The sequence below is a fragment of the Armigeres subalbatus genome, unplaced genomic scaffold (assembly GCF_024139115.2).
Source record: "Armigeres subalbatus isolate Guangzhou_Male unplaced genomic scaffold, GZ_Asu_2 Contig948, whole genome shotgun sequence".
Classification (NCBI taxonomy): Eukaryota; Metazoa; Arthropoda; class Insecta; order Diptera; family Culicidae; genus Armigeres; species Armigeres subalbatus.
Window position 1 is genome coordinate 119,004 of NW_026943753.1, and position 288,358 is coordinate 407,361.

The following is a 288,358-nucleotide window of genomic DNA, read 5'->3' on the forward strand; positions in this document are numbered from 1 at the left end:
AAATTCAAAAGTTTACACATGATTTTCAATAAAATTTGTTCTAGCCTATAGCCTATATATCACAATTCGTACGTTAAACCTAACTTCGGAAGTGGTGCGCTGTTTTCATTTGGTGATGTGCTATACAGCGCACTACTTCCGAAATTAGGTTTAACGTATGGATTGTGAGAAAAATTCAATTTCAATAGCGGCTATAATTCGATTTTCTACACACTTAACCAGTGTTTCGATGTTCGGTATTTTGTTTACTGAGTTTCAACTGCAAAATTTCTTATTTACTGAAATACTAGTTTTTAGTGGTCCTCCAATGATTGTCAGTAATAAATTCCCGAGTTCCGGTAAAAAAAATGTGTTTATTGTTCTGACGTTTGCTTATTTTTACTGAACAGATCATTAAATCCGTAAATTGCTGAACTGCACAAAAAGTCGGTACAAATCAAAACAGCATCACCGAAAATTTACCGACTAGTCATTAGAAAGATACTGAACGCAATTGTTGAGTCCTTTGCTGTTGTTTACTTGATGTTTATTTACCACTTCGTAAAATATTTCGTCGGACGCAAGTCTAATCTAACGATAATCTTAAGTGCGAAATAATCGATAATTGATTCTAGTTTGTGAGAGCAGCCTCCTCTCGGCTGTGGTGGACAGCATCCGACGGGGACACGCCACTGGCCGCCATCAGCATATCCGTTTCAATGTTCGCCAGGAGATTCTGGTGCTCGGTGATTTCGAACGCTTCCCACTCTGCTTTAAAGGCGGCTTTGAGATCCTGCAGCATGGCTACTGCTGCTCCGGACATCTAGTTTTGCATGGTTTGCGTCTGAACAGCGGTATGTTTCTCAGGCCAAACACGTTCAAAAAGTACCACGACGCGGATGATACCCAAACCAATTCAATACCCCGCTGCAACATCGGCTTGAAGCGCAGCGTCAGCGGGAATGGAACCGTCACGAACCTGGAGAACAATCAATTGATCCACCGATCACTATTATCGGTGAACGTTGATAAAGTTACCCTTGACCATATTGAACAACATTGCGGTTCTGATGACGTATTTCAACTTGTTTTACTCATCTGTGCGGAAAAAATGTGGTACCCAATATAATTAAGCGAAAACAACGCGTTTTCTCAAACCCCCTCGGTGGGGGCGCCTATCCTACAGATTTTTTCAACTTTGTATACAAGTGCGATTGTTTTGTTTTCATGGCTTGTAATAATTCGAAGAGGTTTTTGCCTTTTTTATCGTTGTTCGTTATCTATTGAGAGCGATTTCTGCAAACCCTGTTCGTTGTTGAAGTTATTCTGTCTCATAGCAAACCACTGCGGGTGAGGAATTTGCCGTTCTCACGGAGAAGCCGCGTGCAGATCATTACCTTTTTCTGGGATGAAATCAATATCGAATAGTCCGACCAGAAAGGTGATGATCAGAAACGGCTGAAACACCCAATGTCTGCAAAATCTGGCAGAATTTAAAACAAAATCCCTGAAATTTATCCATACTTATATTTTATGTGAAGTGAAATATTTCCCAAAAATAAATCCTCATTTACTGACTAACTCAGTTATGTTCACATAAACAAACTACCTTTATTACCGAGTGTAATGTTTATTTGACATTTCTCGTTTATGCTGACAACTCGGTAATGTAAAATATTGCTGTTGAAATTACTGGGCGAACCGTAGTCCAAAAACTCAGTAAAATTTTACCGACTCCGGTAAAATAAAGTAGGTGTGTAAATATCTGTTAAATATTATAAATTCAGTACACACCTACTTTATTTTACCGAGTCAATAAATTACTGAGTTCAGACTGATATTCAACAACAATATTTACATTACCGAAGTTCAATTAATGCATATTATTCGGCAACTAGGCCATACGGAAAACATTTTTTGTTAAATATCTTGGATGTGTATATGCACAACACATGTTTCGAATTGGACAAATTGATATGAAATTTGCGAAAACAGAATCCCCGTGTCTTGGCAGGACTCGAACCCTCAACCTCCTACTGTCTAGATAGGCGTGATAACCCCTACACAACAAGACCACTTAAAAGTCACTTTTGTGGAAAAGCCATCAGAATCCAGTACCAACCTCCACCGCGGTTAGCTCTCTTTTTGCAAATTGAATATCTTTCGGATGCTTGATTTGCCCAATCTCCACATTTGCTTTACTGTTGTATATCCACAGCCAAGCAGTGCACATTGTTTATTAAACGAGAGGATCGCCTCCATGCCCCCAGCAACGGACTGGGCGGGACGGTATAGAATGCGAATTCAATCGCACTCTGCTGTGCCAAAGGCTTGCTTGGCTAAAGCATTTGATGAGTTTGATTGCCTTTACGTAAACGGTCGCGTGTACTCAGACGACTAATGACGGTGAAAGACCGACACTTGATTACAATTAATTGCATATTATTCGGCAACTCGGCCGTACGAAAACCATTTTTTGTTAAATATCTTGGCTGTGCATATGCACAGCATATGTTTCGAAATGGACAAATTGATATGAAATTTGCGAAAAAGAATCCACGTGTCTTGGAGGGACTCGAACCCTCAACCTCCTACTCTCTAGATAGGCGTGATAACCCCTACACAACAAGACCACTTAAAGGTCACGTTTGCGGAAAAGCCATCAGAATCCAGTACCAACCTCCACCGCGGTTAGCTCTCTTTTTGCAAATTGAATATCTTTCGGATGCTTGATTTGCCCAATCTCCACATTTGCTTTACTGTTGTATATCCACAGCCAAGCGAGTGCACATTGTTTATTAAACGAGAGGATCGCACTCCATGCCCCCCAGCAACGGACTGGGCGGGACGGTATAGAATGCGAATTCAATCGCACTCTGCTGTGCCAAAGGCTTGCTTGGCTAAAGCATTTGATGAGTTTATGCTGTGCATATGCACAGCCAAGATATTTAACAAAAAAATGGTTTTCGTACGGCCGAGTTGCCGAATAATATGCAATTAATTGTAATCAAGTGTCGGTCTTTCACCGTCATTAGTCGTCTGAGTACACGCGACCGTTTACGTAAAGGCAATCAAACTCATCAAATGCTTTAGCCAAGCAAGCCTTTGGCACAGCAGAGTGCGATTGAATTCGCATTCTATACCGTCCCGCCAAGTTCGTTGCTGGGGGGCATGGAGTGCGATCCTCTCGTTTAATAAACAATGTGCACTCGCTTGGCTGTGGATATACAACAGTAAAGCAAATGTGGAGATTGGGCAAATCAAGCATCCGAAAGATATTCAATTTGCAAAAAAGAGAGCTAACCGCGGTGGAGGTTGGTACTCGGATTCTGATGGCTTTTCCGCAAACGTGACCTTTAAGTGGTCTTGTTGTGTAGGGGTTATCACGCCTATCTAGAGAGTAGGAGGTTGAGGTTCGAGTCCCTCCAAGACACGTGGATTCTTTTCGCAAATTTCATATCAATTTGTCCATTTCGAAACATATGCTGTGCATATGCACAGCCAAGATATTTAACAAAAATGGTTTTCGTACGGCCGAGTTGCCGAATAATATGCAATTAATTGTAATCAAGTGTCGGTCTTTCACCGTCATTAGTCGTCTGAGTACACGCGACCGTTTACGTAAAGGCAATCAAACTCATCAAATGCTTTAGCCAAGCAAGCCTTTGGCACAGCAGAGTGCGATTGAATTCGCATTCTATACCGTCCCCGATCCGTTGCTGGGGGCATGGAGTGCGATCCTCTCGTTTAATAAACAATGTGCACTCGCTTGGCTGTGGATATACAACAGTAAAGCAAATGTGGAGATTGGGCAAATCAAGCATCCGAAAGATATTCAATTTGCAAAAAAAGAGCTAACCGCGGTGGAGGTTGGTACTCAGATTCTGATGGCTTTTCCGCAAACGTGACCTTTAAGTGGTCTTGTTGTGTAGGGGTTATCACGCCTATCTAGAGAGTAGGAGGTTGAGGGTTCGAGTCCTCCAAGACACGTGGATTCTTTTTCGCAAATTTCATATCAATTTGTCCATTTCGAAACATATGCTGTGCATATGCACAGCCAAGATATTTAACAAAAAAAAAAATTACCGAGTTGTCAGCATAAACGAGAAATGTCAAATAAACATTACAATCGGTAATAAGGTAGTTTGTTTATGTGAACATAACTGAGTTAGTCAGTAAATGAGGATTTATTTTTTGGGAAATATTTCACTTCGCATAAAATATAAGTATGGAGAAATTTCAGGGATTTTGTTTTAAATTCTGCCAGATTTTGCAGACATTGGGTGTTTCAGCCGTTTCTGATCATCACCTTTCTGGTCGGACTATTCGATATTGATTTCATCCCAGAAAAAGGTTGAATTGACTTGACACAGATTCAAGACAGTCAGGTAATGATCTGCAGGCGGCAAATTCCTCACCCGCAGTGGTTTGCTATGAGACAGAATAACTTCAACAACGAACAGGGTTTGTAGAAATCGCTCTCAATAGATAACGAACAACGATAAAAAAAGACAAAAACCTCTTCGAATTATTACAAGCCATGAAAACAAAACAATCGCACTTGTATACAAGTTGAAAAAAAACTGATTAGGGGCCGTACACATATTACGTAACCACATAGGGGGGGAGGGGGGGTTCGTCATTTTCTTACGCACCGTATAAATAAAAAATCATTTGTATGAAAAAAATCTTACATGGGGGGAGGGGGGGTCGAAAAACCCAGAAAAAATGCTTACGTAATATGTGTACGACCCCTTAGGATAGGCGCCCCCACCGAGGGGGTTTGAGAAAACGCGTTGTTCTCGCTTATTTTATATTAGGGACCACATTTTTTCCACACATCTATGTGAAACAAGTTGAAATGCGTCATCAGAACCGCAATATTGTCCGATATGGTCAAGGGTAACTTTATCAATGTTCTACAGATAATAGTGATCGGTGGATCAATTGATTGTTCTCCAGGTTCGTGACGGTTCCATTCCCGCTGACGCTGCGCTTCAAGCCGATGTTGCAGCGGGGTATTGAATTGGTTTGGGTATCATCCGCGTCGTGGTACTTTTTGAACGTGTTTGGCCTGAGAAACATACCGCTGTTCAGACGCAAACCATGCAAAACCTGGGTGGTGCGAATAGAATCGATTTGGTTGTCAAACTGAAGCCAAACTTTTCTATTGTGCCGGAGCCAAACATTGAAGATTGTGGTTATGTTCGTTTCAGATCCTATATTGAGAAGTATTGTTATTATTTGGGAAACAAATAAAAATAAACTTAGATTGAGTTTTTTATTCTTTGTAACAAATATTTTCACATTATATTTCGAGTGGAAAATTAGTAGGAATGCAATAAAAAAGCACTCGTTACTAATTTTCACGAGCTGATTGGAGCAAGAATGCATGTAAGTCATCGTAAAGTCATGTAGAGTCTCGTGCATTTGTGCGCCCTCATGCAGCATGGAAAGAGAAATTCGAAGAGCGGGAAATTTTTGACAGCCAAGCAACTGCAAAATAATTTTGCTTATGGAATTGATTTCAAAACATCCCTCTACTCGCTTGAGAGCAAAAAAGCGGCTCTATCCGCAGTACCCAGTGCAAAACTAGATGTCCGGAGCAGCAGTAGCCATGCTGCAGGATCTCAAAGCCGCCTTTAAAGCAGAGTGGGAAGCGTTCGAAATCACCGAGCACCAGAATCTCCTGGCGAACATTGAAACGGATATGCTGATGGCGGCCAGTGGCGTGTCCCATCGGATGCTGTCCACCACAGCCGAGAGGAGGCTGCTCTCACAAACTAGAATCAATTATCGATTATTTCGCACTTGAGATTATCGTTAGATTAGTCTTGCGTCCGACGAAATATTTTACGAAATGGTAAATAAACATCAAGTAAACAACAGCAAAGGACTCAACAATTGCGTTCAGTATCTTTCTAATGACTAGTCGGTAAATTTTCATTTTTCACCGGTGGTGCTGTTTTGATTTGTACCGACTTTTGTGCATTTCAGCAATTTACGGATTAAATGATCTGTTCAGTAAAAATAAGCAAACGTCAGAACAATAAACATATTTTTTACCGGAACTCGGAATTTATTACTGACAATCATTGAGGTCCACTAAAAACTAGTATTTCAGTAAAAAGAAATTTTGCAGTTGAAACTCAGTAAACAAAATACCGAACATCGAAATACTGGTTAAGTGTGTATAGAGTACTGCAGAGCGAACAACAAACCGTTCATCATAGGGTGTGATGCTAATGCGCATCATACTGTATGGGGCAGCACGGATATCAACGATCGAGGTGAGTGTCTTTTGGAATTTCTCTCTTCTAACAACATTGATATATGTAATAAGGGAACTGAACCTATCCTTTATAAACGCAATCAGACAGGAGGTTCTAGATTTGACGCTCTGTAGTGCCGCAATTTTTGAAAAAAAAAATTTGAACTGACGTTTAGCGCTCGCACACTAATGTGCAATTCGGCATGTGTAAATATATGCTTGTTTTCCTTCTGTTCATAACCTAAAAATTGATTGGGTCATCACAATGATTGCAAAGGAGTTAAAAAATATATGGAAATATACTCATTTTAACCCAAGCTTTGCTGAGTTGCACCATCTAGGAGTGTTTGTTTTCCTTTTATCGCCACTCACACATTCGGACTTGATAATCTCAATAGAATTACAATAATTTTTTTTGCAATGGCAAAATTTTGTCCAAGAAAAAAGCGATTTTTTTATTATAAAGATACATAACAACCCCCATGTTCTATTGTAAAATGGCCATTTACAATAGGTTTAATGTTATTCTATTGTGAGCTACAGTAGAATTTATCGTAATTACCATTAATTACATCGTACTGTTAAGATAATTTCTATTGGGATTTTTTATTAGGGCATCGGTACATCTGCTTTGCAATTGCGTTGTGTTATTTATATAAACGAAGGTCTAAATTCTTAAATGGTGCATACATGCAACCGGAAGAGGTTTGGACCACAAATCCCAAAAGGGTGGTTGGTTTTATCAAAGCAGTCTCACCTGACTGGGAGAAGACGCGTCATAATGCCTAGTTGGTTATCATCAATTGATTTTCCAGCCTGTTTGACGCGTAATATTAAATAGGGGTTCACCACAAAAGTTCAATTAGTGGTTAGCAGTGGTTTCTCGCCTCAACAAAAAAAAAAATACGTGTGCTCCCGATGAAGTTGAGAGATTTGCAGTTCCCCGAACCGAATTTCCAATCGCTAGTTCCTTTTCGTCGCAGTCGTCCATATATTTATTGTTTATCCGGAAAAAAAGTTAGACCGCTTTTTATACCGAATTTGGATTTTTCTTCAGATACAGGCAACTTCCCCAACTTCGGAAATAGTGCGCTAGATTCGCCTATGCGCTAAATAAAGCATCAATTAGTTTGACAGATAAAACTTCGGAAGAAAGTTCGGTTCGGAAGTCCCGACTTCCGAATTCTACACACTTAACCAGTATTTCGATGTTCGGTATTTTGTTTACTGAGTTTCAACTGCAAAATTTCTTTTTTACTGAAATACTAGTTTTTTAGTGGACCTCAATGATTGTCAGTAATAAATTCCCGAGTTCCGGTAAAAATTATGTTTATTGTTCTGACGTTTGCTTATTTTTACTGAACAGATCATTAAATCCGTAAATTGCTGAAATGCACAAAAAGTCGGTACAAATCAAAACAGCATCACCGGTGAAAATGAAAATTTACCGACTAGTCATTAGAAAGATACTGAACGCAATTGTTGAGTCCTTTGCTGTTGTTTACTTGATGTTTATTTACCACCTCGTAAAATATTTCGTCGGACGCAAGTCTAATCTAACAATAATCTTAAGTGCGAAATAATCGATAGTTGATTCTTGTTTGTGAGAGCAGCCTCCTCCCGGCTGTGGTAGACAGTATCCGACGGGACACGCCACTGGCCGCCATCAGCATATCCGTTTCAATGTTCGCCAGGAGATTCTGGTGCTCGGTGATTTCGAACGCTTCCCACTCTGCTTTAAAGGCGGCTTTGAGATCCTGCAGCATGGCTACTGCTGCTCCGGACATCTAGTTTTGCATGGTTTGCGTCTGAACAGCGGTATGTTTCTCAGGCCAAACACGTTCAAAAAGTACCACGACGCGGATGATACCCAAACCAATTCAATACCCCGCTGAAACATCGGCTTGAAGCGCAGCGTCAGCGGGAATGGAACCGTCACGAACCTTGAGAACAATCAACTGATCCACCGATCACTATTATCGGTAGAACGTTGATAAAGTTACCCTTGACCATATTGAACAACATTGCGGTTCTGATGACGCATTTCAATTTGTTTTACTCATCTGTGCGGAAAAAATGTGGTACCCAACAACGCGTTTTCTCAAACCCCCTCGGTGGAGGCGCCCTGGGAGGGAGAAACAGATTCAAAAAATGTGTGTGTCAAGCCGAGCCGAAATCTAACTGTCATGACATGTCAGTGCGAGCCGAGAACAAAACTCTCGTCAAGAAAATTTTCTAAGGCAATATAACAACAATAACACACAAAACAAAATTTGGTCTTTTTAGGTGGCGCCTACGTTGATTGTTTATTCTTGTAGAAAATTTACTTGTTGCCTGACGACAGTATTTGTTTATTTGATGTGTAGTATCAAGAGCTCCCTCCCAGGGGGCGCCTATCCTAAGGGGTCGTACACATATTACGTAAGCATTTTTTCTGGGTTTTTCGACCCCCCCTCCCCCCATGTAAGATTTTTTTCATACAAATGATTTTTTATTTATACGGTGCGTAAGAAAATGACGAACCCCCCTCCCCCCCTATGTGGTTACGTAATATGTGTACGGCCCCTAATCAGTTTTTTTTTCAACTTTGTATACAAGTGCGATTGTTTTGTTTTCATGGCTTGTAATAATTCGAAGAGATTTTTGCCTTTTTTATCGTTGTTCGTTATCTACTGAGAGCGATTTCTGCAAACCCTGTTCGTTGTTGAAGTTATTCTGTCTCATAGCAAACCACTGCGGGTGAGGAATTTGCCGTTCTCACGGAGAAGCCGCGTGCAGATCATTACCTGACTGTCTTGAATCTGTGCCACGTCAATTCAACCTTTTTCTGGGATGAAATCGATGAAATCAATATCGAATAGTCCGACCAGAAAGGTGATGATCAGAAACGGCTGAAACACCCAATGTCTGCAAAATCTGGCAGAATTTAAAACAAAATCCCTGAAATTTCTCCATACTTATATTTTATGCGAAGTGAAATATTTCCCAAAAAATAAATCCTCATTTACTGACTAACTCAGTTATGTTCACATAAACAAACTACCTTATTACCGATTGTAATGTTTATTTGACATTTCTCGTTTATGCTGACAACTCGGTAATGTAAAATATTGCTGTTGAAATTACTGGGCGAACCGTAGTCCAAAAACTCAGTAAAATTTTACCGACTCCGGTAAAATAAAGTAGGTGTGTAAGTTGGTGCTACGCCGACAATATCGGATTAGCAGGCGAATACTGTATTTGTTATGCTGTTTATTTCTCCGTGTGTCAGCAAAAAAAATGAAACCCGACCCCTCGAAAGGCACGCAGCCACGTAACCTTTCGCTGTCAAACCGATCCGTAAATGTCATCGTTCTTTTCCGTTCTCCGCTCTTTCATCCGCACGTTTTGTTTCCCACTTTCACACACATCATCGGGATTCGGCACGGTTATCGCGTGTCAGTCGCGAGAAGTTTCCCTCTTTCATTCGTGTGTGGCGGCGGTCGTGGGCTCTTCGAGTGACGGCGCCCTGCGTGTGACAAATCTAATTTTTCTTTTTGAAGTATTTTAATCGAAGTGATTATCCGGTTCGTGAAATATAAGTGCTGCCGTGTACGGGTGCGTGAGAAGGTGATTTATCTATCCTGCAAGACTTGTCCTGAAGCTTGAAACATCCGGGAAAAGAACGAGTCACGGCAAACCACGATCAACACAATGGCTGGCAAATCGAACGAAGAAGTTGAGGTAATGTTCCTTTTCCACTTGCTGCAGAGCGAGAAGAATGGACGGTCGGTCGGCGGCTTTCGGAATCTTGAAAAATGTAGTGGATGAAAGTGATTGCATGGGAGGGGAACTTTCTGCTCTTTGCATAATGCTCCTCGTCGCACTGCTGCACAACCATATTGGATCGTTCGTCCCAAAAGAGGGGCGCTAAATTGTCCTCCGCCCCGCTTTTCTTCCAATTGTCGGTGTCTCGTCCCGGTGCCATGCATCATCATCCGTGATCGCACTGTCGTTCATTGCGTGCGTGTTGCATTCGCTAATGGCTCGCGCAGGGATGCCAGTTGATTTTTTTTTAATTAACAGTGTTGGAGTTTTCACATTGTAAATAAAATTAATATTAATTATATCTCGCGTAACATATGATTACGGCTTATAAACCAAAACCATGATTTTTGATTTTCTGGCATGAACGATTGCTTTGTAAATTATTCGTCATGCTAGTTATAACTCCGTACTTGATATCTCTTAAGAAACACATTAATTGCTATTTTGAGTGAACGTCTCATGAACCATTTGCACCATAGTGGTTTTTAAGTCCTTTATTGGCGCCCTTAACTACCATGCGGAATGTTTGCTTTGGTTTTTAGGCCGTTCACTTTATATTGTTTATTTAGAAAAACTAGCTTCAACTTATTTTAAAATCTATATTCTTATTAGGTTTTCGATATATCGCATAGTAGAACTGATCTGGCTAACAAATCTAAACAAATCCGATGGTGTTAGTAGCTTTGAGCAAACGGCTTAAAAACCAGACGTGTTGCCGGTGATGCGAGTAAACGGCGCGATTTTTGTTTTAGCTGAAATTTTGTAGATTTCGAATAGTTTTTCAATTAATCTTGATGTGCTGTTATAATATAACCTTTTACGTATAGTATTGACATGGTTTTGGCAATGAAATGAGTTTCCACTTCAATAAATGAATTAAATTAGTCTTAGAAAATTTGAACCTCATTTTTCTCGGTTCAGCTTTGTTGGTTTTTCGGCCCTAATCATATGTTGCTCGAGATATTATTATTAATATTAATTATATTATTATTAATAATATTAGTCAAGATTTTAAATCAGGTGTAGAAATTTATTGAACACAAGAGAAAATTATTGTTATTTGTTAAAATATTAAATATTTTCGTTAGCTTTCACATTATTGTTAATCTCTTACTACAACTATGGGTTACATTTTATTTCAGGTCGAGGAAATTTACATTACATAGTTTTGTATAATTCCTACACGTAAAAAAATAACCTTATATGTTATGGCAAAAAACCATTCGAAAATACTTATACTCTTCATTATGCCACCTAATGAATGATCCCATATCAAAAAGCTAATAACAATCATAAGTTAATGAAAAGTATAAGTTTCGGGATGTATGTGACTAATGCGATGTATAAGTTTTTTCTTATACATATCATTAAGCGCCTGCTTTGGCAAAAAAGTATTAGAAATCTTAATAATAAATAACATTAAATTTTTTTAAGTGTACATTCCTTTGTATAATGTTTAACCACAGATTGAAAATCCATGGCTCTCTACATGGTTTACGAATTTGAATTTTTTAATCGCAGTAGCTTGATCAAATCTTGTCATTTTCTGTTACTCAAACACAAGCCTGAACTTTCAATTTCAGCGGAGAAAGACAATTTTCTCTCGATTTCTCTGTTCACACCAAAGTTAATAATTATCAGTGATTGAAAGTAACATGATTTTAAACGGTAGAAATCGTTTCATGAGAAAACTTCATCCCAGCTTTCAAGACTATGCCGCTGTTCGTCCGCCTTACGAAGATTTCCAATCAGAATACGCAGATCCTTACAAATACGATTATAATTATTTCGTTAGTCGTATATTCGCAGTGAAATTGGCCGATTTTAACCGCAAATACTCCCCCATTTCAGCAAGCAGAGAATGCCGAGCAGAACCACGCCGAACAGGGAGTCGTCGTCGATCCAGAATCATTGATCAAGCACCCGCTGCAGTTCACGTGGACGCTGTGGTATCAGGAACCGGACCGGTCCAAATCATGGGAGGACACCCTGAACGAGGTGACCAGCTTTTCCACCGTAGAGGACTTCTGGAGCCTATACAACCACATCAAGAGCCCGGCCGATATCAAAGTCGGTAGCGATTATTCCCTCTTCAAAACGGGCATCCGCCCCATGTGGGAAGATGAAGGTAATAAACGCGGAGGCCGATGGATGGTCAATGTGCCGCGAGGGCAGCGCCAGGATTTGGACAAGTACTGGCTGGATACGGTAAGAGGACTGCGAGTTTTTTTCAACTTTGTATCGCTAACGAATGTTAATTTTCTTGATTGCAGATTTTGTGTCTTATTGGAGAGGCATTCGAAAGTTCAGACGAAATTTGCGGAGCTGTGGTGAACGTTCGCCCTAAAGGAGACAAAATTGGTAAGTTTGGTAGTAGAAAGTAGGATTACATCCGATGAAATATTCCATTTTGGGTATACATATAATAATTGACGAACGCGACTTTATCTATTTCTCCACTTTAGTTTACTTTGAATAAGGTTTACTTTTTGCTTACCAAACTACACTGGTAGGGGTGATCGGGGCAATATGGGCCACCTAAGGAAATCGTTCCGAAAAGCGCTAAAAAGCTCATAAAAACACCGTTAAAATGTAGTTGACTTATACTAGAGGTTTTTACCTTTCATATTACGTCGATGAATGACAAAAAATGCGTTTGAAAATTGTTGGAATGCACTTGAAAATGTATTGATTTCAATGTGTGTTCCCGACTATACGGGGCAATATGAGCCACCATTTGGGGCAGTATGGGCCACCCTTCCAAAACCTTTATTTAGGCGAAAAAAGTATAGTAATATGGAAGAATATGATATTACTACAACAGTTGTGAGTATTCCATGCCAAATAAAATGAAAAAACTGCACAACAGCGGACTGAACTGATTTGCCACTCTTCACCGTTTGAACAGCCACATTTCAATTGGTCAATGGTCATTTTTTATGTTTCTATCGCAGTAATGCGCTGTTGTATTTTTTTCCGTAATGAATCTTACATATATGATAATATTCTTGTATTTGACTACTGAAATTTGAACTTGTTCGCATTTTAAGGCCAGATATCTTGTTCTATGCAGGTATGCCCATATTGCCCCATAGAGACTGGTTCTGGGAAAAAAAAGTTTTATGATAAATTCAGATTTATATCAATATAAACATGTGTGCATAATATTCAATTTTAATATATCTTTTGATTGTGGTGTATTTTTGACCTGTATTTTAATCAGTTTTGTGTCAAAACCTTATTTATAAACTTGAAATCTTATAATAATTTTGCCTATGCAGCGAAAATTTACATTTTCAAGTGTATTTTCATGTTTGAATTGAATTTTAATGCGGTTTTCACGTTGATGCATATGTGGAGCATCCTCTTAAAGGTCATATAACTTTTACATGATAAAACTTGTCAATAAGCTCAAAATTAGGGTGGCTCATATTGCCCCGTATGTTCATATTGCCCCTACTGCCCCTATGCATAATAAAGTGCAAATTTGCCGTTTTTCATACAAAATGGTCAACTTTGGAGCTCTAGATCTCGGTTGCCCGTTAACCGATTTTGCTGAAAATTTGACCAGAGCCCAGTTCTAATTTGAATTTTACTATACCTAACGCAGAGAAAAGTTTCTTAAACTCAATAATGCCGATACGAATATTTAAAAACAATTATGTCTCCCCCCCCCTCTTCTTTTTTTTGCCCAAAAATTATACTTTGAGGGGGCCACAACAAAAATGTTGAATGATTTTGAGGATTTTCAAAACATTCTTTAACAAATCCGAGGAATTTTAATGATTTTTTCCATCTTAATATTTATTTTTTATTATCCCCCCCTTGATTTTTCGGAGTCCAGTAGGACATAATTTTGATTAAATATTTGTATTTATTTTATTTACTGCCAGACTAAGGTCGGAGGCCTGTTTTTTTTACTTACTTATGGATCCTGTACACCTCCGGTGGTGCAAAGGGCCGACTTGAAAGATCTCCATCCTGAGCGATGCCCGGCTATCGCTTTAACCTGTTGCCAGGTTAGATTTCGGTCGACTTCTTTTATTTCTTTATTGAGGCTTCGCCGCCATGAGCCTCTGGGTCTGCCTCTGCTGCGATGTCCCGCTGGGTTCCAGTCTAATGCTTGCTTACAGATTTCGTTTCCGCCCCTACGTAGAGTGTGGCCGACCCAGCCCCACTTCAGATCCCGAATTTCTGTTGCTATCGGCCTCTGGTGACAACGACGATGGAGCTCGTTGTTTGAGATCCAGTTGTGAGGCCACCAGGCCCGAATTATATACCGCAGGCATCTGTTAATGAACACCTGCAGCCGTTGAGTGTTCTCCACTGATACACACCATGTTTCGCTAGCGTATAACAGCACAGATTTCACGTTAGAGTTGAAAATTCGTATTTTGGTGCGTTCACCTATCTGCCTGTTTTTCCAGATATTTCTTAAACTCGCAAAGGCAGCCCTTGCTTTCTTGATCCGTGCGCCTATGTCGATCTTGGTACCGCCGTCTGACGCCATTTGGCTACCAAGATATTGGAAGCTTTCAACATTCTCCACTGGTTGCCCGGCTACTGTGAAACTGGAAGGGGTCACCGTGTTTACATCCAACGATTTGGTTTTGTTGACGTTGATGACTAAACCTACCGAGGAGGAGCGATCGGCAAGGTCGTTGAGCTTACTCTGAATATCAGAGCGCCGTTGCGCGAGGAGTGCAACGTCATCCGCCAATTCGAAGTCGTTTAGGTGCTCCATGGTTATAGGCTGCCATAACAGCCCGCGGTTTGGTTCACGGTCAATCGCATCTACCAGAATCTCATCGATTACGATGAGGAACAGTAACGGTGATAGGATACATCCTTGCCTCACACCAGCTACGACCCGGATAGGGTCGGACAGGACCCCATTCATTGTGCAGCACTCTACACGAAAAGGCCTCGTACTGTGCTTCGATGATGCCGATGATTTTCTCAGGAACCCCCTTGCGTCTCAGGGCGCCCCACATATTCTCGTGATTGAGACGGTCGAAAGCTTTTTCGTAGTCAATGAATACCAAGTAAAGGGACTCTTGGAACTCGTTGACCTGCTCCAGAATTATGCGGAGCGTGACAATATGGTTCACACAGGATCTTCCGGCACGGAATCCGGCTTGCTGCCGCCGGAGAGTCGCATCGATCTTCTCCTGAATCCGGGCTAGGATAATTTTGCACAGAACTTTGAGAACGGTACACAGCAACATAATGCCTCGCCAGTTATCGCATACAGTCAGGTCACCCTTTTTGGGCACCTTCACTAAGATACCTTGCATCCAGTCGACCGGGAAAGTTGCGGTGTCCCAGATATTACGAAATAAACGATGCAGTAGTTGAGCGGATGTCATGAGGTCAGCTTTGAGCATCTCGGCTGATATGCGATCGACCCCTGGGGCTTTATTCGAAATCATACTTTAGATGGCTGTTTGAATCACTAGCGGTGATGGAGCTTCGGTATTGACACGCGTTATACGTCGGATCCTAAGCAGATCATGCCGAGGTGGTGATGGCCTGGTTGGCACTTGAAAAAGTTGTTCGAAGTGCTCGAACCAGCGTTTCAGCTGGTCAGTTGGGTCGGTCAATAACTGATCATTCGCGTCTTTCACAGGCATCATTGCATTCATCTTCGCCCCGCTTAAGCGTCGTGAGATATCGTAGAGGAGGCGAATGTCACCGGTTGCGGCGGCTCTCTCTCCTTCGTCGGCCAGAGAGTCTGCCCACGCTCGCTTGTCCCGTCGACAAGAGCGTTTTACTTCCTTCTCAAGAGCCGTGTATCGTTGACGGGCTAAGACTTTGGCTCCTCTGGTTTTCGATCGCTCTATCGCGGCTTTGGCTTCTCTTCGCTCCTCTATCTTCCTCCAGGTCTCATCGGTGATCCATTGTTTTCTCTGGGTGCGTAGTTCACCCAGATTGTTCTCGCTGGTGGCGATGAAGGCATTCTTGATGGCGGTCCATTGGTCTTCCACGCTGCCACCTTCCGGAATATCTGCAGCACGCGTCTCCAGTTCTTCAACGAAGGACCGTTTCACCGTGGCATCTTCCAGTCGGCGTGTGTTGAATCGTCATCCAACTCTTTCGTCCTGCCGACGAATGCGCGCAATGCGAAGGCGTATTTCGCCGATGAGGAGGTGATAATCAGACGCGACATCGGCACTACGTTTATTCCGTACATCAAGAAGGCTCCGTTTCCATTTTCGGCTGATGCAGATGTGGTCGATTTGATTTTCTGTAAAGCCGTCACGGGAGACCCACGTGACCTTGTGAACTGGTCGATGAGGGAAGAGCGATCCCCCGATCACCATGTCGTTATTACCACAAAATTCTGCGAACAGCTCTCCGTTTCGCTCATTTCTCCGAGACCACGGCCGGCGTCCCATAATGCACTCATGGTTCGAGTTGTTGGATCCGATCTTCACATTGAAGTCGCCCAAACAGATCTTGATATCACCCTTCGGAATTCTATCTACGACGGCATTGAGTTGACTGTAGAAGTTCTCTTTGTCTTGCAGATCGGCAGCATCGGTTGGCGCATAACATTGGATTATAGTAAGGTTTCGGACCCGTGTTCTAAATCTGGCAACGATTATCCTTTCACTTATAGGTTCCCACTTCATAAGCGCAGAGTGTGCCTGAGCGCTTAGTAGGAAGCCAACTCCGCGATGCCGGGGAGCGTGTTCACCTCGTAAACCAGAGTATAGCAGAACTTGTCCCGACGGCGTTCTGTGTTCTCCAAAGTTTGGCCAACGGACTTCACTCAGTCCCAGGATCTCAAGCTTCATGCGGCGTGCCTCATTGGCAAGTTGTACCAATTTACCCTGCTGGGCTAGGGTTAAAACGTTCCATGTTCCTATTCGTGTCCGTTGTTTCGCGCTAAGAGTCGTCGCCGTAGAATCAGTCCGTATTCTTTCATTATCGGATTCTCGAACAAATTGATGTTTCGGGAACAGTAGGTTGTTGGCCCAAGGTTCCCTATCCACCGGGATGGGGCTGCCATCTTAGGTATAGCTTCCGGGGAATAACATTTCATACTCAGCCGCTGGATGCCAGAACAGACGCTGTTGCAGCCGCGCCTCCTTGGTGGACAGACGCTCGATCAGTCGGGTCAAATTTGTTTAAAGTCCCACCCAACACCGGGACTAGGCTAGTGCGCTTTGGGCGGCACACGGTCGCTTCGATAGGGTCTGCTTGGGGACACATGAAGCTTTTTATAGAAGTTCAACAGAGCCCACTGTCGAACCCCACCACATCCTAGGCAGACCCCACAGTCGGAGGCCTGTGCAATACATAAAAGTCTCTCCATTCAGCTCGGTCCATGGCTGCACTTCGCCAACCACGCAGTCTGCGGAGGATCCGCAAATCGTCCTCCACCTGATCGATCCACCTTGCCCGCTGTTCACATCGCCTTCTTGTTCCCGTCGGATCATTGTCGAGAACCATTTTTACCGGATTACTGTCCGAAATTCTGGCTACGTGCCCGACCCACCGCAGTCTTTCTATTTTCGCGGTGTGAACGGTTCTCCCAACAGTTGATACAACTCGTGGTTCATTCGCCTCTTCCACGTACCGTCCGCCATCTGCAGCCCACCATAGATGGTACGCAGCACTTTCCTTTCGAAAACTCCCAGTGTGCGTTGGGCCTCCACGAGCATCGTCCAGGTCTCGTGTCCGTAGAGAACTACCGGTCTAATAAGCGTTTTGTAGATAGTCAGTTTGGTACGGCGGCGAACTCTATTCGATCGGAGCGTTTTGCGGAGTCCAAAGTACGTACGATTTCCTGCCATGATGCGTCTCCGAATTTTTCTGCTGGTATCGTTATCGGAGCCCAAGTACACGAATTCTTCAACCACCTCGATTTTGTCACCACCGATAGAAACTCGTGGTGGGTGGCTTACATTGACCTCTCTTGAGCCTCTTCCTATCATGTACTTCGTTTTCGACGTGTTGATGACTAGTCCAATCCGTTTAGCTTCGCTTTTTATTCTGATGTAGACTTTCTCCATCCTCTCAAAGTTACGTGCCATGATATCAATGTCGTCGGCGAAACCAAATAACTGGACGGATTTCGTGAAAATCGTACCACTCGTGTCAATCCCTGTCATTCGTATTACTCCCTCCAAAGCGATATTGAATAGCAGAAACGATAGACCATCACCTTACCGTAACCCACTGCGCGTTTCGAAGGGACTCGAAAATGCCCCTGAAACTCGAACTACGCACATCACCTGATCCATCGTCGCCTTGATCAACCGTATCAGTTTATCCGGAAATCCATGTTCGTGCATTAGCTGCCATAGCTGGTTCCGATTGATTGTATGCGGCTTTGAAGTCGATAAATAGATGATGTAATTAGGAAAGCTTTGATCACCGCGTTACTTTATCGAAATTAATTTATTGGATTTTTTCGGTGATAATTATACTACTCAAAGTGAAAGGAAGTAGATGAAAGTAATGAAGATACAGATTCGATTGACACCGCAAGCGAGCAGCAGGTATCAGGTATCAGAACGTCGGCTCCAGGGGAACGTACACCTCAATTTGGGAGATTTGTGCCATCGCCTTCATAGACTTTTTCATCACACACCTGACGGAAAAGGACGTGAACACAAAGGAAAGGAATGTGGATGGGAGAACAAAGGGAATGTTTGGAAAAGGGCCCTGAAGAGGGCATACAACGCATAAGCGTACAAGAGCTTATAGCTTCTTACCACAACGGGTTATGAACAACAAAATACTCTGAAGGTTCAGGTTTCTGAAGTCAATTTCACTAAGTAAGTGTTTACCAAATATTTGGAAGCGCAATAGGGCAAAGACAAAGGTGCTGTTTGAACGAGATGGCGCCACAACATTTAAAGTAAAATGAATTTCCTTGTATGGACAAATCATCCGTTCTCATCAACTACGCATCGCATCAATATGAAAGCCAGGTCAAAAAGCAACAAATAATTTTTAGATTTTTTGTACCCACGACTTGTTTTACAGTTCTAAACAATGAAAGAGATTTCACTGTACCTCCATACTAAATTCTAGCTGTATACTTTCAATTTCTTCGGACCTGTTCTCCACCTCGTGTGTGTGGAAGGAACATTGAAAGCTTACGATATCGAACAGCAGATGCCACTAGTGTATATGCAATATTACATTAATACAAACACGCAGCAACACCACCTGTCGCCTGATAATGGAAATATTGCAATTATACCATCAGGTGTAGTGGCTGTTGTTAACATGTTTTGAAAGGGCCTCAAGCGGATTTTTTGGTAGAATGCAACTGATGATCTCCTATTGTGCACAGATGATTCAACGCGTTGAATATTTGCCATGTGATAGTTCAGTCGGCAGTGACCTGTCAAGGCCTTGACTAAGACACTGCAATCCTGTTTAGACAGATTAGCTAAATAGCTTGCTACTACCGGAGATGGCTTCCGGATGTACAATTTTGTTTGATGACATGAATCCAGACTACTCCAATGCCATTTGTGCTGAGCAGGGTAGAAATATTTCACAGTCAATGCAGTGAAAACATGGATCTCAGTATAATCTGCAGCCGCCTTCTTCGCCGCCGTGGTGAGTGCGACTGAGTGCAGCCGAAAATCATTTCCAACACCGACCATTCAATTTCGCATTCAGCCACTCACAAGTCGCTCTGACATGCTACTCAGTTCGCGCCTTACTGTATGACTGTGAGTGGCCCATTTAAACGCGTGGTGATTTTTTTCAATTTGCTGGGTGAATGTGTACATTTTGCTGTGGTAAATTTCATCTTCGCGGCGCAGTGGATGATGTGAGTTCTGTTGTTTACTTTTCTGCCTCTCCGGGAATGTGAAGTTGATTTCAAAGCAAAGGAAAAAAATAAAAAAATGAAATAAAAAAACATCACCTTTATCCAGTGCTGCCGAATATTTACAAGCCTGGTGCTGAGTGACAGCCCAAGAGTTGATCAAAAGCTTCACCCAACACTTGGATATTGGAATAGCTGGCTCAGGACCAATAAAGTCATGCGATGCTCCATTACGAGCTAACTCATCAGCCAATTCGTTTCCAGCTATGGAAGAATGGCCAGGTACCCACATAAGGTGTAAAGTATTTACTGAATTCAGTTCCTCAATTTGAGTTCGACATTTATTTATTTATTTAATCAGACTAAGGCCGAAGTGGCCTGTGCGGTATATAAGAGTCTTCTCCATTCGGCTCGGTCCATGGCTACACGTCGCCAACCACGCAGTCTACGGAGGGTCCGCAAGTCATCTTCCACCTGATCGATCCACCTTGCCCGCTGCGCACCTCGCCTTCTTGTGCCCGTCGGATCGTTGTCGAGAACCATTTTCACCGGGTTACTGTCCGACATTCTGGCTACGTGCCCGGCCCATCGCAGTCGTCCGATTTTCGCGGTGTGAACGATGGATGGTTCTCCCAACAGCTGATGCAACTCGTGGTTCATTCGCCTCCTCCACGTACTGTCCGCCATCTGCACCCCACCATAGATGGTACGCAGCACTTTCCTTTCGAAAACTCCAAGTGCGCGTTGGTCCTCCACGAGCATCGTCCAGGTCTCGTGTCCGTAGAGGACTACCGGTCTAATTAGCGTTTTGTAGATTGTCAGTTTGGTACGGCGGCGAACTCTATTCGATCGGAGCGTCTTGCGGAGTCCAAAGTACGTACGATTTCCAGCCACTATGCGTCTCCGAATTTCTCTGCTGGTGTCATTTTCGGCAGTCACCAGTGAGCCCAAGTACACAAATTCTGCTACCACCTCGATTTCGTCACCACCGATGCAAACTCGCGGTGGGTGGCTCACATTGTCTTCTCTTGAACCTCTTCCTATCATGTACTTCGTCTTCGACGTGTTGATGACTAGTCCGATCCGCTTAGCTTCCCTCTTCAGTCTGATGTAGGCTTCCTCCATCTTCTCAAAGTTACGTGCCATAATATCTATGTCGTCGGCGAAACCAAATATCAGGACGGACTTCGTGAAAATCGTACCACTTGTGTCAATCCCTGCTCTTCGTATTACCCCTTCCAAAGCGATGTTGAATAGCAAACACGAAAGACCATCACCTTGCCGTAACCCTCTGCGGGTTTCGAAGGGACTCGAGAATGCCCCTGAAACTCGAACTACGCACATCACCCGATCCATCGTCGCTTTGATCAACCGTATCAGTTTATCCGGAAAACCGTGTTCGTGCATTAGCTGCCATAGCTGGTCCCGATCGATTGTATCATATGCGGCTTTGAAGTCGATGAATAGATGATGTGTGGGCACGTTGTATTCGCGGCACTTCTGCAGTACTTGGCGAATGGCGAACACCTGGTCCGTGGTGGAGCGTTCGCCCATAGAACCCGCCTGGTACTGCCCCACGAACTCCCTTGCAATTGGTGCTAGTCGACGGCATAAAATTTGGGAGAGTACCTTGTAGGCGGCGTTCAGCAATGTGATTGCGCGGTAGTTGCTACAATCCAGCTTATCGCCCTTTTTGTAGATGGGACACACGACACCTTCCATCCACTCCTGCGGCAAAACTTCCTCCTCCCAAATCTTGGTAATGACCCAGTGCAGCGCTCTAGCCAGTGCCTCACCACCGTGTTTAAATAGCTCTCCTGGTAGTTGGTCAACCCCAGGGGCTTTGTTGTTCTTCAGCCGGCCAATCTCCTCCTGGATTTCCTGGAGATCCGGAGCCGGTAGAATTATGTCCTGCGCGCGTTCTCCCAGGTCCATCACCATACCGCCATCTTCGTCTGCCACATCGCCATTCAGGTGTTCTTCGTAGTGCTGCCGCCACCTTCGGATCACCTCACGCTCGTTCGTAAGAAGGTTCCCGTTTATGTCCTTACACATATCAGGCTGTGGCACGTGGCCTTTACGTGAACGGTTTAACTTCTCATAGAACTTTCGTGTGTTATTAGCGCGGTACAGATGCTCCGTTTCTTCACGGTCTCGATCTTCCTGCTGGCGCTTTTTCCTCCGGAAAATCGAGTTTTGTCTGTTCCGCGTCTGTTTATATCGTGCCTCGTTCGCCCTCGTGCGATATTGCAGCAATCTCGCCCATGCTGCATTCTTCTCTTCTGCTCACATTCGCCGTCATACCAGTCGTTTCTCTGATCCGGTAGCACCGTGCCTAGTGCAGCGGTTGCGGTGCTACCAATGGCGGATCGAATATCTCTCCAGCCATCTTCAAGAGACGCTGCGCCTAGCTGCTCTTCCGTTGGAAGTGCCACTTCCAGCTGCTGCGCGTATTCTTGGGCTAGTCTACCATCTTGTAGCCGCCCAATGTTAAGCCGCGGCGTCCGACTTCGACGCGTGTTGTACACCGTCGAGAGTTTTGAGCGCAGGCATACTGCAACGAGGTAGTGGTCGGATTCAATATTCGCACTGCGGTAAGTGCGGACGTTCGTGATGTCGGAGAAGAATTTACCGTCGATTAGAACGTGGTCGATTTGGTTTCCGTTTCTTGGTTAGGTGATCTCCATGTGGCCTTGTGGATATTTTTGCGGGGAAAGAAGGTGCTTCGGACTACCATTCCGCGGGAGGCTGCGAAGTTTATGCATCGTTGGCCGTTGTCATTCGATACGGTGTGCAGACTATCCGGTCCGATGACCGGTCTATACATTTCCTCCCTTCCTACCTGTGCGTTCATGTCACCGATGACGATTTTAACGTCCCGCAGTGGGCATCCATCGTATGTCTGCTCCAGCTGTGCGTAGAACGCTTCTTTCTCGTCGTCAGGTCTCCCTTCGTGTGGGCAGTGCACGTTGATGATGCTATAGTTGAAGAAACGGCCTTTAATCCTCAGCTTGCACATCCTTGCGTTGATTGGCTGCCACCCAATCACGCGTTGGCGCATCTTACCCAGCACTATGAAGCCGGTCCCCAGCTCGTTGGTGGTGCCACAGCTTTGGTAGAAGGTAGCCGCTCGATGCCCGCTTTTCCACACTTTCTGTCCTGTCCAGCAAATCTCCTGCAGCGCCACGACGTCGAAGTTGCGGGGATGTAATTCATCGTAGATCATCCTGTCGCAACCTGCGAAACCTAGCGACTTGCAATTCCATGTTCCAAGCTTCCAATCGTGATCCTGTATTCGTCGCCTAGGTCTTTGCCGATTATATCGAGTCGCATTATCTCTTATATTGTTCGTAATGATTGGTTTTCTAGGCGGCTTATTGGGCCTGCGCAAACCTCCTGTCTCGTCGGAGGGCCGTCGTGTCAGGGCTGTTTAGCGTCCCACCTAACACCAGGACTTGGGCTTGTGCGCTTTGAGCGGAACACGGTCGCTTTGGTGGAGCCTACTTGCGGATACATGCAGCTTTTTATAGAGGTTTAACAGGGCCCACTGTCAAACCCCACCACATCCTAGGCAAGCCCCACAACTCGCAGATGGCCTGGGGAGGGATCGTCAAGCCCTTGGACATAGTCCCTGCTGCCCGCACATGATCAATCTACGAATTATATAATGCTAACGTAATTTGCAGTTCACTATCTAGTTATAAACATCATATAGAAGTTACTATTTGGTCACTTTTTCAGAACTAAAAGTCACTATTTGGTCACTTTTTTCGTCATCGTTGGTTACTAAAGTCACTATTTTGAACGGCATTCATCGCTACCAGCCATGCTTTTCAGGATTTCTGATAGCATTTTAGAAAAGGATTTCAAAAGTAAAACACTAGTTTGCAATCTACGAATTATATCATAATAATGTTAATGCAACTTGTAGCTCTATTCCCGGTTTAATACTTCATACATAAGTCACTATTTGGTAACTTTTTCTGCAATTGAAAGTCACTATTTGGTCACTTTTTCGTCATCGTTGGTCACTAAAGTCACTATTTTGAATGGCATTCATCGCTACCAGCCCTACGATTATGCCAATGTTGGGGAATGTAATTCGATGAAACGATTTTTTTAAGAATTTGGTTTGGGAGGAATTTTTTAATGAAGGTTTTTTTTTAAATCTTTATGTTATAGGGGAACGGTTCGCCACTTCATCTCATAGCTCCTATTTCCGTCCCATCAAAAACATAGCAATGGAAAGGAATTTGGTTTGTTTCTTATTTTTGTGATTTTTTCAGCAATGAGCACGCATGTTGACAAAAAGAAGCGACGAATTTGGTGCCGTATTTCTTTGTTTAGCGATGAGATGGATATATATACAGTGAGATGGAAATCGGAACAGTTCCCCTATGTATTTATTTTCGGCTTTGTATACTAAGTATACGAAAAGGCTATCACGGCTATTAAACAAAAAAGAATCCATCAAAACTAACACCCGGAGCTGAATTCTGGGGCTAAGCTGCATATCTGGAAGAAATTTGAAAAAAAAAATCGTAGAGCCCGTTTTGGGGTTACGCCCTTTTTAAAACGTAACTGCATGATACCGAAGAGAATCAATATAATATCTAGTCAAATGCATATTTCTCAACTTCCAATGAGTCGTTAGCAATAAAAGTAGTACGCTGATATACCAGTTGCATACTAAAATGATGTACCAGCTTTGATTCAATGTGTTAAAAGCAGTAGACATTTCCTTGACGAAAATGTGTTTATTAAAAGTGGTATCGATAACGAAGGGAGAATCTACCGAAAATGTCACTCATTTTTTAGGCACTTATCCTTAACCGATTTACTCGCAACAAGTTGCATTCGACGCAGAATACTCTACCATTGTTTCCTATTGAAAATTGACCAGATTGGGCTATGGGCTCAAGAGTAATGGCTAAAATACTATTTTTATAATGCACAAGAAAGGCACCATCACCGCTAGGTGGATTAACCAGGTTTTTTTTAATTAAGTTTAACACAGGACCAGGGTTTGCAGAAATCGCTCTCAATAGATAACGAACAACGATAAAGGAGAGGCAAAAACTGTTCCGAATCATAACAAGCCATGATAACAAATTTATCAAACTTGTATACTGCCGTTCTACGCATAATTGTCCCATGTTACCTTTGATGAAAAATCTCAAACTCAAGTCAATTTGTCCCACCGAAAAAAAATTAAGTTGTTGTTTGATGATGATAGAGACTGAAAACCGTTTAAATAAGTAGTAATTCGTTTTATGTCCTGGAAAAGTCTTTCCTACGCTCATAACATCCCAAAAATATTTGTTAAATTTTAAGATCCAATCGATTCTTAAATTAGTGGGACAAATTGACTCGACTTTGGTTTTTTTCATCAAAGGTAAAATGGGACAATTATACCACAGACAAACAGACGTAACACTGAGGAAATTCCCATCGACCATGAGCTCAACGGTCGTTTTAAATTCAACTGCTTGCGAGTTTCACATCCAGGGGCGCGCGCATCGTATACCCTTGTATTTGACACCTGACACTAGCGCCTTCTGTTGACATTGTCGTACTAAACTTTGTTTCGTACAACATGCACGTTAGGTGGTGGTAAAATAGCTGGTCGATGGATTTTAAAACAAATTGTTCTAGCTGTTACGTCTGTTTGTCTGTGATTATACGTAGAACGGCAGTATAATACAAGTGCGAAAAAACAGAATCGGATTGGCAGCCCCACAGAAAAATTATGATTCTCGCTTTGTTTTCGCTCCTTTCGTGTTGGTTGCTGCACAGCTGTGTAGAACAAGTTGAAATGCATTATCAGAGCCACTGCTGCCCGCATTTGGAGCTTTCTAAAGGAAATTTATTATGGGGTATAGCATCCCGAATCAGTTCCCTATCATGACAGCTTGCGAAAAAAGTCTCTCGCGGTATGCTACATACCGTCAAACGGGGTGACTTGCAACACTTTTCAAGTTTGTCTCCCAATAATTCTGAATTAAAAGGATTTATTCATTCTGCTAGTAGGGTAAAATGCCCAATAGTGGACCCCCTAGTAGCGAAATTTTGCTCTTTTTGTCATAAGTAGTAGAAATTTTCAACATATTTATTCTGCTTGACATCTAATACCAAGTTCTGTATCTCCTCTTCACGGTACGTACATAAAACACTCAAATACACGACGTTATTCGTTGAAATTAACATTTTAAAGTCTGACTGAATTCGGCCTATAGTAGACCCCCTGGGGGTCCATAATGGGAATTTGCTTCCCTATAGTCGACACTTCATTTGATTTTTATGTTCCGTTTCGGGACGTTCTTCTTCCCTATTATGGACCCACCAAAATATTCCTATAATGGACACTCTCGTGTTTATTTTTATAGAATAGTAAAAAATCATTTAATTTAACTTTCCATAGCATTTCCAATGCATGTAATACATTCATAGGACTGTAAGGTAGGTTCTCCCGATGGAATTTCATTGCAACATGTTTGCATTGTGCTGTAATAATGCAAAAATGACTGGAGGGTCCACTATTGGTTGGGGGTCCACTATTGGGCACTTCACCCTACATAATACTTTTAATGTGTCCTAATATTAGTGATTAGACATATAATCAGACATATAACAATAATAAAAATATGAAAATAATATCAAAATGATGGGTGTTGCAAGCTACCCCTACTGCGGGGTGACTTGCAACACTTCATCGAATTCAATCATGTTTTAGAACAACTTAATCATAGTGATTTTTCATCCTGGGTCATTCTTCAACACTGTCAATGCAGGGGCCTTACTTGAGGGATCCCCCTCCCCTCATTCCGATTTTTTTTTTTACGATTTCAACGGATCGATTGATATTTTTAAGTCTCCGTTTTGAAAGTGCTTTATGTCGGTTTAAGAATGGTGTGCACCATCACCATTCCCTGGTTAGTTGTTTTTAAAACGGTTTTCCTTTCTTTCCCCGCTTCCCCGTTTTCTGTATGAGGATCATGTAAAATTGTTAGGGACAAATCGTACCGCCAAGCGGCTTCCCGGATAAACAATTTGTTTTTTAACTTCTACCGCTGCCTTCATCAAAGTTTTCTTCGAAAAATTAGCATACATGCGACTTCCTGCAGGTTTCTTGTAGTTTCGTGGCATGATAAAGGAATTCTGTAACATAAAATCAATGCTAGTTTGCAAAAAAAAAATTAAAAACTGAATCAGCAGTTTTTGGAAAATAAACTATCGTGTATCAGCTCTTGCAAAACACCACGCAGGGGGGGAAATTTCAAAAATGTTGATATTTCAAAACCAAACAATTTTATTATTTTATAGTTTTTGCGGAATTACATACCTAATTAGGTACTGTAACTGGAGAGGGGATCGATTTTGGTGAAATTATTTTCAATCTGCTACACGAACTTATACGATTTTCGACGTTCGACTTTCCATTAACGAAACAGATAGGTCGATATTTGGGTATATTTTTGTTGTAAAAAAACAAAAACTTGTGGAAAATCCAAGTGTTGCAAGTCACCCCGTTTGACGGTATATGTATACAGAGGTGATAAGTGGGAGACTTGCTCTTTCTCTTTAGGATTCAATCCCTGCACAGGACACACGCTTAAAGTCATTCACACAATTTTGTGTTTCGATCACACAAAACGGGCCTAATCTGGAACAACACATTTTATGAGTAACTGCCATGTTACTCATTTTAGTGTAATAGGAGGTCGTCAGTTGCAAAAGATATTTTAGTTACTAGATGAAGATTGTCGCTGTCGTCGCTGTCCGGAACATCTTTTGCTGGCGAAGATAGGGGAGCTAAATGTCAAAGAAGGAAAATCCATACGATTTGACAGGTATGTACCACACATGTTTCGGACAGCAGAACAAAGGGAACCGAAGCGACAATCTTTATCTAGTAACTAAAATATCTTTTTCAGTTGCATTCTAGTAAAAATTCCGCTTGAGGCCCTTTCAACATTTTTCAACAACAGCCACTACACCTGATGGTATAATTGCAATATTTCCATTATCAGGCGACAGGTGGTGTTGCTGCGTGTTTATATCAATGTAATATTGCATATACACTAGTGACATCTGCTGTTCGATATCGTAAGCTTTCAATGTTCCTTCCACACACACGAGGTGGAGAACAGTCCTGAAGAAATTGAAAGTAGGGTGAAGGATGTATTTTGGACCACTTTTACCGGGGCTCTTATTTTGGACCACCAAGAAGAATTTGCATTCAGTGGTCCAAAATATGAGCCGTCGAACTGGTGGTCCAAAATACCTCCCTTACCCTATACAGCCAGAATTTAGTATGAAGGTACAATGAAATCTCTTTTATTGTTTAGAACTGTGAAACAAGTCGTGGGTACAAAAAATCTAAAAATTATTTGTTGCTTTTTGACCTAGCTTTCATATTGATGCGATGCGTAGTTGATGAGAACGGATGATTTGTCCATACAAGGAAATTCATTTTACTTTAAATGTTGTGGCGCCATCTCGTTCAAACAGCACCTTTGTCTTTGCCTTATTGAAAATTATCGCTACATTTTTATACTATTTCAGAGGAGTCCCCATTTGTTTCGATATGACCAAACTAAAGTGTGATGCTTATAGTCGCACATTTTAGTTGTATCGTATCGAAACATGACGAATATACTCAGAAAAAGTAATTTTCGTTGCGATGCATGCCGGGCGCAACCGCCATCATGGCGATCAAAATGGACTTGACAGTTCGAAGCAAAGTTGCTTACACATATTAAAAGAATAAAAGACATTACACAGCGACTGTGCATGTCTTTCACATAATTTTCACACAGATTGCTATTCTCTCGTGTCATCGTCGTTATGTGTGAAAATTATTCATGCGATGTGTAATTTACTTTAAGCGTGAAGAATGTTGTAGTGACTCATCTGTACTAATTAAACTCTATTTTTTCTTTCTCCTTTTTTAGCCATTTGGACTGCCAACTATCAGAACCGTGACGCCGTCCTCAACATCGGCCGCATTTACAAGGAACGATTAGGACTGAAAGCATCGCTCACATACCATCTTCACAAGGACACGATGGTCAAGTCCGGTTCCAGCGTCAAGGCCGTTCATACCCTGTAGGCGCTCCCCTTCTAGTGCCAGGCACTTCTTTGCAGCGCGAAGCGATTGACACACACTGTTTCCCTTCTACTTCACACCCTTTTGTTGAGTTTTTTTTTTCATCGTTTACTGCTTCGTTACTAATCAAGCGATCACTTCAGGCAGTCTTACGCGATGAATCTGAGGCGCAGTCCTGCCTTTCGCTCGCTAGTAGACCCTAGTAGAGAACATTCGGAACACGGCGGACTCAAACGAAGATTAGAATTTATCATCAACTATCAATTGCGGAAGCACTACATGTGGACACGTATATTTACGAATTAAGCATACAACTTCCTTACACACAAGCCTCACTACTCTATTCGGTTTTCGTACTTCTCTTCCTGCTTTCTCGTGTTAGACAAAAGCAGAGTAATACCGAAACACACATATTTATATTATGAATTAATGCTAAATAAAGAATGTATATGCAAGAACGTTAAAAAGTGGAATCCTATAAATAATCGATTCCAAAAGTATCCTCTACCTAGATTATGGAACGTTGTAATTACCATGAAATCGACCGCACTAGACCAGAAGGAACGTAAAAAACGAAAAGAAGCGAATAAACGAAACTAATAATAGTGAGAAAATTAACAACTTTTAGTTTTGCTTGGCCTTGGAATTATGTAATTTGAAGTCCTGCAAAATTTGCTGAATGAATAAATAGATTTGGCACGCAGAGCAATTAAACAACAATTTCGGTTAATATTAATAGTAGGTGTGTCGAATGGTATATAGTTGGGTTAACGTCTTTTGGAGAAGACAAATTTCTCCTAGACCGTGCAGGCTGAATCATTTATTTGAGATTTGTATCGTAATAACAGAATTATCGACCAAATTAATAAATGTTCACGAAATATGTTTATTATAAACAAGATTACTTATTGTACCATATGGGGTTCATTTATTATGATTGATATTTTCTAAAAGAATATAAACACAGAGTGCATTTATAATTTTGAAAGAAAGCCTGTTAGTCGACACAATCGCGCTCATCGCGGCGTACTGTCCAACGCAAGCCAAAGCCGGCGATGGATCATCGGCTGCCCTTCGGAGAGACATCGTCAAGCTGACGCGGAGGCAAGGCCAGTATATCATTGCCGGCGACTTGAATGCCAAACATCAAGCCTGGGGCAACAGTCGCGGCAATCGAAACGGCACCATCTGGAGCAACGACATGGAGGAAGGCCACTACACGATCCTGAGCCCGGATTCCCCCACTCGGCTGAGTCGGTCCGGTGCCCACGCAACGCTCGATCTCTACGTAACAAACCTGAGTGACCACGTCTCGCAGCCGGTTGTATACCAGGAGCTCAGTTCGGATCACTATCCGGTGGTGGCGGAACTGGGCTCCTCGGTCAATCGGCACCAGCAGTTACGGCGGAACTACCACCGAGTGAACTGGCAGCGTTTCCAGCAGTGCGTCGATAACACCGTCGACTACGAGGTGCGTCCGGAGACGCCGGAAAGTATCGACCGCCAGCTGTGCGCTATCGAGGAGGCGATCACGGCGGCCCGAGAGCAACACGTACCGACGGCTCGGCAGGTAAGCAACTCCTTAAACATCGATACACTCACCAAAGATTTGATTCGATTGCGGAATGTCAATCGCAGGCAGTTTCAGCGTACTGGACTGCCTGAGCTTAAGGCACGCTGCAATCGAATCACAAAAATTATCAAGGCCAGAATGGTGGACCTCAAAATAACGATTTCTCGAGTAAGGTCCGCACTCTCTCAGACTATGCTAAGCCGCAAAATGATCAAATATTAAAATCCAAGCCTCGGCCCATTCCACCTTTGATCCCACTAGACAATAATGGCTCTAAGGATCGCTTGACAACTCCTGCAGAGAAGGTCGCTGAAATAGGTCGTCACTTCGTCAGCTCACACAATCTTGGGCAGAACATCGTCAGTCCACACGAAGCAGCCGTCAACGAGCATGCTAACAACATCCATTTGATTCCCAACGACTTCTCGGAGGAGTTGGAGATCTCAGCTGACGAATTGACGGCCTATATCAAATCGTCGAAGAACATGAAGGCCCCAGGCTTCGACAGCATCCTGAATCTCGAGCTCAAACACATGAGTGCTCCGTTTTTTGAGCATCGCTTCCCATCGTCCTGGAAGTCAGCGAAAGTCATCCCCATCCGGAAGCCTGGGAAGGATCCTTCCTCCCCCAAAAGTTATCGACCCATCAGCCTTCTCTCAGGGTTATCCAAGCTATTCGAAAAAGCTATTCATCATCGGTTACTTGAGTCTGCCGAAAATCTCAACATCTTGCTCGAGGAACAGTTTGGTTTCCGACGCGGTCGATCAACAGTATACCAATTGACCAGAGTTACCAACGTCCTCAGACGGAACAAGTTTGTCTCGAAAACATCCGCCATGGCCTTACTCGATGTCGAGAAGGCATTTGACAATGTATGGCATGATGGCCTGGTGTACAAACTACAACGCTATAATCTTCCCAGCTACCTGGTGAAAATCATCAACAATTACCTGTCGGCAAGGACATTCCGGGTCTCAATCAGCGGAGCGAGTTCCAATGCGCACAACATCGTCGCAGGCGTTCCCCAGGGCAGTATCCTCGGGCCCCTGCTTTTCAATCTGTTCACCTCCGACATGCCAGAACCTCCAGAAGGCGGCATTCTGTCTCTGTTCGCAGATGACACATCCATCGTCTACAACGGTAGAGTGATCAGAGCGCTAGTGGCAAAACTCCAACGAGGCCTGGATGCCCTGACAGAGTACCTCACCAGCTGGAAGATCTGTATCAACGCGGCGAAGACCCAGGTCATCATTTTCCCCCACTCCAAATCCCCTAAACTTGTTCCGCCTGGGAACTGTAAAATCATCCTCAATGGCACGACTGTGGAATGGGCCAATGAGGCTGGCTACCTTGGCTTGACCCTCGACAGCAAGCTTATTTTCAGGCAACAGGTTGACAAAACGGTGACAAAGTGTAACGTCTTGTTGAAACTACTGTACCCTTTGATCAACCGCCGGTCGTCATTGTCCCTGAAAAATAAGCTTGCTGTCTACAAGCAAATCATCCTCCCTGTGATCGAATATGGCATGCCGGTCTGGGAGAGCTGCGCTAAAACCCACCACCTCAAACTTCAACGGGTCCAAAACAAATTCCTGAGGATGATCCTCAACACCCCTCCCAGGACAAGAACATCCGAGGTCCACCGTCTGGCCGGAATAAAAACCTTACATGAACGCTTTGGTGAGTGTAAAGAAAAGTTTAGGGTCCGTTGCTTGCATTCGGATCAGGCACCAATTAGGGCGCTAGTTCCAATCTAGGTTATCAAATTTTTTTTTTTTGTAAATATTAGTGTACATAGTAGTTAGGTTATCAAATTTTAAAAAACACACCAGCGCCTCCTAAAGGCCGTCATGATACATTATTTTTTTAAAATTAAGTAATAGCATAATAATAATAATAATAACAATAATTGAAATTGAAGTTGGAGGGCCAAGCCGGCCGATCACTGTACATGTATAAAAATGATTGTAGAACAAAACATGTTTTAAATAAAGAAGAATTTTACTACTACTACTAGCCTGTTAGTCGAGTCCCCTCGTTACCAATTTGAATGGTGATCAATTAGGCTTTGAAAGTCGGTTAAGGATTACGCAGCCACAAAGCAAGACCATGCTGAGGGTGGCTGGGTTCGTTTCCCGGACCGGTCTAGGAAATTTTTGAGAAGAAATTTTTTTCGACTTCCCTGGGCATAAAAGTATCATGGGTTAGCCTCATGATACACGAATGCAAAAATGGTGACTTGGCTTAACCCTTTATAAGGCAGTGGGAACTATATTGCCACCAACAAATTATATGTTTTTCTGTTTATTAACAAGAGCTCTACTTATTATTTCCCATTGGTCCCCCCTTGGGAACAGAGGCGCAAAAAAAATTTTTTTTTCACTTATAATGCGTTTTCCGGCTAGGATTTGACTGGTTTTACGTAAAACCTAATTTAATTTTTTTTTGTTAGTACCTGTTTTCCCGCTTGCCGGGCAGTGGCAACTAGGGGGAATGACGGCTTTGGCAGGTTTTGTTCTATTATTGGCAGGGGTTTTTTTTTATGTCTGACTATGCTCAAATTTGGCCTAAACATTCTTTGCATATCAAAGAACATTGTGGCCAAATTTCATAAAATTTGGTCGACAAAAACCCCCCTGCCAATAATAGAACAAAACCTGCTAAAGCCGTCTTTCCCCCTATATTATCACCAATTTTTCAATATTTCCGAACTATTTAATGTATAAACAAACATACATTTAAGTTTAATACCATGTCAACATTGTGTCCTATTGTTGTTTTTGTTAATTTATTGTTTAGATTACTTACTTACTTACTTATGGATCCTGTACACCTCCGGTGGTGCAAAGGGCCGACTTGAAAGATCTCCATCCTGAGCGATGCCCGGCTATCGCTTTAACCTGTTGCCAGGTTAGATTTCGGTCGACTTCTTTTATTTCTTTATTGAGGCTTCGCCGCCATGAGCCTCTGGGTCTGCCTCTGCTGCGATGTCCCGCTGGGTTCCAGTCTAATGCTTGTTTACAGATTTCGTTTCCGATCCTACGTAGAGTGTGGCCGACCCAGCCCCACTTCCGATCCCGAATTTCTGTTGTTATCGGCCTCTGGTGACAACGACGATGGAGCTCGTTGTTTGAGATCCAGTTGTGAGGCCACCAGGCCCGAATTATATACCGCAGTTTGTTTAGATTAATAGAGGTAATAAACTATAGAGGACGCTTGTCGCTGTCGTCACTGGCGAAACATCTTTTGCTGGCGAGGATAGGGCACTAAATGTCAACAAAGGAAAAATCAGAACGTTTTGACAGATAGGTTAGGTACCCAACATGTTTGGGACGATAACAAAGGGAACCGCAGCGACAATCGTCCTCTATAGTTTATTACCTCTATTTTTAGATTCGTCTGCCTTATAAAGGGTTAACTCATGGTGCAGGGTTGACATCTGCCTAAATAGTGTTTTAATTTAAATATAGCCAACTTGTTCATATTACCTGCTTTTTCCTTACATTAACAAAAATAGAGATGTATGAGTATGGGTATCCGAGCCTCCAATAAAAAGTTTGTTTTCGGGGTGAAATGATAACCTTTCGAGAAAGCCAAACATAAGTTGTACTGCTCGCTATGCGAAGGTATGTACATAAATAATGCCTGTTTCTTATTCATATGTGACAAATATGCAATTACAGACAAGGCAAAAGTGGTGTAATTGGAGTGGTTTAGTTTGTTTCGACGTCAACTCAACAACGATTTATACAATTGAGTCATCTTAACAACTTTTCGATTTTATTTTTCAGATCTTTACGCCTAAAGTCCACTAGTGCCTGCAGTAATACGCGGAAGAACATGTCCTGACCGTCTTCCCTTTGCTCCTTCTCGGCCGTTTCTAAGATTTCACCGACAATTGCCTTGACGTTTCTGGGATGCCGGAATTCAATTTCCTCTAGCCGACTGTCACTTAACTGCAAAAGCCTCCCGAAAGTGTTCCAGTTACGGCCAATTTCTTTGCTCAATAGTGTGAAGATTGTGTGTCGATTCTGATTGAACCTATTTCCTGATACTGGTTCGATGTTATCAATGGGAGGCTGGACTGGTTTTGGATCGGGATTAGCCGTTGGTGGTTCTGGGATAGTATTTTCTACAATTGGGTTACCCAACTTGGCTTGCTCAATTTCCTTCTCCAGCAGTGTTCGACGGTCCCGGTAGCGGAGATCTAAAATGTTAGTAGTGCTGTAAAATTGCTTCCTAAATAAAATCAGATTATCTATACCTTCAAGATAGAAACGCTTAATCCAGTTATAGTTCCCCTCCAACGAGGAGCGGTACTTTGCCAGATGTTTTGAGTAATCCAAATCTCTAATAAACTGGTCCAATTTGATCAGCAGTTGTACGTTTAACATACTTAATAAATTCCGCCTTTCCAACAGGAGAAACAGATCTTCTAGTGTCACAGCGCCTTCCAACTTTCTAACGGAAGCTATTTCCTGCATTAGAGCTATTTTGAATTTCTTTACTATTTCCGGTTGGCATGCACAGCTATTACCGGCGATAGTTTTTAGATTTAGGTAGTCTTTACACGTTTGCTCGTACTGAGGGCGATTTAGAAGTAAACTCGATGCCATTAGTGATCAGTTAAGGAATGAGATTTTGTTTCATTAGAAGATACACTTCCGGTTTTAGAAAATGGTATTGTATGCTTTGTTTTCGCGTTGAATTTGATTATTTTTTTTATGACCTTTTTCATCACGACGTCACCAATAAGGTTTTACATCAAACAAACATAACCTCAAAAACTTAATCGAATGAACACAATTTGACATTTATCGGTGGTAGGTTCATGAGGTTCATCCTATCTCCCGCAGCAAGCGGATGAAGCTTTGTTTATATACAAACCACCGATACCTGTCAAATATGGAAGAAATTCACCAGGACGCAGCCGTGGCTACATACGTGTGACGTCACACTGTGAAACCATATTGTTGCAACGGTGTGGTGTACACAAATTTATAGAACAATTTACAACAGGGGCACTATGGTTTGTGCCACGAATTCAAGAACGCAGCTTAATCGAGCATGTCTGCCGTAGCCAGATTAATCTTAACGAAAGACAATTTCGCAGTTGCCAGATTTTAGGAATATTATTAATCAACATCCTATGGATTGAATTATTTTTTCCCGTCAACAATTTGTATTCGCTCAATCAGTTACAAATATATTATGCATCCCTATTCGGCGGCTTATTAAATTTAACAGTACAGACCTGTACAGACACGCACCCTGTGTAAAAGCTTATGGGCGCGCTGTTGCGCAATCGTTGCTTGCGCGTTACCACCGCGAAGAGCTGAGCGTTTTAGAAGAGCGCGACAATAATATGGACATAGTTGATATTTTTACCCATTAACATTAACCATAGATAAATAATACTGACTTTCCTCCAAAAATGTATGAAGAAAATCCTGCTGTTTTCTTACGATCAACATTCTTAACAACCCGTTGCTCCATACGCTATCGTTTGCAACCATAAACGATAGGACTTTAGGACCCAATTTACCTTAAAATTCAAATTTCTTTCAATACAGTCGGGGTTTGCTGGTTGGGATTTTAATACTTGGGTCACTTTTTAGTTGGGCCTCCGCTGGTAAACACGGAAAACGGGATTGAGCGTCACTGGACATCATTTGTGATTTTATTTATTTATTACCAGACTAAGACCGGAGTGGCCTGTGCTGCACATAAAAGTCTTCTCCATTCAGCTCGGTCCATGGCTGCACTTCGCCAACCACGCAGTCTGCGGAGGGTTCGCAAATCGTCCTCCACCTGATCGATCCACCTTGCCCGCTGTGCACCTCGCCTTCTTGTTCCCGTCGGATCGTTGTCGAGAACCATTTTCACCGGATTACTGTCCGACATTCTGGCTACGTGCCCGACCCACCGTAGTCTTCCGATTTTCGCTGTGTGAACGATGGATTGTTCTCCCAACAGCTGATGCAACTCGTCGTTCATTCGCCTCCTCCACGTACCGTTCGCCATCTGCACCCCACCATAAATGGTACGCAACACTTTCCTTTCGAAAACTCCCAGTGCGCGTTGGTCCTCCACGAGCATCGTCCAGGTCTCGTGTCCGTAGAGAACTACCGGTCTAATAAGCGTTTTGTAGATAGTCAGTTTGGTACGGCGGCGAACTCTATTCGATCGGAGCGTCTTGTGGAGTCCAAAGTACGTACGATTTCCAGCCGATCCAGTACGATTGCGTCTTCGAATTTCTCTGCTGGTATTGTTATCGGCGGTCACCAGTGAGCCCAAGTACACGAATTCTTCAACCACCTCTGGCTTACATTGACCTCTCTTGAGCCTCTTCCTATCATGAACTTCGTCTTCGACGTGTTGATCAAACGTATCAGTTTATCCGGAAATCCGTTTTCGTGCATTAGCTGCCATAGCTGGTTCCGATCGATTGTATCCTATGCGGCTTTGAAGTCGATAAATAGATGATGTGTGGGCACGTTGTATTCGCGACATTTCTGCAATACCTGATGTATGGCGAACACCTGGTCTCGGTCTGTGGTAGAGCGTTCACCCATAAATCCCGCCTGGTACAGTCGCGATTCGCTGGTTGGGCTACGACCTCGGCCCAACTAACGAATTCGGTTTTTTAGTTGGGCCAACTGACAGCCATTTGAACACGTGTATTTCGACTTGAACATCACAAATGATGTCCAGTGACGCCCAATACCGTTTTTCGTGTTTACATTGAATTTTGACGTACGGTTGCTTTTTAGTTGGGCCATGGCCCAACCAGCGGAGGCCCAACTAAAAAGTGACCCAAGTATTAAGATCCCAACCAGCGAATCCCGACTGTACTGCCCCACGAACTCTCTTGCAATTGGTGTTAGTCATTTGTGATATTCATGTCGAAATACATGTGTTCAAATGGCTGTTAGTTGGTCCAACTAAAAAACCGAATTCGTTAGTTGGGTTGTGTCATGGCTCAACCAGCGAATCGCGACTGTAGTTGAATCATTTATTTATAATAGTTCTTAGAAATCTTGGAAAAGAGAGTTAATTGATCGATTGATACCACAATCTCCAGAATCTTCCTGACCTTGAAACTTTGGATTGACCCCCTATCTAACCAAAGGACGTAATTCTACGTCAAAAACACTTCGGAAGCTTTTCGCGTACGATAATGGCGTCTTCTGTGGATTTCAGCGTTTGACAATTTGATGAACTTCTCCCCTCATCATGGAACAGGAGGAAAATGGAATTTCAAACCCAAGCCAGATATTAAAGAAGTACAGGGACGGATACACTTTGAAACCCACAGAAGCCGCCATCATGCGCGAAAAGGTGGATGGGATTCTGTACAGTAATATCCCGATTTTATCACCCCCTTGGTGAATTTTGGGTTGATAAAATAGGGAATGTGACAAAATCGTAAAAAAATATTTTCAATTTTTTAATTCATTTCACATGCCTGAACGGTTCCCGTTTTTTGTCGAAAAAACTTAAAAAATCCTTGACAGTACTTAAAAACGATTTATCCAGCTTTCCACGCTCGGTAATGGCGGCTTGTCGCTGTGTAAAAATCAATCGGTCACTGTACTGTTTGACACTAGCTGGAGGAAAGCTCACTGGCGTTCCTGGATGAGGGGAAGGGAAAAAAGGCCTTTTCGCCAGTGAGTTTTCCTCCAGCTAGTGTCAAAAAGTACAGTGACCGATTGTTTTTTACCCAGCGACAAGCCGCCATTACCGATCGTGGTAAGCTGGATAATAAACCACAGGTGGTGAAACTTATTTAATGAAAACCATAGTTGTTTGCGGTATTATTTGCAAAAATAAAAAGAACGACTGAAATTTTGAAATTTTAATGGGTCAATCGGGTCAAAAACGTGGCAAAATCGGGACGGGATATAATCGGATCGAAAACGTGATAAAAGCGGAAGTAGACAAAAGCGAGGAGTGACAAAATCGGGTCTACACTGTATATACTTTCTGTGCCTTCCTTTCTTGAGGACCTGAGGGCGCTCAAGGTTCAGGGCGACTGAAAGCGATTGGCCCAGGATCGAGTCCAGTGGGGAAGGATACTCTATTCGGCGTAGGTCATCGAAGAGATGTAGCCCATCAAGTATCAAGTAAGTATCCTTGCTGTCCGCGTGCAGGAGAAAGATGATTAAATGTCAGCAAGCCTTATATCACATCTTATAGGTGTTAGGCCTGCTATATTAATAGGTGAATACTTTTCCAGACGATTTAGCAACGCTGTTACTTTCGTAAACAAACGCTGCCAGCATTTGCCGCGGCACAAAATGTTGGAGCTCGAACATGACTTTGCGTATGATGGCACTTTTCGAGTTTGTTATCTAACGTCCAACATTGCATTATCACTAAAATAAAAGTGCAATACACCATTCATGAACTAGACTATGTACACGCAGAAAAAACTACGTTAAGAACAAACATATTCTAGATAAATCCAAACATAAATGCAGTTTGTTCTGGCATCAAAAATAAATATGTTTGGATCAAACATATTGTTGCATTTGAAGCGAACCATAACTATGTATTATTGAATCAAATGATGCGTTTCAAGTTGTTTCAACCAGCTAAATGTTTGAAGCAAACATGGATATTATTGTTTTGGTTCGACCACTCATAATATTTTGTTATCAATTCTACCAATTTTCATATTCTGGTAGCATTTGACTACCAGATTTCACAATTCCAAACGTTCATATTTCATTTACTTACCTTTCTGTACCTGAAAAACATCCTTATCATTAATTTGGAAGCAAGAAAACATCTGCTTCTACTCTTGCTTCTACTGCTCTGCTGCTGCCGATCGGATCCGATCCGAACTCGAGTGTTTGTTTACTTTTGCAAGAGCGAGCGAGGGGCTGCCCACTAGTGAATGTATAAAACAAACAGGGATTTAATTTGGTTTTAAAAATAAATATGTTTGATTCAAACATATTACCATTTTGGAAATAAACATGTATATTTTTGAAGCAAATGGATGAAATTTGTATCCGTGATACTTCTACTTGCCATTGTATAAAACAAATTGTTTATTCGAAAAAACAAATTGTTTATTCGAAAAAACTTTTCGTACAATCTTTTTACAATCGCAATACCTTTCAATCCGCAACGATAACAATGCTCAGATTCTGACATCTCTCAATGTTCGATTGGCTCAAGATGGGCGCTTTCGCATGTGTGCACTTTTCGGACAAAAGTCGTTCGGGTATTTGGCCCGGCAGTGGCTGCATGCAAACATTTATTTTCGTCGAGTGCATCAGCAAAGAAAACTTAACGAACATTTTCAAATGCATTTAAATGTCATCGCTAAATGCAACTCTCTCACACGAACGCGAATTTTTATTCTCTCTGCGGGATTATTTGAAAACAAAAACAATATCCACAACCGAATCGAACCAACACGAAGCTGGTGCACATTCAGAAAAGTGACAACCATTGCCGCGGAAGCATCTTTCGCCGCCGTTGTTGTGTAAAGTTGATGTCGCGGGGCTATCAATTTAGATTAATTTCGGTGATAATCATTCCTGGTCAAGAAGTGCGGTGATTGATATTGGACTCCTGGTTGAGACGTTGGCATAATAAAACCGGACTCAGCAGATCAGCGACGCGACGATTCTTCTAATGGCAGAAGCTTGAAGATGAGAAAACTGTGGGGGTGAAGATAAGGAGATCCACAAACAAATCCTGCAGCCAGCCGCTACGGACCGAGAAAAAGATTACGTCGCGAGTGCGCAAATATTTTAATCATTGTGAGAAAAGATAAAACTAGTTCAGAAGACGAAGGTAACTTGCTGCGAGTTTATTCAGGGATTATTTCGGTTGTGGTGATTGTACCTTATTGTACCTAACCGTGGGAAGTTTTTGGCAGTGCGTGTAAAATTGCGTTCATTGAAATTGGAGGAGCTCCAACCATTTTTGCGTCGTTTGCAGGAAGCAGGGATACAAGTGAAAGTAAGTTTTGTTTTGAATATCTACCTGTTTTAAATATCTGTGCTCTATTTAATGAACTAAACTACCTACTTTTATTAGTTTGATTTATAATGTGTTATTCCGATCAATGGGATTTTGAACACTAATAGGGTGGCTGTACCAGTATAGTAAAAACTCGATTTTCACTAAATTTTGAAAATTTTAATTCTTAAAAATTATTTCATAGCATTCATAGTGCTTGCTTATAATAGATGAAAGTGATCGAAAAGGATTCAAAATTTCCCGGGAAAATTTTTGCTCCCCAGTAATGGTGAGGCGTTCCCATAACATAACAGAATCTCATAAGAAACCAATGAGATTCACTATTACAGGAAAATATGTTAGCAAATACTACTATTTTTAGTCCTTGTACCTGGCAATAGAAGAAGCGATTTCGAAAAGAAAACAATATTTTAAAAAATCAACCTATTTTTTCCCGAAATGTAGAGAAGAACAGTTTTCCGTCAATATAATTACATCACAGGAAATGTATTTCTATCAATTGTTATAAATTAAACTATTTGGACCTTCTCTAATACCACTATTACTGGTGCCCCGCCCCTATGGGTTTTTAAGTTAGGGATACGTACCGCGTAAATCCAGAAATCCACGTAAAAACAACTTCAACGAAAATCTTCTTGTGGTTTCCACATATCTGACCTTTTGAAAAAGCGTAAAAAAAAAATTCAAGACCCGCGTAGAAAGCGACCCTACTGTATTCTAAATATTGTGTTGTAAAACTGTACAAAAGTCACTTGAGTCGAGTCAAGTACGAGACACTTACCTTACTGTTGAGGTCGAAATACGTATCTGTCAAGGTACAATTAAGTGGTGGAATTAAATGGGATTGTACAAACTCATCTTATGACAAGTGCAGACATTCCACTAAAAAGTTTAAAATAATTTTCTTAACAAATACACTAATTAACTAATCACAATTCCGCGACATTAAACGTAAAAAATATTTTTCAATACTAGCTCTGGTAAAATCAAAAACACTGTAACACCGATGTTGCGATGATTTTCCTCTGGCTCGAATGAATGAATCCATGATCCAGAACAACATCACAACTCTTACACTATTACAATATACACCAACATTTCAGTACACTGAAAACAGCTTTGTGGTAAAAAATACTATATAGATAAGAAAATTATTTTGAGCTTTTTAGTGGAATGTCTTCACTTGTCATAAGACGAGTTTATACCATCCCATTGAATTCCACCACTTAATTGTATCTTGACAGATACGTATTTCGACCTCAACAGTAAGGCCGTCTTCAGTGTCTCGTACTTGACTCGACTCAAGTACGAGACACTGAAGACGGCCTTACTGTTGAGGTCGAAATACGTATCTGTCAAGATACAATTAAGTGGTGGAATTCAATGGGATGGTATAAACTCTTCTTATGACAAGTGACTATATTGATAGTTTAATTTAAATGCACAACACCAATTGATTTGTGCAGACTACATACCGCATTTATTTCAAACGAAATGTGTAGTGTTTTTTACCATGGCTGCATAATATACAAACAAATGTCAAAATTACTGTGGAGCATGGTTATTTCTACCGAATTACAAAGTTAATAAGTTTACCATTTGTTGCATTCAAAATAACAATTGAGTAGTAAATTCAACTGCATTATATGTAGTATTTTTCTGGATGGAAATTTCTTGTCGACAATTTTTGGCAATTAATGCACGATGATTTAATTGTACAAAATGTTTTATTTATTCTTTAAACTTTTTCTGTGATACATTACGAATACCGTGAAGTACTTAGTATTGCCATTCGCACTGCAATAGTCGACCACGGTGTGACCGACAACCGTGGTTAGCGCTGGTCGTGTAAGACTGTCAAAATCTTCCCCATTTCGTTCGTTCCGGTTGCGTCCTCCGGAAATCAGAGTGTCATGCATACATGTAGACAGACGATGATGAGAGGGTTCTCGTGAGATAACTTGTCCGGTCCGGTTCCGGTTCCATGACGGACGAATTGCGGATCACCTTATCTCGTTAAAATATGGAGCTGTTTCCTGACGGCAGAAAAAATATCTTCGTATAAATTGAATAAACACAAAAAAAATATTCTTACCACTAAAACAAAATACATTCACGATTCCAGTTGCGATTATCATCGACCGATTTCAGAAGCTCCGGGGCTTCTCACGGGCTGAAAAAAGAAATAAAGTTTGACGATAAATACTATTCCGAGTATTGTTCAACAAATTGCCATACATACCGTCAATTAGTTCTTCATCCCTAATCTTCTTCTTCTTCTTTCTGGTGCTCACTTTTGTTCAGTGAGCTGCTGGATGGCACAGCTTGAGCGCTATATTGCCATTCATCCCTAATCAATCCCTTGGACAACAGTTTTTACAACTCGATCGTCTTTTTGCGTCATTTTTTACCGTCATATAACAACAAAATAAAATTTATAATACTTCTTAAGAGAACAAAAATACGTGTTTTGTTGAAAAATGCGAATCAAACTACAGGAGAAGCTGTTGTTATTTTTACTATGTACATGGTAAAATATGCCATGGCAACAATTTATTTTGACTGTACGAAGAGTTGTTATTTTTACTGCACGACCATGGTTAAAATTACTCCACACTTATTTTCAGTGTACACAGAAAGAAAAGGTGCAGTGAAAATTACTATTATAGAGGGTTAAATTAAACGCTACACACCCACGATTTTCAGCTGACAATTCAATTGTTTTATTAGAACTAAAAGAACAGTAATATCTACTATGTTGGAATATTTCTACTTCCAATGCTTTTTACCATGTTTATGGTAATTCTGCCTTTTGTGCGGCATGTGATTCTACTATGAAGGTATTTAAATTTACAATAATAGTTTTTACTCTTACTCTTCGGTTTATGGTATATTTAAACGCATTTGTTACATTACATAACACTATTGTATTGTGATGATGAATAATACATTTGTTCGAATTGATACCAAAAATTCTCTAGTAATTACTTAGAGTAAAATAACTTATTGGATATAGCAATTTAAATTGAATTTCTAACTGAAACTTGATTAAAAAAAATTTCCAAAATATAGATTGTTATTATATTCATGGTATTTAAATTCTATTTAAATTCTAATATGCTGTTCAATTTGATATTAGAAAACATTTGATATCAATTGTAACACCTGTATTATCATACATAATAGTAATCGAAAGGCTTTGATTTATTTCGTGGTTTTTATTTGCAAATTTATACAAAAAACTTCTTTAGCCTTATAAATTTCCTTACATCTACATTATATACGTGTATTGGTGGACCATCAAACAATGACACATTACAAATTTCAAAAAGTGTTTGGATTTCATGCACTTCAATTGACGCAAAATGGTATGAATAATCACCAACATACCATTCTTTACAAACCAATAATAGTTCGTTTTCAAATACAAGCAAATCTTTGATTTCATATAATTCAATTCTGCGCATGTTATGTTCAGATTTAGTAACAAAATCTCCAATCTTATACTCTGTACCTTTGTATGTTGCAACTTTACAAATGTAAAATGCATCAGAAATCAAGTTTTCTCTGGACGATATCGCATTATAATAAGGTAATTCATTTATTTTAATATGCAATGCATTTTTATATGAAATGTTTTGCTTGGTCTCTCCCATATTTATCATATTTTGCATAAAGAACAAATTAGCCTTAATACATAATGTACGACATATGTTTTTTCTTGATGTGATGTTGCGACTATATTGCTTAAACATTTGATGCATGGCCTCGAATCTAAAACTCCATGTATACCTAGGAGGACCAACCTTTTTAATGACATCAACATAATGCAATAGTATATGAAATTTTGGCTTCAACTTCGCACCGAATAATTGCTGATAGTGCGTATGGTGGTACATAATCTGTTCATGTAGTATGCTTAACATTTCATTATTGAAACGTGGGAGTAGCACTATATCTACTAATTCAACTAATGACATCATAAAATTCCAAACTTTGTCGTGCTGTGGAATCAAATCTCCAAAAATAATGGAAAATATCGAACTAAAAGCATCATCTCACGTGCGGTCATTTTGTATGAGGATAATTTAATTTGTTGGTGTGTAATAGTCTTGATTGTCTTTTGTTTCTCAGTCCTGCCATAATCAAACATTTTTATGCGATAATTGATTATACTCAATGAGATTCTTAGCGTTTTAATCATATGTTCAAAAACAAGCGTGAGATCGTAAGCACATATACCATGCGAGAAGAAATCGTGCATGACGTCAACAGCAACAAAGTCTCCAGCATGATAATGCTGAAGCCTATTGAAGCCACATTCCTCTTTAATTCCTGACTCTTTGGAACTTTTAGTTAAATCAATAGCATAATTTTCCTTATTACGGATTGTTGGGATCTAAAATTACAGTTGTCTTGCATTCATTCTTATTCAGTGTACAAAATCTGCAGTACAACAGTGAGTTGAAAGATGTGACATACCCCATAAGTTGGTTTATACCTAAATTATCACCCAGAATAGCCATTAGCACGAAGTACACTCTTACAGGTTTATTCTCTATATTTAGTTCAATGCCATCCTTTTCAAGCTCAATTAATATATTTACAAGGTCCTTTAATGCTGTCGATGGTCCACGTTCTGCAATGTCAGTAGCTTTTACGAATCCAGCAATGAAAATACAACTTAATCGCGATAAATAATGAGATGGTATTGTTGGTAAACTGTAATACAGACCACACACTTTGTGGGTTCCAGAATGAGCTCCTATTGCATCATTCAGCTCTGCTTCATCAGAGTACAGGAACAAAGGAATGACCAATTGTTCACCGTACATAGGCTTTATTGCTTTCCATAACGTTCCATTAACAACATTCGATATGTCGTTAGTCTGCTCTAGTCTTGTCATATTATGCATCGTTTGCTCTAACATGGATGATGTTTCAAAAAACTTTTTTAGTTGGAATTTAATTGGCGCCAGGCAACCTTTCGACACAACGTTCCTTCTTCATCTTTATATTGAATTTCTTGAGGAACTTCTAGCATATTTAAATTTTCTAATTGGGTATTCAACCTATACTCCGTGCATATGAAATTAAAAGGATCTCGCAAATCACTTAGAAGCTCAGCGTTCATAGGATCTTCTCTAATATCTGCTATTTTGCTAATGGCATCTAGTATTGGTACAACAATGTCTTCGGTAATGTTATGTTGCAGTTCGATGGCATCTTTTCTAGTAAGATTTTTTTTGCTAAGTAAACTTATTGTAAAACTTAAAAAGAACTCTCTTAACCTACTTCTTATTTCTAATATTTCTTCTTCTTTGCATTTTAATGGCCTATCGTTATCATTATCATCTACTGTATTATCTCTCGTAGCGTGATCATCTTCAATCGCTTTACTCGATAGTACTTCTGTTACGTCGCAACTTTCAGGTTGATGAGTCGCGATAATATCAACTCCATCTTCAGGATGTTTTTGTACACAAGCGCTGCTTGTTTGAAACGGCGAAAAATGACGAGATGTTATGTGGCGTTTGAAGCGATGCACATCTTTGAAAATCGTTGTAGGTTTACATGCAGTGCACTTAAAATTCGCAATGCTGGGAACTCCATGTTCCACTTGAATATGTTGCAGTAAATTATCGACGTTGGGAAAGAAGTTGTGGCAGAGGTAACAGTCCATTACTTATCTCCTCCGTGGAGAGATTCTAAATATGCGATTAATTGAAGCAGCTGATTATTCTTGGACTTCCTTCTATATTCGATTCCGTAGAAGAACCGGGTTACGAAGCCCCAGAAAGCTTCGCAACTATCTGGAAAACGATAGTCAAGCACGTGCTTCAGCTTGATGATGACATCCAAGCTACGCAAAAGAGACGGCAATTTATACTCAAACTTTCCGGTTACGACATAGAATGCTTCAATGTGTTCAATGCTGCCTATAGCATAAATGCGTGGAGTCATTTGAACTTTTGCTGTTTCGCATTCCTGTCGCAGCGCACGGAGATCTTCAATATACTCGTCGTAGGTTTGCAATAGACAACAGACGTCAAATTGTGCCTGTAGTATTGTTGGAAGCTTTCTACCACTGCTTCGTGTTGGTTTGACAACAGCTTGAAATACGTAGCATACGACCAAATCACGACTATCTGAAACGGGTACAAATATTTAATTTTCAATTCAATTTTGATTCTCAAACTACTTTTACCTTGATAATGGAAATCTGCTAGAGAGTCGAGAAGCTGTCGTGAGTGGTCGTCTTTTATCTCGATGCTTCGGATGTAGTTCAAGAAATTACCGGAGAATGCATTCCATTCGTTGAACAGTTTCTCAGAATTCCCGAAGAGAAAATCAAAGTCTGAATCGATCTGTAAAAAAGGATTTTTTAAATGATGTTATAGTATTTTTTTTTACTTTATTAATGTGTTTTTTTAATATGTAATAGTATTTATTATGTTATAATTATACAATTTCTTTCAATAACTTGTTCAGATGACGAAGTTTTTTACAACTCAACCGATCGACGTGAAAATGTGTATGCAGGGGTTTTTGACTCGTGCCGCAGCGCGAGTGCACAATCGCACGGTCCAGTTTGGTGGCGGCGCGACAATACATCGTCTCTCTCGAGAATGAGATTTCAGTACGATCAAATGAAATCGAATCGTAGAGCGGATTAATTGTAAAGATTAATTGTAAATACAAAAAAAATGTTTGTGCGTTTTGGCGTGAAGATTTGTTGTGGTGCAAGCTCGTGTTATATTGAAGTGGGCAGTATCAAAATGCAAAATTCACTTGTGAGAAAATTGAAAGCAATCAACCTGAGTCAGGACTTAATTTTCAAAAGTAGCCCTTTTAAAGATGCTTTGAATTTTGAATATAGGATAAAGGGCCATTAGGGCAGCACCCTCCATACCCGTTCATTACTCGAACGCATTACAACCGAATTAGATATTTGGTTTTTAGTATATGCTTTGTAATTATAGATCATCAAAACAAAACAAAACAAAAAATCAAGACATTTGGTTGGCCGAGTTATTAACGTTGCCGACGAGAATCGGGAGTGACAGGGAATGATCTGCTTATTTATGACTCACATATCAATATCAAATTTTTGCAAATGCTCTAAGGAGGCATCTTCAAGCTTGTTGTTAAGGCACTACCAAAGCACTTTTCCAATTACTACAATAATTATGATTAAAACTATCCTAGGTGGCCGCAGTAATCCTATAAGCAGACGTTCTGAAGGGTCATATATATGATCGATTTTAGGGCATGGAGATCATTGCAATTCATGCTGCTTAAAAAATGTTCCATCACTTCGTTTTGTTCACAATATTGTTGGATTGCTCAGATGTGGTGCTGAAGCTGCAGATCGAGCCCATGATGTTAGATTATTTGTAATATTTAAGTGCCTCTACAGTACAGCACGAACTTTTACCAAAACAAATCTTCGCCCTAGGAGTTTTACGGGCGCAGCTTTCTTAACGCAACCGGAACTATTTAACTTGAAACTACATTTTCAAATGCTGCTGGAAGTCAGTACGGATTTATTCCCTTTCACGAATGGCTTTTGAGCTGAATTTTTAATGGACAATTACACAATATACAATTTCTAGTATCTCACATCGTAGCTCGGAAAGCAGCATTTTATCCACTATCATCCTGATTTCGCTAATGCTCATGAATAGTTGGTGTTGTTCTGAATGATTCACGAGCCAGGAATGATTAAATTTATTACTATATTTAAACAAAAATTAACTTCACCGAAAACTAATGACCAGTACGTGTCATTTTGTGAACTTAATGAAAACAATTTTTGAACTGTCACTCTGAAGCTTTAAAGGGGGTATTCAAATATTACGTTGCGAAATAGGAGGAACGGGTTGGTTTGACTTTTGTTATGCTACGTTTAGATCTGAATATTTAAACAGCTATTTATACGAAATTAGGTGTTTAGACGTTAATGCTACAACGTTGAATTCAATTGAATTGCCAAAATTTGAACTTATTTAACTTTCTTTTCGTTCAAGTGAGTTGAATGACGGTGTTTAGATGTTCAATTCGAGTGACTTGTTCAATTCTCCTGCCTTGTTTAAGCTTGACATAAATTTGAATTCTAATCAATTGTCTTCCCTTGGCTAATCTAAACGTAACATCACCTATGGGAGGATCTATCCTTACTAGAAAGTGGGTGGCGGTAGAAAACTGACAACGATACATATTTTGGGAATGCATTTTGTGCGATGGTATACGAATACCACAGGTCAGTAACAATAGTGTTACTAAATGTAACATCTATGTACTATAAAACAGAAATAAATGACAGACAGCTATCAGTGGAATATGTTTCAACATATGAATGTTGCAAAGTATTCATCGTTTAGTCAGATTTTATATCCTTACCAACAGATATCCAGTTTCATCGAGGATTCTAGGCCATTCAGATAGTACATCTGCCTTTTCAATATCAGCTTCATTGATAATTGAACGCAAACGCAATGACACTGATTGTTTCCACTTAATCTGAACGTCCTCAGCCGGAGCGAAGTTATTGCGAAGCCAGTTCTTCAGTACTGTTTGCTTTGTGATGTCTACAAATAGGAAAATGTTAAATGTTAGTGTGTTATAATGTTTGTTAATGATACAATACAGCAGTGATTTACTGGTTGGGTCATGGCTAACATTAAATCACTTCGCTAGTAGAGCCATGACACTAAAAAGCTTGTCAAAATTCAGGCTTAGCGTACTTGCGCTGGGATTAACTTTAATAAATATAGTTTGTAGGCTACCAATCATGTACTTAATTAACTAGCATGGTCTCATTGAATTCAAATAATGACGGTGTCAATCGGCGAACAAAATTCCTCCGTAGTCCAATCAGTTAATCAAGGTACATCAAATATAATTTTATCTGTGGATATTTTATATAGATCGATATATACATTCACTGTCTTACCGTCTTCAGAAAGATGCAGTGCAGCATACTTTGCTTCTTGAAAATTGCTTTCCGTTTCCTTAGGAACCTTAAGCAATCTTTTCTTATTCCGATTGTGAAAGCGATCGTAGATTAATCCGGATGGGTGTTTTTTATCAGCTTTGGCGTCCCGGGGATTATAGTAGATCACCTGTTAAGATAAAAGCTTCAAATTCAACTGAATTATATGCAACTATTATAGAAACTTACCGCTAGCTCTGTTGTAAAACGCGCAGCTATAAGTTGAGCAAATTTGGCCATGTCAGGTAACGGAAAATACAGCTCGTTGGCGATGTAATAATCGACAATCGTGTGAGCCAAATATTTTCTATGGGTAGCATCGAGGCACTGGTGATTATGGAAATGTTTTACAACAATTTTACCTTTCTCATTGCGACTGAGAATGTCATTGAACAATTCCGTTGTTACTGTAGTCGGCAATAGACGATGTTTCAGTTGGTTTGATTGTGATAGCAATGTTCTTGGGACTTCCACTGTGTTTACCTCCGGCGAATTTTGTTGTGCGCTTGATGTGCTTGCTGTTTGGTATAAAACGCTGTCTTGCCACAAAACCAACTTTTGTCGAAGGGCACACTTATGCCCGGTCCATTTGGCCACTGAAAAAACGTCGTCCAACGACCTATCGTCCATTCCTTTCAGGTACTCAACTGAGAATCCATGTTCTGTAGACGGATTATGAAATTTTTAATCATATTTATCTAATAAAAACATGATATTTACTTACGGATGAGAATGGCGTAGATTGATGGGCTCAAATTCCATTTTGTAATTAGTTCCTGCAATTTCGGGTCATGGTTTTCCTCTGTGAGCGATTCAGAAGTTTTCAGTGTGAAATTTATCATTTAGAAATATTCATATCCAAGAAATGCTTACCTTCATCAATATCCGGATTATCGGTATCGCCCATCAGTATATTCACTGTTTCTATTTTTAAAAGATCACTCATTTTAATTTTTTTATCAGGAGCATTAATCGAGACAAGTGCGAAGAAAATCTTTTTCACTTTGAATCAAAGAAAATGGCGTTCAGTCAACTTTTAGCACAGACAATTACCATGTTTTTGGTAAAGCTGAACAGAATACATTTTCAGCTGAAAATCGTCGGTTCAATACGCTTGACTTAACCGCAAACATTGTAAGAAAATAAACAAGGAGGTGGGATGATTCGATTACAGCAAATGCACATGGCGCATGTTACCATAAAAATAGTATTTTCCATGAGCAAAGGGGTAGTTATTTTAAAAATAGAATATATTTATTCTGACCAATAGATATATGAGTTGAACTCGAATGAAGCATGGTATGCTGTACTATAATGTGGTAAGGTTGACTACATATTCTGTTGTTATCACAATTTTGACGCACAGTAATTTTGAGAACACTATTATTGTCGTATTTACTAAATACTTTTTTTCTGTGTATGTATGTATGGGCCAATAATTCCAGTCATACAGCCAGTGTTGCCAGATTCACTAATCATTTTAACTCTTCTCAACAACCGATTGAAAACGCGACATATACTATTAATAGGTGAATTGAATCCGTAGTTTGTTCTCATGATAGGTAAGCGAAGGAATTTGCCTTCTAATATTGATGCTAAATTGTCCTAGTAAGGTGAGACGGTATAATGCGCCCCACCTCGCCAAAACTCCCCCCTTTGATTTCTAGAAAACTATAACTAACTATAAACATCTTCAAAAATGTAACGTTTTCCGAAAATATATTTCACTGGTCTAAACGCCCCGTGTAGGCAGGACGATATGCCCTTAGCAACTGGACACAAGCGCGGCGAGCTTGCAGCAGTTACTTCCAAATTATAAGGAAACTGTTGAAATGTAAGTCAAACCTGCTTAAATGGACTAATGTTGGTTTTTTAATGTCAAGCACATAAGGGTTTGTAATCTTTTTATTATGGAATAGATAAAACACTAAAGAAGGGCTATGAAACGTCTTTGGTTAAGGTGAGTGACCACAAATTAGCCCACCAGCGACGTGAGAAGCTCTTGCTTAAAAAAGCAGTTTCGCCCTTTTGATGCCGAATTTGCTTCGATCTTCATATCGAGTCAGGTTTCCTGGATCGCTCAACGGCAAAAGTCTAAGCGCAAACCTAATGAACGTTTTCTGCAATGTTTCAACTCTTTGAATGGCATTCTGGTGGAACACCCCGCAACCGAGCCGTATTCAAGTTTAAAGCGGACTAAGGAACAGTACAGAGCTTTCAGGCAATATGCGTCTCTAAATCCTTTAGCCACACGGAAGATGAAGCCTAGTTGAGCCGATGTTTTCGATGTTACGTATGAAATGTGGTCCTTGAATCCAATAGAATACCCAAGACTTTAACTTTCGAGGACTCACGCCGTTTGAAAAAGTACAACACCTTCGAAAAAATCACGCCTCTCGTTCAATACAGAACTGGGACTGCGTGTGCGGTCCAGGACCAAGCGAGTCCCGGAAGGTTAATAACGGACTCTCGCGTCAGTTTTGAACCTTTCAGATGATAGTCGTGAAGAACAGGTTGATACTTGCGTGTAAAAGTTAGTACCGAACATTTTGAAGGATTGACCACCATTCTGTTCGTTTCACATCAGCCAACATAACTCTTTAGTAGGTCTTGCATCGGCAGCACATTTTATTGTGAACCCTTTGGCATTCGTTGCAGTATATGCAGTTGTATTCAGTTTGTTTTGGCCTTGCATGAATTGAAAAATATAGCCAAAAGTTGAAATTGTAGAGTCCCAATAGTGAATTTGTTTGAAAACTTCATTGAACTAGGATCAATCGTTCGAATATCTTCCTCTCCATTACACAATAAATCATAACCACTAGATTGGGTAGTTTGTCTGACCAATTCCAAATCTACACCAACTAATTTAGCAATCAGAAAGACTTCCAAAACGTTTTTTAAGCACGTTTATTAATCCTTGCAACAGGTGTCTATCTTCTAATGCATTTTAGCCTTCTGAAGCTTGTTATCTGCTTGTTGTTGTCACTTGAATAAAATGCAATTTTTGTTATACCTGCCAACTATAACAGGAGAGCGTTTGTTTGAAATATCATACACTCCCGGCCAAAAGTTTGGGTTCACCCTCAAAAAAATATAGGCAAAAGTTTTTAGTCGTATTTTCGCCGTCTTTCGTCCGTTTTCGGGTATTGTTAGCTCGATACAAAGAATATGAGTAGATCTAGCACCGTAGCTATTTTAAACTAATACAGGGTGTCGACTACCTGGAAAAACCTGGAAAGTCAGGGAAAGTCAGGGAATTTTGATTGAGGTCAGGGAAAAAAATCACAAAACCTAATATTGAAAATTTATTGTGATTTTTTAAAAAAAGCGAGCAATATACTAAACTAAACTTATGACAATGAAACTCTGAAGCAATTCTAATCCATTGAAAAAGGACCTATAAAGGTATTGAAACGTCGGATAAGAATTAATATAGCGTTTTAGCTGTTCATCAGACTTCATAGCCGATAAACATTTCTCCGAGGCAGTTACAGTCGACAACCACCATCAAGCTATAAAGCTTATTTTTTGTGTGGCGGTTGGCAGCCTCTAGACTAAAAGTCTACTCCGGGCCCTTTTCATGTTCCCACAACAATTGAGTTGGTTTCTATTCATCACTAAGCAATAACAGAGGTTCCAAAGCCACGTTGTTCAAATGGTCAATGTTGAGACCTGATCCAAATAGTCCCCTTTAATATTTTAGATTATTTAGTTTCAGTGGTTTTGTGTCGGAGTCGTTTTAAATTTTTTGCACTTTTTCCTTATTAGTAGCATTTGAGTCATGTTCCCATCAAACAAAAGAAGTACGAAAAGTTTGTTCGAATACCTAACCATCAATCGCGAGAGTCATTCTTTATAAAACTAGTAACCAACTATATTGAAAAAAATCTAATATATCACATTACCTTTTGATGAAAGCGTAGCGGACAAATGTTTAAAAATTATCTAGTGAAAGCAGTCGAAACTGAATCAAATGGCTGAAACTAGATATTTGGAAGCTTGTTAAACGAAAATCCCGAATAGTATCTTTGTTGACCTGTGACGACCTACAGCATCGGCATAATCCTAACAAGATTATGTAGGTAATGTTTTTAAAACATTTCGGGAACTTCCATTTGATGATTAGCTTGTAAAATCATTGATCGATCCTCACGTCCTTAAGTGGTCAAATGAATGGTCATGTAGAGATAATGATAGTGTATTAAAGCATCATATGGTCCACCTCATATACGTAGGTTGCGATGGTCTCAATGAAACCAGATTAAACGTTACTCGATACTCCATAACTATGCTCAGACGCAAAAGGAGGATGATGTTGTTGTCAATAGTAATGTTTCAGTTTTACATTAGCTGCTTTTGATGTTTATAAAACAATTTTATCAGGAAGTATTCTGGTTGAGCTTTGGGAATTTTGTCCAGAAATTACTTCAGAATTTTGACTGAAACATAAAAAGAATCCCGAAGGATTTAAAAAAGCTGTCTTGATAGTTTTTATCTTGGAGCTCCTCGATGGATGTTCAGTAGATTTTGTTTTAAAAAGCTCCGCTCCAAAACTTGGTAGATTGTATCGTATTCACTCAAGTTTGATTTGAATGTCTTTGTGAAAGGATTCATATAAAAAATATGCAAAGGAATCTTCTAACAGATTTCAACGAGTTATTCAAAAAACTCTATTTGATGTTTGTTATTAAGTGTCATTGCTTGTTGCAGTTGTCTGACATCTAGTTGATAGTAGTTGAACTTTCTATAAATAAAACAAATCTGGAACTCCAAGACCATTTTTGAAAAACAACTAAAAATCAATAAAATAAATAGAGTAGGTGTAGCTCCCCTTAGCGTTTGAGACTAGTTGCCCCTTCTTACGACCTATTTTTTTCATATTTCTCCATGGGACCATTGCTTTATTTAAACCGAAGGCCACAATCGACAAAATTAAATGACCTCAGTGTGTTCAGACCAAATTATTTCAAGTATTGCAGTGATTACAATGTTTTGCTGGGAATAGATTTATGTGAGCTTGTAGGGATTGTATTCTTGATTATCTGGAAGATTTCAAGCAGTCCTTAACTAGTTTCAGAAGTCCATATACTCCACAGACAGTGAATAAGAATTCTTACTCCGTAAGTATACTTGAGAGCTAAAGAAGGTGCCTCGGAGTTCACGGATATACCTAATCCGTAAATTATTTTTAACGGCGTTAGAAGGTTTTCTAGAAGCTTCCACGATTGTTTGGAAAAGGTTCAAAAGTCGTGTCAAAAGATACAAGATTTCACACAAATTTCCAGAAAGATAATGAAAATTTCAACGATTTGAAGAAGTCCGTCAGTAGTATTGAAGGTCTATTGCGACTCCAGGGAGTCCGTGAGAATTCCCAATGATGGATGAAGGCACCAGAAAACTTATAACATTAATTTTGGAAATATGTGAATTATGATAATTTTTCAGGAGTTCTGCGTACTTGAATATTTGTGATCGACCAGATTTGCCTACGATATTCTACAAATTCTTAATTTTCTGTTTCTAGAAGTGATTAGGCTTCCAGTAGCTCAGGAACTCATATGGACTGCAAAGATTTACACATGCAGAGCTTTTTATATGCTTCTAGGAATTAAAAAAAAAACATTTTACATACCTGGAATTTTTCGAGGAATGGTCTGGAAAGTCAGGGAGAGTCAGGGAATTTTATTCTCAGATTTGAGTCGACACCCTGCTAATATTTTTTATGTACTAAATATTACATTATGATACTCATTTTTTTTTATATTTATGTCGGAGGCGTCGCGTGATGAAAATGGTCACCTGTGCACAAATATAATTCTTTCTATGTTCCATCACTATCGAACTATCATAAAGCTTTCGAACTATCATCAAGCTCTTTATATAATGATGTGCCTATTAAATTTAACTTCATCCACGCTCTTAAAGAGTTTCGAATAATTTGCGTGCAGATTGTTAATTGGAATGAACGTTGAAAGATAAACAAATAGGGTAAATCACTAGTTGGGCCTATGGACCCGATTCCCGGCGAATATATAAGAAAAGTCCAACCCCGTACTGCTTACCGTTTTTAATTAAATTGCTTTTAGAATTTTTGAGAAGAGTTTTAAAAACTTTTCCGTATGGTATCCCGTGGAAATTTTTTCAATTATCATCTTACTGCTTCTTCTTCATGCAACATCAAAGCGCCAATCGTACCACTGGCAAAAGCTTTCTATGTGATGTGACGTGGTGTTTTTCGTCGGAGAAACACATACTAATTTTTTTTTTTAATTTTTGGCTGCCTTTCGACTGTACGCCAAGTATGTGGCGTTGAGTATAAAGTATAAAATTGAGTATAAAGTTTCTTACTTCTGAACTAAAAATGGTTACCTGTTTCATGAACAGGTAGAACGTACGGACGAGGGCCCTCTGACGTACGGATAGTGAGAAAAATCCTACTTCGCTATCCCCCAATTCCGGTTTTCAACTGGATTGAGAATATCTTTTCAACCCATTAAAAATGAGTATGAATAATAGGGGAAGGTGGGTAGACTTGATCACCCCATGTTTTATCGAGAACTAAAGTAGTTTTGTTGTAGCATATTTTTTTGTATAGATCCTCTAGACAAATGACCTTTACGTGGTGAGTTATTTTTTGGATTGACAACCTTATTTATTCTGCAGGGCGGTTTGTATGTTTTGACCTTCCCAAAGATTTTTTATTGGCTTTTATTGGCGAAATTTGAACAACTTTTTATAACAATGACCAAATGCTTTCGTTTTTTCACAGCACAAAGCCATAAATATGCTTAACGATCTGTACTGATGAAAATGTCAACACTCCATCAAAGTTTTAGAATATTTGGATTTGAAGTTATTACCTCAATATGGGGACACTTGATCCCCCCTTAGTCGTCCATACAAAATCTAGGCGATCAAATTCAAAAAAATATAAATCTGTTCTATGGCTTCTATTTTTATGTAGATTTGAGAGATTTGATGCAAGGATGGCAGGAAGAATTGTTTATTGCGTAGACACCATAAAAAGGGGATCAAGTCTCCCCAAATTTTAAAATTGCATGTGATGTCGAATTTAATAACAAAAATCGTTCATGAATACGCACAGCAATTCGAAAATTCCACGTATTTTGAAGGAAAAATATTTAAAAAATCTGAGGGCACCTTTCTAATTTTATCAAAGCAAATACTTGGAGAGGGATCAATTTCCCCCGAATATTTTAAAAGTCGATTTTTGACAGCACTCCAAAAAATCGATTGGGTATCAATAACAACAATAATTTAAGGACAGTCTCGTGCATATTTTTGTTTACGTCGCATTTTCTACACGCTTAAAGTCAATAACACAGAGATGTGTTTGCTTCACATAAAACGGACCTAATGCAGTACAACACCTACACAGGCACAAAAATGCCTCGTACGGTCGTGATAACGGTCCTTTTTAACATGTAAACGTTTGAACAGATTCCTTGTTTCATGAGGAACCAAATACTGTTGAAAATATTGAAATCCAAGCTTCAATAAAACCACACGAGCTATTTTTATGGCTGTGTAACTGTCGCTCATCTAGGTGTTGTTCTGCATTAGGTTCGTTTTGTGTGAAGCAAACATATCTCTGTGTTATTGATTTTAAGCGTGTACCGTCCCGCGAAAGAATAGAGTAAGATGTTGAGAGATTGAGTAAAATTTTGCTTAGGCCGGGAACTGGTTTGAAGTGTGCCGGAAATGCAATCGCTATTACTGAAATGAGTGCTGTATCTCGTTAATTTATATCAAATAAAAGCTTTTTCAAACGATGTTTAGCTTAGCAAGAATAGCAATTTTTTAAGCAGAAGTGAATTCCATTGCAGTATTGCACTTATCGCTTCAATAATAACGCTGATGGTGAAGAGTTACAAATATATAATTAATGCAATTCTACACGAGCATCGTTTATCCAAGGTTTCTGGAAATTATAGTATGGTTGCTTGAAATAAGCTGATTATTTTAATAAGTATCTAAACTATCATATATATTTTTTTAATCTTTATTAGTCTTTATAAGTCGAGTCAAGTACAAGACACTGAAGACGACCACACAGTTGTGGTCGAAATACGTATCTGCAAAGATAACGACAATTAACTGGTGGAATTAAATGGACAGTACTTAATTCGTCTTAGACGGTTTATTAACGTGATTTTTTTAAGAAAGAGAATCATATATCATATCATATTATAGAATCCTCAGGTTTTATCACCATGACAGCCAGAAATAACCAAAAAACTGAATCAATTAATGATTTGCATGTCGACAGCAGTTCAATATACCCGCCACCCACAGAAACATTTCACTCTCAAACGCAGGGATGCCAGAAGATATTTTCATATGTCTTCACAGTCGTTCAAAATTGTCTTCAAATGTCTACAATAATAAAATTACGATTATTAGCAAAAAATGTCAAAATCCAATAGGTTTGTAAATTCAACAATCTCCTTGTTTTACTGATATGGAATAATGTTTATTTTTTTAACATACAAATTGTTAGAATTAAAGAAATATTCTTAAAAAAATTTAACTTTTTTTTATAACGAGTTTCCCCTGGATTTTATACTGAGTCGGATTTTTAATTTACTGTGAAATACTTGAAGAAACATCCAGAGAATTTTCTGAAGGAACTTCCGGTAAAATTTCTAGATCAACTTCCGGATAAATTCCTGATGGAGCTTCTTATAACTTCTTTTGGATGGAGCTTCTAATTACTTCTGGAAGTCTCCTGAAGAAATTTCCCGAGAAATTCCTGTTGGAACATCCAAAGGATTTACTGAAGAAACTTCCGAAAAAAGTTCAGAAGGAACTTCCGGAGGAATTCTTGGACGAACTTAAGAAGGAATTCCTGTAGAAACTTCAGGATGAATTCCGGATGTTTTTTTCTGAAGGAATACCTGAAGGATTTTCCTGATGAATTTTTTAAGGATATTCCTGAGGAATTACTGAAGCAATTTCCGGTGGAATTCCTGAAGAAACTTCTGGAGAAATTCTTGGAGGTAGTTCTGGATGAATTCTTGGAGGAGCTTCCTGATGTATTGCTGCAGAAATTTCCGAAAGCAATCCTGGAGGAAATACACCCGATTCTTTTTTTACACGGATTATTTTCGCACGGATTTTTTTTACACGGCTTTTTTATACGGATTCTCGAAATAACACGGATTTTTTTTGCACGATTTCTCGAAATAGCACGGATTTTTTTTACACGGTTTCTCGAAATAACACGGATTATTTTTACACGGATTTATTTTTACACGGAACGCATCCCCCATATTAACAAAGAGCCAATGACATTTTTTACACGGATATTTTTTGCACGGCTTTTTTTACACGGTTTCTCGAAATAACACGGATTTTTTTGCACGGTTTCTCGAAATAGCACGGATTTTTTTTACACGGTTTCTAGAAATAACACGGATTATTTTTACACGGATTTTTTTCACACGGCACGCATCCCCCGTGTAAAAAAAGAATCGGGTGTATCAGATAAATTTCATAGTATACTTCCGGAGGCAACTTTCGGTCATTCGGCAACTTTCTTAAAGAATCTTCCAGAGGAAGAACTTCCGGAGCTTCCGCCGCAATCCCGGGAAAACTTTCGGAAAAATTCCTGGAAGAACTACTGGAGGAATTCATGAAGGAACTACCGAAGGAGTTCTGGAGCAACTTGTGGAGGATCTTCCAAATGAATTCCTGGAGGATTTTTCGGAAAAATCCCTTAATTTTCCGGACAATTTCCTGGTGGGATTACAGAAAGAATACCAGGACGATTTTTTGAAGAAATTCAGCGAGGAATTCGCAGAGTAATTACTGGAAGAATGTCCAAAGATAGAAGAATAATCATAGGAATTCAAGGAAAAATTTAACAAAAGTGTGTAGCAAGTTTCCTCTGAATTTCTTTTAGGTAGATTTTCCTGTAGAAATTTACCTTGAAAATTATGAGAAATATTCGTTTAACACCAGCATATTTTCAATTCTTTATTTGAAATTCGTAAGAATTTTTTATGAAAATAATTGAGACAATTTTCTTGTGGAAATTAAATTGTGGGAATTGTGGGAATTGTAGGAATTGTAGAAATCAAGATGAATTTTCCGTTTATATTTTGGAGGATTGCCTTTATGTTTTTTACGGAAATTATTAAATATAAATTTTGTACTGAATTTCCAATTTCAATTCTTTTTGAATACACAGGATTCTGTTGTTACACGATTTTTTGCTCGTATTTTGATCGTGTGACTTCAATTCACCATCAAAATCTTCGCAACATGTTTCAAAAAATCCTGAATAAATCAAAGAATAATCACATGATAATTAATATGCGTTAAACATTCAGAATGAGTGCAAATTTGAAAAAATGAAAATCGTGTAAAAACAGAATCCAGTGTATATGTAAACAAGAAATTCCTCATAATTTTCACCGGAAATTCTTTTAAAAATTCACAGAAAATTCAAAGAGTTTCCCGTTGAATATTTAGAGGAAAGTCACATGGACATACCGAAAAGATCAAATGAATTCGTAAGGAATTTAGAAAAAAAATCAGGTTCTAGCTCAACGATTGAATATATTAAATCAAGTCATAGAATAGTTCAATATATTTTTGCCGTAAATTATATCGGCCATCGTGTTCCAATGTAATGATCGAAATACCTTTTTACATACACGCCATCGGGAATTTTTTAACCAGCGCCTAACTCCAAGTTAAGTGCGTATGAAGTCTAAAATGCGTTGCATTTATCAGCCAGCTAGTGTGAATGTATTTTTATGTTTGAGATTCTAAGCCCCAGACAAAGACTATTATAACTTTATTATTACTATTATAACAAACCGCTCCAAGTTGTTTTTTGACTAACTTGTGATATTTTGTTCGCAAAAGACAAACGGAAAGTATTTCATGTTATACTAATGACACACTGGTGGTATGAGTACCATGGTACAAGAATCTTGAAATGAGTACCATACCGATAATTGTCTTCAAATATAGTCTTGGAATAATTTTCTTGTTTTCTTGTACCATGGTACAAGTACCACAGGTGTGTCCTTAGTATTAAGTCATGCGTACATTTGTTGTAAGGGATCCTCAGATATGGCGTTGAACGATGTCCAATGCGATTTTTGACCAAGTGAATCTATTAATTGAAAACCTTGGCAAAAAATAGGATTTTTTTCATTGGCGCTTGGTGTGATTTGGCTGAACCCCGACCATATAGAAGTCGCAGAATTTATAACTAAGAAATAAAATTATATTTTCTCTCGCTAGCTTATTGATTGTCTTTAAGTATCTTCAAATAAGTAGATAAGTCTTCAAATATTTTGAAAAGACTTCAAAATGTCTTCACGAAATAAATGTCTTCACAGAGATTCAAATGTCTTCAAATTGAAGACATGTCTTCAAATCTGGCATCTCTGCTCAAACGATTGAGAGTCGCGCGCCTCTATTAACTCTCAGCGTCTCACTCTATTCTGGTGCACAAAGTAGAGTGCACAATATTTTCACCTCTACAACGCAACTGCAACTCAAGAATGACATACACTATTACACAGAACTGCTGTGTTCTTATACGTTAGCTTCGTTCACCGGACAACGACAAGCAGCATTTTAAAAAATGGCGTAAACAAACGCAAATCCCAAAAATCCGCAGACAAAAAGACTGACCCGCAATCAAGCTGGCGCAAGTAAGCTTTATTATCGAGACTTTCAGCCCGAGGCTGGCTCGTCTCGTAGTTAAAACATATAAAATATAAAAAAATATTGAAAAATTCGTTTTTGTTCAAATCGATTTTAAAGTTTTATTTCCAATGATTGAACATTTTTTTTTCACAGTGTATATTTTTCTCGCATAGCCCCAATGATTACTTAAAACCATAGACAAACAGACATAACACTCGTCAAACTCATCAAATTTCCATCGTTCACTGATTTACTGGTCAATTCAAATAATCATTAATTGGCCAATCGATCAATCGTGGCGCGCGCTTCGAATTTGCTCTAGTTTGACGTTTGCTCATTACCGCCATCTGGTTCGTGATTTGTCCAACTAACTGAAATCAACAGATGTCGTTAGTGTTTGAACGACGATGAATTTGATGAGTGAACGTCCAATGTGTTATGTCTGTTTGTCTGTGCTAAAACATTGCCGAAGACACCAAAACGATCGAACAAGCCGTTTAAAAGTTATTTTTTTTAGTGTTCAAGGTGTTCTTGCTTAGGCCCTTATCAAAAGTTAGGCTAGAGTCAAAATGGCAAACCAATTATGCAAATTATGTTTTTTGATCACAAAGAATGTAATGTATATGCAAAATTTAAGCGATATCATTACTCTTGAGCCCATAGTCCGATCTGGTCAATTTTTAATAGGAAATAATGGGAGAGTATTCTGCTTCGAATGCAATTTGTAGCAAGCAAATCGGCTAAGGATAAGTGACTGAGAAATGATAGACATTTTTAAAGATTTTTTTTCTATAAAAAATGACATTTTGGTTATAACTTCCGGGCCCATAGTCCGATATGGCCTATTTTCAATAAGAAACAATGGTAGAGTATTCTGCGTCGGATGCAATTTGTTGCGGACATATCGGTTAGGATAATTGCCTGAAAAATGAGTGACATTTTTTTTGGTGGGTGCGCACAGACATACACACACAGGCTTGTAAAATGTCATCTGCATGTCATTTGACTAATTTGTTCATAACTTTCTTTAGAAGCCGAATTTATTGCATAATAACACACATACACACAGACATCACCTCTATTCGTCGAGCTAAGTCGATCGGTATATAACACTATGGGTATCCGGGCCTTCTATAAAAAGTTTGTTTTTGGAGCGATCATATAGCCATACCGCCGTGAATCGCACATTTGTCCCATATGAATAGGAAACCCAGCAAAGATGGGACAGATATGTAATTCACGGCAGTATACTTAGTATACGAGAAAGGCGAAACTCATGATTTTACAGAGAATTTCTCCTATCTGAGCATGCAATCATGCAATCATGCAAGTGACTTCAACGCCGTTAAAGCGATGATCCCCTTCATACTTTGTGACCAAATAATCTCGCACGGACAGATAAATCAACCCAAACTTTGAGTTCAATATACGCACTTATGCGAATATAGCAGAAAACATTTACCCCAATTTGGCTAGTTTTCCTTTCTTTCCCATGATTGCTATCAAAACTAGAGCAAGATGCAAACACCTCACCGAGGTTGCTCAGCCCAATAACCCAAATTTGAGTAAATTCAATATTCTCTATTTTGGGCTGATTAAGGTCCGCTTTGGATAAATTAAACTCAGCTTTGGGTAAATTGTTTACATGGGATTAAAGGCAAACTACCTAGCGCCAGAAAAATCATTTTACTCAAATTTGGGTTATTGGCCCAAACCACGGTTTTGAGTGCAAACAACCCACTTTTGGGTAGTTTTGGTTTTCAGTGCGGGATTTTCCCAATCAAACAACAAACGCCAGAAACCAGTCGACTTTAGAGGTCGAGAACTACAAATGCAACACATGAGCATCGCGAATACAAATTTACTGTCGACCAGTGAAATGAATTCACTAATTCGCGAATTGGATACACTTTTATTGTGGTCAGAAGAGTCCACCCGGGGCGCAGGTGAAACAGACAAGGAAACAGTTGAAACTCGATGGTAAACTGTGATGAAAAGAAGAATAAGTGTCAAAACCAGAGGAAAAAAGGCAGCGTCTTTGCAAGTTTTGTCTCAGATTATGAGTAATAAAGGCTCCCCCAGACCTAAGCGATTTCATCACCGCGACAGCGACAACTAGTCGCCGCGATTCTATCGTTTGGTCGCTGCAGGCAATGTTCTATTTACGCTTCCATACCAACGGCGTCAGCATCGCAGTCGCCAAACGATAGAATCGCGCTGCGATTGTCGCATCGCGTGTGTTTGGGGGAACCTTAATTGTTACTCATATTAGTGTAATTTATGGTTAACGATTGATTTTTTTCACACAGTGAGAGAGCGGTCGGAAAACGGACCTAATCTCAATTATATTTTTTCATGTAAATTGAAAACTAACGTAACACTTTTTATACTATTTCAGAGGATTCTCCATTTGTTTCGATATGACCAAACCAGAGAGTCAAAACTAAAGGGTTAAACACAGCGAATGTAATATTATCTCGTATCATTGTCGTCTTGTGTGAAAAAAATATTCATGTAATATGTAATTCACTTTAAGCGTGTGGCAAAATATCAGGTGATTGGCTTTGTAGAACTGAAAAACAATTGATTTTTCCATAACATTGTAACAAATTTGTGTTGAATACATATAATGATGCACATAAATAACATATTAGGTACCATTTCACCCAAGAAACTTTTTAAGCTCGTTTTTATGTGAATAATATACAGTTAAACCTCCATGAGTCGATGTTGAAGGGACCGTCGACTCATGGAAATATCGAGATGTGGAATAGAATATCCTTGGGAAGCTGTTTGAAGGGACCATCACAGTAACCCAGAAAATAGTTTTTAATATAGCATAATTTGTTTCCATGAGTCGATATCGAGTCATAGAACATCGACTCATGGAGGTTTGACTGTATAATAAAACTAAACTTAAACATTTTTGACCCTTCCTTCGGAAGTGTCTATAATTTCACTTTGTATGCGTTACGCAGGTGTGCTACGTATTAATCTATCAAGAAATCTCGTGAATTATTAAATAAAATGTATGGTATTTTAAGCAAATTCACTTTGACATTGAAAATATAATTATAACAAATGATATGACATGGAATAATGCCTATTTTTCTTATTTGTTTCAAAGAAACAAATTATTTTAATTGAGGAACATATAGAAGCATGTACAAAAAAATCTTCTCAGAAAAGCAAAAACGTAAAAATTGAAAGGAATTTCAAAAATTTCTGCAGTGGAAGGTAGATAGCAAATGTGAGCATATTTTGAGACACTAATAGATCACTTGTATGCATGTATGTGTGCAAATTCTAAAATTTACTACCATAAAAATCTAGCTCATTTTTAAGGTATTGAACAAGTTTAGTTTTACCAAATTAAGCATCAATAAGGCGAAATATATGTTATTATTGAACGCTATTGAGTTTCGCTCAGATCAATGACTGATTTAGTTGGTTCTGGATTAATTAATATCGAGGTCTCTGGAAATTACGAGTACAATATATGCAACCAGCGTTACAATAGTTACTAACTGTTGTATTGTATAATCTTTTATTAGAGTGTATCATCCCTCACATGTAACCACCTTGACTCCCTCTCTAATTTTCATCAGTTGACTAAAGCTATTAGTAAAGAACAGACGTACAAGCCTTTTCACTCTGAACCATATCCGTAACATGGTGTCAGAAGTTTTCGCGGTATAAAGTTCTAAAAAACGTTTGGAATCGTCGGGCATTAGAAAACTCGAGATCGCGTTTAAAGTAACGTAAAGAAGCGATTTAAACTTCGGTTACGTATCGAATCGAAATGGAGCAGCTAACTAGATTGCTGGAACATCAAACTCAACTTTTTGAAAGGCTGCTACAGCAGCAGAATGGGCCCCAAGGGGTAGCACCAATAACCAATACCTCAAAATGTGCCGCTTCCACCTCCATTGTCTCTCGAAGGAGACATGGACGAAAATTTTTCTTTTTTGAAGACAATTGGAAGAACTATGCCACCGCGGTTGGCATGGACGACTGGCCAGCCACGGAAAATGCAAAAAAAGTAAGCTTTCTGTTGTCAGTTGTCGGAACGGAAGCTCTAAAAAAGTTCAGCAACTTTGACCTGACAGCAGCAGACAGAATATCGCCGGATACCGTTCTGGCGGCAATAAAGCTTAAAGTGACACGTACTAGGAATATCATTGTAGATAGGATGGATTTCTTCACAGCCAGCCAGGCAGCAGCGGAAAGCATTGACGATTACACGACTCGCTTGAAGACTTTAGCCAAACCGGCCAGATTTGGAATTATTGAAGCTGAAATGATCACCTACAAGCTAGCCACATCCAATAAGTGGCCACATCTGAGATCTAAAATGCTCACTGTAACCGGACTTACTACAGCAAAGGCTATCGATATGTGCCGTGTAGAGGAGATCACAGCAAAGCACGTTCTAACACTTTCGACGGACAAAATGCCGGAGGTAAACAAGGTAAAAGCCTCATCGTCAAAATCTCGTCTATGCAAGTTTTGTGGCGACTGGCATACGTTTACAAAAGGCTCCTGTCCAGCATACGGAAAAAAAATGCAAAATGTGTTCCGGAAAGAATCACTTCGAAAAAGTTTGTCGGAAGAATACGTCAAGCACGTCGAAACACAATCGTGTACGCAGAGTCAAGAAAATCAACGAAGACACCTCGGATGACAGCGATTCGGATAACGAGTGTAGTGAGCGGTCGGAGGATTCAGAAATCGAAAGGCAGATTGGCAAGATTTTTGACAACTCGAAGAAGGAGGACATGTTTTAGCGGAAGTGTTCCTAAAGGTTGGCAACAAATGGAGAAATGTGAAGTGCGAGTTAGATACAGGTGCCAACACCAGCTTGATAGGTTACGATTGGTTATGTAAATTGACCGGAGAACCAGATCCAGAGTTGCAGCCTTCCCCATACAAACTTCAAGCATTCGGAGGCGGCATAATCAATGTCTTGGGTCAAGTCAAGCTGCCTTGCAGGTGCCAAACGAAACGGTATCTTCTTGTACTACAAGTCGTTGACGTCAGCCACAGGCCACTCTTGTCGCTGAAAGTCTGCACGACGTTCGGTTTGATTAAGTTTTGTAACACTGTCAGCATGATACCTATCGAAGCAAAGCCGGAAGAAAGTGATCAAAATGTCATGAAGATATATCGCATCGAAGCAGAGAAAATTATCGAACAGTTCAGCGAAGTTTTCAGTGGATATGGTAAAATGGATGGAGAAGTGAGCTTGGAGATCGACAGCAGTGTTCCTCCAGTGATACAGCAACCCCGACGAATCCCGATCGCGCTGCGACTAAAGTTGAAGGCAGAGTTAGACCAGTTTCTAAAGGACGGCATCATTACGAGAGAGTATCGGCATACTGAATGGGTGAGTAATATTCTTATTGTCAAGGGTGGATCTTCGGAATCTGAATCCATCCGCATATGCCTCGACCCTATACCATTGAACAAAGCTTTGAAAAGACCCAACCTTCAATTTGTTACTTTGGATGAAATTTTACCGGAGCTAGGTCAAGCGAAAGTCTTTTCAACCGTAGATGCACGAAAAGGTTTTTGGCACGTAGTGCTAGATGAGTCAAGTAGCAAGCTAACATCGTTTTGGACACCCTTTGGTCGTTACCGCTGGCTGAGACTTCCTTTCGGTATCTCATCAGCCCCTGAAATATTCCAGTCAAAGCTGCAGGAGATTATTCAGGGTCTCGAAGGTATCGAATGTTTAGCGGACGACGTTCTGATTTTTGGCAGAGGTTCAACAATAGAAGAAGCACTTCGTGATCATAATTTTAATTTGAGGCATCTGCTGGTCAGACTGAAGCAAAACCACGTGAAACTCAATAAATCAAAACTTAAACTCTGTGAGACGTCCGTGAAATTTTATGGGCATGTTCTCACTGCTGAAGGATTGCAACCCGATTATACAAAGGTTTCGTCTATTGAACACTATCCGGTCCCAGTCAACAGGAAAGAATTACATCGATTCATTGGGATGGTCACGTACCTCAGCAGATTCATTCCTAACCTTAGTGCCGCAGCTTTTTCAACCTACGGCGACTTATTTCGGAGAAGGAGCCGTGGCAATGGACACACCAAGAAGATGTGGAATTTTCTAGAGTGAAATCGCTCGAATCCAACATCGCAACATTACGGTACTACGACGTAAATGAACCACTGATTATCGAGTGTGACGCGAGATGCTTCAGGCTAGGAGTGGCTATATTTCAAAAAGATGGAATCGTTGGCTATGCGTCCAGAACACTGACCGAAACGAAAAAAAAACGCTCAAATAGAGAAAGAGTTGCTCTCTATTCTGTTTGCATGCGTTCGTATTGATCAACTGATCGTTGGGAACCCCTGTACAACTGTAAGAACCGATCACAAGCCACTAATCAACATATTCAACAAGCCATTGATCACAGCCCCGAAAAGGTTGTAACATATGCTGTTGAATTTGCAACGCTATCAACTCACTCTGAAATATGTAACCGGTAAGGAGAATGTTGTGGCGGACGCTATTTCGCGTGCACCTTATGATGACTCAACCGAACACAACGAATATCGAAAACAGAATATCTAGAAAATCTTCAGACAACTAGAGGATTATAATATGAGCAGCTTTCTGAGTGTTTCCGACAGTTACTTGGATAGCATCATTAAGGCTACGGAGCAGGATGCAGCTTTGCAAGTTGTAATCGATTATATCCGAAACGGTTGGCCTAACACCATCGAGCGAGTTCCGGCAGCCGCCAAAATTTTCTACAAGTATCGAAGCGAATTATCTACCCAAGACGGATTAGCTTTCAGAGGTGATCGTATTTTAATCCCTAATGCACTACATCGTTCCATGATTGAGAAAGTCCACGTAAGTCACAACGGTATTGAATCGACTCTGAAACTCGCCCGGGAAAACATGTTTTGGCCAGGAATGAGCGCGCAAATTACGGATGTTGTGAAGGAATGCACTATTTGCGCCAAATTTTTATCCGAGTCAGCAGAAACCTCCGATGAAGAATCACGCAATTCCAATATATCCGTGGCAAACTGTATCGATGGATGTATTCTTTGCAACCTATCGCGGCAAGAAGCATCAATTTCTAGCAACCGTAGATCATTATTCAGATTACATTGAACTTGATCTACTGAAATACATGACAGCCAAAAGCCTCGTTGAAAGCTGCAAAAGGAATTTCTCCCGCCATGGAATCCCTCAGATCGTCAACACAGACAACGGGACAAATTTTGTTAACGAAGAGATGAAGGATTTGTCTATGAAATGGGACTTCAAGCACTCGACGTCTTCTCCTCATCACCAGCAAGGTAATGGTAAAGCTGAAGCAGCGGTAAAAATCGCGAAACGATTGCTACAAAAAGCAGAGGAAACCGGGCAGGACATATGGTATGTTTTGCTCCACTGGAGGAATATTCCGAATAAAATTGGAAGCAGCCCAGTAAGCAGAATTTTTTCGCGTAGCACAAGGTGTGGTGCGCCTGCATCGTTTGACAAATACAGTCCGCACATAGTAGACAATGTTCCAGAATCGATCCTAGAAAACAAAAGGAAGGTAAAATATTATTATGATAGGAAATCTCGCGATTTACCCACACTGCAAACTGGTTCACCAGTTTATGTTCAAGCTCATCCCGAAAACAACAAATTCTGGACTCCAGCAATCGTAAGTGAGAAACTGAATGATCGCTCTTATGTGGTGGATGTTAATGGTTCAGAAAACAAGAAAAAGTTTTGTTAGAAAAACTTTTTTCCTTCAAAGTGCCCAGCTTGCGATGTATGGACGGTTGGTAGGAACATAATCACCTATCTTGAGACACAATTTCATACAAATCAAAAAAGCGTTTTTCGCAAATCGAGTTTTAATTTTTGAAACTGTTGAAACTGATTTTTTCAGTGTAGGGCTCAATTTGAATTGTTTCCGATATCTTTATTAGAAACTTTGACTGATTTTGCGATAGTCAGCCATATAACATTTTTTGTTGGATGCGTCGTTTTTTGATTGTATCCATTTGAAAAAATCAATAAAAAAATTTGGCCTTTTTCAAAAGATAGTCTGGATCAAATTTGGTAAAACTTAGTTAGAGCCATTCACAAATACGGCCCATACAAATTTCATAACCCTCCCATACAAAATACGTTACGAGAGGGTGGGTGGGGCTTTCAGCCCCAGGTCCATTTTAGCGTTATGTAATTTGTGAATGAACCCTTAATTTAACTATTGATTTATCCAATTTATCAATTAAAAACGACAACAAAATCAATCAATAACGGTGCTCACCTGCACTTTTGACAGCTGACCGACCTGATGCTCTTTATGGCTCTCAGCTTGTGGTTGTCAATCTGGGTGTCACGCTTACCGAAGGTACTCACGTGTCAGCTTCTACATGTCACGATGCGCTTGCAGTGATTGTCAGTAAAGAACATCGTTTAAAAGCGTGGTGGTTTTGTTTTCATATCTGATCATCTGGTGATGGTCACGACATTTTGCAAGACTGCCCATGACATCCGCCTTTGGGTAGGCAATTATTTTGTCACTTTCACGGAAAATCGCCGTGGGAAGCTGAGTAGTTTTATCTCGTTTTAAATATTGGAGTCTGGAAAAAAATTCCTTATAACAAAGGAAGGGTCAAAATCTCACTGTAGGTGGATTAATCTGGGTTTTTCAACAGCAGTTTGGCGGCAGGAAAAATAACAGAAAGGCAACTCTTCCATGCCACGACCACAGACAAACAGACATAACACTCGTCAAATTTCCATCGTTCACTGATTTACTGGTCAATTGAAATAATCGTTAGTTGGCCAATCGATCACTTGTGGCGCGCGCATCGGATTTGCTCGAGTTTGACGTTTGCTCAATACCGCCATCTGGTTCGTGATTTGCCCAACTAACTGAAATCAACAGATGTCGTTAGTGTTTGAACGACGATGAATTTGATGAGTGAATGTTCAATGTGTTATGTCTGTTTGTCTGTGCCACGACCATATCAAAAGTTTGAGTATCGCTTAATACATTTTTGCCATTAATCGAAACTTATAATATTCAAAACGATAATAATCGATATACACACTCAAAATGAGAATGATTCAGTTTTATTATGAAAATCATTTCACGTAAAATGAAAAACATATTTAATGATCAATTGATAACACAAAAGGAATTCAATAAATAAAATAATTGATTTTTTACGTGTAATGCACAATTTGCGAGAAAAATCGGCCGTTGAATTCGGCTTCATGAGTTCTGACTTTGTAAAGGAAGGTGTACTGAAAATGTGTAGCTGTTTAAAAAAAAGTTGCCGATGAAGTGTTTCAAGAACATCTGCAAAATGTTGCTGAAGTCTCGTCGGAATGTATTATATTTGTGTTCATTCAGCAAGGTTAGTTCGAATTTGGTGAGTTAGTGCCGCTATAGAGTGATATTCATATTAAATTATTCTGATTTAACGAGATTTATTTGTGGCACACCGTGCGAGCTTGCATGGGTTTTGACAAATGTCTTGCCGAACAGAAGCTCTTTGAGCTGGTATTATGGCAGAGTCCATAGTAAGAGTATACCACAATACTGGTATCGATTTTGGCAGTCACCGGTAATAATAGATAAGAATTTCTTATCTATAAGTATAGATTTTTATTTTGTATAATACATAGTTGATTCAGATATTGACTTGTCTTTTTGTCTAAAACAAACAAACCAAACTTGCCATCCTATATCAAATTAATCGAAATCATATTGAAAGATACTAGATTCACGAATTATGATTCTGTTTTCATGACTACAGTCCATGGTTTTGGAGCCCATGCTTCATGATATCATGACTCAGTTTACCACAATTTGAAATCAATTTACGTGAACGTAACGCCAGGGCTACGTTACAGCAAAATTGGTCATGATTTCATGACCTTCAATCCAAATGTTACAAATGGTATAGGAATCAGCCGTATTCACCGAAAAACCACGTCCTAGCATAAATTGCCATAATTGATTTCGTTTAACTGAATCGCTGCTTTGAAATCAATAAACAGATGAGTCTACAAGTTGTACTCCCGGAATTATTTAAGGATTTGTCTCCTTAACCCTCTTTTCTACGACTTTTTTCAAAGATTTCAATAGGGAGGAATCACCTATGAAAAAAATGCTAGAACAAAAGTTATTTGGCATAGCTAAAATTAGTGGAAAACGAAAAAAAAAAATGGTTGTAAATCAATAGTAGTTACTTGATTGTTTTCAATAGTTTTACTATTTTTACACAAAATTGATTATATTTGAATCATTTGTTTGAGAAACAGCATAAATCCATTTTACACAATTTCGGGAAAACAACAAAAAACTGTTTTTAAACAAATTGGCATAGAATCTTTCGATTTCTTCGATGCAGATCAATAATTTTTGGGAATACTCAACACCCTGGGGCACTTCCAGTGCAAAAACTATAAACAGTACTCCACAATTGCTCTTCAAAGTGCGTGAACTTATGTCGTTTCTCAAACAAACGAAAAAAATTTCATACATTCCTGAACAAAATTTTTTTTTCCGTATTTTTTGCCAGAATACGTATTTTTGGACGAGGATTCAGAACATATAAAAATCTCATTTTGGCCAAAAATTTTACATATGCAGTTTCTCAAACAAACGGTTGATTTGTAGTCTAATGAAACCATAAAGTTGTACAAAATACTGTTTTTTGTTGTTGAAAGAATTCTCGCTTAACTTTTCAAAAAGTCCTAAGTAACATTTTTTCATGAATTAATTTGAGTACTGCAATCAAAAGCTTTCATGTTGTTCTGTTGATTGCGCTATTCAAATTAATTCACGAAAAAAATGTTACTTAGGTCCTTTTGAAAAGTTAAGCGAGAATTCTATGAATGTTGGAAGGTGCAAAATTTGATGGAGTTCTACTGCTCTACAGCTACCATGGGAAGGAAGGGGTTTCAAGCGGTCTCAATCCGTTGAACAAAATACGGGGCATGATTTTGTACGGTAAATGTCGCACTTCAGTCTGTGTCATTTTTTTTAAAGAGGGGGCAAATGGGAGCGTGCAACTAGCTAGCAGGCATTTCGGCGTCATCCCATATTTTCGACATAATATAATATAGTATTTCATAAAACTCAGCCGGGAGCTGGTCCTTCCCCGCAGTCTTATTGTGTTTAGCTCTTTAATGGATTTTCTAACCTCATCTAATGTAGGCGGTTCAACAGCTTGCCCGTCATCGCTAATGTTCGTTCTGTTCACTGATGCACCATCACAACCACCGTTCAACAAAGTCTCGAAGTGTTCCGTCTACCTGGCCACTTCAATTGTATCTGTCAGTAAACTCATTTCTTGGTCGTTGCATATGACGGGAGATGGCACTGTCTTTCTCCGCACTCCATTTGCAGTCTCATAAAACCTCCGCATATCGTTCTGCTCCTCAGTAATCACTGTTCTTCTTGCGGTGGATTGGGTTTTCAGCTGCTCTTGTTTCCTTGTACCCATCCCTATTCAATCATACGTGTTTCAAGTCGGTTCGTAGATGTTGATCAGGCTGTGATTGAAGAATTTGCATCGTATCCTACTGGCTCGCTGGATTGTTTAGGGTCCTGACATTGCAGGTACCGAGTTTCCAATCATAGTCCTTATTATCGAATGGTATTTTATAATAGATCTCCGGGGCTCATATCAAAAGTTCGTTTTTTGAAGTGATACTTAGTGTATTAGCAACTGTTTCCCAAAAAATTGTAATTTTAATGCCTACATTTTTTTTTATCGGAAACGCAAACACTGACAGTGCTATTTAATCAGGAGTTTATCATTCACTTCGCTTTTCTATGTTAGACTTTTGGAAAAGATATAAATCATAACATATATTTAGGATCAAATGTGCAAAAGTCATTATAGCCTACAGTACGAAATTACTCTATAAACACATTCGAAATAGAAGGACTTACGTTATACATTTGCAAGCGAACTCAGTAAAAACGCTCATTGTAGCTTCAACTAACGTTTTGCCTTGTCTATTATTTGCTTCTTTTCAGATTCCAATTGGCAGCCCGTTGCATCTGATCGTCGTCAGCAAGAATAATAAAACACGAAATACCTACATGATACGGTACAGAAGGTGCGGATAATTTAATACGGTTGAGAAGTGCGCAGCACCGTAAGCAAACAATACGCAGAGTGAAATGGAGCCAAGGTCCTCTGCATAAGTGACAAAGGTGAAAACAGAAAGAACACAATCATCTGATAGACGACATACCTACATAGTTTTTGAGTTGTGTCCTTTGCAAGGTTTATGCATGTATGGATAATAATTCGATGCGCGAATGCAATGAATACCAACTACGTATTGAGTGTAATAAGGTTTGATGTAATAGAATCATAAACACATGTGACCTATCTCGAAATTGATGCCCTTTAGAAGTTGCGAATAGGCACGAAATAGGTCAATTAGCTTTTTTAACAAGTTTTTACATCCTTTGTAGTAGTTGATTTGAATAACTTACAAAAACATTTGCAGATCGAAAAAAAGTTAATTTTTACATTTGTCATTTCAATTTTTAATTCATATTGTCTAGACGAAATTGTTCTTTCATTTTCACATTTGTGACACAGTGCAATCAAATAGCGACCACCCGAAGAGGCTACACACGAATGGCCAAGAGTAAGGGTAGTGTCGCGCGCGCATCGTGAATTTTGTGAATGAATCCGCTCAATGCTGAAAACAAATTAGTTCCTTGGTGCACTGTGTGATGCGACTGCGACCTGGTTTACTTTCCAACAGCGTTTTTTTTCTTGTTTTGCGGTCATTCGCAGCCAATATCGGTGAACTAGGTTGCCGTATGTAAGTAACACTGCTGGAGGACTCGACGGTGTGTCATCACGGGTCAATTGGGGCGATCGCAATCGGCGGCCTATCAGGCAGAGCAGCAGTACCCGTTGACGATTATGTGGTGGTAGTGCTGCGGTTTGGATTCAATGCAGAAAAAACGTTCCATCGAGAGAGTTGTGTCTAATGCCACGATTAAAAATAGCTTTTCGGCGTGTATACGCGTTTGTGTTAGCCTCAGCTAACAGCATCGTTTATATTACGAAAGTGTAAAACTGGGGATTTTTGTTTAGTTTTGTGGAATAGCGTGTGAACAGCGTGAGTGCGGCGGGTAGACGAGCAGCAAGTTCGCAGTTACCGGTAACGAGAACAAAATAATTAGTTTCGTTTTTTGGTTGAAAGATACAAATCATTCATCAATTAAATAAGTACGGAGGAATCCTTGGAGCTGCAGAACATCATCGTGGTCAGCGCCAGCCAGAGAGTACACAGCGAAAATGTCGATATCCAATGGCAAAACATCCTCTGACATTGAGAATGCGGAATGGAATTCGACCGGGATGCTGACCCACACAAGGTACGAAAAATTAGCTACCATATATAATAGCATAACACGGAGTGACGTAATTCGCCTCCAGCTGGTCCATTTATCGATTTTATGTTGCGACGCTAGGATGTGCTTGGCATGAATAGACTGTGTGTTGAGAAGGAACATCAGCGAGAAACATTCATTCTTTTTATGTGATGAAGAGATTTTATTTACCCTCTCGAACGTCATTATTTTTCTTAATGTTATTACATACTTACTTGATCTTGACTTTCCTTGTAAATTAGTGATCGATTTTTTTCCATAGTTAGGAATTAAAGACAGTATGATGCCGATTAATTTATGAATTTGTATTTTGTTCGATAAATATAAAAAAAAATATTTTACCATCATATTATAAGATTTTTAATTAAAACCCCTCTATGGGATTTACATCATATCACGAAGCCCGAAGTAGCTTAAGCAATAGTGAAATATTGTCTTTATGCTGCTTGGCCTATATGCTGCATGTCCTCAAAAATTAAATCTACACAAAGCCCACAATATATTGTTTACCTGATCAATCCAACTCCATTTTCTGTGCTTCTTTTTTTTCAAAATTTTCAAAACATATGCAAACATTAATTTCTTAGTGTGGATGTATAGCGGGTTCAAATTAATTATCGCATCATTTTCTTTAATTTATTTTTGCTGTTGTATATTAGAATACATTTAGAAATTATGGATAATAAAATTTGTATACAGTTTGTTATATGTGTAATGTAAAAAGACAGAAATCGTTATATTTCTTTTAATTCCATTCCATTCAATTATTCGTATTTTATTTTCAGCTTTAAGTTCTCTATTCAAATTTTTGTAATTAACGCGATTCAAATTTTGAAATTAATTGATTTTTTAGAATTGAATCGATTGGAAATCGAAAAAGTAAATTCTAGTCTAAATCTTCACTATTGATCGTTTACTGCCAAATCATAACTTAAGCCCAAACACGTAAATTGTAAAAAAAAATCGATTTGTAGTGAATGAAAGCAATGTCCATACTTATGGGAACACATATACCACGTAATTCCACTCCTCAAATTCCATGAAGTCCCATTAATACTGCAACCTTAAGTACAAAAACACTCCTCGTTTAGTAAGTCACGGCCATCGGTCATTAAAAATGTTTACGCGTCTTGTTGTTCGTTGTACGACAGCGGCCGCCGCGTTTGCAGAGTTGAATCGGTTTTGCAAGTCTACTCAGCTCAATTGTAAACAAATTCATTCACTTGGATGCATTGTTGTGGTCGCCATTGCTGACGGATGGGTGCAGCTGCAAAACTGCGTACGTATTCCCATCACAGCTGGTGGTTCCCGGTACAAATAATGTGAACACCAAGTGTGTATGGGACTAGAATTGCTAAGACCTAATTTCACTTTGAGCGTTGAATATTCGCTTATGATAATCATCGCATCCATCATCGTCAAATTGCCCAACAATGGAACATTGCCGATTAACAATTATCCCTGGTGATTATATTGCCACACGTTATGACGTTGGTTACAGCCAATCCATCCAATCAGCCTAACCGTGCCGAGTATGTGCTTACGGTGCTGAAATTCGCCTAGTTCAAATTTGAATGGAGTAACATCCAGATCAGTGTCATCGTGCTTTCATGGCAACCAATATAAAATCAAAAGATTAAGGCCTGGTTTAAGTATGTACTGCAAATCTGGAAGTGATTAGTTATCCGTGTAACGAAATAGCCCGCACGACACTAACCCCATAATCAGTTGAGGATTCGAAAGCCACTTGTTACTACGATGCACTTGATGGTAAAAGCATACATAAATATATGGTGCAATGAACCAAACTTAGAAGTCATTTGCGTCAGCGTCAAATATTATCGAAAATCAATGCTTCTTTGTTCGAATAACTTGGCTGAAGAAATCTCAACGTGTGAATTTATGACAAATGTTCAGCTTCTGATTTTTAAGAATTTAACGATAAATCGCAAATTGGCAATTATATTGCTCAAATGTCCAGGGAAAGAAGAGGAATAAGAATGTAATGAATTAGCAATGATTTATAATAAATTCAAGATTTTTGTAGAACAACGACTTCTAGGGGATACTGTGTTTATAGGTTGTTGCGAATTTGCGATGACTAAGGGCGGCGAGCGAGTTCGCCCAACCTGAACCACATGAATTTATCTGTCTGGAGTATCTTTAGCAAAGCACCTGCGAGCCTCGTTTGATGCGTTTCTCGATTATCTGCAAGGATGGATTAAATTCAAAGACGAAAAAATGAACTTGACCTACAAACTTTTCAAAAAGTGATATTTTTTCTAGTCAAATTGAAATGAAATATGTTTGTTTTGCACAATTTATCTGTTTATTCTAATGTAGCACTTCTATTGCCGGACCCTATATCTACGTTACGTTAAAAAATATTAAAAATCTTTTAAATTTCGTCGGAAAAAATCTGATGATCTTTATCAGGAAATTCCCAAAGGTTTTCCAAAGTATTTATTTGAAAAATTATTTTAGGATTTTCCAAGGAACTACTTTAAAGTTTTAAAAATTCCGTGGAATTTCAAACGTTTTTGAATTATCAAGGAAATTTTTCAGAATTTACATTACAAATTCCTCAGAGCTTTCACGGGAAATTCTACCAAATTTCTACAGGAAAATGTATTCACGAATATTCACGGAAAGTTCCTGTTGAGTTTCTATTGAGTATTTTCCGAAATTTACATAGAAAATTCGTCGTTAGATCTGCGATTCTCCTCTCGTAATTATCACGAGAAGTTCTCTGGAATTTTATCGGGAAATTTTTCAGAGCTTCCGCGTGAGATTGTTCAAAATGTTCAAATTGCTTTGAATTTCCATTTTGAATTTGTTTTAAATTCATTGGATTTCACAAGGGATTTTCATAAATGTTCACGAAAGACTGTATTCCAATGGTTTTTTTTTCAATGGATCGTTTGATAGAAAAAGCCGTTTGACCGAATGGATAATTTGTTCGGAACTGCCATTTGGTAGAAATTTGGCCCTAAAGTGGAGTGTGTGATTGAACATGTTTCGTATCGGACGTGGATGCTGGTGTTCATTTGTGTTTTGTGCGGCTGGAAAATAAATCCATTAGTTTGCGATTAAACATGTTTCGTATCTGACGCGTATATTGTAACCGTTCGCGAATTGTTCTCGAAGTGATTTTAAAATACGGTGGCTTAAACGCCACTCTCGAAGAGAGACCACCGGTCATGTTCTCTATTTGCCCGACTTTAACAGACCCTTTACCTCTGGGGACTCTCGAACGGTCGCTGGCTCCAAAATTACTTACGCTTAGAATACTCTACTTTTCCCCACCTACCTGAACTCGTTCAACCCGCTGTACTGTAAACGAAAAGCAATCTACGAAGTGAACTCGAGAAACTGTAGCCACGGCCAACGCAATGGGAGTGAATTTTCCCAGCCCCGTGAAACGCAATTCAAAATCAAAGGCTCAAGCTAACTTCGAATTACTACACAACATTTATTAAACCATTCGGGTTAGACTACTTTCATCGGTACGGAATGAAAAATAGAGCTAAATCATGGCCATGAAACAACAAGCTTACATACCTGCGCAGGTTTTGCTGATGCGTTGGAAGTACTCCGCCGAGAATATGGCGACGATGTCTTCCGACCAGGTTGTGGCGATGGCGGCCGATTGGCGCGCAGCAATGGAGGTCGAGCTCGAGCGATATGGCCGAGACTAAAGATGCGGAGGGAGTGGGGGCTAGACGGAAGGCTTCCAATTTCGGAATCGAGAGTGGTCCGTAATAATCGTTCCCTCAAGCTAGTAGCTTCCTTTCCCTAACGACCCGGCTTCGCGTACTTCTCCGGTTCACCGAGCCAGGACTAAAAGGAAAACTACTAACCGTCGGTTCGGGTTCGGTCCAGCGTACGTTTATTGACGACGTACGGAGACCGCTCTCTCGGGAGCGATCCACGGGAATTGACTTAGGGATCTTACCTTCGACGGTTGATTGGCGACCGCCAAGTTTCGCTTTTTGTCGAGCGACTTCACTCCTCCGTTCAACTACCTTTACAGGCGGGCCTTAACGTACGCTCGAGCTTTCGATATCCATTGGACGAAATGGCGAGCCCTGTAGACGCCACACGTATTCCCGTACCCGACTCTGGTCGAATACACAAAATCCAGCCCGTACCAAAAAGCGCAGTGCGCTGGAAAAGTCCAACGCGAATTCGTTTCATTAACAAAAACTTTATATTAAACATTAAAATTCGTTTTACCTTTTTGTACGTTTCACTAAATAACACGGTGTTCGCGGAATTCAAAAAAACACGTTCTAATGACGTCTGCTACGTTAACTGTTAATTTAGAAATTTGATTAAATAAAATAGACATAGAACGATTCACGCCAATCACACTTTACCTTTTAGTCAAACTATCCGAACTCAACTTAAAATACTGAAAAACTTCGTAGCCTACTTCTAATCACCAGCCGTTCACTTAGCGAAATGATCGAGTACTTGTCTGAATTTTATAAAGAAACTAATCTTTTGAAAAGTCGTCAATTATTTTAAATTTGCGCAAAATAAATTTGAAATTGCGACAAAGAGTGCGCGCCTTCGGTGAGTCGACAAAAAACGAGCACATGAGAACACATTTAATTAATTCCAAATAATTTAAATTTGTGATTTTACTTAAAAAGAGAAAAACGTCATAAATTACTAATTTGACTTAATTAAAATTCATCGAAAAACCCAGATTAATCCACCTAGCGGCGATGAGGCCTTTCTCGTGTATCGTAAAATGTACTGAAAAAACCCAACTTAATTCACCGAGTGGTGACACTGCCTTTCTCGCATTTAGCCAAGACACCAACCTTATATAGCGCTTACATAGTTCGATTCCATTTTATTAATAACTTTTAAACGCAATTGGCGATCGTTATCAAATTCAATAGTGATCAGCTAGGGTTTGTCCACCGTCGAATGCAACTTGTTGCGAGGAAATCGGTTAAGAATTACTATATGAAAAAGTGGCTAATGTTTTTCGGTTTTCGTGTGCACACTAGGGTGGCTCAAAAAACACTTTTCCAAATTTTTTGATGGGCCGCCCTCTTATTCGATTCTATTTGATGCCCTGATGCTCTGGACAAAATTTCAGCCAAATCGGTTAACGTTTGGGTAGTGCTAAACTCGTTGGAAGTTTATATGGAGAAATGTATGCAGACACATCCAAAAACATTGCCTGGCTGTTGGATGGCATAATTTACTATCAAGAAGCATGATATTCATTAAGTTCTTGTAGAATTAAATACAGAATGTTATGTTGAAAACCGCGAGAAGATTAGAGTTTATTAGACAATGATATTAGTATTTTACTGGAGTATTGTGGGGTTGAATTTATTTCTTTTCAAAGGTAAAAGAAACGAAATTTGCTCAAACCCCACTTGAAAGAAATGCTAATAACTTATCCGGGCAAACTCTAATCTTCTCGCGGTTTTCTGCATAACATTCTGTATTAAATTCTTCAAGATCTGAATGAGTATCATAGTTCTTCATCGTAAGTTGTGCCGTCTAACTGCAATTCACTGTTTTTGGATGTTTCTGCATACATTTTTGCATATAAACTTCCAACGAGTTTAGCACCGCCCAAACGTTAACCGATTTGGCTGAAATTTTGTCCAGAGCATCAGGGCATCAAATAGAGCCGAATAAGAGGGCGGCCCATCAAAAAAATTGAAAAAAGTTTTTCCCATACTAATTTGAGCCACCCTAGTGCACACACACACATACACACACATACACACGGACAGACAGACATTTGTTCAGCTCGACGAGCTGAGTCGATTGGTATATAACATCATGTGTCTCCGAGACTTCTATAAAAAGTTCGATTTTGGAATGAAATGATAGCCTTTCGGTACAACTTTGTTGTACGAGAAAGGCAAAAACACATAAACAAAACTTGTTACACGTTCTTGAAAGAAGGATGTCACGAGGAACTCAGTTTAAGGTCTGAGGGAAGGGTTTTCCGTTAAAAAAGCACGTGGTAGCACTCCTCTGAGAGAGGAAATCACCCAAATCGCCGGCCAGAACGACGCTGTCAGTGTCGCCAAAATTATTTCATCATTATACAGTTTACAATTGCTTTAGAATTTGCCGTAAACGGAGAACAAAAGGAATTGACAACAATGGGGAAGAAATTTCCCTGTCCACGGATGATGGGGTCAACGTTGATAAGTCAAGTGTCTGCATATTGTTAAAATTGTGAAATAATTTGTTCTTTTATAGTACACATTGCTAGTATTATTAGTACTCACCACATTACCGTTAGACGAAAACGAGATGAATTTAATTGCATCCGAGTAAGGTTACACTATAAGCAGTACTGAAGTACGTATTTTAATCCCGGTAACATTTCAATTTAACAGAAACGCGTCGAGTATTTTTTGCCGATATATAGAAAATAATTAAACACTTGATATATCATACCTTCATGCAAATACTTAGAGAAGGTGTCGCATGATCTAACAACATCTTCTTGAGTATATGCTGCGGAGGTTCCGGCAGGGTCTAGTACCAGTCTTAACTAACAAAATACTAACACAAAAGACTGGGAAGCAAACGATCATCCATTGCACCAATAGTAGTTCATAGTTCAATACAGTAAGTAGTGAAAGTAGATACTGTAGATTTACTAATTTTGCATTATATACGGTGATTGTATCCGTTATTTCTTCTCAGTAATCTTTGTTATTTTACTCTTACTGTCACTGCATGGATCAACGTATAAACAAACCTGTTTCGCTCTTAATTTTTTTTGGGTTAGGAAAAAATAATACATACTCAATGTAAAGAAAGATTGAAGGACATAGGAGACGTGACTAAGTGTATTCTGAAAGACAAATAAAATTAGTTGACTACCTTATAACACAGTAAATGACCGATAGGAAATGAACTCATGATCAGCGCTAGACGGTAAAACAAGAGATAGAGTCACGTTTAACTGAGACCTTAGCCACCTATGTACATGAGAATAGACCATATGATGCTTTCATCCACTATCCTTTTCTCTACATGACTAATAGTTTGACCACCTAAGGTAGTGAGGAGGATCAATCAATGTCTTTTTGAGCCCATCATCGAATGGAAGCTCACGAAATGGTTTGAAATCTTTACTGACTGATTCTAGTTCCGAGACGATGATGATGCTATGCAAGGCCGTCATAAGTCCACAAAGATAGTATTAGGCGTTTTCTTGGAACATGGTTCAAAATATGTAGTTGTTAAAATAGCAGGCTCAATTTTTTTAAGATTGTTTGGTGAACGGTTCTAAACTGTGGCCAATTTTGGCTTTTCGATTCAGTTTCGACTGCTTTCACTAGATAATTTTCAAAACTTTGGACGATTATTGATATTCATCAAATTGTAATACGATATTTTAGTTTCAAAATAAGTTTTCATGAAAGGTGTTTTATTTGAAATATAGTCAGCAATTCCAATTTAACGAGGTGTATCGTGTATACGACCTATACCATATAGGGAAAGTGGGTAGACTTGATCCCCAGGAGACTTGATCACCCCTGTTTTATCGAAAACTAAAGTAGTTTTGTTCTAGCGTATTTTTAGAATAGATCCTCTAGGCAAATGACCTTTATGTGGTGAGTTATTTTTGGATTGACAGCCTTATTAATTCTGCAGGGCGGATTGTATGTTTTACCTTCCTAAAGATTTTTCATTGGCCACGCAAATATTGAACAACTTTTCATAACAATGATCAAATGCTTTCGTTTTTTCACAGCAACAAGCCATAAATACGCTTATTGATCTGTACTGATGAAAATGTCAACATTCCATCAAAGTTTTAGGATATTTGGATTTGAAGTTATTGCCTCAATATGGGGACACTTGATCCCCCGTTAGTCACCCATACAAAAATTTGGCGAAAAAATTCAAAAAAATTAAAAACCTTTCTTAGGCTTCTAATTTTTTGTAGATTTGACGGATTTGATGAAGGGTTGGCAGGAAAAATAATTATTGCGTAGATTTCATAGAAAGGGGATCAAGTCTCCCCAAATTTTAAATTTGCAGATGCTGTCGAATTCAATAACAAAAATCTTTCAAGTATACGCACAGCAATTCGATAATTCCGCGTATTTTGAAGGGAAAATATTTTAAAAATCTGAGGGCACCTTTCTAATTTTACCAGAGCAAGTTCTTGGAGAGGGATCAATTTACCCCAAATATTTTCAAAGTCGATTTTTGACAGCACTCCAATTGTGTATCAATAACAACAATAATTTAAGGACTGTCATACATCAGTAAAGTTAAATACTATATTTCTTAGAGAGTCTCTGTGGAAATCGCGTATGTTTATTTATTTTTGGTTGTGATACATCGGAAATCAGAAAAGGGGATCAAGTCTACCCAGTCTCCCCTACACATCAACATAATTGTATTTTATGTGACCAAAAGATCCAACGAGTAGTACATATTTTTAATGATGTTATTCATATAAATCAATGCTTCATAATCGTAAAATTCATTCATTTGGCTAGGAAATAGACGCAATGAAGCATTACCATACCATTGATAACTGAATCTTGGACCAGACTTTAAAGACTTGAATTTTGAAGAGCGGAATAGAACTACTGAAATTTATGATATCAGACAGTACTGTAAAGGATATGACGCCATAATTTTGATCAACCAAAATAATGGAAGCTCTCAGATTAATATGTCGATTTATTGCAATAGTACTTAAATTAATTTATTGTATATTTACGATACCATTTAAATTAGGAACCTAGTGAGCAACATAGCTTGAGTCGTCTGCTAGTATTGTGTATCACATGGAGAGCCCAGTCGAGATACCAGTCTATTAAGACTACAACTGGTCAACTCTCGAAAAAAAAAGACAACAATGGGGAAGAAATTTATCATGCAGTGGTTCGGCGAGAGAACAGCAGCTGCGCCGACCAATCACGCAATGAGGAGATAAAAATAAACAAACTCCAGCTGGTTTTGGAAAATGAAAACATAAGCCGTTTCTAGAACAACATTAGAAAATATCGTGAGAGGATTTCTGTACAAGGTTTCCACACAAGCTTTGTATAGGATTTAGGTAACAGTGGTGCTGGTGTATAGAAGGCAAATAAAACAAATAAGACAAATGAGACAAATAAGATAGATAAGAAGAGAAAGAATACAAATAAAGTAAGTTCCTCCAGGAATTCCTCCGGAAGTTCCTTCAGGAATTCCTCCGGAAGCTCCTCCGGGAATTCATACGGAAGCTACTCCAGGAATTCATCCGGAAGTTCCTCCGGAAGCTCCTCCAGATATTCCTCCGGAAGTTCCTCCAGGAATTCCTCCGGAAGTTCCTCCAGGAATTCCTCCGGAAGTTCCTCCAGGAATTCCTCCGAAAGTTCCTCCAGGAATTCCTCCGAAAGTTCCTCCAGGAATTCCTCCGAAAGTTCCTCCAGGAATTCCTCCGAAAGTTCCTCCAGGAATTCCTCCGGAAGTTCCATGTTCCTCCTGTATAAACTTCCGGAGAAATTCCTTAAATGTTCTACTGCTCGCGCTGCCAGCGCTGCATGCGTCTAGCTGGAGCATTTTGTTTACATTTCCAATATGAAAAAATCGCAATTTTCATATCGATTATTCAGACGATTTTTACACGCTTCGAGTTACTAATCTAATGCGAGAAGATTAATAGTAAACAAAATTTGCTTTTCTATAGGTTTCCCCAACGTTACATGTATGTAATTAGTATTATATTCAGGAGCTGGGGCCCTCCTTAGCCGTGTGGTAAGATGCGCGGCTACAAAGCAAGACCATGCTGAGGGTGGCTGGGTTCGATTCCCGGTGCCGGTCTAGACAATTTTCGGATTGGAAATTGCCTCGACTTCCCTGGGCATAAAAGTATCATCGTGTTAGCCTCATGATATACAAATGCAAAAATGGTACCTTGGCTTAGAAACCTCGCAGTTAATAACTGTGGAAGTGCTTAATGATGAACACTAAGCTGCGGGGCGGCAATGTCCCAGTGTGGGGATGTAATGCCAATGAAGAAGAAGAAGATATTTAGGAGCTGCCAGTAGTTCAAACCATGATATGAATTTAGTTCAAAGCATGAACGGTGTTGTTCAAACCATGGTACAAATCAAAGTTATGTAATTATTGAGTTTTGACGTAGGACTTACGTCTCTCTTTACTATACCGGGTGTCATTTCAAAATATTCAAATCGACCGCGTTACGCTGTGTTGAAAGATTTTAAACGTTAATAGCGTTCATCTCAGTGGACGAATTTCTGCGGTAAGCCCCTCAATCGACAGATTTCAAGTATGCCTTCCATGTCCATGCTTGATAAGACCCGAAAAACTTGTTTCAATAGACATGAAACTGTTTTCAATGAAAGACATTGAGATCAAGGAAACCTATAAATATGGGTACCACATAATTCTTGCATCATTCCATTACCACGTTCTGATTGGTGCAGACACCAGCGAATGAGCAGCCGCTGGGTCTGCCGAGAAGCCATAAAATAGCGCAACGCGATTTTTTCCTTTCATTCTGACCGGGACAAGCGAAGCCACTGCATCATTGATTGAACAGCACTTTTGATAGGGAATGAAGTCTGCACCGACCGCTTTTTCGGCTCGTCACCATCGAAGCGACCATCATCATCCGAAACCTAGCCAGCACATCAGCAGTCCACCCTACAGACCCGACAAAGCAGCAATGCTGAGCAGATACCGGCAGCAGCAGCAGAGTCGAGCCGAGACCGGCCGGCATCGGTGCTGAGCCGAGACAGGCTGAAGAAAAGCCACATGATGCAGCATGTATGTCCAAAAAACAAACGGTTCTTCAGAGAGCCAATAATAGAGATCAATATCAATGCTTGCAATACCCTTCGGGATAGAAATTGTACTTAAGTGCCAAATCCAAATTCAGAGATAAAATTTTATGCGTGATTTTCACAAATAGCGTGGATAATAGTGGATAATTTTTCTGATTTAACCGCGAAGTGGACGAAGGACTTTGCCTTTTAAGATTCATAAGATGTCCAAATCTCTCGCATAATCTTATTTGGATAAAAAAAACACTGATAACAGCTCAAACATTAATAAACTATCAATCGATTTTTCATCAAATGTTGGATTTTTTGGCATTGATAAAAAATATATAGATAAACATTGTTTGATACTGACCGCACACAAAGCGAACGTGACTGAATGATCGTCCCATGTTACCAATTCTAAATCTTATCACCCGAAATCCCATGTCCGGGTGTTTCCTTCCTTCTACTACTAACAATGTTGTCTCAGAAAAGAACACCCTACTTCCCACCTGAACTGCAATTCTAAGCTCGCTTGCCCGGCTTATTGGCCTGTATCTAGCGAAAAGTCCCGTTAGGAAATGGACGCAGCGAGCAACAAGCGTAACAAAGAAGAAGCCCTTCTCGAACGCGTTGATGATGATGACGCTTTGGCTGACAAAGAAGCGGGATACAAGACACTAGCTGATTGGCCCACCAATTGGGAAGCAGAGAAGATTCAAAATAAGGTATAAAAGAAAAGTGCATTCGCTCGCAGAGCATTCAGTCTTTTTTATACCATCACTAGAAATTCGCGGTTATTTGAAAAGATCGTTTTCTTACTTTTTGCACTTAGCCGAAGCAAACAGCCTTTTTCAAGGCTCTAAGAGTTAAAAATAATGTTCTCCTTCAGTCGCTATCGCACGGTTTAGAAGGCTCTTCAGTGGAAGGGCTGAGATACAGTCTACATCCCCTGCTGAGCCAACTTGTGGTTTATTTCAGGCAGTCCTTCAGTGGGAAGGTTACCTGTGTCGGTTTGATGAGAAGATTTTGCCAAGGAATGGTATGCAACGCCGATTATTTATCCAAAATAGTTGATTTGAGAAATTTGGACATATTATGTCATATTATGACATATTATGTCTTAAAGGCATGGTCAAGTCAAGTCCTATGTTCACTTAGCGGTTATGTCACAGACATTACCCACTGTTCGTTTTTTCAATGAAACTAAGCACAAATATGTTAACCCCGGATTTTGACGTAAACTACGTCTAAGGGGAAGACTCTGATACAGGGTGACAAATGAAAATTTCCAAATCCGAGACCGTCACGAAATCATGTAAGATTTTGAACGTTAATAGCGCATTCATCTTTCGATGGATTTTTGAGATTTATATATCAATCGACTCGGAAACTCTCCACCAATTTTCCAGTTATATTAAAACATTTGATTATCAACGTTAAAGTAGGGTATTGGACCATTTTGGCAGCACCTCTTTTTCCCGTTCGCAACGTGAGTCTCATTCGGCCGTCGTTCAGTGTAGTTGGTTTTTGGGCTCTTATTTTTGTGCGGTGCTTCGCACCAGTTTGCCACAAAAAGTAGGGCCAGAGCAGTGACCGCAGTCGGCGATATACATACAAGCGCATATTTGTGCAAAGATAGGATGATCGATTGTTAGCAACGGCAATGCAATGTCATAATGCGATAATCGCAATGCAAATGAACAAACATGTTCGATTCAAAGATAACTTAGGAAAATGGTAAGCCATTTTATGATAAACTGCAAATTGTGTATTATATGTTTATTATCAAATGCGCCAAAATCAAAAGATTTCAATTTTAATTCAGGAAGTTTGAATGCACTTCAGATACTCTGTGGGTACAATCATGCTTGGCTTATTGTATACGGCTATAGCTTCGGAACGCATACTTTATTGAAACGGGCTATAGGTTACAATAGAACTATTACTTTCTTGCTCCCGGATCTAAGATTCTTGCAATCATATTAATAATATGGTTGCACGAATATGTTATCCATAATGCCACTGCCAGATAGTGGGAGTTAGATTGTAATAAAATAGCACAAATACCCTATTCCCGTCCGCAGCGTTTACTACTCTGGCGCATCTCAACCGAATGGCTTGGTTTTTGGTACCGTTCTGACTCAAATCCCGAATATGACTCATATTCCGAACACTGACGTTTTAGCGCCCTAAAACTAAAACTGTCATTGGTTTTCCGCACTGAGGATCAAGATAACAAACAAATTCAAACTCCTGTGGAGAAAATTACACGAATAAAGTTAAAATGGGCTTTCAAAAGCTAAAGTTCAGAATATGAGTCAAAACGGTACATGGCTAGTATTTGTTGATTTATAGTTGGCGCAATCGGGTTTTATCGAATCGCGCTTCTTTGTCGGACTCAACAATACGACTATCCCTTCTCTGCCAACTATTCCTGGTCACTCCAAATAACAGAAGGCTGAGATTCTGCTAAAGGTCCAAGGCTCGTATTCTTCCACCAGTGATGACTCGATGCTCTGACTACTATTGGACAGAGGTACCTGTTTGTCCGTAGCCAGAGCAGAGATTCTTCTGTCTGTCGTAAAATCGCTAAATCGTGGTACATGCACTCACCAGTATACACCCCCAGCAACAAACATATTGCACATCGATCACAGTAACTTATATATGCCCGAATTCTCTCACAATATGGTTACTTCAACAAGATTGGCTCAACGTGTGCTGCTTGGGATATCATAACCATGTAACGCTAGTGAGTTATTTTTATTTCAGAATAGTATTATTTAATAAACATACTCCACTATATCCACCTATATATTACTACAAATAAACTAGAATAGTGGGCGAAAATTTGGAATGAAACTGAATCCCTACTAATTTTACTCTAAGTCGAACGCAACAGTTGGAATTGCGAAAAGCATTATTACCACTTGGGGTTTTAAAGTTAAAATTTTAAGTTATCGTACCGTCGTCGGGGATACAACGGGTCAAATGGGGGTGAGAATGGGTCACTGTTTCAACTACATAGAATGCTTGTAGAATAGATTTAATGTATCTGAGAACAATAAAACTGAATTATAAGTGACCTTTTTGAACGATTTTGTTATCCGACCTCCAGACTGTCGGTGAGGGCTCGGACGTCACCCCTGACTACGGTATCCAACATTTTTTTTATATTTTAAGTTATGGTAATTTTGTTCTAAACCAGTGACATAAGTAATCGAATGAATTATCTTAAAATATGACTACATTCCTCAATGCACCAGACTGTTCTACGTAGTTTACGTTGGGCGGTCGTGTCTTGTACATAACCCTTCAGATTTTTTTTAGACAGATAATATACTAAAAGCTTCCATATAAACTAGAGTTTGCAGTTGTAACATGTCTCTATAATAAAATAAATGAACTTCATTTTGATGGCTCATCTGATGCCTGCCATTCCAAAATTTTCTAGGAGCATTCCTTGATAAATTTCAAAGAGATTGTCAGTTGGGATAAGCGAAATCCGCTCGCTTTCAAATCGACTTCTATAAAAACATTCTTCATGCCTGCCGTATCCTAACGGAACTATCAATTCTATACTTTCGCCTCTAATTCTATCATAAACATGTACGTCTGAGTTTGGAAGATGATATTAGCATTTCCATATCATTGTAAATCGTTTAACTTCACGTAGAAGTAACACACACAAAATCATTAATTTAGTATATTAACTAGTTTTTATTGATTTGCCAAATCAAATTCAAAATGAATGTGGCGTGGAATATGCTTGAAACAAATTTAACAGTGCAAGCTAAACATTGTTTTCTTCTGAACTCTAGAAAGCAGTTGCCGAACGGCGATCGTAATGATAGGCTACGATCTATATCATATGATATAGAGTAACTTGATGTTAAAGTTCATACATCTGATTACAAGGAGCAGCTCATTTAGTATGCATTTATTTACAACTATGATAGCTCAGTGAAAAGTCTATGAAAGAATGAATTGTTTTCATGATTCATTTGATGTTTTAACGGATTGTCCAAAGAATTGTACAAAGTGAAATTGAAATTTTTTTGTATTCTCAGTTTTTGTATCGGAGCGCTGCTGCTTAAAAACTGTAAACATTTTTTTACGCCAGTTCAAACTAGTCTCCGGATAAACTTTCATTTCTGTATAAAATTTCTATTAGAATTTGCAAAAAAAAATCCGAGGAATTTCTGTAAATATTTCGTCGAAATTCTGAAGAATTTCTTTGGGAAATTCCAAAGAATTTCCATCTGAATTTACAAAGAAATTGCTTAGAAATTGTCTAGAGTTTCCGTGAAAATTCCGAAGATTTCTTTTTCATACCATGTCCGCACTAAGATCTATGCTTTCAATGTGTTTGAAATTGTACTTTTATCAATTCCGGTTTTTTCTTTTCTCTAAATTTGGACACTTTTGAGTTTCACGTAGTTTAATTAGTCTTAACTTACGACACGCAAATGCGGAACTGACATCGCTTTTACTTTTCATGTTCATTACGTATCACGCTGAAGGCCCTGTGATCAAGTTGAACTAAACCGCTCAACCAAATGGTCATAATAGCAAAACCATTCGGAAACCATTGATTACCTTTGGCAAAAGGCAAGTTCAATGGACCCGTCTGTAACCGGCTCTAGCTGGTGCGCTCGCTGTTCACTTGACCTACCGGGTGCGGTGGTGTGTGGGGCATTATACACCGCGCGGGCAAAAAACCTTTCTATCGCTGTAATTTCTCGACGATCCAAAGTGCAGCACGACAAGCACCGGTGGAGACCTTTGCATGGATTTCAAACTGTTCACTTTTCAAGGTAGGTTCCAGCCCGGCTGGCACGGCGAATAAAAGTTAAACAAGTCGACGCTTCATATTCGCGAAGCTTAAAAGGATCGCCATGATCATCATCATCAGCGGCTGCAGCAGCAACAACAACAACTATGTTGTGACGATACGATGTGGTGCACTTCAAGTTAATGCCAGCATCTCGCTAAACAACATCAGCAAACTTGTGAATGGGATTGGATATCCCCTAACGATGTTTGTTTGCACTGTCGTCGGTCCTACAGCTCGCTTTGTGAGTAAAGTCGTTCCCAGCGTGGCTGTGCAGACTAATATCGAATCAAGCTTAGTCGAGGAGAAAACTGGCCGGCTGCTACAGAAGGCGTTGAACCCATCGTCATCAACTACAGCATTGTGAATTGATTATCTCATTTCTGCAGTTTGGAGCGGCAGTAGAAGCGGTGGTACACGTTCCCCACTACTGCCGCGCCGTCGCCTAATTGAATTTGCAGTCTTTGGGTTTATTCATAAAAAAGAAAGAAATTCAAACCCATCAAGGTTTAGCCGGGCAACCGATGAAGCTTGGAGGACGTATATGGTTGGTCGTTTTAGAATGTTGATTAAATCTAGAAAACACCGCTTCGGTTTTATTTGTTATAATGAGATTTCTCTGCCACTTGAAATGTGATATGCTGTGAATGCTAGCAAATTACCCGCTTTGGACGATTAATTTTATGATTGCTACTAATGTTTACAACTAACATCAATGATGTTACATATGGCGTTGATGTTGATACTTGTCTTGAATCCATTATTTCATATATTTTGAACTTTGACATATGCTGTGCTGAGAAATTGTGGCAATGACAGGTTCACCAGATGTTCTTTAGGCATTGAATTCATTCCACGGAAGTACTTTCAACACATAAAATGAATAACTGTTCCATTTCAATTACTGGGATAAGTGAATACCTCCAATACAGACTACAAAGACTTACAGTATCAGTTTATTATTATGTTATCTTGATAAGTAAAGATGAATCAGCTCCGAGCCGAATGCTTTATAAATAGATGAAAAAATGCTACTTTGATGACATTTCATTTGTCGATAAAAGAAAAATGTGTAACGTATTATAATTTCGGAGAATTGAGTTGTTTTCAATCATTGGTACTCTACCGCTTATCAACACCCGGTTGTGGTTACATTGGCGTAACTACAGGGGGCTAGGAGGGGCTTCAGGATCTCATTCCTCTTCGTATTGACATTACATCCCCCACTAGGACATTGCCGCCTCGCAGCTTAGTGTTAATACAGCACTTCCACAGTTATTAACCGCGAGGTTTCCAAGTCAAGTTTCCGCATTTGTATATCTGAGGCTAACACGATGATACTTTTATGCCCAGGAAAGTCGAGAAAATTTCCAACTCGAAAATTTCGTAGACCGGACCGGGAATCAAACCCAGCCACCTTCAGCATGGTTTTGCTTCGTAGTCGCGCATCTTACCGCACGGCTAAGAAGGCCCCGGAATTCTTCGGATGAATTTCAAAAACTCCTCAGATTAATTTTGCTTTTCTAAGCTCCTATTGTCGTCGTAGCAATATAACCAGTCAAAGGTTTTTTTTGTCTTTATTATCGAGACTTTCAGCCCGAGGCTGGCTCGTCTCGTAAGTCAAAGGTCTCAGTAAGCATGAAACAATTAAAATTAGGTGACAACTTGTGCAAGGATTTTCGATTTAATTCGATTTAATTCGATACTATGTGTTCAATTTGTTCCTATACGTTAATTGGTTGCTAAATTTGTTAACAAAATTGGAAAATATCGACAAGTAAGTTGTATTAGGATGTAGACTTGAATTTTTCAAAATCATCCTAGAATTTATTCTCACAGGAAAGTAAGTTTAGTTTGAAATGGTCAGATCACCTTTTGAAAGCTCGTAGGAATGTTCGGGCCACTGAGTTGTAAGCCGAAGAAAAGGATTTACATTTAACTAATTAATAAACTATAAAAATAGAAAAGGTAAAAGATGTTAGCCCCCTCTAGAATTTTTCATTAGTTACGCCAATGGGTAACTTTTTTCGTTTTTGAAGCACGTGACGAATTATTATTATTTTAATTCGGGCATCATTGACATTCAAAACAGCCTTTAGCAAGTGTTCCATTCCAGATCATTCAAGAATTCCCTGGAGTATAGGTCTCAAGGGCTGTTTTCTTTTTTTTCAAAAATAATTCAAAACTTTATTTGATAATTTCAACCAAATTGGATACGCTTCCTATAGCTGTTCCTTTCCAGGTCATCCAAGAACTCTCTGGAGTATAGGCCTTAAAATCTACATGCGTAAACAAAGGTTTGATGTCTATTTTAAAAATGGTTCATGCCCTTTTTGATCTACAGAACCAAGTAGGATACGGCTTCAATAGGTCTACACGCGTAACTAATAAGCTGTTATCTCTTTTTATAAATGGTTCAAGCCGTTTTCAATCCGTAGAATCAAATAGGATAAGCCTTCAATAACTGTTCCGTCCTAGGTCCTCCAAGAATTTCCTGGAGTATAGGCCTCAAGGTCTACGCGCGTAACCAAAATGCTGTTTTTTTTAAAAGTTCAAGCTCTATTTGATCAATTAAACTATATTGGATACGCCTTCAATAGCTTTTCCTTTCTAGGTCTTCCAAGAACTCCCTGGAGTATAGGCCTTAAAATTAACACGCGTAAACAAAGGTTTGGTATCTCATTTAAAAATGAGTCATGCTTTTTTGAATCTGCGAGAGAGTTAAATTGGATACGCCTTCAATAACTTTTCCGTCCTACGTCATCCAAAAATTCCCTAGAGTATAGGCCTCAAGGCGTAACTAAAAGACTGTTTATCTCTTTTTAAAAATGGTTCATCCGTAGAATCAAATTGAGTACGCTTTCAATAACCTTTCCGTCCTACGTCATTCAAGAATTCCCAGGAGTGTAGGCCTCAATATCCACACGGGTAACCAAAGGGTTGTTATCTTTATTTTGAAATGGTTCAAGTCGAATTTAATCTTTTTTTTTAATCTACACGCGTAACCAAAGGTTTGTTATCCTTTTTTAGTAGCGCATTAAATCTATTAACCTTCCTAATGCATTAGAAAAAAGTTACACATTGTGCATTGGGGTCCATTTGGACCCAAGATTTCATCTCGATCACAAAAACTCAAATTTCAACCGATTTTCGATCTTTAGGCACCAAACAAAAGATGTAGGTTCCAATAACAAGCCCACGGGGTGATTAATCCAAATTGACCACTCTAGTCCCCGGGGAACCTGTGCTAAAGGGCTACTGTTTGAGCTTTTCAATTTGGCACCACATTTTCGAGTTTCGTGTTATGAAACATAAAATTGCTTGCAAATATGTGCTCTGATGATCCCAACTGTATTTGCTATATTGTATATGCCATTTCTGGGCAAATTTATCCATCGAGCGGTCATTGGAAAGCCCTCTGGAAGATCCGGAACTTCCGTAAAATTGGTTAATTCTAAAAGTTCATCCCAGAGCTTTGCCACTTTTTGATAACCATTCATTCTGGCAAATTGTGGGTGCAATCAATAGTAAATGTCTTCTGTGATCTCCAAATGCCTCAGAAATGGTTCTACGGAAGATCCGGAACATCCGTAAAATGTCCAATTCCAAAAGTTCATCCCAGAGCTTCGCGATTTTTTGACAACCATTCATTCTGGCAAATTGTGGGTTCAACAAACAGTTAACGTCTTCTGTGACCCCAAAATGTCCCAGAAACGGTCCTCCGGAAGATCCGGAACATCCGTAAAAGTGGCCAATTCTAAAAGTTAATCCCAGAGCTTTGCGATTTTTTCGGAACATCCGTGAAGGTGGTCAATTCCAAAAGGTAATCCCAGAGATTCGTATTATTTCGTAATCATCCATCCTGACAAATAATGGATGCAATCAGTAGTGAAAGTCTTCAGTGATTCCAAAAAGCTCCCGAAACGGTCATCCGAAAGATCTGGACCATACGTTCTTCTTCTTCTTCTTATTGGCATTACATCCCAACACTGGGACAGAGCCGCCTCGCAGCTTAGTGTTCATTAAGCACTTCTAAGCCAGGTTACCATTTTTGCATTCGTATATCATGAGGCTAGCACGATGATACTTTTATGCCCAGGGAAGTCGAGACAATTTCGGCACCGGGAATCGAACCCAGCCACCCTCAGCATGGTCTTGTTTTGTAGTCGCGCGTCTTACCGCATGGATAAGGAAGGCCCCCATACGTAAAAGTGGCCAATTTCAAAAGTACATCTCAGAGCTTCTTAATTCATTCATAACCGAATTGCCTGTGCAATCAATTGTGCAAGTCTTCTGCGACCCGCAAATGCTCCCGAAAGGGGCCGATACCACAAAATCATTCCAGAGCATTGCTATTTTATTCGTAACCATCCATACGGGCAAATTGTGTACGCAATAAATTGTTTAAGTCTTCTGAGAAGACCACAAACGGCCCTCCGGGAAATCCGAAACATTCTTATAAGTGGCCAATTCCAAAATTTCATTTCAAAGCAAATTTTTGAAACTGTTTATATCATCGAATGGATTATGCAATCAATAGTGAAAGTATATTGTGGCCCGAAATGACCACAATACGGTCCTCAAGAAACCCGAAACATCCGTAAAATAGATTAATCCTAAAATTTGAATCCAGTAAATAGGGAAATTTGGGACATCCGCTAAAATTATGAATTCCAGAAGTTTATCCCACAGCTCCACATTTTATTTCGAAAACTTCCATAGCGGAGAAATGATTGTGCACTCAATATGGGAAGGTGAGGAGACTTGATCCCCGGGGAGACTTGATTACCCCCTGTGTTATCGAGAACTAAAGTAGTTTTGTTCTAGCGTATTTTTAAGTATAGATCCTCTAGACAAATTACCTTTATGTGGTGAGTTGTTTTCTGGATTGACAAGCCTTATTCATTCTGCAGGCCGGTTATGCCAAGAAATTAAGTCAATAGTTTCGCAGTGTTGATTGTAAACAGCCATCATTCGGTTGAGAGGCCAAAATCTAGCGTAATTTGTTCAGCAGTGTTTGGTTAAAAATAATGTTCTATGTCGAAGTAGCCGAGAAGGTGTGTAAAAATTAAATTTCAATAATTCTTAGAGAGTCTGTGTGGAAATCGCGTATGTTTATTTATTCTTGGTTGTGATACATCGGAAATCAGAGAATGGGATCAAGTCAACCAAGTCTCCCCTAGTTAGAATTTTCTGTGAAGTCTGAATGTCCACTAAACGGTCCTCCGGGAGATCAGGAATATCAGTGAAAATGGTCAATTCCAAAACTTTATCCCACAGCTTTGCTATTTTTCATTTGCTTTCATATAGGTGAATTATGAATGCTATTGATTGTGAAAATCCTCCGCGATATGCAATGACAATATTAACAGTCGAGTAAGTACGGGACACTGAAGACGGTCTTACTGTTGAGGTCGAACTTCCTCCGAAAGTTCGTTCAGAAGTTCTTCCGGCAATCCCTTCGGAATTTCATCAAGTAATACCTCGGAAAGTTCCTAAAGACATTCCTCTAGAAGTTCTCCTGAGAATTCTGAGAGTTCTTCCGCAAATATCTCCAAAAGTTCATTAAGTAATTCCTCGGGGAGCTGCTCCTGGAGCTCCACCGAACACCAAGTTCTTCCGTGAATTCTTTTTCGAATTGGACACATTCACGGATGTTCCGGATCTTCCAGAGTATCATTACCGTACAGTACCGGAAACTTTTATTATTGATTGCAAACACAATTCGCCAGGATAGGTGGTTACGAAAAAATTGCGATGCTCTGAGATATTCTTTTGGATTTGAGCACTTTTACGAATGAACTGGATCTTCCAGAGGACTGTTTCTTAAGCACTTGGAGGTCACAGAAGACTTTCCCTATTAATTTGCCAGATTGAAAGGTTACCAAAAAAATCACTGTTCAGAAGTTTTGGAATTGTCCACTTTTACGGATGTTTCAGATCTTCCGAAGGATTTTTTCTGCGCCATTTGTAGACCACAGAAGACTTTCACTATTGATTGCACCCACAATTCACCAGAATGGATGATTACGAAATAATTGCTATGCTCTGGGGTGAAATTTTGGAATGGCCACTTTCAGGGATGATCCGTATCTTCTGGAGGACCGTTTTTGTGGCATTTTGGAGGTCACAGAAGATTTTCATTACTGATTACATCCATAATTCGCCAAAATATATTATTATGCAAAAAATACAAAGCTCTGGGACGAACCTTTGGAATTGGCCATTTTTACGGATGTTCCAGATCTACCGAAGGACCGTTTCTGGGACATTTAGGGGTCACTGAAGAATTTCACTATTTATTGCACGTACAATTTGTCAGAATGGATGCTTACGAAAAAATCACGAAGCTCTGGGATGAACTTTTGTAATCGTAATTTATGGGGCATTCGTAGGTCACAGAAGGCTTTAACTATTGATTGCACCCACAATTTTCCAGAATGAATGATTACGAAAAAATCGCGGAGCTCTGGGATTAACTTTAAGAATTGGCCACTTTTACGGATGTTCCGGGTCTTCCGGAGGACCGTTTCTGGGATATTTGGGGGTCACAGAAGGCTTTACCTATTGATTGCACCCACAATTTGCCCTAATAAATGGTTATCAAAATATCGCGAAGCTCTAGGATAAACTTTTGGAATTGGCCGTTTTACGGATGTTCCGGATCTTCCAGAGAACCGTTTCTGGGACATTGGTGGGTTAAGAAGACTTTACCTATTGAATGCACCCACAATTTGCCAGAATAAATGGTTTTAAAAAAATCGCGAGACTCTAGGATGAACTTTTGGAATTTGCCATTTTACGGATGTTCCGGATTTTCCGGAGGACCGTTTCTGGGACATTTGTAGGTCACAGAAGGCTTTAACTATTGATTGCACCCACAATTTGCCAGAATGAATGGTTACGAAAAAATCGCGGAGCTCTGGGATTAACTTTTAGAATTGGCCACTTTTACGGAAGTTCCGGATCTTCCGGAGGACCGTTTCTAGGATATTTGGGGGTGACAGAAGACTTTCAGTTTTGATTGCACCCACAATTTGCCAGAATGAATGGTTGCGAAAAAATCGCGGAGCTCTGGGATTAACTTTTAGAATTTGCTACTTTTACGGCGGATGTTCCGGATCTTCCGGAGGACCGTTTCTGAGACATTTGTTGGTCACCGAAGGCTTTACCTATTGATTGCACCCACAATTTGCCAGAATGAATGGTTACGAAAAAATCGCGAAACTCTAGGATGAACTGTTGGAATTGGCCATTTTATGGATGTTCCGGATCTTCCGGAGGACCGTTTCTGGGACATTTATAGGTCACAGAAGACTTTAACTATTGATTGCACACACAATTTTCCAGAATGAATGTTTACGAAAAAATCGCAGAGCTCTGGGATTAACTTTTGGAATTGGCCACTTTTACGGATGTTCCGGATCTTCCGAAGGACCGTTTCTGGGACATTTGTGGGTTAAGAAGACTTTACCTATTGAATGCACCCACAATTTGCCAGAATAAATGGTTTTAAAAAAATCGCGAAACTCTAGGATGAACTTTTGGAAGTGGCCATTTTACGGATCTTCCGGATTTTCCGGAGGACCGTTTCTGGGACATTTATAGGTCACAGAAGGCTTTAACTATTGATTTCACCCACAATTTGCCAGAATGAATGTTTACGAAAAATCTCAGAGCTCTGGGATTAACTTTTAGGATTGGCCACTTTTACGGCGGATGTTCCGGATCTTCCTGAGGACCGTTTCTGGGATATTTGGGGGTCACAGAAGACTTTACCTATTGATTGCACCCACAATTTGCCAGAATAAATAATTTTAAACAAATCACGAAATTCTAGGATGAACTTTTGGAATTGGCCATTTTACGGATGTTCCGGATCTTCCGGTGGACCGTTTTTGGGACATTTGCAGATCACAGAAGGCTTTAACTATTGATTGCATCCACAATTTGCCAGAATGAATGGTAACGAAAAAATCGCGGAGCTCTGGGATTAACTTTTAGAATTGGCCACTTTTACGGAAGTTCCGGATCTTCCAGAGGGCGCCTCTCCTAGATGTCGCTGGAAGCTGATTTTCTCAGGGATTCTTAGTTTCCGAAAGTTAGGAAAAGTCAGAATTTTGGATCTACATGCGTAACTAAAGGTCTGTTACCATTGTTAAAAATCGTTCAACCCCTTTTTAATCGACAGAACCAAATTGGATATGCCTTCACCTCAGCAGCACTAATCAGACCGATTTGATTGCATACTCATATTCAACTGAATTTATTCGTTTATGAGTAATAGGAACTCATTTACAACATGTTTGCTGCTCGGGTAATAATATTACGTCCTGGGTTACAAAAAAAATCTCGGGAGTATAGGCCTTAAAGCATAGTACTTCACCCTTCGACACGCTGCGACGGATGCCCAGCTGAAGTCAGAGTTTGATGTAAAACCACGTGGGCAAGTTGGACTCAAAACAAACACCAATGAAAGTGCCGCAATAGTTCAATGCAAGTAGTGAAATAACTGAATAGTTGAAACATGTAGTTGGTGAGAACGCATAATTTATGCCTAGAATGAAATTCATTCTACTTCAAAAGTTGTGGCGCCAAATCTTTAAAACAGCACTTTTTTTCACCTCAGTATAGCCACCCAAATAAGGGGCCGTACACATATTACGTAAGCCTTTATGGGGGGAGGGGGGCTCGGTCAATATCTTACGCTCCATATAAATAAAAATTCATTTGTATGAAAAAAATCTTACATGGGGGGAGGGGGGGTCGAAAAAACCCATAAAAACTGCTTACGTAATAAGTGTACGACCCCTAATGTAGAATTGATATCTTGTGTATGTTTAGCAACCACAAAGGTACCCCACATGCCGCAAACTGGAAATAAAAAATTATTATCCATTATCTTACGCCTTTCCATACATTACAAACTACTTACCGTTTACCATTTTCCACCAAAAGTATCCAATATTGCTAGTAGACTGTCTGTAAACACGATCACATAACCCGGGTATGAAAACCCGTTCAGGAGAAATTGTGTTTGTCGCAGTAAAACCAACCTAAAAAACAAACAACGAAGACCTCCAAAATGGTACGCAATACAAAACAATCCCATTTAGTTCGTGACAGTTTTACCAAACGAACTCGTTGTGTCTACAGTCACTTCACTGTAGTCTGGCGGACCGGATACGATATCGGTTTGGTATCTCGCTGTTTTTTTTCTGTACAGTTCAGTATTAAATACCAATTAGTCCAGCGATTTGCAATAATGGAAAAAACCATCATCACCGCTAAAAGAATTGAATTAAGTTTTGACATGTCAAATTTTTGTATTGATGGAAAAGACATCGTTATTGTAATCCCACAGTGGAATACAGTTTAGTTAGGTTCTATCCACCAGACTATGAAGTGAATATATCTTTGTTCCGTCCACACTGTTATGTGTAAGACATTATTGTTTTCGCTTTCGATGTTTGTATTTATTTCCATCACTTACTTTCAGCTACAGTTAAAGGTACGCTGTTTATCTAAAGGCTGTACAGTTGACATATATGTATACTGACGACTAGCATATTAGTTTTATATCTTTTTTGAGTTAAATACATAAATAGCATTCATTTTTGTCTTAGTTTCAAATGGCCTGATAGGAAATGAAACTTTGTTCGGGGGAAATGTGAAAGATATTATAATCATTATACCATATTTTTGCCATATAGAATAAACCCGCATTACAGTTTATTTTTGTTTGCTCAGACTAAGGCCGGTGTGGCCTTAACAGTACATAAAAGTCCTTTCCATTCAGCTCGGTCTATGGCTGCACGTCGTCAACCACGTAATATCTGGAAGGTCAAATCGTCTTCCACGTGATTGATCCACCTTGGTCGCTGGGCACCTCGCCTTCTTATGCTCGTCGAGAGCCGATCCTACATTCTGGATACATACCTCGTCCGATTTTTGCGGTGTGAATGATGGATGTAGAGGTTTTGTAGCGATTTTTTTAAATACGCTCGTCTCTGTAAAAAAATCCTGTTTTTTCGGGATTTTCTACGGAAACAGCTTCCATGGGAAATTCTTTGAAATTTCCACGTGCAGTTCTTTGGAATTTCTAAGAAATATTGTTTGGTATTTCTAGACGAGGATGTTTAGAATTTCTAATAAAAATTAGTTCCTTGGGAAATCATTCCAAATTTTTACCGGACATTGTTCAGAGTTTCAGAGTTTCTTCGGACTTTCACACACATACCGTCCTTTCGAAAACTCAAGTGCGCGCTAGTCACGGCAAAGTTCTGCTAATTCGAATTTGGACAAAATTTTACCTACTACAACCTTTTTGCCTTTCTCGTACAACAAAGTTGTACCGAAAGGCTATCATTTCACACCGAAAACGAACTTACTATAGAAGCATCGGAGACCCATAGTGTTATATACCAATCGACTCAGCTTGACGAACTGAGCACAAGTCTGTCTGTCCGTGTGTATGTATGTGTGTGTGCACAAAAGCTAAGTAAAACATTAGACAACTTTTCATATAGTAATCCTCATCCGATTTTCTCGCAACAAGTTGCATTCGTAAGGTGGTAAAGCCTTGTAGATCACTATTGAATATTGTAACGATCGACTGTTGCGTTCAAAAGTTATTAGGAAAATGGTTCATCGAACCATATAAGGTTGATGTATTTGCTAAATGCGGAAAGGCAGTATCACTTTTCGGTGGATTAAGTTGTTTTTATCTAACTCCCGTATATCAGTATGGGTATCTGAGCTTGCCATCATCAGTTCATTTTGGATTGATCATATAGCCTTTGTGATTACGTACACTTAGTGTACCAGAAAGGTAAAACTTGCAACAAACCAAAGAATGAACCATGAAAACATGTTGCGTTCCCGGAAAACTTTCCTGAGTCGGAATAACCATAAAGCGATAAATTTCCTTTGTCTAGGACGCGTCAAAACTTCATCATTTGCAATAAATAAACAATGATATCACTAGGCAGCAGCGGCTTTTAGCAAAATGAGTTCTCGCGTGTTAATTAGATTTGGCACATTCTGTTTACCGACGTTAACCACAACAAATGGCAGCTTCCACAGCTTTGTGTTCAGCTGCACAGAAAAACAGCAGCGCTGATCAAATTAACGGTTGTTGCCTGTGGCGCCGAGTTCCAGTCCCAGTAGGTGTGAAACCTTAAGGCGCAGATGATGTTAACGATGACGGCGTGAAAATAATTCTCCCGGCGCACAGGTTGCATCGTGTAATTCAATAGGTCGAGCGGTACTAAACATTCTGCCAACTTTTATCAATTACCAGATGTGCTCTCGAAATAATTAGGGCAAAATGTCTAATGGAAATGCTAACATTTTTGACTACTAGTTAGCGTTAAACTTAATGCACACGTACTGTAAAATCTGTTTGCGACTTATGATCGCTACGCCCATAATATCGTAAACAGTATGCCCATAAACCGATGCACCACAATAAATGCTCACAAAAAATCATCAATCGATGTCTACGCTACGGATTGTATCGCCCCAGATAAATAAGATTACGAGAGCGCGTTAAGATTCCTTCGTTTCCGTTGAAATCATCGCCAGACTTAACATTTTGCCAAAGAGCTTGGGCGTGTGTGATGGATGGTTGGCATGCTGGTAGATGCAGTCGAGTGATTTCATCGGAAGATAGATTCAGCTCGAGCTCGCGAATTGACGCTTGAGTGCGACACAAAGTATAGTACACGGTGATACGAGAGTCTATGGCTGCACCGAGAGCATCGAGAAATGGATAATGGGTCGAGTAAGCGCGCACAGTCGTAAACAAAGAGAAGATACGTGCCATTCCGGGCGGTTCCTTATCGAATAAGTTCGAAACGCGACGATTGTTGGATGTGGAGTGCTTAGCGACTTCAATGCAAATGTTTGTACTGATAATGTGAATGTTTGTTTGGTTTCAAATTGTTTAATAGCATCAGTGACATAATACACTGGTTGAAATATTTGTACAACATTGCGATTTTGTTCTTCCTTATAGATATTATTATCTGTTGGTCTGTGTTATGTCTCGTTCGGATATAGCACTCGTTCATTTTTGTATGGTTAGTTACACGTCGCTTATTGAGTCTTAGAACTTAATCATAAACAATTCAACGCCCTGGAAACAATTATAAATATAATTCCACTACCGTGGGGCATCGAAATCCGTACACTTAAGCACCTTAGTATATGAAAAAGTCATTAGAAAATAGGAATCGAATGTGAATAAAACGTTTGTCATTGACACATGAGCATGAAGTCTTCTACTTTTGAAGTGTGTCACATTTAATTATTAAACACTATGAAAAACATGATAAAATAATGAATAAATTCACCTACTCCCGAATCGAAATCCGTCCACCTTGGATTTCGTCCACCTTGGTTTTCGTCCACCTTGGAAGTATCTGAACAGGATAAGATAAATTATTTCTACATTAATTACCTTTAACCCCCTTTAATTTGTCGATATCTCATGAGGTGGACGAATTTCGGTGCTGTACGGATTTCGGTCCCACACGGTACAAGCATCTTCTCCCACAATTCTACATAATAAACGGAGCTTGCTTTTCAGTTTAGTATTCTACTAGCTAACCCGTCGAACTTCTTCTCGTTTAAAATTAATTGACGGCACACGAAAATTCTTGTTACTGAACAAACTCTTTAGCTTGAAATGGTTTTGTAGACAGCTCAAAATCTCGGATTCGGAGCTTTACCGGTGACATTCTAGAAGTGGCTAGGGCTCCGATGCATGGCCAAATAACAGTATTACTGTTCTGTTTTCTAAAAAAAGCTCTCTGCTCTCTGTGAAGGGTCCAAATAGCGGAACCTTGTCATGATGCTTTCGAAAAAACAAAACAAGAACTGTATCGAAACTGATGCTGCATTGCTTCTCAATAGTAATGGAGAAATTCGACATGCATTTATACACTAAAGATACGGGTAATGCTACTATAGTTCTATTAACTGGTCGCAGTACCATACCCGAACCAGAAAAAAAATATTACGTTTGTTCTGCGATTCGATTTCATAAATAACCTTTTTCTCGAGAGAGATGATGAAGTATTCTGAAAGGGGCAAATGTAATCGCAAAGCAAATGTCAAAACAATGCAAATGTTTTTTTTTTCACATGCCAAATTCGATCCCATTTGCTTAGTTTTTTTATTTGTATATGGACCCCTCCCCCTGCGGGAGGAGAAGTCTCGCATCACCTCAGACAATATCTTGTCTTCAAAAACTTTCACATGCAAAATTTGGTTCCATTTGCTTGATTAGTTCTCGAGTTGAGCGGAAATTTTTGTTTCATTCGTATGGGAACCCAATCGCCCTCCCTCCTCTTCCATAGGGGGAGGCATCTTGAACTCTTTTAAGAACCTTCCCCGGTCCGAAAAAACCCTGTATACAAAATTTCACGCCCATCGGTTTAGAAGCTTCCGAGTCTATAAGGGTCAGGCAGACATAAAATTCATTTTTATGTGTATAGAATAGAATTTCCACAACTATTAAATTGAGCTTGAGCTCAATCGGTCATAGTTTAGCGGTGCCTTTAATCAATGGGGCTTTCAATATTTTTACACACGATAATTACTAACCTTCAACGAAACCAAATTTTGTTTTTGTTGCCGAATGACTAATGCATGAAATGAAACGTCGAGATCTGATGTTAGCCAGAATTTTTTTTTAATCTGTATTTTGTCTTGGAAAACTTTAATGTTAATGTGTTTATCGGATCGTTTCGCTGTTGAACTACTCTGGGCAGCAATGTTTCTAACCCTCATACGTTTAATCATAGCGCTTACCTGTTACCAGCTGATCCTTTCCAGAGAGTGTTATGTTGCCTAAAACCGCTTTGCTAAGACGATCGGATTGAGGACTGTTGAGCACGATCTCTCGAACTCAGGTAAGGCTTCATATTTACTTGAAGTCATTTGAAGCGGATTTGTTCAGCTCGTTCCTCGAGCATTTAGAAGAAGTGGGGTCTACGCTCTCCAGAAATAATCACGGTACAAACAAACATATTCGAGTTAAATTCAAACATAAGTTCAGTTTTATCTGGCATCAAAAATAAATTACTATGTTACTATGAAGCGAACTAATACTAAAATTATTTTTCACATTAAATAAGCGTTTCTACTTGTTCCAACCAGCGAAATTTTTGAAGCAAACATGAAAATTATTGTTTTTATTCGACCGCTTATAATATTTTTCTATCTACTCTACCAATTTTCATATTCTGGAAGCATTTAACTACCAGATTTCACAATTCAAACGTGCATACTTCATTTACTTACCTTTTTGTACCGGAAAAACATCCCAAGCCTTAATTTGGAAGCAATAAGAACATATGCCTCCACTTCTCTGCTGGCTTCCGATTGGATCCGATCCAAACTCGAGTTTTTGTTTACTTTTGCTAGAGCGAGCGTGCATAAAACAAACAGGTAATTAGTTTGGTTTTAAAAATAAATATGTTTGATTCAAACATATTATTATATTCCTGCGGAAGTACCTGAAGGAGTTCCTCCGAAAGTTCTGTCAGAAATTTCACCAGATGTTCCTCCAGGAATTCCTTCGGATGTTCATCAAGGGATTTCTGCAGAAGTACCTTTAGGAATCCTTGCGGAAGTTCCTCTGGGAATTCTTGCAAAAGTTTCTTAAGGAATTTATCTGCAAGTTCTTTCAGGAATTGCTGCGGAAATTCCTTCAGCAATTCTTGCGGAAGTTCCTCATGCGAAAGCTTCTTCAGGAATTCCTACGAAAGTTCCACCGAGAGTTCCTCCGGATTTCTGGGGAAAGTTCATCCAGAAATTCTTATACAAATTCCTCCAAGAGTCAAGGAATTCCTTCAGGAATTCGTCCAGAAATTCCTCCATGAATTTCTCCAGAAGTTCTTCCAGGAATTTTTGAGGGAGTTCCTTCAGGAATTCCTGCGGAAGTTTTGAAAGCTTGTTCCGGAATTCCTGCGAAAGTTCCACCAAGAGTTTCTCTGGAAGTTTTTCCAGAAGTTCATCCAGAATTTCCTGTAGAAATTTCTCCAAGAGTTCCTGTGGAAGTTAGTCCAGGAATTCCTTCAGAAATTCGTCCAGAAATTCCTCCATGAATTTCTCCAGAAGTTCTTTCAGGAATTCTTGCGGAAATTCCTCCAAGAGTTCCTGCAAAAGCTCCTCGAGAAGTTCCTATGAATGATTGTCCAGGAGTTCCTACGGTAGTTCCTCCAGAAATTTCTACGGCAGATCCTCTAGGAATCTTTGTGGTAGTTCTCCAGGAATTGCTCCCGAAGTTTCTCCAAGAATTCGTTTAAAAATTTCTCTGGAGTCCTAAAATTCCTCTAAGATTTACTTCCGAAATTTCCTCGTAAACAAGTTGCAGAACTGCAGAAGTTCACCTAGAAATTCCTCCCACCGAAATTCCACCAGGAACTCTTCATCAATTATTGCAAACAAATCTAATCTACAGAAAGTGCCTCTAGAACTGTCAGAAACTCCTTTCGAAATTCAAGTGGAATTCATATACCCCCCTCGAGCTTAATTCTTCCAGAAATTCGTGAAGAAATAAACCCGGACATTCCACCAGATGTTCACTAAGAAAATCTTATTCATGAGATGCATTCTGAACACGAGGCGTCTCGTGTTCAACACGGTATGAACACCGCACATAACATAGCAACTTGTATCCTAGGAAAACAAATTCAAGCGACGGCATGCTACACATTTTTCGTCTAGTAATGGAACACGTGGGCATCTAACGGATAGAAATCAAGCATGCTCGTATGTTTTTGCATAATTTCAAATGAAGTGAACCTTCGATACCATGATCGTTAAAATATAAATACTACTTCGAAAAAATGTACGAAACCCATCGACCTACATCTATAATAGTTCTTCAATAGTCATCGGGTTGGTAAAAACTCATAGGTACAGCCCAATCATGTTGTACGCAAAGGTGACATTGAACTACGTAGCTGTATTAATGTACAGGTTTGCTAACTTTCGTGAGAAAACGCGCGTGCACGTTATCAGAAACGAATTGCACCAGCTAAAAGCCTTGCAAATTGCATTAATTTGACGTATATGCTGACGTGAGGTCTCCAGTTAGCCTTGCGAACAAAGGCACAGAATCCGGAGGTGGCGAGATCGATTCTCCATCCAATCTAGGATACTTTCGGGTACGAAACAGCATAGAAAGCTGTTAATTAATTACTAAAGAAATGCCAATAGAGTTGAAAAGCAGGACAAGTTCCAGTTGGAATGTAGTGCTGTGGAAGAAGAAGCTTGCGATTCACTTACGAGATTGACTGTTTCACCGAAACTGATTGCTAAACTGTTAGCATGTTTTCAATAGTAAATAATCATACAAAAATATTGTAACACACTGGAGTCGGTTTTTACGCGGAGAATATGGGCCGCGTTAATTAAAACAACGTAAATTCCAAAATATGTCTGAATGAACTCTAAAAGTACAAATTGAAGACTTGCAATGTGCTAATACATTCAAAACCGTGTAAAATTTTGAGGAAATTATATCTTTGTAGAATGGGGAACGTAAATTATGCCTACCACCGTCATGCTACATCTCAAAATGCGCGACAGACGATCATTGTCCTATTCTGTTGCAGTTTGGGACAAACGCTTATTGCAAGTTGAGTTTGTCCCAACATTTACAAGAGAGGACAATGTTGTTGTCATTGGCAATGTTGTTATTTTACATTCTCTGTAAATTAGGTACTTTGGACATGTTGAAACAAGAATTATATATAGTGTTGACCCGATTTTGTCACTCCCCGATTTTGTCTACCCACAAACAACATTGATTTTCATTAAATAACTTTCACCGCCTGTAGTTTATTACGAACGACTACTGAGTACCTGGGAAATATTCTGTAAGCAATTTCGACAAGAAATAACGGGTACCGTTCACGTATTTGGCCTTTTCAAGGCATAAAATGGTTCATATTTGTGGAATGAATTAAAAAAAAATTCCAATTTTGTCACATACCCTGTTTTATCACCCCAAAATTCACAGGGGGGTGATAAAATCGGGATATTACTGTATTGCCATTATCATTCATTCGGGTGTCTTGCTGATAGTTTGATGGCAACCTTCTATTTCAAATTTGGTATTTTTTTCGTTAATTTTTTTTTAGAGCATCAAAAATCTGTAGTAGTCAGAGTCGAAAGAAGCCCGCACGACGGTAACGTATATTCTTCTTCTTCTTCTTATTGGCATTACATCCCCCACTGGGGCATTGCTGCCTCGCTGCTTAGTGTTCATTCAGCACTTCCACAGTTCTTAATCGCGAGGTTTCTAAGCCAAGTTACTTCTATGTCCAGGGAAGTCGAGACAATTTCCAAACCGAAAATTGCCTAGACCTGCACCGGGAATCGAACCCAGCCGACCCTCAGCATGGTCTTGCTCTATAGCCGCGCATCTTATCGCTAGGCTAAGGAGGTACGTTATACATATTTAATGTCTGTTATGCGTAGCGTAGATGGCAGAAGATTGACCCGTAAGAAAATAAAGTAGTATATAATTTGCGATGATCGTGAGCAGGGAATCAATTTTTCTTGGATGCGTATGAGAAACAAGCAACAAAAGAGAGCCAACGACAAAGCTTTGTTTTTGTCGGAGACAAAAATGACAAAGATCCGAAAAATTTTGTCAGCAACAAAAAAGAAGACAATTTTGTTGTTAACACTATTTGTTGCACTATCTCTACAGAAAATTTCGGTTTCATGCTATCGTAGTTCCTGCTTTTAGGGAAATATTCGAGAATCTAACTCTGATTACAAAAATAGCATCGTATTGTTGCGAGGTGCGTTTGTCAGTAACAAACTCGGTTTATGACAAAGGGTATATTGTTAGGCGTTGCTCGAATATTGATCGTGAGTTAGTTTCGTTTATTTAATCGAAAACACGGTCGCTTATTTGAACAAGTTTGTATTGGGGAGGTGCACGCAAAACAAATAGTTGTGACATTCTTTGCATTAATCATTTTGTATCAAATCTCGCATGCAAACCACTCACAGAATGTTATATTTGTTAAGTCAACTCATTGCATTAAATCGGTTTATTTGGTTTCGATCAACACATCTAAACGACTCTCTTTAGCTCCTCCAGCAACAAATATATGCATCGTGTACAGCAGTATAGCTTCGACTCACACAATCTTCCCGACTCCGTTCAACTTGATGGTGGACAAGGACGCAGAGCCAATTCCACTTTCATCACCCTTTGCTATCTCTATTACCCTTCTACTGCATTCACATAGTACAGAACGAGGATTATAATAGTCTTCTATCACTTCTTCTCTCAGCTAGTGTATAGCCCAGATGGCTAGCGCGTCAGTCAAATAGAGCTAGGCATGGTGGACGGCATAAGTTCAATTCTCGTCTTCGGTCAAGTTTTTTTGTAAGTAAATAAGGTTGGCGAAGTATGTATAAAGAATTCGCTCCTCGACGGAAGTTTAAAAATAGATTCTATGTAGACATAAACACAAACCTAGTTCTTTTTTCTCGTGACCAGAGACCTAATGCAATGGCTTGCTATATTTTTTTTTCTTCCTAAGCAATGGAGGGGGAATCTGCTCAACAGACATCCTGGGTTGACCAGGAAGTGCGGGGTTAGGGATCACCGAGGGAGGCAGGACTACATCCCCGACCCGCTAAACCGTTTCCATTGCCGCCAAGCCCATAGTCCCTTCGGTACAACCAGAAAGTAATGCTTCAAAGGGGGGCCAGTGCATAACGCACCCTCGAGGTTAGCTGCGTGTCCTTGCAGCATCGAACATCGTGACTCGCTTTTTTAGAAGAACACCATGGTATCGTGCCAGCGCATTGCCGGCTTTCCAGGTGGCCTTAACACGCCCTATGTCCTCGGAAGGTGGGCAGGGTCGACTTCGCGCCTGCTTCCCTCTGCACGACTGGTATCAAGAATGATGATGCCGCGTGCACCCCAAATTGACCTCTCTGCGATAGGGCCTATTCGCCAGCACACAGAGGGACTTGCCGACGCGGTGCCTACGCCTGCCCCAGCCTTGACGAGGACCCCTTTCCGTCCTCGGGCTCGGAATCCGCCCGGTTGACCGACGCCGCGAAAGCGACGATACCATGTTGTTCTTCACGCGGCCACTTGTTCGATAAAAGGATCGAGTTCGACCACAGAGCATGACCACCGGTACGACCCATGAAGCCGACTCCGATGCCTTGGACCACCTCTTATTTGCGCCTGAACTAGCCATCCTTGAGTCCACGCGCCACCTTCTATGTAGCTCCGAGACGATTTGGGCGATAGCCGATAAAACGGCGTTCCAGCTTCCAGCCAACTTCATCTTTACACATCCTCCGAACTAGGTTGTCCGGGGTAGTGTCCAGACCACATGGGGCAAGCATGTGGTCACGCATTGCGCGAAAACGTGAGCACACGAACAACACGTGTTCCGCCGTTTCCTCTAAACCTGCGCACACCAAACACTCGGGCGAGGCCGGGCTTGCTATATTGACTTAAAGCAATCTGTGCATGGAATTCATGCACGATTGTCATAAAATCATGCATTCTCTGGTTGGGTGTGGAGGTAAAACGGACATGGGTTTAGTTTTAGCTAGGTCGTTACATATTTGGTACTCTATCAAGTGCATCTTATTGCGTGTTTCAAATTATCAGTACGACATGTTTTACTACATTCAAAAAATGAAACCTATTTTGTTTATTGATGATTTAATGTAAACCATGGCTGAAATGGTAATGTAAATCGGTAAAACTAAGCCGCATGATTCTCGAGGATCTCAAACTTAGTCTATTCAAAGATTGTGTGCGGGGTGAATTGATGATTTATCTCAAAATTCGATTTTTTTAAGTTTTTTTTAAAGAAATTGGATCATATCACCCCATAACACTAGAACGTATACGTTCTGGTGTGGGTAATATGGACCATATGAAGTACATCCATTTTTTCCACCGAAATTTTCTTTTGAAAAGTTTGTATTTTTTACCTTCGGTAACGCCAAGCATTCAGCAGGAAATTGGAATTTCCAAATTTAGTTCAGACCAATGCCATTTTTATTTTTAAGTGATTTTTATGGATGTAACATGCTTTTTTAGTAAAATTATTGCAAGTTATCAATTATCAATTATTATCCAACATTTTTATTTCAAAAGACATTTTATAGATTCTTAGTCTATATGTTATAAACTCATTAACTTAATTCAGGAGGTGGAGGTCCTTCGTAGCTTAGTAGGGAAAGCACCTGTCTAGCGTACTGGGGTCGTGGGATCAAAGCCCACCGAAGGGGCGTTGTGCATATGCATAATCGAGTTTCAGACATGGTAATGAATTCATTTTTTCAAGCATAAGTTTTTAGCATGCGCCCCACCCCCCCTCCTTAGAGCACCCTTATGCTTGTTTACGGACGATACTTTCGAACGAATGCGATGCGTAAGCGAGAATGCGCATCAGCTTTCGATCGAAAGCGCGTTCGTACGTAAACAAGAATAATGGTTCTTGTCTTATTTAATCTGATTCTCACGAAAACCAGATCCCGTCCGTCAAAGGAATTCCATTTTGGCGCCTTATTATTAAACATTGAGTAATTTTCTCCACGTCTGTTTGTAAACTATCTACATATTGGGAAGTATAGCACTGGGGCTAAATGGTAAGACGGTATAATGCGCCCCACCTGGCCAGAACGCCCCCTTTGATTTCTAGGAAACTATAACTAAAAAAACAGTTTCCCCTTTGCTATCGTAAATGTTCTACCTGAGTTCTCTCGCCGTCCATCGATCTGTTCCAGTGGAGTCATATTTGCGACCCATTACTAGCGGCACATGACACCGGTATCGGTCGGCACTAGCATATCGCCGGTACCTTCGCCGGCTACTACTCGGTCGATAACGAAGCTCGACCTCCATGCACGGCCAACGTGCTGCATTGGTACTCTGATGTTGAATGGAATGATCTAAAACTGGGCGCAGTTCTTCATTCATGTAGTTTGCCAATCTGTCAAGACCCTGAATGGATGATAGCCACAAAATGTCGTTATTATAATTTTTTAAGCAGTTTTCCTGCATTGCCCTTTTGCAATATAATTTGTATTTTTTTCCTTCCGTAGTATAGATGTTTATAAAGTTAGTGAGAATAAATTCTGAAATGGAACTGAATTCCCCAACCAATTCAACATATTGCAACCGATTCGGTCAATTTCTATTAGTTGTGACATGTTTCGAGACTCCATGCTTCAGTAAACTTGATTTAGTACTAATTTGTAAGGTATCAGAACCTTTAATAGCTCCCCGACAGGGTATTCTAATGTGGATGACCGCTCGCCGATGGCCCTGTAATGTGGAACCCGTCCAGATCCAACCAACCAACACGGAGCTCCGTGTTCACGCTTGACGACCGAAAATCGAATACCACGCTTGACTGGGTATTCAGATTCGCACAATGCATTTTTCCCAGCACTTTTGACCGGTCGGCGCTTTGTATCCGGCCCGGCCGTTGCTTGTTTACACAGAAATTTAACGGTTATTGCTTGTGTGCGTTGTGGTTTGCTTGCGGATTGATTGGGCTAATGATTTTCACTCCCGATAGTGTTAAGCTTCCTATGAAAATGGAAACCAGCAGAATTACATCACATACCCACATTCATAACACTATCGTGAATGTCAATAAAGTCATAAAGATAATGATTAATTTCCCTTCTTTCCTATTTTCAGGTATACACAACAACCAGTGACTGGTAGTCCAATCAATATTGTGACAATAATCGTGCCGAGCGTATATCGGATCGACGCTTTTCATTAGGGCAGTACTCAGTCCGTATGAGTTGAAGGTCAGATACAATGCTTCGAATTATTATCCAACAATTTTGGGAAAGTTAAACTGGGAACCATCAGAAAGATTGAGTAACTTGTAGATACGAGGACACAAATTCACAGGGTTTTTGCCTTTCTCGTGTACAAAGTATACATAAAGGCTATAGAATCACTCCAAAACCAAGGTTTTTATAGACGGCTCGGAGACCCATAGTGTTATATACCAATCGACTCAGCTCGACGAATTGTGATGATGTCTGTATGTGTGTGTGTGCACAACAATGTGAGACACACTTTTTGGTACTAAGTTTATCCGATTTGCTCGCAACAAGTTGCAATAGACGTGGATTGCGGTCTAGTTGTTTCCTATTGAAAATTGGTCCGATCGGTCATTGCGTTCCAAAGTTATTAGAAAAACATTGTTTTTTGCAAAGAGTCCGCCTTAAGAAAAAAATTCAAAGGCGAGAAATTATTTTTTTTTTCAAATATTGCAGCAATGATCATTCAAATGACCGCAAATGGATATGAATTGATGGAAAAAGTAAAATCCATCCCCCTAAAGTGCTATTTTGACCTCTCTTATGTGTTTCCAATTGTTATCACGGAACTCTCTAAAAGCTACGTAGACGGGAGCAGTGAAGTTTCTTCAAGACGCTTATTAATACCAATTTTGATGGAAATAAAGGTCATTGATGATGAATACTTCCATGCTAGAACTAGTTTCTTCACTACAACAAAATCAGTCTTTCACACAGTTTTTTATTCTCGTCAGAAATATCCAAAACCGATCATTTGGACACCTTGTTTCCACTGCTTTGATGGTCATCAGCTTTTGTTCCTTGTCAGTTCAACAATCAAGGCCAAGACCCTATAGATTGCTTTACTGATTATACAGAACTAGACCAAGAATAGTATCAAGTACCGCTAATGTCCTGAGCAGGATTTGCAGAAATCGCTCTCAATAGATAACGAACAACGATAAAAGAGAGGCAAAAACTGTTCCGAATCATAACAAGCTATGATAACAAATTTATCAAACTTGTATACAAGTGCGAAAAAACAGAATCGGATAGGCAGCTAGAGGTGTGCGCCGGTCCGAAAATCTGCGGCGGCGGCGTTTTCGGCGTCACGCCGGAAGCCATTTTAGCCGGCGGCGGCGTGATTCGGGGTGTAGATTTTTTACTTTTTTATTTTATGTTTCTTGAATTTTTTTTCTGCATTTCATGATGTTTTAAGACATCAACGGGAGAATTATTTGACTTTCGTCAGAAAAATCTGATGAACTTCTCCCGAAAATTCTCTGAGCTTCTCCAAACTATTCATTTGAAAAATATTTTCGAATTTTCCATGACAACATCTTTGAAGTTTTGAGAATTCTTCGGAATTTCCAAGTATGCACTTTGGAATTTTCAAGGAAAATTGATTCATATTTCTAGAGGAAAATGTTCGGAAATTTTCTGTTGAGTATTCTTCGGAATTTACGAACGGCAAATTGTTTAAAATTTTCATAGGAAATTTATTTGGTATTTGCACGTTTTTTTTAAGTTTTCTATGGAAAATTCTTCGGAATTTCCACTGTTAATTTGACGATATTTTAACCAAAATTGTTCAGAACTTCTACGTTTTTTTTTACGGAAAACTGTTCGGTATTTCATCAAAAAAGATCGGAATTTTGAAGAAATTTCTTTGGATTTCTACAGAGAATTCTTTGTATTGCCCGTAATAAATTCTTCGGAAATTCAATGGAAAATTATGAAAAAAGAGGAAGGGTCATTTGACCGAATTTCATTTGGCGGAAAGTCATTTGGCCAAATACAGTGAAACCTCCATGAGTCGATATTGAAGGGACCATCGACTCATAGAAATATCGAGATGTGGAATAGAAAATCCCTGGGAAGCTGTTTGAAGGGACCATCACAGTAGCCCAGAAAATATTTTTTAATATGGCATAATTTACTTCCATGAGTCTATATCGAGTCATAGAACATCGACTCATGGAGGTTTGACTGTAATACGTTATGTCGAAAATCATCAAGCCAAATTGTATTTGACCAAAATGAATGTTTAGGCCAAAGTTGCCAAGGCCAAGGTTTAGGCGGGCCAGATGCATCTCTCGGATTTTTTTATGGACTGCAGCATGTAAGAGAAAAAATCAAAACCGGCCAGCAAGCTTTTCTGTCTGGCTCGATAAGCTCCTTTTATATTTTTTATGTTATTCATTTATTTGTTAATAATTACCGTAGGTTACGAAATATGATCCGAAACGATATTACGAGATCAAACAACATTACGAAAAATGATATTTACTTGAATGAGGACAAAAAGAAAATTTGAAAGATCTTCAATGACAAAACATTCATTTAATTTAAGCTTCCATTATTGATTCAAATTATTGGTGGAATAGTAAGTGAGGTTTTGACAATACGGATGAAACCTTTCCAGGACGGAGAACTTGTTAGGGATTCCAAACAAGCTGTTGTTGACATAGTGTGTCCTAAGGAAAAAATCTCGGCAGGCATGAAGAATGTGCCGTATCCCAACGGAACTATCAATTCTATACTTTCGCCTCTAATTCTATCATGAACATGTACGTCTAAGTTTGGAAGATGATATTAGCATTTCCATATCATTGTAAATCGTTTAACTTCACGTAGAAGTAATACACTCAAATCATTTAAAAAAATGCCTGTAATTTTGGAAATATGTACCGAATATTTCTAGCTTAACTTTTCCGAAGGGCCTCAGTAACATTTTATTCTTGAATTAGTTTGAATATTGCAATCAACAGACCAATATGAAAGCTTTTGATTGCATGAATCAAATAAATTCTTGAAAAAATGTCACTTGGATACTTTTGAAAAGTTAAACGAGATTATCTGGCCCGCCATCAGGTGTTTATTCTGAAACCTGGACCGTGGCTTGAAAAAGTTGGGCAGAACTGGTTTATGCAGAACGGTTATGTAACGTAAATCAGTTTGGCCAAAAAAAATCATTTGTCCAAAGCGACATACGTCCGAATCACTAATTTTGCCGAAAAAGCAATGTTCGTTTGACTGAAATGGTTGCTTGGCCGAAATGGTTGTTTGACAGATAGACCATTTAGCACGAAAAGTCCTTTGGTCCAACAGCTAAATGTTGATTATTGAACATGGTCAAAAATATCCATCCGTTTGGCCAAATGAAATTTTCGGAGAAATGGCATTTCTACCCAACGACCATTTCGGCCAAACAACTTGTTAGCCAAATGGCCAGTCGGCCGAACGATATTGAGCATGAGCATGAGCATGAGCATGAGATGACCGTACAATTCGTAGTTGCTACTCCGTGATTGACCAGAACTAGCGGAATTGCACAGGGAACCAACAGATGGGACTTGGGATTAGCACTCCATCCTCAATGTGCAAGTTCTGAAAGCTCAACTTTGAATGGGTCAATAACGGCGCCGGCCACGTCCTTACGATCATCTAGGGAAGGGAAGGAATGTTAGTGTAACAACCGTTGCCTTAGAGACCGACGAATCGTCTGCATCTCTACGGTTGTTACGGGAAGGAGATTTGTAAGTAGGAAGAGGAAGTGTCATTACTTAGATCAGGATTCACCTTGGTAAGTGATGTAATCCAAGTAACTAGCATGTTAATGTTGACGCGAGAACAAACTATAGATCAGTTACGACGTATTCTGTTGTGTTCTTGTTCACCCAACGAAAAGCAAACAATCAATCGCTCCGGTAGAGCTATTGTTAATTTATCTTTTAACTGTCCGCGATAATCAGCTATCGTGATTGTATTATATTCATCTAACGCGAGGAAAAATAATCAATATCTGCATATTGCAGCAAAGATCGCACGGTGGGAGTGTACTGAATCTCAAGAGACGGTTCATCCTGAAATAAATATCTGTGACAAAACAGGCACCTGGTTTGCATTGTTAAATGTTAACGGCTGTCGAACAACCGAAAACGTGAATTGCTCACTTGTTCATCCCTCGCGAGGTCAAGCTCAGAGTGAGCAATTGTTCATTTGAATTTTTGTTGATGTACCTACGTCGTCATTGCTCCAATGCGAGGAATGTAGAAAAAAGAATAGGCCAGAGATTTATGAAAGGATTTAGATAAATTAAACATCCTACAACATATAAATGAGCTATTAGTTGCAAAATTGTTTGTTTGCAGTTGCAAAACCGACATTTATTTTCAAAGAAACTCTTTTCTTCGACACGAGGGTATTAAAAGCTTACTGTGAAGACCCGAGTAGCACACATGTCACATATCAGTCACTGTGACTCATATGCGACCAAATCCAGTCACATTTGAGTTGCTGCAACCAAATCGATCTAAACTGTGCTACTTGGGGAGACAAAAAAGTAAACTCTCTCTAGAAAATTATATCAAGCTTTTTTTCGTGGAATGTCCTCACTAGCGGAAGGCACCAGACGTGTTTTGTATGTTTTATCTTACAATCATGTATAATGACCTATATAAATCATTACAACTCGGCATATGAGAAATTGCTAGATTCCTCTACACTCCATCTGACATCTAACTGAAAAAATGTGACACCTTTTTCAAATACATAATTGAGATTGAACACCATTAAATAGGCTCCACAACATTTTCACAATATATAAATTTACAGTACCTATATCAGGACAGGACTATGATAAGTATATCGAAGAAAATGTACTCGAGTTTTCTTTAACCTTCTTATTATGTATGGGCAAGAATCTCATTGATACATGAAATGACAAACTCACAAATTCCGTATATTAGCATTAGCATTAGCATTAGCATTGTTAGCATTCACAAATTCCGTATATTAGTAATTATAAACACATATGATCAATACAACAGTTCTGTTTTTAGTTTTCTCACGCGAAAAAGTTATCCCCAGTTATGTATCCTCTTGATAATTCTGGTGATGATCCAAGGGTGACGCAAAGGCAAACTATGTTTACATGGTAATCCATGCCGGAAAAAAACCCAAAACCACCTTGAGCCAGTAACCCTTCACTACCAATTCTTAATGAATTCTAATGTACATTGCCAACACTCACCTCCAGCATCTATACAAATAAAACCACCAGACAACTAACTCATTGTGCGTTGATTCTGATAGTAGGAAGCGGGACCATTTAGGCAGCACCCCCTATTCCCGCCCGCAACGCTCATAACTTGACCGCGTTCCAACCACATGGCTTGATTGTTTGTACAGTCATTGTTTAAACAAGTCATTCGGTTGTAATGCGCTCGAGTAATGAACGTTGCTGACGGGAACAGGGGTGCTGCTCAAATGGTTCCCTACCCTAAATCAGTTTACGCTAATTGACTGCACCAAATTATCTATTTATCTCATATAAACACTGCCCATAAACACGGTAGCCAGGACTGCGTGCACAACCAAATCTTCAATAAAATTTAACGATCCTAATGTTCAAATAATCTGAATCAAGCTGGCTGCCTCATATTATCACAACAGCTCTTCATGTAAGTATGGGTCTATCTGAGAAATAATAAAATAACTTACCGAACGAGTCCTTCGAAATTGGTTACCTTTGAAGCTTCCAACTCAAATCCGGCATCGATGGGCATTTTATCCCACCGAAGCTGCCCGATGGATTCGCTGGACAACATATGTTTTTGAGTGAATGGGACACGAATTGAGATGTTTTTAATTTGGCTCAGTTCCTCAAATTGTGGTGACATGTCCGGAGAGACTCTTTCTGGTTTTAACGTCACTATCTTGGCCGCCTATTCCAAAAACTTGAAAAACATCGTAATTTTTGTTTGAAAATGTTCACCTGGAAATAGAGAAAATCTGTCAAGCTTGGAAAAAACGTCTTTACTGCCCGAGGCCTACTCTTCTTTTTGCCAAATGGCCAGTCGGCCGAACGATATTTCAGCTAAATAAAATGGTCGGGCAGGTGGGTTTTGGTGTAATGATTTGTTCGGCCAAATGACATATTCCGCCAAACACCTTTCGGCCTTGTATCTATCGGTCAAATGGCCCTATCGGTTGTTTGGTCGAAAGTCATTCTACGGCCAAATTCCATTAGGCAGAATTAAACGTTTGTCCGGAACTGTATTATGTTGAAAATGGTTCGACTGAAAATGACATTTGGCGGAAAGCGACAAACAGCCGAAATGCTCATTCGGCCGAATTGGTCATTTGACCGAAAAAGTTGTTTGCCCTGGCAGTTTACTTGGCTGAAAATGACATTTAACAGAAATGATCGTTTGGCCAAAAACGTCATTTGACCGACTAGATCATTTGGCCGAAAATTCCGTTTGGTAGAAATGGTCGTTTGGCCCAAAAATGTCCTTTCTGCAAAACGGCATTTTCTGCCAAATAACCTATCTAAACGACGTTTCTGGCAAAATGTCCAATTCAGCCGAACGACACCTTCGGCCGAATGCCAATTTCGACCAAATTACCCTTTCTGCTAATTGAGCTACCCAGCCAACTTTTTTTTTTAGCCAGAGGAACTGTTTGACCAAATGATATTTCCGACTAAATAATTCTAGACTAGATGGGCTTCAGCAAAATGGTTTGTTTGGTCGAACGACTTTTTAGGTCAAACAAGTTTCGACCTTATCAACCAACAATTTTGGCTATATAAGCTACAGAGGACTAATTTTTGTCATAGAAGCGCTTTACTCTCCTCCAATGTTTCTTGAGCGTTGTGGCATTCGGAAAAAGGCTATCTACCAAACGACTCTTCTCCGTTCAAAAATTACTTTTCACCAGATATTTTTTTAAATTACCGGGAAATCTTTCGAAATTTACACTCTCAGTTCTTCTTAGATTTCACGGATATTTTCAAAAATTTCACGAGAAATTGTATTCAACTTTTAAGGATATCATTGGTATTTTCACGGAAAATTCTGCGAACTCCTTCAATTTTGAATCGGCTTGGAAAATTATAGCCCACCGGCGTAACACATTTTAAACGGCGGCGCGACGATGCAAAAAATATCAGCGGCGGCGGCGTGCCAAAAAATTTCGGCGGCGGCGGGCGGCGGCGCACACCTCTACAGGCAGCCCCCACAGAAAAATGGTGATTCTCCCTTGGTTTTCGCTACTTTCGTGTTGGTTACTGCACAGCTGTGTAGAACAAGTTGAAATGCATCATCAGACCCAGTGCTCCCCGCATTTGGAGCTTTCTAAAAGAAAATTATCATGGGGTATAGCATCCCGAATCAGTTCTCTATCATGACAGCTTGCGAAAAAAGTCTCTCGCGGTATGCTATATATCGTATATGTATACAGAGATGATAAGTGGGAGACTTGTTGTTTCTCTTTAGGATTCAATCCCTGGTCCTGAGAATACTGTGTCGTGTTTATTATAGTGAAGTGATATTCTATGGAGCAATTCCAATTCAAAAAGTGGCCATGACCCCGTGGAACGCTTTGTTGACCATTCAAACTTTCAATATCTGTACTCAATAATAATTTGCAGTACAACGAATGACTTGGGATTTCTGTGGAATGTTCCTAATAACGTAATGATGTCCCTGGGAGCTTTTTCAACTCGAAAGCAAAGTCGTAGATCGCTTCATTGACCTACAAAACTTTAAGATCTAAGCTCAAGAGTAGTAGTTTGTAGTAGTAGTAGTAGTTTGAAGTACGGTATAAATATTCCCAGAATAACCTCATTTTTGTATTTGCAAATAATGATTGTTTTCGAAAACATCCATTGGGATTGATTGGCCAAAATATGTGCGAACTATTTGGCCGAGTTGAAAATTTGATAAATTCGAATCGACACAAATTTTGACCGATTCTTCAATAAAAGCAGCATTGAAGGGAAAGAAAATGGTAGAGAAAATAATATCAAATGTAAGTAGATATACTTTGGCAGAGGAAAAGAAAGTAGCGAGATTTAAGAAAGTTCCCTAAAAATATTGAAAAAGACTAAAAAGTAAAGAGGTAATTTTTTTACGTATCTAAATATTACAAAATTACAAACACAACCCACTTGTCTTACCGATTTTTTTTCACCGCATTTGTTTGTTTATAACTTTTTTCTCAATTAGTTTTTAATGGTTATGAAAAACGGGCTTGGTGGTAATATGGCTACCACTCCTGCCTCATACGCAGGAGGTCGTTTGTTCAATCCCAGGCCCGTTCCATTCTTCCTACTTTGTATCTTTCTATATATTTCTCATGTTCTAGCAATCGCAATCCATCTTCTTTCGTATACCTACAACTTAACTAGTTCTAGCAGGTAACTGATAGAATTCGAAATGAGCAAAAATGCTCGTTTCGGCATCTAATTAGAATATACCTTCACCCTTTCATTACTATCACATTGGCAACCCGTTAACCAAGACGAACCTCTGCCACATAACCTAGCCCCCAGATTCCAATAAAATTCCGCATGAACTCGAAGAAGAAGAAGAAGATGAACTTGTGGCGAGTGCAGAGGTGTTCTCGGCTTGCAGTGGGCGAGTGATTGCATCATCAATTCCTTCCCAACCCTGATAGCCCGTGAGGACGTAGCCAGCGCCGTTATCGACCATTTAAAATATTAGAGCTCTCGGACTGTGCACATTGAGGTTGCAGAGCAAATCCCATGCTTCCATCCATTGGTTCCCTGTGCAATTGCGATGGTTCTGGTCAATCACGGAGTAGCAACTACGAAATGCACGGTCATCATGCTCATGCTCAATTGGTTTTTATTGGTTATGAAAATATGTCACAAACGTGCTCAAGGTCTGCCCTTACTAAAAATATGGTCAAGACTCCGTATAACGTTTGACGATCAGAACTCTAATAAATTTACAGAATTCTTAGAATACAGACATTTGTATATAAATATGTTATTTTGGTTCAATCGAAGTTGATTGCCTACTTATTTTCCAGGTATTGGACCACCCGACTTGGACATTAATTTATTATGTTCTTAAAACTCATATGAGAATATGTACATTATCTGGAAGATTTTGATTTAAAAAATGTATTGGAGGTAACCACTTTCCTTCGATGGGACACGAACCAATGACCCGTGGTCCCATCGAAGGAAAGTGGTTACCTCCAATACATTTTTCAAATAGAAATTTTCCACATAATGTACAAATTGACATATGAATGTTATTTTGTCCCATGCAGCTGTTTCAACTCCAAATCTCCGCCGAGGCCATAAGAACGCTCTCTCCAGAACATCTTTAACAATATTTTTCCACATAAATCTAGTTTTTATAGTTTATATTTCCAAAAGTGATAAAACTGATGAAACAAAAAATATATTGAAATGAGGTTTAGAAAAAGTCCGTATTGATCCGTTAATAATATTCTTCTGCCAGAATGTATTGAGCAACGTAAGAGTCATGATTTCTTGCTAATAAACCTTCCTATATTGCTGAATTTTCTAGTTTTTCCATCCATTACAGTTTAATTGTAATTTCCAATAAAAATAATAATGATTTAATTTCCGCACTGAAATTTCTAAGAAAATGCTAATAAATCATCATTACTTGCAAAGTTGATTTATTATCCGCTCGCAATAATATCCCTAATCGTAGCACGAGAACAAAGGTTGTCGTAGCGCAAATGATAATTATTTTACCACCCTTTGAAGATGAAGATGATTATTAGTTATGAGAACCGGTCGGTGGCGGGAAAGTTTAATTAGATAGCAGTGATCCGTTCTGCCGTTTTACCGTTTGATTAACAAAAACATTCGATGAGCTTCCGAGTATACCGTTTCGATTCGTATTTCGAGCAAACTCATATTCTAAATGTGTTTTTCAATCATTCAAAATTCTAGTCATACGTTAGAACCACCACAGGATTTTTTTTGTTCTCCATTGTTAAAAATGGCGAATTAAAGATTATCGTTTTTTTTATTAAATCGATTTTCCAGCATATCATTTCATTCGATTTACTTGAATGGCTTCAGAAAAAACAAGTTCGTGATAAAAAAAACGATCAATAATGTTGAGAAATATTAAATGAATTGTATTTTATTGATGTTTAGTTTTAATTCGAATAATAGAGATGAGCCAGCCTAGGGCTGCAAATCTCTTTAATAAAGATAAAAAAAAAAAACTTATGCGTGATGCTTGTCATTAAATTTGCAATCAATTTGCCCGCGCTAATTGATTGATACGAAAGAATCCACCGACACCGATGAATTCGTTGGTCATCAAATGGATTTGGGTGCTCGGTATTTGAATCAAAACGGTACATGAGTCGCTGTGCTAGGTGACATTTTTCATGTGATGTAGAGAGAAACGTGCTATTAAAATAGAATGATAGTCGAACAATATTTAATCTGTTATTCGCATGAATTTTTAAAAACCTGTCACGGTAGCACTTATCTGTTGGCTTTGTGGAAAATTCAACATGAATGTTTTATTCAGATACGTAATCTATGCAATTCGCATGTTTTCTTGTTTTGATTATAATCACTAGGAAACCCCACAAATGTGTTGATTTTCAAAATGTATCCCCAGAAAATCAATGCCCGAAAATTTGCTTCTCTTGGTATCCAATTAAATGATGCCTCTTTCATTTCGCTTGAATGTTGATTCAATAGGAATCCATACAATTTTTATTGATATTTCCCTATATTGAAAGCAATGTGCACTGTTACTGTACAGTACATCAATGCGAGATTTCTAGATGGTGGATTCCGTGTCCCGTGGTGCAGGATGCCAAGAGAACGTGACACGTCTGTTTGATTCGCCTACGGAATATCCCTTACGGCATTTACAATGCTAAGCATTCACAATGGTACTTTTGCATAATGGAAACTCGACCGGCATCAACACGTGTCAATTTCAAGATATTCGAACAATGTAGGGTGCGATGCGATTAACGTTCGATAAATTTGTTCGCGGGCGATCCCGGGCTGGTGCAATATAATATTAACGAACAGCTTGAGGAAGCATTCGACTTTGGCATGTAAAACGTTTTGGTGACCTAAACCATGCGCGCCTATCAGCTTAAACGAGTCACCAGTTGTTTTTATGTCACTAACAGTTTCACTTTTACTACGAGGCTCAAACGTAAAGATATTTAGTTAATTATGGCGCGAGCAATATAAATCAATGTCAACACTTATGAAAATATATTGCCCAATGCTGCTAACAGATAATTGTGTTTTAGGTTTATTTAGCCGTACGTGGAATGAAACTATGGATCTTTTTGAATATTTCCATGATTCAGTCTGTTAATTTCTTTTAATAATCTCATAATATGAATAAATTGTTCTTTATCGTAGAGGTTTGATTGATTAACCTCGAAAAATATGTGATGGTAGAGTTTTTTAAATCATAATCTACAATTTTAATGATGAATAAAATTACTACGTAATAAACTTCAGACATAACTTCTTTATAGTGGTTTTAATAAAAGAATTCAATAATTCAATTATCACGATCTAATTTACTAGAGACTTATTTTGCATTTGTTTAAAGCTTCTGACGCTGATCTTCAGCACAGGTGTCTAATGGCGACACACGTAAGTATAAACAAGATTACCGGATTAAATTGTAATGAGCTAATGAAATAATGCGTTGTTCAGAGATACTGTACACAAATAAGCGTACGAAGTAGATGCTTACCGGCTAGCTTGGGGCGACGAACTAGGAGAATAATAACAAAAACTAAACGTGCATGGTGGCCGGCCTACTGACCTGCCTCAATGCAGCGACCTAGTTTACCATGTGAGGACTCTCTAGTTAAGGGTTGGAAGTGGGAATAAAGCGTGCTCGCGTTTTTAGGTTCATAGTTTGTATCGGATGTGAACGAAATTAACTAATTTCATCAAGACACGCGTAAACAAGTGAATGTCTGACCTCTAGCACAGTAATGTTTTAGGAATTTTTGTACAAATGTTGCATGATAAACCATGCATGTTATTATTATTATTATTATTATTATTATTTATTCAAATGAAGGCCAGAGTGCCCTGTGCATTGCATAACAGATATCTCCATTCCGCTCGTTCCAAGGCTGCACGTTTCCAGTCACGCAGTCTACGAATAATCTTCATTTTATCCTGATAAATCTATGTTGCTCGCATCGCTTTCCTTCTTGTGGCCGTCGTATCGCTATCAACAACAATTTTAACCGTTGTGAAAGATGGATAGTTTTCCCAACAGATGCTGCAATTCATGGTTCATACGCTTCTCCCACCATGTGCTTTGGTTCTGCTCCAGGTCTCGTAACCGTAGAGTTACCGGGCTACTGTGTATGATTCATGGATTCGGAGCACCCAACATAAAAGATCTTCATCCTGGGCGGCTGCTCGCTTTAGCCTTTACCTGGGTTCAAGCCTGATTCCTACCGACATCTTTTAGGTATTTCTTTCTCGAGCCTTCGTCGTTAGGAGCCGCTGTAATGTGTTCCGTTTGATATCGCCAATGTAATGATTTTCTGTTGATGTCGGGTTTTGATACCATCGTCAAAACGCTCAGCATTCGAGAACCAGTTGTGAGACCCGAATTATAAAACGTAAACATTGGTTGATGGATACTTGCTGCTTCTGCATGACATCTGGTAAGACACACCAAGTCTCACTGGCGTTAAACAACATCGACTTCACATTAGAGTTGAATATTCGAAATTTGGTACGATGACCAATCTGATTGGATCTTCATATGTTGTGTTAACTCTAAAATATTACAGAGCGTGACAATACGGTCGAGTCCCGAATACTGACCGAGATCCCATAAAGCTCCCTGGGATGGTCGTATTAGAGACAACGACATATTAAATGCTCAACATTGTTTTCGATGCCATACAGCTCATAACGAGACTGAAAGGGGCCTCCACATAGTTCTGGGAGACCCTTGTATCACCGGTCTGAAGCCTTGAGTTCCTTTTGGACGATCGGGTCACTCCAAATACCAGTGGATCTTTATCTTCCCCAAGAAGGCTAATCTTCTAATATCTACCAGCAAAGCCCCGTCCAGACCGACGACAGTTTTTGTCCATTTTTTCACGTCGGCGAGCGGGACGGAGTTGGCACTGCGCAGTCTTTGATGTCCGGTGTAACCGAGCGCATCAGGAACAGTGTTTCCCCTAATTCCGCAATGGCAGGGGATCCAAACGAAAGTGATCTTAGGCTGCCGAATGTGTAACTGCAACGAAAACGGCGACAGCTTCAGCCAATGAAATGCTGCATTCGTGAGAAAGGGTGTCTGATCTGGTCAGTCTGGGCCAGAGACTCTAAAACCAACTCCTCGGTCGGAGACAGAACCATTGGTGTTTTCGGATCTCAGGGTTACGGAGGCACTTTGCGATGAATTCTTGAATCGGCCTTCTTAGTTCGATCCGTCTCGTCGGAGGGATCCTGTGCTGGGATGCTGTGTAGCAGCTTTTTATTTCTTTATTCTTTATTTCTTTGCCGCAGATAGCCGCGAGGACCAGATGCCGAGAAGGAATGATCCCGGCATCCACACAGGCCGCTCCCGTGGGGGTGGTTGAAAGAAGCCTGGAGGCTTAACGGACATAAATGTTTAAAACAGACGATAACACTGTGATGCGACTTCGATAAGCGGAGCAGGTTAGCTCAAAGCCGTAGAGCAGACTGCTATCAATTGTGGCCTGGCCTACCCTTATCCTGGTGGTTATATTGTTGGTTCAGTGCTGCTTTGCAAAGGTTTTCATTGGGTTTATGCGCGTCTTGCAAGCTATCTTCCGGTTGGATATGGCCTCAAAGCCGAGTTTTGTTGATTGTCCCGATGGATGGTGGCGGCCGCTACAGGTGTTTCCCCAGACACACTTGCCAGCGTTCATTGTGAAGCCTATCGATGAAGCCCACCGGGTGTCCCACCACGAAAAACTGGAATACATTGGCCGGTAGCACGCTGAAGTTCATGAAAATGAGGGAAAGAGTCACTGTCAGATCCGACCCCTAGGGACTCTAGTTTCTTCGACAAATTCATTGAGAGCGGTGCCGTCCGTGAGGAAGTTTTGGATGAAGGCAAGCATGTTACTGGTAATGCCCCATTCCTGGAACTTACAAGGATCAATGACATCTAGTTTTACTAAATGCTTTGGCAATGTCAAGCGAGGCCAGGTCAACATGCTTACCTTCTTAATATTTTTTTCGTAGCACGTTGCTCTGGTTGACAAAGTAAACTCTGGTACCGAACTTTCCATCGAGCTATAGCTTTTCTCTGTGGTTACGATTGACCATTCTTTCGAAAGCTTTCGATGCGCAAGACGTTAGGGAGATCGTCCTGAATTTCGTGGTAAAACGTTTTAGCATATGATACACCAACTCATCCTGGTCTGGATGAGTACCCTTTGCACTTTGATAGCGCATAGGCTGGTTCGTTTCTTAAGAATAGGTAATGTTATGAATATTTCGGCGATAATAGAAGTGAATCTCTTGAAGCCGTCGCCCCGAAATTGAAGAAAAATACGGAAGCAACCTAAAGAAGTTTAAAAAAAATTGTAGAAAGGTAGCACATAGCGGGGCTCATCAGGACACTGCAGATCCTACTCTTGAGCCAGAGCAATTGCTGATACTTGGGACACGGTGAACGTTTTGTAGAAGGAGTGCAGGAGTTTAGCGGATTATTTTTTATCTTAATGCGTATGGTAATAAGGAACGGTGAGTAAGTTGGATCTCCGAAACCCATATCTTCTTTCCTTTTTACAAGGGAGAATGCACTTACGCACGATCCAGCACACGTGCTTAGAAGTTGCCAATCAACCACACGGGAGTGTACTGGAGTGTCGGACTCGACCAGTGACTAAACTCACCATGGGCTCCACCATAATGCCCCCCAGCGCTGCAGCGTTACTTCTAGAAGGGAGCGGGCATAACGCCAGATCATTTGTCATAAAGGCCATTTAGCATAATTGTGACCAGCGTCAAAAGTGAGGGTCTTTCGGCATAACGAACATTTGGCCTAATTTTTCTTTGCGTTCGCTAAATGATGACTAAGTGGTGCGGTAAACACCCCGGAATAGTAAATATAACACCTGTCGATAACAATATTATAGAAAGCATGCATTTGCAATGCCATGCAAAAGTAGGCGCATGCCCGGCTTAAAGCAATGGTGGATGTAATCCGTTCTTTAAAAGTAGGCGCTTGCCCGGATTAAGGTAATGGTGGATGCGATCCCTTCTTAAAAAGTAGGCGCTTGCATGGATTATGGCGATGGCGGAGGTGATCCCTTCTTTAAAAGTAGGGGCTTGTCCGGATTATGACAATGGTGGATGTGATTCCTTCTTTAAAAGAAGGCGCTTGCCCGGATTGAGGCAATAGTGGATGTGATTCTTTCTTGAAAAATAGGCGCTTGCCCGGATTATGACAATGGTGGATGTGATGCCTTCTTTAAAAGTAGGCGCATGCCCGGATTAGGACTATGGTGGATGTGATTCCTTCTTTTAAAGCAGACGCTTTCCCGGATCAAGGCAATGGTGGATGCGATCCCTTCTTTAAAATAAATACTTGTACGGATTATGACAATCGAGGATTTGATTTGCGCTTGTCCGGATTGAAGCAATGGTGGATGTAATCCCTTCTTTAAAAGTAGGTGCGTGGCCCGAATTGTGGCAATGTGATCCCTTCTTTAAAAGAAGGCCCTGTCCGGATTATGGCAATGGTGGATTTGACTCCTCCTTCATAAGTAGGCGCTTGCCGGGAATAAATCAATGGTAGATGTGATCTCTTCCCCGAGTAGTACAATTCAGTTTGATTTGGTTGCAGTAACTCATATGTCACCCGTCTGGGGAAATGTTAAACGATATCTGCCCAAGGATCTCAGAACAGTCATTGATTCTTTCGCTGACGATGACGAAGATGAATAAGTGTTGCAATTTTATTCGTCTGGTGGATAGTGGTTCTAAGCCTGGCACCGTTCTGAATACGCAGAAAGATTGTATTTCTTTTCACAATAGCATCCGCAGTGCAAATCTAACAAGCTTTTTCTGGGCGCGTTTGATGGAGAGACATGGTACGGACTACGGAGCTCGAACTAGAGCAGCATACTCTAGAACACTACGTACCAATGCACAATAAAGCAATTTCGGTGCGTATACGTCATTGAATTTGGAGGTGATTCAGCCTGAGACCGAAATGGACTGCAGTAAATAACAGTCTGCACCCCACCATAGATGGTACGTAACCCTTTCCTTTCGAAACCATCATGTCCGCGGTGGTCCTCCACGAGCATTGTCCAAGCGCATTGGAAGAGCGTTTTGTTGATAGCCAGTTTGTTACAGCGGGAAACTCTCAAACTTTTCCTCTATGTTCTCAAAGTTACGTGCCATAATATAAATGTTGTCGTTGAAACCAAATAACTGAACATACTTCGTGAAATTCGTACAACTCGTGTCAATCCCTTTAACGCGATCTTGTTGGAGCTTTGTTGTTTTTCAGTCGGCCAATCTCTTCCTGGAGATTAGCAGGGGGGTCCATCGTGTCAAGTCTTTGTTAGTTTCAACCCAACACTAGGACTTGGGCTAGTGCACTTTAACCACAGAGAAACAGACGTCTCACTTAGAACAAAATGCAACCAAAATCATCGTCACGGAATCATTATCGCCCAATTCTAAATTCACTTCGTTTGGACAAGCGGCAACCAGGTGGCGGTAGTGCGTAAACGTCAAACACAAGCAAAATCGATGTAAGCGCCATCAGTGGCCGATTGACCACATACAAAAAATTGAATCCACCGTTAAAAAGGAAAACGATGGAACATGTGTTGAGTGAGACGTCTGTTTCTCTGTGCTGCGGCACACGGTCGCTTTGGTAGGACCTACTTACGGATGCATGCAGCTTTTTGCATATGCATAAGAGTTCACTGTCAAACAATGCTTGGGTTTATAAAACGAAACGCTCAGGACCCAGGTAACCATTAGCACTATATTTCGCCTTTTCGGCTATATAGGGCTATTACAGACCCAGTATAAAGCTTGTTAGTTCTGTGCTAGCATTATAGTCGCACGTACGGTTTATTTTAAGGCTTATGGTTACCTGGGGAGTTTAAAGATATATACTGCTTGAAAACTCTCTACTGTGGTCCGTAGTACACTGGAATAGGCTGTCCTCGGGTGGGCTCCATTTCATGTAGTGCAGAGTAATCGAGTCGTGCGAATTCAACGAGATTTCATTCGATTTGCGCTTCGTCGACTCCCGTGGAATGACCCCGTCCATTTTCTCCAATATGAGCATCGCTGTGGAATAATTCATTTGTCATCTCTGGCTAGCAGAAGAATCCTTCAACGGTTGTTCGTGTTCGATATCCTGTCCCACAACATTGACTGTCCGACGCTGCTGAGTAATGTCAACATCAACGTTTCTGCGAGATCAACCCGCCATACAGATTTCTTACGTCTTCCAGCACACCGCACCGTTTTTGGACAAAAAAAAACCGTTTGATATTTGTTGTCGACGTTTTAATGAAGTGTATGTTTATTTTGATTATAATATGACCAATTGTGTGTTTAAAAGTAGTATAATTAGTTAGTAGTATATGTCTGTACTATTAGTTCGAAGATAAGTAAATAAATAAATAAATAAATAAACCCCGGCTTATTGACTGACTTGTGATATTTTGATCGTAAAACATCACATCATATCAATAAATCCACACATTTGTTGTAGGATATCCTTAGTACTGGCCCTGTGAAATACAATACGATTTTTAATCAAATAAATCTGCTAAGTAAAAGCTTGGGCAGAAAAATGGGTATTTTTTGTTGGCGTTTGGGGTGCGATTTGGCAGAACCCCGGCCAATATCTTCAGTGAGATGGAAAACGGAACAGCTCCCCTAAATGGAAGAAATCGACAAGAATGTTATTTACATTATTCAGTTACATTCAATTACTTTTAGCCTCCTGCCTATTGCCTAATGCTTTATCTTTAATTCAATGCTATTTCTGGCAATACCAACAAGTCATCAAGTTATTCAGATTTGCGACGAATAATGCTATTAAGCACACAAACTTGAGCCTAAAAGGGCTATTTGCGTCGACATCAATCGAGTCAGTCTCTTGTAAACAGTCGTAAAAAAGTTCATAAAAAGTAATGCTCAATGTTGCATGCACATTATCGGATTCCCAAATTAGAATTCCGTAGGCTCAGAACGTGTGCGTCACGCCGTACATTATCGCTGTTACATTGTCGTCCTGTGCGATCATAAATAAGGCATTATTGGTACATCAACAAGTGACTGCGACAGCAGGACCTACACATATTATTGGCGACAATCTACGATGGTCGCAGGAGCGCGATATAACTCTCGGACTGTTTAATTATTCAGTACGCTAATGCATTACCATGGATGTGCCACTGCTATGGCATTTGATTCCATTCACAGCGGAAAAAAAATCTATAATTCGTCGACATAATGTTCGAATAGATAACCAGAAGAATGGCGATGAAAGCGCTCGTTTGCGAAATGCATAATCTGTTACACATTGATTGTACCTGTTTTCGCCATGATGGCAGATAACTGAGTGTCAGCAAATGTTTGATTCCCCTCTAGTCCTTCTTAAATATTTCAATGATTTTACAAAAGTTGCGAAGTTTATAGGAATTACATGTAAATCCATACAATAACATTTTATTCAAAATATTACCGAGGTGAATGATATGCACAACAATTGAAATGATTTTATTTTGCTGTGTCCATCCCACTAATATTGATTGATCAAAGTCGGAAATCAAGTGATTTTTTTTCTTTATCGTACAACCAGTCTGTAATTAACATATAGAATAAAACTCAATCTATTGTAAGAATGAAGGAATTATAGATGTTTCCTATTTAATTGGTCATTATTCTGCAGAAACTATTAACATTCTCTTTTACGTCATTATAGGATCTGTATTTGCAAAATTAAGCTTATTTTTTACCGAAAGGTCATCGATTATTTATTTTTTGTTTTTTAGCTATTATTTATTTTCTGGATGTTTGATGAAGAGTAATTGATCAAGCAAAATTCTGTTGACTATGTAGCAACCAAACAATTGGTCAATTTTGGGTAGCTTGGTGGGTGCTTTAATAATTTTACAAAATCAAATGATAAGAACTTCGGTGAATCAATCAAATATTTTTTTACCACTGAAATGCTTCCCGCTATGTGACCAAACATCAATTACTTTAGTGAGCAACGGTCAACAACATGAGGTCATGCATTTCATTATTCACGTTATTTGATTTTCCCTGGAGGCTATAAAACTGAAGGTTTTCTAGATGGTCAACAGATGCAATCAAGGCTAGATTACAAACATTAAACTGAATTTCTGTCTGTCCGTACGATGCTTATACATAGACTAGGAAACTACTGAACCGATCGACATGAAAAATTATATGCAGAGGTTCTTGGTGTCTGGGAAAGTTATTATAATGGTTTGAGATCAATCCCCTCTCTGGAAAGGAGATACAAATGAAATTTAATTTTCTGCATAACTCGAGATCTGATCAAGCAAAGAGAACCAAATTTAGCATGAGGAGGTTTCGCTTGTTGGAGTTGAAAACAATACATGTTTGGATGGTGGTTCGGGCCCCCTCCCCTTTCTGAAAGGCTGTCGAAATTTCTTCATAACTCGAAAACTGATCAAGCCAATTGAACCTAATTTGGCATCTGCTGACAAAAAAAGTGTTTAACGTTTACCTTGCAATTACATTTGCCTCGCCAGAATGCTTCATCGTCTCTCTCGAGAAAGAGGTTTCTGAAGGGTAAAAAGGAATCGAATATCAGAGCAAACGTCAAATCTTAAATTGTGAATTAAAAAAATGTTTGTGCTAACTAACGTTCGAATGTAGTAGTGAAAGCTTTTTCGTCACGCACACTAAATATGGATTCCCTCCTCTAGTAGCTATGCTCAATGGTCGTTCGGCATTCATCGTGTTTTTTTTCGGTAGAGTACTTACCTTGGCCTTCTTAGTGAGCGGATGGATTCCCTTATGGCTTTAACTATAGGCATAGTCTCCAAATAATTCGGACACCCAGCGAATGAATTTCACAGTGAACGTCATCGTAACGCCAGCGGGGTCTCTTGGTGTTGGATGGAAGAGAGACATGTGCTGAAACTTAAATTAGCTAGTGGTTAGTACCTTAGAGGTCCAAGCTAAGTTCCCATTTCAAGATCGATAGAATGTGACTAGTGGCAGTAGTGACATCAATAGCTGTTGCGGAATGACCATTGAAGAAGGTGGATACCTACAACGGGCAGGTCCTCACTGAAGCCCATAACTTCAAAAGGGATTTCTTGTAAAATTGCCACCGTCGGCAGAATATTTATTTTTGTACGAGTTCCGGTCCATACAAATCGTATTTATGTGATTGACCTCTTGGAGACAACGTAACTCGCGAAGGGCTGTCGTTGGTGAGCAGCTTGAGGTTAGGAAAGTTGTTCCAGAAACCATTGATGTTTCATTGGATACCGGTTGGAAGATGGTACGTTGAACTGTAGTTCAACTATGCTTGTTAACTTGTGTGTCACGTCGTCCGTCAGGGTAAAGAAGTGCGTCCCGGTGATATTTATTATCGGCAAAAGATCGTCCCTCTTCCGTTTATCCCCCGATGCCGGGAAGTGTACACCAGTTCCGGTGTAAGATGGATGTCCGCACTACGAGGCTTGGACTACCAGGGGATATGGATATGTTTTCTTGGTATTTCCGTCCTCTGGGTTCCGAGGTCGGGCTGGTTGTCGGTCTTGGCTTCCGGTCTACCGCGGCTACTTTGTCCGCGGCCTTCCTCGGACGGACGGGCCCTCCTTAGCCGTGCGGTAAGACGCGCGACTACAAAGCAAGACCATGCTGAGGGTGGCTGGGTTCGATTCCCGGTGCCGGTCTAGGCAATTTTCGGATTGGATATAAAAGTATCATCGTGTTAGCCTCATGATATACGAATGCAAAAATGGTAACTTGGCTTAGAAAGCTCGCAGTTAATAACTGCGGAAGTGCTTAATGAACACAAAGCTGCGAGGCGGTGAAGAACAAGAAGATGCCGTTCGACAGCTCAAAATTTATGTTTTTCTCTCAGAAGGGAATGTTACTCGTGCCGCATACTTCCAAGTGAGTTTGGTCGCATTCAGGTGGCCGACCTGGAGGTGGTTCCGACCGGAACCCGAAGTAGACAGTTTCGGAATCAAACATATTGGTTCCATTAAACAACTAAAAAGTTCATGATTTTGCTCTCAGTGCACTAAACCGAGCGGTTAGTTACTGAAAATAGTCATCACTGTTGGAAATAAAACACACGATCAATTCAAGACAAAATTTTCAAAACGACTTATCTGCTTTTGTAAACAAAGATTCAAACGACGATTTGACGATCTGATAGCTCTCCCACGCAAACCAACACCATCAACAGGTAGCTGAATCCTTCACCTACCTATTGATGGTGTTGTTTGCGTGGTAGAGCTATCAGATTCGTCAAATCGTCGTTTGAATCTTTGTTTACAAAAGCAGATAAGTCGTTTTGAAAATTTTGTCTTGAATTCACTTTCGATTTGGGAACTCCAGGTTAAAAAAAAACTACTGGACTCTTTATTTACAAAAACGCTCTTTATAACTGCTTGGTATTGTTTACAATTTTTCTTTCGTTTTCAACAATGTTGGATATTACCTATTCAAGAATGTCCTGCTTTCTCCGAGATTACAACAATGTTATACATAATTGTAACTCAACGACCACGCGAGTCATCTACTGCTTCAAGGCCAGTTATATGCCTTACTTGGCAAAGTTTTGCGTATAATTAAGTAACCGCTGTATTTATTCAACAGCGGTTGATTTGCTAACCATAAATATACAGGTTCCAATCTGTCCGTTTACATGACATTACTTTAAATTTAGAAGAACAATGATTTTGATTATTGCATGGCTTTTAGGGTCGCTACATCAGAAGCGAATGTTACTCGTGCCGCATACTCCCAAGTGAGTTTGGTCACTTTCAGTCACCTAAAGCCGGTTTTGGTGTGAAGTTACGGAATTTAGCATGTTAGTGCCGTTCGACGACTTGAAATTCATGATTTTTTTTAGAAGCTATTGGAGCTAATGCCATTTGTTGCAACCGGGCATAGAGACGTAGTGACAAGTATATTGAATTTTTGACGTAGGACTACGTATGTGTTTTTTTTTATACTGGGGTAAACTTTGCGATTGAGTAAATCGGAAACCGTCATGAAAATATGATCGGTTTTGAACGTTAATATCTCAGTCGTTTCTAGACGGTTTATTTATTTTTTTTTGACCGTTCGATCAATGAAGAGTCAACACTTCGTTGTATTGTTCTAGAAATTTTGATTTCCAACTATTTATTATCATAATATGGATGATTTTGATTTGAGAAATTTATTGCAGGTAAGCACTTCCCTTCGATGGGACTCGAACCCACGACCCTCCGCTAGACTGGTGATTTTAACCCATTTATTATCGATAATTGGTAAAAAGTTAAGAAACAAGTACGGGATTGCATCACAAGCACAGACATCAAAATCAACCAACTTGCGGGTTTGAATCTAATTCCCAGTTCGAACAAGATTTCACGCAGACGCTGGTAGCTGTCCATCGCAACGGTGGTGGTCGTCGCGGTGATTACTGCAGATCATTCAACCTCAACAATGGCAGCAATAGCTCGTTGATCAGCGATGTCGGGTTAATTACAAAAATACCGTCTGTTGCGGTCCCGCGCCACCAGCGATGATGCTACAAACTTATTCTAAATGGTGGCGTCTAAGCGAAAAATAATCGATTGGTGATGAAATTTCAACGCGAGAATCGAACAAGCGTTTGCTTGCTGTTAGTAATCAGGAAGGCGTATTGGAGAAAAAAAAAGTCGGTTCTTCTCAATACCAGCATTTTATGAAAAGAAAGTATTGATTTCAAAATTCATTCTAAATGTAGGACAAGCGTTTGGTTGCTGTTAGTTATTAGAAAGGCATTGTGGAAAGAAAATTGCGCATTGAAAAAAAAATCCTCTCAGATCAACACACACTTATCAGTCCGGACCTTGCCAGAAAATTTCAAGTGTCGACGATGGTCTACATACGGTTTCAAATTTTCTATACTCCATGCGATTGTGTTTTGCACATTTTGCAAATAGCTGAAAGATATTTTACGACCGTGAATAATCAAATAATCAAATCGATCATATGAAAATAGCTCTCAAATCATCCTCTCTTCTCACAACATAAATTGTGATGCTAAAAAGGGCCGATCTACACCTAATGATGCACGTTTAAATCACAAATAGCAACCAAACGAAAGCCCAAACCATGTGAATGAAAAAAAATACTTGACTGCTGTTGAAGATGGTCTTCCGATGATGACGCATAGGTAGTGAATAAATTTTCGTAATAACGGGTGGCAACTAAAAAATTGGAATGACTCCAATACTTTTCTATCAGAATAATAATGCTTTCACAGAAATATAGCTTTATATGAATGAATATCAAGAATGAATTCTTAGAGTTGTCGCAAACACACTTGAACACCCAACCAGAGAATGCATGATTTTATGACAATCTTGCATGAATTTCATGCACAGATTGCATTAAGCTGAGGCCCATGCACAGATTGCATTAAGTCAATATAGAGAGCCATTGCATTAGGTCTCTGGTCACGAGAAAAAAGTGCTAGGTATGTGTTTGTGTCTACAAAGAATTTATTTTTAAACTTCCGTCGAGGAACGATGCTTTATACATATTTCGCCAACCTTTGCTTACAAAAAAATTTGGCTGAAGACGAGAGAACCTAAGGCCTCCACCAAGCCTAGCGTATTTCGACTGACGCGCTAGCCATCTGGACTATACACCACTTAGGAGAAGCAGTGATAGAAGACTATTATAATCCTCGTTCTGTGCTATGTGAATGGGATAATTATCATATAATCACAAGTAGAAGGGTAATAGAGATAGCAAAGGGTGATGATAGTGGAATTGGCACTATGCTTGTCTGCGTCCTTGTCCGCCATCAAGTTGGACGGAGTCGGGAAGATTGTGTGAGTCGAAGCTATACTGCTGTACACGATGCATATATTTGTTGCTGGAGGAGCTAACGAGAGTCGTTTAGATGTATTGATCGAAACCAAATAAACCGATTTAATGCAACGAGTTGGCGTAAAAGATAAAACATTCTCTTAGCGGTTTGCATGCGAGATTTGATGCAAAACGCTTAATTAAGGTCTTGCCGACATTTCTCACCAACACGAACGCACGGTTCGTGGTTGCAAACAATCCCATTTGATTTTGCCGTGACAATTGCTCGTGGTTGCAAATAAACTGAGTAAAAGTGTGAGTGAAATGTGCGTGTGCGTACACGCTCGCAGAAAGCCTAATGCAAAGAATGTCACAACTTTTTGTTTTGCGTGAACGTTTGTTTTAGAAACTGCATATGTAACATTTTTGGCCAAAATGAGTTTCTCAAACTAAATGACACGTGCACGCGACAATACAGATTGCTAATATCCCGTAACATATTTCAATTAGATCCGCCCTATCAGTGTGTGCGGATTAGGTTTCCCTTATTGAGAAATCATACTACAGGGGAGCGGCTTCGCCTCGTGTCGCTTTTCTGCGATGCCAAAGTAGTTGCTCGCGCAAGCGCTTAGTTTCAATTCAGGTTCTCCGATGGTTGTTTAGGTAGCATACGTTGTTGGCGTAGTAACTTGGTTGCTGTTAGTGATTGGATACGCGATACGATTCGGTTGGTCATCGAGTTTCAATCGAAAGCGCCAGCAGAACTCATGTGAAACTTTTGTCCATCATTCCGACTTTCGCTTGGTTGCCGTTAGTGATTGAACAGGCGCATGCTTTGACGTAAATCGGTTCTTTTCAGAACCACAATTCAATGAAAGAAAAGAAGATGATCCGAGGAGATGTTTTAAAAATGTGTTTTTTCAAAGAAATTCGGGGTGATACATAATTTAAAACTTTCAAAAATGCATATAGTTGTGTAGAAATTCAAAATAATGTAGAATGCGGTGCTGCAATATTTGACTTTTGAAAAGCAAAAGTGCCGAACCCGAGAAATGCAAGTTCCGAACTGCTAGTAACAAATGCATGTATGTAACACTGTAACAGCTTCGTAGTCCTACGTCACCTTTGCGTACAATCCCATTAGGCTACACCTTTGAGTTTTTAATCCGAACAATATCTTTAGATATTTAATATTTACCAAGGGACATTAGAAACGTTAATGTGGTCAACTTTAATTAGCGATTGTATACCTGAAAATCCTTCAAACAGTTATTGAAGATTCGATGTATTTGATGATCGAACTGGTAACTAGAATATGCACGAGTTGCACCTGATCTAAAAGATTTCAATGATTAAAACTTTACTAAGATTATTTACTTTTAAAATCGGAACAACAACAATAATAAAAACTATAGTCCAATAACCAACTAATCTAAAGTGAATTTTCTTTAGCATTGTGTAGTGTTTTTAGTTAGAAACTATTTCTCGAAACCAAGCTTATTTTTTTCTGCTTTTAAGATAAAAATGCAATCATAAATAACGGCGAATTTCGGAATCTATTGGACGATACAAACGCACAAGCTCCGAGGTTGCTGTTAGAAGATCTAAGATATACAATCACTGCAGTTTCATGTGGCGGAAGTCGTTTTTGAAGAATTAAGTTAAGAATGACAAACAAGCAGTTGATATGGTAACTTCACAGAACATTGAACGAGTAAATTTTTTAAGTTTTCTGTTGTTTCATGAGTGTTAGGTCAATTTCAATTTATAATATTTACCTACTAGAAGAGTCAGTCTGATGCTTTTCCATTTTCATTTCCAAGAGACCAAATGAAAATGTAGCGGGCCCCCGGTTACCTGTCACAATACAAACAGTAATGATGGGAATGTTGCTTTGTTTTGAAATCTAAATTTCTAAATAGTTTTAATAGATCTGTGCAAATAACGATGACTAGTCGATAACATGATTATATTGTCCCTGGATTTCGAGTTAGAAGTATCATTATTGAAGAAGAAATAGCTTGTTTACAATAGTTCGACGCGCTTTCATGAAATAAAAATCCGTGATAATTTAGCGTAATTCCTTTCATTGTTTACGTTTTCTATGAAAGCGGGAGTGATTAAAATGTAAATATCGCGAGACCTCTCTTAATGAAAATGAAAATTTCAGTACTGGGCTAACGAACATTGCCTAACGTTGCTCGGCGTCCTTTACATAGATCCAGCAGAGTTTCCGCGGCAATGCTTTTTGTGCATTCGCCTCAGAGGACCGGACCTAACCAAATCGAGCAGAGCTCGCTGGGTCACTGAAAGAAGCTCTTGAAGCGAAACCAGCTGCTTAGAACAGTAGCGTTCAACTATGAAAAAGGTACGACGCAAAACAAAACTGGTTCCCTCCAAGCTTGTTATATCAGTCCGAAAAGGGGGCTAAACCCTAGCCGCTAATATTGCATAGTCTTGTTTGATTTTTTTTTAGCTTTCTACGTCTGCTGCACATATTCAACTCACAAGTGTATCAGCAGATTCCATTGGACCGGTTAATGAGAGAATAATTCTTTCTTTCTTATAACATAGGGTTTGCATCAACATTATTGTCAAGTATTTTTGTTCAATTTTTGTATAGATGAACGATAGGTCTTTAGTTAGCCTTGCAAACAAAGGCGTAGGCGGATTTTTGGATTTTTGCAAACCAACTCCAGTCCGAGTCTAGTACTTCAGTACTTGTAAACTTGCTGCACAAGATACATATTCATGCGGGTTTCGGCCTTTCGAATAATAACTGTGGAAATGCTCAAAGAAATACACCCAACCAGCGATTGTCATATTCTTAACAATTCTGTATAAGAACCTTACATAACCTGTATAAGAACAGGGCATATGCGATTCTTATACAAGAAATGTAAGGCCACAAATAAATATTGTCAGAAAAGCTTGCAAAATTGTAAGGTCTCATACAATATTTGAATATTAATCTAGCATTTCACATATGCCCAGTTCTTATAAAGGTATTTATACAGAATTGTTAGAAAATCTAACAATCAATGGTTGGGTGTACTAAGCTGTAAATCAGACCAAGTTTCAATAGGAATGTAGAGCAATTAGAGAAGTAGAACGATTAGATGTTCACACATTGTTGTGTGCATTTTCTAAACATTGTAAAAGTACTCAAGCGCAACACCAAATGAATTTAAAGAATATCTAAAAATTCACTGAATGAGTTGCTTGATTTCTGAAGAAATCTAAAGAAAATCGTAAGAAGCTCAAAATACGACCACCCATTCGCCTCTAAAAACAAATCCAATGTACAGTACATGTTTTGAGTGTGGCCAAAAATGTTGAATATTTTATTATTTAATTAAAGTTTCTTCAGTTTTGCAAACAAGTCATTATCGGACAACAAGCTAACGAATGAAACCTTTGGTGGCCGAGTAGCTCCAATTCAAATACTTAATCTAGTCAAGAAAAAGAAGCCCTTCTTAGGTTCGATTGCTAAAACAACTACATACAGAATGGATTAAAAAGAGGAAGCCTTGTCCTATCCTTGATTCGACACTATCGTGCACGAGAATATGGTCATTTTATGGAAAAGCCAAACAAATGGCTATTCGGATATACATATCATTCATTTATCACCATAATAGCATGCGACGGGCCGGAGAAGATCTAAATGGACTATCTCTATTCAGCTCGGCTTTTTTTCCTGCTGCTATCGTGTTTCGGTAGGGTAAGGTAGGGTAGGATAGTTTATCGGTTATTAACATCACACTCCTATATAAAATTATTCGATTATTTTCTTTAATTCTTTATTCCTATATTTACCGCCTAAATCACAAAAATATTCCTATCTTTTGTTTTGAAGTTAAATCATAACAATTACATTTGTTGAAACCCAGAACCGTCACCCTCTTATGTATTTTTTTCTGATGTAGCAAACGAAAATTAGGTCACCGACTTTGCCACCCTCTGCAGAACACTTTTTTCCGGCCTGGGTTACGTTGAGAGCGAATCGATTCAGTGTCACACAACATATGTCCTGCCACCCGGAACGGAGTGCTTTGCATACGGAGTGGAATCAAGTGCATTTTGAGATTGCAACCCCTCCCGATCAGCAGCATACCTACATATTAACAACAATGAACTTCGAGGGAGAAGCTTCACGATTCAGTGAACCGAGTGCGCTACATCTCGATCATTGGCAGGCTATCGAAGGAAATTATCACATAAGTTTTAATTGAACATTTTCTAGATGGGAAAACTTTGCAGTATATAAACACAGACTAGCAGACGGGACAGCAAGAACAACTTCATGAAAATCCATCGCTCAGTTAGACAACATAAAAAATCTTGTGGCGTTGTGTACAAAAAGCCCTAATGAGAAAGTTTTAATCAATTTAATTCGAAACAACTATTCAATTTATGGCGATAAAAATTCATTCATTGTAACGTCTGTTTATCTGTGTAATAAGTATGGAGTCGTAAATTGTTAAAGCAGTACATTTGTGGTGTCAGAAGCAGAAACAAATATAAAACAGCATCGCCTCTTTTCTGGGTTTATGAGGTGCTTCTCAACAGCAGGGCTCAATTATCAGTGAGGAATTTATCTATCCAGTTCGATGTTCCATTGTATTGCAGATTCAATATCAAGACTGAGTGTTTTGAAAATCTATTTTGCAAAACTTTGCAAAACCAAATCTGAATATTTTTGGAAAATACAAATGATTTATGAGGTGAAACGAACATGACTCCGGACGTTTCCTGCCAGTCTTAGAAGGTGACAGAGTCCCAAGCTGTTTATCTTTCGCCACGGCAGAAATTTCATATTTTAGATATGGAATGAATCCGATTCTTTATGTTTTATGAGTGTGGATACGGGCAGCCGGCAGATTATCTGGCGACGTTATTTTGTGCTACAGGAAAGTTGTGGGAAGGTCTCGTTTTTCGGCAGGATGCTAGAGATATAAGTTGACGCAACCAATAGAGATCCAAACAACTTTTTACCCTTCTTACACCCTAAGAAGGGCATAAAAATCACTTGAAAATCGACTTTTTATCCGAGGCTCGGAGACCCAAGTCATATATACCAATCAACTCAGCTCGACGAACTGAGCACATGTATGTATGTGTGTGCGTTACAAAAATATCATATCAAGATCTCAACCGATCTAAGCTGTCTGGGGATCGATTTTTACTTCAAACGAAAGCTATGACTTTGTCATTGGAATCCTACAAATTTTATTTTGCAATCAGTTTTTCGGTTTCAGAGATATCTGTGAAATACGGACATGAGACATATTTTCAGAACTCTAATAATATATTCTCACATCAATATATCAGCCGTCTATGATCCATTGCCATTAAAGGCATTGTTGCCAGGAGAATTATGAAGTTCTTTCAGCAGATGATGTTAACGCCGGGTGTAGTGTTTCACAGCTAAAGCTAAAAGGATTAACTTTATTTGATTCTAGCTATCTAAATATATGATCTGGACTTACAATTCTTCAGTCTGCGTATTTCCTACCTAACAACAAACCTGGCCTCGGTAATAAACCGGATCAAAGGATATTTCTGTACTATACGAGCTTCTTTATCAATTTCGCCTTACAAGTACCAATCTATCACACATATCTTTTTACCTATGATGACTCATGAATGACATTACTGACATTACTTTTTCGCCGCAACAGGCATTAATTTTCTTTTCTCGCAATTGGATATTGTGTTCCAGTGATTTTGCGGTCAGACCTTGGGTTCTGGATCCGAATTACGAGCATAAGACATTCCATCACAAATATCTCATAAATTTACATCTGATCAAAGCTCCGTTGGTGGCAAGTTGAATCTGCTGCAGGATCTGCAGCCTTTGTGTATTTTTATGTGAAAGTTATAAATTTTCCAGACATATCCCTTTTTTATGTTGAAATCAATAAAAAAAATATCACTGTCATTTCCTCGGCGACCCATTTTCGCTCCATGTATATTCCTCTTTTCAAATAGACGACTTTCACACTTGTGTTTTTATGCTGCCTAAATATTTCTCTTATTAAAAAAATACAAACTTAATTTTTTTCGCCGAGATCGCAGCACTTTTAATGGCCGATCTTCACCATGATGATTCATCACTCTCTGTGCTTGGACCCCGACTCCTCGTTAACATCTCGATCTAGGTATGTAATACTAAACCAATTCATTAACCTTGAACCGTCTGATAGTTGATTTGCTTACGCCCTTTAACGATATAGGGGAACGGTTCGGCACATCATCTCTTAGTTCCCATTTCCATCTCATCAAAAACAAAGAATTGAAAAGAAATTTGATTTGTTTTTTTATTTTTGTGATGAGATGAATATATGTTCAGTGAGATGTAAAACGGAACAGTTCCCCTATTTGAATTTGAATAGAGACAGGGTGACTTAAACGGATAAAAAATATTATTATTTGGAGTATGACGGATATAAGATGAATAGTGCGTATGATAGCCATTATAAAACTGAAGAAATAATCAGCAATCACAATATTTGAATCGAATTTTATTCTCAGATTTTATTACATTTAATAATAATATTCTACACAATAATACTCAACACTGATCTCTCTCAGTAATAAATTTTATTTATTCAGAAATTTATTTGAAAAAATATACGCTCTAGAAAAACATAAACGACGCATTTAGTGTTTTTTTTAACACCATGAAGAAAGAAGGCAAAACCAGGGACGGGAACGGTTGACATTTCTTTTTATCATTCAATCTGCCACGAAGTAAAAGAAAAACAAAAACACGGTAGCCGCAGCAGCAGCCACGACCAAGCAGACAACAGTCAGCACATGATTTTATTATTTTATCTCCCCACAATTCAAGACAAAATTTTCAAAACGACTTATCTGCTTTTATAAATAAAGATTCAAACGACGATTTGACGAATCTGATAGCTCTCCCACGCAAACTAACACCATCAATAGGTAGATGAAGGCTTCCGCTACCTGTTGATGGTGTTGGTTTGCGTGGGAGAACTATCAGATTCGTCAAATCGTCGTTTGAATCTTTGTTTACGAAAGCAGATAAGTCGTTTTGAAAATTTTGTCTTGAATTAATGTTTCTGTACGCTCATTTCACGACGTATGACCGTTTTTGGTGGTAAATGATTATTTCTTTACTCCTTGCTCATTTTAGAGACTAGAACTAATGAATTAGTACCAACGGCTAGCATTCTTTCTAGGCTTTGCGCCACAGGCAATTAAACTCGATTCTGTTCTGTTTGCGCTACGCACGAACCGAAACAAGAAATCTCGCTTAACTTTTCAAAAGGACCTAAGTAACATTTTTTTCATGATTTAATTTGAATACTGCAATCAATAGCTTTCATGTTATTCTGTTGATTGCGCTACTCAAATTAAATCATGAAAAAAATGTTACTTAGGTCCTTTTGAAAAGTTAAGCGAGAAATCTGCTGACTGTACCGACGGCTCGACTCTCACGCAGCAGCAGGCAGCAACATACAAACAGTTTGCCTCATCGGTAAAAAAAATGTCACAATGAGGCGTACATTTTTTTTGGAAAACTGTTTCGGTTTGTGCGGTACGTAAAATTTGACCGGGTAAAATGTAAACATTCCCATAATCACAGTGTTTTACTGTACATTTCCCAACACTGGGCAAAACTATATTACCATTATGGGTTTCGGTATGGTATGGTATTACCGATTGTGGGCTTCGTGGGCGTGTGGTTAGCGACGTCTGTCGTCTAGACGCATGTGCTGTGGAGTGTGGGTTTCGATTCCCGCCCTGGTAAGGAGAAAATTTTTCGTAAAGCGAAAAGTTCTCCACTGGTCCACTGGGTGTTGTGTAAATGTCCTGTCCATTGTCTAATGTTAGATGTTAAGTGTTCAGCCTGTGCGATCTCTGATCAAAGACGGTGACCATGTCTTTTTTTTATTATGCATTTCATCAATTTGAGTGGTACTAATGGGAGGAAGGGGGATATTATTGACAGCAAATGGATTTTAACACTAATTCTGGGAACAAATTTTAATAATTTCACTTAGATTATTTTCATTTGAAATTAATTAATTCTAATGAAAATTATTTATTTAATTGATAGGACTCTTTTCTACCCAAAATATTAGAAAAAAATACTGCAGTAATCTGTAAAAATGACGTAACAGCCATTTTACAACATGCATGTTTTCCATTTTTCTGTTAAAGAGCTCGATGAGTAGTACTCGTTAACACCATTTTTGGAAAATGGCATATACGTCACTTTTTTAGATTACGGCAGTATAAAAAGATTAAATAATCTATATTTGCCTTTATAAGTGTAAATGATTGATCTTCGACATGAAGTTTTGGTGTGGAACACAAAACTTGATAGAGAAAATTAAATAAAAGACATATGATATTTTAGAACGTGAGGAATTAAATAGGGGTGTAGTGTGAGTAGTCAAAAGCGAAAAGTGAGACAGGGTCGCGGTTCTGCCAAACCGCTTCTTGACTGACTTGGGATGTTTATTTCGGAGAAGGTAAAGGGAAATCATTTCATATCAATTTATACTTTTATCTACATGTATGGGGTAGAGGGATATCGGATACGATTTGTGATCAATTAAATCTGCTAAACGAAAGCTTGACTATTTGATGGCGCTTGGTGCGATTTGGCAGAACTCCGATCAAACGAAAAGTGAGAAGCAAGAGTAGAAATTGAAAGTTTAAAATTATTCCTTCTTATTTCTTGCTTCCTTCTTCCTTCTCCTTTTTTTTCTTTCATCTCTTTCTGCCTTCTTCATTATTCATTCTTGATTTTTCCTTTTTTTTTCTTCCTCTCCTCTTTTCCTTTTTCGTTCTATCTTCTCTTTTCTTTTTTCCTTCTCATTTCTTCTTTCTTCTTCATTTGTCCTTCTTTTCTCCTTCATTCTTATTTCTTCTTCTTTCTTCACTCTTCCTTCTAAGTTCTTTTTTTCTTCTATCTCCCTTTTTTCTCTTATTTTTTTCTTCTTTCTTCTCTCTTTTTTTCATTGTTATTCCTTCCTCTTACTTCTTTCTTTCTTTTATCTTTTTGCTGTCTCACTCATTACTTCTTAGTCTTCTCAGTCTCGTTTCTCTTTTTTAAACTATCATCTCTCATTTCTCATTATTCATTTTGCAATACTCATTTCTCACTACTTACTTCGACTTAGGATCATTTGGCCAAATAGTTGAAGTTCGATTCCTTCAATTATGGGACATGATAAGCGAGATGAGAAATGAGAAGTGATTAGTGCATAGTGAAAACTGAGGGCTGAGAGATTAAATGTTCGACGTGAGTAGATAGTAGTGAGAAGGGAATAGTGAGAATTGGGAAGTGAGAAATGAGATGTTTGATGTAATCAGTAAGTAGTGGATTGTGAGAAATGAAAAGTGAGTGGTGAAAAGTGAGAAGTAGTAGTACAGAAATGAGAGATGAAAATTTTGAAGTGAGAAGCGAGATGTTGAGAAGTGGAATATAAGGCACAAGAATGAATAAAGAAGGAAAAAGTAAGAAAATAGGTAGAAGGAAGAAAAATTAGAAAGAAAAAGGGAGAAAGAAGAAATAATAACGGAAAAAGGAAGAAAGAGGAAGGAAAAAGGAATATATTTATTAACACTATCTTCAGCCTAAATTGCGCAGATTGATAAATTTACAATGAATATAAGTACGCGTGATTCTGCTGTACTCCTTCCGAAATGTTTGTGAAGGTTTTGCTGCAAATGGATTACCACATGTTTTACTCAATATTGTTTGCAACATTTGTGTGACCTGGTTCTGAAAAGCCTCAAACAAGCAGCTATCGTTGTTATTTTTGCCCCCGATGGGATAAAACAAAGACAATATTGCGCTTTATTCTATCTGTAAAAAAGTAAAATGAAATATTTCAGATCATTTAAAGTTTGCCAAAATAGCAACACTATGAACTTACAATAACAGTTTTTTTTTGCTTCGATATAGACAACCAATTGGGTATCCATTAGCCTTGCGAGCAAAGGCGTTGGATTGCCAATCCGGCAAGTTCGATTCACGGTCTGGTCTAGGATGTTTTCGAGTGAGAAACATTCTTGACTCCCTGGGCCTAGTGTACTTGCCACACAAGATACTCCTCATGCCATGGCGGGCATAGAAAAACTTCCAATTAAAACCGAGGAAATGCTAATAGACTACTAAGATAAAAATCAGGCCAAGTTCCAATTGGAATGTAGAGCCATTGAAGAAGAAGAAGAAGATAGGCAACTAATTAACTGTTATCGATAGAATCAATATTCATGGTTTATTCACTAGATACACGACAGGGGATCATTATCCTATGATTTTCGCGTTAGTATAATCGCTCCTTCGAGTTGATTTGAGTCAATCCAATAAAATCAACAATATTAGGGTGGCCTTACTGTGGAGGTCGAAACGTGTCAGGAAAGATACAATCAAGTTGTAGAAATTAATGAAATGGTAGGATACTACCTCGTCTCTTGACAAATATTATCCAATAAATAAATAACTTTCTACGCATATTTTCTTCTTACCTATTTGTTATAATATTGCCAAACACTTAGTAGTTACACTCAGAAGCTTTCCGTGGTCCCATGTTCGAGCTTGTATCGACCGATACGTGAAAAACGAACCAATCCGCCGGGATCATAAATCTAAATATTTTAGTCTAGATCTCCGACAAAAAACAACGCACGTGTTCCAACTTCATGCGTATGGAGACAACAGCAGCCGTTTTATTCGGTAGTCATGGGATGGAATGGAAATCGATTTGACCCAATCCCACTGAAGCTGTTAAGTGTTCGGGATCGGTTGGTCGACCCGACGGGTGCGTGGACACGTGGCGGTCCGACACTATGTATCGAATGAAAGTTTCATGTCCTCGTGCAATTAGTAGGGCTTTCGATACGCTCGATAGGTGGAAAGTTCGTTTCCAGTGCGTTGCTTTCCAAGCCGTAGGATTTGTGTCATAAATATCGGTCCGGGAGAATATGCACGTTCGATAGCAGGCACGTAAAGGATTCGCAATCACATTGTCTGTGGCGTGGCGGCTTGAATGAGTTATTGCATAGGCTCTTCTGTAGGTGGTGCAGGTTGGTCATTCGCGAGTGTTATGATTTATGACTTCTATGTGATATTTTTTTCATTTATCTGTGCTTGTTAGCAATCCCGCTTGTGTGTGCTACGTATACTACTTCCGTAGTCAATAATTACTTGTAACATTTATTATGATGCTTCAGCTGGAAACGGGGTTAGCAATTACGTGACAATTTCACTTGAGATACACATTCTGACGTGGTATTTGTTTCCGATACGGAGCGTGGATATTTTACAAATTGATAAAAAAAACCTAATTAATACGCCTATCTATAACCTTTCTCGTACATTGTTAAAAATAGTCCAATAGTCGATCTGATCCATTTTCAATGGGATAGGATTTGGTTAAAGATAAGTTCTTTAAAAATGAATGAATTTATTCACGCACATACATACATGCTCACACACACAGACAGCCATCACAATGGGTATCCAGCCTTTCAATAAAAAGTTCGTTTTTAGAGTGGACATATGCCTTTCGGTACACCTTGGCAACGTTCGCAGTTTCAAAATCATCATAGGCGATTAAACGCCCAGGTTGGCCAGGAGGAGGTTCTTAGAGATTAGATCGATCATTGAAAAGTTATGTGCATACCAGCTGACGAACGAGAACGGCCTGAAACTAATTGATTTCACCGCTTCCAAGAATATTACCATTCGCAGCAACTACTTCCAGAGCAGCTATTCGTATCGGTACACCTGGAGATCACCACTGTAGACAGAATCACAAAATGATCACGTTCTGAATGATGAAAGCTACTTTCAGACATAGTCGATTTCAGGACCTAACGTGGCGCTAACATCGACTTTGAATAACTGGTGATGGTTGAACTGCGATCAAAACTAAGCGCGTCTTTACAAATATTGACGTCGAAAAAGAGTTGAGGACCATTGGAATAAAGTCAAATAACAACGCAACTGAAAGCAACGTCGGGTTTATTGGACTGATTCAACGGAACGATTGTTTCGACGAAGGGTCCAGACAGAAAAGAAGGGTAGAACATTGAACGCTATACGCGGACAGATAAATCAACCTAAAATTTGAGTTCTAAATGATGAGAATAGCGCAAAAATACTTTTCTTACTCAAAATTTGTGTAGTTTTTTCCATGATCGTTGTCAAAACAAGAGCAATGTGCAAGCACCTCGTCGGGGCTGCTCGGCCCAATAACCCAAATTTGAGTGTAGTCAATACTAGCTGTATGTGTCCGGCCTTGCCCGGAATTGTAAGATTGACTCCGATACAATTTAAAAATGATGAAAGCTGTAGGTCATTTGAGGATAGGGGCACAACTATAGGGTGTAGCGTACACTAGTCACCACTGTCTGAATTTCTCACTTTTTTACAAACTAAGGAAACTCGTTATTGTTCGGTTATACACTCTTTATTTAATTGTTTCCCTAGCACATTATATTTTACAGGATGCCTACTACCTGGAAAAACCTGGAAAACCTGGAATTATCAGGGAATTTCTGCCCACCTGGAAAAAACCTGGAATTATCAGGGAATTCCTGGCATAATCAGGGAAATTTCAATACCGGGTGATCATGAGTGAAATTTTCTCAAAAGATGAAAAAAAAACCTTACAAATATTTTAATAAATATACCAATCAAATCTATTAAAAATGTAGTGAACATTAATTGATCGTTGTTCCGCAAAAAACATTTTGCCATCTTCAAAAGAATTCCTTGAGAATTTCCGAAGCTTTCTTGGTGAAATCTTTGAATTTATTCTGGAAATCAATTAGGCATTGCTTTGTAAATTCTTTTGAGTATTTCCTCGGGAATTCTTTAGGAATATATTCAATAATACTAAATTAGTAAGGATTTTTTAAAGCAATTCCTGGAGGAACTTCAGAAGGAATTTCGGGATCAGTTTTCCAAGGAATATCCGGAGGATTTTTCAAAGAAATCACCCGAAGGGATTTTCGAAAAAAAAAGTGTTAGTGATTTGTGAAGAATTTTGCTAAAAGAATTGTTGAAAGAATAGCCGAAGGAATCCTGAATGGACTTTTCAAATGAGTTTCTAAAGGTATTGTCGACGAATTTCCAAAGAATTCTTAAAAGCAAAATATCCGGAAAAACTCCTCCAGGTGTTTTCTAAAGTTTTCCTCAATATACTTCTGCATGAGTTCCCAAAAAATCCCAAGGAATTTCAGAAGAATTTTCGGAAGGTTTTTACAGTAAAGCCATAAGTAATAGAACATTAAAATTATTCTGCCAAAATATGCTTCAATAAGCTTAATAACCTACTATGATTACGATTAGATTGTTTATCTTAATAAATATCGTGTTAAAGTGGAGAAAGAGAATTGAATGTATGGGGATGGTATCAGGTTGTTGTAAATCATGATATTTATGATCATAAATGGTGTTATCTGAATAGGCTATAAATTGACCGCTTGACACTTATAGTACTGGTACCTTGGCTGCTAGGTCTGAACAAACTAGATATTGGTCACAAACTAGAATAAACTAGATGTTGGTCACGCGAACAAGAGCAACAATAGTAATCTCGGGTATACCCCGTGTCAGGCAAAAGGACGTTAGGCATGAGTACGTTAGGCATAAAGGATGTTAAGCATAAAATGCCCAAAAAACAGCCCACGACATAAAAAGGTAGTATTACGCCTAACGTCATGGACCCAGCAATATCATATTTTTGCATCAACACTTTTCCTGAAAGAGTTTTCGCAAGAAGTTCTGAAGGAATTCCTGAGGAAATTCCCAAACATGTTTCCGGAACAATTCCTTAAGGTCACTCCTGATGGAATCCAAGTTCCAAAGTGCTCGCGTTTTCGGGGCACATCACTCGATTCAGAGGCGGCGCACAATTGTCATTTTTGTTGATTTAGCTTTGTTGCGTCGCAGCATGCGTGAAATAATAAAAATGACATTTGTGCGTTGTTTCCGTATCGAGTGGTGTGCCCCCGAAAACGCGAGTACTTTTAAACTTGGATTCCGTCAGGAGTAACCTTAAGAGGGTTTCTTCACTCTTAAGTTTCTTTAATAAAAAATAGCTGAAATAAAATTCAAAGAAATTTCCAAAAGAATTTTTAATCAAATTCTCAAAGAAGGAATTAAAAAAAACCTAACGTAATCGCCAAATGCATCTCTAAAGCAATTTCCGGAACCATTCCTTGAGATGTTGTTCCTTGAAAGTTTTCGTAAAGAAATTTTCAAATGAAATCCTAGATGAAGTTCTAAGGGAAATTCTGAAGCAATTCCTCAAGTTCCCTCTTTGAAGGAATTTCTGTAATCATTTCCGGAGGATTTGCAATCTATGAAGAATCTATGGAGAAATTTTTAAAGGAATTCTGGAGGAATTTCCTATGCGATTCCTGAAGGAATTTTTGATTGAAAGTAATTTCTGGGTGAACTTGCGAAGGAATTCCTGGAATAATTCTTAAGTAATTTACAACATTGTTTTTGTGAGGCAATCAAAAAATTTCTTTTTAAATTGTTTTTCGCAATACTTACTTGTTTGAATCGATTATTTTGCTGCTATAATCTTTACATGGCAAGTTTGTTTTTACCTGGAAAGTAATGTAAAACACCTGGGAAAAACCTGGAAAAATCAGGGAATTTTGTTTTTGCAGATGAGTAGACACCCTGTTTTAACTTGTGGCCTTAACTTAACTGCACTGGCTAACTGCACACACTCACTTACTGCTCTAACTTAATCTAACAACTGACTGGTGAACCACACTGACTCCACTCCAAAACTGAACGCTTTCTTACTGAACTAACCGAGCTCCCTGAAGCCCGCAAATATCCTCTACAAATCGATATAATTAATAATAATTTTTCCATTGTATCAGCAAACGAAAAGAATTGCACTTTTCATATGCTGTTGCCGATCACTGTGACCACCGCAGCAAAAAATGTGCCTCGGATGGATCATTTTACCTTTGATTGCATAAATTGCGATGATTGAACCTTTCTTATTAACAAGTTGTCTGTTTTCTATAGAATACCATCCTTGTTTTCCAAATGACCCTTCCACCATCTATAATTGTCTCCTTGAGATGCAGAATATGTGTTCCAAATTTGGCTAAAACCGACCAATGCATTCAAATTAGACCTGTGCGCCGGTCATATAATCGGCGGCTGCGGCGTAGTGGTCACTTTTGCCCCGGCGGCGGCGGCGTGAACCGGCGTGGATGAAAAAATCAAAGGCAAAAAAAGTAAATTTTAATGCGGATTTTTGAATTCACGTCGTTTTGATTCACACCGTACAAATCGCCCGTATAAAAATCGACTTCAGTGGATTAAAATTGAAATATTCTATGTTTGTCGATCATCAAACAGCACATTCCATAGTAAATTACCAGCGACACTAATAAATACCTGATCTCAAGATGTTATTTAAATTAAAACTATTTCATTATTCTCTGATTTTGATGAATTAAAAATTATCAACGAATCCTGCTTAACTTTTTGTAACCCTTGAGCAGTATTGAGAACTAGACTTCGGTGTCATAGGACTAATTTGTTAATATTTTTTTCCAAAAATTTTCCCAATTCAAAATAAACTCCAGTCGATTTACTTCTCAATATATCTACTATTCTTTGAGTTACATATACAATTGAGTTTTCGATCCATGTTTGTTTGAGCGGCTGTATATCTAGTATATTTAGAAAATTTGCAGTGCTACTTCGTTCACCTGCTGTGACCCTTGGATCCTGTAAGGCCATTCACGATGGAGTCCACTAATGACAACCACAATGGACAGTTTACTCCCCTCCTCGCGTTCTTGTATGCACAAATCCCAATAGATGATCAACATAACTAAAATGAGCTCTGACTGAGTAAGACTGTGGCACGATGACCAACCAAATTGAATATTTTCTTCAAAAGTTGGTAAAATATGCCAAAAAAGTTCTTGGTGGAGTTCCTGAAGGGATTCGGAGGAAACTACGATTTTTTTCTAAGGTTCATTAGAAATTCCTTTGTAAAACCCTGTAAGAAATTCTGCGGAAGCTTTCATTCGGAAATTTATTAAGGAATGAAATAGTTTCCGAAAGAATTCCTAAAACAATTGCCGAAGAAATTGCTGAAAAAATCTTCGAAGGGGTTCAGAAAGGACTCTCCGAGAGAATAGCAAAAAGAGTTTATAAAGACATTTCTGGCAATTTTTTTTAATGAATTTTCGAAAGAACTTAGTGTAAAATACCTCTTCCGAACTTGGCTAACTCCACTATTGATCCCACGACTCACTTCCCATAAATCACACCAAGGAATTAAAAAAACCTTGCTTCATGTAGACTCGTTTATTCGTCATAAGGAACAAAGGTTTGGGCAAGCTGGCATTGCTTATTATATGTATAGGTATTTTATAATTTTCCCGGTAGAACCGACTTCAAAAATAGTTTACAAGGAAGGAATTCCCGCAGAAAAATCAGAAAGAATCGTTTTAGTAAATTTCGAAAAAAATGTTCTAGGGAATTCCTAGAAGAATTTCCGAATGGTTCCCAAAAGCAATTTCCGAAGATACTTCTTTGAATTAATTTCTGAAGAGATTCCCGAAAAAAAAAAAATGGAAAAATTCCAAAGGAATTCTTGAAGAAATCTAGGAATTACATAAAAAAAACAGTTGGCATTTTCTCTGAAATTCTATTAGGATTTTCTTCGTAATTTCATTTGAGAATTCCTTCGGAAATTCCATCATAAAATCCTTCAAAAATACCTTATCGATTCCTCTGGAAATTCCTTAGGAAAGTATTTTACCTTCAAAAAATCTTTTAGGAGTTCCTTTAGGAATTATTTTCGAAAATCCATTCAGGTTTAAAATAAAAGTTTATTTGAAAATTCCTGCACTAAACCCATCACAAATTTCTTTTTGGAGGAAAAAATGTGTTTTTTAGAACTCCTCCAGAATTTTATTTCTTAAATAATAAAAATTACCGGCCGGAATTCATTCGGATATTCCTCCATGGACTTCTTTAAAAGGTTATTCGTAAAATCTCCGGGATTTCCTTCGGATATTTCTCCAGATTTTTTTTTCGGAAGATCTTCCAGGAGATCCTTTGTAATTTATTAAAAATGAAGCTGTTTCCGATGTAGTTACTTATTAAATTTTCGAAAAAAAAAATCCAAAAATAAACAACAAACAAACAAATACTTTAGGAAAAATGAAGGCATTTGCAAAGAAATTCCTGCAGGAAGTTCCGGAAGAATTCCCGAAGAATGTTTTAAAGGAATTGCTGGAGGAAGAAGTTAGGCAAATTTTGAATGCATTCCTTATGGAAATCTAGAATAACTTTTTCCAGTGATTCGTGAAATAAATGCCGAAACAATTTCAAAAGGAAGAATTTCCGAAGAAAATCTCAAAAAAATCCGAAGAAAATCTCAAAAGAAAGAATGGAATTTTTTAAGGAATTCCTTGAGGAATTTTCACATCCAAAGGAATTTCTCAAGACTCCTCCGAAAGAGATTGTAGGAATTCGTAGAACAAAATCCGAAAGCATCCCTTTAGCAATTTCCGAAAGAAATTCTTAAAGGATTTTCTAAAGAAATCTGTAATAAAAATTCTTAAGGAATTTTCGGAGAAATTTTGTAAGGAATCTCCGAAGGAATACCCAAACAAATTTTAGGAAGAATTCCTAAAATAATCTTCTAATGTTTTTTAAAGCAACTTTTCGGAGGAATATCTGGAGGAATTATCAATTATATTTCTTGATTAATTTCCGAACTAATTTCTGGAGTTTTTTTTCGAAGAAATTCATAAATGAATGTTTGAACGATACTTCTTTGAATATTCTCAGAAGTTCCAGGAATTTCACAATAAGGCTTTTACAATACAGTATCAAATAATTTCATGACAATTAAATTAAATTTTCGTAATGTTTGAAAATACCTGACGTTTCAACTAAATAATTTAACTTAATTCTATGCAGCTAGGCGACAACACCCCAGGGTTACAATAGCTGTGAATAATAAAATAAGAAGCGTTTTTAACTGATGCTCGTAATGTTTGCTCAGCAATATTTGCTTTGCTGATGCTCAGCAAGTGGTTTTTTCAGTTATATTCAGAAATTGATTTCAAAATATAAATTACTTACTCGGGAGTCGGAACAAAAAAATCGGTAAAGCATTCACAGTTGGGATTTAATTATTTTGCTAAATCAGTTTGCCTTATAAGCCAACTGTCCTAATAGCACAAATCTTAAAACAAAGAAATATTTTTGATTTAAATAAAAAAAAATATTGTCAACTTGACTTGAAATTTCTTAAGTGCAACAATTTTCCTGCACCTTTAAGAATGGGGACGTTTTGGGCATGTATCCAGGCCCCACAACAAACCCATTTTGCGAGTCACCTACAAGTTTAGGTGCCCGACAAAATGAGGCCTTGGCTTAATGCATTCCAAAAATCAGTTTAACAATTTATGTATTATTATACTAGATTAGAGCCTCATTCAAACTCTCAAACTAATCAACCAACCTATTAATTACCCAAGACAATGTATGTCACTAAACCGACTTAGAGACACCATCGCTTGAGATAGATTTGAAATTGAATTTTGACGAGATCCACCTTAACAACATTTATAAACTTCCATAAGACTAGTTTAGTACTATTCCAATTAACTCTACCACGCTGTATTTCTTCACAGATACGTATTTCGACCTCAATTATTTGGCCGTTTTCAGTGTCTCGTGCTTGGCTCGACTCGACTTAATTAAATTGATTTTTTTATTGCGATTAGTCACCGGCGTGGCTCGGTTTTCAAAGAATACTCCTCCCTACCCATACTCTTTCTTTTTACAGTGACCCTCCCACCCTCTTTGTAATTGTTTTCTCAAGATGAAGAATCTTCTTCTTCTTCTTATTGGCATTACATCCCCACACTGGGACAGATTGGCATTACATCCCCACGCGCGGCTACAAAGCAAGACCATGCTGAGGGTGGCTGGGTTCGATTCCTGGTACCGGTCTAGGTAATTTTCGGATTGGAAATTGTCTCGACTTCCCTGGGCATAAAAGTATCATCGTGTTAGCCTCATGATATACGAATGCAAAAATGGTAACTTGGCTTAGAAACCTCGCAGTTAATAACTGTGGAAGTGGTTAATGAACACTAAGCTGCGAGCTTATTGAGGCTAACACCTAACACGATGATACTTTTATGCCCAGGGAAGTCGAGACAATTTCCAATCCAAAAATTACCTAGACCGGTACCAGGAATCGAACCCAGCCACCCTCAGCATGGTCTTGCTTTGTAGCCGCGCGTCTGACCACACGGCTAAGGAGGGGAGATGAAGCATACGTGGTCTTGGTTGAAATCGGTCAAGCGGTTCAGAAGTTACACTGAATTGATCGACAGCTAAACAATACCTCTCCCTCCACCCTTCCCCTTTTTCAAATGACTCTTGCATCCCCACTGTAGTCATCTCCTTAGGATAGAGAATATGTGTTCCAAATTTGGTTGATATCGGTCAAGGGGCTTAGAAGTTACACTGAGTTGATCGATAACTAAACAAAACCCCTCCCCCACGCCCTCCTTCTTTTCCTGAGATCATCATACTCCCTTATCGTCGTTTCCTCAACCTTTCTATCGCTAATTCATGGAAATCCATGTTCTCAAACGTTGACCTGTTTTGTATGACGCTCCTGAAGGGCACACACAAAAACTCACGGTCATATTGACCAGGATTTGACTTAGAAATATCTCCGGCATTTCTCAGTCAAATTTACATGTTTATATACCCATACATTTTCCGAAACTGACCTGAGGTTGATGATCGGCCAAACCCATATTCCGTAATCGCCGGTGGAAGGATCGACGTCAACTACCCTCGATACAAAACCAATCGCATCGCATTGTGTCCATATAGGTCCCTAGAGACCATGCGTATGATTTACGATTTGAATATGTCATATCAGATTTTCTAAGCCCGTAGCGCAGACCTAAATGATCTACCACGTCTACTACCCTCAGGACAATACCAATAGCACCACATTATGACCATATACACCCTTAGAGGCCATGCGTATGATTTACGATTTAGATATATCCAAATCGTATGTTCTAAGCTCTCCAAATCGTTCTGAAGTTCAGACCTAAAGAGTCAACCACGACAACGACCCTCGGTACAAAAATAATAGCACCGCATTGTGTCTATATAAGTCCCCAGAGGCCATGCGCATGATTGACGATTTAGATATGTCCAAATCGGATGTTCTAAGCCCTCCAAATCATTCTGTAGCTCAGGCCTAATGAGACTACCACGTCAAGTACCCTCTGTAAAAAACTAAGAACACCGCATTGTGTCCATATAGGTCCATAGAGGTCATGCGTATGCTTTACGATTTATATATGATGTTAAATCATCCTAATCATTATGGAATTCATTATATAATAATCAATTTGGATGTTATCCAAATAATTCTGGTGTTCAGACCTATAGGTCTACTACGTCAACTTCGCTTGGTACAAAATCAATAGCATCGCGTTCTGTGCATATATATTCTCAAAGCCCATGCGTATGACTTGCGTTTTAAATATATCTAAATCGAATGTTATAAGTTCTCCAAATTATTCTGAAGTTCAAATCCATATCATCACATCGACACATCGATATTGTACCAAACGTGATTGAACTGGTTGACCAACGACGAAGGCCCTTCGTAGCTAAATAATAAAAGCACCATTGTAGCGCACTGGACTTAAATGAATCTCATGCGCATGACATCTGAGGACCAATATGAACATAAAGGATTAACCTTCAATTAATACCAAGCGTCTTTGACGTAGTAGACATAAAGGTCTGAGCTCCAGAATTATAGAACTTTGAAAATCTACTTTTAACATGTATAAAACGTAAATCTTATGCATGGCATCTAGGGACCTATACGGACACAATGTGGTGCTATTGGTTGTGTACCGAGGGTAGTTGATGTGATAGACCCTTTGGGTCTCCACTCCAGAATGATTTGGAGAACTTAGAACATCCGATTTGGACATCTAAATCGTAAATCATACGCATGCCCTCTCAGGTCCTATACGGCCACAATGTGGTGCTATTGTTTTTGTACCGAGGGCAGTTCATGTAGTAGACTCTTTAGGTATGAACTCCAGAACGATTTGGAGAGCTTAGAACATCCGATTCGGACTCCAGAACGATTTGGAGAGCTTAGAACATCCGATTCGGACTCCAGAACGATTTGGAGAGTTTAGAGCATCCGATTTTGACATATATAAATCGTAAATCATACGCATGGCCTCTAGGGACCTATACGGACACAATGTTGTGCTATTGGTGTTGTACCGAGAGAAGTTCGTGTGGTAGACCCTATAGGTCTGAGCTCCAGAACGATTTGGAGGGCTTAGAATATCCGATTTGGACATATCTAAATCATACGTCATACGTGTGGCCTGTAGGGACCTATATGGACACAATGTTGTGCTATTGGTTTTGTACCGAGGGTAGTTGACGTTGTAGACTTTTTAGGCTTGAACTCGATTGAAAATGTGGCTTAAATCGTTCACAAACGTTCTGTGCTGAAGCTAATGGGTACCATCTGATCAAAATTCCACTCCTTTGCGTACGATTAAATGGATCTCGGATAAGTGACGCTGAACAGGAGAAAAGCATAGTAAAGGACGTAAAAGCGAAACAACAATCGATTTTATCCCAAAACCATAGTCGTAATATTATTTTGCTTATACTTTCTAGGACACCCTATAGAAGTTCAAAGCTACCGTGTCGTGTTTTGCCTTTGTTCAGTTTGGGCCGCTCGTACCCCAATAAAAATATATAAACGAATAAAATTCGACGGAATATTGATGTAAACAGACAACTCCGCTTAAGCACATACAACGCCAATCCCCAGAAAAATATGAGTATTATGTGATTACTAATTATTTGGAAAAATTAATTCCATACACCTATTCTCAGAATCCCATCGTGCATTGCCATTCTATAGGACACAAAAACAGTTTTATTTATTGATATTCAGTCCATGAAGACCCGGTTACCAAGCAAAAGAGGGCGGACGCGATTTCCGCCCTGGTCGATACAACCTTTTGCATTATATTTCGAGTTGGATTACTTCCAATGCTTCATCATAAATTCTCAGTTATTAACTGTAGAAGTGCATGTTCGTACAGAAAAATACTCCCGTGTATATTATTGTGTCATCGCGTGACAACGAATAAATTTCAAAATCATTGTCATTGCTATTCAAACCAATTCCAACACGCTGCAGTAAAACCTGTTATTTCTGTTGTTACGATGCTCGCATGATATTACGGCGTCCCCGCATGCAAATTTTGTCTAATTACTTTCCGTTATTTTCCATTACCACACAGGTACGGTTCCAGCAGCAGTCAGGCGTCGCAAAGCAGTGGCGATATCTGCCGGATATGCCACTGCGAATCGGACACACACAATCCACTCCTGACACCCTGCTACTGCTCCGGAAGTCTCAAGTTCGTGCACCAAACCTGCCTACAGCAATGGCTGACAGCGTCGGAGACGAATGCGTGCGAACTGTGCAAGTTCCCCTTCATCATGCACACCAAGATCAAGCCGTTCAACGAGGTGAGATAATTTGATGGATGCGGTCGGTGAGGTAACCGTGTTGAATACGAACATTCTACCAGTCATATGTTACACATTATAAATAAGTATTGTCTATGGGACCGTACACATATTACGTAGGCACTTATGGGGAGAAGGGGGGGGGGTCTGTCGTTTTCTTATGTTTGACCTGAGTTCCTGTAAGTATTTAGGAGCTAAATAGCTAAAAGAAATTCTCTCCAAAACCTTCGATTTTTTTTTAATTCTTCCAGAAATGTTTTCAGCAAATCTCCAGATTTATTTTTATTCTCCCAGCAATTTCTTCCGGAAATTTCGCTAGAAAATTCATCTGGAGATAATTCAGAAAATTCATCCAGTAATTATTTCACAAAATCCTCCAGAAATTCCTTTAGTAACCCATTCAGAAGTTTCTCCTCTATTTATTTCTCCAGAATTTTTACACGAATTCTTTCATTTGTTTCAGATTTTACTTTAGGAGTTCCGTCAGATGTTCCTTCAGGAATTCAATTTAAAATTACTTCAGAAACTCTTTTGGGTATTCCTTTAGGAAACTCTTCTAAAATTCTTAGAAGAAATCATTCGAAAATTCATTCCAAAATTCCTTTACAAACCTCTTCGGAAATACCTGAAATTATTTCCACGGGAATTCCTAAAGTGAGGAAATTTCCAAAAGAATCTTTCAATCAATTTCCGAAGGAATTTCCAAAGGAATTCGTTGACGGATCTCCGAAGGAACTCTTGAAGGCATATTTGAAGAAATTGTTGTGAGTATTTCCTAAGTAACCACAGGAGAAATTCATGAATGCTAGATGTTTCCCTCAAGAATTCGTTTTTGAAATTCTTAGGAATTTATTCGGAAATTACTAGGTTTTCCTTTCGTGAAGGAATTTCTGGAAGAAGTATTGATTTTTAAGAGCTTTGGAGACGAGAAACAACGCAGAACTTAACAGGAGCGTTCATTGCGAACAGGTTTTCACTGAATGGAGGTTCGATTAGGAAGGAAAAAATCTTGTAACAAATCTAGTTCCTAAGGTCAAAGTTACTCTACGTAACGTTGCCTGAATTGTAGTAGTGGTGCTGGACAGGGATCGCGATTGCTTCGTTTTTCAACGCCCCCTCTCAATCGGTTATGCCGAATTTTGATTGTAAATCATGTTCTTTGCCAGTCCAATACAACCACGATTATCTTCGTAAATTGGGATTGTTGTCGTCTTTGATTTACAGTTTAGATCTTCCAGGAAGCAGGAGTCTCCAAAACGCTTCACTAACAGCGTAGCAGGGGGGCAACATATTCCGCTTCACTTGATGAAGTCGATACCGTTACTTGTTTTCTGCTTTTCCACGATACGGTCGATCCGAACACTTTGAAAAGAAAACCACAGTAACTGATTTTCTATCTTCTTAATCCGACGCCCAGTCTGCATCTACAAATCCGATTAACGGTGATGAGGATTCTTATCGTTTGTATAGCAAACCGAGTTTGGTAGTCTCCTTTAGGTATCTCACAAAGCGATTGAAAGCCTGCCAATGATGATCTACTGGATTCTCCTGGTAACGGTAGCTTACCGGAAAACAAAGATAGGGTCGAATACAAAGTAGAGCCCACAGGTTCGGGTCGGGTACGGGTGTGTGAGATATAAAAATGTCGGGTCCGGTAAGGTACGGGTTTAAAAATAAAATACTGAATATTATTTTATTCAGTTTTAATAATTCTTAGGCTAGTTCGTTGTTTGGGCTTACATCCTTTTCGATTTAAAGAGAACCAGAAAAATATCTAGGGTACAGTTCGGGTTTAAATAATTATATAATATCGGGTTCGGGTCGGGTATGGGTTAACGAATGCAAAAATTTTCGGGTACCGGACGGGTTCGAGTTTTACAAAGTTTTTTATTCCGGGTTCGGGTCAGGGCCGGGTTTGAAGGAAATTTACAAATCGGACTCGGGTTTGCAAAATGTGAAATCCGACCATCTCTAATACAAAGCATTTGATACTTCAATCTTCCAAGAAGTTCTCTGTAGGGTTCTCGTGCTTTATTTCCAGTTCGACTCAATTGCAATCCTTTTTCCATGGGAGTTTTTTTTCGCGTTGCAGCAGTCCGTCATGTTGAATTTATTCGGACCCTCTCCTTTTTTTGATCGTATTCAAACTTCATTTCAAGAAAGAACCTTGCCTCACCGCAATCCGACATTTCAAATTCACTGGAGAGTTGTTGCTTCAACTTTTCTACAGATCGAATGTTTCTCCCAGCGATCAATAAATCATCCATATACAAATCCGAGCTTCATTTATTATTATTATTGATTCAGACTAAGACCGAAGTGGCCTGTGCGGTATATAAGAGTCTTCTCCATTCGGCTCGGTCCATGGCTACACGTCGCCAACCACGCAGTCTACGGAGGATCCACAAGTCATCTTCCACCTGATCGATCCACCTTGCCCGCTGCGCACCTCGCCTTCTTGTGCCCGTCGGATCGTTGTCGAGAACCATTTTCACCGGGTTACTGTCCGACATTCTGGCTACGTGCCCGGCCCACCGCAATCGTCCGATTTTCGCAGTGTGAACGATGGATGGTTCTCCCAACAGCTCATGCAACTCGTGGTTCATTCGCCTTCTCCACGTACCGTCCGCCATCTGCACCCCACCATAGATGGTACGCAGCACTTTCCTTTCGAAAACTCCAAGCGCGCGTTGGTCCTCCACGAGCATCGTCCAGGTCTCGTGTCCGTAGAGGACTACCGGTCTAATGAGCGTTTTGCAGATTGTCAGTTTGGTACGGCGGCGAGTATGTACGTGTGTAAGTATGTACGATTTCCAGCCACTATGCGTCTCCGAATTTCTCTGCTGGTGTCATTTTCGGCAGTCACCAGTGAGCCCAAGTACACAAATTCTTCTACCACCTCGATTTCGTCACCACCGATGGAAACTCGCGGTGGGTGGCTCACATTGTCTTCTCTTGAACCTCTTCCTATCATGTACTTCGTCTTCGACGTGTTGATGACTAGTCCGATCCGCTTAGCTTCCCTCTTCAGTCTGATGTAGGCTCCCTCCATCTTCTCAAAGTTACGTGCCATAATATCTATGTCGTCGGCGAAGCCAAATAGCTGGACGGATTTATTGAAAATTGTACCACTCGTTTCGAAGGGCCTCGAGAATGCCCCTGAAACTCGAACTACGCACATCACCCGATCCATCGTCGTTTTGATCAACCGTGTCAGTTTATCCGGAAAACCGTGTTCGTGCATTAGCTGCCATAGCTGGCCCCGATCGATTGTATCATATGCGGCTTTGAAGTCGATGAATAGATGACGTGTGGGCACGTTGTATTCGCGGCATTTCTGCAGTACTTGGCGAATGGCGAATACCTGGTCCGTAGTGGAGCGTTCGCCCATAAAACCCGCATGGTACTGCCCCACGAACTCCCTTGCAATTGGTGCTAGTCGACGGCATAAAATTTGGGAGAGTACCTTGTAGGCGGCGTTCAGCAATGTGATTGCGCTACAATCGTAGTTGCTACAATCCAGCTTATCGCCCTTTTTGTAGATGGGACACACGACACCTTCCATCCACTCCTGCGGCAAAACTTCCTCCTCCCAAATCTTGGTAATGACCCAGTGCAGCGCTCTAGCCAGTGCCTTACCACCGTGTTTAAATAGCTCTCTTGGTAGTTGGTCAACCCCAGAGGCTTTATTGTTCTTCAGCCGGCCAATCTCCTCCTGGATTTCCTGAAGATCCGGAGCCGGTAGAATTATGTCCTGTGCGCGTTCTCCCAGGTCCATCACCTTATCGCCATCTTCGTCTGCCACATCGCCATTCAGGTGTTCTTCGTAGTGCTGCCGCCACCTTTGGATCACCTCACGCTCGTTCGTAAGAAGGTTCCCGTTTATGTCCTTACACATATCAGGCTGTGGCACGTGGCCCTTACGTGAATGGTTTAACTTCTCATAGAACTTTCGTGTGTTATTAGCGCGGTACAGTTCCGCCGTCTCTTCACGGTTTCGATCTTCCTGCTGGCGCTTTTTCCTCCGGAAAATCGAGTTTTGTCTGTCTGCCGAGTCTCTATCTCTTATATATAACAAACTTAAAAGGTTGTATGTAAAAACCCCTTTAAAATCTTATTTTTCATTCTAACTCTTTCCAATGATTTTTCCCATTTTCCGTCTCTTCTACAAAGTTGTTAAACAAGCAAAATTACTTGTTTTTGCTTAACATTGTATCATTCCATCTCTCATACAACACAAATTATCTTTAAATTATACATATTTTTAGAGGAATTTCCACTTGTAATTACTCCCTTAATTGTGAAAAGTCGCAAGTTTCTTCACGATATGCTGACAGTCGCTCATTTCATCTTTTTACTGAAATTGAAAACTTTTGTCGACAAGAGTCTTCTCGATTGCTGTGTTAAAAACTTGTAAACCCATAAAAAATCATAATATTTGAATAACTTTGGTTTTATAAGCATGAGCATTATGACCGCACAATTCGTAGTTGCTACTCCGTGATTGACTGAACTTGCGAAATTGTACAGAGAACGCACCGTCCCGGTCCTGTGTATGAATCAGGAGAGAGGATCTTCCGCCAACCATCCTTAGGCAAGTACTTGTTCAGCTCAAACAGATCTCTTCCTGATGCCTCCCCTGATTCCAGCTGCAGAGTGAATGCAGAGTCTCAAGCCGTTAGAACCCGCAATCGGACACCGGGACGCACACTTGCCGCTGGCCGTGAGGAAGACCCTTATCCGTTCATCACAGTCGAGCCATTCCAGTCTACGCTCATCAGCCGTCCCGGTCCTGTGTATGAATCAGGAGAGAGGGTCTTCCGCCAACCATCCTCAGGCAAGTACTTGTTCAGCTCAAACAGATCTCTTCCTGATGCCTCCCCTGATTCCAGCTGCAGATTGAATGCAGAGTCTCAAGCCGTTGGAGCCCGCATTCGAACACCCTTATCCGCTCATCACAGTCGAGCCGTTCCAGTGTACGTTCAACAGTCGTCCCGGTCCTGTGTATGAATCAGGAGAGAGGGTCTTCCGGCAACCATCTTCAGGCAAGTACACTCCTAGTAGGATAGGCTCATTGCCTGACATCTCGCGTGATTCCAGCCGCAGTGTGATTGGTGAGCTTCAGGCTGCTCCGTATATCGTCTCAGCCAGCAGGCCGCCAAACCACGATTCACCGCCTCTGCCAGTTACACCTACCAGCACTCGGCATTCCTCAAACAACTTGATATCTGTTTACTACCAGAACGTGAGAGGGTTGCGCACAAAAATCAGTCAGCTTCGTTTGGCGTTATCCAGCTGTGACTATGACGTGCTCGTTTTCACGGAAACGTGGCTACGATCAGATATCAGAAAAGTACCGAAATTTCTTTCGATTACAATTTTTTCCGTTGTGATCGCAACGATTTAACTAGTCATCATTCATGAGGTGGTGGCGTTTTAGTCGCAGTCAGAAATTCACTGAAAAGTTAATGTGTATCGTTAGCTAACTCGGTTGAACTGGAACAAATCGCAGTCCACATTAAGTCGAAGCCTCGTTCGCTTTTCGTTATTGCTGTGTATCTTCCGCCAAACTCTAGTATGCAGTTATACGTTGCTCATGCGAATGCTGTACGTTCCATAGCAGACAATTCCTCTGAGTCTGATATAGTTCTATCTATTGGTGACTATAACCTTCCATCTTTGCGCTGGAATTTCGATGTTGATATCAACGGGTACGTCCCTTCCAACGTTTCCACTGACACTGAGCTGAACTTCACGGAAGCAATGTTTACCAATGGCTTGAGGCAAATTAACCATGTTGTAAACATAAATGGAAGACTTCTCGATCTGATATTCACAACTCTCCCTGAGATCGTTGATATAATTGAGCCAACATCTCCGCTACTGCCTATTGATATCCACCATAAACCAATCATCGTACTTCTTGACGAGAATGTCATGCCAGCATTACCTGTTGACGTAGACTGTTTTATATATGACTACTCGGCATGCAACTTCGATCTGATTAATTCTACTTTTGACGACATCGATTGGACATCATCTCTGCGGTCTGATACAGTGGACGGAAACGGCTATCGGCCCTCTACGAACTTTTCTTTGAAGTTATCAACACACACGTTCCTCATAAGAAGCGTGCCTCAAAGTCTGATTTTAATCAACCTTGGTGGACTCCTGAGTTACGTAACCTTCGCAACAATCTCCGCAAGCTGCGTAGTCGATACTTCGTAACAAAGAACGTTTCTGACAGGGACAGACTTCGTGATTTCGAGCTGGAATATAAAGCAATTCTTTCTTCTGCCCACAAAAACTATGTGCACAACGTTCAAGCTTCTGTGAAAGAGAATCCTTCCCGTTTCTGGAACTACATTAAAAAGAGGAAGAATGACAACGGTATCCCCAGTTTGGTGAAATTTAATGGAACTACTTCAGGAACAAGCAATGAAGCAGCTAACCTTTTTGCTGCCTACTTCGAAAGTGTTTTCTGTAGAGCATCTCCTGTCCGTCGACAGAATTGTTTTGGTCAAATACCTTCCTACAACATCAGCTTACCATGCTTTCAGTTTTCTCCTGATGAGATTCGAACAGCTCTGGATGATCTTGACACATCTAAAGGTCCAGGAACAGACCATCTTCCTCCTGCATTTTTTAAGGATTGCGCCGCCACGTTAGCAACCCCAATTGCTGCAGTGTTCAACCGCTCGTTCCAAGACAGAGTGTTTCCATTAGCTTGGAAAACCGCGTCCATAATACCGATCCATAAATCTGGAAGCCGAAATTGTGTCACTAACTATCGGGGAATATCTATCCTCTGCTGTTTAAGCAAGGTTTTTGAAAAGCTGATCCACGCAAGATTGTATAGAGCCGCTGCACCGATTATCTCGAGCTGCCAGCATGAATTTATGAAAAACCGCTCAACAACAACAAATTTGATGTGTAACGTGTCAACCATATCTCGAGAGCTTGAAGCCAAGCGACAAGTTGATTCCATATATGTCGATTTTGCAAAAGCTTTCGACACTGTACCCCATGATATTATTATCGACAAACTGAATCACATAGGATTTCCAGCGTGGATCACAGAATGGCTGCACTCTTACCTATCTGGTCGCAAGGCTTTTGTGACGGTGAACTGCAGGCGCTCCAATATCTTTTCAATAACATCTGGAGTACCTCAAGGCAGCGTCCTCGGCCCTCTAATATTTGTCATCTACATTAACGACCTCGGTTTAGTGATTTCATCAAGCAATATTTCATATGCTGACGACCTGAAATTTTTCCGCGTAATTGCATCTCGTGCTGATTGTGCTGTTATTCAGGACGACATTAATTGTTTGTCTGTTCGGTGTGGCGACAACGGCATACGCGTAAACAGTAAAAAATGCAAGGTCATAACTTTCACACGTTCCGCCAACGCTATCCTGCAACATTATTCCATTGGACCGGACGACTTGGAACGCGCCAGCTCTATTTGTGACCTAGGAGTAACCATCGATGCGAGGTTGAGATTTAACGAACACATCAGCATCATAACATCCAAGGCATACACTGTGCTGGGACTTATCCGTCGTCAGGCTTCAGCGATGTTTACTGTATAAAAACACTGTTCTGCTCATTGGTACGGAGCATTTTAGAATACGCTTCATCAGTTTGGTCTCCATGTTACCTGGTCCATACGTTGGCGCTCGAAAGAATTCAGAAAACTTTCATTAGGTTTGCTTTAAGACAGCTACCTTGGAACGATCCATTTAACCTCCCGAGCTATCCAAGTCGTTGCAAGCTGATCGACTTGGAAACGCTTTCCGCCAGGCGCCTAAAAATGCAGAGATTGTTTATCATCGATCTCCTGACAGGGAATCTGGATTGTCCCGAGCTATTGGAGCTCGTACGTTGGAATGTTCCCTCATGCAGATTGCGAAACTCGCCTTTATTTGTGATCCCTTTTCACAGAACAAACTTTGGCTACAATAATTGTTTTGATTTGTGTGTCCGTTCTTTTAACGATGTTTGTAACAAGTTCGATTTTATTCTGTCCAAAAATGTGTTTAGTGCTAGGATTAGAGAATTAGAATAATTTAGCTATTAAGGAAGCAATCTGTGTGACATGGTCGAAGATGGTGTACTAATAAATAAATAAATAAATTAGTTACCCATTCTCAATGTACACGTTTCGAGAGCTCAAATATTTAAAGTCAATAACGACGCCGGACACGTCCTTACGGTCATATAGGAAGGGAAGGATTGTTAGCCCGACTCTCGTTGCTACTAGAGACCGAGTATACCTCTGCATCTCCACGATTGTCTTGGGATAGGATATCGTTTAAGTTACAAAGGATAATTTATCTGGATTCACTTCGGTATACGATGCGATCTATGGGATGGGAAATAACACTAATACGCTGTTTCGCGACGAAGTAAATAAACGAATAACTTTGGTTTTATAAGAGATAGAAAATTACAATGTTCAGCAAAAACATGTATTTTTGCTATTTTACCAACTTTGTAGAAGAGACGGAAAATGTGAAAAATCATTAGAATTAGTTCTAGCTAAAATAATGTTTTAAAGGGTTCCATAACACACATAAAACGTTTGTTTAAAGTTATTTAAAGTTATATGAAGCTATATAAAAGTTTGTAAGACAAATTAAAAAAAAAAATCATAACAAAATTATATATTTTATATTTATATAAGAATTCATAAAACATATAATTCTAAGAATTCAAATTGCTGTAAGTATTCGAGTGATGTCAAAAATACAATAAACGTACACAGCACACATGCCGAAGTGTTTCAATTTGATTAAAACAGCAGAAACATCTGCTGCAGGTATATTTTAGGACAAACGAGGACGCATTGATCACTGGGCTGTTTGATCCCGTTGTATCAAAAGCTAGAGGTTGGCCGAGAAGTCGGAGGAAGTTGTTTACAAAAGATACTAAAACTAAAACTACTACTAGCCAACACTTGAAGTGATTTGACTTGGCATGAGATTGCGAGTGATTTGACTATGCGTCCAATTTGGGAATCTCGAGCTCGTTCAGTAGCCGCTAGGTTGCGAAGGTCGACGGAGGTCCTTCGTAGCTTAGTTGGTTAAAGCACCAGTCTAGCGTACGGTAGGGTCATGGTTTCGAGTCCCATCGAAGGGAAAGTGGTTACCTCCAATACATTTTCCAAATCAATATCTTCCACATAACGTACATATTCACATAGGGGGAATGACGGCTTTGGCAGGTTTTGTTCTATTATTGTCAGGGGGTTTTTTATGACTGATTATGCTCAAATTTGGCCTAAACATTCTTTTCATATTAAAGAATATTGTGGACAAATTTCATAAAATTCGGTCGACAAAAACCTCCCTGACAATAATAGAACAAAACCTGCCAAGGCCGTCTTTTCCCCTATGAGTTTTCATAACATTGTAAACAAATATTATGATTTTTTATGGGTTTACAAGTTTTTAACACAGTAATCGAGAAGACTCTTGTTGACAAAAGTTTTCAATGTCAGTAGAAAGATGAAATGGGCAACTTTCAGCATATTGTGAAAAAATTTGCGACTTTTTGCAATTAAGGGAGTAATTCATTCCTATCTCATTTGTTTTTTCAATACATTTTTAGGGAGATTAATCATCAAACTGTTTTTATCGAAAGATGCGCTCTGGAAATAACGAAATAAAATACTGTGCCCTGAAGGTCTTCAAGCCAATGGCCAATGTAACAAATATATTAATTGTCTATATCCACTTATAAACAGAAAATCAAGACTTTGTCTTAAGGTCACTCCTGACGGAATTCAATTTTCAAAGTACTCACGTTTTCAAGGGCACACCATTCGATATGGAAGCAACGCACAACTGTCATTTTTATTTCTTCACGCATGCTGTGCCGCAGCAAAGTTTCATCCAAGTCTCAATTGTCGAGTCTGTCATTTTTGTTGATTTAGCTTTGCTGCGTCGCAGCATGCGTGAAATAGTAAAAATGACAGTTTGCATTGCTTCCGTATCGAGTGGTGTGCACTCGAAAACGCGAGCACTTTGAAACTTGGATTCCGTAAGGATTGACCTTAAGAACAAACTTTTGATTTACAAACAATTTTTTAGACCAGCCATGTTATATTCTGTCAATATGGACTAGTTGCTGTAATACCAGAAAGATGGCACTTCATAGGTTTGAAAATAAAATTCGAAAAATGATTCTGAAGTTGCCTTCGTGGTACCAATGAACTTCATAGAATTTCTAATATTGAGACATTGCAACAAATGTCCGACAATATAATTTCCAATTTTAGACAAAAGGGTAAGGGTACAAGGAGCTAATCTATTGCTTCGATTAGCTCCTTGTACCCTTAGGGCCAATTTCTTCACCTCCGCTGACATTAATAAAATGAAACAGTGTGAAACATCTGCGGAATAGTACAGACCACGAATTGGAACATTGCGAAATGTTATACAATCTCAAAGTCACTTTCTTTCAACTGCATTGATTGCTACTAGCCCTGCTAACAAGATTATCTGCTAGCTACGTACAACACTGAAAGACATAAATCCAAATATCACTTACGAAGCGACATTATATTTACTATTAGCTGCACTAATCCTCACTCGTCGAACTTGACTTCTCGACGTAAAAGAATTCAATTAAATTCCGACTCATGGCGTTAGTGCGATGGATCACTGATTACAACGTGCACACCAACTGCTTACCTACTTGTTTATATTCCTATATAGCTTCGAACGAGAGTACGTATTAATGTGCTATGTTTTCTTTTCCGTTTGCAGTGGCGAAGTCTGGAGATGTCCGGGGTGGAACGGCGGCGGCTGTTCTGTGCGGTTCTGTTTCACTGTGCCGCAGCCCTGTGTGTGATATGGTCCCTGTGCGTGCTCATCGAACGGGCTGCCGAGGAGGTGCGCCGCGGACTGATTGGGTGGCCCTTCTGGACCAAGCTGGTCGTGGTGACGGTGGGCCTGACCGGCGGGGTCGTTTTCATGTACATCCAGTGTAAACAGTATTTGAACTTGTGCAACCGGTGGCGCGCTCGGAATCGGTATGATTGATAAATGTTTAGATTATGATTATAGAGTTAGCGGAATTAAATATGTTCAAAGACCAAGAATACGAATTCCTTTTGTCCCTGTTAATTTCGATTAGGTGTTGTGTACATTAGGGTTACTTGACTTCAAATTGAGTAGGTACCAACTAATGGAACTAAATTGAATAGTACAAGATTTAGATTTGTTGTAGCGTAATTTGTGTTATTTAAAAACATTACTCGAAATGGTCGCAATTCTCGCTTAACTTTTCAAAAGGTCCTAAGTAACATTTTTTTCATGAATTAATTTGAATACAACAATCAATAGCTTTCATGTTGATCTATTGATTGCGCTAATCAAATTAATTCATGAAAAAAATGTTACTTAGGTCCTTTTGAAAAGTTAAGCGAGAATTGTTTTAACAATATATGCCATTGGTTTCAATTTCACGCTCCATTTCACCGTACTTTAAACTTTCTTTTCACGTTTGGTTTTCGTTCGCCTAAGATTTTCGATTTTCGCACATATCTCTGATGTTATTCAACCGTGCACATATTATTTCCATCTGCGTCTGCTCAGTAAATCATTGTACTCACGTCACCATAGTTAAGAAATGTTAAACATGTTTCGTTCAGTTTGAAAATAAACAAATTGTAATAATTCTCTTACCTGTTTTAGGATTCTTCTGATCCAGAATGCGCCAGAAAAGATGCACCCGCCGCAGTCTCCCGGAATTCAGCGGTTTCCTCGTGTTCGCACGGCAGCCATGAGCGGCGGTGTTGGTCACAACGGAAGTGGAAGTGGTGGCCCGGGCAGTAGCGCTAGCTACAATTCCGGTAATAACGGTGGCCCACTGCATCGTGGTTACCATCAGCAGTTGATCGGATCCATCGGCGGTGGACATGCCTGCGAGCTGCAAATAAACCAACAAGGTCAAATCATAGCGGCCAATATTGAGAACAGCTCGATCAATTACGATCGGGATTGGACGTTGGATGATATCAGCCAGATGTCGTTCAAACCATGTCCACAGGGAAGTGGCAGCTTAACTCCAATGCCGTTCCACGATTCGGCGCATAACGTTTGCGAAGGAAGCGGCAGCGGAAGTGGTGTTGTTGTTGCCACTCATAGGTACTCAGCGATATCCGGCTCATCCAATACGGTTCATGAGGAGGATCAGCTGCAGCAGCATTCTAGTATTAATGAGAGAACCAATGGCAGTTGTGGCAGTGGTAGTGCCAAAACAGCTGATCTAAATTTGTTCAAAATGCCAACCGCAGAACTTAGTAATGTTAATAGCAGTTCCGGAGTGCTACCTTTGACAACTGGCGGAAGGTATCCTAACTCAGCAATATTTTTAGAAAATCGTGATATTTTAGATGACCCTCCGTGTCATGATCATGTGATCAACAATCCGGGGAAGCTGTATAACCGTCGATCAACGGTTCTTGGTAGCGGGAGTAACAGCTTCACTCATGTAGACCCGCGGAACGATACCCGTAGATATTCCGATACCAAACTTCTTCAACAGCAAAAGCTCACATATGTTAGTGAACAACCTGTTGATAACAGCCCTACCAAAGATCAACTGTTGCTAAATCCTAAGAGCATCATCTACGATATGACAAATTTCTTGGGTCCAGTCGTTGCACAGGATCAGGAAGGTAGTCCTACCAGCTCACATCACCAGGTTCACCGACCTACGCATCATCGTCATCATCATCACCACCACCACCGCCACGCACTAATGGCTGGAGACAGTCCTAGCCATCGGATGCAAACCACCGACATTCAATTTGACAATAACTGTGATGAAGATTCGGCTCGACCTCGAGCTACCTCATACGATCCCTTGGAGCTCAATATCCAAGAAATGCTCGAACTCGACATTGCCAACATTCAGCGGCTGCACGAGAAAAAAAGCTCTCTCGGCAACATCTCTCAGCACTCGTCCTCCTCGTACTGTCCGGACGATCCGTCCTCACCGTGCCTCGGTCCATCGCCTGCAAAGGTGCGTCCAACGATTTGCGCCTCAGCCTCGAACACGCGACTGCAGCATCAGCAAGAAGCCATCCAAATACAACTCCAAACGCCTCAGCAATTGCAGTCACAGTCAGCAGAACACCATCGTCCGATAGAAGCACCCAGCAGCAGTCAACAATTTAACAGTAACCGACTGAAACTGTTTAAGTCGTTGCCGAACTTGAGCGCCAGTAGTGAAAACTTGCTGCCTCCGCCGAAACGTTTCGATTAGGTACTTTTTATCTCGTTTGTGCCGATGACATAGGATTCCCAGATAAGACTGTATCACAAAACGCTGAAACATTTTGCTACATATTGAGCTGCAATTTGAAACGATAAATAGTTAGCAAACCCTTTTATATTGACATTGAACTTTTCTATGTTTGCAATTTCTCTTCATAAGAATCAGATCCCAATATATTTAGTCTGGATTGTTTCCGACATCACTTCATTTTACTTTTATTTATATTGTACATCGAGGTGGACTTCGCACTGAGCAGTACTTTTTGTTCAGTCAAAATCTGGTCGATTTATCCTGTTAGATGCGTGCTCCATTTCTTGTATGACTCGTACACTGCCGTGAATCACATATCTGTCCCATCTTTGCTGGGTTTCCTATTCATATGGGACAAATATGCGATTCACGGCAGTACACTATATCGAGAGTTATGTTCTTCAAATTATTCCGACATTCTGGCTACACACTCGGACCACCACAATTGGCTGATTGATTTCATTTTCTAGAAAACGTTTCAAATTCATCACTGCCAATACAATTTTATAATGATCTTCTGTTGACATATTGGTGGCCAGTATGGCTATTTGCTTGGGTGCTCTCTTCAGTCTAACTTAATCGTGACCGCGCATTAATTACAAAAATCAAACTTATTGCCCTGTTTATTATTGGGACATACGACTTTAATTTTTTCTCTAGTAGAACTTTCTTCACCTGCCAAATTTTGGCAAACTCGAACTATCTATCTATTGCATTTTTACCGAATTTTAGAAGCACTCCTGGTAGTTTATCAATGCAATCCTAGAGATTTTAATGTTTTTCAGTCGTTCTCTCCATGGACTTGTTGGAAATTTAGCAGGAAATATAATGTCCTATGTGTGCGTTCCTAAGTTGTACATCATGCCACTCTGGGAGTCTACCAAATCGCCATCAATGTGCCCTCTGTTGCATTGCCTAGTGCCTCTGGATTACTAGTCGCTCGTTTTGTGATGTTGGTCTATTGGCAGACGCTTTTTTTTAATTCGAGTTTTGTCGACATCGTTCCATTAAAATCAGTGGTTACGATACGTGCACTGCCGTTATACGCATATTTGTCCCATATTTGCTGAGATTTCCTATATACATGGGACAGTTATGCGTATTACGGCAGTGCAGATCTTTCGCGATTACAGCTTTGAAATAGTTCAGCCTTGTGTGTTTCAGACTTTTGTAGGACACCTGATGATACAAGTAATCAATTATAAGACGAATAGTTGACGCCATTTTGTGATATTTTCCTCATTATATTCGGGCGATTAATAGTCGATCCTTTGAATAACAAATAAAAATCGATTTAATTAATTCCAATAACATGTTCGCTTGAGACGTTATTCTTATAGCTACCCAGTAGAAAGCAGTAGCGTATTCAAATTACTACATACTCTAGAGACCAGGCATAGAGGCATTTTAGACAAGTGAATGCAAATACTACGAGAATCGTTAGTGATGATGGAGATGATTACTATATACTGATATAAAATATTATTTTCCCTGAGATAAAAGCAGACCGATGACGATGGTGATCCTCAATTATTGAACAAACAAATAGAGCATAGAAATGAATGGATGAATTGTATGGAAAAAAGTGTTAGGAGACTGAGAGATTTTGCAGCTTTAAATGGGGGGGTTATGATTGAAAAAAAAAAGCGACTGAATCGAGTGAGTGGAAATGAAAATGTAATAGAAAGTGTATGAACTCATGACGAGAGGTATTAGTATAAACAATAAGAAGGACGTAACGCGTGACTTATATATTAGAGAGAATGGATTTTAGTTGTAAAATGATTAATGCAACGGTGTTACAATAATGCAGTTTTTATTTCTATTTTTTCCATTTGGAATATAGATAATATCAAGAAATATGTAAAATTGCGGTTTTATTCTTCTGTCCGAAAAGTACTAGCCTTTTAATCTGAAAGCGAGTTTAAGATGTTTGAATCTTTGCCGAAAACCTTATTAATAAAGACAATAAAATAAAATGTTTGAATCTGTTTAAGATCAAGGGCGGAAAATTAACGGAATTAGGTTCTGCAGCGTCCGTACTTAATCTCAAATTGGTAACAGATTATTAGTCCTGTTCCATGAACTCAGGAACCAATAACGAACTGACTACCTTTCGGAGTAAGTGGAAAGGTGCCACCCTGGTACGCTCGCGGGCTCCTCTGGTGCCACGTAGCTCGGAACACTCTTCGTCTGACCAGCCCGACTGGCACCAAGCTCGCTATTGCGCAGGCTGCATCGTGTGATATCGTGCACATCAGACACATCAAGCAGTACGTGCTCTCCAGCTTCCGCAGGTATCTGGTTACCCCCAGTGCACTCGCCCAGGATGGGCCACCTAAGAATAAATACGGCAACGCCTGCCAGTAGCCTACGTCTACTGGCGCACACCTTGGAATTGTTGGACATCATCCTCGATAATGCCGTAACAGTTGTCAACGCCGACCATCGCCGAGATCGCTAGTGCTGCGTTCAGTTCTATCTCAGAAATTGACTCCCCGTAGACCTCCAAGGTTATGTCGTCGGCAAAGCCGACGATCTTAACACCAGAGAACAAATTTAGTTTCAGGGACCCGTCATACACAAGGTTCCATAATACCGGCCCCAGTATTGAACCTTGCGGGACTCCTGCGGTAATAGGAACGCTTTTCTGACCGGCATTGGTCTCGTGGGAATAGCTTTCCAAAATCCGGTACAGGCCCACTGGCAGGCTAAACCGGTGTAACAAGAGCGCGATGGCATCCCGGCTTGCGCTGTTGAATGCGTTCTTCACATCTGTCACTAACGCACAGTATCGAATACCTGCCTTTTCTGTTGGATCGCTATCTCGGCAGTCTTTACCACCGAGTTGATAGCGTCCAATAGGGTACTGCACATAAAAATCTCTTTCTCTTTCTGTCTTCATGAAATTTGACGTTTACTGGCCTTGTTGTTTTCTAATTTCTTTGCAGCGAAAAGAGACAAAGCAGTGCGTGCAGTGCCCTATTTGGACAATCTTGCGAAAACCGAACTGTTTTCTTGGCCATCGTGTCAATTAGACTGATTGGTCTGTCGAGGGGTTGCCCGACAGCTTGCTTCGGTAACAGACCTTCCAGACCTTCGGTAACAGAACCAACTTCTGCCTTTTCTATCTATCGGGAAAACTACACTCATCGAGGCATCCTTGCATTGCTGCCTTGAGAGCGGTGTTCGGAACTGCATCAGGCCCAGGAGCATTGTTTGATACCAGGAAATTAGCCACCGCGAGTAAATTTTCGGTCATCACCGGAGCCACTATTTCGACCGCATCAAAAACGCCGCACAGTACATGAGACTACGTGTGGGACGGAACGTAAGGAGTACCTCGATAATCCTCGCCAACCTATCCACGGACTCGCTTTGGTTCCCTTGCACAAGTCGTCGAAACACGCTCTCTTCCTGCTCTTAATGGCCTTGTTGAGAATCAACAAGGCCATTAAGGTGCGGGCATGTTGTCTCCTTCGTCTAACCTTAAGGCAGGCTGATCAAAGATTTACAACCTCGGCACACCACCAATATACCGGGCGTCTGCCATTTCTCTGCAGGGCTTTCCTCGGCATGGTGGCACTTGATAGGACAGCTAGTCGGGGTTCTGCCAAATCGCACTGATCGCCAACAAAAAATCCCCATTTTTCTGCCTAAACTTTCGCTTAGCAGATTCAATTGATTAAAAATGGTTTTTGATTTCCTACTACCCCATAACTAAGGATATCCAACAACAAATGTGTAGATTTGAAAAGATTTCCCTCTTACTTTTACGATAAAAATATTACAAGTCAATCAATAAGCCACTTGGTGCGTTTTGGCAGAACCCCGACCAGCTACCAGCGTATCACCGCTTAGACAGTCAGTGTTGGCCTTCAATCCCAGTGCCGCGGTGAATACTTCGCTATGGAACTGATTGGTCTTCCACCCACGGGTCTGACAGGGATCCCCCGCCCTCGGATCCTGCACATCATAATTGATCTTAAAGCAAATTGCCAGATGATCACTATGGGTGTAACCTTTATCAACCCTCCAGTCCAAGTCTGGTGCCACACCAGGACTGACAAATGTTACGTCAATCCGTGACTCGACCCGTTCCTTCTGAACGTGCTAGAGGAACCATCATTGCCTATCACTGCTTCGAGCTTCGCAAGCGTCTCAAGTAATGCTTGGGCGCTGCAATGGGTGCAGCGGCTACCTCACTCCACTGCCCAAGTGCTAAAATCTCCCTCTATGACGAACGGTTTCCGATCCACTAGGTCGGATGAAAGCCTGTCGATCAACTGGTTGTACTGTTTTAATGACATCCTTGGTGGGGCATAGCAGCTACAGTAGAAAACACCGCTGATCTTGGCTATCGCGAATAGCCGAAATAATCGCGATTCTAGACACGTCCGCCAGTCCCAATTACCCGTTATTGACAGGGACGTTAACGTCCGTATTGTTGAAAATTAAATATAGAGCTGTAATGTAGGGAATGTGAACAATAATATTAAGTATTTATTCTGTATTCGTTTCTTTTTTGAATAAATCACATAAAGACTCAATATGTTTTGTTTGAATAGAAGCGTGCTTCGGCTTAAGTAAATGTTCTGAATACTCAGATGTGAATATGTACATTATGTGAAATATTATGATTTGATGTCCAAGTGGTGGTGGCTGGCCCCATGATGACTTCTGGTCTTTTACTATACTTATTATAGTAATACATAGTCAAGCATTCGTTGTACATATGACTAATATGGGGTGCAAGCTTAAAATGAAATGTTGTAGAATTTAAAAAGAAAACGAATGTTAAGACCAAGTGCCACTGGATGACTCCAAACGGACCAGTATAATGTGGGGTAGTCAAGGTTTAAATAAATTAGCTAATACTATAACTTATTTTGCCACGGAACAATTTAAGTATTATTTGTTTCTACGAAGACAATGTGAGCCACCCACCGCGAGTTTGCATCGGTGGTAACGAAATCGAGGGGGTAGAAGAATTTGTGTACGTGGGCTCACTGGTGACTGCCGAAAATGATACCAGCAGAAAAATTTGGAGACGCATAGTAGCCGGAAATCGTACGTACATTGGACCCAGCGAAACGCTCCGATCGAATAGAGTTCACCGCCGTACCAAACTAACAATCTACAAAACGCTCATTAGACCGGTAGTCCTCTACGGACACGAGACCTGGCCGATGCTCGTGTAGGACCAACGCGCACTTGGAGTTTTCGAAAGGAAAATGCTGCGTACCATCTATGGTGGGGTGCAGATGGCGGACGGTACGTGGAGGAGGTGAATGAACCACGAGTTGCATGAGCTGCTGGGAGAACCATCCATCGTTCACACCTCGAAAATCGGACGACTGCTGTGAGCCGAGCACGTAGCCAGAATGTCGGACAGTAACCCGGTGGAAATGGTTCTCGACAACGATCCGACGGGCACAAGAAGGTGAGATGTGCAGCGGGCAAGGTGGATCGATCAGGTGGAAGATGGCTTGCGGACCCTACGTAGACTCCGTGGTTGGCGACGTGTAGCCATGGACCGAGCCGAATGGAGAAGGCTCTTATATACCGCACAGGTCACTTCGGCCTTGGTCTGAATTAACAAATAAATAATTGTTTCTACGAATCAAATTCCTAGAAGTTAGGTTTTCAGCATTACTTACGAGACGAGCCAGCCTTGGGCTGAAAGTCTCTTTAATAAAGATATAAAAAAAGCATTACTTAGCGCAAGAGAGGGTTTAAACTCTGCGTTACATTGCATTTTTCCCCGATTCGGTGCGTTATCATGAGTGATCAGCACTCATGGAACACATTGTTTAACCCTTATGCGGCCAACAAAAAAAACACACGTGGATGGCCGACAGGGTACCCATGTTCCCATAAATTGATATTCTCATAACTTCAACAATTTTCAACCGATTTGGATAATTTTGACAGTTTTGGAAACAGAAACTCATATACTTTTTGCTCATTGTCAAGGTTTACAGCTTATGTTCATGGTTATACAAGAAATCTTTGAAGTAAGGCTCAGGAGTCTACACGCGTAACCAAAGGCCATTCAACCAGTTTCAAATATGCTACAAGCTCTTTGCGCTTCTTAGAATTGAAGGTGTTCACAGTATATGCTTCAGGTAATGCAAAAATCCCTGAAATGAGGTCTTAGTCATCCGAGAAATCTTTGGAGTAAAGCCTAAAGATCTACTCGCGTAACCAAATGCATATTATGCAAATTCAAATACGGTACATGCTCTTTGTGGTAGCTTAGCATAGAATGCGTTCACAGTAATGTTCCGAGTCATCCAAGAAATCTCTGGAGTAAGGCCTTAAGGTCTACACTCGTAACCATGGGTCTATGGACTTGTCTCAAAAGTGGTACATACTCTTTGCGCATCTTGAAATCAAATGTGATCACTACATACGTTCTGCGCTATCGAAGAAATCTCTCGGAAAAGTCCTCTGGCAGCTTCATTGCATATGTTCATGGTCATCCAAGAAAACCCTGGAAAAGGCCTTAAGATCTACACGCGTAACCAAAGATCTTTCAGAATTTTTCAAAAGTGCTACATGCCCTTTGTGGTACATAGAATAGATTGCGTCCATTGCATAGGTTCATGGTCATCCAAGAAAATCCTGGAAAAGGCCTTAAGATCTACACGCGTAACCAGAGATCTTTTAGATTGTTTCAAAACTGGTACATGCCCTTTGTGGTACATACAATAGAACGCCTTTATTGCATAAGTTAATGGTCATCCAAGAAAACCCTGGAAAAGGCCTTAAGATCTACACGCGTAACCAAAGAACTTTCAGATTTTTTCAAAAGTGCTACATGCCCTTTGTGGTACATAGAATATATTGCGTCCATTGCATAGGTTCATGGTCATCCAAGAAAACCCTGGAATAGGCCTTTAAATCTGCATGGGTACCCAGAGATCTTTTGGCTTGTTTCAAAAGTGGTACATGCCCTTTGTAGTACATAGAATAGAATAAGTCCATTGCATATGTTTATGGTCTTCCAAGAAAATGCTAGAATAGGCCTCAGGATTTTCACACGTAATCAGATACTTTTCAGATTGTTTCAAAAGTGGCATATGCCCTTTGTGGTACATAGAATATACCGCTTTCATTGCATATGTTCATGGGTATGTAGGAGAACACTTCTAGACCATCTTTTGAAAAGGGATAAACAGCCAAAATTTATTCCTTCTGATTATTTGTCCCCATATATAATTATATATGTAGACAAAGAATGAGAAAGAATAAATTTTGGCTGTTACTGCTTTTCAAATGTTGGTCTAGACTTGAACAATCCTCAAGAACTTCACGCGTAACCAGAGTTCTATCGGCCTATTTGAATAGCTATACATGCCCTTTATGGTACGTAGAATAGAATGCACCCATTTCAAATGTTCATGGTCATCCAAGAAAACCCTGAAGTAAGGCATTGGGATCTACACCAGAGATATATCAGCCTGTTTTAAATTTGGTACATGCCTTTGGGGTCCATGAATAAAATGCCTTCATGGCATATACTAATGGTCATCCTAGAAATTTATGTAGTGAGACTTCTAGGCTTACACGAATATCTAGAGGGTCTTTAAGGTCACTCCTTTCGCAATCCAAGTTTCAGAGTGCTCGCGTTTTCGGGGGCACACCACTCGATACGGAAGCAACGCACAACTGTAATTTTTATTATTTCACGCATGCTGCGACGCGGCAAAGCTAAATCAACAAAAATTACAGTTGTGCGCCGCCTCCGTATCGATTGATGTGCCCCCGAAAACGCGAGCACTTTGAAACTTGGATTCCGTGAGGAGTGTACTTAGTGTGTTTAGTTTTAATATGGTACATGATCTTTGCGATATTAGCCCGTTTTTTCCCTCACGTTCTCGGCGTGAAGTTGTATCGTTGCAATTTATTCACATTTTGCATTTCCAAACAATAGACAACTTCATATTAGTGATATGAATGAAGTTTGTATGCTACCTGGAACCAACAACAACAAGACAACAATAACTACTTGGAATGCTAATATTTTAAGATGAGGTTTCACATCTTGTTTATTCTTCAATAACTGCCCAGAGCTAATGACAACAACTTGAACTACTTGAAATGCAAACATATACCAATAGCCTTCCGTTCGTGGGTTGATCTGCAGATCATTCCTATATAAATTTCATAGACTACTTAGTACCATGGCAAAAACAAAACCTACTAGGAAGGTTGACCCGATTTTGTCACTCCCAGATTTTGTCTACCCCTGATTTGGCCTAACCCGATTTTATCACGTTTTCGACCCAATTTGCTGCAAACAACAATGATTTTCATGAAATAACTTTCACTGCCTGTAGCTTATTATGAATCATTTATGAGTACCTGTTAAGAAGTTTGTAAGTCTCTTCGACAAAAAATTATAGATTCCATTCACGTATTTTGCCTTGCCTTCATTACGGAGCCCACGATAATGAAAATTACTACTTAAAATACAAACATATACCAAGAAGGGGTCTCACAACTTTTTTATTTTCAAATAACTGCCTCCATTAGGGAGGTTGATCAACGAAGCTTGACTCTATTTCATGGACTACCTGGAGCTCACGACAACAACAAGAACTACATGAAATACAAACATATACCAAGAAGGGGTCACACAACTTGTTTATTCTTCAATAACTGCCTCCATTAGGTTGATCCACAGACCTTGAATCTTTGGAGTTCGCAGACTACCTGGAGCCAACGACAACAACAAGAACTACTTGGAATACAAACATATATCAAGAAGGGGTCACAAAACTTGTTTATTCTTCAATAACTGCCTCCGTTACCGAGGTCGATCCCCAGACCTTGACTCTATGGAGTTCGTAGACTACCTGGAGTCCACGACAACAACAAGAACTACTTGAAGTACACACATATACCAAGAAGGGGTCACGCAACTTGTTTATTCTTCGATATACGCCTCCATTACGGAGATTGATCCGAAGATCTTGACTGTATGGAGTTTGTAGTCTACCTGGAACTCACGACAACAACAAGAACTACATGAAATACAAACATATACCAAGAAGAGGTCACGCAACTTGTTTATTCTTCGATATACGCCTCCATTACGGAGATTGATCCGAAGACCTTGACTGTATGTAGTTCGTAGACTACCTGGAACTCACGACAACAACAAGAACTAAATGAAAAACAAACATATGCTAAGAAGGGGTCACAAAACTTGTTTATTCTTCAATAACTGCCTCCATTACGGAGGTTGATCCACCGACCTTGAATCTATGGAGTTCGTAGACTACCTAGAGCCCACGACAACAACAAGAACTACTTGGAATACAAACATATGCCAAGAAGGGGTCACAAAACTTGTTTATTCTTCGATAACTGCCTCCATTACGGAGATTGATTCGAAGACCTTGACTGTATGGAGTTCGTAGACTACCTGGAACTCACGACAACAACAAGAACTACATGAAAAACAGATATATATCAAGAAGGGGTCACACAACTTGTTTATTCTTCAATAACTGCATCCATTACGGAGGTTGATCCACAGACCTTGAATTTATGGAGTTTGTAGACTACCTGGAGCCAATGACAACAACAAGAATTACTTAGAATACAAACATATACCAAGAAGGGGTCACGCAGCTTGTTTATTCTTCGTTAACTGCATCCATTACGGAGATTGATCCGAAGACCTTGACTGTATGGAGTTCGTAGACTACCTGGAATCAATGACAGCAACAAGAACTACTTGGAATGCAAACATGTTTTAAGAAAAGGTCATTGGATGACCCAGAACATATACTGTGAAAACATTATATGCTAAGCACCATGAAGAGCATGTACCGTTTTTGAATTTGCACGATGGACCTTTGGTTACGTTAGCAGACCATAAGATCTTATTCCATGGATTTTTTGGATGACTGAGGCCTTACTCCAGAGGTTTTTGGAGACCCAGAGTATATACTGTGAACACCGACTATTCTAAGAAGCGCAATGAGCATGTAATATATTTGAAACTGGTTGATAGTCCTTCGGTTACGCGTGTAGACTCTTGAGCCTTACTTCAAGGATTTCTTGTATAACCATGGACAAAAGCTGTAAACCTTGACAATGGGCAAAAAGTATATGAGTTTCTGTTTCCAAAACTGTCAAAATTATCTAAATCGGTTGAAAATTGTTAAAGTTATGAGAATATCAATTTAGTGGAACACGGGTACCCTGTCGGCCATCCACGTGGTAAAAAAATCAGATGCCCCTCCCCGCGTCACTCCTCACTGTATCAACGTGATTTTCTCACAGATGCTACATTTTATGGATTTCTCAGATGTGACTGAGTTTCAGCTTTCAGCTATAAACATTCACTGAAATATCACCACTTGAAGTTGAAAAAGGAACACGGGTACCCCGTCGGCCGCATAAGGGTTAACGCGAATGTCAGCCGGGATCGATAAAAAATGTAAAATTTTGTATAATTAGTTTAATTATTTTTATTTTTTAGGCATCAAATGTTAGGAGCATGTTCTCAGCGTCACACAGCCCAGGGTGTAAGCTCTGCGTTGAAATGGTATAGTGTAGGCCGTCATTGATTGGATTGGGGTCCTGTGGGTCGCATGTAGTGGCTGTGCTCGGGGCAGTTGTGTGTTGAAAGCGGTTTCGGGGCAGTTAGGATTGAGTTTTAATATAAACAGATGTAGGATTGAACAAAGTTATAACCTTCAGGGTTCATATTGTGGAGACTATTGACAGCCAAAGCGTTGAGGATAAGCTTTTAGTTAGGAACTGAATTAATTTATCCGATTTGGAATCCTAGATTGAATAGTAGGTATATATGGACAATAATAGAAACTATATACAATTATCGTTTTATTGAGTATTGAGGATATGTTTTTAGTTAAGTTAAATAGCAGATATGCATGTATGATAACCATTAATCAGGCAGAATTATAAGATCTGTAATTTTGTCTTTGTAGTAAGATTAATTACTTACTAATGTTTTGCGGGCCGGCGGGTGAAAGCGGCCCAATTCTTTTAATTACCTCTTTCCAGACGACCAATGATGAAGAATTTACTTCAAGAAAATCTCATAGTTCCTGTATCAGCAGTGGTATTCATAACTAATACTACCTACAACCACCGTCAATACAGGAAGTCTGTGTTCACAACGTGATTACTTCAATGACAATCCCAACATCCTTTGTGAATTGCAGATAAGTATTGCGTTTATATTTCAATTGCACTGAGCTCGTTCTAATCTGATCGATGAATGAGTTGACTTGTCACATATTCAGATACATCGTGAATAATCAATATCATTAGTAAATTTAAATATTCCCGTAGATTAGAAAAGCAAGTGCATAAATTACTATTTTATGGCAACATCCGGTTGCATCTACGGAGATCTTAGTGCAGTGCCCACCGGACGTGTTGCCCGGTAGATGTATCGCGCAGTGGTATTTAAATAAACGCAGATAGGCTATGGTCAGAGGGTGCGTTGATATTACAAGATTACAAGATTATGATTTGATGTCCAAGTCGGGTGTCTAATACCCGGAAAATAGGCAATTAATTTTGATTGAATCTTAGTAAATGGTATTTAAACTTAATAAAAAAAACTTGTTGAGCACATTTGTAAAAGTTTATCAGAAGAGTTAGTATGATCTGTAGAAGCTTTTACAATATCGATGGATAGTAGAACAGAAGCCATTTTGTTTGTTTGCTAAAGGTTTAATCAGCTTTTAATTTAAACTTTTTAATCAGCTTTTAATTTAAACTATTTGCTTTTCTAATGGTTTAATCAGCTTTTAATTTAACACTATAGGCATTTGTGGAATAAAGGCTTTTCATTTAATGCTAGTGTGGTTTAAACAAATAACGGTTCAACCACAGACAAACAGACATAACACATTGAACTCATCAAATTCATCGTCGTACAAACACTAACGACATCTGTTGCTTTCACTTAGTTGGGCAAATCACGAACCAGATGGCGTTAGTGAGCAAACGTCAAACTCGAGCAAATGCGATGCGCACGCCACTTGTGACCGATTGACCAACTAATGATTATTTAAAATGACCGGTAAATCAGTGAACGATGAGAATTTTATGAGTGTTATGTCTGTTTGTCTGTGGTTCAACTATCAATTTATTCAGCTACGGATGCCATAATTAAGCCTTTCTTAAACTCAAATGTTTTTTAAAGAAACCAATAATTGTTTCTTGGGCTCTTAGTTGTGCAAACATATAGAGTCACAAGTACACCATACATCACATATAAAAAAATAAGCACTGAAGCTCATACTAAATGATCATCCGAAGCCGTCTGTCCGTTAACAAAGCTATGTATTGAACAGTCTCAACGTTGCATATGATAACTCAAATGTCTATAAAGATTGACAAAATCATAAGCATGCAGCACTTATGGGATTATTTTCTTAATTTACAAAATAATTTGAGCGAATTAGAAATGTAGGATTTTTGGATAAATGCTTTGTTCTGTGTAAAAAAAACGATAAATGTGTATGCATGCATGATTGCAAAATTCATTGGTTTATTTTTTATCTCACTTTGGGTAAACCGTTACTTCCGAACACAATTTCCATGCAGCATATCGAAATCACCATTCACTATCAAACCTAATGACGTGCACGTAATTTCAGCTTGATGCTTCGTTTCGCCACGCTATCGCTTGAATCTCGAGGACCGTGCGGTGGCAAATAGTCACCGTCGGGTTTTGGCGCCAGGTAATCATTTTCGATCACCGGCTTCTCGTAATGGTACGGTCCTTGGAAGTCTGGATGCGATTCGTGCAGCTGGAATGCTATGGGTTGGATCGATTCTTCTATAGGGGCCACAACCAGTTGCAGCGGGGCCAGTTCCTGTTCTACTTTGGCGTCGTCTTCGATGATAATCGTTTCGAACAGTTGAGCATCGGCGTCGCCATCTATTTCTCGGACCTTTAGCTTGTGTTTGTGGGCAGCGGGACGCAGATGCACGGACTTCAGGACAACGCGCCCTTTGGGATGGCTTTGGATTTCACTAACATCTGCGGCCACTGCGAAAAAAAAATTGCTTTATATGGATTGTGTTAGAACATAACAATTTTCGACTAACTTACCTATGCACAAAAGTGCTGAAAATACGACCAATTTACAGTTCATGGTGCAAGGTGATGGCAGACTCGATTCCTTGAAGTGATGCTTTAAAACTGATGCCGAATCCAGAAAATTAATTCTTTTTATAGGTAGCTCCGAACAGTGAGAACGGTGGCCTTATTACTGATATTCTATGTGCAACTATTCTGGTATGAATGATCTCAAAACTTATTTCGACTTTTGTTTGTTCTCGCATACAAATTTGCGAAACAAACTAAGCGCTGCAGATTTTCTTCGCATGGTTGCTTCATATTGGTTTCGAATATGGAACACGTTTAATGATGGGAAAGTATTCATTATTCTTTTTCAAAAGTATGGATATGTCCATCATGTTTGAATAGGCTCGGGAATCATAGAAAGTGATAGTAAAATTAATTGATATGTTATAGACATCTAGTAGAGTAGTTGCATTGTATCAAAAAGTTACCCTTATGACAAAATCGTGTTAAGCCAGTTGGGCGACCGAGCAGAACCATGATGATACAGTCTGGATTCTCAATCCGGGTGGCATTCTCATAATTTATGGCGTTAGACATGAGATTTAATTTATGCAAATTGAACTATGATGTACCGCCAAAGCCCAAATTATTCCAATCAAATATTGGCTCTCTTGAAGCGGACAGAGCATGTAGAAGAATTTGGGAAAAAAGTAAGCATATCCATGCAAACAAGAACGCCTAGCGGTGTAATGTACGAGAATAGTACTTTCAGAAGCGAGATTGAATTTGAAATGATAAAAAGAGTCACTGTTACACATTACTTACAGTGACTTGCATAATAAAAATCCCACTTGCCGTTTTTTATACAAAATTGTCGACTTTGGAGATCTAGATCTCGGTTATGAGTGAACCAGTTTTGCTGAAAATTTGACCAGAGCTCGATAAAACTTGAATTTTACCACACCTAAGTTTCGACCATATTCATTCACAGGGTAAACAATTATTGTGGTAATACATGAATGTATTTTTGAATATCTTGAATTCTAGAGGTTGTAAACTGATGATTTATTCAGCAAAAATGCGTATTTCGGTAGTACAAGAAAGTTTGCCTAATACACCTATACTAGACTGGCCCAGATTAGTATGGGGAGAAAAAAATGTTGTCGAATTCCACGGGGCACCTCCCAGAAATGTGTCTTTGGGTGAGAAAATCAATCTCTGAAAATTTCAGCTCAATCGCTTGTTGCATAAGCTGGCGCATTTGATTTGAAGTTTGTATGGGGATTTCAGCCAAAATGTAAAGGAAAATACACCTCCGTCACTCATTCGATCTGGAAATTGGTTCTGATTGCTCGATTGACCTCAGAATTGCAAAAACGGCAGTTGGTATGCTACAGAACAACTTCACAGAACATTGCATGATGATTAAATAAACTTTTATATGATTTTCGGCTGATTTATTAGGAGCTGATTTGTGTATTTTGGATTTTTGATCGAATCGCATCAGCCGAAACCTTTATAAAAGTTCATTAAATCATCATACAATGTTCTGTGACATTGTTCTGTACACACAAAAAAAAATCGTTGGTAAAAACCAAAGAAACGTTGGTAAAATTAAGAAAATTAGTTAGTGATTTTCAGTAGAAAGTATACGACTGTTAAATTTACCATTAGGAAAATGTTATCTCTGCAAGAGCTTTGACAAGAGCTAACTTTTCAAAATAACAATTTCCTCTCAAACTGGCATGTACATTTTGCATTAGAATTAACTAGTGTTACTTTCAAAACAACAAGCTCTATTCATTCTCAATTTCATTAGTGCATTTTCAATCGCTTGTCAAAATAAAATTCTACAGATTTATAATTTATTATTTTGTTTCCCTTTTTTATTTAACTTTTATTGTAAGCCAGCACACATTATTACATGTTTTGTATTTGAATACTCAGGGGTTGTGAGCCGATATGCTTTACGGTCTCTCGAAAGATATTTATCCGCATTATGAGATGGTTTCACATGAAACTTTGTGGTTTGGAACTTGCTGCAGATGTGCATCCAGGATGGCGTTGTTGATCTTATCGCACATTCTGAAGTGAGCAGAAATAGCACCCATCTTCCATCTCGTAGTATTGTGGACCTTTTTTGGAGTTCGAGTGTTTCTTCCTCTCGACTGATGATGGTGCGCCAAACTAACCTGAAAGTGAGAACACCCGGAAAAGTTAAATTTCGTAGGCTCCAGGAGCTGGATGTAAATTAACATGAATTCATATGGGTGCCGTAATTGTGGATATGCGGTCGTACTTAATTATTAAGAGCACTATTTTACATACTTGCCAATCCGTCACGGGAAAACCTTTCATGTCCTTTCTCCGATGTCAGACAGATGTCGCGAATGATGGGTTTCCTGACACGTTTTCAGGCGGTACGGTCAGCAGACTAGAACCAAAACATTCACCAGAAGCGGTATATTACATGTTGTCCTCTGAAATACATAAATCCCCATTACAATCGATTTAAACAACTACACCATTCTTATATACTCACTTATAGCCTTTAGCACAAACGTTTGGGAGTGAACTCTTTTACTGTATTTCCAATTTTCGATTTGATGGGCTGCCAGTTTCTTTATTTTTTGGTGTCCGTGTTGCCAGAAATATGAAAAATTAAAGTTAATTTGACTATTTTACAAATTTTAATCTGAGTGCTCTTACTGTAAAAATAACAATTTTACATTGAGAGAAAAATAGTTAAATCACACATTTTTCTTTTAATTTGAACATTTTAGCACTCAATAGTACCAAATTTCTCAACCTTTCAAAATAAGATTAGAAAATATTGAAATCACAACTTTTTTTCGCTCTGTGTAGCATACCAACTGCCGTTTTTGCAATTCTGAGGTCAATCGAGCAATCAGAACCAATTTTCAGATCGAATGAGTGACGGAGGTGTATTTTCCTATACATTTTGGCTGAAATCCCCATACAAACTTCAAATCAAATGCGCCAGCTTATGCAACAAGCGATTGAGCTGAAATTTTCAGAGATTGATTTTCTCACCCAAAGACACAATCCTGGGGGGTGCCCCGTGAAATTAGGCCACTTTTCGTTTCCTGGGCCAGTCTAACCTATACACTAAGAGTTGTGGTTTTCAAGATGTGTTCAACCATTTCTTCTTCTTCCTTCTGATGGGCCTTTTGCAGAAACCTGTGGGGATGGCATCAGCGTATGTGCTATATCGCCACAAGCCTGTCTTGGTCCAGTGATCACCACGTCACTATCCAAACAGTTCATGAGTGGACGTTAGGCAGAATAACAGCGATTTCAACAATACTTGTTCTCTCAATCATAATGGATATCTCTAACTCCAGTTCATTCGTCGTTAAAGTGACTAAGCTCGTTCCTCGTGGAAAGCATATCAACGATTTGTCTTTCGTATCCTTCAAAGTGACTGTGCTTAAATCTGCAACGGCTGAAGTTAGCGACCCATGGTATTGGCCAGAAGGAATCTCCATCCGTCCGTTCGAGCCCAACCCAAAAAAACGGATCAGCAGTACGCCTTGTGAACTTGGATTAAACAACCATTCCATATTTAACTCTTCTACGAATCTGGGACGCACATCAACAAGCACTGTGGAAGCCCTGAAGCCCCCCATCACAGTCCAGACCCTCCAGCCTTCGCTTATCAGTCGTCCCGGTCCTGTGTATGGGTCGGGTGTAGGGGTCTTCCAAGATGATGTCATCAATTCCGTCCAGTTGTTTGGCCAAGAATATATCGTTAACAGCAAAGATGATCCAAGTATTTCGGGTAAAACACGTTGAGGCGGTGTACTTATCGCTGTAAAGGAAAAGCTTAGATCGTCTCAATGCATCGATGTCGTCGACTCTGATGTTGAACACATGTGGGTTGATGTTGACTGTAACGACAACACGATTTGTTTCGGTGTGTTCCTCCAGATCTGTCCAGAAATCGCTGCAATATTGAAAAACACATCAGCTTCGTGGTGACATCATCCGATATTTGCACCACACATCTTCTGTTTGGTGATTTTTTCGATATTTCCTGGTGCACGGTTGCTGATGGATACGCCTACCCCAAGCCATCTGGGGGCAGCAGGGACTTTGTCCAAGGGCTTGACGACCCCTCCCCATGGCCACTGCGAGTTAGACCGGGACCATCGTCCCTAACCCCTAATCCCAAGGCGTCAAGCGACCCGTGCCGAAGGGATGCATGGCCAGGGGGGGGGGGGGAGAAATAATGAGCTAGGCCTTTAACGGAACCTGTGGGGTACCTGGGCACCCTCCACAGTAATTGTCCCTTACCGCGTCATGCTGGGCTCTGGCGTGGTGGACCTCTTTTCCCGAGCAACTCGTGGGATCAAAATGGAAAACCAAGTCAATTCTTCAATTAGTGGTAGTAGTGTAGGCGACAACCCCTTCGCAAGGTTGTTCAGGTCTCCGCATAGGAGGCCAGAGGCAATAGTCGGCAGCTCAGTGCGCAGCGCCAGCGTGGGTCACTTAACTTTCATCTCGGCTAAAAAAACGCCGGTAAAGGTTATTGACGGCCCATGGCTTGTGGAGGCAATGAACCGCAAACGCGATGGGCTTTCGGCCTTCGAGGTGGCGACGGAACAGCTGGACGCCATCATCGACTTTGCGTCATCGAAGCATAATATCAGTAAGGACCTCAAGAGGAGCTTGCAGAAACTTCGAAAGTCGATGCCGGACGGCCAAGTGTAAACCCGTGAAATCCGTGGAGTCGAGGTCTACCCAGACTGAGGCCCAAGGATTCGCGGACTTGGGCAAGGTCGAATCGACCGAAGGCAGGCCAGCGAAGACGGTGGTACCAAAGTCTACCCAGACTGAGGCTCAAGTATTTGCGGGTACGTCGGGGGTGACTGCTCCAACGGAGCAGACACAAAAACGGGGGAGACAGTCTCCAGGGGATGAGCTCCCTGGGGGCCGCTCCAAAACGCGGAGGGTTACTACCAGTGGTGCAATTAATCAACAATGCCTGTTGAGTGTGATTATTTTGTTTTGTATTTTTCTCTGCTCCTCTTTGCCTATGACGGTGCCTTTCAGTCAGAACGACAAAGCAGGAGTAGCTTAGCAAACTCGGTTTGCCAACATTGTCCTGTCATTGTCTTTCAAGTGATAGTATTCACCCATGCATTTATATAGGGCCGTCGCATTCACACAGCAGCGAGTGAACTGAATAGACTGTCAGTGCGGGCTGCGTGTGCAATGAGAAGAGAGGTCTTTTGTTTACTTCATCTTTGATTGTTGCTGCTAACCATTTTCAGTTTTCACTGCTAGGAAGTGAGTGAGAAGAGGGAATGGTATCAATATCCAACAAATTTCAGTCACTGAGATTGGTTACTACCCAGAACAAGGGTAGTGGGGCTGGGAAGTTAAACCCCGGCCAGGTACCTCCAAAACCGGGGGAGGAAGGACCTGGAAAGGTCCGTCCATTCAGGAAAGACGGTGGTAAGGGGTTACGGCAGGCTGAAAGTTCTCAGCCGCCCCAGACCAGGGAAATAGAGGGGGATGACGCCTCCTGGACCCTGGTCAAGAACAAGAGGAAACCGAAGACGTCAAGGGCCGAAAAGAAGGCCCAGGCGAATGAGGGTAGCAAGAAGTCTAGGGTAGGCGCCAATCGCTCCAGGGCGATGCCCTAGTCATCACGGCGGACGAGGCTAAGTACTCGGACGTCTTGAAGGCGATGAGGAGTGACGTCAAGCTCGGTGAACTCGGCGCCGACGTACGTCGAATAAGACGTACCCGGATGGGCGAGATGATCCTCGAGCTGAAGCGGGGCGTCTCGCAAAAGGGCGCCGCCTACAAGAAGTTGGCGGAGGAAGTCCTAGGCGAGACGGTCAAGGTGAGGGCACTCACGACGGAGGTGAATCTAAGGGTTAAAGACCTGGACGAGATCACTGAAGTCGAAAGGTCCGGCAGGGACGCAGGTAGCATTGGTTCGGCTATCTGCAGCGGACGCCTCCAAGGTAGTCAAGTTAGGGAGCGTCAAGGTGGGATGGTCGGTATGCCCTGTGGGCATATACGAGCAACCCGAAGTTTGCTTCAAGTGCCTGGAACCGAGGCACAAGCAATGGGACTGCAAAGGCCCTGACAGAAGCAATCTCTGCCGACGCTGCGGATTGGAGGGACATAAGGCACAATGCTGCACGAACCCTCCCAATTGTTTGATTTGTTCCAGCAAAGCTGTGAACAGCAAGCACCCCATGGGGGGTTCGATGTGCCCGGCGTTTAAGCGTGCTGCAAAATCACAGTGCAGGTAACGCAGCTGGCTTGCTCGGCCTCGCCCGAGTGTTTGGTGTGCGCAGGTTTGCTCACGTTTTCGCGCAATGCGTGACCACATGCTTGCCACATGTGGTCTGGACAGTACCGCGGACAAGGATGTGTAAAGATGAAGTTGGCTGGAACGCCGTTTTATCGGCTATCGCCCAAATCGTCTCGGAGCTACACAGAAGGTGGCGCGTGGACTCACGGATGGCTAGTTCAGGCGCAAATAAGAGGTGGTCCAAGGGATCGGAGTCGGCTTCGTGGGTCATACCGGTGGTCATGCTCTGTGGTCGAACTCGATCCTTTTATCGAACAAGTGGCCGCGCGAAGAACAACATGGTATCGTCGCTTTCGCGGCGTCGGCTAACCGGGCGGGTTCCGAGCCCGAGGACGGAAAGGGGTCCTCGTCAAGGCTGGGGCAGGCGTAGGCACCGCGTCGGCAAGTCCCTCTGTGTGCTGGCGAATAGGCCCTATCGCAGAAAGGTCAATTTGGGGTGCACGCGGCATCATCATTCTTGATACCAGTCGTGCAGAGGGAAGCAGGCGCGAAGTCGACCCTTCCCACCTTCCGACGACATAGGGCGTGGTAAGGCCACCTGGAAAGCCGGCAACGCGCTGGCACGATACCATGGTGTTCTTCTAAAAAAGCGAGTTACGATGTTCGGTGCTGCAAGGACACGCAGCTAACCTCGAGGGTGCGTTGTGCACTGGCCCCCTTTGAAGCATTACTTTCTGGTTGTACCGAAGGGACTATGGGCTTGGCGGCAATGGAAACGGTTTAGCGGGTCGGGGATGTAGTCCTGCCTCCCTCGTTTGCTGTTGGAGGTGATCCCTAACCCCGCACTTCCTGGACAACCCAGGATGTCTGTTGAGCAGATTCCCCCTCCATTGTTTAGGAAGGAAAAAAACCCCAAGCCATCTGACTCTGTATCTGCTAGCATTGCGTTTATTGACGGTATGAATACGCTGAACTTAAAGCAGTTGAATGTAGCTAAAAACTGCCTGAATCGTACGCTTGATCTGCTCTTTGTAAATGAAGACTCCTTGTACATGTACACTTGTTGAGCCACATGATTCCCTGGTACCAATCGATCCATTGCACCCTTCTCTTTTAGCCACTGTACGATGCCCAACTCGTATAACATTTAGAGAGTCAATCGATGACAAACGGCTTGATTTTTCGAGAGCTAATTACGAGCACCTGAATGCAGCTCTTCAATCCATCGACTGGTCACCGTTGTATAACACACGAGACGTCAATGAAGCAGCCTGGTTGTTCACTTCTACAATTACGGAACTTTTTCCAAATTACGTTCCTGTTTCTCGCCCACGTCAGAAACCACCGTGGGCCAACAACCGTCTTTGATTTCTGAAATGAAAACGAGCTAGTGCTTTGAAGAAATATGCCAAAAATAGTAGTCCGTTTACGAAGGCCGAGTTCGGCATTGCTAGCTCCAATTTTAAAAATTATAATCGCATACTGTACGGTCAATACATGGTACGGAAGCAGAAGTCTCTGAGAAACAAACCTAAAAGTTTTTGGTCATTCGTCAACGAAAAGCGGAAAGAGTCCGGCTTACCATCAATCATTTGGAAGAGGAAGTGGCGACAACAAATGAAGGAATTTGCGATCGAACGAAACCAAAGTTTTTGAAACCTTGGGAGTTTCTGTTGAAACAAATTTTGGACAATTTTCCTTCATTGCAGCCTACTTGCCTTTTCAATGCAATGGGCTGCAAAAGAATTTGTTGAAAGCTGATCTTCAAATTCTGACTCTCAACAAATCAAAATTCTTCGTAATTGGTGACTTCAATGCCAAACACCGTTCATGGAATAATGCTCAAAGCAATTCCAATGGTAAAGTTTTATTTGAAGATTGTTTTGCGGGATATTATACTATTCAATATCCCAATGGACCAACTTGTTTTTCTTCCAGTCGAAATCCTTCTACAATAAGGCAAAGACAAAGGTGCTGTTTGAACGAGATGGCGCCACAACATTTAAAGTAAAATAAATTTCCTTGTATGGACAAATCATCCGTTCTCATTAACTACGCATCGCATCAATATGAAACCTAGGTCAAAAAGCAACAAATAATTTTTAGATTTTTTGTTCCCACGACTTGTTTTACAGTTCTAAACAATAAAAGAGATTTCATTGTACCTCCATTAGAGTGGGGCGCAGTTGTATGGAAAAACGCAAACTTCGTTCGATCAAGTGAGATCAAGGTTTTTCTGAATCGTTTTGGGACCCCAATCAACTGTGCAAAATATGAGCTCGATTGATTGCAACCTCGCATGCCGCATCGCGTTTTAAATTTACATGAAGATTAGTATGGGAAAACGTACTTTTTTACATTTTTGCTCTTAGCGGCTTCAGTTTATCATCAATCACGTGACTCAATACGTTAGCATATAGTCTGGAAGATGCCGAAAGACTTTGCTGAAGAAGGTACGTAGCTGGAAGGTCTACAAAAAATGTTATTACGTTTTGAAAATTAATTGTTTAAACCATATGCAAGAAATCAATGTTTCTGCCAGCACTACCGGACAACCTAGATAAGTCGTTATGAAAAATCATGCTTGATTTGCTTGGTGTCAAATGTGAATCACCCCTCAGAGTGTCAGTCAGCTGCTTAATCTAGTACCAGTTTTCTTCTAGTACGCTGCCGATTGAAGTTTGCTCGTGGTGGTATTTTATTTATCATCAAAAACCAATCAGAATCATCCCGCAGTTAGAAACAATCAGTGCATTAGTTTGATTTTAAACGGAGTAAGAGCGTGAGCTGTTCGGTGGTCAATGGATAATCGCGAGTGTACGGGAAGGTGCTAATATCAGTAGAGTAATTGTGTTCCGGGATTACGGTCATTGAAAAATATTTCAGTGGCTGATATTGTATGTATGATTCGAGGGCACGTAGGCCAGTGTGAGTGCGTCGAGCATCCAAGTGGAAAATAATATCCAAATCGAAAGAATTTTGTGTCGGTCGAACTTTGGCCTGTTGGCCGATATTCTATTCCGGGTTTTGCTCACGATTCGGGGCCGAATGTAAACAAAGTGAATTTGGTTGGAGATCGTGCGGAGCTGGATTTGTTTTGAAGTGAATGTAATTAAAGCGTGTTGCCGGTTTGGTGGTTTTATTCTAGAATTTGCCATTCTGTTTTGTCCGAATCGCAGAAGGCTTTTAGTGACCAGTGAAAAACATCATCCAAGAAAAGTGTGCTCTGTTTTGGCGAGGAAAGTCAAGTGCAGTGTTCTGCTTCAGAAGAGTCTAGTGCCTAAGGCACTCGAGTGGAAAAGTTTTTATTGCGATAGAAGAATTTAAAACTTGCAGTAGAAGGTTGCGTTGAAACGCTTCGCTTGAAAATGAGCACAGAAGCGGAACTACGGCGGCGAAACATCGGTGAGGGAGATTCTTTGGGTGAATCGCAACTCAAACCAGAGGACATTAGCGCACAGGCCCCACAGGAATCTACCACAGCAGAAAGTTCTGATCATGTAAGTTTATTTCAATGTCAGCAAAGTGTCCATCAATAATGAAAATGTGTATGAATTGCAAAATTGACGATGACCAGCGAGATGGGATAAATTTATCGATTTTTCCAAAGTAACTCTCCCTTTGCTTCCCCATCACCATCGCGTAGACAACTTCTCTGGAACAGTTTCCCAATCGTCACACAGCGCCTGTCCGCTTGAAGTCGTATATATTTATTTTGGTTTCGTTCATTCATCATAGCGAAGCGATGTTTTGAGTTGCGAATCGGTTGGAAGTTTTCTGAGCCAATCAACGAAATAGAAATATATCGAACCTGCTGTAGGTTATTCAATTTATTTATGGAGTTTAACAAAAGGACATTGTGCACTCAGCTGAGCTGACAGAAGGACAGCGTGCGTGTCTATTATCTTAATTGGATTTATTCCTACTGGATTTCCACTTGTATGACAATCGCCAATCGATAACCAAAAGGAAACTTTGCTTAGCGTATAATTCGCAGTAGAAGGTTTCGTAATTTGAGTGGTATATCTATTATAGTGCCCTGTATTTATCATAAATTTCTATAGCTTCAATTCAACCGAGGCTAGGTAATTCACCTCGAAATGACTTTTTGTACAATATAGAAAGGTTACAGGCAATGTGAACTTTTAAATTTTCGTTATTTTTTTATTCTTTATTTCTTGACGTTTCAATGCTTTTTAATTTTACTTCACCTTTGTTTATATGTTGATGATGAAGAAACATCATTTCAATTCCTATCGTATTTCCTCTTGAATCCTTTTGGTTCCTCTTGGAATTCCTCTGAAAGATCATTTTGAAATTCCTCCGGAAGGTTCTCTTGAAACTTCTACAACAGGTCTTCTTGGAATTCTTCCTGAAGCTCCTCCGAAGTTCCTCCAGGAATTCCTCCGGAAGTTCTTCCAGAAAGGCCTCCGACAGTTCCTCCAGGAGGGCATCCGGAAGTTCTTCCAGGGATGCTTTCGGAAGTTCCCCCAGGGATGCTTCCGGAAGTTCCTCCAGGAATTTCTCCGGAAGTTTCACCAGAAATTCTTCCATAAGTTCCTACCAGAACTTCTGCAAAAGTTCCTCCTCGAATTCCTCTGGAAGCAGTGGCGTCGAGTAACCTAACTTTGACACTTTGGGCCACAACTCACAGAAGATGCTGCAGAATTTTCCGGGAATTTTCTACAGGAGTTCCTACCGAATGTCGTAAAGAAATTACGGTTTGTTTTACATACATTCTTCCGGTTTTTCTTCTACGAGATTCTCCGGAAATCCCCCTTAAAGTTCTCTCAAAAAACAATTCCTGAAATTTCTTTGGAAATTCTAATATTTTGATTATTTATTTAGACTAAGGCGAAGGCGTACGTGCCAGGCCCACTGCAGTCGTCCGATTTTCGTGGTGTGAACGATGGATAGTTCTCCTAGCAGCTCATGCAACTTGTGATTCGTTCGCCTCCTCCACGTACCGTCCGCTATCTGCACCCCACCATCCTTTCGAAAACTCCAAGTGCGCGTTAGTCCTCCACGAGCATCGTGCAGGTCTCCTGTCCGTAGAGGACTACCGGTCTAATGAGCGTTTTGTAGATTGTCAGTTTGGTACGTCGGCGAACTCTATTCGATCGCCGTATTGTGTAGTGAAAAGTACGTACGGTTTCCAGCCACGATGCGTCTCCGAATTTCTCTGCTGGTATCATTTTCGGCTGTCACCCGTCAGCCCAAGTACGCAAATTCTTCTACCACCTCGATTTCGTCACCAACGATGCAAACTCGTGGTGGGTGGCTCACATTGTCTTCTTTTGAACCTCTTCTTATCATGTACTTCGTCTTCGACGTGTTACGTGCCATAATATCTATGTCGTCGGCGAAGCCAAATAGCTGAACGGACTTATTGAAAATTGTACCACTCGTGTTAATCCCTGCTCTTCGTATTACCCCTTCCAAAGCGATGTTGAATAGCAGACACGAAAGACCATCACCTTGTCGTAACCCTCGCGTTTCGAAGGGACTCGAGAATGCCCCTGAAACTCGAACTACGCACATCATCCGATCTATCGTCGCTTTGATCAACCGTGTCAGTTTATCCGCAAATCCGTGTCCGTGCATTAGCTGCCATAGCTGGTCCCGATCGATTGTATCATATGCGGCTTTGAAGTCGATGATAGATGATGTGTGGGAACGTTGTATTCGCGGCATTTCTGCAGTACTTGGCGAAAGGCGAACACCTGTTCCATGGTGGAGCGTTCGCCCATAAAACCCGCCTGGTACTGCCCCACGAACTCTCTTGCAATTGGTGCTAGTCGACGGCATAACATTTGGGAGAGTACCTTGAAGGCGGCGTTCATCAATGTGATTGCGCGGTAATTGCTACAATCCAGCTTATCGCCCTTTTTGTAGATGGGACACACGACACCTTCCATTCACTCCTGCGGCAAAACTTCCTCCTCCCAAATCTTGGTAATGACCAGTGCAGCGCTCTAGCCAGTGCCTTACACCGTGTTACACATAGCTCTCCTGGTAGTTGTTCAACTTCAGGGGCTTTGTTGTTCTTCAGCCGGCCAATCTCCTTCTGGATTTCCTGGAGATTCGGAGCCGGAAGTCGCGTGTCCTGCGCGCGTGCTCGTAGGTTCATTACCATACCGTCACCGTTGTCTGCAATATCGCCATTCAGGTGCTCTTCGTAGTGCTGCCGCCACCTTTGGATCACCTCACGCTCGTTTGTAAGAAGGTTCCCGTTTATGTCCTTACACATATCGGGCTGTGGCACGTGGCCCTTACGTGAACGGTTCAACTTCTCATAGAAATTTCGTGCGTTATTAGCGCGGTACAGTTCTTCCGTCTCTTCACGGTCTCGATCTTCCTGATGGCGCTTTTTCCTCCGAAATATCGAGTTTTGTCTGTTCCGCGCCCGTTTGTATCGTACCTCGTTAGCCCTCATGCGGTGTTGCAGTAATATCGCCCATGCTGCATTCTTCTCCTCAACTAACTGCTCACATTCGCCGTCACACCAGTCGTTTCTCTGATCCGGAGCCACCGTGCCTAGTGCAGCGGTTGCGGTGCTTCCAATGGCGGGTCGAATATCTCTCCAGCCATCTTCAAGAGATGCTGCGTCTAGCTGTTCTTCCATTGGGAGTGCCACTTCAGCTGCTGTGCGTAGTCTTGGGCTAGTCTACCGTCTTGTAGCCGCCCAATGTTTAGACGCCGTGGACGACTCCGACGCGTGTTGTACACCGTCGAGAGTTTTGAGCGCAGACATACTGCAACGAGGTAGTGGTCGGATTCAATATTCACACTGTGATAAGTACATACGTTCGTGATGTCGGAGAAGAATTTACCGTCCATTCGAACGTGGTCCACACTTTCTATCCTGTTCAGCAGATTTCCTGCAGCGCTACGACGTCAAAGTTGCGGGGATGTAATTCATCGTAGATTATCCTGTCGCAACCTGCGAAGCCTAGCGACTTGTAGTTCCATGTTCCAAGCTTCCAATCGTGATGCTTTATTCGTCCCCTAGGTCGTTACCGATAGTATCGAGTCGAATTATCTTTTATGTCGTTCATAATGGTTGTTTTCAAAGGCGGTTTATTGGGCCTTCCTTCTGTCTCGTCGGAGGGCCGTCGTGTCAGGGCTGTTTAGCGTTCCTCTTAACACCAGGACTTGGGCTTGTGCGCTTTGAGCGGCACACGGTCGCTTTGGCGGAGCCTACTTGCGGATACATGCAGCTTTTTATAGAGGTTTAACAGGGCCCACTGTCAAACCCCACCACATCCTAGGCAGGAACCACAACTCGCAGATGGCCTGGGGAGAGATCGTCAAGCCCTTGTACAATTGTACATAGTCCCGGCTGCCTGCAAAGCTGCGAGGTAACTTTTATGAATTGGATTTGAATTTGGAAGTAATAGGAGCAACAGCGAATCTATGCGCGTCGGATGCTGGAAACCTCTGGCATCGCAGGTTGGGTCACGCAAGTCAGAACACGATGAATACATTTAGTCCTTAACACTATGGTAGAAGGATTTGATCCCAAGAATAAAGTAGTTGGATTCTGTGAAACGTGCGTGCTAGGGAAGCAGTGCAGAGAACCATTCGATGGAACTCGTGAAAGAGCTAGTCGTGTGCTGGAACGTATACACTCGGATGTATGTGGGCTGATCGATTCGCCGGCCTGGGACGGATCACGATAATTTGTTTCGTTTATCGATGATTTTAGTCACTTTGCAAACATCTACACAATGAAAAAGAAGTCTGAAGTTTTCAATTGTTTTCAAGAATATGAAGCAATGGTGACAGCTCAGTTTGGAAAACGGATCAGCAAGCTAACAGCTGAGGAAGAAACTGTACAAAAAGAGTCGCGAGGCAGTGATGGTCGGCTATCGCCTTTAGGATCGAAACGGCTATCGTTCTGGGATTCAAGACAAATTTTCATTGCTCGCGACATCAAATTCAACGAGAATTCATTACCGTATGCTATTGAAGATGATAACGATTCAAAAGTACCGTTGGTGATTTCTACCATGTATCCAATCGAGAAAGACAACCAATCAGCTGAACAGGTAGATTCAATCTCTACTTTAAGTGATACTGAAGAAGAAGGCAAATGGAAGATTATTCCGACGACCAACTTGAAAACCATGAGGTGCTCCCTTCAAAATCAACAGGAGATGATTTATCAGAATCTAATACTAGGCGTGGTGAACGGGAGCGCAGGCTTCCAGGTAAGTTGCTTGATTTTTTAACCGGATTCCGAGCAACCTCTGCCGGACGATTTTAACCTCTTCAGATCCTCCTGTATCCTACGTTGAATTGGAAAAGCGTGTAATGACCGAGATCAATGGCTGGCTGCAGTTGATGAAGAGCTGAAATCGCTTGAGGCCAACAAGGTGTGGAAACTGGTACCCTGCCCGATCGGTGACAAACCACTCCAGTCAAAGTGAATTTTTCGCACAAAGTAAGATGAAGATGGAAATAATATTCGACACAAAGCGAGACTGGTCGTCAAAGGTTTCAAACAGAAAGCCTATCTTGACCAGTGTTGGGAAAAACTCAAAATCTCAAAACCCATGAACGATTCAAATCAAGTGTGAGTTTAAACGCACCCAACTCGGCACCTAAAAAATCATGGCTGAGTTGAATCATCCGTGTGAATCATCGTAGGATTTCTTTTGTTCTCCTTCGTAAATTAACAGTAAATTAACCCCTGTCATAAGACGAGTTTATACAATCCCATTGAATTCCACCACTTAATTGTATCTTGACAGATACGTATTTCGACCTCAAAAGTAAGGCCGTCTTCAGTGTCTCGTACTTGACTCGACTTAAGTCGAGTCAAGTACGAGACACTGAAGACGGCCTTACTTTTGAGGTCGAAATACGTATCTGTCAAGATACAATTAAGTGGTGGAATTCAATGGGATTGTATAAATTCGTCTTATGACAGGTGAAAACATTCCACTAAAAAGCTCAAAATAATTTTCTTAGTAAATTAACGTTCAACACATAGAACAATGGATACTCTTGCGTGTGTAAACAATAAATTGCCTTCAAATTGATTTTAAACACTTTTTGGAGCGAAATGGTTTTTTGGGAAATGAGTGAAATTATGCGTTTTAGCTCGAAAAACTCAGACGTGATGCATTCCTTTAAACTCGCAAACGATTTAGTTCGCGCGGGAGCGCTCGATGATTGAGTTTTATGAATGATTTTACCAACACTGGCCTTGACTACACTGAAACGCATACGCCTGTTGCAAAGTTGGAAACAATTCGTATTGTATTAGGGTAACCGTACCCTTAGTGGAGGTAGCACCAATAGTGGAGGTAGTGGGGTTTTAATGAGATTTATCATATTTATATAATTTACGATGGTTTCAGTTGATGCGTCGTGCTTTAAATATCATGTTAAATAAAACTTATCTTATGATTTCGCTTGAAAAACTATTGAAAACAATGATTTTCCTTAACAAAATTGACTCCTTTGCACCTATAGTGGTGCAACTGTACCAATACAGTCAAACCTCCATGAGTCGATGTTCTATGACTCGATATCGACTCATGGAAGCAAATTGCGCCATATTAAAAAATATTTTTTGGGTTACTGCGATGGTCCCTTCCAACAGTTTTCTTCGGATTTTCTTTTCCACATCTCGATATTTCTATAAGTCGATGGGCCCTTCAATATCGACTCATGGAGGTTTGACTGTAGTGGCGAGTCTCATAAGAAACCAATGAATAGCACCACTATGGGAACCAAAATTATTTTTTACCACCACTAAAGGAACAGTGTACCCATAGTGGTGCAAGCAATATTTGGTAATTGTTGATGTTAAATTACATCTATCTCATTTTTGTTAGCAAATTTATTAGTTTATCTATTGACTAAGATATTAAAGCAGTAAATTTCCCATAATTATCAATTTTTAAACAATATTTTCTTTTGTGGATCTACTAATACCTCCACTATTGGTACCGTTACCCTAGCAGTCCAGGTTCAGAAAGGGTTCTATTTACACCAAATGGATGTCAGGACAGCGTTCCTTCATGGCGATCTGAAGGAACAAATCTTCATGGCGGTTCCGGACGGCATCAATACGAGATCCGGTGTTGTGTATCAACTAGTGGAATCACTAGAAACACGGCAGGTATTTCCGTCCATCGTCGTAGGGGCTAAAACCAACGAAAGCAACGTCCATTTGCTAGAACTCCACTATAGCAGAACGTATCTCCTGAGCTTACGATTTGGTACAGTCATAGAATAATTATGCACATTTTACAAGCTGATAAATTATCTCAAATCTAAACACGTTTTAAATGAGTGAAGTAATTTATCACATAGAACTGAATCCGATTTGCATCCGTGAGGCACTTTCAACGGTAAACATTTATATAAACAATGCTAATTAATGTTTTTTTTCTGCACATAGTAAACACACTCAGTGACAGTCGAATGAATGAGTTCGTGGAGTAGTCGTCTGACTATTTCATTCTATGTTTTGAATAATCATGCGATGTTTGTCAAAATTCGGACTGAAGTAGCTTCATGAAAATGAATATTTCACGCTCTGGTTGCAACTTAATCGACAAGAATCCGAAGGTATTTCAGAACCGTATAGAGAACTATTGGGGAGCCTGATGTATATAATGGTGTCTACTAGAGCGGATATTAGCTTCCCTGTTGGATACCTGGGGAGATTCCAAGTGCAGCCTGGGTTACAGCATTGGACGGCACTCAAGCGAATAGTACGTTATTTAAAAGGGACACAAAACTTTTCCCTCACATTCACGTGAGATTCTGGAGCAAAGCCTTTAATTGGATTCTCCGACGCAGACTGGGCTACTGATACTGAGGACCGGAAGTCAGTAAGCGGTTTTGTTTTTAAGGTATTTGGATCAACCGTGGCTTGGTCTAGTAAGAAACAGACAACAGTGGCAACTTCATAAAGTGAAGCAGAATACATGGCGTTAAGTGCTGCAGCATATGAGCCAATATGGCTGAGAAGATTGAACCAGTGACGGTATACGAAGATAATCGTGGATGTATCGGCATGGCTAAGAACGCAGAAAGCAAGAGAGCGAAGCATATCGATATAAAGCATCACTTCCTTCAAGACCATGTCGCTGCAGGAAGGCTACTGGTGGAACCGATATCTTCACCAAATCCTTGGACCCTGGACGATTCGAAGAACTACGGAACAATTTAGGAATATTCCAACGAGAGGGGTGTTAACGAAGTAACCGTTGGACTTTCGCCTTTCAGTCTCGTTCGCACCGTATTCCTTCAAGTTTCTACGATGAAGCATTGGGCAACATGTTCCATGTAATTAAAAAAAACTTCGTCGGTAGATTTTGAGCGCCCATAATGACAATAGACATTTAAATAGCATAAAAGTTGACATTTTTTGACTCCGACAATAAAATGACAAAAACGACTTCAAAATTTTACGAAGTTTGTTACAACAGCGTTTCTTGGACGATATGTTCTGTGTAGGATATCCAATAGGGTGGCTCAAATTAGTATGGGAAAAACTTTTTACAATTTTTTGATGGGCGGCCCTCTTTTCGATTCTATTTGATGCCTTGATGCTCTGGACAAAATTTCAGCCAAATCGATCAACGTTTGGGCGGTGCTAAACTTGTTGGAAGTTTATATGCAAAAAAGTATGCAGAAACATCCAAAAACGGTGAATTGCAGTTGGACGACACAACATACGAAACTCAAGCAATGTCATGTGTCTTTCTTCACCTCTTTGGAAGCAGTGGCGACGATAAAGGAGTCATGCGTTAACCACACAAACGTCCAAGAAATGATGGAACACTCGAAGATAGTATTTTTTCGTGCCGATGTTAGTACGATAAATTGCCACCAATTGATCGTTGAGATCAATACCTCCCATAGCTTGGTTGTAATCCTTGACGACTGCTGGCCGCTCGATTTCGACAAACTGTTTTTCCTTTGCAGACCATCGCTTCACCTACAATATGAAATATATGGAAGAAGTATATTATATTTTATTTTATTTTACCATATCGGCCGGTTGAATATCGCCATATGTAGATATGAGATGAATAATTTTGTTGTCCATCCACTTGACGACTTTGATCCCGTCGTCAGAAATCCAAGAATCGTGAGAACCACGTCCATCTTTCTTCAACTGCTCATCCGACTTCATTGTAACGTTGGGTATACGATTCCGTCTGATCGTACCAGTATACTCGAATCCTTTTTCTTGTAATTCTTTCACCACCGCATAAGAAGAGAACCAGTTATCGGCAAACAAACGGAAGTGTTTATGTTGCTCTAAAGACGAAACCAGCTTCAAAACAATATCTCCGCTCACTCCCCATGTACCAGCAGCGTCATTATTGCTCTTTCCTTCATACACTTCAAAATCATGCAGGAATCCACTTTTACCTGCCCTTCCAGTAATTTTGATTCCAAATTTATGTGGCTTGTTTGGATTATATTGCCGAATATTGCACCTGGCTTTCGTTGGGACCATGATTTCGTCAATGCTCTGTTCGCAATCGGGTTCGATTTTCAAAAAATTTGCTCGTACTGCATCAATGAAAAGGCGAATCTTGAAAAGCTTATCGTACCCAGGCTCTCCGCGAAGTTTCATCGACGAATTATCATTGAAATGAAGAAATCATTTGATTTCTTCGAAACGATTGCGACACATAACATCGGCGATAGGAGCGTATCTAGTGTCAGCAGCCCAATACATTCGGAAAGATGGATTTTTTTACAATTCCCATCATGAGCAGCATTCCGAAGTACTGCTCTATTTCTCCTGAAGTGATCGCTTTATCCTCTTATTATTATTTATCCTTTATCCTTTATTTCTGTTGCGCGTATTTATTTGTCTCGTGAGCAATGTTGTCTATAATACTTTTATCCAGGAACATCGAAAAATATTGATACGGGGTCATAGGTTTATTAGGAGGGGCAGGATAATTGCTCTCACAGCTCGGAGGATCCACAGACGTATGATCACCTTCGCACCATTCAGGAATCAACTGTTTTTGTTGACGTTTTCCTGGTTGGCGATTATTTTTTTTCTTACGACCTTTGGCCCGAGTTCCTACAACCTTCTGCTGAAAACAAGGTTGCGTCTCGACAAGTACCGTCTCTGCTTCATCCCCGTCAGACGTGTAATCAAACACTTCGATATTATCCGGCAACGGAAGTGGGAAAGGATTTAGCTGATCTACTTCATTCTCATCGTCACTCAGATCTAAATTCTCGACATCCGATTCGTCCCCTTCGGGAACGATGACGAGGTGAATAACATCAGCATCTATAATCAAACTTCCAAGTATTCTACTAGTAAAAGAAATTGAAAGTCGGAAAAACTTACTTCTGGATACTATTGTTTTCGGAGTTTGCCTTAGAATCCTCGCTACTTCATCAGTATCCTCTTGGAATCCACTCAAAGCACTGGGTTCCTCATCGGAGAACCCTTCAAATTCATTTTCCGAATGCAACGATGTGGCTGTTAACAACAAATCCAGACAGAATGTAAACAAAGACATTTTTTTTCCTCGTTGATTTTAAGCACGCCGTGTACCCAGTGGTGCTTATATGCACCATACAATTTTATGTAGGGTATCTGTTCCATTATTAATAACATGCTCCTATATCAATAACATTCGCAAAACAGGCAATTTAGGCTCAATTTGTGTCGTGTTTTGTTGTTTTCCGGCATGCTCACTGCTGAAAAAAATCACAAAAATGAGAAATAAAACAATTAGCGCACCAATTCTTTGTTTTCGAATGGTATTGATTTGGGTACATGGTATGAATTCAAGGAGCAGTTCCCCTATATTACTTTTTGCACGATAGACCAAATTATTTACAATTATTCAACACGTTATTAAACAATAGTTTTACTAGAAAAACATTTTTTTCTTCGTTTTTGATTATTTTCAATAAAAAATCAAGTTTTGAAATTGTCATTTTTTTCACAAAGACACTCATTTTTGTTGTTTGTTTTTGTTTTTTGTGTGTTGTTTTTTTTGCTCCATATCAGTCTTCAAGGTGCAACATGTTTGAGATGTTCACCTAAGTTTGTGCACCCAATCAAACATTGCTTGCTATGTTCGAACTTGCACATAGCAATCTGAACACGAGCCTGAACTCCGATACCTACACCCAGGCGCAATGTACAATGTTCAAACATTGAGTTTAAACTTGGGTTCAAACATGTGCGCTTGCACACGAGAATGCTACGCTTGGGTAAATGAACGGGTTGCTAGGGAAACTATTGTTGATTCTTCACGTTTCCCAGCCTTGTTATTCATATCTCGAATAAGAGAATTTAACCAAACTTCAATGAAGATATGATTGAAAAATTGAAGCATGTTGTGCACATTTTTCGCGTTTATAGAGGTGAGGTCTTGATTCAGGCCTTTCATTCAGGACGTCTTAGGTTCGAATCTGCTCTGAGCGGAGCTTTTTGTTCCATTTTCGAGGTTCTGAAAGCAATTCTTCTTAGGATTTCGGGATTCTGCAATCACCAAAAAACTGATTAGTTCATATTTCTAAAATTTTGGGATAAGATTTTTCTGATACGTTTATATTCATTCTACTTACTTTGCGGTAGTACTTGATAAATATACCGAGAATCTGAAGCGAAGTTCTGGATTGCATAGAGATTTCTTTATTCCAGGGAGAGGGTTTTCTTCTTTTTGAAGAGCCTTATGATCAACGGGACTTTAATTCCAGTTTCTTAATTTTTTAGATTATCATAATTGGAGATTTTATCTTTTATGAGAGCCATGTAGTTTATAAGACTTTTATGTTTAAGGATTTGTGGGCTCATTTCTGAACTGGAGCTCCATCGTTTGTGAATTTTCTTTGTATTGCATAATGTCATGGGCAGACCAGGTGCAGAACGACTTGGCGAGCGTGGGGCGTATTCGAGGATGGAGAGATGCGGCCTCGAACCGTGTATTGTGGCGTCAAATTGTTGATTCAGTGTTATCTGTATAGATGTAGACTAAATAAATGAAAAAAATGAATGAATGTCATCGGCGTATTATTTATACATAGCAATATAGAATACATCATGAACAGACCCTTACTATCTTTTTAAATTTCTATCAATTTGAATTTTTGGTTAACAACCTCCCTCCCCCACTAAAAGTGTATCTTAGAGCTTTTTGGAATCAACATCTATATTTTATTCACTATATGCAAATCCCATCGTATCTAACAAAACAAAATGCATACTTGCATATGTAACGGATATAAAATAATTAGGGGCTACATTTTAGACGGACGAACAGAGACTTATGTATTTTACCTTGTTTAGAACATAAACGCAAGGACACTTTAAATAATCATTACATTGAAGGCTGCCGGTTGTCTTACCGGAAAAATGCACATCATATTCAACATTAAGAATAACATTAAGAATAATATCTGAAGATTGTATGCAAAATGTTGAGTAAACAAATTGTTGTAATATTGAGATATCGGACTAAGTGCAAACCACCTGACAAGGACTGAAAAGTGGCATTTATAAAACTAAAACTATTCATGTGCCATTCCTAAAAAAAATCCAAAGACAAGGATTCAAACACTAGTGTCCTGAGTGAACGCCAAACTAGTTACCACTAGGCCATCACCGCTACTCAAGAAGAGAAACCACTTGACCAATATGAACAGATGAACAGCATGCTGTGTGTAAATTGATGTTTAAACTTCCATGTTCAAACCCGTGTGTTTGAACTTGGGCGCACACTCGTGTTCAAACCGGGTGCGATTTTGGTTCGGTTTATGATGAACTCGGTTTGGATCTAGTATGCATGTTTGAGTGCGAACTTGCACACGGGAAAACTGCACTTGTTTAAACGCAATGTTATGGATTTTATACAGGTTCGGGCGAGAGTAGAGATGTCGCAAATTAATCGATTACTTCGATTAATCGATTCATCGTTGTGATAATCGATTAATTTTGAATCGATTATTACCCAACGATTAATCGATTCAATAATCGAGATGAATCGTGAGTAAACGATTAGTTACTAATCGATTAATCAGAATTTTACGACATCATAAGGATGTCGAAAATTCATTGATTAACGATTAATCGATTCATCGTTGTGATAATCGATTAATTTTGAATCGATTACTATACAATGATTAATCGATTCAATAATCGACAAGAATCAAGAGTAATCGATTAGTAACTAATCGATTAATCGGGATTTTACGACATCTCTAGGCGAGAGAGCGCAAACGTGTTCGTGAAATATCGGAATCAGTAACAGTGTTCGTTTCGCATGACGACGGCGGTGGCTCGGGTGTCGGAAACAAAAGAACGGTGACGTCAAACTCACACCTCATGAATGAAATTTGGTGTGAGTTTGACGTCAGCAGTCAGCTGATCAGAAATGTTTACACTTTTTGAGCTACTAATACGAACAAAAGGCACGCTCAACCGGACCTGTATAAAATAAATGACATTGGTTTAAACGCGGTTCATGTTTTCGTGAAGACTGCTCCATATAAATATAAAAGGATTTGTATGGCAAAAATGTTACATGAGGGGAGGGGGAGGGTTGAAAATCATAGAAAAAGTGGTTACGTAATTAATTAGTTTACGGCCCCTAATTACAAAACTTAGATTCGTACCATGGTTTGAACTACATTGTTCATGATTTGAATTAAATTTGTACATGGTTTGAACTACTGGCAGCAGCTTCTAAATATAATACTAATTACATACATGAAACGCTGAGGAAAACTATAGAAAAGCAAATTGTGTTTACTATTCATCTTCTCGCATTAGATTAGTATAGTCAAACCTCCATGAGTCGATGTTCTGTGACTCGATATCGACTCATAGGAGCAAATTATGCCAATTTAAAAATATATATTTTCTGGGTTACTGTGATGGTTCCTTCACACAACTTTCCAAAGATTTGCTATTCCTCATCTCGATATTCCCATGAGTCGATGGTCCCTTCAATGTCTACTCATGGAGATTTGTGAAAATCGTCTAAATATTCTATATGAAAACCGCGATTTTCCATATTGGAAATGTAAACAAAATGCTCCAGCTAGGCGCAGAACATGGCTGCATTTACAAGTCCAAACCACGATACACAGTTCAAACCATGATCAGTTTTTACCTTGTATAAATGTTACTATTTTAACTATTCCAAACTGTTTCGGAATTGTACGATGATGTCAATCGATTACAGATAAAAATGGCTTTCTTTTGATATATTGATCTCACTCCTGTGTCATAAAATGCGTTCTTTACGAGCTTTTTGAAATTGTGCCAATAGTGGGAAGAATTTAGCGCAAATTCAGGACGTTTTTAAATCCTCCCTTGGATATGTTACCTTGGCGCGGTAGCTGGGCTTACGCCATTAGCACTGATATGGCAACCAAAGACATATTCTGTCGTGGTGGTATTACATGTTGACTATTTTTGTTTGGTGCCGCTTTACATATCTGGCATTGACGCATTAATTTACGGCATTTGCATGCGATCAAACGAATCTCGTTGGAGCCTTGAATGGTAGTGCAGTCAGGCAGAGCCCTTTTTCATCAGGGCTAATGATGTGAGTTCTCTTCTTTTCGGCAATACTTTTTTGATGCGTTACCTGTGACTTTGATTCGTAGCCACGCTTACATTTAGCTAGCTAGGCATTTATTGAAAAACAAAGTATTCAAGACATTCGTAGGGAATCGACTGCTGGATTCACTGAGTAGAAGTTTTTTCAAAACTAGAAACGTGGTGCCAGTTTTATTTTGTTATGTCTCACTTCGAAGAGCAATAATAAAAAAATACCACACATTATAATGATGGTAAAAATCTTATGACGTCTTCATTCACAATAATTTTTACTAATAGTAGGGAGTAGGCGTGATGAAGCTTTACTTTGCCATCGAAAAGTGAATCCTATAGCTAACTAATAACTGATCATTAGTACATGATAGATAATGACAGTTAGTTTGGAAACGATCAAGCTACTTTTTACAACTTAATAATAGTAATACCTTGACAAAGGAATAACAATAAAATAGACTAAATGCACGAACAGTTTCCACTTTTTACAAGACATAACTTACATTATGTTTGATAGTATTGACACAGGATGAACCAATAACTTAGGCAAACAAAGTAATTCAAGGAACGCATATTCCATACCTTCTGACCATAAAGACAAGAATGACATCCTACAGATCAATCTATATGATTCGACAATTAAGCCTCCAAAATAAACGAAAGATTAAAAATAAATCTATATGATTAGGAATGAGATAATGGGAGAGAGTATCTATTAGAGTTGTAAATGTAATGTCTTTTGAGCCAGTTCAACAGTGTCTTAATGGACGACATGATCCTTGTACGGCTGGAAAACTGCTTCAAAAGTTATTAACTTGTCATTTTTTATAAATCGGGGATTGAACACTTTCTTATACTTGATAAAAAAAAACTTCCGGCTCAGTTTCTACGATGAAGCATTGGGCAACATGTTCCATGTGAGTCGGATAAACTGCTTCGGTCGATTTTGAGCGCGTACAATGACAATAGACGTATAAATAGCATAAAAAATGGCTAAATAATTTGACTTTGACAAGAAAATGACAAAAATGACTTTAAACTATTACGATGTTAGTTAGCATGAGACCTCTCCGAATATTTATGAACGTAAATCCTCTGATTCAGATGCAACAGCGTCTTCTTGGACGACATGTTCCATGTACGGCTGGCAAACTGCTTCGAATGGAATTATGCTACGGTATCATCAAAGGCCTGGTGCAGAGGTTTCTACTCTATTCAGAGTCCCGCCAGTAAACCTTCACAAAAAAAATCAGGACGTTTTAAATCGCTCCATTTTACTTCTTAAGCAATATGTACGAAAGTTTCAACAGTTTTAGGTTTATTTCCTGCCAATGAGATGGTAACCATGATACGCTTTTCACTAGTTCAAACCATGATTGGATACCCTACGGCTGGCAAACTGCTTCGAAAGGAATTATGCAACGGTATCATCAAAGACCTGGTGCAGTGGTTTCTACTCTATTCAAAGTCCCGCCAGTAAACCCAAAAAAAAAAAGAGAATTAGTGTGAAAGCTAAAGTAAGTTCTTCTAATACGGCAAAGAATTGATTGTCAATGATTTAATATTTCTGTATATTGATACCATTTGAGGTGATTCATTCTTACAGATTCGTAATCAAGTTTGCTTCCGCGTGAGTATTCGATTTTTAAGCCGATGCCATACTGACGCGTCGGGCGATGCGGAGCGCGTCCAAGCACTCGTAAAGCAGAATATCAGTAAGAGGAATTATTTTGTTTTGGACGCGTGAGTATATCATCGACCTTATGTTTTGAATACGATTTTATAGCACTTTCCATTATTATATAAATTCGTCATCGAATCTACAAGAAATGTACTATCACAATAAGAAGAGTCTTTCGATCTGTTCAACAAGCAGTCATCTGTCGTCTATTTTGGTACACATCATCCACCGCTAGCATCATGTTTGAAAACAACAACAACGCTCACGTTGCGTCGTTTTGTCGCTTCGAATATTACGTGGCGTGTAGTAGTGGCCAAACGTGGGTTTGTTATCAAGCAACACCGGCGATGGTCTGATCGAGTGGGCCCATTGGTTTGACGAACACCAGTTCGTCATGGGGCTGTACGGACGGCACGGCAATCAAACCATCAGATGATAAAATTGATAAAAATGCCGGCCGGCTTTGCGGAAGCCAATTGACGCAAGAATGGCTGAAGCGCGCGCGCGCGTCGTCACTGCTGGCTGATTTCTGGGTACGATTCGAGTGCGTGATACTTAATGCCTCATCATCTGATTATTATGAGGTAACTGCTCCGATTTTAAATCTCATCGCTTTCATTTTTTGTTACAAATGCAAAATAATGAAACGTAATTTAAGGAATTTGAGTGTAAATTATTGTGAATCATCGCACCAAATTAATTACTCTTAGAAGTTTTGTATACTTACTTGATGTTGATTCTTGCATCCCATCTTTTGAACGCTGCACAGTGGTGCGTTTGGCTAAAATCGTGAACTTTTTATTTTACCACTTCAGGGTGTTATTTTTTGGCATCGGTGTCTTTGGGAATAAATTTTAGAAAAATATTGCGCATCGAATGACGAAAAGTTGTAGTTCCAATTTTTGCCACAGGTGGCGCTGCAAAATGTAACTTCTTTAATAAACGATTTTTAAATATGGTGTCTTTGGCAAAGTTGTAGTGTAATTTATTATGAATTTTATTGCTGAAGACACCGAGTGTCCATCTATCATCGTTTTCGAAATACGGGCGTTTTTTATGGACAGACCCTAAAAAACAGTATTTAAAGATATTTTCGAAACTAACAGTTTCAGGTCATTACAATATTCTACAAAAATGTATATATAATCAAAATAGACCACTTTCTGGAAGAAACCAGGGATGTTTTTTTGCAAACATGACTTGTTATCGGCGATTTAGGGTCGAAAATAGTGATATTTGAAGACTTCATATACAACAGAGGGGCAATTTGGTGTAAGGACATTCCTATCGGATTTATAATATCTGGTTTGTTGTTTCATATGCATATAATTATGTCTGTCTCCACGTGTATCCAAACAAGTATTTCTAAATTTCATAAATCGACATTTTCAACTGATATTTATATAATAATTGAGATTTCACCACACTGCATGCCACGCTGTTGAATGTTAATGTCAAAAAAAGTGCAGCGTCAAGCTATTTTTTTGTTCTCTTCATCCAATCCAAAGCAAAAAAATTACTAGGTTGTTAAAGATCTTATAGTAATTTTTTCTTCAGTCAAGCAAATGACACCAAACTAGTCAGTAAAAACTTAAAAGTGATTTTGTTTATTGAAATATTACGAACAACATGAGTAGCCGCTTTCTCAACTGTTGTAGGCCGTTTGATGGAAAAAAGTGTTCAAAAGAGTTACGAAATCTCACCGAAAGCACCATAGATAAACTGAAAGCGACTGGTTATGCTCCAATGTCCACATTGAATACAAATTTACGCATTTGCACGTCCTGCCGTCTAAACGTTGACAAAAGAGCAATCTGTATATCATCGGTTGAGCAGAGCGCAGGAAGTTCGAAAACGACAGCAACTGAGGAATTGCCAGATGTATCGACAACAACTGAGAAATTACCAGAAGTATTAAGTGCTGAGAGCCTTGCCACCGTACCATCAGCGAAATCTGTTTCAACAAATCAATCGGAAGATGAGTGTACCCAAAGGTTAACATCGAACGCTTTAACGAGGGCATAGCTGGGATAAAAGTGACTCCGATTAAATGGAGTAAGATGGACTACGTTTATTACCCGGAGAAAAAATACCGTGAAATAAACGAAGCTGTACGAAGAAACCTCTTCAAATTAGGACCTGATGATGTGGAAAATACAGACTACGATGAGGTAATTATAAATATGAAGGAAAGGTTCTCGAATGCAGCCACGACAAGGAAAGCAAAATTATTGATTTTGTCGATGCTGCCAAGTTCGTGGTCTATTCAGGATGCCATTGATGAGTTCAAAACCAATAGAAATACAGTAAAAGAGGCAAAACAATTGAAGAATAACTGTCTTTCAACCAAAAATACTAGGTCTAGTACTGCATTAACAGATGAGACAAAAGAAATAGTAGTTCAATATTTTGAAGATGATGAAGTAAGTCGAGCTATGCCTGGTCAAAAAGATTATGTATCAGCAGGGTTTCAACTTTTCGTTTCAATGAGACCAAAGCAAGCGTTTTTCGGGCCAAGGGAGAATCTTTTTTCGTTGTTTATGTTGAGGATTATCTTTCATCCATCAATCTTTTCTCTCTAGAATCAGCCTTGGAAGATAAACGAAAATCTTGCTTATTAGATGAAAATCCTTTTTCGTTTCATCACTTCATCACGCTCATTCACTTTTCGCGAGAATTATCGCAGAACAATTATAAAATTGTATGACCGCGCCGGGATTCGAACCCAGAATAGTAACAATAATAGCTGAGGGGATGCGCTTACTCTAGCCACACCACCACGCTATCTGTATGAAAGTGATAAGTTATTTGTTCCACATAAGCTACTACCATTTGCATTTATGATGCCACGAAAAGACTCGAATATGAAAGAAAAAGAGCAAACCAACGTTTTGCGGCAATCGAAGTGAGCGAAAAACGGTTATCACTCTCCAAGCAGTTTTTCTTTCCCGAAAAGTGATTTCTCCCCGAAACTTTTCGTGAGGGAGCATCCTGTGCTCCTGAAATTGAGTGAGCATTACGAACCCTGTGTATCAGTAAAAAAAGATGGAAAGCGTCAAGCAATCCAAAAACGATTAATGATGACGACTTTGAAAGAAGCGTACACACGCTTCAAGGAAATTCACGATAATATTAAAATAGGTTTTTCCTCATTTGCAAGCCTTCGGCCAAGGCAATGTAAGCTTTTTTCCAATTCAGGAACACATAATGTGTGTGTGTGCACAACCCATGAGAATATTAATCTTATTTTACATGGTTTGAAAAGAATCAATTTAACAAAGGATATTAAAATGTTAACTGGTAGTCTTTTGTGTGAAAATACAACATCAAATTGCTATCTACGATCTTGTTCGGATTGTCCAGATTCTTCATCATTGGAAAATACTTTATTCGCTGAGTTTGAAGAAAAATATATTGATCAGTTATCATTTGAGCAATGGGTGACCACGGATAGGTGTGACATAGAAACTATTGTAAAACCTGTAGATGAGTTTGTGTCATATTTTTGCTTGAAATTAGAAAGTTTAATCCCTCACGATTTCATTAAAACAGAACAATCCAGCTTTTTAAAAAATACGAAAAATACATTACAAAATGGTGAATTTTTAGTCATTTGTGATTTTTCTGAAAATTACTGCTTTGTATTGCAAGATGAAGTGCAGTCCCATCACTGGAACGTACAACAAGCTACAATTCATCCATTCGTTATTTATTTTAATGGAAGTACGCAAATTGAACACTTAAGTTTTATTATAATTTCCGAAGATTTAAGACACGATTCAGTATCCGTAAACTTGTTCATTGAAAAAATGATTAACTTTTTACGCGTTGATAAGCATAAAGTAGTCGAAAAGATATATTTCATGTCTGATGGAGCAGCGTCGCAGTACAAAAATCGTAAGTATTTTTCGAGCCTATGTCAATTTAAATCAATGTACGGAATTGATGCAGAATGGCATTTTTTTGCTACATCACATGGCAAAGGTCCTTGTGATGCTATTGGAGGAACAATAAAGCGCATGGCCACAAGAGCAAGTTTAGCCAAAGAACGTGAGCATCCAATTAAAACTGCGAAAGAACTTTTTGATTGGGTAAATCGTAGAAAAGAAAAAGATTTAACCAAATTATCATTTTGTTTTACTACTACTGAAGAGTACGAAATAAAGGCTTCAGAGCTCAGCGAGCAATTTAATAACGCGAAAACGATCCAAGGAACCCAAAAATTTCACTGTTTCATTCCATTGTCGGAAAATAAAATTAAAGCAAAACTATACTCAAACTGTGCTGATAATAATTCAAAAGCGTTCGATATTTTAAAAAAATTGAATAAAAATAAATAAAAATAAGTATTAATAAACTGTTTTCATGATATCATAACCCATACCAAAATTCAAACCCAAAACTCTTAGAGTTTCTATAACAACATTGTGTAACTGCCACATTTAATTTAATACTTAGGATAATATTAATTCATTTTTATTTATTTATACATATAATATTTATACATATAATATACATAATATCGATGAATACATAAATATGGAATATCATACAAACAACTTGTTTAACTCACGCAAGGCCCTTAACAATAAAATCAGCATCAAACTGCGATTCTTGAAAAAAAAATACACGGAAATTTTTTTTTGTTTACTATATGTGAAAGTTGTGAAATGTTTGAAATGTCATAACTTTTTTGTTTATTAGTTTACCATCACCAAATTTTTATGGTAGATAGCTAATATAATGGACCGTTTTCCCTAAAAAAATTACGTTCGAAAAAAGATAGGGTTTTGAGATATTTGAGTTTTTGTGACAAAAATGATATTTTTAAAGGCAAAACAATTTTTTTTTTACTGTGCACATTTTCTTAAGAATCACCATTTAGTTGTCTAACTTTGCTGAAAAACTCATAACAATCGAACATTCCGTTTTTGCTGTGCAGCTTTTTAAATATTTTTGAACCATTTTCACATACACCCTTTTGAAAAGTTAGTCGTGACTAGATATGAAGATTTGATATCGAAAAATGACGATTTAGATGAAATTGAAAAACTGTGCAAAGTTTCAACTCAATAGAAAATCATGAATTAAAAATTTTCTTAAATTTTGATGCTGTTGCTTGGAATCGCTCATTAGGGATAATATCTTTGCACAAGCAAAGATGATATCTAGACCAACATTTAAAAAGGGCGTAACAGCCAAAATTTATTCCTTTTGATTCTTCGTCCACATATATAGCTTTATATTGGAAAAAAAAATTGAAACCGATTTTTTTTCAAAGACTGCTGCAATGCATTTAAATGAACGCAAATAAATGTGAATTTATAGGCGTGATAACCCCTACACAACAAGACCACTTAAAAGTCACGTTTGCGGAAAAGCCATCAGAATCCGGGTACCAACCTCCACCGCGGTTAGCTCTGTTTTGCAAATTGAATAGCATCCGAAAGATATTCAATTTGCAAAAATCGGTTATTGCGTTCAAAAGTTATGAAGAAAATGGTGTGTTTGTTGATACGCGATATAGCGTTTGCCAGAGCCGTAATGAAGGCAATTATTTAAGACGTGTATCACACTAAGGCACTAAGGAATAAAATAGACCCCATCTTGCGATCCTTAGCCTCTTACCCAGCTACTCCTATCTCTACCTCCCCGTGGTGCTGGCCGGAATACGAGCAACCTTAGGGAAGATCGGGCAACCAACCCCGGTGGGAACTTTGGTCGTATGCTGACAGAGAAGGGGGGGTTTGCTCCTCTCCGAAGGTGGAAATCTTACTGAGCGTCTGTTTTCCATGTCAGGATCGGCTCACAACAGCGTCTGTTCTACATGTTAGGAGCGGCTGATCATCGTCCAAGTGCCAGCGAGGGGCTCTAAGTGAAACTGTGCACCATGGTCCACCGGGAATAAGGAGGAATGGTTCTCCGGAAATTTAGGGGGTTTGGTGTCAGGCCCTGCAAGCCAGCCTTTAAAAAACATAAGCAACGAACAATCAACAAGAGAGTACGGACCGAAACCATCGGCGAAGACCACCGCGACAAAAAGGGACTAGCGATTGGAAACTCGGTTCGTGGAACTGCAAATCTCTCAACTTCATCGGAAGCACACGCATACTCGCCGATGCGCTCAAGTACCGTGGATTCGGCATCGTAGCGCTGCAGGAGGTTTGTTGGAAGGGATCAATGGTGCGAACGTTTAGAGGTAATCATACCATCTACCAGAGCTGCGGCAACACACACGAGCTGGGAACAGCTTTTATAGTGATGGGCGACATGCAAAGGCGGCGTGATCGAGTGGTGGCCGATCAATGAAAGAATATGCAGGTTGAGGATCAAAGGCAGGTTCTTCAACTTCAGCATAATCAACGTCCATAGCCCACACTCCGGAAGCACTGATGATGATAAGGACGCATTCTACGCGCAGCTGGAACGTGAGTACGACAGCTGCCCAAGACACGACGTCAAAATCATCATAGGAGATTTGAACGCTCAGGAAAATTCTAAGCTAAGCTTAGCTACGCTAACATGTTGCATTCGAAAGGAGGAAAAGCCTTATCGATCGCTGTTGAATTTGATAATGATCTGTAATTGCGTTCATAAGTTATAAAGAAAATGGGCAATAAAACCAAAACATTTTGATGACTTGGCTAAATGCGAGGAAGGCAGTACCACTACTAGGGGGTTTAATTTAGGTTTTTTTTTCGTACAATTTATTTTTCACATTTTTTGGGATTCTTGTTCTTACAAGTAGAGTTAGTTTGGGTAACCGACGTACTCGCGGCTGACTTGAGATTAGTGGTTATAATTACACAATAAGAAATGGAGAGGTTTTATGGTATAAAAGTTATTGATTGCGATGTTGTTAACTTGTTTTGATGGTGGATTTTGGCATTGACATTTTGACGAGCAATGTGACAGACAGAGCAGGGTTTGTAAAAATCGCTCTCAATAGTTAACGAACAACGATAAAAGAGAGGTAAACACTATTTCGAATTACTACAAGCCATGATAACAAGTTTATCAAACTTGAAGTGCGAAAAAACACAGAAAGTATACAGAGATAATAAGTAAGAGATTTTTTAAATTTTCTTTCGGATTCAATCCCTGAGACATTATTAATTTATTTCAAATACATACAGGTTCATATGCTTTAAATGAAGGCCCGCCAACACTTTCCTAACAGGTTTTTTTTTGTTCTCCTCGGACTCTGACAGTTTCAGTCAACTCAGACCTGGCTTCACGATGCCCGACGCACCCGCACATGACGTGCTTGATATCCTGATAGTTGCTGCAGACACAGAGATTGCGTTTAACCTTTTGAACCATGGTTTTTTTCGATACCTGAGGTAGAATAGACTCCAATCATCTACCTCCTGACGAGGTTTTGCAAAAAAAATCATCCAAGGCGATTTGTGCTCGTAAATATCGCCTTCCACAGCGCCCATCTTAGCCAGCCTTCTTTTAAATTGATCTAAAGTTTATCTAAATAAATGTTTATTTTTAAAATTTGACCCCAACCCTTGCCAAATGCTACGCATATTTTTTTGGAATGGGGCCAACTTTAAAGTACGTCACGCTTTTAGGGGAAGAAAGTGTTTTGAGTAGCGCTGAAAATTGCTGATTTTTGTGTGTCCGACTTTATGGATCTTCTCATGACAGTTTAGTTGTGATGACACTGTCAGTAAATTCGAAATTCCAATCGGGACATGTCCTGCTTTTGTTTATAAAGCTATGTCCATTTAGAATCCGGAATAATAAAACCATCCGTATCTCGGTAAAGGATTGACGTACAAATATGGTTAATACATCAAAACAAAGGTAATTTACTGTACTTTAAGGAAACAATTATGATACAAATCATTTCTCTTTGTTTCTAGTGAAAATTTGCACCTTCTTCTTTATTCCTCTTATCAAAAGTTGTCTCCGAAGTCAACTTCCTTGGCACATTTGTTCCACATTTTGGTCATCTAAGTCGCGTCCCGAGCTGTTTTTCCACTTTTCTTAAGCTTCCGTTTCATTACTGCCCAAAATGTCTCGATGGGCCGGAGCTGTGGGCAGTTGCGTGGATTTATTTGTGGGCAGTTGCGTGGATATATTTTATCGATGAAATCTTCGTTATTATCGCGGTACCACTGGATGACTTCCCGGCTGTAGTGGCAACTCGCCAAATCTGGCCAAAACTTCACGGGACCTTTATCTGCTTTATGGAAGGTAGACCGCGGTTTTTGAGACATTCCTTCTTGTACAGCTTCGAGTCCATCGTCTTATTCGTCACAAACACTTAGGTCTTTGCTCCACAGCTGCATATCCCTTGCCAAAATCATCTGTTTTTTTTTGCAAGTTTGTCCAAAAAGCAAACTTAAACTTCGCAGGAACTACTCCTCGTGCCATCGCCATGTAGAATTTTTGGCTATTAAGCTGTCCGAAATCCATTTTGACGTAGGTTCCATCGTTGATGAGCAGGATTATCAACGTGGGTGTGCAGATTTTTTTTCTCTCCTTTCGGCTTCCATCTGGAATAATTTTTGACTCGCTGCACGAAACATCGTGAAATTTATACCACAGCAAGTGGGCGCCTAGGTAGACAAACCGCTGTAAAAGAATTTTTGCAGCGGTCACTTTCCGTGCCGCTGCAATACAATAAATGATTCCGGATTCTAAATGGACATAGCTTTAGCGTCTTTACGCATGACATTTGGTCGGGGTTGAGCCAAAGCGTACCAAGCGGCTTTTTAACTAACTAGAGATATTTTGTTCCTAAAAGTAAAACGGAAGTTAATTCATATCTATTCGTGCGTACATTTATTGTAGGCAGGCTAGTAAAATGTCATCTGCATGTCATTTGACTAATTTGCTCATAACTTTCTTTAGAAGCAAAATTTCTTCCATAATTTTGAATGTACTCATAACGCTTGAGTAGGGTTATATTTTTGTCCAAGGGTACATTGCTCTAAGTATAACATCAAAGGCTGGAGAGCGAAAACTCTTCAAAATGACATAATGTCATTTGAATGACATTTTGCCTCCCACGCCCCAGATTACATATTTACAGCAAAGTCTCGTTAGACAAAGTTGTAGGCCCATTTAACCGCTATAAGTTCGTCATACAACATGAATTGATAGCTACCTTCTGAAAGTTCTGGGAAAATTATACAAACGAATGCAAATGACATTTTACAACACTGATTGTAGGATATCTTCAGTTATAGGGCTAAGGGATATCCGATACGAACTGTGATTAATTCTATCCGCTACTTGAACACTTGGGCAAAATATGCTTAATTTTTCAATGGCGCTTGGTGCGGTTTGGCAGAACCCCGACCATCTGTAACATTAAGTAGAGGTGTGAGATCCTTTTTGAAGATTAGTAGGCCTGACTCCAGTAGCATTGCGAGCAAAGGCGTAGGATTGCCAATCTGGAGATGGCGGGTTCGATTCTCGGTCCGGTCTAGGATTTTTACGGGTTGGAAACATTCTCGACACCCTGGGCATAGTGTATCCATCGTACTTGCCACACAAGATACAGGGGTTAGACAAAAAGGTTGAGATAGGTAAAATTATGCCGAAATTCAAATCAGCATAACTTTGCGTAGAATAATCCGATTTTGATAAAACCCGGAGCATCAGAAACGGACATTCTTCTGGTATAATGTCCTTCTACAAAACCTAAGCTTGGTCATTGGACCGATTCCGAGGGTATGTTCAAGATGCCTTTTTCCCACTGCTTGTCATTTTATATGACGTTTACTTTCATCATGTTTTATGCTTTCTCCACAAACTAGAACTAATATGCCGGCCAATGGTGGCTGTAGATCTAGAATTCATCAAAACTACGCAGAGACATGATCATTTCCGTGATGAAATGATAACAGATCGGAATAATGTAAATATGAGTACACCCGATTCTGTTTTTACACGGATTTTTTTAAACGGCCGTGTAAAAAATCCCATACAAAATTATTGCAAAGTTGCTTCATTTTGCATGATTCGTCGAGAAATCATAAAACTTTTTTTACACGGTTTTTCGAATTTTGAACTGAAAACTTTTTTTACACGGAACGCATCCCCCGTGTAAAAAAAAGAATCGAGTGTATCTAACTTCATGGCTTTGCGAGACGATTATTACAGAAACATTGTCAAAATGATAGTGTCCACTGCCACCCTTTAGCAGGTTCCAAGGGCCTTCCAGGAGGGGCCGGTTTTGGTGTCAAAATTAATGTTTTTCCAAGACGATGAATATAGGATCTCTATTAAATTAAAGATACATTTTGATGACTGTAAGACTCTCTGGCCAATTTGTAACAGGTTCCGGGCGTTCTGCGAAAGTAACATTTGTTCAGGGTGTATGGCCAATCCCGTACCGTTTTCACGAGAAAGACCATATCTCTGCGTAGTTTTGATGGATTCTCGATCTACCCATTGGTCGGCATATTAGTTCTAGTTTCTGAGGAACGCATGAAAAATGATGGCAGTAAACGTCGCATAAACGTCGCTTTCAACTAATTTCTGAGGAAATATTAATACTAAGTTGAAAAGCAGGCCAAGTTCCAGTGGGTATGTTGAGCCATTGAAAAAGAAGAAGGACTGACTTCCACAACTGACTTCGTATTTCGTTGCTAGCGTTGTTTTGTTGTCTGTCGTCAGCAAAGATCCAAGGTATGCGTATTCTTCCTGTTTCCTAACAGGTACTTTGTCTTTGATGAAATTGCCATCAGTCCCACGTTTGTTACAACAAACGGGTAGGGCCAGATTGAGCCGGAAGGAGGTCGACATGGGCAGACAAATTGCGCGGGCTTCTAAATGTCTAGTTTTTGGTACAAGTGGTTTCGTAGACATTTTCAACGCCGGCACAATATATTCCTCACCCATAATTTTATGAAATTGTTTTGTACTCGTCAAGTAATGTATGAGTTATTACACAAAAATAACCCGATCAATAATGCATAACAAAATTATAACAAGGGGAGTTATTTATTTCAGAAAAATATTGTAACAAAATGTGTTATAAATTTTGCTGGTTAGTTGTTAAAATAACAAAAAATATATAAAAAATCCCTCTAGCCGTAACACAATTAAAACAGAGGTTGATACCTTTATATCAACATTATAAGAAACGTTGATATAATTTTTCTGTACAAAAATCTACTTTCAAGGTAATTACCTACATCACGGATAGAAATCTGTTACGCTACCACGACGGATTTCCATCCATAATGTAGGCAATTAACTTTGTTCCAGCTATGTATTAACATCGAGCGGGTTTAAGTTATACTGAAGGTGATTACCTTCGATTTTTTTCCAATGTCTACAAAAAATGTTGGCAATTATTTTGTGAAAATATTCATAACTAATGTTGTTATAATTTTGATATGAAATAAAACTGGCCGAAGACACATTTTTATCGAATTATCTAATTATAACACACATTGTTTTAAATAACAACAATTGATAGAATTGAGTTATAATTTTGTTATGCATTCCTGGTCGGGAAGAAAACGCTTTTTGAAAAATCTCAGAAGTTTTTAGAAATTCAACTTAGTTTTCATACTAAGACACATCCCAAACATTAATGCTTTATTCCTTCACTGCATACTTTTGACGATGTGTACAAATGTGTGACCATAATAGGTTGAACTGTTTTGCGACTATATTTCGTACTACCTCTTTAGAACATATCGTCCGATGGTTCGTTCTCTAATCGCACACGCATCAATGAGATTTCTCAATAGCAGCCACTTGTTCGACGACATGATGAATGAGTACAAAGTCTATTGAATGCAATTTAATTTGCTATCGATTGCGCGACCGCATCTTCCGTCCTTTGTTGAGAAACTGCATAAGTCCATATCTCAGGGAAGACACCAATTTCTAACAATGCGGCATTAAATATTTTGAATGAACAAATTTTAATACCTAAGTGTACTTAGTTAAATATTTTTCAACAAATTTCATAGACCTTTATATATTAAAAAAAAACAACTACACAAATAAAAAAATGTAAGATTTGCAAGTTTTAAACAAGCAGCTCGTTTTGACGGTCCACCCCGCGCATCAATTACACTGGAAATGTGAATTGATACAGATTGATATAGATTGGTCATACGGCTTTCGTTGCCCATGTTTTCTCCATTTCAATCATTTTCAGGTCTTACATTAATTTCACTATTCCTTTTTTCTCCTTTGTTGGCATTACATCCCCACTGAGGCGTTGCCGTTTGGCAGCATAATTTGGCATCAACATTTCAAAAGGGCGAAACTGCTTTTGTAAACAAGAGCTTCTCACGACCCTGGTAGGCTAATTTGTGCTCATCTATGCAATCCAGCGCCATTCAATGAAAGAAGAAGATTCGCTGCTTCCATCCATGAAGTTGAATTGCGTGGGTGGGCTTAAACAAGTCTACCAGCAACGTTAGAGGATCTTGGTTACAAAAGCAAGTTTATTTAGCACTTCCATAGTTATTAATTGCAAAGTCCCCAAGCCAAGTGGCCGTTTTTGCATTGGTATATCATAATTTTGCCTTATGGCGCGTATCTTATCATGTAGAAAAACATTACCCATAACTATCAACACCTGAGTGCAGTAGGTAATTAACAGCATTTGTATTTTTGCTTTTCTCGAACAACCAAGCTGTACTACAAAGCTATAATTTCACTCATGAACTCGATTGTTTATAGAGAAGTTGTAGGATCATAATTAATGTATATAGGGCTACTGCTCCTGAATTCATCTGAAATCTCATATGTTTATGCCTCTATCCGGTTCTCTGTTGAATATTGTTTTCACTATTCTTACTTCTGACATTCGTTCTAAGTGACCGCCCCGCTGAAGTCTGCCGTATTTTATATGATTCACAATATTATACTTGATACAGCTCGTGATTCATGCATCTGATACACACCATTTTCTAGTTTCCCTCCGAGTACGTACACTTTTTAGTCTTGAACATGTTTCATACAGAAGGACTTGACCGATTAGAGTGCAACAGGTTTCATTCAATGAGGAATCCATCATATTATTCCATTAATCCATCCTAATTGTTTTCCAATAAATTAAGCCATTTCAGCAAAAAACTTTTTTTTTTCATCCACACATTGTATTATCACTCTGTTGAGCCATAACACAAATCATTACCCAATCCAAACCATTTGTGTCGAATATCGAGAAATGCATCATCACCACATGCGGAGGGAATACTTTGTTGTTTTTTTTAAATAATTTAAATTTTTATCTATCAGATTCAATAAAGCAAAAAAGAGTATGTATGATAAATGTTCATTAAGCTGTGTAATATTATAAATGATTTACTCATGACAAAAATCATTAGTTGCAGATATTGGATACATTTTTAGAAAATCGAGAAATGGATACAAATTATTATTGAATGCTAGATAGGTTGAAATTTTGAAATTGTAGAACAGAAAGGTAGAACTCATTTTACGTCATTGGATTTGCATACTGTTTACCATCGAATAACGACTAATACAAATAACAAGGTTGAAGCTGACGCTGACGTTGACATAGCACCGACAAAACCGACGAAATCCAACTGAATAAAACGTAGAGGACATGACGAGTCAAGATGACGTTGTACAAAATATTCGACATAAATTATGAGTATTCTAGTCAAGATTATCAATCGATCATGTATATATTATAGCTTTTGAGTCAGTGTCTTAATTAATGACTTTGTCATTGTAATTAGAAACGAATTAAATATTATACTTTTTTTCATTTGATTTGGCAATTAATTTCACGTGATTGGACAGTACATAGCGAAAACTACTTCAGTAGGTTCCCAAAATACATAAATGACTAGACGTTAGAGAACTTAATAACGAATAACTGCACAAATGACGACATGCCGTAATTTCTTAAAACTTGTAAACGTAACACTGACAAATAACAATTAATTGCCTATTATTCGAAAACTCGGTCGTACGAAAATCATTTTTTGCTAAATATCTTGACTGCGTATATGCACCTCACATGTTTTGAAACAGATAAATTGATATAAAATTTGCCAAAAAGAATCCACGTGTCTTGGTGGGACTCGAAGCAAGTTGAGGGTTCGAGTCTCTCCAAGACACGTGGATTCTTTTTCGTATATTTCATATCAATTGGTTCATTTCGAAACATGTGCTGTACATATTTAACATTGACAAATAAATTAAATCAAATCTGAGAAATAGACGAAAAGACCTCCGAAGTTACGACAAACGTTGCTCATTTTGAGTAATTTGCAATAGCGTTTTCTTAGATGACATGTTCAGCGTACGGCTGGTAAACTGATTCGAATGGATTTACGACAACATCGTCAAAGATCTTGTGTAGAGGTTTCTACTCTATTCAGACTCCCGCCAGTAAATTGTTAAACACTCCTTATTAATCCACTTAATGGTGTCTTTTTTGTGCACAAAAAGAAAGAGCACAAAAGCAAAAGAGAAATCGCACTTAAAGGAGATAGATTCCATCACTTCATCCATGATATTTGATAATTTATTAATTTATGTCCTCATCTCGTTCTCAATACTCAGGTCGATTCCGAAGAGGAAAAGCTCCCCGAAGAAAAGTATGTCGAAGAGATGGCCAAAACGTTACCCCAGGGAACGGACAAAACCCCAGAAGTACTCGGGCAAGCACTCAGTGGATTGCCAGACAGGTAAGATAGAGCCTTGTAATCTTTTTTGTATTATTTGAATTACGTTTAAAGTTCAATGCTGATTAAAAACATTTAAAGGTAAACAAGAGTTTTTGTTTATTACAATTAAAATTTTCCGCTGTTGAGTTTCTGCTGCCGTCATTTTTTCGTTGGAAAATTCAGGCCGCGGAAATTAAAACGACTAAATTCAAACGACACCGGATGTGAAAGTGTTTTTTTATGTGAGTGTGTGGCTTGTTTCAGCTTTTTGATGCTAGTGTAATAGAGCAATATGGACAGAATAAAGAAGCATGACAGCAGCAGCACCTCCAGCCTTTGGGATGAGCTTCAAGATAATGCAAGTGATCACCAGAACAAGAACGAGAAGATCTCCCTATGGGTAAAGTGCATACAAGTTCGAGAACGGATCTCGACTCCGCCAGCCGACTGAAAAACCAACTGTAGTAGCGGCGACTGCCAGGAAGGAATTTCAAGAAATTGAAAAATCGTGTTCATCCTGAAGTTGACGTCGATCAAATGTCAAACCGGAATAGAGATTTGGTGAGGCTATTCCGATTTAATAATTGTTGTTTTTCTTTTCGAACTAAAAAAGTTGTACTTGAAAGCTATAAATTCACTGCAGTCTTAGAAACCTGTCATAAAACGTGTTAGTGCTATTCCATTTAAATCCGCCGCTTGATTTCAGCTTTGTAGATGCGTGTTTCGACCTCAGCAGTAGGGCCGTCTTCGGTGTCACTGACACTAAGGACGGCTTTGCTGTCGGGGTTCAAATTAATATCTATTGAGCTGCAACCGAGTGGTGAAGTTTAATTAATTGGATAGTCTATGGAAGGGAGGAAAACATCCTAGGTTAACACTATTATTCTAATTTTCCAATAAGCGAAGCTGTTTTATCCCTATTTGCATAGTTGTTATTTTTTTTGTTTTCCTTATTATAGGGGCTTTCAGCCCTAAGCGGGCTCACCTCTACATTAGTTGTTGAATGAACATTGCTATTGCATTCATCTTCATGGTATACAATGACTCTATAGAGTCAAATATTCTTCTTATCTATTATTTTACGTGTACGATGATACAAAGTGTTAACGTGTAGACCACTTGGTGATGAAGGATTGCAGAATAAAGGTCCTAGTCGATTGTATGTGGGGTCGGAATATCGATTTTCAAACAAGCCCATCCTATTAGTGACTGTAGATTGTATCTGCTTCCGGGAGTAATCTGATCCAGAAGTTTGATTTTCATCCATATTTAATTGTATCGATGTAAAAATAAAGCACAAGAAAATGTTTGTGGGCATTATTATTTGTGAAATGTAGACTTCTGCTACGACAATAGAGGCTTGTTTGCAGCCGTTTGATCATTTATTCATCCACTTAGAATTCATTTGTTGATCAAAATCATTATCATATCAGGGGGGAAGGGGAATTTAATTTCTTTTTGCTCTTTTTTCGTTTCAGAGAGCGAGCAAAGGCGCTTAAACCTAGGCTATTAGCCAGGGCAAGGCTAATACCTTCGCCCCATCCGAGGAAAATCATCGGCAAGGATAATGGAGTGACATAAATTTCTTAGCAAAGTCACTCCCAACGTATTTCCACAAATTTTCTATCATTTGCTTATAATGATACTCCTAAACCACATACCCTACCCACCATCCAATTCCTTGACATCTATGAGGGCGTCGGTGAGTCGCTGGCCTCTCGTTAAGTAGATGTCATATCATCATTTCCTTCCCTTTCCTAGTAACGGAGAAGATGGGCGTGGCCGGCAATGATAGCTTTCATGTTTTATCATTTTGGACCCCCAATTGGATTTCCATTGAATCCCAAATGGAAATCCATAAGCAATTGGGGTAAGAAAGGTAAAGAATATACATGACAACTATCAGTATGCAATCTACGAAATACTCCGTTACAACGCAACGCAACGCAACGCAACAATTAAAATTTTCCGCTGTTTTGAGAAATTCTCTGCACTATGTCGTATCAGATTTCAGTTTGCTTGAAGCGGTACTAATTTTTGCACTATTTCTCAAGTTGGTTTTGTTGTTTGCTTCACGATTTTCGCTCTTATGACTTGACTTGTCGAGTCAAGTACGAGACACTGAAGACGGCCTTACTGTTGAAGTCGAAATACGTACCTATCAAAGATACAATCATGTGGTGGAATTATACGAACTCGTCTTATGAAAAGAACTCGTCTATGGATGTTATCTTGGTATTCTTCTTCTTCTTCAATGGCTCTACATTCCAACTGGAACTAGGCTTGGTATTATAATGTCTGAAATCATTATTCATTTGAAACTCATAGAATATGCTTACTTATTATAAAAGACTCTTCAACACCCTAGTGTAATAAATATTTGATACTAGCAGACCCGACGAACTTCGTTTAGCCTAAAATTGATTTATTCTCTGATTAGTTCTCGAGTTACGAAGAAATTTCTGTTTCATTTGTATGGGAGCCCCCCTTACCAAAGGGGGGACGAGTCGCAGACCATCTCAAGAACCTTCCCCGGCCCCAAAAACCTCTGCATACAAATTTTCACACCGATCGGTTCAGTAGTTTCCAAGTCTATAAGGTTCAGACAGACAGAAATTCATTTTTATGTACATAATATAATATAGATATAGATATAGATATAGATATAGAATATAGATATAGAATATAGAATATAGAATTTAGATTGAATAGCTCAGCAAAGAAGTGTCCCTGATCTGTCCTGCTCGAGATTATTTAATTTTGAGCTGTCCTGCTCGAGATTATTTAATTTTGAGCAGTACCGTATCTTTTTGCGGTTCCGCACATTTCGCGCGTTTGTCTTGTTCGTATAACTAGAAGAGGCTTTCGAGCTCGCAATTGTCTGATAATATAATTATAAAAGCTGACTCCCATTTAAACAAACTAATCGGTGGCCCGTATGGCTTGTAGAGCTTATTGATTCTAAGATAAAGTATGATTCTACCACAAATTAGAGGATTCTCCATTACCTATATCAAAATTCAGTTTCATTGCATTGTAGACCTATGGTCATAAACTTACTTCTCTAAAAATATTTTAATTTTAATTCATAAAGTGATCGCGTAGAATAGATATTTCCACATAATTTCTCACAGGTGTTTTGAATTTAGTATATATACTATCGTCATATTCTTGTCACCAACATGCCATATTGCTTAGAGTATTTGCTGTCGAAAAAGCGTATAATTTCCTCAAAGATGACGACGGTACCACCCATGAAGAGAATACAATCTAAATTTAGTTGCAACTTCTCCAATGAAAGCACTCTCCATGCACGGTGGGTGGGTGTCAGTGTCAACATGCAGATCGTGTTTTTTTTACTGGCACTGCTTTACTGGCACTATGCCAGAAAAGGTGGCACTGTGTGATTGGGAAAGTTTGGTTTTACAACCGAAGTAAATTTGTTTTTGTATTTGGGTACGGAAAAAATCTACATTTTTTGTCGTATGGATATTATAAAAAGGGGATGAAGTCTCAAATCTTAAGTTGCATTGACAGCCGAATTCGAGAACATTGCACGTTCATGAATACGCACTCTACCTGGAAAACCCTGGAAAACCTGGAATTATCAGGGAATTATTGTCAACCTGGAAAATTTAAGGAATTATCAGGGAATTCTTGGGATAATCAGGGAACAGCAAGTGAGAAAGTGAACATGTTGTATTCATATAATTTATTCAAAGGCACTTGTAAGACGAGTTTTTACTATTCCATTTAATTCCTCTACTTTATTGTACCTTTGACAGATAAGTAATTCTCTCTCAATAGTACTTGACTAATCGAGCTAAGTACGAGACACTGAAGACGGCCTTACTAGTACAAACTCGTCTTATGACAAGTGGATACATTCCACTAAAAACTTAAAATAATTTCATTCAAAGGTTCAATTGAGGAGTCGTAAATACACGTTTCAAATGAATAATGCATATGTCATAGGCCATTCCCTCAAATTTTAACTTATACGCCAAGTTTTCTCTAAAAAAGAGGGTTTTCACCATTTGAAAATCCGTTAGAAATTGGCTGAGCTGTGTGGTTTTGAATTTTGAGTTTTGTCGTAAAATGGGGGTTGGGGACGTACGTGTTAATAAATTTTTGTACGAATTTTTAAATAAATTCCTGCAAGAATTGGCGAACGAATCGCTGGAAGTATTTAGAAATATCTTAGGAACTTCTAACTGGAATTAGGGTATATGTTCCGTTATTAATAACATGCTCCTATATCAATAACATTCGCAAAACAGGCAATTTAGGCTCAATTTGCGTTGTGTTTTGTTGTTATCCGGCGTGCTCACTGCTACAAAAATGAGAAATAAAACAATTTGAGCACCAATTCTTTGTTTTCGGGTGGTATTGATTTGGGTACATGGTATGAATTCAAGGAGCAGTTCCCCTACATCTGGAATTTCTTTAGGAATTCTTTCGTATATCATTTTAGGTTCTCCTTGGAAAATATCATCAAAAATTATTCCAGATTTTTTCCAGCAGTCCGACAGGAATTCTTTTTGGAATACCCCCAGGATTTTTTTAAATTCCTGAAAATTTACTTATAAATAATTTGGCAAATTCCTCCAACGATTTCTTTATGGAATTCTCCGGAAATTCCTTCGAAGTTTCTTCTCCAGGTATTTGCTTAGAATTTCTACACGGATTTTTTTTTCGGATTTTCCGTCAGGAGTTCAGTGAAAAATTACTTCAGGAGTTCTTTCGGATGTTCCTTCAGGCTTCAGATAATCCTTATAAAATTTCTTCAGGAATTTCATTGGAAATACATTCTAAATATACTTTAAAAATCCCTTCGGAAAGTCATTTAGAATTTCCTGAAATAATTTTCGTTGGAATTCGTAAAATAATTTCCAAAGTAATTGCTAAAGGAATTTCTGGAGCTTTTATTAAAAGTGTTTCTGAAGAGCTCCTAAAGGATTTTTCGAAAGAATTCCTAAAGGCAATTCCGATGCAATTCCTAAAGGAGTTTTCGAAGGAACTTTGAAGGCATATTTAAAGGAATTCCAGAAATAATTTCCGAAGGAATTTTTTGAAGAATATCTAAAGGAACTTCAGTCGAAATTCCTGAAGAAAATTCCGAAGGTATTTCTAAAGTATTTTGTAAAGAAATTTCCGAAAGAATTCCTTAAGGAGTTACCTAATTGAATTTTCGATGAAATTTAAAGATTCATTTTCGAAAGTATTCACGGAGGAGTTTTAAAATGAATTCCAGATAGAGTGTCTGAAATAATTTTCAAATGAATTTCCAAAAGAATTCCTTAACCTTCTGTCTGTGCTCAAAAAAACTTACGTTGTCTGTGCTCTGGGGTCAAATTGACCCCAAATTGAAATTGCTATAACTTTTTTAATGTTTGGCCAATTTTTGATTTTTTGGGCTGTTTCGAAAAATAATTTAATCATCTTTCAGGTCGTTACCAAAGATTGACTATAGGTGGGCGGGTACATCGCGGGGAGGGGTTTTAGTGAACAAGGGTACAAAACAGTGATTTTTCATGATTATTTTACTTATATCCGAAAATCCTACCCATTTTGAACTGCAACTTTTAAAAAAAGGCTATGCAGGAAGGCATGTGCTTTGGCATGAGGCGTTGATAAGTTTAGAACTCGGCCGCCAGGTTTTGGTATATTTGAATTCATTATTTTAGACTACTCAAATATTCCGATATATAGAATTCTCCTCAGTGTAAATATTCTTATCGCACAAATTAAAAAATGGGAAGAAGTGCTCATTATATTGAGCACCGCTTTGTAGTGCTAGACATCCTGAACAATGTTGTCGAATACAACTTGGGTGTAGGTATGAGGGATCTCAAGCTAAAGCAATATTTCATGTATGCAAGAATATTGCAAGTACACTAGCGCCGCCTATTTGTAAATTTACTTATTATTTATTCCGTCACATGACAGTCTATTTCCACCAGACGAACTTTGTTACAGACGTCATCTTTACAAATTTCAAAATTGTGCGATAAGAATATTTACAATGAGGAAAATTCCATACATCGGAGTTACTTGAGTAGTCTAAAATAATGAATTCAAATATACCGCCACCTGGCGACCAAGCGCTAAACTAATCAATGTCTCATGTCAAAGCAGACGCCTTCTTGCATAACCTTTTTGAAAAGATGCAGTCCAAAATGGGTAGGATTTTCAGATATAATAAAATAAGCATAAAAAATCACTGTTTTGTACCCTTTTTTACGAAAACCCTCCCGCGATGTACCCGCCCACCTAAAGTCAATCTTTGGTAACGACCTGAAAGATGATTAAATTATCTTTCGAAACAGCCCCAAAAATCCAAAATTGGCCAAACATTAAAATAGTTATAGCAATTTCAATTTAAATCAATTTGACCCCAGAGCACAGACAACGTAAGTTTTTTGAAAAAAGGACACTGTAGCGCATATTTTCAAGATTTTTCAAGCGAATTTGCACCTAGGAGACAGATCTCGGCGAGTTTTACCAAACTACCAAAAATTAGGAGAATCGGTTGAAAACTTAAAAAATGGCAGCCACTCAAAGTGGCCTGGGGTCATATTGACCCCAGAGCACAGACAAAAGGTTAAGGATGAATTTCTGAGATAACACCTTGATGATTTTTTCAATATATTCCAGGAGAAGAACTCCTGGAGTTTTGAATAGAATACCTGAAGATGTTGCAAGAGAAACATTCCAAAGAATGTATTATGTAAATTAGTGTACGGCCCCTTAGTTTTTGAAGATTTTGAACTTTTATCAAAAAGTGCCCTAATTTGATGTGTTTTTCCAGAAAACACTCAAAAATATGAAACTTTGCTCGAAAAATCAACGAAACAACATCAAGTCGATTTGTCCCATTGTTGAATTTCTGCGCATATTTGTCATTATGGCATAATATGTTATGTTATACAGTGTTGCTTATAGAAATGGTATTCAATACTTAGTTTTCACTAGCCTCACCATTTGTAGTAGCGAACAAGGCCGGCCAAACGGATTTTTATTCTAAGTTATACCATTGTGATCTAATAACATCAACCACGTGGGTAGTACAAACTTAGACATTAAGCTTGAAACTAGATGTGTGTCAAAGTAGCCATTAACGAAATCAATCACGCAGCGGGACAAATATGCAAACAAGTGTTATATTTCTCGGCATAATTGTCCCGCTCAAATATTTTCATGAATACGGTCGAAAATTATATTTCTGAACAAAAAACTTGAATGAAGTCATTAGAATAGAGGTCTCCCAATAACGTAGTGATGAGATCTTTTTTAATTATCTACTCTTATGAGGCCAAGATTAAAAATTGTAGTTTTGTTCCAAATGCTCAGTTGCATTTTTTTTTAATTTGGAGCAAGTATGCGTAGAACGGCAGTATAGCTGACCCGTCGAACTTCGTCTAACCCAAAATTAATTGACGTTTGCTCTGCGATTTGATTTCATTTGGCCCTCCGGAATCTTCTTCCTTCATAGAGGCGATGAAATATTTAGAAGGGGCAATCGTAGAGCAAATTTCAAATCATCTGTTTTTTAACCATGCCAAATTCGGTTCCAATTGCTTGATTTTTTTTGAGTTAGCATTAGCATAGCATTTAGTAGTTCGCACAAATTCGTAGGTGGTACAAGCCAAGACTATTGTATGAAAGTAGCATCACTTTAATCCGTTACCACAGATATTGATTTGGGAATAATCACTAACTCTTAGATGGAAGCAATGCACTCTCCAATAGTCGAGATCTGTCCTGGCCACGTCCTTGCGAATGCCGAGGAAGGGGAGGATGGTTTGTTAGACACCTACTTAAGAAAGATGCAGAGAACTCTACGATCTCTCATAGGTGCCACGGGAGGTTTTGGGATTGTGGGGAAGGTTCTAACAGTAGGAATCGTTTTGGTATAACGTGAAACACAGAAAGAACTAAGATATAAATACAAAGTAGGAAAGGGACGAGCCTGGAATTGAACCCACGACCTCCTGCTTATAAGGCAGAAGCGGTAGCCACTAGACCACCGAGTTCGTTTTGATTATTTTTTTGAGTTATGCATAAATCAGTGTTTCTTTTGTATAAAAGTCCCCTCCCCCCTTTCAATGCGGAGAGGGGTCTCAAATCATTTCAGAAACATATCTTGCCTCCAAAAACCGTTATATTCCAAATTTGATTCTATTTGCTTGATTACTTTTCAAGTTATGCAAAAAAAATGTTGTAGTATGGGACCCCTTCTTTCTAGAGCGGGAGAGGTCTCGAACCATGATAGGAACATTTTTGTCATCAAAAACATCTACATGCCACATTGGGTTCCATTAGTTTGATTAGTTTTTGAGTTAGGTAGAAAGTTATGTGTGTTTTCCCAGCCTGAAGTTTCCGAATCTATAAGGATCAGACAGACAGAAATTCTTTTTTATGTATAACGAACATTGTGTTTCATTTGTATGGGAGCCCCCCTCTCCAGAAGAACGAATCGAACCATCCCCGGCCCCAAAACCCTCTGCATACAAAATTTTATGCCGATCGGTTCAGTAGTTTCCGAGTCTATGAGGGTCAGACAGACATAATTGCGTTTTTATTTATATAGAAGAAGATAAAAAATAGAATAGATATTAGGGTGGCTCCAATTTGTAAAAAAAAACTTTTTTTTGGTGGGCCCTCTTATTCGGGCTCTGGACAAAATTTCAGTCCAATCGGTCAACATTTGGGCGGTTTTAATTAACTCGTTGAAAGTAAATATGCAAAAAATGTTTGCAGAAACATCCAAAAACAGTGGTTTGCAGTTAGAAGGCACAATTTACGATGAAAAACTGTGATCTTGAAGAATTTAATACAGAATGTTGTGCTGGGAAAAATAGTGTTTCCCCGGCGAAATTATTAGCATTTTTTGAAGTGGGGTTTGAGCAAATTTCGTTTCTTTCACCTATGAAAAGAATATACAGGCCATACCACACTCTAGTAAAATGCTAATATCTTTGCATAATAAACTCTAATCTTCTCGCAGTTTTTAGCATAACATGCTGTATTTAATTCTACAAGAACTGAATGAGTATCATAGTTTCAACGTAAATTGTGCTAACCAACTGTTACTGTCACTGTTTTTTAATGTTTCTGCATACTTTTTACCATATAAATTTCCAACGAGCTTAGCACCGCTCAACCGTTGACCGATTTGGCTGAAATTTTGTTCAGAGCATCAGGGCATCAGGAAAAACCAAATATTAGAGCGGCCCATGAAAAAATTTGAAAAAGTGTTTTTTGAGCCAAATTAATATAGATATTATATTATTGTCTACCGCACAGTAATAAGGACGATGGTTTATATAACGATAGAATTAGAAAATTTCATTGAAATTTATCTGTCACTTTTATTTTTACCCTTCTTTGCTAATGAAATTTTACAAGTGTGACATTTGTGGGTATGCAGAGGTATACTCGTTTGCCAGTGAAAACGGATGAGATAAAAAAGGTTTCCTCCTTTTCTCTTGATCTTCGGATTTTTTCCCAGCCCTATATGGCGCGATCGCAGTAACATGTCAAAGAAACAAAAACAAAATAGATACAATCTGCTATTTGTACTGAATAATTCATTAGAAACGACTTTGATCACTTTTATATTTTTAAGACTGCAGATTATGCGAATACGTAGGGTTTTAGGTTCATGGGGAGCGGATTTGAAGTATTTTTTTATCCTGACATCGGGCTTTACCTACTATATGTTGCTTCCATTTATTTCATTTCAGGTGGAAGAATTGGGTGATAAGAGGCATCTTCACATTCCTTATGATCAGCGGATTTTGTCTTATCATCTATTGTGGTCCACTGGCGCTTATGATAACGGTAAGTATTCTAACGTGAACGCATTCGAATACGACAAATGTTAAGAGTAATCACTGACTTTGCTGCCTATGATCGCATAATTGTAACAATCTGCTTTTGTCATGGGGGAATAGAACGTATGCAAATCTCAATAGGGGTATTCACTTAATGGCGTAGGTTGCTGCATATCTGTTTATAGAAATGTTTTATAGGCGATTTGAAATGTGTCCCTTGTGATTGTGTATGAAACATTTCAATAATCAGCAGCTGCTTACGCTGTCAAGTGAATATCCCCAATGATTTTCTAAAATTTTCAAAAAAGGCACAAACACTCTACACTGCAAAAAAAAGTTTACACACAAAAGACTTTGAACTATGATCTTTTGAATATAAAGTATTCAGATATGACTTCAAAGTACGCTCTTTCGTGGGAGAATGGGACTACACTGATGTAATCTGAAAAAGTGACGTATGCGCCATTTCACAACATCCATGTTTTCCATTTTTCTGTAAAGATTACGATGAATACTACTCGTTAACACCATTTTTGAAAAATGACGTATACGTCACTTTGCCAGATTACGGCAGTACACACAAAAAGGAATACATATTTTAACTTTTATTCACAAATGAATAACTTTTAAGCATAAAAACAGGAAAAATGTGTGAAATTTATGCCTTTTATGCATCAAATTTTACTCCTTTTGTTGGTAGTCCCATTCTCCCGCAAAAGAGCATACTTCTCCACAAAAGAGCATACTTTCAGTTTTGAAATATTTCCATTATACTAAGTAAAGCACATTAATTGCGTAAATTTATGTTGAAAGAACATGCCACACCGGCAACATTGTCAAATTATCATTTATTGAAAATTTAGGTCATTTTAGGCTGGGATGCCAAAAATGTCCTCAATTTAATCGCTAGAAATCGAGATTTTGCTCCTCAAGAATGACCATTATGTATAAAAATCAGCGAATGCATTATAATTATTTCCGATAGAAAGCATATGGTTCTAATATGTTGGTCCAGTTACGATTTCTCATCATTGTCACACAAAATTTTAGCATTTACTGACCTTTTTCCACATATTGCATCATTATCTAAATTAGTTCTAATTGAATTTCGGATAGATCATTGCTAAACAACTCAATTATACAATAGTGGAGATTATATTTCCTTCGAATTAAACTGTAAAACTATGGTAAATAGTGCTGCTTATAATATCGTAGTAAACTTTAGTACATAGTTTGACTCGTAGTGTATCAAACTAGCAAAATTTCTTATAGAAAATACCATCGTTTATGCTTAATGTCAACAATTTAAGGCATTCGTGGTGTATTATTTGTCGTTGTTCACTATCCATGAAACATATCCTTAAATCATAATCAAATTATAAAACAAAATAATATAGCTACAAGTGGTTTGCAGAATCCTCATATACAGCAGTACTACTTGATGGCAGACTCTTTCAAGTGGTTGCTTATCTGATTTGCACATTTATTGCAGTCCTCGATGCTGTTCCTAAAAAAAGAAATAACGAATATCTCATATGCCCTTATCGGTCAATCGATGTTCAACGATGCTTACCGTACAACGTTACTTAGCACCTTATTCCTAGTCATTTCGCTGGCGAGTTTTGCCTGGAGGGCTGAAATCAGTTCATCTTTGGTCTGCAGCTGTTGCTTCAGATGAGATATAGTTTCTTCCTGAACTTCAAAAATTATCTGAAATAGGTTTGTTCCGTAAAAATGGTGCAAAAAGCAAACCGATGAAGATTTGTCTTACCCTAGATTCTTCCATGCTCTCCGAATAGGATGGCGGTTCGTCGAGGCAGAAGAACTCCCGAACGACCGGGCAGGTTCGCATGGCATCATCGCCCATGATGGTGTTGATAAAGGTTTGCAGTCCCTGTATCCGGTTGTCGATGAAACCGCTGCTAAAGTTATCGCCGAACCATTTCTTCCGCGGGAGTATCAGAGTGCAGTGCGGGAAGTACGTTCGCAGTTTGTTGTTCAAACGCACAAAATCGGTGTAGCGCCGCAGTACCAACCAGCATGTATGGGAGATGCTATTTTCGATGCGCAGTTTGAAGATCTGTTCGGTGGAGGAAGCGTGCCGCCGCAATCATGAGAGGGGAGCAAAAAAGAATAAAGATAATTAGGTCATTCGATGTTAGTAAACAAATGAATGTTTTACTTTGAGGAATGCATGTCGCAGCAGATTCAGTTATTATATGACGTACAAAAGCTCTTAAACATGTGAAACATAAATAATTTGTTCCACGCTTATGAAAATGAGGTGGATTGCGGACCTGGAGACCGACCATGATAACTAAATAAAACCTAAATGGAACATGGAGACTCGACTAACATTGAAGTCGAATACTACCGCCGCAAGCATAACTATCATATATTGATATGAATTCCATGTCAATATGGGACAGTTTTTTCCGGGCCTTCCTTAGCCGTGCGGTAAGATACGCAGCAACAAAGTAAGAACATGCTGAAGGTGATTGGGTTCGATTCCCGGTCCGATCTATGAAATTTTCGGTTTGGAAATTGTCTCGACTTCCCTGGGCATAAAAGTATCACACCTTAACCTTACGCGTTATACATTTTGAAAGCGTAACAAATGAACCGTTTGTTTGAGAAACTGCATATGTAACATTTTTGGCCAAAATGAGATTTTTATATATTCTGAATCCTCGTCCAAAAATATGTATTCTGGCAAAAAATACAAAAAAAAAATTTGTTCAGGAATGTATGATTTTTTTTCGTTTGTTTGAGAAACTACATATATCCACGTACTTTGAAGGGCAATTGTGGAGTACAGCTTACATTTTTTGCACTGAAAGTGCCCACGGTGTTGAGTTTTGCTAAAAACTATTGATCTGTATCGAAGAAATTGAAATATTCGGTGCAAATTTGTTCAAAAACAGATTTTTGTTGTTTTCTCGAAATAGTGTTAAATGGACTTATGCAGTTTCTCAAACAAATGATTCAAATCGTTTCAAAACGAATTATTCTTCTCTCAACCAAAACATCCAGCATGGTGCTAATTACTCGATTTCATAGTAACATCGAAATCTTTGGATGATCCAAAAAATGAAATATAATTATATGTGTAGCATCAAAAGATATTCCTTTGGAATTTCGACATAAAAAACGTATTGATTTTCATAAGTCTATGAAATAAGAGCAACTTATAAAATGCTCAAGATTACGAGGCGCGTTCTTTTCAAAAGTTTGTAACCATGTGACCGAAGGCCATTAAACCAAAGCCATTTTGGCCGGATAGATCAATTGGCTGAAAATGCCGTTTGAAAAAAAGGAAATTTTACTGAAATTTGCAGTTGGCCAAGCATGTGATTTGGCCGAAAAAGTCATTTGGTCGAAAATGTTGTTTCCCTTTCGGCCGTAAATTCTCTTTAGTCAAATGACATTTTCGGCCAAGAGGGTTAGAAGCCCGTTCCAGTCGTGAAATAAGCGATAAGCGAAACATTCTTCACCGGTCTACTGGGTACTGTCCGCATGTTTGAGCTTTTCCTGCTTTTTCTGAGATCTTTGCAGAATTAAGGATGCTCCAAATGTTACACATTTTCTGGTATTCAATTTTGTAGTTTTTGGAGCTAACTCAAGTCCTTACGATTCAGATCATTGTCATGACTTAAACTTTTCAGAATATCTACAGATATTTTTGTTTCCACAGATCATACAAATTACTAATATTTCCGCGTTATCTAAGAAATCAATTTAACTTTTGTTGATCCTTTAGAATTCCTAGATATACAAGATATTTACGAAAACTGGCTCTTTAAAATAATCAACTAATTTTTCTTGCAATTGTTCGAATCTGTCACAAATATTCTAGATATCTTATTTTCTACCGATAAACAGACTCATTATAGCATCCGGGACACCTGTCAATGCGGGACAGGAAGGCTGAATCCGGGACTATCCCGCATAATCCGGAACGTCTGGTCACTTAATGTTAGCCTCATGATATGATATACAAATGCAAAAATAGTAACATGGTTTAGAAACCTCGTAGTTAATAACTGTGGAAGTCCTTGAAGAATTCTAAGACAATGTCCCAAGGGGGATGTCATGCCAATAAGAAGAAGAAGGAGGGACAGTTTTGCTTGCAGCGGCAGTGTAGCTAGGTGAAAAAAATGGCATTATGTTGCACCTTGGATTTTCCCAATATTAAGGTGATTATACAACAAAGCCACAAATCGGCCATCTTAGAAACCACGTGCTTTTTGCAGTAATTTTTCAAGAGCACGAATTGAGCGAACCATAACGCACATAAGAAAAGACACAATGGAACATCATTTGTTCACTTATGCTAAACAATCGACTTTAATTTCAGCACTTTACGAAAAAGATTACGTCAGATATGGGTTTTCGGGAATAGGAGTAGGAAAACACGTTGTGAATTTGAAATTCATCACGGGATTAGTTATATAATCACCTTAAATTGCAGTACATTTTTTTTTTTATTTGAAAAAAAACTCAACTTAGCGAAATGATCGATTGAGCCAATATTTAGCTGAAACTGAATTATTTTCAAGTTTGAAGGGTGTCCACAGTTGAATTGCATCACTTTCAAAAAGGCGATAACATTTTCTTATGGTAAATTGGACTGACGTTCGCTACATTTTGGACCAAGTTTAAGCTTATTCTTTAAGTCGGTTCACAGCACCTTTCTGTTTTCGATTGTTGAAATAGTTTAAGGCATCCAAAATATGGTTTCAAAACAGGTACGCATTTGTTAAGTTACAATCAAGTGGTGGGTTTGAAAATACTAATTCGTCTCACGACACATGAAGAAATTAGTTTTGTTCTTAACTAGACGAACCTGTTGGATCTTGGTGGTGGTTGATCCCTAGAAGTTATGCCTACCTCCGTTCTGCTCATGATCTTCAGTATCTTGAGTTGTCAGCACTCATTATTATATAATGTGGGGGGCTTGCGTGAAATAGAACTTGAAACAAATGAGTGTTTAGAACAGGTATCCACCGGTTGACACTAAACGGATCAACTTAAAATATAAACTTTTGCTTATGCAATCTGATAACTTTTATTTATTTTTCACGCATCAATTTCTTAGGAGCTTTGTTTTAGTGGATACTACATAACGCAAGAGAGGGTTTAAACTCTGCGTTATATTGCATGAATTCCCCGATTCGGTGCGTTACTATTACAGTAATAGCTGTTTCAGGGTAGTTGGGATCGAGTTTGGATAACTAAAGTAAATATGATTTGTTGAAGCATGTGCACGTAAATGTTCTAGTGTACTTTTAAAATACCTTACGAACTACCGAAACGTTCCATTCACATGACAGCTGATTCTTTCAGAAACTAATGTGCTGCTTCAAATATGTTCAATTCTCGTCAAAATTGATAAAATTACGTCGAATCCTTTTGATAGAACATAAGTGTTTAATATAGACTGACTTTGGTGATGTTTAGGCAAACATCTGGTAGCGACACGGCAAGTATTTCCGTCCATCGTCGTAGGTGCAAAAACCAATGAAAGCTACGTTCATTTGCCGGAACTTATTTTGCTTTAAATGTAACGTATCTTTGGAGCAGTTGTCCAGTGTTTGGAATGTTTCTTTAGTGACTTCAATATCAATAAGAACGTTGTTTGGACAATTACTAATATTCCAGGGTCAAATGGCGGAGGCCCTTTTATTATTTTTATTACAGACGACCGGCATTTGAAGAAAATGAACGTCCATATGAACAAAAAGATTATACTGCCACCAAACATAGACGGAGTTACAGATATCGGTTGGAAGAAAGACGTGGAATCGAACATCTAGGGATCCAAGGACTAGCATCCCTCCGTGGTGCACAATTACCATACTAATCATAATTTATTTGTCTCGTTTCAGCAAACGCAACTCTTCTCCACTAATCTTTCCCTTTCCTGTCAACTCTCTTTTCTTTAATGTATCTGACACTTGTGGGACTGGTTAAGCCCAGCGCCTGCTTGTGGTTGGAAACCGGTGTACTATACGGTCTAGCGCATGCTAACGGTGAAGGCTTGGTAGGTCTTCACCTAACTTAAGTGTAGATGGGCGGACAGTGTCTGCCAGGGTGAAGGCTGATAAATTACAATTACAACTAGACGAACCTGTTGGATCTTGCTCGGGTTCACGAAAACCTGCCTCAGTATGCTGAACAGAATACGCGACAAAATTTTGTACACCGAGTTCAGAAGGGCGATCCCTGTGTCATTGGCACACTCTAGTCTGTGCCTTTTCTCGGGCATATGAGGCTATCCTGCTAGCCGATAGCAATTCTTTATCCTGCCATATTGTCTGGATAATGTGGTGGATCGGATGCAGCTGCTAACTTCCGTGTTTGAGAAGCTCGACCGGGACCTCGTCCTTCCCAGAGTCTTCTTTACCACATCCAGCGATGGTGATTCCACAGCTAGACCGTCGCTGACTTTGTCCATCCTGCTCCTTAATACACCTTTATTTTAACCGTTCAACAAATCTTCGAAGTACTCATTCCACCTGGATGCCACCATAGTCTTGTCTGTCAGAAAAAGGTGGGTACTTGCACCGTGCCTGCCATTTTGTTTTATACCACGCGCCACTGACTGTTGCGTAAAACTTCCGCATATCGTTTCTATCCATGTTCTCCTGCGTTTCAGCCATCATACTCTCTTCGTGCTGCCTTTTTTATGCGGTGGATTCGTTTCTTTTTTTCCCTTGCGACACTGTACCGCTCTCTATTGTAACGGGTATGAGCCACTAGCTTTCGACTCCTAGCAGCATTTTCCTCGCTCGTCACTCGCTGGCACTCCTCATCAAACCAACCATTCCCTGCGCTGTTGTAGCCACAGCTTCGTGGATATTTTCCCACAATCTGTTGAGCGGGTTCATTCAAAGTTCTCACGTTCCAAAATCCGACTTTCCAATCGTTGTCCTTTATTCGTTGCCGGGTTTGTTGCCGTTAAATCCATCCGTATGCTCTACGTTTGCCTTTCTTAGTAACTGTAGAATCTTCAATGGGGTACCTTACCAGACGCTGTTGCGACCCGGTCCTAACAGACGCTCGACCAGATTTGCACTTCCGAAGAGGAACAATCCCCCCTCTTCCTTGTCAGTATACGACCATAGTTCTCACCGGGGGTGTTGGTTACCCAATAATCCCTAAGGTTTCTCTTAGATCCACGGGGAGGTAGAGATAGGAGTCTTAGGAATATAGGCTGTTCCAGAAATTATAAGCAAACTTAGTTTTTTTTTATATTTCGAACTATTTTCATTTTTTTTGGCTACGTAGGTATAGTTTATTATCTTGTCTACTTTTTTTTCTAGTGTAGAGTTTTGCCGGTTTTATGGAATATAAGTCTTGTATTAAGATTTTTTCCTGCAAATGGTTTTGAGGTGTTTGCACAACACTGATTCAAGTAGTTTCTTTAAATTACTCATCAATATCCACACTAAATCCATTGAATATGGTCATTATGTTTATTCATCAAGCATTACAGGTGTCAAAGCCTAGCGGTAAGCTGCGCGGCTATAAAGCAAGACCATGATAAGAGTGGCTGGGTTCGATTCCCGGTGCCGCTCTACGCAGTTTGCAATTTGGAAATTGTCTCGACTGGGCATAAAAGTATGATCGTGATATACGAATGCGGAAATGGTAACTTGGCTAGACCTCGCGGTTAATAACTGTGGCGGCAATGTTCTAGTGGTCGATGTAATGCCACTAAGAAGAAGAAGAAGACATGAGTCAAAGCTTAATATTGTAACCGAAGGAGGATTAGAAGCATTTTAAATTCACTTGGTGGTGCTCCGAAAACGTCAAATAGATGACGAGGCTTCGTTTTCAATTATTAAACATGTTTTTTGCTTTGTTGAATCACTCAGTTTTAGCTTGTGACTAGGCTTTATGGGCTTTAATATGATAAATCTATACCAAAATTTTACAATCAAATTTATGCCAATAAATTATGTTGCGGCCGAGAACAATCAGATTTCAACTTATCGTGCCAAATTGCATAGCTCGACAAGCTATGAAGCGATAGATTGGCTTGCCTTTGGAAAATTTGATGTCATGTCCAACAATCTATTTCATTTATTACGAGACGCTTAGAATACACTATTTGAACACTCACTCAATCTAATTCAGCTAAAGTAGTCATGTTGGTTTTTCATTATAGCACCAAAACGAGTGCTATAATGAATATTATGCAACCCATTTGAGTTGTATAATGGTCATTACAGCACCCATTCTGTTGGTATGGAAAATTAGGTTGTTTTATCATTGAAAGACGAACTGTAAACCAGGTATTATGATCAGGATTTGCAAAAAGTACATTTTCTGTCCCAAAAAAGGGGCCGTAAACTAATTACGTAAGCAAATTTTCTGGGTTTTTAAACCCCCACCCCCGCCATGCGCCATGTACGATTTTTCCCACACAAATCATTTTTTATTTATATTGAGCGTAAGCAAATGGTAGACCCCCTCTTCCCATAAGTGCGTACGTAATTAGTGTACGACCCCAAAGAAGCATAATATTTTCTAAATTTGAAACAAAATATTCAGAAAATTACAATCCGATTTATGAATATCAGCCTTTGAAGTTTAAAATTGCATCTTTCATATAAAACTTCAAACAAAAAAAAATCTAATGAAATCAAAAATTATCGGATCTTGTTGAAATTTTGCTAAGCTGATCATCGTTTGATAGATTACCGTCAAACGATTTAGTTTGATTGAAATATTGTTTAGTTTTGTTTATCCGTGGTTTTGTGCAATCAGGTCATGTAAATTCTTGATAGGACTGTTATGCAGGTGCTTTCAATATGGGACGCACATGACTTGGTATTTTTCACTCACAAATTCTGATGTGGTCAAAACACCTCGGCTGAAATTTGATGATGTCGATCAATATGGATTTACACAAATTCTTAAAAGGCTCCCCCAGCTCTAAGCGATTTCAACGTTGCGACGGCTACAACTAGTCGTCGCGATTTTATCGTTGGGTCGCTGCAGGAAATGTTTCATTTACACTTCCATAACAACGACGACATTATTGCAGTCGCCAAGCGATAGAATCGCTTCGGGATAGTCTCGTCGCATCTGTTTGGGGGAACCTTAATATGAATCACAACACTTAATGTAAATCAAGGAGTTCGATGAACTTTCACAGATTTTTCAACAGAAGAACACTGTTTGGTAATAATTTTACAGTTTTTCGGCATAAATAAAAATGGGGTTTAAAACCATTAAATTATAACCGAACAATATATGAATCATTTGTTTAAGAAACTGCATATATCCAGGAGCTCTCCTTAGCCGTGCGGTAAGATGCACGGCTACAAAGCAAGACCATGCTGAGGATGGCTGGGTTCGATTCCCGATCTAGAAAATTTTCGGATTGGATATTGTCTCGACTTCCCTGGGCATAAAAGTATCATCGTGTTAGCCTCATGATATACGAATGCAGAAATGGTAACTTGGCTTAGAAACCTCGCAGTTAATAACTGTGTGAAGTGCTTAATTAACACTAAGCTGCGAGGCGTTAATGTCCCAGTGGCAGGCCTGGTAGCGAGTCACTTTTTAGTGACTTAGTCACTATTTTGAGTTTAGTCACTAAAAAGTCACTATTTGCATCCAAAAGTCACTAAAGTCACTATTTTTGGGAAAATGGTCACTAAAGTCACTTTTTTTGCATTGCCTGTTGTGAAAAAGTTCAAAATAAAAATTATTTTTACCTATTATGATCAACCAAATCAAATCTGCAAACGGGCTTGGGCCCGTTACATTTCTTCTACTTTGTATCTTTCCATATATTTCTAATGTTCTAGCAATTACTAGAACTGGAAATAGGCTTTCATACTGTTTCCATCTGCTATCATCTACCTATATCTTGACTAGTTCTAGCGGTTCGATATGAGCGAAAAAGCTCGTTTCTGACCTTCAATTTTGATATAGCACTCTTTCCTTACTACCACATTGGACGAACCTATGCCATGAAAACCTAACCCCCAGATTCCAATAAAATTCCGCATGAACTCGTGGCGAGTGCGCAGAGGCGTTCTCGGCTTGTAGTGGGCGAATGATTGCATCATCAATTCCTTCGCATTCCCGATAGACCGTGAGGACGTGGCCAGCGCCGTTATCGACCATTTCAAATATATGAGCTCTCTGACTATGCACATTAAGGTGGGAGAATGAATCCCATGCTTCCATCCATTAATTCCCTGTTCTTTCTGATCAATTGTTCGTTCTGGTCAATCAGGGAGTACCAACTACGGAAATACACGGTCATCATGCTCATCATCAACAAAATCAAATTTCTATTTTTTATTATTTCCGATGCATGTCAAGTAAGATCTTTTTCTTCACGAATTTGTTAAAATGCGAAAGGCGAACCTCAAGTAAAGAGTACAGAATTTAAGGAGATTGGTAGCAGAACCACGTCTGCTGACGAGCGTTAATACCCTCCGGTGACAAAGATAGTGAACAGCTTCAGTTTCATCACATGACAATGATGTTTGATGTTTCTCAACGTCAGGAAGAATAATGAGCGACAGCCGATAAGGGCGTCAATAACTGAAAGTACATTATTGACGCCTTGCGACGCTAAGAGAATATCAACGAATATCATCCTCAATATCCAACTCAGTGGTACTTAAAGTCGTAGTCACTGGCCTCTTGCTTCCATCCTCTCCCTCCTTACAATCTAGACGAGCGTGGCCAGTAGTAGTAATCCTCATGCCTTTGTTGTTTTTCTTGATTTCTGGTAGCATTCTATATAAGGATAACACTAGTTTGCAATCTACGAATTATACCGTAACAATGCTAATGCAACTTGTAGTTCTATACCCGGTTCAAAACTTCTTACAAAAGTTACTATTTGGTCACTTTTTCTGCAATTGAAAGTCACTATTTGGTTACTTTTTCGTTATCGTTGGTCACTAAAGTCACTATTTTTATCGGCATTCATCGCTACCAGCCCTGCAGTGGGCGATTTAATGCCAATGAAGAAGATGATATATCTATTTTACATAATTCCGAGAAAACAACAAAAAACTGTTTCTGAATAAACTGGCATCGAATCTTTCTTCTTCGATACAGATCAATAGTTTTAGGCAAAACTCGACACCCTGGATAGTTTCTCGAACAAATGGAAAAATTTCATATTTCTCATGAGATGAATATATGTTCAGTAAGATTGAAAACGGAACTATATGCAGTTTCTCAAACAAACGGTTCATATTGCTGGAAAGAATTCGGTTTCAGAATTTTCTGAAATCTGACAAATGACACCGTAAAACGAGTTATAGTACTGTTCCATTGAATCCCACCACTTTTATAGATACGTCGTCTTCAATGTCTTACTAGACTCAACTATCGAGTCAAGTATGTGACGCTAAAGACGGCCTTTCTGTTGAGGATGAAATACGTATCTGTAAAGATTACAAAGTTGTGGCATAATATGGAATAGTACTAATTCATGTTACGACAAGTGGAGACATTCCACTAAACGTGACTTAAATAAATTTCTATAAAACTATAAAGCTCTGGCTCACGGAGCAACCTATCTATGGAATAAAACTCCATGATAGAAATTAGTCGCTTATTGACCAATTATGTGTCTTTCCCAAAATGTGCGTACCTATATTTTTGGACGAACAAGTCCTCCGTACAACCTTAGTCAATACAAGAAGATATATGTTGAAATCAATTCAAACATCACTTATGATTGTTCATTATTACCTTCAGCTATTTGTATCGCTATTTGCCTTCCTCATACATTGAGAGGCGTTTTTGTTCACATTATCCCTATCTGCATTCCGCTTATCATTAGGTTTTATTTGCATATGCATCATACTTTCCACAAATCAATTGAAATACACAACCGCGATTTGTTTAGCGTGTCGAAACGAATCTCGTGTGTTTTCCTAAATCACGCAAACATTCCATCACGAGCCGATTTGCACTTGATAGGAAAGAGGACTATTAGGGTATAGTGCTTAGAAACAGCACTCGATATTTCCATTGAGTTCATGAAGTTTCAATCTTCTGCATTGTGCACCCTCGAGTAAGCACAAAAGCTTCCAGCGAAGCTTTAACAAAATAGTATTGCGTTCGTCGATTTTTGGGACTCCAGCCGAGAATAACTATCATCACCCTAAAGACCTATGTGTTGCATCTCGTAGCCTGTAATTACCGCCCTTCGTTATCAATACCTATCTTAACCGCACTCTCTTTCTTCGCATGATTATAGAAAATAAAGCAACAAAAACAGTACTCACAGTGAATCGGGCTCTCTCTTCCATGACCTCATAGCCGATGATTGGTATGCGAACGGCGACATTGTTATTGCTACTGATTTCCGCGAACTTGTCGGCCCTGCCCAATTCGCCACCGCTGAGCTCCGATGGCCTCCGGCTGCTTTCGTACATTCTCTGCCGTTGGCCGCTGGATCCGCCGGTCACGCTGCCCTGCCTGAACGGGGCCGGAGGTTGATGCGTGCTCTTGACTGCCAACGTCCGCAGGCAAACCTCGGATTTGGCACCTAGGTACAAATTATTCGCATTCACTGCGTCACTCAACGCAATCCCTCCGGGGGATTGGGCACTGTTGTGGAGATCACTTTCCGACTTGGTGAACCGCAGCGATGATGATGAGTGGGTGGCGTTGTTGCGTTTATGCAGACTCGGATACGAAACAGAGCGTTTCTTGTGAGTTAGAGCTGTCGTTGCAGGAGCTATAGAAGACGATATGCTGACGGTGCTTGAATTTCTCCACTTTTCATTTTTACTACTTGGCTGGTTATGATGACGGTGATGACTATCATGGTGAGGGCCACCAGTAGCGCCAGCACCAACACTACTGATGTTGGTATTGCTGCTGACAACGATGCCCGTTGGTCCTCCACCAAAGCTACGACTTTTGTTGATAAAGTGATTCTGCTTTTGCTGGGCAGATGATAATTTGTTCCTGTCCCGTTTCTGTATTGCTCGAAGCGACATCTTCGCTCCCTGTCGAGCCTACGATGCTCTTGACCACTTACACACGTATTACTACTGGTCAATATGTGGTAGCGGTTTCTTACGAATAGAACCGATTCTAATTAGATGACACACTCGAAACTTTCTGGCGTCGTGATATATGAGAACACACTTGCACACCGTCACGTCAGCCGAAGTGTATTTCCGAGGAAACCTTGAAGATTGCACTGCAGTGAATGTTGTTGGTCGCAAAACTTGCTTTGTCGTAATTCAATTTGTGTTTCGCAAATGCTACGCTAGATTTTCTTTGTCTACTGCAGCAGACTGCTCACTGGTCATCGTGAAGGCGATTTTGCTGGTCAGACACCCACTACTTTTTTTAATTGCGAATGATTTGAGTTTCTATGTCACACAATCGTACAGATCGAGGTTTTCGTACTGCACTGGAAGGTAAAGTAAGCTCGACTGATTGACTACTGCTTGGCTGACTGAATGAGCCTCCTGGCTAGTTTCTACTGCAACGCTAAGTACACACAACACAGTAGAAGAGGCTTACATGACTTTCGAGTTTTGAATGCTCGAATGCGTGGTTGGATCTTTCTATAGTGGCGAACGCAGCAACAACAGCGACTCAACAGGCGAACGGAAAACAAAAAACGAAACATGCAATAAACATCTGTAGGAACCACGCTATGCCAATAATGTGTTGTACCTATATCATAAACTTGTCTGTGCTTTGGCATGATGGGCTGCATGTTGAATGTTTTCATTCACCACCACGATACCATGATAGTAGACACCAGCTCAGGTCAGGTAGACACTAGGAATATGCAAACAGAGTCGGTAACCGTTATGTAGTGGTGAGCATTGAATGGGCATCCCATAGACCCACTAGTACTGTAGTGGAATTATATCACATGCTTGATAGATTGTATGATTCGAATCAGTACTGAATTGTGTGAATGAATCCGCAGTTGGCTGGGGTGTTTGTGTTGGCGTTCTTGGGAGAAGATGTTTGTGCGATAGTCATTTTATTTAGAGTAGTGGGAACGTCAAAAACGTCAAGCTACGATGGTTCAGTCACAGACAAACATACGTAACAGCTAGAACAATTTCCTTTAAAATTAATCGCTCAGTTATACATTATCACCACTTCATGTGCTTGTTGCACGAAATAAAGTTTAGTATGACAATGTCAACAATAGGCGCTAGTGTGAGATTTTTTTTTTCTTTTTTTTTTTTTTTTTTTTTGAGTGATTTTTAAGGTGTTACAAAGTTCATCACTTATCAGCTAGTGTGAGATGTCAACTATTGAAAGTATATGTATGATGCGCGCGTCTCTGGATGGAACTAGTAATCAGTTGAATTTAAAATCATCGTTGAGCTCATGGACAATGGCGATTTAATCAGTGTTACGTCTGTTTGTCTGTGGTTTAGCCGTCTTTAAAGTGAGCTCTTTGCTACAGACTGGACAAAAAGCATTCATACAAAAGTATAGCTGTACAGTTGAGAAAATTTTATTTATTTCATATCTCGCGTAAAGCGCATAAAATATCATTAGGGCTTATAGTTCAAAACTTAAATGATTCTTCATGCTTAATTTAGTAATCTAGGAATTTGAGAATTCAGGAACTTGGAACTTCAGGAAATTAGAAAATAGGAGTGCGATAATTTAAGAATGTTTCGTGCGTATTGATGCGCATAAAAAAACATATTGCCATATTTAAATTAAGTCAAGCCATTGGGGTGATTCAAATATGACGTCTACTACTTTTTAGGATTTCTAGACCCCCCTTCCCCCTTCTGTCACGCTTTTTTGTATACCTAGTACATTTATTTATTTATTTATCATCAGACTAAGGCCGGAGTGGCCTGTGCTGCACATAAAAGACTTCTCCATTCAGCTCGGTCCATGGCTGCACTTCGCCAACCACGCAGTCTGCGGAGGGTCCGTAAATCGTCCTCCACCTGATCGATCCACCTTGCCCGCTGTGCACCTCGCCTTTTTGTTCCCGTCGGATTATTGTCGAGAACCATTTTCACCGGATTACTGTCCGACATTCTGGCTACGTGCCCGGCCCACCACAGTCTTCCGATTTTCGCGGTGTGAACGATGGATGGTTCTCCCAACAGCTGATGCAACTCGTGGTTCATTCGCCTCCTCCACGTACCGTCCGCCATCTGCACCCCACCATAGATGGTACGCAACACTTTCCTTTCGAAAACTCTCAGTGCGCGTTGGTCCTCCACGAGCATCGTCCAGGTCTCGTGTCCGTAGAGAACTACCGGTCTTATAAGCGTTTTGTAGATAGTCAGTTTGGTACGGCGTCGAACTCTATTCGATCGGAGCGTCTTGCGGAGTCCAAAGTACGTACGATTTCCAGCCACTATGCGTCTCCGAATTTCTCTGCTGGTATCGTTATCGGCGGTCACCAGTGAGCCCAAGTACACGAATTCTTCAACCACCTCGATTTCGTCACCACCGATAGAAACTCGTGGTGGGTGGCTCACATTGACCTCTCTTGAGCCTCTTCCTATCATGTACTTCGTCTTCGACGTGTTGATGACTAGTCCAATCCGTTTAGCTTCGCTTTTCAGTCTGATGTAGGCTTCCTCCATCCTCTCAAAGTTACGTGCCATGATATCAATGTCGTCGGCGAAACCAAATAACTGGACGGACTTCGTGAAAATCGTACCACTCGTGTCAATCCCTGCCCTTCGTATTACTCCTCCAAAGCGATGTTGAATAGCAGACACGAAAGACCATCACCTTGCCGTAACCCTCTACGGGTTTCGAAGGGACTCGAGAATGCCCCTGAAACTCGAACTACGCACATCACCCGATCCATCGTCGCCTTGATCAACCGTATCAGTTTATCCGGAAATCCGTTTTCGTGCATTAGCTGCCATAGCTGGTCCCGATCGATTGTATCATATGCGGCTTTGAAGTCGATAAATAGATGATGTGTGGGCACGTTGTATTCGCGGCATTTCTGCAATACCTGACGTATGGCGAACACCTGGTCTGTGGTAGAGCGTTCACCCATAAATCCCGCCTGGTACTGCCCCACGAACTCTCTTGCAATTGGTGTTAGTCGACGGCATACAATTTGGGAGAGTACCTTGTAGGCGGCGTTCAGCAATGTGATTGCGCGGTAGTTGCTACAATCCAGCTTATCGCCCTGTTTGTAGATGGGACACACGACACCTTCCATCCACTCCTGTGGCAGAACCTCATCCTCCCAAACCTTGGTAATCACCCAGTGCAGCGCTCTAGCCAGTGCTTCACCACCGTGTTTAAACAGCTCTCCTGGTAGTTGATCAACTCCAGGGGCTTTAATGTTTTCAGCCGTCCGATCTCCTCCTGTATTTGCTGGAGATTCGGAGCCGGAAGACGTATGTCCTGCACGCGTGCCCCTAGGCTCATTACCATACCGCCACAGTTGTCTGCCTCATCGCCATTCGTAGTGCTGCTGCCACCTTTGGATCACGTGACGCTCGTTCATACAAAGGTTCCCGTTCATGTTCTTACACATATCAGGCTGTGGCACGCGGCCGTTCAACTTCTCATAGAACTTTCGTGCGTTATTAGCGCGGTACAGTTCCTCCGTCTCTTCACGGTCTCGATCTTCCTGCTGGCGCTTTTTCCTCCGGAAAATCGAGTTTTGTATGTTCCGCGCCCGTTTGTATCGTGCCTCGTTCGCCCTCGTGCGGTGTTGCAGCAATCTCGCCCATGCTGCATTCTTCTCCTCAACTAACTGCTCACATTCGCCGTCATACCAGTCGTTTCTCTGATCCGGAGCCACCGTGCTTAGTGCAGCGGTTGCGGTGCTTCAATTGGCGGATCGAATATCTCTCCAGCCATCTTCAAGAGATGCTGCGCCTAGCTGCTCTTCCGTTGGGAGTGTCACTTCCAGCTGCTGCGCGTAGTCTTGGGCTAGTCTACCGTCTTGTAGCCGCCCAATGTTAAGCCGCGGCGGACGACTCCGACGCGTATTGATCACCGTCGAGAGTTTTGAGCGCAGACATACTGCGACGAGGTAGTGGTCGGATTCAATATTCGCACTGCGGTAAGTGCGTACGTTCGTGATGTCGGAGAAGAATTTACCGTCGATTAAAACGTGGTCGATTTGGTTTTCCGTTACTTGATTAGGTGATTTCCATGTGGCCTTGTGGATATTCTTGCGGGGGAAGAAAGTGCTTCGGACTACCATTCCGCGGGAGGCTGCGAAGTTTATGCATCGTTGGCCGTTGTCGTTCGATACGGTATGCAGACTATCCGGTCCGATGACCGGTTTATACATTTCCTCCCTTCCTACCTGAGCGTTCATGTCACCGATGACGATTTTGACGTCCCGCAGTGGGCATCCATCGTATGTCTGCTCCAGCTGCGCATAGAACGCTTCTTTCTCGTCGTCGGATCTCCCTTCGTGTGGGCAGTGCACGTTGATGATGCTATAGTTGAAGAAACGGCCTTTTATCCTCAGTTTGCACATCCTTGCGTTGATTGGCTGCCACCCAATCACGCGTTGGCGCATCTTTCCCAGCACTATGAAGCCGGTTCCCAGCTCGTTGGTGGTGCCACAGCTTTGGTAGAAGGTAGCCGCTCGATGCCCGCTTTTCCACACTTTCTGTCCTGTCCAGCAGATTTCCTGCAGCGCTACGACATCGAAGTTGCGGGGATGTAATTCATCGTAGATTATCCTGTCGCAACCTGCGAAGCCTAGCGACTTGCAGTTCCATGTTCCAAACTTCCAATCGTGATCCTTTATTCGTCGCCTAGGTCGTTGCCGATTGTATCGAGTCGTATTATCTTCTATGTCGTTCGTAATAGTTGTTTTTAAAGGCGGATTATTGGGCCTGCGCAAACCTCCTGTCTCGTCGGAGGGCCGTCGTGTCAGGGCTGTTTAGCGTCCCACCTAACACCAGGACTTGGGCTTGTGCGCTTTGAGCGGCACACGGTCGCTTTGGCGGAGCCTACTTGCGGATTCATGTAGCTTTTTATAGAGGTTTAACAGGGCCCACTGTAAAACCCCACCACATCCTAGGCAGGCGCCACAACTCGCAGATGGCCTGGGGAGGGATCGTCAAGCCCTTGGACATAGTCCCTGTTGCCCCCCCCCTCCCCTAGTACATGTACTGTCACAAAATCTTAGACCACTCCCCCCTATAATCTGCGACATCATTGTTGAACGACCCCATTACGGGATTATAGGGTATATGTTCCTATTCATTTCATTTATTTAGTCTACATCTAAACAGATAACACTGAATCAACAATTTGACGCCACAATACACGGTTCGAGACCGCATCTCTCCATCCTCGAATGCGCCCCACGCTCGCCAAGTCGTTTTGCACCTGGTCTGCCCATCTCGCTCGCTGCGCTCCACGTCGTTTCGTCCCTGCCGGATCGGAAGCGAACACCATCTTTGCAGGGTTGCTGTTCGGCATTCTTGCAACATGCCCTGCCCATCGTACCCTTCCGGCTTTAGCTACCTTCCGGATACTGGGTTCGCCGTAGAGCTGGGCGAGTTAATGGTTCATTCTTCGCCGCCACACACCGTCTTCTTGCACACCGCCAAAGATGGTCCTAAGCACCCGTCTCTCGAATACTCCGAGTGCTTGCAAGTCCTCCTCGAGCATTGTCCATGTTTCATGTCCGTAGAGGACAACCGCTCTTATTAACGTCTTGTACATGACACATTTGGTGCGGTGGCGAATCTTTTTTGACCGCAGTTTCTTCTGGAGCCCGTAGTAGGCCCAACTTCCACAGATGATGCGCCTCCGTATTTCACGACTGACATTGTTATCAGCCGCTGGCAAGGATCCGAGGTAGACGAATTCCTCGACCACCTCGAAGGTATCCCCGTCTATCGTAACACTGCTTCCCAGGCGGGCCCTGTCGCGCTCGGTTCCGCCCACAAGCATGTACTTTGTCTTTGACGCATTCACCACCAGTCCAACTTTTGTTGCTTCACGTTTCAGGCGGGTGTATAGTTCTGCCACCTTTGCAAATGTTCGGCCGACAATGTCCATGTCCATGTACCCCGGCTGTTACACCCGGCTCTCCGCATGACACCTTCTAGCGCAATGTTGAATAACAGGCACGAAAGTCCATCACCTTGTCTTAGTCCCCGGCGCGATTCGAACGAACTGGAGTGTTCGCCCGAAATCTTCACACAGTCTTGCCATCCACCGTTGCTTTGATCAGTCTGGTAAGCTTCCCAGGGAAGCCGTTCTCGTCCATAATTTTCCATAGCTCTACGCGGTCTATACTGTCGTACGCCGCCTTGAAAACAACGGACAGATGATGCGTTGGGATCTGGTATTCACAGCATTTTTGATTTGCCGTATAGTAAAGATCTGGTCCGTTGTCGAGCGGCCGTCAACGAAGCCGGCTTGATAACTTCCCACGAACTCATTCACTAATGGCGACAGACGACGGAAGATGATCTGGGATATCACTTTACTTTGTAGGCGGCATTAAGGGTTGTGATCGCTCGAAAGTACTCACACTCCAACTTGTCGCCTTTCTGGTAGATGGGGCATATAACCCCTTCCTTCCACTCCTCCGGTAGCTGTTCAGTTTCCCAGATTCTGACTATCAATTTGTGCAGGCAAGTGGCTAGCTTTTCCGGGCCCATCTTGATGAGCTCAGCTCCGATACCATCCTTACCAGCTGATTTATTGGTCTTTAGCTGTTAGATGGCATCCTTAACTTCCCTCAAGGTGGGGGCTGGTTGGCTTCCATCGTCCGCTGAACTGACGTAGTCATCTCCTCCGCTACCTTGACTTTCACTGCCTGTACTCTCAGCGCCATTCAAATGTTCCTCGTAGTGCTGCTTCCACCTTTCGATCACCACACGTTCGTCCGTCAAGATGCTCCCATCCTTATCCCGGCACATTTCGGCTCGCGGCACGAAGCCTCTGCGGGATGCGTTGAGCTTCTGGTAGAACTTGCGTGTTTCTTGAGAACGGCACAGCTGTTCCATCTCCTCGCACTCCGCTTCTTCTAGGCGGTGTTTCTTCACCTGAAAAAGGCGAGTCTGCTTTCTCCTCCAGAATCTGTCTGCACTCTTCGTCGAACCAATCGTTCCGTCGACTTCGTCTCACATACCCGACGTTGTTCTCCGCTGCGTCGTTAATGGCTGCTTTAACTGTTCCTATATCAATAACAATAATCCAATGTGCACATGAAATACATTGATTTCTCTTCCAATAACCAAGAACCATGAGAATAATTATGCTCAGCTCCCATAATTTCTAATAGAAATCAATTTTTTGACTTCAAAAATGAAATTAATATCACGATTTTTTAAGTATTAAAAAATCTCAGATTAATGCACCTAGCGGCGATGATACCTTCTTCGTTCATCATAAAATGTATTGAAAAAATCACATTAGAAAGGTCAAACAAGCACTTCAGAAGATAGATCACATTTTTTTCTATCATTTTGCATGTATTTGCCTCAAACATTGAAAACATTTTTTTTCGATTTTGCATACTTTTCCAAGGAGAACCCTTGAAAAAAAAACAAAAAAAAATCAACGGTTCCAAAATGCAATGTCCGATCGGGCCAAATTTGGGACAATGGGACCGCATTCCCCGTCGAATGCAACTTGTTGCCAGTAAATCGGGTAATGCTAAGTTCCAAAAAGTGTGTCTACAAAATTTGTATACATACACACATACACACACATACCTTGACACTCGAGTATGTAGGGCACCGCCAGTGCGGACGTCAACCACCACCGGAACTGTCGGACCACCTCTGCAACCCAAAGACGAAGCCAGCGCAAAGCGCCGGTAGTCGGGGCTCCATCAGTGCGGAAGTTCCCTTCATCAGAGCTGGTGGAACAGCGGATCAGCCTTTTTTTTGACTGAAATTCGTTTATTTTTAATTTTTGTTTGTTACATTATTTTTAACCTTTTCCTTCCCATGGTAGCTGTAGAGCTCCATCAAATTTTGCACCATCCAACATTCATCGAATTATTTTAATAACAAAGATCAGTATTTGGCCCAACTTATGGTTTCACTAGACTGCAAATATAATCAATTTTAAGTAAAAATAGTGAACATATTGAAAACAATCTATTGAAAACAAACTATTGATTTACAATCAACACCTTTTTTGTCATTTTCCACTAATTTTAGCTATGCCAAATAACTTTTGTTTTAGCATTTTTTCTATAGATCATTCCTTCCTATTGAAATCTTCGAAAAAAAGTCGTGGGAAAGAGAGGGTTAACATTTCAAGTGGTTGACCACTTGGCCCTTCATCTTTGATTCGGTTCAATAGCAATGGTTGGAATTAAAAGGAATTTATGAAGTTTATCTAATGTATCAGAATAGAAGGAGGCATTGATTGTACGTACACTAATATTAACAATAATTATTTGATAATCTAAATTCGAACTAGCGCTATTTCCACAGTCGTGCCATTGAGGATGATTTTACATTCCCCAGGCGGAACATGCTTAGGGGATTTAGAGTGGGGAAAATGATGACCTGGGACTTCGCCGCGTTGATACAGATGGTGATGTACTCTGTCAGGGCATCCAGGCCTCGTTGGAGTTTTGCAACAAGCGCTCTGATCACTCTACCGTTGTAGACGATGGAGGTGTCATCTGCGAACAGAGACCTTCTGGAGGTTCTGGCATCTTAGAGGTAAAACAGATTGGAAAGCACTGATACTGCCCTGCGACGATGTTGTGCGCATTGGAACTCGCTCCGCTGATTGAGACCCGGAATGTCCTTGCCGATAGATAATTGTTGATGATTTTGACCAGGTTGCTGGGAAAATTGTAGCGTTGTAGTTTGTACACCAGGTCATCATGTCATACATTGTCAAACGCCTTCCCGACAACTTGTTCCGTCTGAGGACGTTGGTAACTCGGGTCAGTTGGTGAACGGTTGATCGACCGCGTCTGAAACCAAACTGTTCATCGAGCAAGATGTTGATATTTTCGGCAGACTCAAGTAACCGGTGATGAATAGCTTTTTCGAATAACTTGGATAACCCTGAGAGAAGGCTGATGGGACTTTTGGGTGAGGAAGGATCCTTCCCATGCTTACGGACGGGGATGACTTTGGCTGACTTCTAGGACGATGGGAAGTAGCTGATTAAAGATCAGCGAAAGGTGCTCAAAGAACGGAGCACTCATATGTTTGAGTTCGAGATTCAGGATACTGTCGAAGCCTGGGGCCTTCGTGTTTTTCGATGATTTGATATAAGCCGTCAATTCGCCAGATGAGATCTCCAACTCCACCAAGAAGTCGTTGGGAGTAAGATGAATGTTGTTAGCATGCTCTCGTGAACAGCTGCTTGATGTCGCCTGACGATGCTCTGTTCAAGATTGTGTGAGCTGACAAAGTGACGACCTTCACTGTAGGAGTTATCAAGCGATCCTTAGAGCCATTGTTGTCTAATGGGATCAAAAGTGGAATGGGCCGAGGCTTGGATTTTAGAATTTTGGTCAATTTCCAGAACGGCTTAACGGTTCTTCTTCTTCTTCATCTTCTTCTTCTTCATCATCTTCTTCTTCAATGGCACTTTATTCCAACTGGAACTTGACCTGCTTTTCAACTTAGTATTCTATTAGCCTTTCCTCAGTTATTATTTGAAAGCTTTCCTATGCCCGCCATTGCATGAGTATGTATCTTGTGTGGCAAGTACAATGGATACACTATGTCCAGGGAGTCGAGAATGTTTCCAACGCGAAAACATCCTACGCCTTTGCTCGCAAGGCTTCTGGAGACCCCTATGAACATCTTAGCACAGTCTGGGAGAGCGCGGATCTTATTGGAGAAATCATTATTTCTGATTGCAACGTGTCTTAAGGTCACTCCTGACGGAATCCAATTTTCAAAGTACTCGCGTTTTCAAGGGCACACCATTCGATACGGAAGCAACGCACAACTGTCATTTTAATTATTTCACGCATGCTGCGACGCAGCAAAGCTGAAAAAATAAGAATGACAGTTGAACGTTGCTTCCGTATCGAATGGTGTGCCCTTGAAAACGCGAGTACTTTGAAAATTGGATTCCGGCAGGAGTGACTTAAGGAAAGGCAGCCCAATAACCTGGTACTGCCTTCGCGTGACAGTTCGCAAACGGATCGAATCTTTAGTGAGTGTATCAATGGTTAGGGTGTTGCTTACCTGCCGAGCCATTGGAACAAGCTGATCTCTGGCCACCGACATTGCCTCTTCGATGGCGCACAGCTGGCGGTCGATACTTTCCGACGTCTCCGGACGCGCCTCGTAGTCTATGCCGTCGTCCACGCACCTTTGGAACCGGCCCCAGTCGACTCGGTGGTAGTTTCTCCGGAACTGCTGATGCTGATTGATCGAGGAGCCCACTTCCGCCACCACGGGATAGTGATCCGAGCTGAGCTTCTGGTACACGACCGGCTGGGAGATGTGGTCGTTCATGGATTCCGGACTGACACAGCCAAGTGGGGGAATCAGGGTTCAGGATCGTGTAGCGGCCTTCCTCCATATCGTCGCTCCAGATTGTGTCGTTTCTATTGCCGCGACTGTTACCTTGGGGCTTGGTGCTTGGCATTCAGGTCACCGGCAATGATATACTGACCTTGTCTCCGGGTTAGCTTGATGATGTCCCTTCGGAGAGCGGCCGATGAGCGCGATCGTGCCGACAGAAATGGTGCTTTCGACACCGATGGCCTCGGTGACACTGAGCTGGAAGCATGGAAGCAGACGACAGTTCATGTTGTAGCGAAGAGCGATGGCCACACCACCTCCCCTGGTCGGCCGGTCGAGTCGCACGATGCGAAAAACCGGGATGTTGACGTTTACCTCCGGTTTTATATAGGTGCGTTTCGGCGATGAATGCCACGTCTATTTCCTTCTCTTTCAGCTTAATTGTTTTGCTCTTCAGCCAGCAAGTAAAGAGTGCAGCCCTGGTCGAAACAGGTTTTGCAGCCGCGCAGCCGAGTGGCGAGTTTTGCGAAGATCGGCATCAGTTGCTCCCGAGTGTAGAGTGGAGCAGATTCTTCCGGTGGGATGGCTTCGTTCTCCGACTGCCGATGGAACTCAGGAGGATAGAAAGGGGGCCATTCGCAGGTGGATGGTGCCGATGGTGCTGGAGCTTGAACCGACGCAGCTGCCGCTGTCAGTCGTTTGTGCAGTTATTACAGTGGAAGGATTGGAATCGCACGACGGGAGCCGGGATGGCTGGAAAGTTCACCTCGTTGAGAGCAGGAACACGGTTCTTCTTCGGCAGGGTCCTGGTGGAAGCCTTCTTCCGGATTTCCAAAAACGCCGCCCGCTTTGGACAGTCCTTGGTTGTAGCCCGATGTTTGTCGCCGCAGTTGGCGCACTTGGGATCAGCCACCTCCATCTTGTCGCACTCTTCGGTCGGGTGGAGTTCGCCACACTTGTTGCAGCGCGGCTTCATGTGGCAGTTCCTGGTGCCGTGTCCAAAGTTGAAGCAGTTGTGTAATTTATAACGCCGACCAGCTTCAGGTCCTTCCACGTGGTGGAGCCGTGCTCCAGGTGGGCCAGGTAGAGCTGGTCGCGATGTCTCCTCGTCTTGTTGTGACGAGCGATCTTGTGCACGGCTACTGACTTCAGGCCGCAGCTCTCGAGTTCCGTAATGAGATCTTCTTCCTTCATGTCGTGGAGCCCTCGTAGCAAAGCCTTGGGCGGCTTCGTGCCGGGGTGGTCATGAGTGTAGTACTTATACTTGTGAACCTCGAGGAACTCCACGACGGATTGATAATGGTCCTTGTTTGCCGGCATCACTTTCACGCCCTCGCTGCAGAGCCGATGAGTACATTCCAGCCCCTTAGCGATCAGCTGGCAAATTTTCGGGCGCAAATTCAGCGGATCCCCCTTCTCAAACACGGGCGGGCACTTCTCCTTCCGCTCCGGTTGCACCTGCGATTGCTGCTTCTTTATCTTTTTCGGCGGATTGCCGACGTCATCAAGCGGCAAAAGCAAGAAAACGTTGCTCTGCCAAAGCTGCTTGGAGGGGTTTCTTTAGAAGTGCCGTTTCAGTGATGCCCTGAAAGAAGTTTCGCAACCTGTATTAAAATCGATTACTAATTATTGAAACGATTTTCGTTGAGGGAAAGCTCTTGAGCATTCCTTTTAGCTATATATATTTCTTTTAACCTGCCCTAAATGAGAGAGCGCCATTATCAGTATAATGGAAAAATAAATTTCCCCATACTAATTTGCATGAAAACTTGAAACAGCTTGTGCTAAATCAGCTTTAATCCACTCAGAACACGATACAGAATCAGATGAGCGTTGTGGAGCAAAATCGATTTTATGAGCCACCCTAATAATTATATTTACAGTGAAAATGTGATGTGCTTTATCGCATTGGCGTAACTACGTGGGGGGGGGGGGATATAGTTACCCCCCTGGAAAATTTGTTACTTTGTATAGGTACTGCACATATCTAGTCCTCTGATTATACATGGGGGTAAATGCAGAGAATGGATTGTCTTCATTATCCAATCCCTCTCTTTGAAGTACTACAGCAAGTTAAATCTATTCGCTCAAGTTTTTGAACTTTGAGTAATTGTTATATTTTGCGATAGGAATGAATAGCATATTACATCATTGCAAGACATCATTTTCAAGATTTTGAAATTTCCACGATTTTGATTGAATGAAGAAATGTCGAGTAAAATACTGAACTAGTCTTGATATTGAGTAAACATGAAATTTTGGACAAGTTGTCTTAGTTTCAAATGGCACAGAATGCTTACTATTGTTTTGGTTACCGTAGATTTGAAGAATAAGTAGAAAAGTTGAATAAGGAAGAACTTGCTGCAGCAATGTAACCAGTGAAAATGTCTCAGTAGGCGTTAAAAAATGTAGTAAGGTGGCAACTCGTACAGCTTCTCAGACATTTTTTCTTTGAAAATATGCGTTCAATTTCTCCTATAAGCTAATTTGTTGCTAATTTTTTAAGTTTAATTGAAAATTAACGACTAATAAGTTATATTGAGATGTAGAATAGATTTTTTTCGAATCATCCATCCAGAAGTTATTCTAACAGAAAAGAAAGGTTAGTTTGTTGTGGTCAGATCACCGTTTGAAAGCTCGTAGGAATTGTCAGGCCACTGAATTGAAAGCCGAAGAAAAGATTTCAACTAACTAATTTTTCCAGTATATTTATTATGTATTCTACGTTCGATGCGAATCAATAAAGCCTTGAAAGATCAGGGTCGTGCTTCACATTTCATTTACGGCGAACGCAACACCTACGAGGTTCCGAGCCTGTCAAGTATGTTGGGAATTCTGCTAGATTTCTAGATTTTTCATGTCATGGTTAAGCGTCAATGAACATCATTTGAAATATTTAAGTCGTTCGTGGATACCTGGTAGAGTGGTAGGCCAACTTGCGAACAATATACATCAGTTGAATTGATCGAAAATACTAAACTGCCTGTGGGCTGTTGAAATAGAAAAGTCGAAAATAAAAGTTAGCCCCCCCCCTAGAATTTTTCATTAGTTACGCCAATGGCTTTATGTGTTGTGAAGTGAATTTCAAAAGGATACATTTGTTTTACCTAGAAATTGAGTGGAAAATAATGTTGTGGAAACAGATTTTTGTTTTTTTTTCAAATTTGGTTAAGTTTAATTTTGTTCTGTTTAATTTTTTTCGGTGATAAAAAATTTTGTATATTTGTTTTTTGCTAATATTTATTTGTAGGGTCATGGGTTCGAGTCCCATCGAAGGGAAAGTGGTTACCTCCAATACATTTTCCAAATCAATATCTTCCACATAATGTACATATTCACATATGAGTTTTCATAACATTGTAAATATTTATTTATTTATGAAAATTTTGTATTTTTTTTGTGGAACGTTTTGATTTCTTAAAAAAAAAATCTTTTTTTGTAATTGCATTTTTTGCATTTAAAAATGCTAATTTATTTTTGTTTTGTGGAAAATTCTTAAATTGTTTATGGAAATTTTGTATTGTGGAATTTTTATATTTATATAGCTATATTTATTTATTTCTTTATTGGCAATTTCCTATTTTTTCGGAATATTTCTAATTCTTCATGGAAATTTTATTTTGCTGCCAATTCAGCAAAATGTAATTCTAAAAAAATGGTGAAAAATCAAGTTATTATTTGAGAAGTTGTAGAGATTGATGCAGGCCAAACAATTCATGAAATCTTATATATTATTAATATTATTACCCGCGTAAATAGCAACCTTAATGTCCATATCATTGTAAACCCTAATGTATTGTGTGTGATCTTAATGCATAAACTAATAATCTAAATATTTATTTATTTTTCTGGAAAATGGCTAAAATCGTTGAAGAAACCTGTATCACTCAATTATCACAAGTTATTTCTTCTAGAATTTTTTTTATGATTGGCGTATAATAAATTAATTGTTATATGATTGTATCTGTACGGTGTAATTTTGATAAACCAATTTGAAAATTCTTTTCATGGACTTTTCATGGAATGTGCCGTTACATGTGCTCCTTAGTGCATCAATCGACTTTAGCCGTTTCAAATGCTTTCTATCATATATTTATGTTGCCACTTGGCATCAGCATCGTCTCGGCAGCAACAATCGATATTTTCACTTTGCCAAATTGATTTCATTTCCCAGAAGATTGCGAATTACACTAAAAATAGGTCAACATGTCATACTCACATGCTTTCGGTTTATCGACTTAAACAACGTTGCATTCTTCTCTACCGATCCTTCTCACAGGCGCTACTGGTGCAGGTCAAATGCTTTGAAGAAATCATTTCCATCGGTTACTCAGTATACCGGATTCATGGACTGCCATGGTTCAGGAGTCTATCTTGGTATTTCCTCGTCACTTCCAACTACTTCTTCTACGGCGAAAATCTGGTCGACTACTTCGGCGTTGCCGTCAATCGAGTGGTAAGTAGCTTTCAAATATATTCAAGTGTTATGATTTTTCAAAAACTATCTGTCTATTCATTACAGGACTCCCTCCGTTTCTTGGTCAAATATCACCGCTTCCTGTCGTTCTGCTTGTACTGCATTGGATTCGTATGGTTCGTGCTGTCACTGGTTAAGAAATACTACATGAAACAGTTCAGTCTGTTCGCATGGACTCACGTGGCCCTGCTGATTGTGGTCACCCAAAGCTACTTGATCATTCAGAATATTTTCGAGGGACTCATCTGGTTCATCGTGCCGGTGTCGATGATCGTCTGCAACGACGTGATGGCGTACATGTTTGGGTTCTTCTTCGGGCGGACACCGCTCATCAAGCTTAGCCCCAAGAAGACCTGGGAGGGCTTCATCGGAGGTGGATTTGCAACGGTGCTTTTCGGATTGCTGTTTTCATACTGGCTTTGTCAGTTCCAGTACTTTGTCTGTCCGATACAGTATTCGGAGAGCGCTGGTCGGATGACGATCGAATGTGAACCGAGCTATCTATTCCAGCCACAGGAATACAACTTCCCTCTGGTAATTAAATGGAGTGTAATTGGTTTATATTGACTTAACTATTTCCTTTTGTTTTCAGTTCGGAGCGGTGCGATCGGTCACAATCTACCCATTCATGCTGCATTCACTGTCCTTGAGTATCTTTAGCTCCGTAATTGGACCATTCGGTGGATTTTTCGCATCTGGATTTAAGCGAGCGTTCAAAATCAAGGTAAGTTTAAACTTTCTATGGAGTTCGAAATGTGGGAACCTATTACACGTGCGTAGCATATGTTCTCATCAGTTTCTCAATACATGGATAATGAATGATCAAGAATGATTTTTTGACTTGTGTTTTTTTGCAAATTTCCATGCCGTTGAACTTGGAGCAATTGTTTAAAAAACATCCCAATAGTCTTCTACAGGATGACACACATAACTATAACGGCAGTGAATTACTCGGCAAAAAAAAGATATTTCTTCGACCTACAAAAGCCAATCTTAGTTTTTATAACCGGGCTGCGATATCGATTTTGGTTTCTCTGCTCTTTGTCGTACAAATGATTTTTAGTTATCGGCGTTGCTGCAACCAGCTTGCCCTTTATTGTGGTGCGTGACGTTGGGCATAAGCACATTAGGCACAATTCTACCTTCTTTATGTTATTGGCTGTTCTTTGGCCATTTTATGCCTAACGTAGGGTAAGGTTAGGCAAGATGGGTCACGGGGTAAGACGGGTCAGTGCCGTTTTGAACATCGTACATTTCAATGCAGAGATTATGTTTTTGTAATAGCAGGCCTGGTAGCGGGTCACTTTTTAGTGACTTGGTCACTTTTTTCGGGCTAGTCACTAAAAAGTCTCTTTTTTCGACCTCAAGTCACTAAAGCCACTTTTTCTCGCAAAAAGTCACTATTTTCAACTATTTTGAAACTATTGAACAAGATTTTTTTTCTATAAAACTTTATGTATCCATCGGATGATGCTTTATTCATGGCGGAAATGAAATTACGGATCTTGGAAAAATGATCGCTCTGAATCTTCGCGAGCTATTTAATTTAAATCGCTGCTCTTATTGGCATTTCACCAGTAACTAATTGAAGATGTTTTACGTCACAATTTATAAATTGGTATACAGTCATGCAAACAGGAGACCTGTCGATAGAGAATTTCTTTATAGGGGAAGGTGAGGAGACTTGATTCCTTGGGAGACTTGATTCTCCCCTGTTTTATCAAGAACTAAACTGCCCATGATCGCATATTTGTAACACTCGCATTTTTGTTCATTTTGTATGCGAGTGTTATTTTCTGCGAATCGTTCAGAAAGCTCAATCTTAGCTTAGATTCATTAATCTAATCCCACAACAGTTAAATAGGATTTACTTTCTTGCTTATCTGTGGTAAGCTGGAAATGATTGAGGAGGATTGACAAACGATTTACAAAATCAACCAAAATGCATATGTTACAAATATGCGATCATGGGGAGTAAAGTAGTATTGATATAGCATATTTTTATAATAGATCCTCTAGATAAATGATCGTTATGTGGCGAGTTAATTTTTAATTGACAACCTTATTTACTCTATTATTGATTGTGTTTTGTTCCACCTGAAGATAATTTTTAGTGGCCACGCAAAATTAGAACAACTTCTTCCAATAATGGCCAAATGCTATCATTTTTTCACAGCACAAATCCATAAATATGCTAAATGATCTTCACTGAAAAAAATGCCATAATTCCACCACAATTTCAGGATATTTGGATTTTGAGTTGTTGCCTTAATTTGAGGAGACTTTATCCCTCATTCAGAGTTACTGTGCACGTGCTTAACTTGGTGGTGCATGAGACGCATATTTAGCTTTCTCGTATGAACGAAGTAGGTGATGCGCTTCTAAATTGCGCGCCTCCTGCTAGTTGCTATGTACCTCATGGGCTGCACATGCGATCCGTCTCATGCGCCCGTCGCATGAGCTGATCACCTAGTGACCCTAGTGACGAAACGCTAGGGAAAATAAACAGAGTCAAGAAAAAATGCACTGGTGCGCTTTTCATAGAACTTGACAACTTCACAAGCATCGGATGGGATGGAGCACCTAATAAATTACAGGATAATTGTAGCTGATTTAATGGCGAAACATCTTTAGCTGGCAAGGACAGAAAGGATGTCAACAAAAAATCAAATCATTTAGACAGCAGCGACAATTTTGCTCTTTATAGGCCCCTCCATAGATGAAAAATAATGGAATTGTTTTCGTGTGAAATAAGTGCACATATAAATAGATACTGTCAGGGTTTTATAGCCAGAGTTGTAGGATTTTGTTAATCATTCCCGAAGTAATCGTAAAATTTCAATTATAGACGTATTTTATTTAAAAATACAGTAAAACCTCCATGAGTCGATGTTGAAGGGACCATCGACTCATGGAAATATTGAGATGTGGAATAGAAAATCCTTGGAAAGCTGTTTGAAGGAACCATCACAGCAATCCAAAAATATTTTTACTATGGCATAATTTGCTTAGATGAGTCGATATCGAGTCATAGAACATCGACTCATGGAGGTTTGACTGTAGTCGTTTTAACTCTGATAATCCCATAGCTGAAATGGTATGTGTCGTTAAAACATGCCTTGTTACAATAAATTATTTGAAACTCATGCTAACGATATTGAACGTTTTCCGTCTACTGTCATACAAAATGTTTACACCGAAATTATCACGATTAAAAGATTCAACACCTATAGCCGAAAGATGTATGTAACACACCAACTAATTCCTGTTTCGCTTGCGTTCAGTCAAGCTCGTTTTCTGGTAGATTTGAGGGTCCACATTATGGCCATCCGGAGAGCATTCGCTTTTTCGACGTAATAACTATTTTTTTAGAATCTGTTGTTCGTTAACGTCCAAGGTTTGAACATTTGTTAGCTTGAACCTCGTTGGAAACAAAAATCATTCGTTTTTTCATTCCAAACATTTCGTTTATTTTAGAGGAGCGCATGAGATAGCGCCCGGCGACGAGCGCGGGGCACGCGCACTTGATTTTTCTGAGGTGTCACATTTTTTGCGCGCTCAAAACTTTGATTCATGCGTCCCTCTATAATCCAGCACGCTCCGATTCTTATGCTCTATGAGCCAACTTGGTTAGAGTCTCAGTAGCACATTTTTGTACGCATGAGAAAAAAGTAACTCTGCCCTCATTAGGCATCCATATAAAAATTTGTCTAAAAAATTCAAGAAAATATTATTTGTTCTCAAGCGGCTATTTTTCTGTAGATTTTGACAAATGTAATGAAGGGTTTGCTCTAAACAAATATTTATTGAGTAGATATCATAGAATGGTGTTCTTGTCGCCCCAAGATTGAAGATTGCATGCGCTGTCGAATTCTATAGCAAAAATCGTTCATGAATACGCACAGCAAGTCGGAAAACCTGCGTATTTTGGATTAAAAATATTTAAAAAATCAGAGAGCATGGTCCTCATTAGAGGTCGAGCGTTCAATCCCAGGCTCGTTGTACATGAATCTTTATAATTTTTGTATCGTTTTCTACCAAAACGATCCTACGGTTGTTCCTGTCGCACTAAAAATTCCAAGAACATCCGTGGCATTTATGACAAATCAATGAGTTCTCTGCATCTTTCTTAAGTAGCTAATCCAATGATCGTAATTTTCACTCATTCTCACGAGAAAAGAATGCTCATTCACGCAGATTTTCGCCGAGAAATAATTTTCAGGAAAGTGAAACAGGTGTTAAGAGTGATAACCATATTTCGCTCACTGCCAGTGGCGTAAAAATTGGATTTGCTTGCAGACTACTCATAGTTTTGAGTTGTCCTGCCTTTTACTGATAATGAGTAAAATTTTCGTGAGGTTAAAAGAGAGGGCAATACAATTTTACTTAGTCACTGAATAGATAAAAGTTACCGAGTACGATTTTCGTTTCTCTTCTGAGTTCGTTGTAAGAGAAAAGAGTGGTGAGTGAAAGATGTTTTCCGCCACAAATTACGAAAAAAATATTCTCCTTCGACCCAAAATCGCTTGATTTCGTCTCATCGAACTTGCAATTGAAATTGGAAGTCACTGTTTGGTCACTTTTTCTGCAACTGAAAGTCACTATTTAGTCCCTTTTTTCGTCAGCTTCGGTCACTAAAGTCACTATTTTGAGTGGCTTCGGTTGCTAATTACGTAACCAGCCCTGTAATAGGAATAATTTGGTTTTGCAGTAATGGAGAACGGTTACATATTTAACCACTAGGTGCTCTTTAAGGACAAGCATCACATAATTTACTTTTTACTTATGGATCCTGTACACCTCCGGTGGTGCAAAGGGCTGACTTGAAAGATCTCCATCCTGAGCGTTGCCCGGCTATCGCTTTAACCTGTTGTCAGGTTAGATTTCGGTCGACTTCTTTTATTTCTTTACTAGCGAGAGTAACCCAGCTTTGCCCGGGTGTTGCAAATGTCACAATGAACTATTTTGCAGCACCGCACTCTAGATCAATTTTCCTCCCTTTTTTTTTTATTTCCTCAACAGCTGACCCAAAATTGTATTTTCATGTTTTTTTACATTTCCCCGTTAAATTCACCAACTTTTTGTATATACAAACCTTGCGGATCCCAAAACGAATCGAATAGGGAAAAAATATTGCAGATCGGTCAAACCGTTCGCAAGTTAAATCGTCAGGAAGGAAGTCTCAACTCATTTTTATTATATAGATTGAGGCTTCGCCGCCATGAGCCTCTGGGTCTGCCTCTGCTGCGATGTCCCGCTGGGTTCCAGTCTAATGCTTGTTTACTTGAGGCACTTTACCCCAACTGATTCGTAGGTACAGTTGGGGTAAAGTGCCCAATAGTGAACCCTCCAGTCATTTTTGCATTAGGGAAGATCCATTAATTACGTAACGCAAAAATTGGCCATTTTCAACCCCTTCCCCCATATGTCACACTTTTTGTATGAATTATGAAATTTTTTTGTATGGATTGTAACACTTCGAGCAAACGCCCCTACCTCCCCTCTCTCTTTTTACAGCAAATGTAAACATTTTGCTATGAAATTACATCGGGAGAACCTACCTTACAGTCCAATGATTTGATTACATGGATTGAAAATGCTATGGAAAGTAAAATTAGATGTTTTTTTTTACAATTCTATAAAAAATAAACACGAGAGTGTCCATTATAGGAATATTTGGGGGGTCCATAATAGGGAAGAAGAACATCCCGAAACGGAACATAAAAATCAAATGCAGTGTCGACTATAGGGGAGCAATTTCTTATTATGGACCCCCAGTGGGTCTTCTATAGGGTGATTCAGTCAGACTTTAAAATGTTAATTTCAACGAATAACGTCGAGTATTTGAGTGCTTTATGTATGTATCGCGAAGAGGACATGCAGAGCTTGATATTAGATATCATTATTATTATTTATTCAGACTAAGGCCGAAGTGGCCTGTGCGGTATATAAGAGTCTTCTCCATTCGGCTCGGTCCATGGCTACACGTCGTCAACCACGCAGTCTACGGAGGGTCCGCAAGTCATCTTCCACCTGATCGATCCACCTTGCCCGCTGCGCACCTCGCCTTCTTGTGCCCGTCGGATCGTTGTCGAGAACCATTTTCACCGGGTTACTGTCCGACATTCTGGCTACGTGCCCGGCCCACCGCAGTCGTCCGATTTTCGCGGTGTGAACGATGGATGGTTCTCCCAACAGCTGATGCAACTCGTGGTTTATTCGCCTCCTCCACGTACCGTCCGCCATCTGCACCCCACCATAGATGGTACGCAGCACTTTCCTTTCGAAAACTCCAAGTGCGCGTTGGTCCTCCACGAGCATCGTCCAGGTCTCGTGTCCGTAGAGGACTACCGGTCTAATGAGCGTTTTGTAGATTGTCAGTTTGGTACGGCGGCGAACTCTATTCGATCGGAGCGTCTTGCGGAGTCCAAAGTACGTACGATTTCCAGCCACTATGCGCCTCCGAATTTCTCTGTTGGTGTCATTTTCGGCAGTCACCAGTGAGCCCAAGTACACAAATTCTTCTACCACTTCGATTTCGTCACCACCGATGCAAACTCGCGGTGGGTAACTCATTGTCTTCTCTTGAACCTCTTCCTATCATGTACTTCATTTTCGACGTGTTGATGACTAGTCCGATTCGCTTAGCTTCTTCCCTCTTCAGTCTGATGAGGGAATCATCTATCTTCTCAAAGTTACGTGCCATAATATCTAAGGCGTCGGCGAAGCCAAATAGATGGACGAACTTATTGAAAATCGTACCACTCGTGTTAATCCCTGCTCTTCATATTACCCCTTCCAAAGCGATGTTGAATAGCAGACACGAAAGACCATCACCTTGCCGTAACCCTCTGCAGGTTTCGAAGGGGCTCGAGAATGCCCCTGAAACTCGAACTACGCACATCACCCGATCCATCGTCGCTTTGATCAACCGTGTCAGTTTATCCGGAAAATCGTGTTCGTGCATTAGCTGCCATAGCTGGTCCCGATCGATTGTATCATATGCGGCTTTGAAGTCGATGAATAGATGATGTGTGGGCACGTTGTATTCGCGGCATTTCTGCAGTACTTGGCGAATGGCGAACACCTGGTCCGTGGTGGAGCGTTCGCCCATAAAACCCGCCTGGTACTGCCCCACGAACTCCCTTGCAGTTGGTGCTAGTCGACGGCATAAAATTTGGGAGAGTACCTTGTAGGCGGCGTTCAGCAATGTGATTGCGCGGTAGTTGCTACAATCCAGCTTATCCGCAATCTCGCCCATGCTGCATTCTTCTCTTCCACTAACTGCTCACATTCGCCGTCATACCAGTCGTTTCTCTGATCCGGGGGCACCGTGCCAAGTTCAGCGGTTGCGGTGCTACCAATGGCGGATCGAATATCTCTCCAGCCATCTTCAAGAGACGCTGCGCCTAGCTGCTCTTCCGTTGGGAGTGCCACTTCCAGCTGCTGCGCGTATTCTTGGGCTAGTCTAGCGTCTTGTAGCCGCCCAATGTTAAGCCGCGGCGTCCGACTTCGACGCGTGTTGTACACCGTCGAGAGTTTTGAGCGCAGGCATACTGCAACGAGGTAGTGGTCGGATTCAATATTCGCACTGCGGTAAGTGCGGACGTTCGTGATGTCGGAGAAGAATTTACCGTCGATTAGAACGTGGTCGATTTGGTTTTCCGTTTCTTGGTTAGGTGATCTCCATGTGGTCTTGTGGATATTTTTGCGGGGAAAGAAGGTGCTTCGGACTACCATTCCGCGGGAGGCTGCGAACTATCCGGTCCGATGACCGGTCTATACATTTCCTCCCTTCCTACCTCATGTCACCGATGACGATTTTGACGTTCATGTCACCGATGACGATTTTGACGTCCCGCAGTGGGCATCCATCGTATGTCTGCTCCAGCTGTGCGTAGAACGCTTCTTTCTCGTCGTCGGGTCTCCCTTCGTGTGGGCAGTGCACGTTGATGATGCTATAGTTGAAGAAACGGCCTTTAATCCTCAGCTTGCACATCCTTGCGTTGATTGGCTGCCACTCAATCACGCGTTGGCGCATCTTACCCAGCACTATGAAGCCGGTTCCCAGCTCGTTGGTGGTACCACAGCTTTGGTAGAAGGTAGCCGCTCGATGCCCGCTTTTCCACACTTTCTGTCCTGTCCAGCAAATCTCCTGCAGCGCCACGACGTCGAAGTTGCGGGGATGTAATTCATCGTAGATCATCCTGTCGCAACCTGCGAAACCTAGCGACTTGCAATTCCATGTTCCAAGCTTCCAATCGTGATCCTGTATTCGTCGCCTAGGTCTTTGCCGATTATATCGAGTCGCATTATATCTTATATTGTTCGTAATGATTGGTTTTCTAGGCGGCTTATTGGGCCTGCGCAAACCTCCTGTCTCGTCGGAGGGCCGTCGTGTCAGGGCTGTTTAGCGTCCCACCTAGCACCAGGACTTGGGCTTGTGCGCTTTGAGCGGCACACGGTCGCTTTGGTGGGGCCTACTTGCGGATACATGCAGCTTTTTATAGAGGTTTAACAGGGCCCACTGTCAAACCCCACCACATCCTAGGCAAGCCCCACAGCTCGCAGATGGCCTGCGGAGGGATCGTCAAGCCCTTGGACATAGTCCCTGCTGCCCCCATATTAGATATCAGGCAATATTAATATTTTGAAAATTTCCACTCCTTATGCCAGAAAGAGCAAAATTTCGCTACAAGGGGGTCCACTATTGGGCATTTTACCCTAGATCAAAATAAATCTTCTCTGTGGCTTTGAACAGTGAAGTGCTTATGGAACAATTAGCAAGGTCTGTAACACACACGTCATTGGAAATTGAGACCATTCGATGTTTCAAGGTATCAATTTTTGTATTAGCTGTCAATATTCTTCAACAAATACACTGCCGCTAACCGCAAGTCAGACTTATCTGGATATGGCGTCCATATACAGATAAGTCTGACTTGCGGTTAGCGGCAGTACATACAAATACTAATTCGCTGCATAAATTTTGTCAAATTTTTACTCAACAATGTCAAACAATTACACATTTATTTTAATCGCTAATAATTATAGACCAAATAGAATACTGGAACATATTTCTATGAAAACTTATATGTGGATATGTACGTTATGTGGAAGATATTGATTTGGAAAATGTATTGGAGGTAACCACTTTCCCTTCGATGGGACTCGAACCCATGACCCTACAGTACGCTAGACTGGTGCTTTAACCAACTAAGCTACGAAGGACCTCCGTCGGCCTTCGCAACCTAGCGGCTACTGAACGAGCTCGAGATTCCCAAATTGGACACATAGTCAAATCACTCGCAATCCATTTTCTCAAGCCAATACTTCCACATGTGTATAGTACACGTCCACATTAGAGGAGCGTGAGTATTTAGAATGTCTGGCGGCTGTACACATACTTCATCAGCAACTGTACTGATCAAGTGAGGTTGTGTAAGCTATTTGCCAGTCGGTCGTCAAGCTCAGACCCGACCGCATTGCGTAGGCAAGAGCACGCAACTCAGGTTCAGCTCAATCAAAGTTAATTGCCTATTTCCGGGGATTAAACCACCCGACTTGGACGTTAATTTACAATGTTATGAAAACTCATATGTGAATATGTACGTTATGTGGAAGATATTGATTTGGAAAATGTATTGGAGGTAACCACTTTCTCGAGCTCGTTCAGTAGCCGCTAGGTTGCGAAGGCCGACGGAGGTCCTTTGTAGCTTAGTTGGTTAAAGCACCAGTCTAGCGTACTGTAGGGTCATGGGTTCAAGTCCATCGAAGGGAAAGTGGTTACCTCCAATACATTTTCCAAATCAATATCTTCCACATAACGTACATATCCACATATGAGTTTTCATAACATTGTAAATTAACGTCCAAGTCGGGTGGTTTAATCCCCGGAAATAGGCAATTAACTTTGATTGAACATATTTCTAACTTTTATTTCTATGCGATCTCTCTCCGGTTTCATTTTCTCAGCGTCTATAGGTTTACTGCTCCTTGAATTAATCTCATGTACCCATATCAATCACCATCAAAAACAATGAATTTGAGTTCAAACTTTTATGTTTTCCTCTAAATGGCTCTACATTTTAACTAGATCATGGCCTGTTTTTCAACTTATTAGCACAGACAAACAGACATAACACTCGTCAAATTTCCATCGTTCAATGATTTACTGGTCGATTCAAATAATCATTAGTTGGCCAATCGATCACTCGTGGCGCGCGCATCGGATTTGCTCGAGTTTGACGTTTGCTCACTACCGCCATCTGGTTCGTGATTTGCCCAACTAACTGAAATCAACAGATGTCGTTGGCGTTTGAATAACGATGAAATTGATGAGTGCATGTTCAATGTGTTATGCATGTTTGTCTGTGTTATTAGTGTATGCAATGCATTGCACTATGGTCCAGGATACAGATTTACGAGGAAAGATGCATTTTACGCCTAAACTTTTTTTTAGAAAAAACTGTAGTTCTACAAAATTGTTCGAAATAGTACGGCCATCATTATGGTTCTACCAAAAAATAGAGTGGCACATCATATACAAAAATTAATTTTTTTTTTATTTCTCGGAATATTGACATGTTATGTTCTACAAAGTTGTAGCATAGCTTATTCCAATCAATTTTGCTAAAAAAAATTTCTCTGGCTCTTAAGTTGGCTGATTTAGAGCAATTTTGCCTAATTGGATTAGGGTGTACCTCGAAAAAACAGTATTTTTGATCTACTTTTTGCCTTTCTCGTATACTAAGTATACGTAAAGGCTATATGTTCACTCCAAAAACAAAATTTTTATAGAAGGCTCGGAGACCCATAGTGTTATATACCAATCGACTCAGCTCGACGAATTGAGGTGATGTCTGTTTGTGTGTCTGTATGTCTGTGTGTGTGTGTATGTGTACAAATTTTGTAGACACACTTTTTGGAACTAAGCATTATCCGATTTACTCGCAACAAGTTGCATTCGATGGGGAATGCGGTCCTATTGTTTGCTATTGAAAATTGGCCCGATCGGATATTGCATTTCGGAATAATTGAAAAATCGTTGTTTTAACCAAGGGTCCCCCTTGGAAAAAAATTTCAAAATCGAAAAAATTTTTTTCAAGAATGGTGGGAATGCATAGTAATTAATGCAAAAACATGCAAAATGATAGAAAATATGCGATCTATCCCCCTAAAGTGCTTTTTTGACCTTTCCCATGTGATTTTTTCAGTACATTGTACGATGCACGAGAAAGGCATCATCGCCGCTAGGTGGATTAATCTGGGTTTTTTGTTTTAGATTTCTCGAAAAAGTCGTCTTCAGATGACTTTTAGAGCTCAAAATAGTCAAAAGTTATAATCGTTTTTCTGTCAAAATTACATTTTCTTCAAAAGTTGATATCTCCTATTAGGGAAAACCAAAAACATATGTTTACACGGCATTTGAAAGAGAAATTTATATTCCTCATTATGTCAAAAAATTGGGAATATGTTATCTTTTATCTCAAGTTTAATAAATTTTACTAAAATCATGTTTTTTTAAAATAAATTAATATAACTCGACAACGGAAGAAGATTCAGACGATGTTCTTATGGCAAAATACACGTCTTGAAAAGCCCCAGAAGTCTTCAGAGGATGATATTTGTGAGAAAGGAAAAATAAAAAATCTACAGCTTTAACACTTTTTATAAGTTTTACATTATCACCGTATTGCAAGATTTACGAGAAAAGATGCATTTCCGGCCTGATGCGTACTTTTAAGAAACAAAATTTGTTCTACAAAGTTGTTCTGGATACTTGAGCCCTTATTATAGAGTTACTGAACAATAGGGTAGGCCGTTTTATAAAAATGATTTTATTTTTTTTATTTTGTGAAATACTGTCATAAAATGTTCTACAAAGTTGTAGCGCAGCTTTTTCCAATCAACTTTGCTATATAAACTTTTTATGTAGCTCTTAAGCTCACTTGCTTAGAGTAATTTTACTTACCAGGATTAGGGTGTCCCTCAAAAAAAATATTTATGATCTGCTCATTTCATTTTTTATTTTTCACGGATGTCACCTTCTGAAGACTTTTGGGGCTTTTTAAAACGCATGTTTTGCTATAAGAATATCGTCTGTATCTTCTTTCGTTGTCGAATTATATCAATTTATTTAAAAAAAAACATGATTTTAGTAAAATTGGTGAAACTTGAGATAAAAAAATAACATATCCCTAATTTTTTGACATAATAAAGAATATTAACTTCTCTTTCAGATGCCGAGTGAATATATTTTTTGGTCTGCCCTAACCGGAGATATCAACTTAATCCTATGAAAAAATGTAATTTTGACAGAAAAACGATTATAACTTTTGATCGGAAAAAGATATTGAGCATATTAACCCATCAAAAGTTGCAATATTTTGAGCTCTAAAAGTCACCTGAAGTCGACTTTTTCAAAAAATCTAAAATAAGAAAAGTAGATAAAAAATACTGTTTTTTTTAGCTACACCCTAACCCAATTAGGTAAAATCGCTCTAAATCAGCCAACTTAAGAGCTACAGAAAAAAAATTTTAAGCAAAATTGATTGAAATAAGCTACGCTATAACTTTGTAGAACATAACATGTCATTATTCTGAGAAATAAAAAAAAATATTTTCTATTTTTTTTATATGATGGCCTTACTATTTCGAACAATTTTGTAGACCAACAATTTTTTTTTAATATAGTTTTGGCGTAAAATGCATCTTTCCGCGAAAATCTGTATCCTGGATCATAGTGCATTGTGCTTGCCACATAAGATACATTTATGCCCAGAGTGTCGAGAATGTTTACCACCCGAAAATATGCTAGATCTCTCTCTTATTCATTGGCATTACATCCCCCATTGGGACATTGCCACCTCGCAGTGTTCATTAGGCACTTCCACAGTTTCTAAGCCTAGTTAGGGTATTCAATAATGGTTTGAACTAGTGAAAATCGTATCATGGTTTGAATTATTTTGAAATCAGTCGAAATTACCATCTCATTAACAGAAAATTAACCTAAAACAGTATGAATGGCATATTTAGGTATACTGAAAGGGATAGAGTTCGTTTAAACTTGCGTATATATTGTTTAAGTAAACAAATCGCTTTGATTTAAAAACGTTCTGAATGTGCGCTAAAATCCCCCACCAGTAGCACAATCTAAAAAAGCTCATAATGGATGCATTTCATGACACAGAAGTGAGGTCAATATATAAAAAGAAAGCCATTTTCATCTGTAATCGATTGACATCATCGTACAATTGAAAATCAGTTCTAAATAGTTAAAATAGCAACATTTGTACAAGGTAAAATCTGATCATGGTTTGAACTAAAATTTATCGTGATTTGAACTTGTAAATGCAGTCATGTTCTTCTACTATCCGCTAGGGGCGCTGCATGCGCCTAGCTGAAGCATTTTGTATACATTTCCAATATGAAAAAATTGCAATTTTTATATCGATAATTTAGACGATTTTTACACGTTTTGAGTTAGTAATCTAATGCGAGAAGATGAATAGTCAAATAAATTTGCTTTTCTTTAGGTTTCTTCAGCGTTTCATGCATGTAATTAGTATTATATTTAGGAGCTGCTGAACTGTAGTTCAAACCATGATACGAATTTAGTTCAAACCATGGAACAGTGTAGTTTAAACCATGGTACGAATCAAAGTTATGTAATTATTAGGTTTTTTCAATGAAACTATGCATAAATAAGTGAACCCAGGATGTTTTTAGAAAGATAATGAATTAGCTTCCATATAAACTAGAGTTCGCAGCTGTTACATGTCTCTATAATGAAATAAATGAACTTTGTTCTGAAGGCTCATCTGATTCCTGCCATTTGGTTCGAACCATGATTGGATACCCTACCATTTCTGCATTCGTATATCATGAGTCTAACACGATGATACTTTTATGCCCAGGGAAGTCGAGGCAATTTCCAATCCGAAAATTGTCTAGACCGGCATCGGGAATCGAACCCAGCCACTCTCAGCATGGTCTTGCTTTGTAGCCGTGCATCTTTCCGCACGGCTAAGGAGGTCCCCGCACATGCTAGCCCGGGATCGACAATCGAACTTGCAATCTACGGAAAGGTTATCCCAAGGCTAAGTGGAAACCATTATCTTTCTTTTTTTCTTTTCGACACGAAAACGACACATAGGGAGCGGGACCATTTGGGCAGCACCCCCTATTTCCGTCCGCAACGTTAATAACTCGACCGCGTTCCAACCAAATGGCTTGATCGTTTGTACATCACTGATTATCGACAGAAACTAACCATGCACTAAGTAATGAGTTGCGCTCGAGTAATGAACGTTGCTGACGGGAATAGGGGGTGCTGTCCAAATGGTTCTCTATTGCGACGAAATCGCTCATTTTACAAATTTGTATGATTGATATGGGAACATGTTATTGGTAATGAACCCAATACTGTACAAGTTTCATATATTATTTCATTTGATGTTTCTTCCTCTTTGCTTTATATTTCTTACGAGTGATAGAACACGAAATGAGATAATACTCGTTTTTATACTAAGTAAAACTGTATCTTAATAATTCTGTCCATGTTGTAGTAGTGTCAGTATGTTTATTGTCTACAGTTTCATAGACCATATCGCATACCAATGTGAACCTAGACCTATGTTACTTTAATCCTTACCATTCCTTACGAACAACGTCCAACTCCTGTGACATTCGTGTAGATGCAGAGGTGTTCTCGGTCTCTAGTAACAACGAATGTCACACAAATATTCCTGCCTTTCCTCGATAACCATAAGGACGTGGCCGGCGCCGTTATTGACTCTGAATAACAGAACTCTCGCATTGTGCACATTGATGATGTGAAGCCATTCCCAGTCTTCATCTATTGGTTCGTTGTGCAACTTCGATCGTTCTGGTCAATCACGGAGTAGCAACTGTATGGTCATCCTGCTCATGCTTTTCCCTAGATGGGTAGCATGCCGTGAAATACATTTTTCGAAAGCTCAGCTGTCACGATAATAGAGATGGTCGGATTTCACATTTTGCAAACCCGAACCTAACCCGAACCTGATTCATAAATTCCTTTCAAACCCAGACCCGACCCGAAACCGAAATAAAAAATCTTACCAAACTCGTATCTGACCCGAACCCGAATCAATTCAACTATTTAAACCCGAGTTGGGCCCGAACTATTTTTTTTGCCGGAAAACTCGAACTAGATATTTTATATTTCTTTTTACATTAAAAAGGATGTAGGCCCAAATAACGAAAAAGCCTCAAATTAACCAGAAACGAATAAAAAAATATTCGATATTTTATTTCTCAAACCCGTACCCGACATTGTACTAATTTCCCAAACCCGGTTTAAAAACTCGACATTCGACTATACGATAATTAACTGATTCTGGGGGCTATACTCCATGATAAATTTCTTTTAAAAAGATATTTTTAGTTTTTCCCAACACTGGTTGAGAGTCAACTATAAGTGGAATGCCATAAGCCATAGGTTTCCGAAAAGCCTTGAAGAAGAAGAAGTCTATCAAGTAATTGTTGTACATAGTACGATTGGCAATGCCAATCTAATATCAATCCTATATTTTGCTGGATTTATTATTTTTATTTAATAGCCCTACATAGCCCTCCCACGGGGCCCTCCTTACCCGTGCGGTAAGACGAGCGGCTACAAAGCAAGACCATGCTGAGGGTGACTGGGTTCGATTCCCGACGCCGGTCTGGGCAATTTTCGGATTGGAAATTGCCTTGACTTCTCTGGGCATAAAAGTATCATCGTGTTGGCCTCACGATATATGAATGTAAAAATGGTAACCTAGCTTAGAAACCTCGCAGTTAATAACTGTGAAAGTGCTCAATGAACACTAAGCTGCGAGGCGGCTCTGTCCCAGTGTGGGGATGTAATGCCAATAAGAAGAAGAATTCCTACATAGTAAATACACGCATTTAAGGACAGCTTAATCAGTTTTGAGTTACACCCGGTTTGTAATGCTCACGGATAGTAATTGAGCTAGTTGTAATATCGTACAAATTCTTTTTCTTTTCTAGTTGTAGCTCGTTCCCATTGTGCTGTTCATATTTGTTAAAACTATTTGTATAATTGTTGCGTTATTATCAAGTGGCACGCTTCACTATTCTCACGACTAAATAGATGATGAAACAAGCAATGTAATGTGGTGCTATCGCTGAATTGCGTAATACTTTTGAGGAAGTGAAGGAAGGGTATATTATCATCATCAGTAGCAAATGCATACGATACTCGTATAAAGTGTTTTGATAATGTTTTACGTGATTCCACTGAAGTTTTCAGAAACGGTGTGTGAATAAAATCATAATATTAAGAACTTTATATTAGCAATATCAGGCATATAATCAAACATTTTAATACATATATTTCCCAGTAACTGTGCTCTAACAAGCGCAAGCGCGATCCCTTAATTTATTTCCCACAAATTACATGCTAGGTTCATGTTTAATTGCTAAGTAGTATCTCTTCCCATATGACCGCTACTCGCCTCTTCGTTCGATCGCCACTTGTCTGTTCGTAATCTTCAGTGTGACACTCATTGTGAGCTGCAACTCGTCCATTTTCAGAGGCGAGCGGAACCGGTACGAGCGCAACAAATAGCATAGTATTATCTTCATATCCATGATAGCGTACTTGTGACCCACGCAGTTGCGTAATCCAGCGCTGAATGGAAGGAACGCGTAAGGGTGCCGCGCCGCAACCCTCTCTGGGAGGAAGCGATCCGGGTCAAAGGAATCCACGTTGGTTCCCCAGTGCTTCGGATTTCGGTGCACGTTGTAGATCCCCAGAATAATGTTGGTCCCTTCTGGAATGACAGATTTCGCTGGAATTGGGAAATAATCGATTGAGTGTTATGAAACAGATGAACTGCAAGACCATTTGTTTGACTGAACGCCAGATGTATTGGTTCTGAGAACTTTGCACACAAAATTGAATTTTTGAATTCGTTAACTAGCAGGAACTGGACTGGAAGAATACACAACAATTTAAAACAAATTTCGATAACTTAATATATAATAATCAGTTGCCATAAGACGATGATTTTGATTTCGGGGTGGAGGGCGTATTGACTCAAGGAAGCATCGAGATATAGAGCAGAAGTTTCTTGAACTTCATTTATTGAAAATATACCTGCCGTGAATCGCAAGTAAGTCTGACCTGTACATGGAATCAATATACAAATGGGTCTGCTTTGCGCTATACGGAGTGTATGCGCTTTACGCCTTTATTCGCTCTCGGGAACTAGAAAAAAAGGAATAAGGTACTCCGGGGCAAGTGAAAATACGGGGTAAGTGGGTACTGCTATGGCTGCCGATGACTCGCCATCTCCTGATTGGCAATCCTACGCCTTTGCTGGCAAAGCTACTTGGAGACTGGAGACTTGCCCAGGAAACAAAAAGTTGTCGAATTCCACGGTGGAATTGTTCTGTAACATATTAACACCCGTTTTGGCAATTCTGAGCTCAATCGAGCAATCAGAACCAATTTCCAGATCGAATGAGTGTCAAATGCGCCAGCTTATGCAACAAGGCCCTATCAAAGCGACCGTGTGCCGCTCAAAGCGCACTAGCCTAGTCCTGGTGTTGGGTGGGACTTTAAATAAATTTGACCCGACTGACCGAGCGTCTGTTCACCAAGGAGGTGGAGCTCCAACAGCGTCTGTTCTGGCAACCAGCTGCTGAGTATGAAATGCTATTCCCCGGAAGCTATACCTAAGATGGCAGCCTCATCCCAGTGGATAAGGAACCTTGGGCCAACAACCTACTGTTCCCGAAACATCAATTTGTTCCAGAATCCGATAATGAAAGAATACGGACTGATTTTACGGCGACGACTCTAAGCACGAAACAACGGACACGAATAGGAACAAGGATCGTTTTAACCCTAGCCCAGCAGGGTAAATTGGCACAACTTACCAATGAGGCACGCTGCATGAAGCTTGAGATCTTGGGACTGAGTGAAGTCCGTTGACCAAACTATGGAGAACTCAGAACGCCATCGTCGGGACAAGTTCTGCTATACTCTGCAGAGTACCATGGTTTACGAGGTGAACACGCTCCCCGGCATCGCGGAGTTGGCTTCCTACTAAGCGCTCAGGCACCCTCTGCGCTTATGAAGTGGGAACCTATAAGTGAAAGGATAATCGTTGCCAGATTTGGAACACGGGTCCGAAACCTTACTATAATCCAATGTTATGCGCCAACCGATGCTGCCGATCTGCAAGACAAAGAGAACTTCTACAGTCAACTCAATGCCGTCGTAGATAGTATTCCGAAGGGTGATATCAAGATCTGTTTGGGCGACTTCAATGCGAAGATCGGATCCGATAACTCGAACCATGAGCGCATTCTGGGACGCCATGGTCTCGGGGAAATGAGCGAAAACGGAGAGCTGTTCGCAGAATTTTGTGGTAATAACGCCATGGTGATCGGGGGATCGCTCTTCCCTCATCGACCGGTTCACAAGGTCACGTGGGTCTCCCGTGACGGCTTTACAGAAAATCAAATCGACCACATCTTCATCAGCCGAAAATGGAAACGGAGCCTTCTTGATGTACGGAATAAACGTAGTGCCGATATTGCGTCTGATCATCACCTCCTCATCGGCGAAATACGCCTGCGCATTGCGCGGATTCGTCGGCAGGAGGAAAGAGTTGGACGACGATTCAACACACGCCGACTGGAAGATGCCACGGTGAAACGGTCCTTCGTTGAAGAACTGGATACGCGTGCTGCAAATATTCCGGAAGGTGGCAGCGTGGAAGACCAATGGACCGCCATCAAGAATGCCTTCATCACCACCAGCGAGAATAATCTGGGCGAACTACGCACCCAGAGAAAACAATGGATCACTGATGAGACCTGGAGAAAGATAGAGGAGCGAAGAGAAGCCAAAGCCGCGATAGAGCGATCGAAAACCAGAGGAGCCAAAGTCTTAGCCCGTCAACGATACGCGGCTCTTGAGAAGGAAGTAAAACGCTCATGTCGACGGGACAAGCAAGCGTGGGCAGACTCTCTGGCCGACGAAGGAGAGAGAGCCGCTGCAACCGGGGACATTCGCCTCCTCTACGATATCTCACGACGCTTAAGCGGGGCGAAGATAAATGCAACGATGCCTGTGAAAGACGCGAATGATCAGTTATTGACCGACCCAACTGACCAGCTAAAACGCTGGTTCGAGCACTTCGAACAACTTTTTCAAGTGCCAGCCAGGCCATCACCACCTCGGCATGATCTGCCTAGGATCCGACGTATAACACGCGTCAATACCGAAGCTCCATCACTGCTAGAGATTCAAACATGCATGAAATCGAATAAAGCCCCAGGGGTCGATCGCATATCAGCCGAGATGCTGAAAGCTGACCCCATGACATCCGCTCAACTACTGCATCGTTTATTTCGTAATATCTGGGACACCGCAACTTTCCCGGTCGACTGGATGCAAGGTATCTTAGTGAAGGTGCCCAAAAAGGGTGACCTGACTGTATGCGATAACTGGCGAGGCATTATGTTGTTGTGTACCGTTCTCAAAGTTCTGTGCAAAATTATCCTAGCCCGGATTCAGGAGAAGATCGATGCGACTCTCCGGCGGCAGCAAGCCGGATTCCGTGCCGGAAGATCCTGTGTGGACCATATTGTCACGCTCCGCATCATTCTGGAGCAGGTCAATGAATTCCAAGAGTCCCTTTACTTGGTATTCATTGGCTACGAATCGTCTCAATCACGAGAATATGTGGGGCGCCCAGAGACGCAAGGGGGTTCCTGAGAAAATCATCGGCCTCATCGAGGCTCAGTACGAGGCCTTCTCGTATAGAGTGCTGCACAATGGGGTCTTGTCCGACCCTATCCGGGTCGTAGCTGGTGTGAGGCAAGGATGTATTCTATCACCGTTACTGTTCCTCATCGTAATCGACGAGATTCTGGTAGATGCGATTGACCGTGAACCAAACCGCGGGCTGTTATGGCAGCCTATAACCATGGAGCACCTAAATGACTTCGAATTGGCGGATGATGTTGCACTCCTCGCTCAACGGCGCTCTGATATGCAGAGTAAGCTCAACGACCTTGCCGAGCGCTCCTCTTCGGCAGGTTTAGTCATCAACGTCAACAAAACCAAATCGTTGGATGTAAACACGGTGACTCCTTCCAGTTTCACAGTAGCCGGGCAACCAGTGGAGAATGTTGAAAGCTTCCAATATCTTGGTAGCCAAATGGCGTCAGACGGCGGTACCAAGATCGACATAGGCGCACGGATCAAGAAAGCAAGGGCTGCCTTTGCGAGTTTAGAAATATCTGGAAAAACAGGCAGATAAGTGAACGCACCAAAATACGTATTTTCAACTCTAACGTGAAATCTGTGCTGTTATACGCTAGCGAAACATGGTGTGTATCAGTGAAGAACACTCAACGGCTGCAGGTTTTCATCAACAGATAATTGCGGTATATAATTCGGGCGGGTGACCTCACAATCGGATCTAAAACAACGAGCTCCATCGTCGTTGTCACCAGAGGCTCGACCACTCTCTACGTAGGGGCGGGAAAAAAAATCTGTAAACAAGAATTAGACTGGAACCCTGCGGGATATCGCAGAAGAGGGAGGCCAAGAGGCTCATGATGGCGAAGCCTCAATAAAGAAATAACAGAAATCGACCGAAATCTAACCTGGCAACAGGTTAAAGCAATAGCTGGGCAACGCTCAGGATGGAGATCTTTCAAGTCGGCCCTTTGCACCACCGGAGGTGTACAGGATCCATAAGTAAGTTATGCAACAAGCGTGTTGCGCTAGCAAAACGGTTATGGCAGACAAAGAACTATTTTCCGATTTGATAACCTTTATTCCAAGTGTGGTTGGTATTCTAGGGTTAAAAAATCCCTTTGGAAGAAAAGAAAATAAATTTGTTCGCCTAATCCATACGAATGTGCGTATTTACATGTGTGTGATAGATATTGGAAGTACGTATTTGGCCTACTTACGTTTACTGTTCTCTACCGATAATTCGACCGTACTAGCGAGAACTGGCTCCGTACTGTAACTATAGGCTGACCATTACCGATCAACTTGTAGGTGATAGATAATATAGGACTCAGGGCCGGCGCTAATTGTTGCTCGAAATTATTTTATTAATATGTGAGGTGCGTCGCAACTCCTGGGTGTTGCAACAAATCGATTGAGCTGAAATTTTAAGGGATTGATTTTTTGACCAAAAGACATAATCCTGGGGGGTGCCCCGTGAAATTCAACAATATTATCCCCCAACCCCATAAGTGAGGATATCAAATATACGTCTGATCTGATATGAAATGATTTCCGTTTTCCTTGTGCGAACAAAATATTACAAATCAGTCAAAAAGCCGCTTGGTGCAGTTTTGCTGAACCCCTACCATATGTAGTTTCTCGAACAAACGATTTTTTTTATATATTCCTGAACATTTTTTTTTTCGTTTTTTTTTTTTTGCCAGAATGCGTGTTTTTGAGCAAAAATGTCACATATGCAAATTCTCAAACAAACGTTTCACACAGAGATGTTTTAGGGGGTCTCGTAGCGTAGTTGGCTACACGTTCGCCTTATAAGCGAATGGTCATGTGTCCAGCCCCTTCAGCAAATCCAAATCCGTATTGGGGAACGCGCCTTATCGTCACGGCTGCCTGATGACGACTGACAACTTGTTCTTCTCGGAGGTATTCCTCCAACGTACCCGGATAAATGGCAACCGAGCAATGCAACGATCATTGGGATGCACGACATGGACGAACGGACGCAATTGGACCCACGACAAGATGGACTGGCGACGATAACAAGGACGAGTAATGGAAATCTAAAAATAGATTTTGTGTAGATTCTTCTGTACAGCAGAATATCACAGTAGATCTCGGCACAGTGGCGGTTAAGTAACACAGAGTGCCTGTCAAATAAAGAAAGGAATATAAAAAGAGTTTAGATCCAAATCTGATAAAAAGTTGGCCTTCAACAAAAAAGAAGAATACGGAAAACAATTGTCCTCGTCAATTAATAAAACGTTACTTGTAGATGGAAAACCTAGTAATGTGGTGATTCGTGACGAGTTACCCTCGAGCAAAGTTTGAATAATGTTGAGAAATTTTGATAATATTCTAGATTTTTTGAATAACCTGTGCATACCAATTGATGTCATTGTATTAGGCGAGACATGGCTTAAGGAAAAAAATGTCCCTTTCCTTCATGTCACCTGAAGCTACATCTCTTTCGCACTCATGCCGTCTAGATAATTCTCCGTGGACCATTTTCAAAAGAGAGAATGGCTCGGAGTTGAACTTTGGATTTTCCGAACTGGGTCACGAATCGGTGAACGAAACTGCTAGCGCAAATTATGCGCTATAAAGTGATGATAAAACGGATTGTTCTCGCTCATTATGTGTTGGAGACCATATTTTTTTTCGCACAGCTGTGTAAAACAAGTTGAAATGCATCATCAGAACCAGTGCCTCCTGCGTTTGAAGCTTTTTAAAACGAATTTATCATGGGGTCAGCTACCCCACCCTCCTTACCAATCAGTTGTTTATCATAACAGCTTACACTGTATTTCTGAAATAGTCTCTCACGGTGAGAGATGATAAGTGAGAGATTTTTTCATTCTTTTTTAAATTCAAACCCTGGGCCATGTCCATTTTCAAAAGGATGACCAATGCCCGAAAAACTATAAGAATTTTGTGATCCACTGCAGAAAACAGAACCAAATTCTGATGCAAGACTGCTAAGAATCATTTAAAATTTAGTTTTCCATGAAATTGGGGGTATGTTAATGTCAAGGATAAGAATTTAAAAATAAGTGACCATTTTGTAAAACGGCGCTCCCCTAAGAATTCCTTGGAGGAAATCAACGGATTAGTCTAAAAAAGGCAACATAATCTTGAGATAAGAATCATTAATAATGACAGTAAATCGATATCGGTAAATCAAAAATAATCTATTGGTCTTAGATTTTGATGATTTTTTTTATGCTCAAAGATTTGGAAAATTGGCAAAAGATGGATGGATGGTCCATGAAAAAATGAAAAACGATCCGTGAATAACACCTGATTATTCCGAAAAACTCTACAACTTACATCAAACAACTGAAAACCGAAATATGCCGCTCCAAAGTTACGAGGTGATAATGCTAGAAAGAGACAAAAGATAGGAAAGATAACACGGTGTGTAGTGCTTCCCCGAGTCACCTTAAATTCAGTAATTCTTCTTCTTCTTATTGACATTACATTCCCCATTCACGGTGTGTCTATGGGGAAACATTATTTTTCAAAAATCAGTATCTCTCAAACACCCAACACGTAAGAGTAGATGCTCTCCTCTTTCATATAGTGGGTAAACTAAAATGTTCTATCGGGGGATCTAGAACAATTTTTATTATTTTTTCACTATTTTTGGTGTAAATTCCATAGAAAGCTCAAATGATAGCCGATTTAGCCCCCCCCCCCCCAAAATGTATGGAAAAATGACCCCCGATAGAACATTATAAAAATGCACCTACGTGAAAGAGGAAAAGGCCTTACTTTCGTGTAGTGAGTGTTTTAGAGATACTGATTTTTTGAAAATAAGCCTCTTCGGACAAACACACCGTGCCATTGGGACATTACTTAGTGTTCATTCAGCATTGCCACAGTTATTAACTGCGAGTTTTCTAAGCCAAGCTACCATTTTGCAACCATTATTTGCAACCATTTAGCAACTAAACCATTTTTGCATTCGTATATCATGAGGCTAACACGATGATACTTTTATGTCGAGTCGAGACAATTTCCAAACCGAAAATTGCCTAAACCGGCGCCGGGAATCGAACCCAGCCACCCTCAGCATGGTCTTGCTTTGTAGCCGCGCGTCTTACCGCACGACTAAAAAGAGCCCTACAGTTTTGTTCATATGATCCATAATTCTTGTGATATGGTACATCAATTTGATAAAATGATTAGAAGATTTTTAATTTTTTGTAGATCAATTAATATAGTTTTAGTGCCCTTCTTTCCAAGCATTATGGATCATATTGCCAAAATAATAGATAATATTTACAAAAATATGGATTATTTAACAAAAATGATGAATCGTCATTTTTTTTAATTTTAATTGGAATTTTTTTGGATCAAATATAATTTTATACGATCATTTTCCAGAGATTTATATAGATTATTTGTTACACGTTCATAGAAAAATAGCAGTAATATTATTGTTTTTTTTGGACATCTCTAAGAAACAGATTGTCCTATTAATATTAGCGTAGTTATCCTTTATGGATGTTCCTGAGTTATTTTGTGGATTTATGCGCTATGGGGCCTCCCCATACAAACAGGCGGACAAAAATATTTTCTTCTTTTATTAGAGCTTATAAGATGTTGTCATATCAGGGAAATGTTGTTAGGCAAAACTTTTAAAACCTAGTATGAAGTGAAGCAAGTTTTTGAAGAGAAAACCCGCGTTTGTTTACCTTTTCTCGACTTTGATAACTAATATCTCAAAAACTATTACTCGTAGGGACCTGAAGTTTTGGGCTTTTCTTATCTTAAGTAGGGAGCGGGACCATTCGGGCAGCACCCCCTATTCCCGTCCGCAACGTAAATAACTAGACCGCGTTCCAATCAAATGGCTTGATTGTTTGTACATCACTAGATATCGACAGAAACTAACCATGTACTAAAAAACATGTATTTCGGTTGGAATGCGCTCGAGTAATGAACGTTGCTGGCGGGAATAGGGGGTGCTGCCCAAATGGTTATCTACCCTATCTCCTTTCGAAACAAAATAGTAAAAAAAATTATTGGTGAAAGTCGATTTTCCGATTAATGTCCGCCTTAATCCTCAATGATCGCCGCCGACAATTTTCGGAGCGGCGCAGCACTACGGGGAAAGTGGTTGCCATAAATCGAAAAATTGACTTTGAATGACGTGCCTTGTATACCATTTGATAGCCAGATTGTTCAAACCTAGATTCCCAAAATTTCAGCCATTTGTGGTGAAAACGTATTGCGCCACAGACATCAGACTTAGGAAAATTTGTTATTAGGGTTAGGTGGGACAAGATGCGTTTTTGAACATCGTATACATTTTTATGTGGAGATTTTGACTTTGTAGGAGGAATCATTTGGTTCTACTTAATTGTCACTCAATTTGATGATGAAATTTCATTTTGGTAGAGTATGACAAGGTAAATTATTTTTCAGCATTGTTTCTTATGCGAAACACACTTTCTATAAAACGTGTAATCTCGTCGAGTAATCTAAAATTATAACATTTTTACTAATATAGTGAGAGTATTATCAGTAATGTAGGCGATGTTGTACTAACTGCATTGAAATAAATAAATTTGATCGAAAATTAGACATTCTAACACGAACTTAC

The 288,358-nt window shown here is 40.0% G+C and overlaps 8 protein-coding genes and 2 long non-coding RNA genes across 23 annotated transcripts in view; 3 read left to right on the forward strand and 7 right to left on the reverse strand.

The window, feature by feature from the left end:
* Positions 1-9,652: 9,652 nt before the first annotated feature.
* On the forward strand, positions 9,653-29,927 carry LOC134204909 (eukaryotic translation initiation factor 4E1-like). 2 transcript variants are annotated; one of them, XR_009978012.1, is made up of 5 exons: positions 9,653-9,973; positions 11,909-12,265; positions 12,331-12,418; positions 28,811-29,051; positions 29,109-29,927. XR_009978012.1 is itself a non-coding variant. In XM_062679716.1 (4 exons), the coding sequence occupies exons 1-4, from the start codon at positions 9,944-9,946 to the stop codon at positions 28,966-28,968; spliced, it is 633 nt and encodes a 210-aa protein (XP_062535700.1). In that variant the 5' UTR covers positions 9,654-9,943; the 3' UTR covers positions 28,969-29,927. The 2 variants fall into 2 exon arrangements, 1 of the variants encoding a protein (XP_062535700.1); XM_062679716.1 differs by having other exon boundaries at positions 9,654-9,973; positions 28,811-29,927.
* A 4,364-nt stretch (positions 29,928-34,291) lies between these two features.
* LOC134204896 (fas-associated death domain protein-like) lies at positions 34,292-35,293 on the reverse strand. Its single transcript, XM_062679692.1, has 2 exons — positions 34,803-35,293; positions 34,292-34,745 (listed from the first exon to the last, which is right to left on the reverse strand). The coding sequence occupies exons 1-2, from the start codon at positions 35,152-35,154 to the stop codon at positions 34,297-34,299; spliced, it is 801 nt and encodes a 266-aa protein (XP_062535676.1). The 5' UTR covers positions 35,155-35,293; the 3' UTR covers positions 34,292-34,296.
* Positions 35,294-40,043: 4,750 nt separating this feature from the next.
* Positions 40,044-172,120, forward strand: LOC134204904 (uncharacterized). 13 transcript variants are annotated; one of them, XM_062679699.1, is made up of 6 exons: positions 40,044-40,519; positions 73,268-73,447; positions 74,046-74,635; positions 158,400-158,631; positions 169,407-169,672; positions 170,337-172,120. In XM_062679699.1, exons 3-6 carry the CDS (start codon positions 74,556-74,558, stop codon positions 171,910-171,912), a joined length of 2,154 nt encoding a protein of 717 aa, XP_062535683.1. In that variant the 5' UTR covers positions 40,044-40,519; positions 73,268-73,447; positions 74,046-74,555; the 3' UTR covers positions 171,913-172,120. The 13 variants fall into 13 exon arrangements, with proteins under 13 accessions (XP_062535683.1, XP_062535688.1, XP_062535686.1 ...); XM_062679704.1 differs by having other exon boundaries at positions 74,352-74,635; XM_062679702.1 differs by having other exon boundaries at positions 73,268-73,389.
* On the reverse strand, positions 41,969-42,807 carry LOC134204901 (uncharacterized). Its single transcript, XR_009978011.1, has 3 exons — positions 42,783-42,807; positions 42,636-42,713; positions 41,969-42,576 (listed from the first exon to the last, which is right to left on the reverse strand). It is a non-coding gene; the product is annotated as an uncharacterized LOC134204901 (long non-coding RNA).
* LOC134204897 (uncharacterized) lies at positions 45,698-50,481 on the reverse strand. The gene is made up of 7 exons (XM_062679693.1): positions 50,430-50,481; positions 50,260-50,361; positions 49,725-50,197; positions 49,497-49,665; positions 48,944-49,131; positions 46,749-46,908; positions 45,698-46,689 (listed from the first exon to the last, which is right to left on the reverse strand). The coding sequence occupies exons 1-7, from the start codon at positions 50,479-50,481 to the stop codon at positions 46,223-46,225; spliced, it is 1,611 nt and encodes a 536-aa protein (XP_062535677.1). The 3' UTR covers positions 45,698-46,222.
* Positions 172,121-184,538: 12,418 nt separating the features above from the next.
* On the reverse strand, positions 184,539-185,344 carry LOC134204902 (uncharacterized). Its single transcript, XM_062679695.1, has 2 exons — positions 185,072-185,344; positions 184,539-185,008 (listed from the first exon to the last, which is right to left on the reverse strand). Exons 1-2 carry the CDS (start codon positions 185,112-185,114, stop codon positions 184,590-184,592), a joined length of 462 nt encoding a protein of 153 aa, XP_062535679.1. The 5' UTR covers positions 185,115-185,344; the 3' UTR covers positions 184,539-184,589.
* Positions 185,345-186,897: 1,553 nt separating this feature from the next.
* On the reverse strand, positions 186,898-187,679 carry LOC134204900 (uncharacterized). Its single transcript, XR_009978010.1, has 3 exons — positions 187,590-187,679; positions 187,376-187,527; positions 186,898-187,239 (listed from the first exon to the last, which is right to left on the reverse strand). It is a non-coding gene; the product is annotated as an uncharacterized LOC134204900 (long non-coding RNA).
* Positions 187,680-194,027: 6,348 nt separating this feature from the next.
* The window catches only part of LOC134204908 (phosphatidate cytidylyltransferase, photoreceptor-specific-like), a 107,071-nt gene continuing 12,740 nt past the window's right edge, over positions 194,028-288,358 (forward strand). The window contains exons 1-6 of the mRNA XM_062679715.1: positions 194,028-194,842; positions 225,134-225,258; positions 234,987-235,083; positions 262,779-262,955; positions 263,022-263,510; positions 263,569-263,700. Coding sequence (XP_062535699.1) covers positions 194,711-194,842; positions 225,134-225,258; positions 234,987-235,083; positions 262,779-262,955; positions 263,022-263,510; positions 263,569-263,700 — 1,152 coding nt within the window. The 5' untranslated portion in view covers positions 194,028-194,710. The remainder of the gene's footprint in view (positions 194,843-225,133; positions 225,259-234,986; positions 235,084-262,778; positions 262,956-263,021; positions 263,511-263,568; positions 263,701-288,358) is intronic.
* On the reverse strand, positions 236,213-248,739 carry LOC134204906 (uncharacterized). Its single transcript, XM_062679713.1, has 4 exons — positions 247,355-248,739; positions 236,848-237,156; positions 236,650-236,786; positions 236,213-236,583 (listed from the first exon to the last, which is right to left on the reverse strand). Exons 1-4 carry the CDS (start codon positions 248,072-248,074, stop codon positions 236,511-236,513), a joined length of 1,239 nt encoding a protein of 412 aa, XP_062535697.1. The 5' UTR covers positions 248,075-248,739; the 3' UTR covers positions 236,213-236,510.
* Positions 279,308-288,358, reverse strand: part of LOC134204907 (cytochrome P450 4C1-like) — an 11,552-nt gene continuing 2,501 nt past the window's right edge. Inside the window, exon 4 of the mRNA XM_062679714.1 lies at positions 279,308-279,817. Within this exon, the coding sequence (XP_062535698.1) occupies positions 279,474-279,817 (344 nt within the window). The 3' untranslated portion in view covers positions 279,308-279,473. The remainder of the gene's footprint in view (positions 279,818-288,358) is intronic.

Excerpts from the sequence above, each read along its gene's own strand:
- LOC134204897 (XM_062679693.1), bottom strand. The coding sequence starts at position 50,481 with ATGAGTGATCTTTTAAAAATAGAAACAGTGAATATACTGATGGGCGAT. Across the intron at positions 50,362-50,429 it reads TATACTGATGGGCGATACCG|TGAAAACTTCTGAATCGCTC; the intron begins ATAATCCGGATA and ends TAAATTTCACAC. Across the intron at positions 50,198-50,259 it reads AATCTACGCCATTCTCATCC|AACATGGATTCTCAGTTGAG; the intron begins GTAAGTAAATAT and ends ATCCGTCTACAG.
- LOC134204902 (XM_062679695.1), bottom strand. The coding sequence starts at position 185,114 with ATGAACTGTAAATTGGTCGTATTTTCAGCACTTTTGTGCATAG. Across the intron at positions 185,009-185,071 it reads TTCAGCACTTTTGTGCATAG|TGGCCGCAGATGTTAGTGAA; the intron begins GTAAGTTAGTCG and ends TTTTTTTCGCAG.
- LOC134204909 (XM_062679716.1), top strand. The coding sequence starts at position 9,944 with ATGGCTGGCAAATCGAACGAAGAAGTTGAG. Across the intron at positions 12,266-12,330 it reads ACAAGTACTGGCTGGATACG|ATTTTGTGTCTTATTGGAGA; the intron begins GTAAGAGGACTG and ends TCTTGATTGCAG. Across the intron at positions 12,419-28,810 it reads CCCTAAAGGAGACAAAATTG|CCATTTGGACTGCCAACTAT; the intron begins GTAAGTTTGGTA and ends CTCCTTTTTTAG.
- LOC134204904 (XM_062679699.1), top strand. The coding sequence starts at position 74,556 with ATGTCGATATCCAATGGCAAAACATCCTCTGACATTGAGAATGCGGAA. Across the intron at positions 158,632-169,406 it reads AGATCAAGCCGTTCAACGAG|TGGCGAAGTCTGGAGATGTC; the intron begins GTGAGATAATTT and ends TTCCGTTTGCAG. Across the intron at positions 169,673-170,336 it reads CGGTGGCGCGCTCGGAATCG|GATTCTTCTGATCCAGAATG; the intron begins GTATGATTGATA and ends TACCTGTTTTAG.
- LOC134204906 (XM_062679713.1), bottom strand. The coding sequence starts at position 248,074 with ATGTCGCTTCGAGCAATACAGAAACGGGACAGGAACAAATTATCATCT. Across the intron at positions 237,157-247,354 it reads AAGAGAGAGCCCGATTCACT|ATCTTCAAACTGCGCATCGA; the intron begins GTGAGTACTGTT and ends TCCACCGAACAG. Across the intron at positions 236,787-236,847 it reads AGAGCATGGAAGAATCTAGG|ATAATTTTTGAAGTTCAGGA; the intron begins GTAAGACAAATC and ends AACCTATTTCAG.
- LOC134204896 (XM_062679692.1), bottom strand. The coding sequence starts at position 35,154 with ATGGCATCGAGTTTACTTCTAAATCGCCCTCAGTACGAGCAAACGTGT. Across the intron at positions 34,746-34,802 it reads TAAGCGTTTCTATCTTGAAG|ATCTCCGCTACCGGGACCGT; the intron begins GTATAGATAATC and ends CTAACATTTTAG.